This window comes from Drosophila ananassae (genome assembly GCF_017639315.1).
Source record: "Drosophila ananassae strain 14024-0371.13 chromosome 4 unlocalized genomic scaffold, ASM1763931v2 tig00000054, whole genome shotgun sequence".
Classification (NCBI taxonomy): Eukaryota; Metazoa; Arthropoda; class Insecta; order Diptera; family Drosophilidae; genus Drosophila; species Drosophila ananassae.
The window spans coordinates 4,881,219-5,169,576 of NW_025319037.1; the positions used below are offsets into that span (position 1 = coordinate 4,881,219).

Consider the following 288,358-nt stretch of genomic DNA (forward strand, 5'->3'; position numbering starts at 1 on the left):
CCAGCACCCGTTAACATGTCGTCGACGTAAATGTCAGACCCAATAACTTTAGCAGCCCGAGGGAATGTATTTTCGCGGATTCACTCAACCTCTTCAAACACCTTATGGCCAGGAATGGGGCTGATGCAGTGCCATAAGTAACGATGTTGAGTTTGCACAATTTCAAGGACTCAGACGGGTCTTTTCTCCACACTATCAACAGGTATCGTCGATCTGCTTCATTTACCATCACTTGTCGATACATCTTTTTTATGTCGGCTACCAGAGCGAATTTGTTTAGCCGAAATCTAAGAAGAGTTGAGTAAAGTTCTTCCTGAATTGTTGGACCCACCATCAACAACTCATTTAAACACTTCTGTGTGGATGTCTTGCAGGACGCATCGAAAACGACTCGTAGTTTGGTCGTTGTACTTTGCGGCCGCAAGACACACTGGTGGGGTATGACGTAGTGTGGAGAAGCAAGAACGTCATTGCTTGCAGGGGACATATGGCCTAGGGATTCGTATTCTTCCATAAATTCCAAATACATTTTCTTTAAGTTCGGATCTCGAGATAATCTTCTCTCGAGCGACAGAAATCGGCGTTTGGCTATGTCGAATGAATTGCCCAAAACGCTTGGATCCGACTTAAATGGAAGTTTAACTTCAAATCGACCTGAAGGCAGTATTCTTGTAGTCTTCCGATAATGTACCTCACATAGCTCTTGTTCTGGCGACAACATCTTTTTAGAAGATGGAACTTCTTCCAACGACCAGAATTTTTTCAAGTTTTTGTCTATTGACTCTAATACTTCCTCTTGGCAATTCAGACTAGAGACCGGCTGTGGCGGAGTTGAGGAATTTGCCAGATATTTTCCCGATACTATCCACCCAAGGAGAGTTTTTTGAAGGATGGGATGGTTCGGACCTTGTTTTATTTGGCCAACGGACAACAATTCAAAAAATGACTCAGCTCCAATTAGCATATCTATCCGCTCAGGTTTGTAAAAATATGGGTCTGCTACCGGCAAGTTCTTTGGTAGTTGACAACTTGTGGTATCATTGTTGTAACTTTTCTAGAGGCGATCTGGATGAAGACGACCAGAGCTGGAAATTAGTAGTCCCAAGAGAATTGAAAACACAAGTTATTAAAGCAGCCCATGATCAACCATCCGCTTCGCATTGTGGCATGGAGAGAATTCGCAGAACTTTCTTATGGCCAGGAATGCTTATAAATGTTCGCGACTACATTCGCCAATGTGAGTTATGTCAAACCTGCAAACATCTCATGCAGAAAATGAAAATTCCAATGGGACAGCAAACTAAAAGCGAGAGACCTTTTTAGAGACTATTTCTCGATTTTATTGGTCCTTTTCCTAGAACAAAAAAAGGACGTATAGGAATACTCGTAATTTTAGATCACTTCACAAAATTCACCTTCTAAAAGGCTGTAAAGAAATTTACATCTGAGATGGTGGTTAAAATCCTTAGAGAGGATATTTTTGATTGTTTTGGAGTTCCACAGGTTGTTGTTACTGACAATGGTAGACAATTTAAGGGAAACGATTTCTCAGCATTTTTGAATCGCTACGGAGTCCAACACGTATGCACAGCAGCATACGCACCTCAGTCGAACGCTGCAGAACGAGTTAATAGATCTATTAACGCGGCGTTAAGACCTTACATTCAGTCCGATCAGAGGGAATGGGATAAGTACTTAACTAGCATTAATAGCACCTTGCGTAATAATCTTCATCAGTCCATTGGAATGCCCCCATATTTAGCAGTTTTTGGACAAAACATGATTACTCATGGTAAAGATTACCAACTGTTAGAAAATTTGGGATTAATGAAGGAGGGATCCACTACCCTTAATCGGATAGACCAGTTTTCCAATATTCGAGGCGACATTCAAAAACATATGCAGAAAGCCTATCAGACCAACAAACGTACCTGTGATTTGCGAAGCTATCACAGGATATTTGAAATTGGACAGATAGTGACGAAACGAAACTTTAAGCTTAGCACTGCGGCAGATAATTTCAATGCTAAGCTAGCACCAGTTGGAGTAAAACTCCGTGTAAAGAAAAAGTGCGGACAATCACTGTAAGACTTGTCAGGAAAAGAATTAGGAACCTTTTACGCTAAGGATATTTGGTAAAGATCACACTTTTTCAAGCTTTGAGCCGAAAAATAGATTCTTCGTTGTAACCTGTGGGTGTGAGGGTGATTTTCACGAGTAAGTTTTAAGACAAAAAAATAGCAGTTCCGTCCCATTGTCCAGATTGCAGTGGTCTCCAAAAATGGATGCTTGTCATCCCTTTCTTTCCCATGCCATTAATTGAACCCGTTAAAGCTCCCTGGAAGATGCATATTCAAGTAGGTTTGGGTTAGGCATCAAAGATAAGCCCAGCTTCACTTTCAAACCATACTTGAACTCTCGCGGATGGCCGAGCTTATATAAACATATATAAGAAAGAAAATCAGAAGCCGAAAGGAGAAAATAACGCTGAAGAGGATCGTTGTAGAGGAAATGTAACGGATGTAATATAAAACTTAACCCCCGTGCAGTCCCTGATATTACATAAGGAACACAACCCCCCCTTTTCCTCCCGCCTAAACGTTAAAACTCTCGAGTTCTGCTCTCTACCATGCTGCGGCCTTAGATCCGTTATTCTCCAAGATAAGAATATCTAACGAAAATCAATAACTTGTAACACACACAGTTTTTGTTCGCAAAACTAGGGCTGCACCGTAGAAAATGTAAAATTGTATGGAATTTTGAATTATTATTATTAATTTCTATTACTTATAAGTTTTCCAAAATCTTCCAAATATTTCAGTGGGGTTTCCAGAGACAAGCTAACGCAACATGGTATGATAGGGTACGGGATATGAATGTTATTGGTCTATGGTTCTGTTCTAAAACGGCTCCTATGGCAAAATTTTATGCGTCTGTGGTCAGTTGGAATTCCTTCGTGAAGTCCGCTATTGCTACATTTCTAGAGATAAGCGTGCTTTTAAGTTTTTCAAATGCACCCGTTGCTTCTTTGTCTAGGTTAATGGCTATTCTGCTTGACTTGACTTGCGTCCTTCTTCTCCCCTTAGGACGGCAGTTAGAGGTTTGGCTATCTTTGCGTAATGCTTAATAACCTCCAATAATAGCTTGGTATTAAAAAAAAAAAAATGATCGAAGTTCCTTTAGTGTTTTGGGTATTGGGAAGATTTTAATTGTCTTGATTTTTTCGATGTTATAGTGCATTATAGGGCAGCAGCATTTCTTAAATTTGTTTTTCTACTTCTTGTCTAAGCGATGCCGGATATGGGTAGTGTTTGCCGTAGACAGGGGTATCGGAGGAAGTTCTAAATTCACCTGCAACTCTGGTAGTGTAAGTTAGTTTAGTTTCGGGATCAGCAAAAGGTTTTTATGGGTATCGTAAAATCTATTAATTATTTCTTTTTGACTTTCTGTCATATGTTCGTCTATTGGCTTGATCTTGTTTACGGCTTGTGCCTCTAGTTGGTGAAATTTAATTTTCCTCTTAAATTAACAGCAGAATATCATTTTTATCATCTATTACACTATGCAACAGTGATTCTGAACTTTTGAAGTGACATAGTAGGAATTGTTTATTGGGTCGAGTATATCACAAAACCTTGTATGAAATATTTGTAACACCCTCAAAATCTTGATTTATAGTTCCGTTTTTCGGGACTATTTTGCGCTTAAAAATTCCTGAACGCATTTTTTTAAACCGATTTTAAAATTTCCGGTGTTTTTCGATAGTTAAATGTTGTTGCTTTTGAAAAAAAATATATCTTAGATTTTGTTAAACAAAAAGGACAACATTTTTACACCTGAAACTGAAGTTTTCGCCTTTTATTCGTGTTTTTCGGATTTTGACGCCAGTTTTTCGGTAAAACTTAAAAAAATTCTGTCATTTATGCCACATATCAATGTTGTCTCATTAATTCTGAAAAAAACGAGACAAATTTCATCAAAAAACCATGAAAATTGGTGAAGCTATAAAGATTTCCCCAAAAAAAGTCAATTCATCCTAGCGAGCGCTCCGGAGTAACAATGTATATAATAAGAGTATATTCCTTTCTTCTGGCAAAAATTCGGTCATTTATACCACATTTGATATGTGTCATTAATACTAAATAAAACGAGACAAATTTCATTAAAAAATAATACAAATTGTTGAAGTTATAACGCTTTTCCCAAAAAAAGTCTATTCAACCTGCTTTTCGTTTAAAAAAATTTGAGTTATATTTTTTTTCAACCTTAAACTATTGAAAAACAACGGCAATTTTGAAATCGGTTTAAAAAAATGCGTTTAGGAATTTTTAAGCGCAAAAAAGTTAAGAAAACTGGTTGTTTAACCATAAATCAAGATTTTGAGGGTGTCACAAATATTTCATACATGGTTTTGTGATATACTCGACCCAATAAACAATTCCTACTATGTCACTTCAAAAGTTCATTCACTTTTTTTTTTTTTGTAACACTGTGTTATTTCTTCTAGTTTCTTCATCATGTCGTTAAATAGAATTCCGTGGAAGGTTTTCAGTGTATCTAAAAGAATTTTTAATGTTTAACTATGTATGTTGTTTTATTTCATTATTCCCTCCTACTGAATTTACTTTAAAGTTGTTACTAATTAATATAATTTTGATTTGAGCCCGTGTCAAGTAAGAATTTCAGAGTTTTGCCGTTCCCCATATGTTCAAGCATTGAACACGATAAGTATTCCAAACATAGAATGTAGAAGATCGGACCCATGTGAATAAGTGATTAACAGCATGGTTTGAAAGACGATCTCCTGCAGTCTAACCAAATATTTATGTGGTGCACTTGAAGCACTTAAGAAAGGGTCACATAGCATGTCAGCGAGCAGTCCGTTGATAAGTAGTTTTAAATAGATTTAAGATTTTCATGTATGTTTCTTGTAAGAGAATTGTGAGAAATAAAAACAGTTTTAAAACAGAACTCATTGGAGTATCACGAATATTTACGGGGCTCCTCTTAACATTTGGTCCTTCGAGCCGGATCACTTGCTAAGAGGAGCCCCTATACTAATAAAGTTTCGTTTGAAAACTCATTGGAGTTACACCTTATTATAAGGGGCTCCTCTTATCATGTGGTCCTTCGGGACACCCTGACGTTTTCCCCCCTGTGGTAAGAGACTCAGGTTAGGCTGCGATCTGGGCAATAAAGAGCCCAGTTTAAAATCGCGTAGTCAAACCAAAAAAAAAAAAAAAAAAAACTGTTGTTTCCCCCCAAGGAACGCAGAAAATTAAATTATAAAAATGCCAATAGGCATAATATAAGGCTGCGATCTGGGCAAAAAAGACCCAGTTTAAAATCGTAGTCAGAAAAAAAAAACTGTTGTTTCCCCCCAAGAGGTAAGGAACACAGAAAATTAAATTATAAATAAAAATGCCAATGAGCATTAAATAAGGCTTCGATCTGGCCCAAAAAGAGACCAGTTTAAAATCGTAGTCAGAAAAAAAAACTGTCGTTTCCCCCCAAGAGGTAAGGAACACACAAAATTAAATTATAAAAATGCCAATAGGCATAATATAAGGCTTCGATCTGGGCAAAGAAGATCCCAGTTTAAAATCGTAGTCAGAAAAAAAAACTGTCGTTTCCCCCCAAGAGGTAAGGAACACAGAAAATTAAATTATAAAAGTGCCAATAGGCATAAAATAAGGCTGCGATCTGGGCAAAGAAGATCCCAGTTTAAAATCGTAGTCATGAAAAAAAACAAAACTGTCGTTTCCCCCAATAGGTAAGGAGCACAGAAAGTAAAATTGTGTAAATGCCAATGAGCATAAAATAAGGGTGCGATCTGGGCAAAAAAGAGCCCAGTTTAAAATCGTTCCTTTCTATAGTATTTTTTCCGGGAAAGCACCGGAATAAATAACATATGAAACTATAAAAAATAAAATTATAAAGGTGTTGGCGTATCCGAGGCCCTACATCGAAAAATTTAAAAAACATCAGCCAATGCAGCAGTGAGCACCCCAGCAAAAGCAACATCAGTCACAGCAGCAGCAGCACCCCAAGCAGAAGCAACATCCGAGCGACAGCAACATCAGGAGCAACAGCAGCCAAAGCAACAACGGAAACAAAAGCATCGGCAAGAGCAGCAAAACAACATCAGCAATTATAGTCATCGGCAAGTTTTGTTTTCTTTTTGGTTTTATAACTTCAATTTAATTTTAATTAAAAAAAAAAAAAGTTTTCCACTAAAAACAAAAAATTAAAAAATATATATAATATTACAGTCCACTAAAATATCGAATGAAAAAAGTTTTCAAGATGTCCACTAAAATCAAAAAATTAAAAAATATGTATAATATTACAGTCCACTAAAAAATCGAAGAAAAATAATAATTAATTTAAAAATGTAAACATAAGTCAAGCACTTTTGTGGCCCCTTGCAGGATGTTCAAACATTAAGTTGAACATGGGAGCTAATAAAATAACTTAAACAATGTTAAACTATTTAAAAATATGTAATAGAATGATATAATTAACAATATATTGTTATCGAATAATCATAATAATAATATTTTTTAATATTGAAAAAAGAAATTTGTAAATTTAATACAAAAGCAGAAATACACATATACATATATAGTCCGCTACCTAGCGTTATCAATATAATGAATTTAATATATATAAAATGTACACCTTTTTTGTGGCCCTTTGCAGAATGTTCAAGCATTGAACACGATAAGTATTCCAAACATAGAATGTAGAAGATCGGGCCCATGTGAATAAGTGATTAACAGCATGGTTTGAAAGACGATCTCCTGCAGTCTAACCAAATATTTATGTGGTGCACTTGAAGCACTTAAGAATGGGTCACATAGCATGTCAGCGAGCAGTCCGTTGATAAGTAGTTTTAAATAGATTTAAGATTTTCATGTATGTTTCTTGTAAGAGAATTGTAAGAAATAAAAACAGTTTTAAAACGGAACTCATTGGAGTATCACGAATATTTACGGGGCTCCTCTTAACACCATAGCTACCTTAAAATAGGGTAAAGAGGAACGGTTTATTCTAAAAAATAAAATTCTTATATGTCAATGGATTGATTTGTATGAGTTTGGTTGGGTGGGTTAGGTCCATTTAGTTTTGTTTCAAATATCCTTGGTGGCATTGCGGGTTTTTTTACTTGGCTTGGATAAAAGTACTTACTTGGTTGAAAATTTGTTTTGGTCGTTCGGGGTAGGGCTTGAGGCGGATACCTTCTAGTGGGTACTACGTTATCTCTTCTAGGGTGTATGGTTCTTGGTGATCCTTAACCCACCAGGGATCCTAATCCACCAGGGCCATTCCTAGTGTTCTGATTCTCTATTAGGTTGCAAAGATGTAATACATGTCCTAAGTCGTGGGGCTTTTTAATAACCAAAAGTTTGGAAAGTCTGCTGTTCAGGCCTCTTACAAATGTATCCAGTGCTTTCTCTCTATACAGTGCTGTTAGGGCCTGTATAGTTTCCTGAGATGCTTCAAGATTCCCAATTTGGTTCAAAATCTGAAAAAGTTGTTGATATACGAATTGATAAAATTCAACATTCGAGTTGCGGCCTTGGTTAAGTGCATACAACTGATATTCTAGTGTCTTTAGGTGCAGTCAGACACTTCGATATTGCCTCCTCGCCCAAGGGTGTGCTATAGGACTCGAGGACAGCATCTGCTTGACCGACGATTTTGTTCCTAATTGCTAATATTATGCCGTGATATTTTGGGGACCCCTTTTTACTGTCATAAATTTGTAAAACCCTTTCTACACTTTTCTTCCAAGACGAATATTCGGTCTTGTTTCCGGAAAAATCTCTAAGTGTCTCTAAGTGGCAAGCGGAAGCGGAAGCACTATGTCCGGTAATTTATCTAACTCGCCAATATTGTGGGATAGTTCCCTTTTAATTATTTGGTCTGAAAAGTTTAAAAACCAAAAAAAAAGCTTGTTTTGATTAATGATTTCCTTTACCAACCCAGCTAGGTTCTCTTGAAGTGTGTCCCTAATTTTCTCTTCCATGTCTTTTTCCGTCAGTAGTCCTTACAGAGGATGAAGGTCCAAGATTTCCCATCCTATCTACCAAGTCCTGTTCAGTCATTTTAATGAGGTTTTTAATGGATTGTCGTTAATGGACTTATGAGAGTTAATTGGGCGGATGTCAATCGAATTATTTTTAATTTATTTCTAAAAATTCTAGTTTTAAATCGTCGTAAGGGTGTTTTGTTAAATGTTATGTTATGTTATGTTAAACTATGTTTTGTTTGAGATTCCCTTAAAATTTTTTTTAATCCTTTTTAATATTATACATTTTTTATTTTTTTTAAATTTTTTGGTGAGGTTATCCTCTTAGTTTTAGTTTGTGCTATTAATTTTTTGTTCGTGTTTTATCAAGGTTTCTTATAACGGGCGCCAGTAAAAAAGATTTTATTAATGTTTTTTAAACATTAATATTTAAAAAAAATTAATCCTTTTTACATCACTGTGGACGGAAGTCCACGAGGTGACGACCTGCATGCCTAGGCGTGCGCGAGGAAACTCTATATATAGCCGAAGAATTAAAAATTTTCTGTAGGCAACCGATCTAAATGAATGATATACCAATCGATTTCGTTTATTTGAGTATCGTATTAGAACTGATAATTAACAATTACACCTATGCGTCGCTCCATCGCTGCCGCGATTTCGGTCGCGGTTGCTGCTGCTGCTGGCATCCCTCGTTATCATCGGTAGCTGATGTTGTTGCTGTAACTTAACTATGTCTTCGCTGCTAATTGGTCAATGCAAGTGTATTGTGTTGTTGGTGGATGCACTTGCCATTAGATTCAGTGAGCTTCCCAAATATTTGGGTGCTTTTTTTCTTTTGGCTTTTGCACGATCGCAAGCATAATCAATGCTTACTCAGCGCACATGTCTTTCGATCCGAGTGACCCTTATTGGTGCCACGGCATCATATTGCATCCGGTGCACGGTGCTCTCAATGTGGTTGTGTAAGCTCTACTGCAGTTGTTATTGAGAGCATATGCGCGCATGCAGCATATGCGCGCATACTGCATGCAGTATATAAGTCGGAAAGGCCGGGATCGGTCGACTACATCCTATAGCTGCCATATAACTGATTGATCATAAATGCCATAACTTCGCTGTTTTTCAAGTTAGAAGGATGGGAGTTTCAACGGATTCCTTTTTTGGCAAAATAATTCGATATGCCAAATTTCATAAGGATCGACCGACTATATACGATCCACTATATGTCTAATAATATAAGATGCGTGTCGCCACCTAGCGGACTGCGACTCAACTGCAAGGGTATATAAACCTTGGGCTCCGCCCGAAGTTAGCTTTCCTTTCTTGATTTAATTGAAATTTTTTACACCTATATTGCAATTTTTCGTCACGTAAATTGATATCAGATATTTTGGGCCTAGAATGCGTGTTTGCCGCCCGTAATTTACCTCATCAAGAGGTTTTTTTAATTGATATCATATAAAAAACCTCTTGACGAGGTAAAGTACCGGTGACGAACTTGCATGCGAAACCCAAAATATCTGATATCAATTTTAGTGACGATAATATGCTATATAGGTGTAAAAAATTGCATATAAAAAATATTCTTGTTCGGCACGTGACTGATTTTTTTTTTGTTTTTCTTGCACGTGCCGAACAAGAATAATTTTTTTATATGCAATTTTGTACACCTATATAGCATATTATCGTGGTTAATTTTAATTAAAAATTTTCCCAAAAATGTATTTTAAATCCAAAATTGTTTCGTAGTTGTGGGAAACCAAATTATTTTAACAAATTAATAGATGAGAGGCCTATCCTTATGAGAGTTCCACTATATAATAAATTATAAAAAAACAAGAAAGGAAAGCTAACTTCGGGCGGAGCCGAAGTTTATATACCCTTGCAGTTAAGCAGAAGCTGATATTATTATTATATATATCAGATCCTATATAGTTGTCCGATCCTTATGAGACTTTCACCATCAAAAATTCGACTCATAAAATTTTGCTTTCTTCTCATTAAGACATGAGACACTGAAACACAAAGCAGAATTACATCAAAATTTGCCATCAAGCAACAAACTTCGAAATTAGCCGAATAGAGAGCGTTGTGGCTTCTAACACGGGAGGGCCTGAGTTCTAATCCTAGTTGAGTCAATGTTTTTTATGTTTTACTTTTTAAGCCCTTTTTTATTTGGATTTTATTTTTGAAATATTTGAAAATATCTTATGTACAAAATTTCATAAGGATGGGCCGACAATATCCTATAGCTGTCATAGAACGATCGGAATTGGCATAACTTTGGTGTATTTTAAGTTAGAAAGATGGGACTTGGTACAGATTCCATTTTGGGCAAAATAATCTTATTGGCCAAATTTCATAGGGATCGACTAACTATATCCAATTGCCGCCATATAACTGAACGATCGGAAATGGCACAGCTGTAAGGGTATATCAACTTCGGCTTCGCCCGAAGTTAGCTTTCCTTTCTTGTTTTTCTTTGGGACCTCAAGATTGGTACCTCAACCGACCCGTCCGACATTTCTTTCAGAAGTTATTCAAGAAATTAGATTTTTACAGCTTTTTCAAAAAGTTGTAGAACAATAATTGCTCATATGACAATAACAAAAATCTCCAATTTTATTCAGGATTGCCAAGAAAAAAATACAGACAAACAGACATACTGGCTTCATTTTGAAAAAAACTGTAAAAATCGAATTTCTTGAATAACTTCTGAAAGAAATGTCGGACCGGGTCGGTTGAAGTACCAATCTTGTGAGTCTTCTCATTAGGACATGAGACACTGAAACACAAAGCAGAATTACAACAAAAGTTGCCATTAAGCAACAAAGTTCGAGTTCAATGTTTACGTTTTACTTTTTACAAGCCCTTTTTTATTTGGATTTTATTTTTAAATAATACTAATAAGCTAAAATCTGAAAAGATATACTCCATATTTTTTAGGGTATTGACCAAATATATGCAGACTCCAAAAAGCAAAGTTGCCAATCAAATACACACACACATGTATAATAAATGCAAGCTTCACAGGAGGCTGTAAAAAATGGGTAGCTGCACTTACAGGACTATATCTTGAGTTAACGGATTTTGCCAGATATGAGCGATATATCAAAAGTTGCGTCATCTCAAAAGCTATCTACACGTGCAATTTAAAAAGGATCAGTCGACCAAATTTTGAAAAATAATTTTTTTTCTTAAAAAAAAAGTTTATTTTCAGTGTATTTTTTTTTTTTTTACTATATAGACGTTTGGTCTCAAAGAAAGTGGAATTTATATTTAAAAAACCATTTCAACGGTCTAAAGCTCTTTTTAATATCTTTCTTAATTATAAAGTTATGAATTTTTTCATTAACAAGGTTTTTTTAATTTTTTGACGTAAGCTTAAGGTATTTCAAAAAGTTGTAGAACAATAGTTGCTCATATGATAGTAAGAAACATTTGCCAATTTTTTTCAGGATTTTTAAGGAAAAAATAGTGCAAACAGAAAAACCGACAAACCGACGCAAACTGGGTTCATTTTGAAGAAGAAGAAAAAATCGAATGAATAACTTCTGAATGAAATGTCGGATCGGGTCGATTGAGGTACCAATCGACTCGTATTTAGCTCTAGAATGCGAATATATAAAAATATTCTATCTAAAATGTGTCCACCAGCCCCACTTTAGTGATTAAAATTTTTTTACTTTCACCCTAATTTCTCCCAAACCAAATAACTTTTGGAATATGTTTCAACAAAAAATTTCTAATTGAAACAATACCTTTCGATTGGTATATCATCCATTTAGATCGGTTGCCTACAGAAAATGTTTAATTCTTCGGCTATATATAGAGTTTCCTCGCGCACGCCTAGGCATGCAGGTCGTCACCTCGTGGACTTCCGTCCACAGTGATATACTAAGTTTCGTATTCACTAACCCACCCCTCAAAATAGTGTGGTATCGCGGTGGTGAAAATACTTAAGAGAGAACAAAAGAGAAACTTTTATGTCTTTTCGCCCCACCGTTAGTCTTAGAGTCTATTCTTTTCTCTTATGGATGCTGTAATTTCTTTATCTCGCTGCAAATTTTGTGAGAGATGGACATTGAATGTTGTGGATGGCTCCTTTTTTCAATTCCACAATTGCTGGTCCTTCTTTCTTGATTGTTGTTGTGTTGCTGCTTCTGCATTTTCTGCTACCGCGGTACAAGAAGTAATATTGTGAAGGCTTATCATGGATATATCTGTCAACCCATTGGTAATGCTAAGAATAGGCGTAGAAACTTTGCAAAAAAAATATCTAACAAACTTAAAAAAAGTTCGTATTAAATTGTGCAATTAAATTTGACTATATTAAATATAGACCACTCAATTGTTTTCGGAAAATAAAATAAAATTCAGTGCATATGTATGAATAATAATTATGAACAAAAAATGAGCTCAGGCATTGGTCAGCATGCCACGAATTGAAATTGTTAAAGGTTGAAGTGTATGTTACAGACTACCAAATCAAGAGAATATAATATAATTTTTATCTAATTTTTATATTTTAAATTATTAGCGATTTGTTTTAAACATACAAATCATTATTATAATTATATTATACATATTATTTGTATTAATAGTAGAACTAGTTTTAAAACTATAATTACTAATATAAATGTGTATACTTGTCTTATTATTTGATTCCATATTTATATACGTACATATTTTCCTTCCTGGGCTTTTACCATCTTAACGAACAGTATGAACCAGGACATCAGTTGAACCATTCTTGTTGGTACTTCTTGGACTTAAGCTTTTACTGGGATTGCCACTCACATTCACACACACGCCATTATTTTTGAGAATGAGACGCTCTTAACCCAAAGCTCCAGCGGCTTTTAAACAGACATAAAGAGAAAAAAGTTGTAAAGAAGCTTTCTGTTGTATGCTGATTGCTGAACTAAAGCTTTTGCAGCATGATTTCTAAGTGGTATAGATAGATATTGAGGTTCGAACATAAATATTTCAATATTGGAGTAAATATTTTCATTAAATTTTAATGAAGTTTGGGCTTTTTAGAAGGACTAATAACATAACAGTAATTACCCATACTAAAAAAAAAAAACTTTCACTTTATCCATAACTATTGATCTCCTTCTGAACATAACACCAGAGTACATTTTCTAGTAAACTACATTCTTTACATATGTACCTACAATGTAGAAAGAAAATTACAAAAGGAAAGGAAAGCTAACTTCAGGCGGAGCCGAAGTTGATATACCCGTTGCAGTTAAGATTGTGCTATTTCTGATCGTTCACTTATATGGCGGCTATCGCATATAATCGGCCGATCGTTATGAAATTTAGCAAAACAGATTATATTGGCCAAAATGGAATCCGTAGAAAGTCCCATCTTTCTAACTTAAAAAAAACCAAAGTTATGGCAATTCCGATCGTTCTATGAAAGCTATAGGATATAGTCCGCCGATCCGTTTGAAATTTTGTACATAAAAAATTTGGGCCAAAAATACCATGAGTGGAAAGTCCTAACCCTTTAACTTCAAAACCACCAAAGTTATGGCATTTCCGATCAATCAAGAGACTAGTTTGCGTAGAAACCGACAGACAGACGGACAGACCGACATGCTTATATCGACTCAGGAGGTGATCCTGATTAAGAATATATAATATATACTTTATAGGGTCGGAAATGTCTCCTTTACGGCATTGCATACATAATACCCTCTGCAAGGGTATAAAAATGAAACATTTATAAATGGCATGTAAAATAACACTGGTTATTATAATTTTGTAATAGCCATTTAAAGTTTTATTTATTGTTTATTTTATTTTATTTATTTATATTTATTAAATCATAAAAATTTTTTTTAAAATCTTTTTTTATTGGTCAATTTGTTTCATTTGTTGTCAATTTATTATAGTAAAAAAAACAGTATTTTATACCCCTGCAGAGGGTATTACAATTTTGGTCAAAAGGGTGCAACGCAATGGCGGAGACATCTCTGACCCTATAAAGAATATAAATTCTTCATTAGGATCACTTGCTATACAAGCAGTCGATATAATAATATAAGCATGCCCGTCTGTTTCTATGCAAACTAGACTCTCAGTTTTGAAGCTATCGAATTGAAACATTTCACACATCCTTCTTTTGCTTGAAGACAGTATATAAGTCAGAACGGCCGCGATTCGTCGACTATATCCTATACTTGCCATATAATTGATTGCTCGGAAATGCCAAAACTTTGTTGTTTCTTAAGTTAGAGGGTTGGGAATCTACAAAGTTTCATAGGGATCGGCCGATTGTATCCTATAGCTTTCATATAACTCAACGATCGGAATTCGCATTACTTTCGTTTTTTTTTAGTTAGAAAGATAGGACTTGGGACAGATTCCATTTTGGGCAATCTAATCCGATCTGCCAAATTTCATAAGGATCGGCCGACTATATATTATAGCTGCAATATAACTGAACGATCGGAAATGGCACAAACTTGCTATTTTTAAAGATGCTTGGGGCTGTATCCAACATTTTTATTAGAAAATGAATTTGATGGCGAAACCCTCACAAGAATAGAACAATTATATACTTTCAGATATATATATAATATGCTGCTTATAATATAAGCAGCTACCTATCTGCAAGGGTATGCCAACTTTGGCTCCGCCCGAAGTTAGCTTTCATTTCATCTTTTGAGATAGAGGTATCCCATTCGACACTTAGACTCCCATGATGACCAAGCATATCCAGTTTTGTCAAAATTTTGCCACGCCCCCTTGCACCTCCAAAATTAAAATCTTACCAATGCCTAATTTATAACTACAAAAAAAATTCAGCCAAATCGGAAATATTATTTAAGATCAGTTTTTAAATAAAACAATGTTATATTTAACAAAAAAAAAAAAGAGAAATTTAAAATTTTCATTAAATTTGAATTTAAATTCATTGGAAACATTGGTTTTTTTTCCGTCTGATTAAATTTATTAATAATCCTAATTCTCTTGAATACGAGTCGACTACTAACTAACTAAACAAACTTACTAACAAACTAAAAAAAAATTGTTTCCCGTTTATATACCTTTGCAGAGGGTATTATAATTTTGGTCAAAAGTGTGCAACTCAGTAAAGGACCTTATAAACAACATACATTTTTGATCAGTTTCACCTCTCAAGCCGAATATCGGCATGTCCATATATCATCCGTCCATCTGCCTATTTGTTTCTGCCCGAACTAGTCTCTCAGTTTTAAAGCTATCGAATTGAAACTTTACACATGTCCTTTTTTATCTTACACCCAGTATATAAGTCCACCGAGCCAAGATTGGCTCGGCCACTACCAGCCATACACAACTTTGGTATTTTTGAAGAAAGAAGTTTGGGACTTCACCAAGATTTTTTTTTTGATAATTCATTATACAGTGAAACTCTTATAAGGATCGGCCCATCATCTGTTTATTTGTTTAAACAATTTTTTTTCCACATATACGAAAAAATTTTTGATTTTTAATAGAATTTTGGCCAAACTACACCGGCCAACAGCAAAAAATCTTCACATAATTTCACCTGCTTCATAACTTTTATGCTTCCCTGAACCAAAGTCCAGAACAAACATAACCCACAGTTTCATTTTTTTCAGCAGTCATTCAAGAAATTTGATTTTTACAGCCCTTTCAAAATGAACGAAGTTTATCCTTCTGTATGTCTGTTTGTATGTTTGCACTATTTTATTCTTAGCAATCGTGAAAAAAATTTGAGATGTTTGTTACTAAAATATGAGCAACTTTTCTTCCACAATTTTTAAATAACTAAAAACAAAAAAAATTTTAAATGTCTATTTCACTTTCTCTGAGACCAAAAATCTTACAAGTAGACAAAAAAATACACTGAAAATATATTTTTTTTTAGTAAACATTTTTTTTTTTATTTTTTTTTTGATCTTGTGGCGAGTCAACCGACACAATTTAAATTAGCAACGAATAAATTCTTTTTCGCCATAGTATCAAAAAACCCTTTGGGCATACTGAAAGACTACTCGCTACAATAAGCTTCACTCTTCAAGAAGTCTTAATTTTCACAACCTAGATATTAAACCAAATCTTTGTATCCACCCTATCTTTAATAAATATTAATAGTTATTAACCAATGTGGTTATATTTATTTGAAACATATAAGTCTCCATAATCTTATTTATGTTATATGTTAGTGTAGGGGCTATCTCCCCTGAAATGATACAACTTTTGATATATCGCTTATACCTGGCAAAATTTGTGTACATACTAAAGATATAGTCCTATAAGTGGAGCTACCAATTTGTGCAGCCACCTAAGAAGCTTGGTGTTACGTACACATACATAGTACATACATGGATTTGTATATATGATGGGAAATTTTTTTCGAATCTGTCGACTATATCCTCTAGCTGCCATGTAACTGATTGATGGGAAATGCCATAACTTAGGTGTTTAGGGGTTAGAGGGTTTGGACTTTCCACATATGTTATATTTTGCCAAAATATCTTATCTACAAAATTTTATAAGGGTGAAATTTGACGGATCGGATAAGATTGCCCAAAATGGAATCTGTACCAAGTTCTCTGTATCGTCTGTTTCTCAGTTTTGAAGCTATCGAGTTGAAATTTTGCACACATCCTTCTTTTGTTTGCAGGCAGTATTTATATACTAAATAATCAAGAATATATATACCTTATAGGGTCGGAGATGCCTCCTTCACTGCGTTGCACACTTTTGACCAAAATTATAATGCCCTCTGCAAGGGCAAATTATATACAATCCGATATATATATAATAATATAAGCTGCTACTTAACTGCAAAGATATATCAACAACGGCTCCGCCCGAAGTTAGCTTTTCTATCTTGTTTTTTTTGGCAATTTACGAAATCTGTAAAGTTTTTTGAAGCAAGGTTTCATTGGGATTTGTTTTGAACATGGAATCCATGGAGTATTCCAGGATGGATATGGTAACCAGTGGATAGTTCTTGAATAGAACGACGCTTGAAGGCAGATCAAATTCGAAAAATTTCAGATCAGACAACTATATCATATAGATATTGCATCTCTCAGAACAATCAGATGATTTTTAAAAATTTTATAAATAATATTTATAACTTAAAAGTGTTCAAAAAGATGGATCGGGAGATCATATTCTATTTAAAAACTAAAGTAATTTTGGACGATGCGGGGCTTGAATCAATGTCTCATGTATGACACGGTGAGGCATGTTCAACACTTAAACCTAAAAATTAACTTCAAATTAACACTGAAGTGCTAAACGCGTAGCTAACCGCTTAAAAATTGAATTTGTGGCCAGCAATTTCCTGAAGAATAAGAGCATATTCCTTTCTTATACACACTGTTATACACTTAAACACACAAGAGCTCTCGAAAGGTTGAATTGACTTTTTTTGGGAAAAGCGTTATAACTTCAACAGTTTTTATAATTTTTTAATGAAATTTGTCTCGTTTTATTAAGTATTAATATGTTGATAAAACTGGCGTCAAAATCCAAAAAACACGAATAAAAGCCAAAATTTTCAGCCTTGTGTAAAAATGTTGTCCTTTTTGTTTAAAAAAATCGAAGATATATCGTAGCGTATTTTGGGCAATTGGAAGGCAGTGACGTAAATGGATTTTACCAACTGACAAAAGGTTGAAGAACAGGCTGGCTCCAATTAGCAATACCACACCCTGGGCTCTGTGGAAGTTAGGATCAGCCAGAGCTACGCCGTAAGGAATCATCCATTTCGGATTATCATTTTTAAGGCTGGGCTGCCAGTCCGCAATATGAGAAACTAAAACCGCCTGTAGGTTCGCTGAATATGTGGTTAGTCGAGACTACACACACACATTAACGGCAAAGAATAACACTCTGTAAGGCAGGAAGGCACCTAATCTAACACGGATGCGGATCTTGGCGGTTCGCAGAAGAATGAAGTATATGGCGATTGACCGGGAATGTGGGGTACCAACGGCCTCGTACTGGTGGGGCACTTTTAGGGCTGGACACCTGCCCGCAATGGTGCAACAAAAAATTTTGTCGGCGATTGCACGTTGGGCAACGGGAAGCCATCCTCAAAATATACAAAACAGCGGGTCAGCCGTCGCACTTTGTCGTACCGTTGACTAATTGGAGGGATAATGAAGCAAGTAGGAAGCGCGTGGGCCCAAACACTACACAGGGCGCATAGAGATGTACGGGCGTAATGCACGAAGTTCGGTTATTCGAAGATCAACCTCGGCCCACTTGGTTAGGTGGTAGATACGCAGCCAAACAAAAGTCCACGCATCCTAGAGTCCGGCATCTTTGCTTCAAAAATCGTGTTATGGACTCCAAAGACGAAAGGCTGTCGTTGTTTTCGATGAGAGTGTTTTCCCACTTGGCTTTAATGGCAGGATCCAACTTCTGGAGGATAATCTGGATGAGCAAGCATCCTTGGATCTCGGCAGCTGATCCGGAACTCATGAGAGCAAAGTAGCACCAGACCCTGGCTCGACCCCAAGAAGCTGCAGCATCTTATTGATGTGAAACTGGAAAATTAAACGCCGATTACTAAAACGATTGCGCAGAACATCTGCGATCCGTAAAACGGGCTTCAGTTCCTGAGTCGTCCACCCTTGGCTTTAAGGCTTAAAGGCGTCATCTGCTTAGTGGCATTCGGGTATTCTGTCTCACCGATTGTCTGTCGAACGGACATGAACCTGACGTTATCGTTATTATTATTCAGGGCAATTACCTGTGCTAGGGACGTGATTGTCTAGAGAGCACAGCTTCTTTTATGCGTACTCACTTATATTCTCGCACTTGACTTCAAACTCTTCGTAATCTGTCTGACTTTCCAAAAGCAGTTCTTAAGCTCAACGTTTTTGGTTTTTTAAGAAGACTTTACACTTAGACTCCAAAGAGTTCTCCAATTCAAAACCCCCAACTTCTCAAAAAAGACTCCTGCCGAGGCGTATGACGTTCCTCCGTATATACCCCTCCACGTTAGAATTCTAGTCATAAACGTTCGTGAGGTATCATTTTTAACCCTAACAAGGAACTTTGAACTGTTATATTTTTTACACTTAACTAAAATTTCAAATAATAACACGGTGCGACAGTGAAAAAACACTTGTGAAACGAGATAGTGTAGGTTGGTAATCTGGTCGAAGAGAACTCAAAAATATTTTTTTTATATTTTTGGAACCCTCCAATTTTTATTTATACAAAAAAAAACCGTTTTTCGGGACTTTTTTGCGCTTAAAAATTCCTGAACGCGTTTTTTTCAACCGATTTCAAAATTTTTGCTGTATTTCAATAGTTAAATGTTGTAGCTTTTAAAAAAAATATATCTTCGATTTTGTTGAACAAAAAGGACAAAATTTTTACACCTGAAACTGAAGTTTTCGACTTTTATTCGTGTTTTTCGGATTTTGATGCCAGGTTTTCGGTACAACTTACAAAAATTCGGCCATTTTTGATACATATCAATGTTGTCTCATTCATTCTGAATAAAACGAGACAAATTTCATCAAAAAATTATGAAAATTGGTGAAGTTATAACGCTTTCCCAAAAAAAGTCAACTCAACCTAGCGAGCGCTTCGGAGAAACAATGTGTATAAAAATAAGAGTATATTGCTTTCTCCTAACAAAAATTCTGTCATTTATGCCACATATTAATATTGTCTCATTAATACTGAATAAAACGAGACAAATTTCATTAAAAGGTAATAAAAATTAAAAGATAATAAAAAATATAAAAAAAATATTTTTGAGTTCTCTTCGACCAGATTAAGTTTCTCGTTTCCCAAGTTTATTTCGTTTTTTTTTTGTCGCACAGTGTAATGGCAGTGTTTCTCTATCAATATCATATAGATCAATCGGATATAGTTTTTGAATCTTGGTAATTTAAGCATCCAATCCATATTTTAACAAAATTGGTGGAAAGTCCCAACCCCCTAACTAAAAAACACCAAAGTTACGGCTATTCTGATTAAAAAGTTATGTGGCAGCTATAGGATATAGTCTTTAGCCCACCCTACCATGCCAGTGCGTTTCCTACGCGATCCTGCACCAGGCTCCTTTGTATCAAAAAGGCTACGACGACTCTTGGGTCAGCATGGAGTTAAAACAGGGTACTTTACTCTACTTACTAAACATTGGAACGATATATAATTTTTGGAGTTAAAGCCTAGCATAATATTTTTGTTTTCAAAACAACTGATTTATAGACTTAAATATATTAGGACAAAAGATAATAATTTTATAAGAATTTAGGTAGGGGTTATTAAGTATTTTCGGGATTCAATAATATTAATATTAATTAATAGAAATTTAGTAATAGAAATATAATGTTTAATCGTAGTATTTAATAAAAATTGTTTTAAAAGTTTCCTTATTCTAACTTTTTATGTGCTGCGATTATTTATTTTCCCTATTCATTTTCTTTCTTTTTATTTCAACTTAATTTTTTTTTATTTGAGACGGTAATTTTAATCCTATTGTTTTGATTTCATTTTCCTTCATTTCAAATTTCGGTTCTGAGTCGATGATATGTATATGCAATAGAAAAAGGTAATAATTGTGTAGACTTTGGCTCACCTTGATACTCCAACGTTGAAAGCGCTTCCAAATGTTGGCGGTGTCGAAAAAAAGTTTGTAAACAAATGCAAGCGCAAAGCGACTCGCAAAAACTATTATATCAGCACATGCACCCACATCGATACCGAACAGAATAGACTTTTATGACTTGTTATCTCAAATCTTCTTATCTACTTCTTATCTTTTTTTCTTCATATTTTTATACCCTTGCAGAGGGTATTATAATTTTGGTCAAAAGTGTGCAACGCAGTGAAGGAGACCTCTCCGACCCTATAAAGTATATATATTCTTGATCAGGATCACCTCCTGAGTCGATATGAGCATGTCCGTCTGCCCGTCTGTCCGTCTGTCCGTCTGTCTGTTGCTACGCAAACTAGTCTCTCAGTTTTAAAGCTATCGAGTTGAAACTTTGCACACACCCTTCTTTCCTTTGCAGGCAGTATATAAGTCGGAACGGCCGGGATCGGTCGACTATATCCTATAGCTGCCATATAACTGATTGATCGGAAGTTTCTACACATGTTATATTTGACCAAAATATCTTATGTACAAAATTTCGTAAGGATCGGCCGACTATATCCTATAGCTGTCATAGAACGATCGAAATTGGCATAACTTTGGTGTTTTTTAAGTTAGAAAGATGGGATTTGGTAGAGATTCTATTTTGGAAAAAACAATATGATTTGTCGAATTTCATCAGGATCGGCCGTCTATATCCTATAGCTGTCATATAACTGATTGATCGGAAATGCTATAACTTCGTTGTTTTTCAAGTTAGAAGGATGGGAGTTTCAATGGATTCCTCTTTTGGCAAAATAATTCGAATTTGGCAAGTTTCATAAGGATCGGCCAACTATATCCAATAGCCGCCATATAACCGCCATATAACTATCTAATAATATAAGATGCGTGGCGCCACCTAGCGGACTGCAACTCAACTGCAAGGGTATATAAACTTCGGCTCCGCCCGAAGCTAGCTTTCCTTTCTTGTTATATTTCACTTCATCTTTTTTTCTCTTTTTTTTGTTTTAATATGCGGGCATTTTAACTTAATTTTAATTTGTATTTTTTAATTATTTTAAACTGATTCTAATTTTGTATTGAATTTAACGAATATTTTATCTTTGTAATGGGTATTGGGCCTTTTCTTTTAACTTTAATTTATATTTTAACTTTTTATTGGGTTTTGGGGCTTTTAACTAGGTATTGGGGCTTTTCATTTAACTTTTAATTTATATTTTAACTTTGTATTGGGTTTTGGGGCTTTTAACTACGTTTAACTTTTAATTTCGATTTAAACATTAGATTGGGCATTGGGGCTTTTCCTTAACCTTCTAACTTAAATTTTATAGTAAATGAATTAAAATTTTTAGACCACTGACTCCTGTTAATCAGAACACTTATGGATGCCCCTTAGCCATCCCCGCGAGGTACCTTGACTTAGGTATTGGTTTAGGCGAAATTCACTCCAAGCTGTCCATCACCAACGCCTACTCTTTTGTCTATGGCGAACGTATGATTAAAAAAACAAACGGGGTCGGATTCAGCTGCCCTCTTGGGGCAGAAATTAGTGCTTCAATAATCGCCTCCTTATATAAAAAGATGTTTATGAAAATTTCCGTCCCCAATAAAAAAAACGCCTAAATGAGGGCATCTGCACCCGTTCAGCACCCCACAGACTTGGACTTACCCCTGAAGGTTCGGTAACACACCGAATTGGGCCAAAATCTAGGATTTGGATGGGTTCCCTTTTGCTGGATGGGTTCACTTTCAGTGTATAGGTTTACTTTTACTGGATGGGTTCACTCTGAATGCAGCCGCTTAGGCTACGTAAATTTTTGTGGTAAGCTCTATACTTATGGGTGATTCTTATCTTGTTCTAACCTTTCTCGTGTACCTTCGCCGGATGGCAGAAATACATCCGCGCAGGTCGAGAGTCTGGTTAAAAAGGAAGCACGAGAATTTTGAGCTCGGTTGCTACAAAATGGCTTGCTACCAGGGCTAGACTTTAGATACTCCAAAAACGATAAGACAAATGCCGTCCTGCCTTATCCCTTACGTCTAATGTTGCCAATTTACTGATCGTACCGCCCGCTAGGTGGCGCTAGTATAAACTCCAAAAACGATAAGACAAATGCCGTCCTGCCTTATCCCTTACGTCTAATGTTGCCAATTTACTGATCGTACCGCCCGCTAGGTGGCGCTAGTATAAACCGGGTCTGCGGTTTTCAAACCCCACTACACTTTTCAGCAATATTTAAACTGTCAACATGTGATTGATCTTAGTGATTTCTTGCAGTGAAAAATCGTTGTTTCGGCAATCGAACAACAAAATTCGTTTGCACTAGGCCGAAAAGGGTTCAAACTATGTTAAGTGTTGTTAAACGACGCAAAATTGTTCTTGTAATTTTCCTTGCCTTTGCTGGGAGCAGTATACGATATGACTTTTCACTTCCCATATGACAGAGCAATCCAACAACAAATGAGGAGCGAGAGCACTGGGCTTAGGGTCGATGATGTCTCCTTCACTGCGTTGCACACTTTTGACCAAAATTATAATACCCTCTGTACCCTCTAAGGGTACCCCTCAAATACAAAATAGCAGCTCTTCAGAAGAAATAAATGAATCTCAAATGAAATAAATAAATGAATGAATGAATCTCTCCTCCCTCTCTCCTTAATAACCCGATTAAGAAAAATCCTTTGTACCAAATAAAATGTATTTGAAAAAAAAAATTATTAGAAAAAAAAACGAAAAAAGCTATCGAAAATTGCACTAAAGAAATGCGATCATCCTGATTCTTCATTCCCCCCTTAATGAAACTCCACTTCTTTATTGTCTCAGCCGATGTTTTTTTTTTTTGAATTTCCCGTTTCTTTACATCATATTGGATGCGATATTGTTTTTCTTATTCTACAATTTCTGTAAAGCTTTACTAAACCAGTTGAACCTGCAAATGATATGTTTTGAACATAGAAACTATTTTAGATCGACATGACTTTTTAAAAACATGAGATAAAATACGATTTTTTACTATTTAATTGAAGAAAAAATCGTTTAACTAACTATAATAAATTCAATAAATTTTTTTCGTGATTTTTTTTCTTAAATCCAAAATTAAAACGTAGTATGATATACTGATTTCAATAAGAAAAAAACAAACCTTCCGTTGGAAAAGGTTTTATTAATATTATAGAATTAAAAATTTTCTGTAGGCATCCGATCTAAATGAATTATACACCAATCGAAAGGTATTGTTTTAATTAAATAATTTTTGTCCAAACGTTTTCCAAAAGTCGTTTGGTTTGGGACAAATTAGGGTGAAAGTAAAAAAACTTTGAATCACTAAATTGTCTTGAGCGGCAGAATTCGAAGTGACAAAATTAAAACACCGTGTGTATGCTTCGGAACTTTATTTGTGACTGAGGAAAAATTGATATATATATTTTCTTATTCTCTATTTCTTAGAGCGAGACAATTATAGCTACTCCAAGATCTCTTTCTTCTTCCTATAACTATAAAAGCGTGCATTGTAACATACTAAAATATACAGGGTACCTTATTTTCTACACCATTCGTCAATGCAAGCTTGTTTACAAAAAATAAACAAATTAAACATATTTGTAAACTCTTCATGTTTCGTTTCAAAATATCTGCTATCATTTCGGTTGTACATTTGTATTTCAACAAAACTTGCCCTTCCTTAACAACGTCACTAACAAACTTCCACACTTCGCTGCTTTTCCGAACGCCAAGAAATCGGACCACCTGCTAACAGGTAGATGTAACCAGTATAGGACTTCCTGTCAAGCCTATCACCTGCCCATTCTGCGTCCACGTATCCACAGAACGATTGACCACATTGTCGGTAGTGTAGTTTCATGTCAATCGTAGATGAGAGATATCTAAAGACGTGCTTTGCCTGGCCTTGTTGTAAGAGCTAGCCACATAAGCTCTCCTAATACGGACTGATAAGAAGTAGGATCCATCTTTTTGCATTGGGGGCTTGTGCAATCTATTTGAAAACCAGGATCCAAAGGTGTCTTCGCCGATTTGCAAAAATCAATCCCATGGGTATGCAATAAGTCCTTGATATATTGCGTATGTCCAAAAGTAATTGATCCAAGATCGCCGTCCCGTTCGATTTCCATGCCCAGGAAATGGTTAAGTTGACCCTTAACGCACTCGAATGATCGTGAGATGCTGCTCTTGATTTTTAGCAAATCCTCGTGCGATTGGCTGGCTATAATCGTGTATATCGTCAACATATACAAGGATTAGTACAAGATTAGTACAAGATTAGTACCTCCACAAGAAGGTATGTTTGTACAAACATGGTTCGTTATCACAGGCAACGAATCCCATATTAACCAATACGCCATTTAGCTTCTCGCTCCAGGCCCTTCCGGATTGCTTCAAGCCATATATTGCTCTTTTCAGAAGCAATACCTTGTCAGGATTTGTTTCATGTACCCTTTCATGTCTGAGTACCCTTCCGGCTGTAAACCGTCTCACTCAGATCGCTGTTGACATACGTGGTGCATACATCCATTTGATGAAGATGTAGCTTGAGCTCCGCCGCCAGTGCTATAATAAAGCGCACCCTCTCCAATCGGCATACCGGCGAAAATGTTTCTAGCTAATTTACGCCAAACTGCTGGGAGCATCCTTTTGCTACCAGTCGAGCCTTGAAACGTTCTATTTGGCCATCTTCATCACGCTTTACGTTGAACACCCACTTGCATCTAATTGCTCGCTGATTTTTGGGTAAATCAGTGATTTTCCAAGTCTGGTTGGCAACTAGAGAATCATGTTCTCTTTCCATGGCTTCACGCCACTCTTTTGCATTTTTACTCTCCAGCGCCTCTTTGCAAGTTAATCGAATCGAAACATTTTCCGAAACAAGGGCGCCTAGAATATTGTACTGCTTCTTTGGGCTTCCAGGTTTTCCACTCCGAATGATCTTAGGACGACCGGGGCCCCTGCGTGCCTCCTCCACGACATGCTCACCTTTTTCTTCGGCACTCTCGTACTGATCTGTACTCTCATCGGAGCTGCCGGCGTCGATGGATAAGTCAGAAACGATTTCTGCATCTCCGGGTCCCTGCTGCTGGTAGCCTCCTCCAGTTCCTCCAGATTGATCGTCACGGCATCAGCCTTGGATGCCACGTCATGATGTTCATCAAATAACACAGCCCGTTTATCGACCAATTGTCGAGTTGATGGATCATATAGTCGATAACCTTTTGCTGCCACAGAGTACCCAACCATATTGTACTCTTTACCTTTAGGTTGAAATTTGCTGCCCTTCCTCGGACCCTTTTCCAGAGCAACTGCAAGAGATCCAAAAACCTTTAGGTGTTGTACATAAGGTCTCTTACCCGTCCACGCTTCCATAGGAGTCATACTCTCTAATGCGCTGGTAGGGGAGCGGTTTCGCTAATAAACCGAAGTGTTGACAGCTTCTGATCTCCCAGTCCCGCCTGGATCAGAAGGCATCTTGACATCTCCACTAGCGTACAATTTGCCTGTCTGTCGGTTCCATGCTGCCTCAGACATTTGTCAAACTGTTTATTGACAATTTCTCCGCCATTATCACTCCGCAGGCATTTGAGTCTCCTTCCTGCCTGCCGTTCCTCCAGGTTCTTGAAATCGATTAATTTGGGTAGCACCTCATTCTTCCCACTCATCCTCCTGGACTTATCGTCAATGAACGTCAAAAAATACTTGGAACCTCCGAGGGACAATGTTGGGAAAGGTCCACAAACATCTGCATGTACCTGGATTTTGCTAACCATACACGTTTTCCAACTAATACTCTCTGGCAACCGAATATTAACTATCCCTCGAACGATCCCTTTGGATACCATCTCTTTCAAGCTAGAGAAATGAATATGTCCGTATCTCTTGTGTAGCAAAATCCCAAAACATTTGCTGCGACCACCCACAAACAAGTACAAGTTGCCAATCTTTTTGGCTTTCACTATGCATTCTCCATCTTGCATCACCTTGGCATTCTCTAAGTCAAAGGTCACCTTGCACCTGTTCTGGACAGCACTGCTCACGCAATAGAAATTTCCGGTCATCTTCGGAACGTAAAGAACATTTTTTAGTGTCAACATGCACTGGCCTGTCTGTATCTTGACGTCACCTATACCTTCTGCTTGAAGGAAACCAGCATTAGCCAGTCCGATCTGTTCAGTGTGTTTCTCAAACTTTGTGAATAGCTCTCTTGCGCAACACATATGGGCTGTTGCGCCACTATCCAACCACCATGCTGAATTGTCAATGTTGTTGACGTCACAGGCATGCAGCAGGCTGCTTTGGCATTTCTTGATGCCATGCGGTGATCTCCCTCACTCTCATTTTGACACTGGGACTTAATGTGCCCTTGTTCACCACACTTGAAACAAACGATATTCTTTCTTTTCTTCTGCCCATAGGTTTTCGTCTGTGAGTTGTGCTTCAGCGTTGCAGCGAATGCCTTAGTGTCGACTCGTTCATCTGCTATTCTTTTTCTTTCGCTCTCCTCCTTTAACTTTATGGTGAGAACTTCGAACGAAGGCAACTTATCTCGTGTCTCCATAGCGACCGCGAAATATTCAAATTGCTCTGGAAGGCTTGATAGCAAAACGTTTCGTCGTTTAGCTCTATTCCAACTCCAGTTAGACCATCCAGAATTTCCACGAATTCACGTATGTAGGTCTTCATGCTCTGCCCTTGCTCCATCCGTTTATTAAGCAGTTTCTTGTATAACTGTACCTTTCGTACAGGTCCGCTTGGTTGATGAACCTCCTTCAACTTGGTCCATGCCTCCACAGCCGTCAAGCAATTCTTGATGTAGGCCAATTGAGATGACTTTACACTCAATGTTATTGTTGCCAACGCCTTACTGTCCAAGGCCGCAAACTGTTGTCCTTCTGGAACATTCGTTTCAGTTAGCTCTCCAGACGTAACACTCCACAAACCGGAATGCACCAATACAGATCGCATCTGTATTTTCCATGTGTCATAGTTCGTCTCCTCTAACTTATCAATTTGATAAAGAGCACTCATTGTTCTTAATATCGAGTCACACACCGAATAACTTGAATTCTCCAGTGCCTGGGCCCATAACCTCTTGAGCGGCAGAATTCGAAGCGACAAAATTAAAACACCGTGTGTAAGCTTCGGAACTTTATTTGTGACTGAGGAAAAATTGATTTACATATTTTCTTATTCTCTATTTCTTAGAGCGAGACAATTATAGCTACTCCAAGATCATTGTAACATATTGTAGTTGACATTGTAGATGGAATATTTTTATATATTCGCATTCTTCTCCTAAATATGAGTCGATTGGTTTGTTTTTTTTATACCCTTGCAGAGGGTATTATAATTTTGGTCAAAAATGTGCAACGCAGTGAAGGAGACATCTATGACCCTATAAAGTATATATATTCTTGATCAGGATCACCTTCTGAGTCGATATAAGCAAGTCCGTCTGTCCGTCTGTCTGTTTCTAAGCAAACTAGTGCCTCAGTTTTAGAGCTATCGAGTTGAAACTTTGCACACATCCTTCTTTCCTTTGCAGGCAGTATATAAGTCGGTACGGCCGGGATCGGTCGACTACATCCTATAGCTGCCATATAACTGATTGATCGGAAATGCCATAACTTTGGTGTTTTTTAAGTTAGAGGTTTGGGACTTTCCACACATGTTATATTTGACAAAATATCTTATGTGCAAAATTCATAAATCATAAGGATCGGCCGACTATATCCTATAGCTGTCATCGAAATTATCATAACTGCGACTCAACTGCAAGGGTATATAAACTTCGGCTCCGCCCGAAGTTAGCTTTCCTTTCTTGTTTTTTATAAGTTAGAAGGATGGGACTTTCTATGCATCCCACTTTGGGAAAAATTATCCGATCTGACAAATTTTGATAAGGATCGGCCGACTCTATCCTATAGCTGCCATATAACTGATCGATCGGAAATGCCATAACATTGGTGTTTTTTAAGTTGGAGGGTTGGGACTTTCCACACATGTTATATTTAGTCAAGATTTCATTTTGGGCAATCTTATCAAATTGGCAAAATTTTATTAGGATAATCGGGTTAACTTTGTTGTTTTTGAATCTAGAATGATGGGACTATCCACGCTTTCCGTTTTGGGTAATCTAGTCCTATGTTTTATAAGGATCGGCCGACTATATCGTATACCTGCCATATAACTGAAAGATCGGAAATGACACAACCTTGCTATTTTTAAAGATGATTGGCTGTTTCCAATGTTTTTATTAGAAATTTTTTTGATGGTGAAATTCTCATAAGGATCGGACAACTATATACGATCCGATATATAAAATAATAATAAAGGCTGCTGCTAAACTGCAAGGGAATATAAATTTCCTTTCTTTTTTATTTTTATACCCTTGCAGAGGGCATTATAATTTTGGTCAAAAGTGTGTAAAGCAGTGAAGGAGACATCTCCGACCCTATAAAGTATATATATTCTTGACCAGGATCACCTCCTGAGTCGATATAAGCATGTCCGTCTGACCGTCTGTCTGTTTCTACGCAAACTAGTCTCTCATTTTTAGAGCTATCAAGTTGAAACTTTGCACACATCCTTCTTTTGTTTGCAAGCAGTATAAGTCGGAACGGCCGGGATCGGTCGACTACATCCTATAGCTGCCATATAACTGATTGATCGGAAATGCCATAACTTCGTTGTTTTTCAAGTTAGAAGGATGGGACTTTCCACAAATTCCAAACACCAAAGTTATGCCAATTCCGATCTTTCTAAGACAGCTATAAGATATAGTCGGCCGATCCTTATGAATTTTGTACATAAGATGTACATAAGATGTATGTCCGATCAATCTTTGTATGTTACCTGTTCGTACATACCACCTTCGTCCGAACCGCCAACATACTGGCAACATTTGTCCGCTATTCGTTTGGTTTTCGATCGTCTGTCTGATGGTGACCAGCTGATAGCTCTGGGTGACTTTAATATCCCAGAACTTATGTGGTCAAATGTTGATAATTCACCGTCTTTACAGCTTAACTCCCACCATGACTTCCCTGAGGGCATGTTCGACATGTCACTCGGGCAAATTAACCACGTTAGAAATTCTTTAGGTCGGCTGTTGGACTTATGTTTCGTTTCTGATCCTGATGGAATTACTCTTTCCAGAACTTTGCCCCTTTCTAACCCTGAGGATCCATATCATCCCACTCTTGAGGTTTCAATCGAAAATAATTACTTTTTTGACCTTAAGTTAAATCTCAGAAAGTTCGTTTCTTTCGTAAGGCTGACTTTACGAAATTAAATAAGTTAATTTTGGAATTTGATTGGTCTGATTTACATGCGAGGATATAAACATCGCATTACAAAAATTTTATTACACTTTGAACATATTTTTCGACGCTTGCGTGCCGTGGAAATATCCGTCCGCTTCAACGAATCCGCCTTGGTATACAAGGCACCTTATAAATTTAAAGAATAGTATGAGTAGACTTTTAAACAAACATAGATTATCTGGCTGTACAGTTAGTTATTCAAGATACTTAGTAGCTCGGTCCAATCTCACCGTGCATAACGCAGAATGTTATAGAAGTTATATTCGCCGCTGCAGGATTCAGTTTACTCAGGATCCGAAGCAGTTTTATAACTTTGTAAACACTAAGCGTAAACATGTATCTTTTCCCCCACTGCTTACGTTTGAGAACTCTTATGCGAACACCGATCAGGCAATGGCCGATCTCTTTGCACAGTTTTTTCAAACTACCTATTCACCTAGCAGCAGTTTAGCTCAGCCTTACACTTATAATATCCAATCAGCCAACCTTATATTTTGCCCATCTTTCGATCAAAGTGGTGTGTTATCGGATCTTCTTAAGGTTAAGCCCGTGTATTCGCCAGGCCCTGATGGAGTACCAGGCTGTGTTCTGAAGTACTGCGCCGAGGCACTGTGCAAACCGCTTGTTAAACTCTTTAATCTATCGCTGGAAACTTCGATCTTTCCCCTTATGTGGAAGGAATCCTTCATTATTCCGCTGCATAAAAAAGGGAAAAAATCCGACGCTGCTAATTATAGAGGCATCTCTAAATTGTCAGCAATTCCAAAGCTTTTTGAAAAACTTATCACTCCACATTTGCAACACCTATGTAGTTCAATAATAACTCCGTGCCAGCATGGCTTCATGAAGCGCAGCTCCACCACTACCAACTTATTGGAGCTAACATCTTTTATCACGGATGGCTTCCGGAATGGCTTACAAACAGACGTCATATACACTGACTTCAGTAAAGCATTTGACTCTGTTAACCATTCGCTTCTTATAAGTAAACTCAGTCTTTTGGGATTCCCAACTGATCTACTTATAAGGATTTCGAGCTACTTATCAGGGAGAACCCAACGTGTTTTCTTTAAAGATGTTACCTCGCGTTTAGTCCGCCCCACATCGGGGGTGCCCCAAGGAAGCCATCTTGGACCCCTACTTTTTACTCTGTTTATTAACGACTTGCCCCTTGCCTTAACTAATTCACTTGTACTTATGTACGCTGATGACGTTAAGCTATGCCTTCAGTATAAATTCACTAGCGCCCAGTCTAGACTTCAATCCGATTTGGATAAACTTCAAAATTGGTGTTTAGCAAATAACCTAAAGCTTAATGGATCGAAATGTAAACTTATGTCTTTTTACCGATCTAGTCCTCACCAGGCTATGTACTTTCTCTATGGGAACGCCTTAGAACGATTAACTCAGGTTAACGATCTAGGTGTCCTATTAGATTTGAAACTTAAATTTACCATGGGTGTGCTTGGTTTTATTAAAAGATGGTCAAAACAATTTAATGACCCGTACATAACTAAAACGTTATATACATCACTGGTCCGTCCGACTCTTGAGTATGGATCATCCATGTATGTATGTACATATGTATGTATGTGTACGTAACGCCAAGCTTCACAGGCGGCTGCACAAAATTGTAGCTGCACTTATAGGACTATATCTTGAGTTAAAGAATTTTGACAAATATAAGCGATATAAAAAAAGTTGCGTCATCTGAGTTGAAAGTGAAAAAGATATATAAAAACACATTTCAAATGGCGTAAAGCACGTTTTAATATCTTTCTTGATTATAAAGTTCTGAATTTAATTTTTAAATTTTTTAACGTAAGCTTATGGTATTTCAAAATATTGTAGCGCAAATGTTGCTCATACGATAGTAGCAAACATCTTCAATTTTTTCAGTATTGCCAAGAAAAAAATAGTGCAAACAGACAACCAAACTGACAAACTGCCTTCATTTGGAAAAAGTTGTAAAAATTTCTTGAATTCAGATCGTGTCGGTTGAGGTCGACTCGAATTTGGTAGTAGAATGCGAATATATAAAAACATTCTATCTGGGTATCCACCAGCCCCAATTTAGTGGTTCAACATTTTTTTACTTTCACCATAATTTCCCCCAAACCAAACGACTTTTGGAAATTGTTTGGACAAAAATTATCCAATTAAAACAATACCTTTCGATTAGTGTATAATTCATTTAAATCGGATGCCTACAGAAAATTTTTCTTCGGCATGCATGCAGGACCTGTCGTCTGCAGGTGCACCGGAACTGCCGTCCACAGTAATGAAGGCCGTGTGAATGCGTTGACCATCTTTGTTTTTAGTACATATCATATTTGAAATATGTTTATACCAAGTAAAATAAAAAAATTTCATCTAGCAGATACCATATCCTTGGAATACTCATTCAAAGGTAAAATATAAGATTTTTTACATTTATGTTTGTGCTTCTAGGATTTTTCTCCAAAACATTTTCCAACGGAAGATTTGTTTTTTCTTATTGAAATCAGTAACACGTTTTAATTTTGGATTTAAGAAAAAAAATCACGAAATAATTTGATTGAATTTATCATTGTTAGTTAAACAATATTTTCTTCAATTAAATAGGAGTTTTTAATCTCATATTATATTTTTAAAAAATCATGGCGATCTAAAACAGTTTCTATGTTCAAAACATATCATTTGCAGGTTCAACTGGTTTAGTAAAGCTTTACAGAAATTGTAGAGTAAGAAAAACCTTTAATGTATTTAAAAATTCAAAAAACACCTTAGCAAAAAAAAAAAACATCGGCTGAGACTATAAAGAAGTGAAGTTTCATTAAGGGGGGAATATAGAATCAGGATGATCGCTTTTTTGATTTTTGATAGCTTTTTTTCTTTTTTTTTTAAATAATTTGTTTTTTTAAATACATGTTTTTTAAAATTTAAATTAAAGGTTTTTTCTTAATCGGGTTATTATTAGAGGGTACAGAGGGTATTATAATTTAGGTCAAAATTGTGCAACGCAGTGAAGGAAACATCATCGACTCTATAAGGAAGATGTCCAATCCTATTGAATGTGTCTAGAAAGTAGGCTTATCGGCTGGAGCAGGATGGATAAAGATTAACGGAAGCCCCAAGTGGTATATAAGGAGGAACATCAGATTGCCTCGGGAGGAGTCTTTTTTGAGAAGCTGGGGGTGTTGAATTGGAGGACCTTTTGGAGTGTCCAAGGGCAAAGTCTTCTTAAAAAACCAAAAACGTTGAGCCAAAGAACTGCTTTTGAAAAGTCAGACAGATAAAGAAGAGTTTGAAGTCAAGTGCGAGAATATAAGTGAGCTCGCATAAAAAAAGCTGTGCTCTCTAGACAATCATTAGGACGTCCCATCACAGGTAATTGTTCTGCATAGAGATAACGATAACGTAAAGTTCATGTGAGTTCGACAGACAATCGGTGAGACAGAATACCCGAATGCCACTAAGCAGATGACCGGCGTACGTCTTACCTGTAAGAGCCAAGGGTGGCCGACTCAGGAACTGAAGCCCGTCAAAGAAACCGATTGGTGACAACTCCTGATCTAGGTTTGCTAGCGTATGGGTCCAGTGATCTCTAGTGTGAAGAAGGCGCGGCGCCGAGTCTCAGGCCCGCCACGTATCCGATAGTGTGGTTGCAAGCAGGTGTGAGACAGTAAGTTATAAACGCGTAGATCCGTGTGTTTTGATGGTAGAAAGTCCCTTCGTGCACTTGACTGACTGTCAGGCACCAAGTCTTTATATGCGAGATGTGTATCTTGACAGTGAAAGGTCAGAGCCCTGGGTCTGCACAACGGGGCAGGAGCAGCCATCGACACAAAGCGAGCATTGCAGAAGAAGCAGAAGAAAAGCCGCCCGAAGCAAACGGTACATGCGCAGTTGAAACGGCAGCCAGGCAACATTCTTCCTGGCGTAGGACTGGGGAGTAGATATTTTGGCGACCAATCCGGTATGGCAACTGGTGATCGACGGGAGGACAAGCCCCGACGATGGAGACGAGCAGGAGTCGTCGGAGCAACCACGAGGATATAGCGGAGGAGCAGAACATATAATGGCATCAGCACGGTGTAGGACGGCGACTTAGGCATTAATTAAGTAATGCTCTAAGTGATATTTCTAAGGTCGGGCAACCACCTAAATCTGTATATTCGCTTGAACGGTCCCACAAACCCTGTAAACTAGCCGCGGCATTTTTCGCTAGCAGAATAAGCCCAAGCCCCTTTTAAAATAAAGTAAGGAAACAAGAAAGGAAAGCTAACTTCGGGCGGAGCCGAAGTTGATATACCCTTGCGGTTCAGTCGCAGTCCGCTAGGTGGCGCCACGCATCTTATATTAGTAGATATATAGCTGATCGTATATAGTCGGCCGATTCTTATGAAATTTGGCAAATCAGATTATTTTGTCCAAAATAGAATCTGTACCAAGTCCCATCTTTCTTACTTAAAAAACACCAAAATTATGCCAATTTCAATCGTTCTATGACAGCTATAGGATATAGTCGGCCGATCCTTATAAAATGTTGTACATTAGATATTTTGGACAAATATAACATGTGTGGAAAGTCCCAACCCTCTAACTTAAAAAACACCAAAGTTATGGCATTTCCGATCAATCAGTTATATGGCAGCTATAGGATACAGTCGATCGATCCCGGCCGTTCCGACTTATATACTACCTGCAAGGAAAAAAAAGAATGTGTGCAAAGTTTCAACTCGATATCTTTAAAACTGAGAGACTAGTTTGCGTAGGACATGCTCATATCGACTCAGTAGGTGATCCTGATCAAGAATATATATACTTTATAGGGTCGGAGATGTCTCCGTCACTGCATTGCACACTTTTGACCAAAATTATAATACCCTCTGCAAGGGTATAATAACAATACGCTGACACAAAAGTTTTTCTTCACAATTTTGTTTTGTTATTTAAATTGGTTTTAACTATTTCGTTATATTGCGTTTGAAACCCCTTTTTCGCGTGGTTCTCGCCGCAAACGTACACCTCACATGCCTACCTCACGCCTAACCAACGAGTAAAAGTGTTGCAAAGATAAAGCGTTAAGGATAAAAGGTTTTAGGTTATACGTAGAGCAAGCAAACTGATATGGTAGGGATCATTGAAGTCCGAACATAAAACCCTAAAGGGATCGTGTTGAAAATATGTCGAACTACAACTACTACTTGTCCTCGGTAAGGAGTAGAGGACAAAAGTTTCTAGTCCTTCTACTAGGAACGTTAAAACTTATGCGTGTTAGTAAATGCTGACTGTCCTTTAATGATATTACATAGAAACACGACACCCAGAATTATTTGTTTAATAAAATGATACTACGCATAGTATCATAGCTATGGTATTAGGGAAGGTGTAGACTTGCAATTCAATTAAGTCCCTTAAGAGCGAAATTTAGGAAGTTTTTTTGTGCAGATTCTATGTGATCTCGATGGTCTCCGTATTGAGGACTCCAGAGACACGATCCATACTCAAGAATCGGACGGACCAATAATGTATATAACGTTTTAGTTATGTACGGGTCATTAAATTGTTTTGACCATCTCCTAATAAAAAAAAGCACACCCATAGCTTTATTAACCATTGTAGATATATGGTCGGTAAATTTAAGTCTCAAATCTAATAGGACACCTAGATCATTAACCTGAGTTAATCGTTCTAAGGCGATCCCATAGAGAAAGTACATAGCCTGGTGAGGACTAGATCGGTAAAAAGACATAAGTTTACATTTCGATCCATTAAGCTTTAGGTTATTTGCTAAACACCAATTTTGAAGTTTATCCAAATCGGATTGAAGTCTAGACTGGGCGCTAGTGAATTTATACTGAAGGCATAGCTTAACGTCATTAGCGTACATAAGTTCAAGTGAATTAGTTAAGGCAAGGGGCAAGTCGTTAATAAACAGTGTAAAAAGTAGGGGTCCAAGATGGCTTCCTTGGGGTAGCAAGTAGCTCGAAATCCACAGAAGATCAGTAGGGAATCCCAAAAGACTGATGGATGGATAAAGATTAACGGAAGCCCCAAGTGGTATATAAGGAGGAACATCAGATTGCCTCGGGAGGAGTCTTTTTTGAGAAGCTGGGGGTGTTGAATTGGAGGACCTTTTGGAGTGTCCAAGGGCAAAGTCTTCTTAAAAAACCAAAAACGTTGAGCCAAAGAACTGCTTTTGAAAAGTCAGACAGATAAAGAAGAGTTTGAAGTCAAGTGCGAGAATATAAGTGAGCTCGCATAAAAAAAGCTGTGCTCTCTAGACAATCATTAGGACGTCCCATCACAGGTAATTGTTCTGCATAGAGATAACGATAACGTAAAGTTCATGTGAGTTCGACAGACAATCGGTGAGACAGAATACCCGAATGCCACTAAGCAGATGACCGGCGTACGTCTTACCTGTAAGAGCCAAGGGTGGCCGACTCAGGAACTGAAGCCCGTCAAAGAAACCGATTGGTGACAACTCCTGATCTAGGTTTGCTAGCGTGTGGGTCCAGTGATCTCTAGTGTGAAGAAGGCGCGTCGCCGAGTCTCAGGCCCGCCACGTATCCGATAGTGTGGTTGCAAGCAGGTGTGAGACAGTAAGTTATAAACGCGTAGATCCGTGTGTTTTGATGGTAGAAAGTCCCTTCGTGCACTTGACTGACTGTCAGGCACCAAGTCTTTATATGCGAGATGTGTATCTTGACAGTGAAAGGTCAGAGCCCTGGGTCTGCACAACGGGGCAGGAGCAGCCATCGACACAAAGCGAGCATTGCAGAAGAAGCAGAAGAAAAGCCGCCCGAAGCAAACGGTACATGCGCAGTTGAAACGGCAGCCAGGCAACATTCTTCCTGGCGTAGGACTGGGGAGTAGATATTTTGGCGACCAATCCGGTATGGCAACTGATGATCGACGGGAGGACAAGCCCCGACGATGGAGACGAGCAGGAGTCGTCGGAGCAACCACGAGGATATAGCGGAGGAGCAGAACATATAATGGCATCAGCACGGTGTAGGACGGCGACTTAGGCATTAATTAAGTAATGCTCTAAGTGATATTTCTAAGGTCGGGCAACCACCTAAATCTGTATATTCGCTTGAACGGTCCCACAAACCCTGTAAACTAGCCGCGGCATTTTTCGCTAGCAGAATAAGCCCAAGCCCCTTTTAAAATAAAGTAAGGAAACAAGAAAGGAAAGCTAACTTCGGGCGGAGCCGAAGTTGATATACCCTTGCGGTTCAGTCGCAGTCCGCTAGGTGGCGCCACGCATCTTATATTAGTAGATATATAGCTGATCGTATATAGTCGGCCGATTCTTATGAAATTTGGCAAATCAGATTATTTTGTCCAAAATAGAATCTGTACCAAGTCCCATCTTTCTTACTTAAAAAACACCAAAATTATGCCAATTTCAATCGTTCTATGACAGCTATAGGATATAGTCGGCCGATCCTTATAAAATGTTGTACATAAGATATTTTGGACAAATATAACATGTGTGGAAAGTCCCAACCCTCTAACTTAAAAAACACCAAAGTTATGGCATTTCCGATCAATCAGTTATATGGCAGCTATAGGATACAGTCGATCGATCCCGGCCGTTCCGACTTATATACTACCTGCAAGGAAAAAAAAGAATGTGTGCAAAGTTTCAACTCGATATCTTTAAAACTGAGAGACTAGTTTGCGTAGGACATGCTCATATCGACTCAGTAGGTGATCCTGATCAAGAATATATATACTTTATAGGGTCGGAGATGTCTCCGTCACTGCATTGCACACTTTTGACCAAAATTATAATACCCTCTGCAAGGGTATAATAACAATACGCTGACACAAAAGTTTTTCTTCACAATTTTGTTTTGTTATTTAAATTGGTTTTAACTATTTCGTTATATTGCGTTTGAAACCCCTTTTTCGCGTGGTTCTCGCCGCAAACGTACACCTCACATGCCTACCTCACGCCTAACCAACGAGTAAAAGTGTTGCAAAGATAAAGCGTTAAGGATAAAAGGTTTTAGGTTATACGTAGAGCAAGCAAACTGATATGGTAGGGATCATTGAAGTCCGAACATAAAACCCTAAAGGGATCGTGTTGAAAATATGTCGAACTACAACTACTACTTGTCCTCGGTAAGGAGTAGAGGACAAAAGTTTCTAGTCCTTCTACTAGGAACGTTAAAACTTATGCGTGTTAGTAAATGCTGACTGTCCTTTAATGATATTACATAGAAACACGACACCCAGAATTATTTGTTTAATAAAATGATACTACGCATAGTATCATAGCTATGGTATTAGGGAAGGTGTAGACTTGCAATTCAATTAAGTCCCTTAAGAGCGAAATTTAGGAAGTTTTTTTGTGCAGATTCTATGTGATCTCGATGGTCTCCGTATTGAGGACTCCAGAGACACGATCCATACTCAAGAATCGGACGGACCAATAATGTATATAACGTTTTAGTTATGTACGGGTCATTAAATTGTTTTGACCATCTCCTAATAAAAAAAAGCACACCCATAGCTTTATTAACCATTGTAGATATATGGTCGGTAAATTTAAGTCTCAAATCTAATAGGACACCTAGATCATTAACCTGAGTTAATCGTTCTAAGGCGTTCCCATAGAGAAAGTACATAGCCTGGTGAGGACTAGATCGGTAAAAAGACATGAGTTTACATTTCGATCCATAAAGCTTTAGGTTATTTGCTAAACACCAATTTTGAAGTTTATCCAAATCGGATTGAAGTCTAGACTGGGCGCTAGTGAATTTATACTGAAGGCATAGCTTAACGTCATTAGCGTACATAAGTTCAAGTGAATTAGTTAAGGCAAGGGGCAAGTCGTTAATAAACAGTGTAAAAAGTAGGGGTCCAAGATGGCTTCCTTGGGGTAGCAAGTAGCTCGAAATCCACAGAAGATCAGTAGGGAATCCCAAAAGACTGAGTTTACTTATAAGAAGCGAATGGTTATCAGAGTCAAATGCTTTACTGAAGTCAGTGTAAATGACGTCTGTTTGTAAGCCATTCCGGAAGCCATGCGTGATAAAAGGTGTTAGCTCCAATCAGTTGGTAGTGGTGGAGCGGCGCTTCATGAAGCCATGCTGGCACGGAGTTATTATTGAACTACATAGGTGTTGCAAAAGTAGAGTGATAAGTTTTTTGAAAAGCTTTGGAATTGCTTACAATTTAGAGATGCCTCTATTATTTGCAGCGTCGGATTTTTTCCCTTTTTTATGCAGCGGAATAATGAAGGATTCCTTCTACATAAGGGGAAATATCGAAGTTTCCAGAGATAGATTAAAGACTTTAAGGAGCGGTTTGCACAGAGCCTCGGCGCAGTTCTTCAGAATACAGCCTGGTACTCCATCACCTTAAGAAGATCAGATCCGGGCTTGACCTTAAAAAGATCCGATAACACACCACTTTGATCGAAAGATGGACGAAATATAAGATTGGCTGATTGGATATTATAAGTGTATGGCTGAGCTGAACTGCTGCTAGGTGAATACGTAGTTTGAAAAAACTGTGAAAAAAGATCGGCCATTGCCTGATCAGTGTTTGCATAAAAGTTCTCAAACGTAAGCAGTGGGGGAAAAGATACATGTTGGCGTTTAGTGTTCACAAGGTTATAAAACTGCTGCGGATCCTATAAAATAACTCCTGTAAAATTCTGCGGTATGCACGGTGAGATTGGGCCGAGCTACTATGTGTCTTGAATAACTAACAGTACAGCCCTGAGTTGTTTATTTAAAAGTCTTTTTTACGAAATTTTCCAAATCGAGCTCGTCGGTCATATTTGAAAAAATATATGTAGAAGATATATGTGTAAATCGTCCAAGTTGACGATATATGGTATTCGATTATTTCGAGTGGGTAATTTTACTACTCGGAATTTCTCGAGTGGGTCTAGCTACCCACTCAACACACTACACCTGCCGGGCCTGGTTGGGCCAAGCAGCCACAAAAAAATGCATTTAAAATAATCATAAAATGCTTAGCTGCAGCTGTTGTCATCAGCATGTATACTTCTCTGTGTTGTCTCCCAGTTTCGCATGCGCCATATTGTTATTTGTAGCGTATGCGCTTTGGGAAGCTTTGGTAGAGCTTCTGCGCAAGCTCTTGGGTTTCGTTTGTTGTGATTTGGAATTGATTAGAGCAGCATAGATTAGGGTTAAATTTAACCCAAATAAAAGTATTATCTGATTTGTAACGAGTCTCTTTATTCGGAAGCTATTAAAAACTATTAATAGCATAACAATGACGTTTTTTAAATTAAATGTGTGCTTTGTATACCAGGCGGATTATTTGAAGTGCACAGATATTTCCACGGCACGGCAAATTTATGCAAGGCAATGTATATATATCCTCGCATGCCAGTACATCGGACCAGTCAAAATTAATTTATTGAGTTTCGTAAAGTCAGCCTTACGAAAGAAACGAACTTAAGGTGGTGACTTAAGGTCAATAAAAGCATTGGTTTTGATTAAAACCTCAAGAGTTGGATGATATGGAACCTCCGGATTAGAAAGTGGAAAAGTTCTGAAAAGAGTAATTCCATCCGGATCTGAAACGAAGCACAAGTCCAACAGCCGACCTAACGAAATTCTAACGTGGTTACTTTCACCAAGTGACTTGTAAACATGCCAAGGTGGAAAGTTGGTCAGTGGCTCAAACCTGGGAGTGAAACTCCCACATGTTTTTTTTCACCGTACTTGATTAATATTCTTAAATGTTCTCCGGCCGAAAAATGACAGAACAAATCACATTGAACATCTTCACGGGCACGCGTATTTTAAAAGATGACATAAGTCATACTTTCTATCAAAAGTATCAGACGCAAGCAGTGAAAGAAATATATTATAGATTGATTATATTATATGTTAAAATGGTGGGATCGCCTGTAAGGGTTTTCGTGTCGCAGTAACTAAAACTGCAACATCAATGCGTACCGGGGGTTCTGACGGTGATTACCCTGTTGATATGAGCGGCTGCATAATTGTCGGCTGAGTAGGCGGAAGATTATTCGCCACAAGCCCATCACTAACAGCAGATTTCTTACGCTTTGGGACTCAGTTAGTAGCTAAAGACTACTTAACTGTGAATCAAGCCCACAAAGTTCGTCATTGATTTTGCAAAAACCACTTACCAACTCATTAAATCCAAATTTAGTCTGCCTTATGAACGACCTCATTTCCTGTTGAAACGTACGACCAGACCTACGGCATGAATGGCATCCGAAACTGAGGCTGTTTATAGTCCATTATTAATTATTTGCTTATTAAATTATTTGAGTTTATTAATTATATTATATTTATATATGGAAGATTATTGAGAGCGAATGGTGTGTGTTAGTTAAACTGTATAAAGTAGAGATAAGAGCGACCTTGTCGGCTTGACGGATATCTTGTCGGATGTCTTGTCGTGTATCTTGTTGGATATTGAGCGATCATAGACGCAACGACGTAACGACAATAGAAAAAGTTGAAGTAGCAGAGCAGAGCTATACTTGGAAGAAAAGCAATAAATATATTATGTTACCTCCAAATATACCACTGCACACGAGAAGCGATGCGGATATTTGATTAAAAATGCACTGCGCACAAAAAAAGAATACGCCCGTTCGCTTAATAAGAAGGTTTCAAAGGCTGAAAAAAAAACAGATTTTTGCGATTTTTTTTTTTCAATTTTGAGTGAATACAATTATTCAATTTTTTTACCCGATACATTGCTATATTTGGAGAGTATCTAGGAATTTTTTTGTTAAAAAATAATTATTATTTGTCCCGTGGCGGGCAGACGGGCGGAGTCGCTTCAAAAAATTATTATCTTGCGGTGCGTAAAGTCTGGCCTTACAGTGTTATCGAAAATAAAAAAAATGATTTTATTTTCTTAAAATACACAGGCCAACAGCAAAAAATCTCCTCGTATAATTTCACCTGCTCCATAACCTTTAAGCTCCCCTGAACCAAAGTACAGAACAACCATAGATTCTATCACCCACAGTTTTTCTTCTTTCCTAAGAGAAGAAATTGATAAAATTTTAGCATATATTGAATTATGTAGGCCGTGTAATGGCGATGACCATCATTGTTTCTAGTACATATCATTTTAAAAATGTGTGAACTAAAATTAATAAATGGTATCTGGCAGTTACCATATCTTTGGAATACTCATCAAAAGTTGAAATCTCAGATTTTCTACATAAATTTTTGGTCTTCTATGATTTTTTCACAAACATTTTCCTATGGAAGATTTTTATTTTCTTATTGAAATCAGTAGATCATACCATTTTAATTTTGGAATTAATGGAAAACTCGAAATAATTTTATTGAATTTATTATAGGTGGTTAAACAATATTTTCGTCAATAAAATTGGAGTTTTTAATCTCATATTTAAAAAAAGTCATGGGTGAAAAAAAAATTTGTTTGAAGTCTCAAACCATCCTGCCCCCTTAGGAAAAAGAGAGGAAGTGTGAGCCCTCAAGGCGTTGCAACCTTTGATGTATGGCTTATTGCTAAGTTAATCTGCCTAATCCAGTTATAGTCTGATAAATGGAGTGTCCATTGTATGCAGCCGCTTTTGTTCGTCGTTATCTGCACTAGAACGATAAAATTATGCATGTTTGCGAGTATTTGTAGCCTTTAGAATAGAAGAATACTAGATTTGTGTTTTGATTCCTTTTAGCTCTCTTCTTATTAAGCTAAAAACACTGACACTAACATGAAAAAAAAAAAATAGAGCAGAAATATTCGTCTGTTATGCTTACTCCTATTATGTTTTTCACATCAATTCGTCTCACTCTTCCATTGTGACATCAGTGTACTTAAACAAAAAAAAATGAACGAATGGATAGAGTGAACTCTTGAGTCCACTCATTCGGACTCAAAACAAGAGAATGTCAATGAGTGAGAATGCTCTCTTGCCTTCTCCATCCCACTTACTCAATTCGATTAAGAATGTATCTATGCTAGCAATATTTTGGCTTGTAAGAATATCTTTTAAAGTAAATTTTATACCTATTTTGAATTTACTTCGTTAAGTTATTTTTTTTTTATAAAAAGTAATGTTTTAAAAATTAACAAAATTTCTAAATATATATGGAACAAGAAAGAAAATCTAACTTCGGGCGGAGAAGAAGTTGATATACCCTTGCAGTTAGGTAGCAGCTTATATTATTATATATATATCGGATCGTATATAGTTGTCTGATCCTTATGAGAATTCAACTATTAGAAAATTGATTTTCTAATAAAAATCTTCAAAACAGACCCAAGCATCTGTAAAAATAGGAAGGTTGTTCCATTTCCGAGCTATGTGATATAGTCGGCCAATTTTTATGAAATTTGGAAGATCTCGAAATGGCATCAGTAGAATGACCTATCCATCTAACTTAAAAAACATTAAAGTTTTGGCATTTCCAATGAAAATAAACGAAGGATGTGTGCAATTTTTAAAGTCGATAGCTTTAAAACTGAGAGACTAGAAACAAACAGACAAACGGATATGCTTAATAGACTCAGGAGATGCTCGTGATCAAGGATATCTTTTAATATACATTTTATGGGGTAAGAGATGTCTCCTTCATTGCGTTGCACACTTTTGACCAAAACTATAATTGACCCCAATAGTGAACTTGGTTAGATTCTAAAACAAAGGGGTAGGATTTAGAAAATCCCATATTGTGAAACCTAATCTTAACATTTTTTTTTTCAGGTTTAATATTTTATGTTTTCAATATAAACTATTGCCAGGAATAAAAAAATGGCCAGATTAAAAAAGTCCTTAATTTTGACCGCTTTTATGGCATTATTTTGGTGCTCTCCAGCACATCCTAACAGTCCTCATGCTCAGGAAACAGTATCAGTGTTTTTACCCGGAGACATTAAACTCGGTGGGCTATTTCCAGTACACGAAAAAGGGGATATCTCACCATGTGGACCAAAGGTATACAATAGAGGAGTTCAACGCTTGGAGGCAATGCTATATGCAATAGATCGGGTTAACAATGACACAAACATATTGCCTGGAATAACGATAGGTGTTCATATATTAGATACGTGTTCACGAGATACATATGCTCTTAATCAATCGCTGCAATTTGTACGATCTTCCCTTAACAACCTCGACACATCTGCGTTTGAGTGCTTAGATGCATCCACCCCTCAACTAAAAAAAAAAACATCATCTGGACCTGTTTTCGGAGTTATCGGCGGGTCCTACAGTTCAGTTTCATTACAAGTGGCCAATTTATTGCGTCTTTTTCATATTCCACAAATTTCTCCGGCATCAACTGCTAAAACCTTGTCAGATAAATCACGATTCGACCTATTCGCTAGGACTGTACCACCAGATACATTTCAATCTGTTGCACTAGTGGATATTATAAAAAATTTTAACTGGTCCTATGTATCAACGATTCATTCGGAAGGATCATATGGTAAGTCCAAATAATAAAAATAAATTGTATATTTTCCTAATGGGTATTTATTACTTTGATTTATTCTATCAATAGGAGAATATGGTATCGAAGCATTTCACAAGGAAGCTTCTGAACGTAACGTTTGCATAGCAGCAGCCGAAAAAGTTCCTAGTGCTGCAGATGATAAAGTATTTGACTCGATTATCAGTAAGCTTAAAAAAAAACCAAATGCTCGGGGAGTTGTACTTTTTACACGAGCCGAAGATGCACGTCGAATTCTCCAAGCAGCAAAGCGTGGCAATTTATCCCAACCATTTCATTGGATTGCTAGTGATGGCTGGGGCAAGCAACAAAAGTTACTCGAGGGGTTAGAAGAAATTGCAGAGGGCGCCATTACCGTAGAGCTTCAGTCAGAGATAATAGAAGATTTTGATAAGTATATGATGCAGTTAACCCCATACTCGAATCAGCGAAACCCGTGGTTTGTAGAGTTTTGGGAAGATACATTTAATTGTGACCTTCGGCATGATTCGTTAAAATTCAATGCTATAAGGGAAAACAATTCCTCTGGATTAAACAAGACTGAAAGAGCAAGAGGAAAATGTGATGATACCTTGCGTTTATCAGAGAAAGTTGGGTAAGTTGTTGATATATCGAATAATCATTATACCCGGTACCCGTAGAGTACAATGGTATATTGTATTCATGTAAATTTATGTAACAGCAATCATCCCCGCAACCATAAAGTTCTTATACGGGGGTTTCACACAATACACTTGCACTCAATATAACTTCAGGGTGCCACAGACGCTCTTCTAGTGATTCGAAAAGACCCATTATAAAGACCCCTCTCTCATGTCATTATTTTTATAAGAAGAGCCCCTTTTTTAATTAAGCTGCATTGGAACTATAATATACTCCTTAGGCTTAACAAAATGCAAACAACGTTTTTGTAAATCACTAGAGAAATCAGTTGCCATTTCTATAGAACTTTACTACAGTAAAAGCTAGCAAAGAGGCAAAAAAAAAATTTTTGGAAAAACACCTGTACAGTGGCTTTAAAGTTTAAACCAATTCCAACACTATTCCAAAATACTTATAAATCTGAAGCCAAATATGTCTTCTAATTTATAATAATGGAAAGACCAACAATGATTGACCAGTTTGATTCGAATTATGGCTGGGAACTAAGAGGTAACGCCAGTCACAGCAATATAGAGCTGTATGTGCTCTTTACCAAAAGTTCTTAGCCGCAGCGCAACCGCAGCGTCTTGGCACACTCCTCATACTAGTACAGTCTTCTAAACTCTCGGTCTCATATAAATGCGTAAAAAAAGACCAACTTTTCGGACGAAAACCATTTTTGGTTAAGAGGTACTTGATAAAAATCCATCAACCATCAGTGTCCAGTTACCGATATTAAAATTATTTTACCCTTACCTTAATTATTTTTATCTTGATCACGATCACCTCCTGAGTCGATATGAGCATGTTCTTTTGCCCGTCTGTTTGTCTGTCTATCTGTCTGTCTGTTTCTACGCAAACTAGACTCTCAGTTTTAAAGCTATCGAGTTGAAACTTTGCACACGTCCTTCTTTTGTTTGCAGGCAGTAAGTCGGAAAGGCCGGGATCGGTCAACTATATCTTATAGCTGCCAGATAATTGTTTGATAGGACATGCCATAACTTTGGTGTTTTTTAAGTTAGAGGGTTGGGACTTTCCATACATATTAAATTATTCCAAAATATCAAACAAAATTTCGCAAGGATCGTCCAACTACATCCTATAGCTATCATAGAACGATCGGAATTGCCATACTTTGGTGTTTTTAAGTTAGAAAGATGGGACTTGGTACAGATTCCATTTTGGGCAAAGTATCCGATCTGCCAAATTTCGGATCGGTGGACTATATCTTAGCTGTCATATAACTGAGCAATCCGAAATGGCACAACATTGCTATTTGTTAAGATGCTTGGGGCTATTTCGAACATTTATATTAGAAAATGATTTGATGGTGAAACTCTTATAAGGATCGGCCAACTATATACACTGTATATGTAATATATGCTGCTACTTAACTGCAAGGGTATATCAACTTCGGCGCCGCCCGAAGTTAGCTTTCCTTTCTTGTTTTTATTATTTTTGGATGTTGTTTTTTGATTATATCTCGGATTTGGAAAAAATGAAAGTTTAGAGATTGTTAAGGTTGAGTATAGATTGTAAGGATAATAAGGAGTCCCAACATATTGTTTGTTTGGACTCCTTATTTCATTGACCGAAATGTTATTGCAGAAATCCACATATATCAGGAGCGATCTCTGCAGTGAAGGTGGAAGAGTAAAGGATTTTAGTGTATTGGATTGTATTGGATTTAGTGTAAAGGATTGAGTGTAGTTGTGCTGTAGAAAGCTCCATAAACTGATTTGAATCCATCAGTATACATAAAATGGTAATTCTGAAAGTCGTCTTTAATTTATTTTTATGTACATCTTTGTTTAAATATTGACAGATCATATAAAAAAACCTCTTGACGAGGTAAAATACCGGTGGCGAACCTGCATGCGAAACCCAAAATATCTGATATCAATTTTTGTGACGAATATATGCTATATAGGTATACAAAATTGCATATAAAAAACATTCCTATGCGGCACGTGCCTGACAGCCCATTTGCCCAAAATGGGATCTGTACCAAGTCCCATCTTTCTAACTTAAAAAACATCAAAGTTATGCCAATTTCGATCGTTTTATGACAGCTATAGGATATAGTCGGACGATCCTTATGAATTTTGTTCACAAGATATTTTGACCAAATATAACATGTGTAGAAAGTCGCAACCCTCTAACTTAAAAAACTCCAAGGTAACGAATTATGCCAAATATGTATAAGCGATTTATCAAAAGTTCCCAAGGCTATCTCAAGGGCGATCCCCACACGCAATATAAATAAGATCAAATGAGCCAATTTTGAAAAATAAAATTTTTTTTTGTATTTAGTGTATTGTGTGTTGTCTACTATTAAGACATTTGCTCTTTTAAAAATTGAAATAGATATTTAAAAAACCTTTTCAACGGTATAAAGCACGAAATTAGGTCTTAAGTTAGTTATATTTTGGGTTAGCTAACCATTTAATTATATTGAGTCCTTTGGAAGTTGCCAAGGAGTCTGAATCGTGATATCGCAGGATTTCTTCCTTAATGCCACGTAGATCGTTGGAGTAGATAACGCCTTTTGTTGAGTTAATCGTTTACGATCTTTTACCCGTACTGAAAGTCAGGGAATTTTGTCAATTTGTTCAACTTACATGCTTGAATTTATGAAAATTTATTGGAAGGACGAGTCATTGAAGTTGTTAATAAGCTTGCGCCTGTCGAGGAGTAGGTGTTCAGTGATAAAAAGTTCTTCATCGAAGAGGCACTAAGAAATCATGGCATATGATATTTATAAAATTCCCAAATTTTTACTGACATTGAGAAATGTTTATATTTTGTAACATTATACAATTCGTGCGCTCTTTTTTTACTTGAAACTCTGACGAACGCCATTTATAATTATATACTCACTCTGATTATATCAGAACAAGTAGTGTGCTCAGAGTTATCGCAAATCTTCGGCCCCATAGGATAAAATATTTATGTGCCCTTGGGATACACCCATGAGACTTGAAAAAGGCCAGGGATGATGAACTGCCGTTAGAGCTTCAGTCAGATTGGAAAATCTATCGTTCTAATCATAACGCCATAAATAAAATGCTAAACCCAAAACACTCTAGGGAAGGTTCAACTCACACAGGATCTACACACTTTCGTGACGCCACAGAAAAAGCATAAAAACAAGCAACCCTCAGTGAGGCTATGCCGGGGGAATGTAAGGTCATTAGCATTCAAAATCAAGTTATAAAGAATCAAAGATAATAAACAGAAAATTAAGTCCTATGACAGCCATATAATATAGTTTTCAGGTCTGAGCTCCCAGACTATGTTGTCTATCTTGATCGAAATGGAGTGTGCGCAATAAACCTCCAAAATAATTGATTGATCTTTATCTACCGGGTTTTATTAACTATTAATTGATTCGTAGCTGTTAAAAACTCTTTGCAGCTAAAATTTGGTGACCCCGTCGTGATCCGAACTACCCTTGTTGCAATTGCAAGTGATTGCACTGTCGTTTGTACATGGTGAACTTATTTCTTCTCCAACTTTGTCTTTGGTGTGTTTCTGCAGTGATTAAGAAATGGATTTTAGAGCCGAGGTTAGATCTGCCGAAACTTCTATTAGGAAGCAGTATTTTAAAAAGAAGGCTGCAATTGTCCATATGAAATTGGAAGAGTTGCATGGTTATGTGATCTATCTTGATCTATTCCTCCAGCCAATCAGGTTGGAAGACGTAGACCAACTAATAATATATCGTGCATGTCGTCAACTCTCTTACTGATGCGTGCCCTGTGCGTAGTACGTCAACCCACGCCATTTTTGACTGTCAGATGTTTAAAGCCCTATCTGCTGAAGAGCGTTGGACTGAAGCAACAAGACTGTGCCTTTGTTTTTTATTCTTGGTTGCAAATCACTTAGCTTGTGGATGCAACTGGACTGCCAAATTTGTTGTCGCAGGCATCACATCTCTCTGCATTCCCTAGATTCTCCGTCACATGGCACCCTCTTTCCACTCGCCATTCCGAAGTGGCTATGCTACCGACCGCCAACATTCAAGCCTGAAGCCGTTCTGGTACGATGCTCTCTTGCCGGGCTCTATTAAATTCTAGTTCGTTGGCGTATACGATTACGACCTCCCTAGCCAGTCAGCTTTATCTTCGACACTCAAGGCATACTGTGGCCTTATCCGGTCTACGGACGGGAATTCAGTTGGTATCTTGCTCCAGTCTCGGCAATTACCGCTTCCACGATGACCGAGACTAGGTGCTCGGTGATCCCAGCATACATGAACCGCAGCACGTCGATTTATTGATTGGTGTCAGTTACCATTTATCGGTTAACTAAGTCAAGTTGCCACCTGGCCTTCCAATTTTAAAGAAATCGCGACTTGGATGAATTGTGTCTAGTGGAGGTGACCGATCTTGAGAAGCCACCTTAACCGCATCTTGTCACTTGTCTCCTAAAAAATGTAAGAACACGCTTAATGAACAACTTTATGATCTTCTTCGTCAATTTTGGGAAGTGGAGGTTTCTTTTGACCCATTGGTAAAGGTAAATAAGGAAGACATCGACTGTGAGACTTACTTTGTTAACCATCATATAAGGCTGGATGCCGGTGCCTATTCGGTACATGTGCCAATGAAGCACAACATAAAACTTTTAGGAGAGTCGCTTGAGAGGAAATAAGTCATCGCCTGCAGTTGAGGGTCCAATATGATGCATTTATAAAGGAGTATCTAGATTTGGGCCACATGTCGTTGCATAGCTGCGTAAGTGTGGCTCCCAATCTGGATTCGGGCCACCATAGTTTTTTTTAATGTATTCTGTGGAGGGAATCTATTTAAAACAAGAAAGGAAAGATAACTTCGGGCGGAGCCGAAGTTTATATACCCTTGCAGTTGAGTCGCAGTCCGCTAGGTGGCGCCACGCATCTTAAATTATTAGATATGTAGCGGATCGTATATAGTCGCCGATCCTTATGAAATTTGGCATATCGAATTATTTAACCCAAAGAGGAATCCACTGAAACTCCCATCCCTCTGACTTAAAAAACAACGAAGTTATGGCATTTCCGATCAATCAGTTATATGGCAGCTATAGGATATAATCGGCCGATCCTTACCAAATTTAGCAGATCGAATAAGTTTTCCCAAGTTAGAAAGCGCAGAAAAACAACGAAGTTATGGCATTTCCGATCAATCAGTTATATGGCAGCTACAGGATATAGTTGACCGATTCCGGCCGTTCCGACTTATATACTTCCTGCAAAGGAAAGAAGGGTGTGTGCAAAGTTTCAACTCGATAGCTTTAAAACTGAGAGACTAGTTTGCGTAGAAACAGACAGACGGACAGACGGACCGACGGACCGACGGACAGACGGACATGCTCATATCGACTCAGGAGGTGATCCTGATCAAGAATATATATACTTTATAGGGTCGGAGATATCTCCTTCACTGCCTTGCACACTTTTGACCAAAATTATAATACCCTCTGCAAGGGTATAATAAATACGTTTTGAAGATGATTCAATATTCAATATATATTCAATGAAGTTTTTGTTGGATTGGCAAATGATTCTGTTGCGAATAGGGGATGAAGGAAGAAATTGGAAAATTGTTAGTTTAATATATCGGCGAGCATTCAAGGTTCATAAGCGTGAGCAATTACAGACAAATAAGCACTACGAATATAGGAATGAGAAAACACATAATAACAGAATCATTTAAAACAAGAAAGGAAAGCTAAATTCGGGCGGAGCCGAAGTTTATATACCCTTGCAGTTCAGTCGCAGTCCGCTAGGTGGCGCCACGCATCTTAAATTATTAGATATGTAGCGGATCGTAAATAGTCGGCCGATCCTTATGAAATTTGGCATATTGAATTATTTTTCCCAAAATAGAATCCGTACCAAATCCCATCTTTCTAACTTAAAAAACACCAAAGTTATGCCAATTTCGATCGTTCTATGACAGCTATAGGATATAGTCGGCCGATCCTTATGAAATTTTGTACACAAGATATTTTGGTCAAATATAACACGTGTGGAAAGTCCCAACCCTCTAACTTAAGGGGTTATATACAGTCAGGCGGTCAAAAAAATGCAGTTTTTGGGTATTTTTTTTTTCAAGGAAATATTTATTTATTAAAGTTGAATTTTTTCTATATTATTTTACATATTTTAAAGTTTAAAAAAATATATTATATCTGTAAAAATATTATTTCCTTTGGCCTCTGCAGCTTATCTCCCAATGGTCTTCGAAAAAAAAGTGTCTCGCGGTGAACATAATAACTATTTGCAGAATCATCGGAAATCAAAAATTCAAAAAGATGCTTTTAGTATATTAAAAAATGTAGTCCTTAATCGAAGGAATTAAAAAAATATCACTTTTTGACAAAATGGCAGCTTCCAAAAAAAAAAAGGTCATTTTTATGGAAAAAAAAATGGACTTCAAATGTTGATTTAAATTAAAATTTTAATTTTATTTAAAAGTTCTTCGATTAAAGACAGCAAAAAGTAGTTATTAATTTTGTGTGAAAATTAGAGCTAAATCGGTTCAGTGGTTTTCGAGAAATCGTGTTCACCGATTTGAGAAACATAGTTTTGAGAAAAACGATTTTAAAGTTTCACAAACAGTTTACATTGAGTTAAAATTTTTTTCTAGTTTTGTCTGTAACTTGGGAAATATTTCTCGAATCTTCATAAAAATTCAATTTTTGCATAAAAATAAATTTTTCACAACAGAGAAATATATATTCTTTAAGAAAATGCAAAAAAAAAAAAATCGATTTTTTGAAAATCCTGACTGTATATAACCCCTTAAAAAACACCAAAGTTATGGCATTTCCGATCAATCAGTTATATGGCAGCTATAGGATATAGTCGACCGATCCCGGACGTTCCGACTTATATTCTGCCTGCAAAGGTGTGTGCAAAGTTTCAACTCGATAGCTTTAAAACTGAGAGACTAGTTTGCGTAGAAACGGACAGACGGACAGACGGACATGCTCATATCGACTCAGGAGGTGATCCTGATCAAGAATATATATACTTTATAGGGTCGGAGATGTCTCCTTCACTGCGTTGCACACTTTTGACCAAAATTATAATACCCTCTGCAAGGGTATAATAATGGTGTTAGCCCTATTTTGGCTAATTAGGCAATTTTAACCACCAAAAACCTCACGTGACGCTAATATTCGGAGTATAAGGAAATGAGAAGACTAAAATCTTAATTTTAATCCCAAATAGAATCGATAGAGTTGTCAAAGTAGTTTTTTCTTTCTTTTTCAGCTAAAAGATATTCTCGAAATATTAAACCCTCAAAAATGGCTAAAAGTGGCTTCTGAACACTTTTAAAACCCTTTCGATGCATTTTTTAAGTAATTTACTTTATTGAAACAAAACACGTTACAAACATACATATTGCAAATCATACTCATTTCAATAATTAACAGTGGAAGAAAGTACCGGGTATCTTATAGTCGAGAAGCTCGACTATAGCCGTCCTATCTTGTTTAATTTGTAGTTCCCTATTAACCAAAAATTGTATTAATATATCAAATTTTTTCTAATATTCGGAAGTTATGAGCAAGAATCAAAGACTCAGTTTGTTGTCGATGCAGTTTACGCATTTGCATATGCACTGCATAATTTACATAACGATCAATGTACCACGCAAAGCGACCAAACATCAGAAAAGGGAAACCATCAACATAGCGAATCTGTTTGGTATCCTAAGATATCAAGAAATAGCAAGTCTCAAGCGTGTCCAGATATGGCAAATTACGACGGAAAGGACTTTTACAACAATTACCTATTAAATGTGTCATTTATTGGTGAATTATATTATAAAACTGTGTTAAATAATCTTTCTAACAATATATTTTATAGATCTTGCTGGCAGCGTAGTTAAATTTGACCGTCAAGGCGATGGACTAGCAAGATATGATATTTTAAATTATCAACGTCTCAAAAATTCCACAGGATATCAATATAAGGTATATTTTGATTTATTTATTGTATATGAAAATATATTTAATATTTAAAAATATAAAATACTAGCAGTACCCTGCCACGTTTCGCTGTGGCATATTGTTGTTGCACGCATAAAAAATAAGTCAAACAAAAAAGAATAATTTCTGCTTTGATGACAACTTTATAGTCATCATTTGGCATGCGCTCTAAAGCACTCTTAAACAACCTGACCAACGCATGATGTTCATGAAGCAGACACTGCAAGTCTTGAAGAATTGCTCGCTTCATTCCTGCATTGATCCCTAGGCGTCGATCAAGTTGTTCTTCCATGTTGCCCATGAAATATATTTGTAAAAATTTATTCTGTGTATCTTCGAAAGGTAGTAATGATCCAATTCGATGGTGAATCTGTCCTTGTATCTACAAAATAAAAACCAGATTCTTTAACTACATTCTATGTAAGTACAAAAATAAATACCTTAAATGTCGGATTAAAACCTCCTTCTTCGATAATGTCTGCCCCAAATGACGTCATTTGGAAACAACTATTGTATTTTCGAGTATTTGCAAGAAAGTGGCGTGATTCTTGTGTTTCGCCGCAAAGCAATGAATACAATGGCTCTTGTGGCGGAGTCAACACTGGCAATTTCACTTTACCATTAACGCAGCATAATCCAGGCGTTTCTCCGGAAAACTTTAATGCACCACAATACTCGCAAACAACGTCCATTTGCCCAATGCAAACGCTAGGATGCAAGCTGTAATCATTGCTGCAATCGTATCGAAACGCAGCTCGATTCAAATCAGCTAAATATCTGCGTCGCAAATTGAAATCTATTTGAGAAGCACGAAGTCGAGCCATACTATTGCGGCGCTGTTCACGTGCAATTTCTCGTTCTTCTTCAGTCCTTTCATATGCAATATTTTGTATTCTTCTTGCATTACGGCTTTGTCGGGAAAGATTCGACCGTCTTGGTCGCGGCATTATTAATTAAACTTCACTTCACTTCAATCCACTTGTTAATTATTTATTTAATAGAAATAGTTTTAATATTGATTTCAGCGCAACACGATCTTTTTGGTTCGTTGTTAAATTTGAGAGCCTGACTATGAATTTGACTTCGTTTGTAACTGACATTTTGACATTTGACATTTTCTTCTTAGCTGTCTGCCTAAATAAAAAAGTATGGGCCAGGGACAAAAAGTATCCTATGTCCTTCTCCTGGCTCTAAGCTACCTCCCTACCAATTTTCACTCAAATCTGTTCTTCCGTTCTTGATTTATAAGTGGTGTAACATAAAACACGATGTTCTTTTATATATATAGACTTGTCACTTTATCAAAAACAAACAACAAATTTAAATAACCAATAATTTCTTCAAGTCTTGAAAATGAAATTGTAAGAGTTTTTTTGCTTTTTAAAAAAAAAAATTATTTTTTAAAAATATTTTACATTTTTATGATAACATTGGGTGGGTGAGAAACATATAAGCTTCTACACTCTAAAGTGAAGTGAAGAATTTTTTTAATGTCAGATGCGACATTCAAGCGCATTTAAACTGAAACAAGAAAGGACAGCTAACTTCGGGCGGAAGTTGATATACCCTTGCAGTTAAGGTTGTTCCATTTCCGATCGTTCAGTTATATGGCAGCTTTAGTCGACCAATCCTTATGAAATTTAGCAAATCGGATTATTTTGCCCAAAATAGAATCTGTACCAAGTCCCATCTTTCTAACTTTAAAAACACCAAAGTTATGCCAATTCCGATCGTTCTATGACAGCTATAGGATACAGTCGGCCGATCCTTATGAAATTTGGCAGATAAGATATCTTGGATAAATTTCTTTTGTTTGCATGCAGTATATAACTTTGCCACTTTAACTGATTGATCGGAAATGCCATTTAGGTTAGTTAGAGTGTTGGGATTTTCCACACATGGTATATTTGGGCTTGATTTACATGGAATGCTCTAGGGACCTGGGAGTGTCCCAACATTCTGAAATACTTTGCCGGAAAACCACGCTGCAAGAGTGTACGGCTTCTGGAAAGCATTCCTTTGCCAAGGGTGTGAACGGAGTAAGGACGTAGTATACAGGACTATCTGAATCAAGATCTGTTGACGCATTACCAGCCAGTGAAGAGTGGCGTCAAATTTCTGAAATGGATGATGAAATTAGAAACGAGTCTGGCGATCTAAATATTGGAGTTGAAGACGGTTCATGGAGCTCTGGGTGTAGTCTCACTGGACCGTTCGCAGAATTTGACAATGGAATTTTGTCAAGGCAAACAGTGATAAACTCAGTTCAGTTCGTGTCGCTTGAAGGTACAAGCACGCCAATAAGCGCGAACCCAACAAATCACGTTGTGTCCCAACCATATGGTGAAATATCTACACAGACAGCTCCTAATATGCAGGAAAGAACTGCGCGAAGTCCAATCCCGACCACGGTTACCCATGTTCACGGTCAAAGTATTAATGCAGTGCAAGCAGCACCAGCACTAACAATGAGCGCAGCCGGATTTAAACCAAGCAATGCAACACAAACAGTTCCAATGTGGAATACGGCTGGATACATGGCAAATGATGTTGCACACACTGCACCACCCAAGGGCGCAGCTGGCCGAGACGGCGCAGGACGAAACCACGACGGCGTCGGCTAGGAAGTTAGCGGTGAGAGCCAGAAGCCTGGCCAACTGGCAGAACTTATGGGCAAACTCCACAAGGGGACGTTGGACGCATATGCTCATTCCGGACGTGGTCATATGGACCGGAAGAAAGCACGGCGAGGTGGACTTCTATATGACCCAGGCCCTTAGCGGACACGGGTGCTTCAGAAGCTACCTGAAGCGATTCGGGCACGAACGGGAGGATGGCTGCCCCTCATGTGGCAGAGGGGTCATGGAAGACGCCTACCATGTCCTCTCCGAATGTCGGCGCTTCGACGAGGAGCGCAGCAACCTGGAGGAGAGCCTGGAGGAGACCTTCTCACCAGAGAGAATGGTGCCACTGATGATGGAGTCGGGGCGCAAATGGGAAGCCCCAGCCAAGTTTGTGGCGAAGGTCTTGAAGGAGCGGAGAGCCCTGGAGAGGGTGCGTAACGGGGGGGAGGATTAAGCTGCAGGAGTTGGGCGAAGCATTGCTTTACGGCCGTACCGTCCAACACAACAGCATCAAGTTCTTCTTGAGAGCTCACCCAACTCTAAGCTCACCGAAAGAAACAGTGATGCCTATTAGAAATCCCACAGGCGGCTGGGCGCGCAGCGATGCAGACAGAGCCAGCACGTTTGCCAATCACCTTAAAAATATCTTCCAACCAAATCCGGCCACTAGTGCCTTTACTTTGCCGACTTTACCATATGAGCCTCAGCTTCAACATGAACCAATCGAGTTTCGCCCAAACGAAATCGCTAATATCATCAAAAACCAACTAAATCCGAAAAAATCACCAGGCTGCGACCTCATAACTCCCAAAATGATCATTGAGCTTCCATATTGCGCCGTCTGCACTATCACCCAGCTCTTCAATGCCATCGCAAAACTTGGCCACTTTCCAGCGAGATGGAAAAAGTCAATTATAATAATGATAGCAAAGCCGGGAAAAGACCACACAATTCCCACGTCGTATAGACCTATAAGCCTACTTTCATGCTTATCTAAACTCTTTGAGAAATGCATTCTGACTCGAATAAACACATACCTAAGGATCCAGGAAGGAATCCCGTCACATCAGTTTGGGTTTCGTGAAAAGCACGGTACAATTGAGCAGGTCAACCGGATAACAGCAGAAATTCGGAATGCATTCGAAAAACGCGAGTACTGTACCGCAATATTTCTAGATGTCTCTCAAGCATTTGATAGAGTCTGGCTAGAAGGTCTAATGTACAAAATCAAGACAATGCTCCCTTGTAATACCCACAAGCTTTTAGAGTCTTACCTCTACGACAGAAAATTTGCTGTGAGGTGCAACACTGATATATCTGACGAATTCACTGTTGGAGCTGGAGTTCCTCAAGGAAGCGTACTCGGACCAACATTATATGTTCTCTACACAGCAGACATCCCGACAAGCACACGATTAACAACATCTACGTTTGCTGATGATACAGCTATTCTTAGCCGCTCAAAATGCCCGATGCAAGCAACTGCGCAGCTAGCTCTTCATCTGGTGGATGTTGAAAAATGGCTATCAGACTGGCGAATTAAAGTAAACGAACAAAAATGCAAGCACGTTACGTTCACCTTGAATAGGCAAAACTGCCCGCCCCTTACGCTAAACAACACCCTACTCCCGCAAGCAAACGAGGTAACATATCTAGGAGTACACCTCGATAGAAGACTCACATGGCGTCGGCACATAGAAGCTAAAAGAACCCACCTAAAGCTAAAAGCCAGCAGCCTTCATTGGCTTATCAACGCTCGGTCTCCCCTTTGCCTTGAATATAAAGTCCTGCTGTATAACTCGGTACTTAAACCTATATGGATGTACGGCTCCCAGTTATGGGGGAATGCCAGCAATAGCAATATTGACATAGTCCAGCGAGCTCAGTCGAAGATCTTGAGAACAATCACCGGGGCACCTTGGTACGTTCGCAACGAAAACATACATCGCGACTTAAACATTCTTCCAGTCAAAGATGTGATCGCAGAACAGAAGGAAAAGTACTTTAGCAAGCTATTGTCGCACCCTAACCACCTGGCGAGAGGTCTAACAAGGTTGAGTAACCAATCACGACTTCGTCGGAATGACCTACCCACCCAGCGACCGTCTTGAGGAACGTGCAACCAGAATGCAGTCTTAGTCTACTGTTAGTTAAATGTTAATGTTAAGATTTGAAAACTTATTGTTAGTCTCAAAATTAAGAGAAGATCCAATAAATAAAAGCAAAGTTTAATAAAAAAAAAAAAAAAAGTTCTTCTAGCCCCATTAGTAACTTAAATTATAGTAATGTAAATAATTGGTATAAATAATTGGATAAATGTAACATAAGAGAAAAATAAATAATACGAATACAAAAAAAAAAAAACCCAAGGGCGCGGCTGTATGCATGTCGTATAGTACTGCGCAGACGGCTCCACCTCAGAATGCCGCTATATGGATGGGAAACGAAGCAGCCAAATTTGGATTCCAAGGTAACTCAACAGGATTTGTACCGTCAGCTGCTAGAATAAGTCTTACACCGAATGTCAATCCCAACACGGCGGATTCAAACCCTAACAATGCAGCATTTAATACTGGTGGAATAGGCGGTCACATGCCGCCGTTTGCGATTACTAAGCTCAGGTCATGTACTACAATGTTGACGCCAGCCCAAGAAGCGGCGCAACAAGTCATATCGCGAGAATTACCTGTATTTAGTGGTAAGCCGGAAGAGTGGCTGCTTTTTATAAGTAACTACGAACAATCGACGGAAAGATGTGGATTCAGTAATGAAGAGAATCTTATCAGACTTCAAAAGTGCCTTAAAGGAGCTGCTCTTGAAGCGGTACGAGGAAAACTCATGGTTCCAGCCATGGTACCATATGCGATCGGTACAATAAGAATGTTGTATGGACGTTCAGAAATCGTTCATGCTAGTTTACAACGTAAGCTGAAAGATGAGCCAGCAATCAAACCGAACAACCTGGAGTCTGTAATACGACTAGCACTCGCTGTGCAGAATTATTGTGCCACAATGCTTTCAGAGGGGCTACAGGAGTACCTAAACGACTCTACCCTATTGATTGAACTGGTTGCTAAGCTGTCCAGTTATCTAAAGCTGGATTGGGGCAGACATCGTTTAGCAGCAGGTGGGGGCAATCTAGTTACCTTCGACAACTGGCTCTTTGGCGTAGCAATGTGTGCCGTACGATTACCAAACAACGGAAAAAGATAAAGGAAGCAGACATATTAAGGAGCGCTTGCTAGTGCACAATATAGCAGAAGGTTCGAGCAAGGACAAGCTGAAAATTGAAGATCCACAAAAATCATTGTGCCCGGTATGTGACGGCGAGCACGATCTGTCTGAATGTGAAGGATTTTTAAGTATGACAATCAGGACTAGACTTGAAGTCATTAACGTTTTGGAAACCATACTGCTCGAAACTACAGAGTGAAGAAGCCGTGTAAATTTGATGGATGTAAATTACTGCATAATGAGCTTCTGCATTCGGAAGCCCTACGATAAAGTTTTGCTCTCTTGGACGAAGGATCCTCCTGCACTCTGATGGAGCGACAATTAGCTGATGAGTTAGGCTTGGACGGACCTGAAGAGCAGCTCTGTTTAAAATGGACCGGTGATTCGACACAGACTGAAACCAAATCAAATGTTGTCTGTACCAGTGTTTCCTCCAGTGATCACTCGCACTTAAAGTATGTGCTAAAAGGTGTGCGCACTGTGGGGAATCTGGACCTGCCAGTGCAAAGTATAGACGACCAAATGCTCAACGACCATCAACACCTTAAATCGGTTCCTGTGTCAACGTATATAGGTGTCAAAGCTCAAATGATCATTGGACTGGACCTAATAAAGATTCGCGTACCACTAGAGGTTCGAGAAGCCGAAAATGATGAACTTGTTGCTGTGCGATGCAAATTGGGATGGTCTGTCTATGGGCGATATGGACAGGACGAGATCATTCCTCCGCGTGTACTGCATATTTTCCAGTGTATAGGTAGTACTCGAACCCTTGATGAAGCGGTAAAGGCGTATTTTTCGTTGGACTCAATCGGCGTAAGCGTTCCTCTAAAACCACTGAGATCCAAGGAAGACGAGCGGTCGCTGAAAATTATGAACGACACTATAAAATACATTGCCAATGAACGTCGTTGGGAGACCGGTCTGTTGTGGAAATATGAGAATGTAAACTTGCCTGATTCTTACCCTATGGCTCTTAAACGTCTTAAGTGTGTCGAATCGAAAATGAGCAAGGACCCAGATCTAAACAATTTTCTTATCGAAACCATGCAAAAATACGCCGATAAGGGTTACATTCGAAAACTAGAAAGGTGTGAGTTAGCCACTAGCCGATGTTCTTGGTACATGCCTATATTCGTAGTAACTAACTCCAACAAGAAAAAGAAACGTCTAGTTTGGAACGCCACTGCACAAGTGAATGGACTATCGCTGAATGATACCCTCATGAAAGGACCGGATTTGTTGGTGTCCCTGCCAGGAGTACTGTTGCGATTCAGAGAATGCCCTGTCGCTGTAACAGGAGATATTCGAGAAATGTTTCACCAAATTAAAGTTCGTGCCTCCTCCCAGAAGTTCTTATGGAGAGAACGAAATGGAGAGAACGATCGCCCCCCGGATACTTTTGTAATGCAAGTGATGACCTTTGGCGCTTCCTGTTCCCCATCCCTGGCCAATTTTATACTGAAGAAAAATGCAGAGAAATTCGGTGACAATTGTTCAGATGCTATAAGGACAATTTGTCAGAATACGTTTGTCGACGACTGGCTGGAGTCGGTGGATACTGACGATGAAATGATTCAACTGGCTAACAATGTCAAGATGATCCACGCGAAAGGCGGATTCGAAATAAGAAATTGGTTATCAAATTCCAAAATCCGGTGCGAGCTGGGATGACACAATTAAGGACTCGGATGAGAATGACTGGCGGGCTTGGCAATCGTCGTTGTCCAAGCTGAGTCGCCCCTTTGAAACCCATATCGGTGCCAAGAATGGAATTGATGGCAGCCATTTTGGGTCTGCGACTTTCAAAGTTTCTGGAGGTAGAACTATCAATCAGGATATAAAGGCGCATCTTTTGGACAGACGCTCAAGATGTTCTATTTTGGATAAAGTCGGACGTTCGTAAGTTTCCTCAGTTCGTGGCCCTACGAGTCGGAGAAATCCTGGAAGGATCGGAGATTGTCGATTGGCGCTGGATACCTTCGGAGCTTAATGTGGCGGACGAAGGAACCAAATGGACAAAAAACTGTGAAATGACCAGCTCGATAAGGTGGTTTACTGGTCCCGAATTCTTATTGCAGAACGAGTCAAGATGGCCGTCACAAATCGGAACCGCTGTGAGCTCCGATGATACACTGCTGTATCACGCATATATGGTGCGGATGGACCCGTCACCTATTGCCTCTATTATGCCAAATCCGCTACGCTTCAGTATGCTGGAACGTCTACGCGGAGCACAAAGGCGAGTGCTGGATTTCATAAGATATATTCAAGTTCGACATCCTGGACCTGAATTGAAAAGAATACTCGAACTAAAACGAAATGTTGAGAATGGACACGGTCTTCATTCGAGCTTGCCAAGAGGAAACGTTTATAGATGAAATTCGCTGCTTAAAGAAAGATGGTCGTGTCTCAAACCGGAAAAGCAGCATATTCAAATGTGCGCCGTATCTTGACGAGTCAGGAGTGATTCGGATGCGAGGTCGAATCGAAGCTATCGACAACGTAGAAGTTGACGTGAAGCGACCGATTTTACTTCCACGTCATCACCAAGTAATGTATCTAATAGTCGAATACTATCATCGCAAGTTTCACCATCTGCATGGAGAAATAGTCGTAAACGAAGTTAGGCAACTTTTTTGGATACCAGGCCTGAGAGCACTCGTCAAGGAAACTGTAAAAAAATGTGTAAGTTGCTCCATCAGACGAGCACAACCACTGCCATCGGAAATCGGATATCTACCAAAGGAAACGTATATCACCATATACCTTGCCCTTCACGTACACTGAAGTCGATTACTTCGGACCAATAGAAGTCGCTGTTGGAAGACGACGAGAGAAAAGATGGGGAGTATTATTCACGTGTATGACAGTTCGCGCAGTACATTTGGAATTGGTCCCTTCTCTGTCTACGGACTCATTTCTACTGGCTCTGAAACTATTTACTGCGCGGCGAGGGGTACCTATTAAAATGCTATCAGATAATGGAACGAATTTTCGCGGCGCTAGTAGAGTATTGGCAAAGGAGATCGAGCGCATATCGACTTTGGATGTGGAAAGTAAGTATCCGCAAATGACCTTTGAACGTCGAACGTCGTTCTGAGAGAGAAAGTACTACGCGGGGCATTTGCGGATGTTGAAAACATGTTGAACTCAAGACCGTTGACATATATTCCCTTGGAATCTGAAAACTCCGAAGTCTTGACGCCGAATCATTTCTTAGTTGGAAACTCAAGCGGTCTGCGTGAACGTGGAACGATGGAAGTCACTGGACATGGATTAGCAAAGCTGTTTCGAATGCCAGGGCAATTGGCGGATCGCTTCTGGAAAAGATGGATTCGAGAATATCTACTCACGTTAACAAGAAGGACGAAATGGTTTCATCCGAACCCAACTCCTCTTGCAGAAGGTGATCTAGTTCTGGTCGTGGATGAGACGAGCAAGCGGAACACTTGGCCAAAAGGAGTTATTATGGATGTTAATTGTGCTAAGGATGGCCAAGTCCGTAGTGCTGTAGTACGTACTCCTGATGGACTCGTTACTCGACCTGCAGTAAAGTTGGCCAAATTGGACATCGTGAGAGATGGTAATTCTCGGCGTGGACACTCAGAAGAATTACGAGGTGGGGAATGTTACGAGGCGTACGATGCAGCTACGAAGTAACGGCCCAATTTGAATTTTCGATGAAGTCGGTGTTATATAATTTAAGTTTAATGCAGTCATGCCCAACACTAAATAAGAAAATAGTGTAAGAAAAATTTCAAATGCCATTAGTAAATGTAAAGAGCGGCAAACCACAAGTGTAAGCAAGAAAAGCTTTTATTTTATAATTTTCTTAACATTTAAATACAAATTTCAGCGCTTCGTTCAGAAAAGTCGGCTTGATTTACGTGGAATGCTCTAGGGACCTGGGAGTGACCCAACAACGACATTTCATATGGCTAGCAACAGAAATTTTATTAAAATATAAAAAGTGGCTCGATTTTCGATTTCTTTTTTTTTTTTTTTTTTTTTTATTAAACTTTGCTTTTATTTATTGGATCTTCTCTTAATTTTGAGACTAACAATAAGTTTTCAAATCTTAACATAAACATTTAACTAACAGTAGACTAAGACTGCATTCTGGTTGCACGTTCCTCAAGACGGTCGCTGGGTGGGTAGGTCATTCCGACGAAGTCGTGATTGGTTACTCAACCTTGTTAGACCTCTCGCCAGGTGGTTAGGGTGCGACAATAGCTTGCTAAAGTACTTTTCCTTCTGTTCTGCGATCACATCTTTGACTGGAAGAATGTTTAAGTCGCGATGTATGTTTTCGTTGCGAACGTACCAAGGTGCCCCGGTGATTGTTCTCAAGATCTTCGACTGAGCTCGCTGGACTATGTCAATATTGCTATTGCTGGCATTCCCCCATAACTGGGAGCCGTACATCCATATAGGTTTAAGTACCGAGTTATACAGCAGGACTTTATATTCAAGGCAAAGGGGAGACCGAGCGTTGATAAGCCAATGAAGGCTGCTGGCTTTTAGCTTTAGGTGGGTTCTTTTAGCTTCTATGTGCCGACGCCATGTGAGTCTTCTATCGAGGTGTACTCCTAGATATGTTACCTCGTTTGCTTGCGGGAGTAGGGTGTTGTTTAGCGTAAGGGGCGGGCAGTTTTGCCTATTCAAGGTGAACGTAACGTGCTTGCATTTTTGTTCGTTTACTTTAATTCGCCAGTCTGATAGCCATTTTTCAACATCCACCAGATGAAGAGCTAGCTGCGCAGTTGCTTGCATCGGGCATTTTGAGCGGCTAAGAATAGCTGTATCATCAGCAAACGTAGATGTTGTTAATCGTGTGCTTGTCGGGATGTCTGCTGTGTAGAGAACATATAATGTTGGTCCGAGTACGCTTCCTTGAGGAACTCCAGCTCCAACAGTGAATTCGTCAGATATATCAGTGTTGCACCTCACAGCAAATTTTCTGTCGTAGAGGTAAGACTCTAAAAGCTTGTGGGTATTACAAGGGAGCATTGTCTTGATTTTGTACATTAGACCTTCTAGCCAGACTCTATCAAATGCTTGAGAGACATCTAGAAATATTGCGGTACAGTACTCGCGTTTTTCGAATGCATTCCGAATTTCTGCTGTTATCCGGTTGACCTGCTCAATTGTACCGTGCTTTTCACGAAACCCAAACTGATGTGACGGGATTCCTTCCTGGATCCTTAGGTATGTGTTTATTCGAGTCAGAATGCATTTCTCAAAGAGTTTAGATAAGCATGAAAGTAGGCTTATAGGTCTATACGACGTGGGAATTGTGTGGTCTTTTCCCGGCTTTGCTATCATTATTATAATTGACTTTTTCCATCTCGCTGGAAAGTGGCCAAGTTTTGCGATGGCATTGAAGAGCTGGGTGATAGTGCAGACGGCGCAATATGGAAGCTCAATGATCATTTTGGGAGTTATGAGGTCGCAGCCTGGTGATTTTTTCGGATTTAGTTGGTTTTTGATGATATTAGCGATTTCGTTTGGGCGAAACTCGATTGGTTCATGTTGAAGCTGAGGCTCATATGGTAAAGTCGGCAGAGTAAAGGCACTAGTGGCCGGATTTGGTTGGAAGATATTTTTGAGGTGATTGGCAAACGTGCTGGCTCTGTCTGCATCGCTGCGCGCCCAGCCGCCTGTGGGATTTCTAATAGGCATCACTGTTTCTTTCGGTGAGCTTAGAGTTGGGTGAGCTCTCCATAGTGAGTGTTTTGTACTAGAAGTTGACAATTGCTCTATATAGCGGCGGTGGACATAAGCTTCTTCTTGCTGTAGGGCTTTAGTAAGTTGACGTGAGGCATGTCTAAAGCTTTGCTTAGTAGATGGCGATCTGTGGAATTGCCACTCGCGACGTGAACGCCGCTTTTCGAGGACGAGCTGTTCGATTTGTAGATTTGTCTTTTTATTGCTTTGTGTATTTATAGTTTGCGATGTTGAGGCTCGAGCTGCAGAGACGAGTACAGACTCAAGTGAATTAACAAAGCTGTCTACGTTGGCTTCATCGTGGAGATGAGGACTTAGCTCAATGTGTGAGCTGATATATTTTCTGTACTTAACCCAATTGGTTTTCTGTGAGGTCAATTTTAATGGTTGTTCCAATGTTCCTGGATGTCGCAGTAGAATAAACAGGACAGGCGAGTGATCAGATGAAAGATCCGATAGGCAATTGGCGCTTATCAGATTATTAGGGATGTTTTTGGTAATCGCAAAGTCTATTAAATCTGGTAGTTTCCTTGGGTCTGCCGGCCAGTATGTTGGTGTGCCAGAAGAAACATAGTCGAGCTTGTTCTTGGCTTTGATAATTGCATTATAGAGCTGCTTCCCTTTTGGAGTCACGAGACGGGATCCCCAGTGTGTGTGCTTGGCATTGTAGTCTCCTGCTGCTATGAAGTGGTCTCCAAGTGTGTTGAAAAACTGCATAAACTCATCTTCAGCTATATTGAAGCGAGGGGGGCAGTATACGGCGGCTAGTGTAAGTTGGTTGCCAGTATTTAGTTGTATATTTATAGATGTGGCCTGTAGGTTGTTTTTAGCAAATTTGTTTTGATAATGGTGCTTTATGCGGCTTCTGATTAGAATTCCAGTCCCACCATGTGCTTTACCATCTGGATGATTTGTTCCGTAGAATGAATATCCTCGTAGTTGAAAATTGTATTTGTTTGTGAGGTGTGTTTCCGAAAGCAGCATTACATCGATGTGATTGTCGAGTAGGAATTGAGCTAACTCAAGTTTATGTTGCGAAACGCCGTTAGCGTTCCACGTAGATATCCGTAGGAAAGCCATTATTTGGATTGTTGTGAAACCAGCATTTGAATCAATAGATTTTGGTTTCGCATTAAATATTGCATAGTTGTGCGCATAAACGACATAAATTCCGTCAGGCTTTGTTGTAGGCTGCATATCATAGCTTCAAAGTTGCTTTTTGGCTGCTCTGTTGGTTGATGTTGCTGAGCCGTGTTCGGTTCTTGATATGCTGATTGCAGAAATGAGCTTCTTGAGGCAGGTGTCGCCGGTCCTGATTTTAAGGCGCTTGCGTATGTCACATTTTTGTCAACGTTAATGGGTCCTAGTGAGGATCTGGCTGCAGTCGAGAAGAAGACTTCAGGGTTTGATCTGGACGCCGTGAACTGTCCATTTTGGGTGCGGGCAGCTATTCCTTTCTGGTGGATGCGACTTTTCAGCTCCTTATAGACTGGGCATCCTCTATAATTAGCAGTGTGATTGCCACCGCAGTTGCCGCACTTTTTCGAGTTGCTGTCATCTTTGCTCGCTGGGCAGTGTGCGGAGTCATGAAGCTCTCCGCAAACTACACACACCGGGCGCAGTTTACAGTATGACCTTGTATGGCCATATTCCTGGCAGTTCGCACATTGTACCGGGCCATTGCGTTTGTGCGGTTCCTCAACTGTAATTCTGCGGTGCAGCAGGTACTGAAGATTGTATATTGGGTGCACTTCGTATTTCTTCAGGAGCTTGGTTTCTGGTTCAAGCTCAACCTTAAAGAGTGGCTGCGGCTTTCTATCCCTGTTAAGGATATTAAAGGCTGTCTTGGCGCTAAAACCCTTCTCCTGTAGCGCCTTTTTTATCTCTGCAGGCGTTACTTCGGGCTCTATGCCCTTAAGTACGACTTGCAGGCCCTTGCTGCTTTTTAGCTGGTACGTGTAAAAGTTCTTTTTATTCTCGGTAAGATATTTTGATAATACTCTATAGTTATCTTCAGACTTCATTTGAACTTTTGTTTCTTGAATGTTGCCCTTTACAAGGGGTATTATGTGGAAGTTATCCTTACCAATAAGCTCAATAATTTTGTTGACAAGAACATTGGAACTTTTTTCGCGTATATAGATAGGCGGAGGTTTTGGCTTCCTTTTCCCAACTTCAGTGGATTCGACCGCCTCAACCTCATCGGCGTCTGCCAAGATTTTAAATCGGACGTATTACTATTTGCGCTGCTAGCTGATGACGTCGTTAAATGCGCTGTCGATACAGTTGCGGTTGTTGTTGTTGTTACTGTTGACGTTGTCAAAGAAATTGAGGTGCTAGTTACTGCACTCTTTGGCTGCAGAGACATCGATGGTATCGAGGGGAAGCAGGAACGCGCTCTCTCGCTCTCTACGTTTAAGAATTCGGTCAAGTTGGGGGTAATTGACCGAGCTTGATCGGAGCTTGCATGGTTTTCGGTTGCTTTAAAAGAGAAGTACGCGTTGTTTCTTTGTACTGAGAGCCGTCTCTCGTCAAGCTCACGTTGACGTTGTGTGCGAACGTCGTTTGAACTCATTGCAGTCGAGGTTGATTTAGTTTGAGTTTTAAGTGTTGTGTTTTATATTAATTAATTAATTAATTAATCAATATAAACATTAGCGATTTCATCGCAAAAAGCGTCTTTTCGCGTTATTGTAGATTTCTTAGAGCAGTCACTGCACTTTTATGATTTTATTGAATATTTTTTCCCGGAGCACAATAAAAAACACGTCTGCATGCGACGACTGCAATCGAACCCTTGTTCGATTTCCCTTTCGATTTCTGATTTTAATTTTTTTGAGTGCTTGACAAAAGTAAAGTCAAGTACTTGGACTAACAGGTTTATGTGAATAAATAATACAAATAATTTTTTATTTTATTTTTTTTAAAGTTGCTTTTATTTATTGAATCTTCTTTTTGTGAGACTAAAAAGACTGATACAGAGTTAGACGGCCCTAAAAATCGGGGCCGGATTGGAAGGTCGTTGCGTCGCAGGCGGGATCTGCTAGAAACCCGAGACAATCCCCGAGCGTGGAAATTTTGGTGCGAAGACAGTTTTTCTGGATTTCGTCTTTTACTGCAAGGATGCCCAGATCCCGGTGGATGATTTCGTTGCGAACATACCAAGGTGCTCCAGTGATAGTTCTCAAGATTTTTGATTGTGCGCGGTGTATGTCTATGTTGCTGCTGCTCGCGTTCCCCCACAGCTGGGTGCCATACGTCCAGATTGGCTTTAGGACTTAATTGTAGAGTAGTAGCTTGTAGTCCAGGCACAGTGGCGATCGTGAGTTTATGATCCAGTGGAGGCTGCTGGCTTTCAGTTTTAGGTGCACCTTCTTGCATTCGATGTGCTTACGCCAGGTTAGTCGTCTTTCAAGGTGGACGCCAAGGTACGTTACTTCGTTAGCTTCGTTACTTCGGAACCTGCATACCGTTTAGTGAAAGTGGAGTTTATTAAGAGTAAACGTTACATGTTTACACTTTTTTTCGTTTATTTTAATGCGCCAGTCGGAAAGGCACCTTTCCACTACTATTGGATGATTAGCCAGTTGGTTTGCTGCTTGCGTTGGGCATCTGGAGAGATAGCGGTATCGTTGGCGAACGTTGACGTTGTTAGTTGTGCGTTCGTACGAATATCCGCACTATACAAAACATACGTTTTAATTTTGTGCATGAGTCCATTGAGCCAAACTTGGTCGAAAGCTTGAGATACGTCGAGAAAAATAGCCCCACAGTATTCTCGCTGTTTGAAGGCTGAGCGTATTTCGGATGTTAATCTGTTCACTTGCTCGATGGTTCCGTGGTTTCTTCGGAAGCCAAATTGGGATAATTTTGCAAGCATCCAGATATATTATGCGTGTTAGCAAGCATTTTTCAAACAATTTAGACAAACAATATAGAAGGCTTATTGGTCTGTACGATGACGGAGTTGTATGGTCTTTTCCAGGCTTCGGTATCATTGTAATGATTGTTTAGGATCCTTTGAAACTGGTGATCTTCTGTTTTGCCAATCATGACGCGTGCAACACTTGTCTCGCACGAGCTGTTCGATTTGCTGATTGAATTTGTGTATTTGTTTCGGTCTACTTCCTTCCCTTGAGGAGTAGAGATTTTAGCTGCTGCAACGAGTACTTCTTCCAGGGCGCTCGTAGTGTAGTCGATGTCCGATTCCATGTTAAACTCCGGGGCGAGTTCTATGTGGGCACACACGCACTTTTTGTATTTAAGCCAGTTCGTTTTTGGCGACGTCAGGCTGAAGGGGTGTTCGGTTATTTCTGGGCTTTAAAGAAGCGTTAAAAGCACAGGCGAGTGGTCTGATGATAAGTCCGAGACTGCTTTGGCACTTATTAGATTGCAAGGTATATTTTTTGTCACCACAAAATCAATAAGGTCGGGGAGCTTGCGTGGGTCGGTTGGCCAGTATGTGGGACTTCCAGGGGAAACATAGTCCAGTTAGCTGTATTACCATGTTCTGGTTTTGAACAAGGGTTTCATGGTCGTTTTCATGAATGACATAAGCTCCATTATACATTGTTGAAGGGTAATCATCATAGTTTCCGTTTTGCTATGTGGCTGTTCTCGGGCCTGTTGAGCGCTGTGTGAGTTGGGCTGATTTTGATTTTCCATTCCAGATCGTAGAGCATCGGCATAGGAGAAGCCGTTGGTGGTGTTTAGGGGACCGAATGAGGACCTCGCAGCTTTGGCAAAGAAGATGTCTGGCCTAGCTTTTGATGCAATGTACACATTCTTTGGATTTTGGTTGCACGTTGCGGTCGCTTGACGCATGCGACTCTTCAACTCCTTGTACACCATACATCCTCTATAGTAACTCAAATAACGCACACTGGTGCCAATGCTATACATTTTGTATAACAAAATTTGTTTTACAAAGTTTGCCACTCGCTTTTTATACCCTTGCAGAGGGTATTATAATTTTGGTCAAAAGTGTGCAACGCAGTGAAGGAGACATCTCCGACCCTATAAAGTATATATATTCTTGATCAGGATCACCTCCTGAGTCGATATGAGCATGTCCGTCTGTCCGTCTGTCCGTTTCTACGCAAACTAGTCTCTCAGATTTAAAGCTATCGAGTTGAAACTTTGCACACACCCTTCATTCCTTTGCAGGCAGTATATAAGTCGGAACGGCCGGGATCGGTCGACTATATCCTATAGCTGCCATATAACTGATTGATCGGAAATGCCATAACTTTGGTGTTTTTTAAGTTAGAGGGTTGGGACTTTCCACACATTTTATATTTGACCAAAATATCTTGTGTGCAAAATTTCATAAGGATCGGCCGACTATATCCTATAGCTGTCATAGAACGATCGAAATTGGCATAACTTTGGTGTTTTTTAAGTTAGAAAGATGGGATTTGGTACAGATTACTCTTTTGGCAAAATAATTCGATATGCCAAATTTCATAAGGATCGGCCAACTATATACGATCCGCTACATATCTAATAATATAAGATGCGTGGCGCCACCTAGCGGACTGCGACTGAACTGCAAGGGTATATAAACTTCGGCTCCGCTCGAAGTTAGCTTTCCTTTCTTGTTTCCTTTTCTTTTGTACAAGTTTATCCACAGGTGTTGAAATTGCAGAATAGTGGCCCCATCTAAACAAATTGTCTTGTGTCCCAATCGTTCCATACCTCGCATTTGCCCCCTTTAACTGCCAATGAATTGAGAGTATAGGGGGCAAGAAACTCATAGCGACGATAGTGAAGAAGTTGGATTCTGCCCCGTAAAAGAAGCATAGATCAACCAGAGATGAACGCGGAATGGTCCAGGCGATTGTCGCAAATGCTGTCGCCACCATCCTTGCCGCGCAGGAAGAGCGTTTAAGAAGCGCTTTTGCCTCAAAGTTAGAATTTTTTAGAACGCAGGTTAACGCGCTGACGGTGCAAGTGCCACTGGTTCATGTTTGTCAAAGGGCAGTACTGAACCCTGAAATAAAATCCGATGTCAAATTAGACATTGTAAAATCGCTGCCAACATTCAATGGAAGCCATGACGAGTACGTGTCATGGAGGCAGGCTGCATTTGATGCATTTAAAGGATTTCACGACAGCGTTGCTCACTACGAGGTCTTGCCAAAAAAAGGGACTGACGATAATGGCATCAGGAAGAAGCGACTAGTAACCGACTTCAAGGAGCTGAAAGAGCGAACAGTCGCCGATCGCTATCCCAAGAATACCCTACCGATTCTAGCGTACTTGGGAAAAGCCAAATTCTTTACTACCCTAGACTTGATGTCAGGGTATCATCACAAACCACCAGCCTCTTACATACGCGGTATCCGACAAAAATACAAACGCTAAGATTAAGTCATCCACCTCTGAATCTGCTGACTCAGATTGTTTGTTCATGTACTGCTTTCCACACGCATTTCGGCTTTCCTGGCTGATTTTTGCTTGCTTCGGTCAGTCGGTCATTATTCCCGCTGATAATGCTGAATCTGCTTCCGGTGCCATCGACTAGTGCCGGGTTAGTAGGTTGGTTATTGGCTTATGCTTTTCGTTACATTATTAATAGGCTAGTAGGTTTGATGCTTGTATATTGTGACCTGATGCATCTTGATTGGGTAGTAGGTCTTGGCACTAGGTGCCAACATTCTCCCCCCCATTGACGTTCTCAATAATAGGGGCTTGTTGTTGGCGTTGTTGTTGGACCGTCTCAGTGAATCGATGTGTACCCTTGCGCTAGAAAATATTGTGGATCTTAAAACTAATTACTAAAAATCTAATGTTAATACCAATACAAACAAATTTTGATTCATGTGGGTGAGATCTCCAACATTGATAAGATATCAGCGATAATTCTATCCGACCTGTTGTCTCCTTCGCCTTGTTGAGCGCCCTCGTAACCATTCTCCTTGGGCACCCCATGAAGTACTAGTCCTTCTTTCTGGTTGGTCAGTGCGCATACAGGACTCTTGGTCCTCTCTTGACCTTGCTTCTTGCTCCCTTTTGGAGATGCATGTTGCCCATGCCAGATAGGAGGTGACTTCTACTTCTTGAATTTCCTTGGTTACTGGCCCTTGCACTCTGTGCTCTTTAGTTGTGAGTTGACAACCTTGGGATTGTGGTTTGGGGTCCGTCTGCGACTCTCCTTGTTGATCCGTAATGAGTGGGGAACTATGTAATCTTCCGGATTTTACTTTTTGCTCCTTGCCGATGCATGCAATCAAACTTTGTCGTGGCTCGTTAGCTTCAGGTGTCCAAGCCGTCGTATTACTGACGACTTGTTCTGCCTTGATAGCGGAAGACGACAACCAGCAACACAGGCCCCGCAACCAGAGTCCGTGAGTCCGAACAAAGGGAACCGAGAGCCGTTTCGGCGCCAGGCACCAAGACCGCACGACCTGCCGGGCGCAAGCTTTGGGAGGGCGTGCATATTGGCACCAACCCGGAGCGGGGATCGGGGATCGGGGATCGACGGGAGGACGAGAAAGTGTTATACACACCCGAAAAACAAAACCTTGTAGCTGTCTCAGCAACCCCGAACAACTTTGAGGTCGGATGCAGCCACGGTGCATAGTGAGCTTTCGCTCTCATATACCATAGAAAACTTTGACAAGCCTCTAAACTGCAATAGAACTCGCCACAATATGAACTTTAATAACAAACACTTGCTTGTTGAATCCGATAAAGAGATTATCAACTTAGTTTTAAGGGCAATAATAGATGTACATATGAGGCCCTATTATCCAATTGGTAAATTTTTACCCAGATACTAAAACCTGCGACAACGAGGCCTCTTTCAACTCCGAACCAATCACATCATTGCTGAAAAACCAATATAAGTTAATTAGGTTAATTTTTAGTAGTAGTTGTTGGTCCTTTGCTGAAAACGATGTCTTCAGATGCGGGTAATGAATGTTGTCCCTGGCGGTTGCCTAGGGGGTTCTTCCTTCTTCCGAGAAGGTCAAGTGATTTACACCCCCTCATCAACGTAAGTGATGGGGTGTAAATCGCTTGACTGGATCTCGCAATGCGCCATGTCTCCAGCGTGGAGCTTTTGAGCGCATGAACTTTTTGCGCGCCTGCCGCCAAAATGTAGCCCCTGATGTCGAGGAGCAGTTTTCTACCGTATGGATATTGCCGTCGCATTCAGAATTGTCCTCCAGCCTGAGTATGGTGTCGTGATGTGACACCGGGAAAACGGTGATCTTGTTGCAGGCCGACTTAATTTTTGGAAACTTAATGATAAAGTGAAAGATGTTATCGGATTGTAAGATCTTAACGGACGATACGGACGAAACATCCCTAATCGCGGTCTCGGTGGGCTCTTCCATCCACACACCTTCCAGGTCTGCATGATCTAAGATGCTAGAGCTAACAATATTAACTTTGGCAAGTGCTACTACCAGTATTAAACCCTGCAGCTCCATTGTTATCATCCTATTTCGAGTTAAAAGCATCTCGAATAGGTGCAAGAATAGTCCGTTCGCGTACCGATGTTGTGGCCAAACGGTAAATCAGAGATATCAGACGGTAAATCAGAGCCCACCACCAAAGCGTAATTAAAATAATATTGGAAGCAAAAAACCAAATGGCTAGGAAAAAAGAGAAAAAAAATTGAAAATTAATGAAAAAATGAAAAAAATTATCATGCGAGCGATAATATAGTCAAGCTCGGTCTACCTAAGGTTGTCTTTGTCCTCCCCTTAAAGAGGACTGTGGTCCCCATGTTCGCTTCAACGGTTTTTTCTTCACATAGTTTGGTGAGAGTTTGTTTCCTAGGCGTTTCTTAGATTTCACTAGAACCTTTTCGCCAACCTCGAACACTCTATTTTGCCGGAAAGCGTTTTCCCTGTTGCGGAGCTTGTCCTGGGCGAGTTTTATCTTATCCTATATTTCATACTGTGGCTCATTTCATTGAGTCTAATCCACGTCGGCCGGCTTCTTGTCGATGACCGAATGGATAGTTTTGTTATATTTAGTCGTAGCCAGTAGGATCAGCTCTACGGTATCGCTAATGCCTTTGTCGATTTTAAGGCATCTAGCAAACTCTACTAGAGGGCTGTGGAAGCGTTCCACTTGTCCGTTTGAGACACTGTGGAGGGGCGGTGATTTTCAAATTCTAACGCTGAAGTGGTTTTCCAGCATGGTCACGATGGTGTGCAAATTTAACGATGGTTCGTTGTCGCAATGTATGACCTTCGCCTCTGGGAAAATGTTCATCAGCTGTAGTAGCGCTGGTTTGAGGTCCTCTATGGATCTAGAGGGAAACGGTTGGACGACGGAAAATTTCGAGAATTTGTCAATGCACGTAAGGAAATACTTTTTATCTGTGGAGAAGATGTCTATGTGTAGCATTTCTCCTATATGAGATGGGATTGGTGTTTCGCCAAGCTCCTGTTTCTTTGGATGTCTGTCGTATTTAGCCTTGGCGCAAGTCCTGCAGGAATCGATTATTTCGTTCGCCATTTTGGTCATTTTCGGGAAGTAGTACTCGGAGAGTACCTGCTGTTGTATAGCCAGGCGCAGTTTGTTTTCCCTAAGTTGGCTTTCGATACTGGCTTCTTGAACGGCATGTTGAACGGCCGCCTGTATAGTGGCAGTCATTTGTTCCATGCTGAAAGCCATGTTCGTGTGTGTGAGTGCGCTAGCGTTTGCGCTTTCTGGGGTGGAAAATCTGGCCGGTCTTTCGGTCTTGGATTCAGAATTACTGTAGAATTGCCTTGTGCTTCCATATCGTTGGAAGGGATTGCTCATATGGAGCTGTAGCTATGTATAAAACCGCCCGAAAAAAAAATAAATTCATGCTCGAATTGCATGCCCACAGAGGCAATTGGGCGGGTGAGGGGTCGCGGGGGCTGAGCCGTCCCTTTAGTTATGTGTGCGAACTGCACTATTGCTTTGCCAAACAGAGGCAAGGTGAGGGGTACGCGGGGACTAAGCCTCCGCTATGACAAACAAAGAAACACACTGCATGCGCGGCCGTATCGTATTCTCGAAAATGGAGTGGTGAAACAAAACGGAAAAAGAAAAATAAATAACCAAGACAGCGCAGCTAATACCAAGAATTCTTGTGCAACAAAAGATACATATAAAATCTGAATTAAATTATATGAATTATTTTGGATTGGAAATTAAATTTTGAGTAAGTGATTCTTTTGTCTTGGTAACGATTTTTTATTTTGCAACTTTTGTGTTGTTGTATAAAAAATTTTTATTTATTTATTATTTATTTATTTACAGAAAAAAGGAAATTCAAGCAATATTGAAAAGTAAATATCCAAAAAAAAAAAGTTTATAAAAAATCTCCTTTCTTCTTGCGGGAAGTCATGGTGGGAGTTACTAACTCCGTTGCTACTGCCCTTAAAGCTAAGGGTAACAATGTGTGCAAAATCCAAAAAAATTTACAATATTATTTCTTTCATAGAATAACTTCATAATGAACAAAATGAATTTGAAAGCTTTGTATAAAATTCAGCAGGTTGATATTCACAATATTACGCTGCTAATAGTTACAAATTTATAAAAAATTCGGTGGAGTTTTCTCTCCATGTACCGAAAGGGGGGTGTCGCTAAGGTCACTGGGAACTAATTGGTTGGTTGTTTGGGGTTGTCGTCGAATCCAAAATATATTAAAAGATTACGATCCCACGTCGGATCTCTGCACTACTTAATTCCCATAATTCATGCATTTTGGCTTCCAGATAACCTCATGCCGTTTGCGTAATCTGGTACTAGCCGATTGCATAATCTGGTACTAGCCGCACTGGCACGTGGCACTGGGGGTGGTAATAATTTAATGAAAAAACTGCACTGCGCTGCGTGTAAAACATACCTGGCATAAAATTATTAAACACAATTAACTGAATCCCGCTAATTCGTCGGGGATTTAGTTTTACTTTTTTTTAAGCACTCTTTAAATATTTCTTAATCTTGGCTTAAGATAGCAGCTGTATTGCTTTCAGACTCGTCAATTAATGTCAAAGCTCTCCAATGCAAATCTAGCCCTAACTATACGAAAGAAAAAGCTTTTACATAACTGCATTCTTATCTCGATATGCAAAATCATAGATAAGAATCGCGTGATGTTTTGTGGGGGGGGGGGGGGATCAGGGGGATCAATCCCCCCCCTTGGGTCTGAGAATTATAAGATGATATAATCTCAAAATTGAAAAAGAAACACATTTTTACGCGATGACTGTGCAGTACAGCATTATTATTATTATTATCGCAGATTGCGGATTATTATCGCAGTGTAAAACAAAACTTACAAAAAACAGGATATTATTCTGAGTCATATCCCCCCCCCATATCAAAAAGCTATCTACGCCACTGTCAAGGTAACCGGTAGATCAATGATATTAGATGGTAAGCTTTTAAGCTTCTCTCTGTCTATCTTATCACCTGCTACTTGCATGTATTTGCCCTGTTGGAAACCCACATACTACACCACAGTGAATGCTCCAAAAATCTTATTAGCAGGGGTCATTGACTGAAATCGTCCTGCTTTCTTTTTCACTTTGGCCTTAATAAAGCTAGGTGTTAATTTAGCGTTAAAATGCTTGCTGGCATTGCTTTGTGCGAAATTGCGACCAAGGACTTCTTCACCATTTTTAAATTCTACCGATCTAGACGTTAAATTATGAACCTTAGCGTTTATTTCATGGGCCAAAGATATATTATTCTTAACTTTATTTTGAATAAACTGCAAAGCGTCGGTACGCTGTATTTCTGTATTGTCCCTTTAAAGATTCAAGTTTCTCAGCAGTTCGTAGTCTTTCCCGTGAAGGACCATATTCTGACCGAAGGTCATAAAATAAGGCGAAAATCTAGTACTTTGATGGATGTTGGATCGAAGGGCTCCGCTTATATCCGGCAGATGTCTATCCCAATTGAAATGATCTGTGCCGATGTATGCGCGAATTGCGGCGAGAACTGACATATTTAGGCGTTCGCTTGCGTTAGCCTGGTGCGAATAGATAGCTGTACAAATATGCTTGGTTCGGAACCGGGTCAGAAACGATTTGACTCGGCCGATCGGAAATGTGAGTCATTATCGGTTAATATTGTCTTAGGAACACCGAAGGTATAAAATACTGAAGTTTTGAGTAATTCACAAATCTGGCTCGAAGTAAACTTCTTGATCGGATGTAAAAAATGGAACTTAGTATAATGATCTGTGACTAGTATGCCAATATTCCCTCTTTTGGGTCTGGGATACGGGCCTAATATATCCATGTACAATTTTTAAAAGGGCCTATCTGATGTTATCGGCTTTACCATCGGAGGTTTCAACACTACGTATGGGCTTTTCGTTGTGCGTCATACACAACACTTCAAAACGTAATCCCGAATTTGCGATAACATTCCTGGCCAAAGAAAAATCTTTTAAGATTTACTATCATTCTATAGTATGCGGAACGCAGTGAGCTGCGTCGGGAGGAACATGTGATGTGTATAAAGTTCCTTGTCTTAAGTTTGAAGGTACCCATAATTTCCATGAATTCATTTCTTGGACAACGCCACCAGTTGCCTGCTCTACTCTTTTATAAACAAAATTATCCATAATCTTGAGATCTGGTAGCCTGGACTGATTCTGTTGAATGTTTTCAATCAGATCCGTGTATTCTGCTGATTGAAATTCAACTGAGGTCAAATCTATCAATGGACCGAAATCGTTGATACCGTTGACCGAAGTCAGATACCGGTGGTTCGTGTTGACGGGAACGTTCCACGCCTATGCTCAATTTTCATCTGCTTGGCAAAAGGCTGTAACTTGACCGCCCATCGAGCCACGCTACCTGTCAAATCGTTCTGTTCCATTAGCCACTTCAATGATGCATGATCAGTGACTACTGTAAACTCTAGACCTTCAATATACGCTCTAAATTTCTTCACCTCTTTGACTACTGTCAAGCACTCTAGTTTGGTCACTGTGTAATTGCGCTGCGCTTTTGTCAGTTTCTCGGACATATAGGCAATCGGCATTTCGTCGCCGTTAGCATTGGCTTGTGCCATGACACATCCCACTCCATATATACTTGCATCGCACAGTAATATGAAGGGTCTAGAAAAATCGGGAGTGTGCAGTTTCGGTGCTGATGTTAGCTTTCCTTTCAACTCAGCAAATGCTTTATCTGCCTCCTGGGTCCATTATAATTGTCTATTTTTCCGTAGCAACTGAGTTAACGGGAAACTAACAGTTGTATAATTGTCCACAAAGTGTCTATACCATCCTGTTAAACCTAAAAATCGTCGCAGTTGCTTCACGGAAGTGGGAACGGGGAATTCGTTGATAGCTATAATTTTCTCGTTGTCTGTTTTAAGCTGACCATATCCAATGATGAATCCTAAATATTTTACTTCGCGCATGCAAAAGTTAGACTTAGCGACGTTTATTGTCAAATTGGCTTTCCTTAGACATACAACTACTTCTTGAAGAAGCTGCATGTGCGACTCAAAGTCTTCCGATAAGATAAGAAGATCCCTTCCGGGATCAAAAGGTCCATTAATCTACAAAGTGTCTGGGGTGCATTGCACCGACCAAAAGGCATTACTTTATATTGGTATAAAGGCCTGTTCGGAACTGTGAAGAGAGTTTTGTTCCAGAGGGATCTGCCAAAAAGCGTGCTTCATGTCTAAGCCGGTTATGTAACGTGCTACACGTGGTAACGTGGTAAACGGCTGAGGATTCCGTCAATATGTGGTAGGGGATAGGAGTCCTTTATAGTTACCTTATTAACCACTATTGACGCAAAGACGAATCTTTTCTTCTCGTTATACCATGACACTGTTACTACTCCACGGGCTTTTCGATTCCTCTATGATACCTGATTCAAACATTCTATCTACTTCCTGAAACATAAATTTTTCAATCGCGGGGGATATAGGCCAATGCCTCTGCTTTACTGGCTTTGCTTCGCCTACATCGATGACGTGCTCCATGAGATGAGTACGGCCCAAGCCTGCCCTATCGAACGAAATTTTCTGATGACTTTATCGAGGTTGTTTTGTTGATCAGGTGACAACATGTGTATTTTTGGACTTCCCTTTTGTTCATCCCTATCAGTATCTAATTCTGCAACCTTGATTAAGTTGAAGCATTTCCAGAAATCAATTCCTAAATAAACATCCTGGCTTAATGTTGGGATAACGTAGAATTCAATAGGCCTTATTTGGTCATTTATTATTATTGTACCCGTTATTATACCCGTTTTCCGACGGGTTACACCGGAAGCGTTTTGGCTTATAAACATCTTTGGCTCCGCAACCATAACAAAATACTGATCGGACCTCCATACAATCGTCGAACCTATGACCTGGCTTCTAACAATTCATGCAAACCATCTTCCTTTTATGGATTTGGTCTACTTCCATTTCTAGTTCATTTGCTGAAGTGCCAAATAATTCTGAAACGGAACGATTTGATATCTTCGGTTTCAAGGATTGGGCCTTGACGTGCTTTTGAAATTGTTCTTGAGTACGAATTTGGTGTTTATACCTAAATGCATAAATTCGTAACGTAACGTTATCTTTGCATTTCTAATACGAATTCGTACGGTAAATTGTTCGGATATGGGAATCTTTAGTCTTCGTAACAATTTTAACAATCTACAAGGAACTGGTATTCTTCGAATGGTTCGTGTTCTGACTGCCGTCTAACATTGATCAAGTCCCAAATGTCCATATCGGACTCCACTTCCTGAAATTTTTCTCGAAATTCCTGCTGGAAGGTTTTCCAAAAGAAATTAGGACAAGAACGATGAAACATCCAAAACCATTCATTCGCCTTTCCTGCGAAGTACAAATGATAGTGGCCTCCTAAATTTTGTGCTGTAAGGGAGCGAAGATGATATTGGAAGTCTTCGACTTGCATGCCGTTTCGCGCCCCGTCGAATTTAATCCGCAAGCCTTTTATAACGCTATTGACTTTTTCGGGGGAAATACTGGAAGTTTTAGAATTTCCGGCTGATGTCACACTATGATGACTGATATATCTCTGAATGGGTGGTAATTGCGATTGGTAATCGTTAAAGCATCGGGGAACGCTGGGTGACCTTAGGTTCTGTTCGGTTGAATCGATATTAAGGGAAGTCATTTTGGCTTTTAGAGCTTGTCCTATTGATGAGTTAATAATTTGGGATATATTCTGTAACGTTTTGTATTGTTGAGCTTGTATACATGATTGTACTAAATCCGTTATTTCGGTTCTGCCTAACCCTTCTCGGTGGTTATCGCTCTCGAGGTATGGGTCACTTGGCTGTCCCTTACGTTGCATAGATCTTGTCTGTACCCCTTTTCTTGCTATAGCACCTTACCCTCTGTTATATGGATTAGCTCTTATTGGTTCAAGGCTGGGATCTAACATTTCTACTAGGGCCTCTGCCTCGTTTATTTCAACCGCTAAGTTATTGTTAGTAAGGGATAATTGGTTAACTGAGCAACTACTGCTGCAAAAGGGACACATTGCATTTGTAGAAGTGGCATTAAACAGCTGTAGTGAAATTTATGATTTCAGGGAGTCATGGTTAAATATCAAATTATCTATTCAATATGAAAAAAATAATACTATAAAAACTCCAAAATTAAAAATACGCCAAATAAAAAAAATCCGGCCCAAAAATCGTAAAGCGCTTTTAGGAAATCCGAAATGTGCTGAAACACTTAACTGATGAAATCTCTCTTTCTCTAATTCTGTTTGGGGATACACTAGATGTTGCCGCCGTAATAGAATTTTGCGTTAAATTTGAATTGTTAGAATAAGCATATATATGTAAACTTATCAATAGGTTAGTAACGGCCAAAAGAAGGCAAGGCGTCAGCCATCGCTAGGCAGATAGAAAAGTAAAACACGGTGAAACACGGCTGTGGAAGAAACACGAAGTTTTTTAGCCACTCATAGCACGCATATACCACAAACTGCACTGCGCTGCGTGTAAAACATACCAGGCATAAAATTATTAAACACAATCAACTGAATCCCGCTAATTCGTCGGGGATTTAGTTTTACTTTTTATTAAGCACTCTTTAAATATTTCTTAATCTTGGCTTAAGATAGCAGCTGTATTGCTTTCAGACTCGTCAATTAATGTCAAAGCTCTCCAATTCAAATCTAGCCCTAACTATAAGAAAGAGAAAGCTTTTACATAACTGCATTCTTATCTCGATATGCAAAATCATAGATAAGAATCGTGTGATGTTTTGTTCGCTTTTTCAAGGTAACCGGTAGATCAATGATAGGTTGGTAAGCTTTTAAGCTTCTCTCTGTCTATCTTATCACCTGCTATTTGCATGTATTTGCCCTGTTGGAAACCCACACACTACACCACAGTTAATGCTCCAAAAATCTTATTAGCAGGGGTCATTGACTAAAATCGTCCTGCTTTCTTTTTCACTTTGGCCTTAATAAAGCTAGGTGCTAATTCAGCGTTAAAATGCTTGCTGGCATTGCTTTGTGCGAAATTGCGACCAAGGACTTCTTCACCATTTTTAAATTCTACCGATCTAGACGTTAAATTATGAACCTTAGCGTTTATTTCATATGCCAAAGATATATTATTCTTAACTTTATTTTGAATAAACTGCAAAGCGTCGGTACGCTGTATTTCTGTATTGTCCCTTAAAAGATTCAAGTTTCTCAGCAGTTCGTAGTCTTTCCCGTGAAGGACCATATTCTGACCGAAGGTCATAAAATAAGGCGAAAATCTAGTACTTTGATGGATGTTGGATCGAAGGGCTCCGCTTATATCCGGCAGATGTCTATCCCAATTGGAATGATCTGTGCCGATGTATGCGCGAATTGCGGCGAGAACTGACATATTTAGGCGTTCGCTTGCGTTAGCCTGGGGCGAATAGATAGCTGTACAAATATGCTTGGTTCGGAACCGGGTCAGAAACGATTTGACTCGGCCGATCGGAACTGTGAGTCATTATCGGTTAATATTGTCTTAGGAACACCGAAGGTATAAAATACTGAAGTTTTGAGAAATTCACAAATCCGGCTCGAAGTAAACTTCTTGATCGGATGTAAAAAATGGAACTTAGTATAATGATCTGTGACTAGTATGCCAATATTCCCTCTTTTGGGTCTGGGATACGGGCCTAATATATCCATGTACAATTTTTAAAAGGGCCTATCTGATGTTATCGGCTTTACCATCGGAGGTTTCAACACTACGTATGGGCTTTTCGTTGTGCGTCATACACAACACTTCAAAACGTAATCCCGAATTTGCGATAACATTCCTGGCCAAAGAAAAATCTTTTAAGATTTACTATCATTCTATAGTATGCGGAACGCAGTGAGCTGCGTCGGGAGGAACATGTGATGTGTATAAAGTTCCTTGTCTTAAGTTTGAAGGTACCCATAATTTCCATGAATTCATTTCTTGGACAACGCCACCAGTTGCCTGCTCTACTCTTTTATAAACAAAATTATCCATAATCTTGAGGTCTGGTAGCCTGGACTGATTCTGTTGAATGTTTTCAATCAGATCCGTGTATTCTGCTGATTGAAATTCAACTGAGGTCAAATCTATCAATGGACCGAAATCGTTGATACCGTTGACCGAAGTCAGATACCGGTGGTTCGTGTTGACGGGAACGTTCCACGCCTATGCTCAATTTTCATCTGCTTGGCAAAAGGCTGTAACTTGACCGCCCATCGAGCCACGCTACCTGTCAAATCGTTCTGTTCCATTAGCCACTTCAATGATGCATGATCAGTGACTACTGTAAACTCTAGACCTTCAATATACGCTCTAAATTTCTTCACCTCTTTGACTACTGTCAAGCACTCTAGTTCGGTCACTGTGTAATTGCGCTGCGCTTTTGTCAGTTTCTCGGACATATAGGCAATCGGCATTTCGTCGCCGTTAGCATTGGCTTGTGCCATGACACATCCCACTCCATATATACTTGCATCGCACAGTAATATGAAGGGTCTAGAAAAATCGGGAGTGTGCAGTTTCGGTGCTGATGTTAGCTTTCCTTTCAACTCAGCAAATGCTTTATCTGCCTCCTGGGTCCATTATAATTGTCTATTTTTCCGTAGCAACTGAGTTAACGGGAAACTAACAGTTGTATAATTGTCCACAAAGTGTCTATACCATCCTGTTAAACCTAAAAATCGTCGCAGTTGCTTCACGGAAGTGGGAACGGGGAATTCGTTGATAGCTATAATTTTCTCGTTGTCTGTTTTAAGCTGACCATATCCAATGATGAATCCTAAATATTTTACTTCGCGCATGCAAAAGTTAGACTTAGCGACGTTTATTGTCAAATTGGCTTTCCTTAGACATACAACTACTTCTTGAAGAAGCTGCATGTGCGACTCAAAGTCTTCCGATAAGATAAGAAGATCCCTTCCGGGATCAAAAGGTCCATTAATCTACAAAGTGTCTGGGGTGCATTGCACCGACCAAAAGGCATTACTTTATATTGGTATAAAGGCCTGTTCGGAACTGTGAAGAGAGTTTTGTTCCAGAGGGATCTGCCAAAAAGCGTGCTTCATGTCTAAGCCGGTTATGTAACGTGCTACACGTGGTAACGTGGTAAACGGCTGAGGATTCCGTCAATATGTGGTAGGGGATAGGCGTCCTTTATAGTTACCTTATTAACCACTATGGAATTGACGCAAAGACGAATCTTTTCTTCTCGTTATACCATGACACTGTTACTACTCCACGGGCTTTTCGATTCCTCTATGATACCTGATTCAAACATTCTATCTACTTCCTGAAACATAAATTTTTCAATCGCGGGGGATATAGGCCAATGCCTCTGCTTTACTGGCTTTGCTTCGCCTACATCGATGACGTGTTCCATGAGATGAGTACGGCCCAAGCCTGCCCTATCGAACGAAATTTTCTGATGACTTTATCGAGACCTTTTGTTCATCCCTATCAGTATCTAATTCTGCAACATTGATTAAGTTGAAGCATTTCCAGAAATCAATTCCTAAATAAACATCCTGGCTTAATGTTGGGATAACGTAGAATTCAATAGGCCTTATTTGGTCATTTATTATTATTGGGACATTTATGGGACATTTATTATTATTGGCTGTTCGAATATTTCCCGAACATTTTTTAAGTTGGTGATTGTTCATAAATTTGGTAGCTGCTTTTCCGTCTAAGCAACTTTCTGATGCTCCCGAATCTAGCAATGCAACATAGTTCCTTTCTCCTATAATAATATCGGTATACAACCTATCATCAGAGTTAAAAAATATAGAGGAAACTAACTTTTTACTGGTACTGGCGTTCTGGTATTCCAAAATAATTTTAACCGAGCGGTTGAGCGTCTTAGTTTCAGTTTGGCCGACGACTTCGGGTATCCGAATATGCGACATTTTGCTTCATTGTACCTTTTCCATCGAAGGTGTTGTGACGCGAATGAGTACCGCTTCCTGAACTTTGTTATTCTCTGGAATAGGTGTTGTAAATTCCAGTTGGGAATAATTTTCCTTAACTATTGGTTTGGATTTTAGGGATCCGTCAGATAGGTGGTCTTCTGCGCATCCCGCTGACGGTTTTCCGACGGGTTACACCGGAAGCGTTTTGGCTTATAAACATCTTTGGCTCCGCAACCATAACAAAATACTGATCGGACCTCCATACAATCGTCGAACCTATGACCTGGCTTCTAACAATTCATGCAAACCATCTTCCTTTTATGGATTTGGTCTACTTCCATTTCTAGTTCATTTGCTGAAGTGCCAAATAATTCTGAAACGGAACGATTTGATATCTTCGGTTTCAAGGATTGGGCCTTGACGTGCTTTTGAAATTGTTCTTGAGTACGAATTTGGTGTTTATACCTAAATGCATAAATACGTAACGTAACGTTATCTTTGCATTTCTAATACGAATTCGTACGGTAAATTGTTCGGATATGGGAATCTTTAGTCTTCGTAACAATTTTAACAATCTACAAGGAACTGGTATTCTTCGAATGGTTCGTGTTCTGACTGCCGTCTAACATTGATCAAGTCCCAAATGTCCATATCGGAGTCCACTTCCTGAAATTTTTCTCGAAATTCCTGCTGGAAGGTTTGCCAAGAGAAATTAGGACAAGAACGATGAAACATTCAAAACCATTCATTCGCCTTTCCTGCGAAGTACAAATGATAGTGGCCTCCTAAATTTTGTGCTGTAAGGGAAGCGAAGATGATATTGGAAGTCTTCGACTTGCATGCCGTTTCGCGCCCCGTCGAATTTAATCCGCAAGCCTTTTATAACGCTATTGACTTTTTCGGGGGAAATACTGGAAGTTTTAGAATTTCCGGCTGACGTCACACTATGATGACTGATATTTCTCTGAATGGGTGGTAATTGCGATTGGTAATCGTTAAAGCATCGGGGAACGCTGAGTGACCTTAGGTTCTGTTCGGTTGAATCGATATTAAGGGAAGTCATTTTGGCTTTTAGAGCTTGTCCTATTGATGAGTTAATAATTTGGGATATATTCTGTAACGTTTTGTATTGTTGAGCTTGTATACATGATTGTACTAAATCCGTTATTTCGATTCTGCCTAACCCTTCTCGGTGGTTATCGCTCTCGAGGTATGGGTCACTTGGCTGTCCCTTACGTTGCATAGATCTTGTCTGTACCCCTTTTCTTGCTATAGCACCTTACCCTCTGTTATATGGATTAGCTCTTATTGGTTCAAGGCTGGGATCTAACATTTCTACTAGGGGAATTTTGCGTTAAATTTGAATTGTTAGAATAAGCATTTATATGTAAACTTATCAATAGGTTAGTAACGGCCAAAAGAAGGCAAGGCGTCAGCCATCACTAGGCAGATAGAAAAGTAAAACACGGTGAAACACGGCTGTGGAAGAAACCCGAAGTTTTTTAGCCACTCATAACATGCATTTACCACAAACTGAAACAGATATAGATATAAAAAAGAAAAATTGTGTGTTCGCTAAAGAAACGTGGGAGCCATACGTCCCGGCAATAAAATTTCTAAAAAACTGCGTTACCTACGGATCAAATCGTCGCATTCCTAGTAGATAACAGCTAGGTCGAGTTGATCAGGTCGATTACAGGAACGAAAGGACTCTTGCGGATCAAGGCAGAGGTAAAGGCGTGGCTGCCCTAGAAAGAAAAGCTTAGGAAGCTCGCAGATCGAACGAAGAAGCACGCCTATACATGCAGACGCGTCAGAGCACGCACGCCGGTTAGAGTGGACCATGAACATAGAAGTGTGCCAAATTTGCGAGAACAAGAACGAGACAGCGTCAGAAAATTAGTTCAGTGTGACGTTTGCGGAAGGTGGTACCATTTTGAGAGTGCCGGCGTACAGGACGACATTGACAGGGGCAGATTAGGACTGTGCTGCCATTCCGTAGCTTAACTGGAATGATGCGAAAAATTGACTTCCGTGGTTGTCGTCTTGATGCGTACTCACGATACTTTGGGTTCTGCCTTGTTCCGTGGGAAGTAGCTCATGGTGCCTCCTTGTACAACCGTTAACTCCACAGTTGCCGGTTCGGCATCTATTGCGATGTACTTTGAGGCAGCAGAAACATGCTTTACTCGATGTGATTATCTGCTACCTGTGCTCCGTGTTGAGGTTCAAGAACACCTGACATTGTGGTGGACGGTGACTGATGTCGCCGCACGCCACGCACCCTAGATTGGACTTGCTGCTTAGCTGCTTCCGTCTGGCTCGCGTTCGATCGTGCTTGTCCTCGTGATGGTCCAGGCTCAACCGCGTCTTCCCTTTGCGTTGCACGACTGTTGTGAGTGTTAACTGCGCCCGAGTTGTAAAACGATGGCGCCACCAATGAAGATGCTGCCTCTGCGATCTTGTACAACCATTTGCTGAATGCTTTTACTGCTGCTATCATATCGTCGCGGAGTTGCATTGCCCAGTTTTGCTTGTGTTGTTTGGGAAGCTTATTTACGAGCTCCTTAACCAGCATTGGATTGTCAAGATGTGCCTTCATCGTATGCCTCCATAATCACACAGACGTTGCGAACTGCTAGCGCGTACTCTATTAACGCCTCCAATCTGTCTTTGGGTGGTGCCAGTTTTTGCACCTTTTCCACCATTTTTTTTTTTTTACATACTTTTATCTTTTATTTGTTGGATCTTCTCTTATTAAGAGACTAACCACAATTTTAAAAATCTTAATCTAATACATAATTAGTTTATCTTTGTAAACATCTATACTATGGGGCCTCCGATGTTAACGGGCTGGAAGGTCATTTCTTCTTCATCGGGATTGTTGACTAACTTGGTTTAGTGATCTGGCTAGAGGATTTTGGTGCGTGGAGAGTTTCCTTTTGTATTTTTCCTGGAGTTGAGAAATTTCGACTTTGACGAGAGGTATACCTAGGTCTCTATGGGTATCTTCATTGCGAATATACCATGGAGCTCCTGTGATGGTTCTGAGCACTTTAGACTATGCCCTTTGGATAACGTCTATATAGCTACTGCTTGCAGTGCCCCAAAGTTCGGAGACATATTTCCAGATAGGCTTTATGACTGAATTGTAGAGTAGTACTTTATATTCCAGTCGAAGTGGGGAACGAGGATTGATAAGCCAGTGCAGTCCTCTGGATTTATGTCTTAATTGGTCCCGTTTCGCTTCAATATGTTTTTTCCATGTAAGACGCCTGTCCAGGTGGACGCCAGATATGTGACCTCATTGGGGACTCTGTGTATGGTATTGTTTAGAGTTGGAGCGGGGCAGTTTTGTCTGTTGAGAGTAAAGGTCATATGTTTAAATTTTTTACAGTTTATCTTTATACGCCAGTCCGCCATTCACTTTTCTATTAGTGCAAGGTGAGAAGAGAGGCTTCTGGATGCCGCCAGCGGGCATTTAGATCTTTTTAGTATGGCTGTATCATCGGCAACAGTTGACATAGTTAGACGCTGGTCTGTTGGGATATCTGCTGTATATAGAAGATATAGGGTGGGGCCGAGGACGCTTCCTTGGGGTACGCCCGCCTTAATTTCAAACTCTTCTGTTGTAAAGTTTTTTGTTTTACAGTGAAGACTCGATTAAGCAGGTATGTTTTGAGCAGCTCTGGCTCTAGCAGCCAGACTCGGTCGAATGCCTGGGATATGTCCAGAAATATAGCAGAACAGTATTCTCGCTGTTCATAGGCGGTTCGAATTTCAGATGTGATACGGTTCACCTGCTCTATGGTGCCATGCTTTTCTCGGAAGCCAAATTGTTGTGCAAGGATTATATTATTCGAAGTCATATGAGGCGTGATAGAAAATTCAAGAAAATTTCTCAAAAAGCTTTGCTAAGCATGAAAGTAGACTTATTGGTCTATATGAAGAGGCCAAAGCTTTGTCTTTCCCTGGTTAATTATTATAATGGATTTTTTCCATTTTTGGGGGTAGTGGCCATGCTATGTAATAGAGTTAAAAAGAATTTTTATATAATTGATGGCGTACGCAGGGAGCTCCATAATCATTTTCGGCGCAATGAGGTCATACCCTGGAGACTTATTTGGCTTGAGGTGCTCTTTCATAACCTTAGTGATTTCGGTTGATGGAAATTCTATAGCTGGAATTGGATCTGGAATTGATAGCTCTGGAAGAATGGAAGGAGAGGCTGTTTGATTTGGAGTAAAAACTTTACAAAGGTGACTAGCGAAGACGCTTGCTTTCGGAGGGGCATATCTGCTTCTATGGGCGGCTTTAAGTTAGAATGGGCTTTTTATAGAGGACACTTTTTGGGGATAGCTGTTCTATGTATGATTTTTGAGCAAGTTCTTCTCTGCTCCGTAGAACCTTTGTGAGCCTTCGTGTCGCTGCTTTTAGCCTTTCCTTTGAAGAAGGGGTTCTGTGTGCTTGCCATTCACGGCGAAGCTGCCGCTTCTCTCGGACTAGATTTTCTATTTAGGAATTTGTGGCGGAATATGGAGGTTTGTCTGTGGTTGCAGGAGTCGAGAGTTTTGCTGCTGAGGTCATAATGTCTTCCAGGTGGTTGACTGCATCTTGAATGTCCTTGCTACAGTTAATTGACGGTCTTATATTTATATGAGAGCTTATGTACTTTTTGTACCTAAGCCAGTTTGTCCTTGTTGATGTGAGATAAATTTGATTATTTTGTAATTCGGCATTTTGAAATAGATGAAAAAGGACAACTGAATGGTCAGACCGCAGGTCATCCAAAGGTTCGGCTCGAATGATGCTTCGTGGAATTTTTAGATGATTTAGGTTTAGATGACCTCCCACAGTTTGAATTCGTATTGAAGTTGACCGCAAGGAATTTGTAGCAACTCGTTGGGGGGAATGGTGTTTTTTGCGCTGCTTTATGAGGATCCCAGTTCCTCCATGAGCCTTCCCATCTGGATGGTTTGTTGCATGAAATATATATTCCGTTAGATAGAAGTTGTTTTTGTTCGTTAGATGAGTTTCGGATACGAGCATAATATCGATATTATTATCATCAAGAAATGTCTTAAGTTCATTTTTGCGCTTTGAAATGCCATTAGCATTCTATAGACAGATTCTCAAATAAGCCATTTAATTGGATTTTTGTTTGACTAAAAGCTCCATTAGTCGATTTTGGTTTCGCATGAGCTCCTGCATATTATCTTGCATTGTGACCATTAGACTTATAAGTGTGGACAACATGCCTGCGATACCCTTTAATTCGGGGGATGCAGATTCTTGGCCTACTCTTTCCCTCGTAGTACCCGTAGGCGGAGGTGGATATCCTATAGTTTCAGGTTCCAGTGGTGCTGAACCTACGCTATTTAATAGTCCTGGCCATCGTAGAGCGCTAGAGAAAGAAACTCCAGGTGTAGTCAAAGATGCCGTGGTGGTTTGGTGGTTACTGTGAATGGCAAACGAACGTTGTTGTAAGGGTTTTTTTTGTATTCATACGATATTTTAGCTCTTTATAAACTGAGCATCCCCTGTAATTGACAGTATGATTTCCACCGCAGTTGCCACATTTCTTAGAGTTATGGTCGGTTTTACTTATGGTACAAAAGGCAGTGTTATGGAGGCCGCCACAAGCCACACAGACTGCACGCAAGGTGCAGTATGACTTTGAGTGTCCATATTCTTGGCAGTTTGAACACTGTAGAGGTTGGTTGCGCTTATGAGGTTCCTCTACCGTGATTCTTCTATGCAGAAGATACTGTAGTTTGTAAATGGGATGAATCATATTTTTAGGAATTGTTTTCGTTTCAGGTTGCAGCTCAATTTTGAACATAGGCTGGGGGACTTTTTGTCTGTTGATGATATTAATGGCTCCCTTAACTTTAAAACCTGCGCTTGAAAGGGCTTCGATGATTTCTTTTATTGGTACCGACGATTTAATAACCTTTATGACCACTTGAAGGCCCTTGCTGCTCTTCAATTGGTAGGTGTAATATTTTTTCTGGTTGTCGTATAGGTATTTCGTGGCTAAGCGATGATTTTCCTCCATGTAGACTTGGAGCTTGGTCTCCCGTATATTGCCCTCCCGTATATTGCCCAGCTTAGCGAGACAGTTTACCATATCGCTGCAGTTTTGATCACGTATGTAAATGGGTGGCGGCTTTTGCTTGGCTTTGGGAACTTCCGTATTCTCTTCATTATTACGGTCTTCGCTTAATATAGAAAATCTGTTTTCAGACAGAGAATTAATCGGTTCGTCTTGATTGTTGACTTTCATTGCTTTTGCAGCGTTCGAATTTTTTTTCGGCTGGGGACTGAGCTTTCGTTTCACTTGGATATATCGGTCAATGCCCGTTTGGATTGTTGCTCGGGGGGGGGGGGGGGGGGGGCTGAGAGACAGCTACCGATGTTGCTGTTGTGGTTGATGTACACGATGTGGTAATCGATGTAGTAGTGCTCGTTGTAGGCAAATATAACGGAGTTGATAGACCAGAGGGTGATAGTGCTGGGGAGGTGCACTGCGCACTCCAGGTTACTGCACTGCTTGTGCCTGGGAGAGCGGGAGAGCACGATCTTGCACGCTCTTCGTTTGCGACGATTGAGAAATAGGCATTGGAAGATCGTCTACGCTCTGTTTCTGGGACAGAGCGCTTACTTTCGTTCATGTTGTTGTTGTTTATGTTAGGTACTGCAGGCAGCGGGGTCGCTCTTATTTCTTTAAATGAATGTGCACAAGCTGTTGGCTTAATTTGTCGTCATGGCATTTCAATTTTTGAATTTAATAAATTTTGATTTTGTGTTAGTTATTGGACACTATTAGCTCGAGACTTTTTCCACCATTCTCTCTTGGATATGCTCTGGTCTGCCGAAGAACATCTTGACAGTGCTGATGACATCTGGAACTAGGCTAGGAAGTAGAAGTTTATCCCTAATCAGTTCACGAGCTTTTCCTTTAAACGACTTTTGCAGACGTAGTTACGTTAGTTTATCCGGCTGCTGTGGTACTCTGTTCGAACGTGCTGATAAATAACGGCCACTCCTCCGGATCTCCACTGAATGTTGGAAGATCTTTGGGTATTGCTTGCCGGGCCGTTATTTGACTGCTCGTTGGTGAATCTGTAGCTCGAACCATCCCGGCTTCCGGATCTAACATCAGTGGGGTTCATCTGCATTAGAAGTTTACACTTTTCTTCTACAAACTTTGCCTCTGATTGCCTTTTCTCCTCTAGCATCTTTAAAAGCAATTGGTTCCTAGTCCTTTCCGGATTGCATTCGTGCGCGTATGTGTTCTTTCGGCTGCCGGCCGTATCGATTAGAGTATCGACAGCTAGCGCTTTGTCGTGCGGTTCGGGGGTGGCCATTGCGTCTTCACGTGTTTGAGGCTGTACCGGTGATCTTTGCATATTGCCGTACGGTGCTATGTGGCTGCAACCCGCGAGACAGAAATCGCAACTCCAGTCCTTGCTCTCACCTGCATAAAGAAAAAGGTCCCTTTGGAACCTGATATGTACGAAAAGATTGACGCCCAAGTCAGGAACCTTCTAGACAAAGGATACGCCGTTAAACTATCCAAACCTGCCGTGAGAACAGCCGTACATGGTATCTGCCGATATTCATAGCTCGAAATCCAAATAAGCCGAGTAAGCTAAGGCTAGTATGGGATGCAACCGCGAAGGCACACGGATGTACGCTGAATGACTACTTACTCAGGGGACCAAATTGCCTGAACCCACTCATAGAGGTCTTACTAGCCTTTCGTGTCAACAAGATTGCGATTTGCGGAGACATTGCGGAAATGTTTCACAGGATCAACATCCGCGAGGAGGATATGCACGTGCAACGATTTTTATGGTATGACAGAAGCAGCGATAAAGTAGAAACCTATGTTATGCGGGCTTTGACCTTTGGGATCAGTTGCGCTCCATTCATAGCTTACTTCGTTCCAGATAAAAATGCAGAAGCCCATCAAGAGGATTTCCCATTGGCCTTAAACGCCATCCAAAAGGCGCACTACGTCGACGACTACATCGATAGCATGAGAAACGAACAGGAGGCCATCCAGACTACCAGGCAAGTCATAGAGGTTCATCGAAGAGGCGGATTCGAGATCTGCAACTGGTCGTCAAATTCAAAAGAAGTCCTTAAGAGCTTGCAAAGTAATGGCAATGTTGGCGAGAGGTTCTGCAAGTCCTTATGTCGATCTTTGATCCATTAGGATTCTTGTCGTGCCAGACGACTGGGCTGAAAATACTTCTCCAGCTTATACGGCGGCTAAATATTGACTGGGATCAGGAGCTGCCCGAGAAGATTCTGGAAGACTGACGCCTTTGGAAAACTCTTTTAGAGCAGATCAGGATTTTCGAGGTGCCTAGATGCCAGACACATCAGATCCACGTCAAATTGAGCTCCACACATTCGTCGACGCCAGCGAGTATGCGTATTCTGCTGTCTGCTACTTGCGTGTAGCAATGGATGCCAAAGTCGACGTCTCTTTGGTGATAGCGAAGTCGAAGGTGGCACCTTTAAAACCACTTTCGATTCCGCGTATGGAGCTGCAGGCAGCAGTTATGTGAGCACGCTTAGCCCACAAGGTGATGAGCACGCGCAACCTGCGAATCGACAACACCACATACTGGTCGGATTCAAAGACAGTACTGCAGTGGCTAACTATGGACCCCCGTAACTTTCATCAGTTCGTGATGCACAGAGTCGCCGAAATCCTGGAAACAACGCAAGACGCAAGTCGAGCAATGGTGGTGGGTCCCCTCGAAGCTGAACGTAGCAGACGAAGCTACAAAGATCACCGACCAAACCCAGCAGAAGACGTGGATAACGGGCCCTGGGTTCCTAAAAGCTGAATCCAGCCATTGGCCAGCTTCCAGAGACCGTTTACCTACACAGGCGTCGATTATTTTGGCCCGTTATTGGTGAACGTCGGCAGGCGCAAGGATAAGAGATGGGCAGCTCTGTCCACCTGCCTCAAGTTGCGCGCGGTCCATTTCGAGATCGCCTATAGTCTTGAAATAAGTTCATGCATCATTTTGTTTTTTATTCTTTTATCTTTTATTTGTTGGATCTTCTCTTATTAAGAGACTACCAACAATTTCAAAAATCTTAATCTAATACATAATTAGTTTATCTTTGTAAACATCTATACTATGGGGCCTCCGATGTCAACGGGCTGGAAGGTCATTTCTTCTTCATCGGGATTGTTGACTAACTTGGTTTAGTGATCTGGCTAGAGGATTTTGGTGCGTGGAGAGTTTCCTTTTGTATTTTTCCTGGAGATGGAGCTCCTGTGGTAGTTCTGAGCACTTTAGACTATGCCCTTTGGATAACGTCTATATTGCTACTGCTTGCAGTGCCCCACAGTTCGGAGCCATACTTCCAGATAGGCTTTATGACTGAATTGTAGAGTTGTACTTTAATTCCAGTCGAAGTGGGGAACGAGGGTTGATAAGCCAGTGCAGTCCTCTGGATTTATGTCTTAATTGGTCCCGTTTCGCTTCAATATGTTTCTTCCATGTAAGACGCCTGTCCAGGTGGACGCCGAGATATGTGACCTCATTCACAGAGGGGACTATGTTATTGTTGGAGCGGGGAAGTTTTGTCTGTTGAGAGTAAAGGTAATGTGTTTAGATTTGTCACCGTTTACCTTTATACGCCAGTCCGCCATCCACTTTTCTATTAGCGCAAGGTGAGAGGAGAGGCTTCTGGATGCCTCCAGCGGGCATTTAGACCTTTTTAGTATGGCTGTATCATCGGCAACAGTTGACATAGTTAGACGCTGGTCTGTTGGGATATCCGCTGTTGGGATATCCGCTGTATATAGAAGATATAGGGCCGAGGGCGCTTCCTTGGGGTACGCCCGCCTTAATTTCAAACTCTTCTGTTGTAAAGTTTTTTGTTTTACAGTGAAGACTCGATTAAGCAGGTATGTTTTGAGCAGCTCATGGCAGTTTTGTGGGAGTAATAGTTTTATTTTATACATAAGTCCTAGCAGCCTCGGTCGAATGCCTGGGATATGTCCAGAAATATAGCAGAACAGTATTCTCGCTGTTCATAGGCGGTTCGAATTTCAGATGTGATACGGTTCACCTGCTCTATGGTGCCATGCTTTTCTCGGAAGCCAAATTGTTGTGCAAGGATTATATTATTCGAAGTCATATGAGGCGTGATAGAAAATTCAAGAAAATTTCTCAAATAGCTTTGCTAAGCATGAAAGTAGACTTATTGGTCTATATGAAGAGGCCAAAGCTTTGTCTTTCCCTGGTTAATTATTATAATGGATTTTTTCCATTTTTGGGGGTAGTGGCCATGCTTTGTAATAGAGTTAAAAAGAATTTTTATATAATTGATGGCGTACGCAGGGAGCTCCATAATCATTTTCGGCGCAATGAGGTTGTTGAGCTATTAATGGTTTTTAATAGCGGCCAAACGAATTAAATTCCACAGTTCAATTTTCAAGGCAATTTCAATATTTTTATTTCTCGAGGGTTCAACTCTAACCCAACTTGCAGCTGTTCCAATCAATACAATAATACAAGTACCCAAGCTTAGCAATACGAACTTAGCAATACGAACGCACACAAATGTACGATTTGCTGGTGTGCAGCAGCTCTCCAAAAAAGCTCCCCAAAGCGCATGCGCTACAAATACCAGCAAAGCGCATGCGAACGGGGAGATGTAAACAAAAACCAGAACTGCCGATAACCCGCCGCTGCTACTCAGATTTATAACATATGTGACTTATTTAGCAGCTTCGCCCTTGTCTGCTTGGCTCAACATCCTCCCCCCGTTGAAGGCTGAATCTTCAACCGAATCCTTGACAGGCAGCAGACACAGCCGTGAAACCGCACGCTTAGTCACTCCCACCGCTGTTTTGAGAACGGCCACACGGTGCACTCCGTCACGCCCAGGAACCAGCTCCAGTATCCTGGCCAGAGGCCACTTCATTGGGGGTAGATTTTCATCCTTCACCAGGACTATGTCTCCAACAGCAATTACAGGGCCAGGGGTGCGCCATTTGGAACGCTGCTGCAACAGCGTAAGGTACTCCTCTTTCCAACGAGCCCAGAAAACCTGCTGCAGGAAGGAGACTCTCTGCCACCCATCCAGCCGATTAAAGTTTAGCGCAGTAAGGTCCGGCTCGATGAATGTTGAAGGCGGTCCGCCATTTAAAAAATGAGCCGGCGTCAGGACATCTAGATCCGCAGGATTCTCTGAAATCGACACAAGGGGCCGAGAATTAATAATTGAGGCGATGCGGCACAACAAAGTCCTTAATTCTTCAAAGCCAAGAACTGCGGGACCAACTGCACGATAAAGATGGTGCTTAGCCGTTTTCACTGCTGCTTCCCATAGACCACCAAAATGAGGAGAGCGTGGAGGAATAAATCGCCACTCGATAGACTCAGACAGGCAAAAATCGTGCAGAGAAGCCTGGTGCTCCTGGCTGAGGAATCTTCGCTTCAACTCCATAAGCTCATTCTTGGCACCCACAAAATTGGTGGCATTATCCGACCATATCTGTCTGGGTTTACGTCGCGTACAAATAAACCGTTGGAGGGCGCTCAGAAACGAAGCGGTGGAAAGGTCCTTAACTAACTCCAAATGGATTGCCTTCGTACTGAAGCAGATGAATACGCTTACATAACATTTAATAGGGCCCTTATTCCGAGTCTCTGCCTTGTAGAAAAACGGTCCGCAAAAATCCACACCAGTGACATCAAAACATTGGAATCCTGCAACTCTCTCGGTCGGAAGATCGGCCATAACATGCTCCAGTAGACGAGGTTTTGCGCGAAAACAACGTACGCATTTGTTCACAACCCTTGAAACGGTCTTCCTCCCCCCAATGGGCCAGTATTGAGAACGGATTTTCGCCACTAGTGCCCGAGGACCAGAATGCAGGTTCTTCTCGTGAAAGTGAGTCACTATGGCCGAAGTGACGGGATGGCCTCTGGGAAGGATGATCGGATGACGTCCGTCAAAATCCAACGCAGAGTTCCGCAATCGCCCGTCAACACGAAGCAAACCATCATTATCCACAAAGGGAGCAAGCGAGGCCAGAGGGTTTGAGGGCGGAACCAATCTGCGTGACTTTAGTAAGCTTATCTCTTCCTTAAACTCGGCAAGCTGGACGGCGCGCAACAGTAGATGGGTTCCTCCTTTGAGATCCTGAACAGAAATCCCTTCGTGACGGATGCGGCGGCAAAACTTGAAGACGTAGGCGAACACTCTCTGTAGGGAGGGAAACGAGTTGGCAAACTTTGACAATGCGGCGATATCCCTGGGTGGAGCCGTAGCCAATAAAGTCCTGGCGCGAAGTTCGATGGCTGCCTTTTCGGCCACAACAGCAATGGGCCAATCATCCTTGGAACCACGAAGAAATGGAGGGCCTTGGGACCAAAGCTGGGAGTTTAATAGCTCAGTGGGAAGAGAACCTCTGGACAGTAGATCGGCTGGGTTGACGGCAGTAGGAACATAAAGCCATTTCATTGCCTTGGTGAGCTCCTGAATGGAAGAAACGCGATTAGAAACAAACACGTTAAATCGAGCAGGTTCATCTTGAATCCAGGATAGGGCAACCAAGGAGTCACACCAACAATAATAATCTCCTTTATATGTCCCAAGATCAGCAACTTCAGCCATTAGTCTTGCTAGCAACTCAGCTCCACATAACTCTAGCTTCGGTATTGTCTGAGTTTTAATGGGTGCCACTCGACTCTTTGAGCATAACAGCCGACAATCAGAACCTGACAATACATACACGCACGCTCCATACGCATCTAAACTAGCGTCGCAAAATCCGTGGACCTCCAGCCTTTCTTGACAGGGAATGACTAACCGAGGAAACTTAATTCGCTGAATTTGGTCAAAACTGGAACAGAACTGTAATAACTCGGAGAGAAGGGATTGAGGAAGGCTTTCATCCCATGACAAATTTTCTCGGCACAGCTTCTGCAACAGGATCTTTGCCCTGGTGACTACAGGACCTACCAAGCCCATTGGGTCATAAAACCGAGCGACGGAAGATAGTATAGATCTCCTGGTGGGTTTGGCGGTGGGCTGAAGAGCTTCAAAGGAAAAAAGCAGCAGGTCAGCTGAAGGATCCCATGCTAATCCAAGAGTCTTTGTGAACGGACTGCCATCGTCAAATTTCAAGTAAGACTCTCTATCACTTTCGGGCACGCCTTCCAAAACCTCTGGGATGTTGGAGCACCATTTCCTTAATTGAAACTGACCCTTGTTCAACAGGCTCGATGTCTGAGCTATTATCTCAAGCGCTTCAGTCTTCGTTGGGGCACCAGATATAAGGTCGTCCACATAAAAATCCTGGAGGACAACACGAGAGCCAACGGGAAAACCGGCACCTTCATCCTTAGCCAGCTGGTGCATTGAGCGAATAGATAAAAAAGACGCTGGCTTTGTGCCATACGTCACGGTGTCGAGCTTAAAAACCTTCACGTCATCGTGGATAGAATCTCTCCAGAGGATGCACTGCAGCAAACTATCATCCGGAAAGACCCTTACGCAGCGGTACATCTTGCAAATGTCCCCAAACAAAGCTACAAGGTGGGACCGAAACCGAAGCAATGTATGAAAAAGCTTAGGCTGAATCACGGGGCCGGACATCAGGACATCATTGAGGGAATAGCCGGAAGCCGTAGCAGCCGAACCATCGAACACAACTCTCAGCTTAGTGGTGGAACTTTCTTCCTTCAGGACGCCGTGGTGGGGAAGGAAATACTGGCACTTACCTCGCAATTCCTGCGGCACCAGAGACATGTGACCCAGATCCAAGTATTCCTTGATGAAAGACGAATAATGGGTCCTTAAATTCGGATGACGATCCAGCTTGCGCTCAAGTGAATGGAACCGCCGCAAAGCCTGTGCGTAGGATTCCCCTAACAGATCCACACTGTGCTTGATTGGCAGGCGAACGGAATAGGCACCTGATTCAAGGCGGACGTGGTGCATGACGAAGTGGGCCTCGCAATCGAGCTCCTCCTTAGTGGCCTGAACGATAGGCGCAGTGCAGGCATCCACTTCCCAGAATTGGCGGAGAAGATAATCGAGGCGATCGTCAAAGGAGGTTGCTGAGTCAGCAGAAATCATCTTACATGATGCGGCCAAGCGAGGGTTTCCCGGGGTGCAACCTCCTCCAGAAACTACCCATCCAAAACGTGTCTTCTGCAACAGAGGCAGACCGTCTCCTAGCTGGATTTGCCCGACTGAGAGCAGATCGAAAAACAGGCTTGCTCCAATCAGCAGATCCACACGCTGAGCTCTGTGGAAGTCCGGGTCAGCTAGCACCACATTGGCGGGAACCTTCCAATTGGACACATCTAAGTTCAGGCCAGGTTGACGCTCTATGATGTGAGACGCCACAATTGCCTCAATGTAAACGGAATACGTGGATAGGCGAGACTTCAGGCAAACGTTAACCGATGCCCGATCCGTAATAAACTCAGCGTCTCCAAGGCCAGTCACTGCTACAGAGCATTTGGACCGATGAAGCTGAAGTTGGCTGGCCAGCCGGGATGTGATGAGATGAACTTGGGAGCCGGAGTCAAGTAGCGCTCGACAAGGAAGAAAGGCTCCTGATCTGCCACGGACGAGAATGTTGGCGGTGGGCAAGAACACTATTTCAGCGCTGCGATCCTGTGCAATAAGAGCATTAGCAGGAGGAGCCTGAGAGGTCGCAACCCCTGCTACATTGGCCGGATTCGATCCAGAAGCAGGAACGGAAGTGGCGCTGGCTAAACGCTCGCAAGGATGCAATAGCGCATGGTGTCGGCGATGGCAAGTTGGGCAGCGGGAGGATGAGCATCCGCGGGCTAAATGATCAGACTTGAGGCACACAAAGCAGAGGGCAAGACGTCGAACCTCATCGTATCGTTCCTCAACTGACAAGGCGAGAAACCTTGGGCAAGAAGGCACAGCGTGTGCCAGGTTGCCGCACAGGGCACACGACGCAGGCGGAGCATTCAGGAGCATGCAGGATCGGTTGTTAAATGGCCTACGACGGCCCGCTTGATTCGCCGACGTCCCGGAACTCATAAGGGCCGGCATATGTCCATTAAATCGGTCGGATAATTCTCGAAGAGTAGCAACGGATCCTGGCTCAACCGCCCTTAACTGCAAGATCTCGTTGATGTGAGACTGGAAGATTAAGCGACGGTTGCTGAAACGGTTGCGCAAAAGGTCGAGGGCAACCTCATAGTTCGCGTCGGTAATCTCAAGCGCCCTCACAGTCTCCAGGGCTGAGTCCCGCAGGCAGGAAATGTGCCACCTGAGCTTCTCCATGTTGGTCAAGTGCGGGTGGCTGTCAATTGTTGTCCTAAATAGGGCGCAGAAATCCGGCCACTCAGCATAGCCGCCGCTAAATGTTGGCATTGGCAACGGGGGCAATGAGGGAGCAGGCCTATATGGAGCGTTTGAAATCCCAGCACCATTGGTAGCATCTAACAGCGTAGAGTGAGCAGCAACCCGCATAGAACGCTTGGCCACCTCCACCTGGATGTCGACGTGCACGTCTGTAGCCAGCTGAGAGAATCGCCAATATAAATCGCTCCCGATCTCGCTGTAATTTAGCTCCTCCAATTCCTCCTGCAGCGTGGTGAAACGGTCGCGCAGACGCTTCTCCATAGACTCGAGGGTCAGAATGGTTGAATCTTCAGTTTGCATCGCAGCCTTGACCTTCCGATGCAGTACCTCCATTTCCTGGCATGTTACCTCTGCGCGTCTCCGCAGCATCCTTTCACGGCTTGACGCAGCAGATGCAGTGGCTTCAGCTCCAGATTCCATTGAATTATTCCAATTAAGATGCCAATTAAATTAAAATGCGACAACAAAACCAACAACGGTGTTTTAGTGGCACTTTTAATGCTGATCGCGTTAATTGAACGGATGATAATCACGTCGGGGTCACCAAAATGTTGAGCTATTAATGGTTTTTAATAGCGGCCAAACGAATTAAATTCCACAGTTCAATTTTCAAGGCAATTTCAATATTTTTATTTCGCGAGGGTTCAACTCTAACCCAACTTGCAGCTGTTCCAATCAATACAATAATACAAGTACCCAAGCTTAGCAATACGAACTTAGCAATACGAACGCACACAAATGTACGATTTGCTGGTGTGCAGCAGCTCTCCAAAAAAGCTCCCCAAAGCGCATGCGCTACAAATACCAGCAAAGCGCATGCGAACGGGGAGATGTAAACAAAAACCAGAACTGCCGATAACCCGCCGCTGCTACTCAGATTTATAACATATGTGACTTATTTAGCAGCTTCGCCCTTGTCTGCTTGGCTCAACATCCTCCCCCCGTTGAAGGCTGAATCTTCAACCGAATCCTTGACAGGCAGCAGACACAGCCGTGAAACCGCACGCTTAGTCACTCCCACCGCTGTTTTGAGAACGGCCACACGGTGCACTCCGTCACGCCCAGGAACCAGCTCCAGTATCCTGGCCAGAGGCCACTTCATTGGGGGTAGATTTTCATCCTTCACCAGGACTATGTCTCCAACAGCAATTACAGGGCCAGGGGTGCGCCATTTGGAACGCTGCTGCAACAGCGTAAGGTACTCCTCTTTCCAACGAGCCCAGAAAACCTGCTGCAGGAAGGAGACTCTCTGCCACCCATCCAGCCGATTAAAGTTTAGCGCAGTAAGGTCCGGCTCGATGAATGTTGAAGGCGGTCCGCCATTTAAAAAATGAGCCGGCGTCAGGACATCTAGATCCGCAGGATTCTCTGAAATCGACACAAGGGGCCGAGAATTAATAATTGAGGCGATGCGGCACAACAAAGTCCTTAATTCTTCAAAGCCAAGAACTGCGGGACCAACTGCACGATAAAGATGGTGCTTAGCCGTTTTCACTGCTGCTTCCCATAGACCACCAAAATGAGGAGAGCGTGGAGGAATAAATCGCCACTCGATAGACTCAGACAGGCAAAAATCGTGCAGAGAAGCCTGGTGCTCCTGGCTGAGGAATCTTCGCTTCAACTCCATAAGCTCATTCTTGGCACCCACAAAATTGGTGGCATTATCCGACCATATCTGTCTGGGTTTACGTCGCGTACAAATAAACCGTTGGAGGGCGCTCAGAAACGAAGCGGTGGAAAGGTCCTTAACTAACTCCAAATGGATTGCCTTCGTACTGAAGCAGATGAATACGCTTACATAACATTTAATAGGGCCCTTATTCCGAGTCTCTGCCTTGTAGAAAAACGGTCCGCAAAAATCCACACCAGTGACATCAAAACATTGGAATCCTGCAACTCTCTCGGTCGGAAGATCGGCCATAACATGCTCCAGTAGACGAGGTTTTGCGCGAAAACAACGTACGCATTTGTTCACAACCCTTGAAACGGTCTTCCTCCCCCCAATGGGCCAGTATTGAGAACGGATTTTCGCCACTAGTGCCCGAGGACCAGAATGCAGGTTCTTCTCGTGAAAGTGAGTCACTATGGCCGAAGTGACGGGATGGCCTCTGGGAAGGATGATCGGATGACGTCCGTCAAAATCCAACGCAGAGTTCCGCAATCGCCCGTCAACACGAAGCAAACCATCATTATCCACAAAGGGAGCAAGCGAGGCCAGAGGGTTTGAGGGCGGAACCAATCTGCGTGACTTTAGTAAGCTTATCTCTTCCTTAAACTCGGCAAGCTGGACGGCGCGCAACAGTAGATGGGTTCCTCCTTTGAGATCCTGAACAGAAATCCCTTCGTGACGGATGCGGCGGCAAAACTTGAAGACGTAGGCGAACACTCTCTGTAGGGAGGGAAACGAGTTGGCAAACTTTGACAATGCGGCGATATCCCTGGGTGGAGCCGTAGCCAATAAAGTCCTGGCGCGAAGTTCGATGGCTGCCTTTTCGGCCACAACAGCAATGGGCCAATCATCCTTGGAACCACGAAGAAATGGAGGGCCTTGGGACCAAAGCTGGGAGTTTAATAGCTCAGTGGGAAGAGAACCTCTGGACAGTAGATCGGCTGGGTTGACGGCAGTAGGAACATAAAGCCATTTCATTGCCTTGGTGAGCTCCTGAATGGAAGAAACGCGATTAGAAACAAACACGTTAAATCGAGCAGGTTCATCTTGAATCCAGGATAGGGCAACCAAGGAGTCACACCAACAATAATAATCTCCTTTATATGTCCCAAGATCAGCAACTTCAGCCATTAGTCTTGCTAGCAACTCAGCTCCACATAACTCTAGCTTCGGTATTGTCTGAGTTTTAATGGGTGCCACTCGACTCTTTGAGCATAACAGCCGACAATCAGAACCTGACAATACATACACGCACGCTCCATACGCATCTAAACTAGCGTCGCAAAATCCGTGGACCTCCAGCCTTTCTTGACAGGGAATGACTAACCGAGGAAACTTAATTCGCTGAATTTGGTCAAAACTGGAACAGAACTGTAATAACTCGGAGAGAAGGGATTGAGGAAGGCTTTCATCCCATGACAAATTTTCTCGGCACAGCTTCTGCAACAGGATCTTTGCCCTGGTGACTACAGGACCTACCAAGCCCATTGGGTCATAAAACCGAGCGACGGAAGATAGTATAGATCTCCTGGTGGGTTTGGCGGTGGGCTGAAGAGCTTCAAAGGAAAAAAGCAGCAGGTCAGCTGAAGGATCCCATGCTAATCCAAGAGTCTTTGTGAACGGACTGCCATCGTCAAATTTCAAGTAAGACTCTCTATCACTTTCGGGCACGCCTTCCAAAACCTCTGGGATGTTGGAGCACCATTTCCTTAATTGAAACTGACCCTTGTTCAACAGGCTCGATGTCTGAGCTATTATCTCAAGCGCTTCAGTCTTCGTTGGGGCACCAGATATAAGGTCGTCCACATAAAAATCCTGGAGGACAACACGAGAGCCAACGGGAAAACCGGCACCTTCATCCTTAGCCAGCTGGTGCATTGAGCGAATAGATAAAAAAGACGCTGGCTTTGTGCCATACGTCACGGTGTCGAGCTTAAAAACCTTCACGTCATCGTGGATAGAATCTCTCCAGAGGATGCACTGCAGCAAACTATCATCCGGAAAGACCCTTACGCAGCGGTACATCTTGCAAATGTCCCCAAACAAAGCTACAAGGTGGGACCGAAACCGAAGCAATGTATGAAAAAGCTTAGGCTGAATCACGGGGCCGGACATCAGGACATCATTGAGGGAATAGCCGGAAGCCGTAGCAGCCGAACCATCGAACACAACTCTCAGCTTAGTGGTGGAACTTTCTTCCTTCAGGACGCCGTGGTGGGGAAGGAAATACTGGCACTTACCTCGCAATTCCTGCGGCACCAGAGACATGTGACCCAGATCCAAGTATTCCTTGATGAAAGACGAATAATGGGTCCTTAAATTCGGATGACGATCCAGCTTGCGCTCAAGTGAATGGAACCGCCGCAAAGCCTGTGCGTAGGATTCCCCTAACAGATCCACACTGTGCTTGATTGGCAGGCGAACGGAATAGGCACCTGATTCAAGGCGGACGTGGTGCATGACGAAGTGGGCCTCGCAATCGAGCTCCTCCTTAGTGGCCTGAACGATAGGCGCAGTGCAGGCATCCACTTCCCAGAATTGGCGGAGAAGATAATCGAGGCGATCGTCAAAGGAGGTTGCTGAGTCAGCAGAAATCATCTTACATGATGCGGCCAAGCGAGGGTTTCCCGGGGTGCAACCTCCTCCAGAAACTACCCATCCAAAACGTGTCTTCTGCAACAGAGGCAGACCGTCTCCTAGCTGGATTTGCCCGACTGAGAGCAGATCGAAAAACAGGCTTGCTCCAATCAGCAGATCCACACGCTGAGCTCTGTGGAAGTCCGGGTCAGCTAGCACCACATTGGCGGGAACCTTCCAATTGGACACATCTAAGTTCAGGCCAGGTTGACGCTCTATGATGTGAGACGCCACAATTGCCTCAATGTAAACGGAATACGTGGATAGGCGAGACTTCAGGCAAACGTTAACCGATGCCCGATCCGTAATAAACTCAGCGTCTCCAAGGCCAGTCACTGCTACAGAACATTTGGACCGATGAAGCTGAAGTTGGCTGGCCAGCCGGGATGTGATGAGATGAACTTGGGAGCCGGAGTCAAGTAGCGCTCGACAAGGAAGAAAGGCTCCTGATCTGCCACGGACGAGAATGTTGGCGGTGGGCAAGAACACTATTTCAGCGCTGCGATCCTGTGCAATAAGAGCATTAGCAGGAGGAGCCTGAGAGGTCGCAACCCCTGCTACATTGGCCGGATTCGATCCAGAAGCAGGAACGGAAGTGGCGCTGGCTAAACGCTCGCAAGGATGCAATAGCGCATGGTGTCGGCGATGGCAAGTTGGGCAGCGGGAGGATGAGCATCCGCGGGCTAAATGATCAGACTTGAGGCACACAAAGCAGAGGGCAAGACGTCGAACCTCATCGTATCGTTCCTCAACTGACAAGGCGAGAAACCTTGGGCAAGAAGGCACAGCGTGTGCCAGGTTGCCGCACAGGGCACACGACGCAGGCGGAGCATTCAGGAGCATGCAGGATCGGTTGTTAAATGGCCTACGACGGCCCGCTTGATTCGCCGACGTCCCGGAACTCATAAGGGCCGGCATATGTCCATTAAATCGGTCGGATAATTCTCGAAGAGTAGCAACGGATCCTGGCTCAACCGCCCTTAACTGCAAGATCTCGTTGATGTGAGACTGGAAGATTAAGCGACGGTTGCTGAAACGGTTGCGCAAAAGGTCGAGGGCAACCTCATAGTTCGCGTCGGTAATCTCAAGCGCCCTCACAGTCTCCAGGGCTGAGTCCCGCAGGCAGGAAATGTGCCACCTGAGCTTCTCCATGTTGGTCAAGTGCGGGTGGCTGTCAATTGTTGTCCTAAATAGGGCGCAGAAATCCGGCCACTCAGCATAGCCGCCGCTAAATGTTGGCATTGGCAACGGGGGCAATGAGGGAGCAGGCCTATATGGAGCGTTTGAAATCCCAGCACCATTGGTAGCATCTAACAGCGTAGAGTGAGCAGCAACCCGCATAGAACGCTTGGCCACCTCCACCTGGATGTCGACGTGCACGTCTGTAGCCAGCTGAGAGAATCGCCAATATAAATCGCTCCCGATCTCGCTGTAATTTAGCTCCTCCAATTCCTCCTGCAGCGTGGTGAAACGGTCGCGCAGACGCTTCTCCATAGACTCGAGGGTCAGAATGGTTGAATCTTCAGTTTGCATCGCAGCCTTGACCTTCCGATGCAGTACCTCCATTTCCTGGCATGTTACCTCTGCGCGTCTCCGCAGCATCCTTTCACGGCTTGACGCAGCAGATGCAGTGGCTTCAGCTCCAGATTCCATTGAATTATTCCAATTAAGATGCCAATTAAATTAAAATGCGACAACAAAACCAACAACGGTGTTTTAGTGGCACTTTTAATGCTGATCGCGTTAATTGAACGGATGATAATCACGTCGGGGTCACCAAAATGTTGAGCTATTAATGGTTTTTAATAGCGGCCAAACGAATTAAATTCCACAGTTCAATTTTCAAGGCAATTTCAATATTTTTATTTCTCGAGGGTTCAACTCTAACCCAACTTGCAGCTGTTCCAATCAATACAATAATACAAGTACCCAAGCTTAGCAATACGAACTTAGCAATACGAACGCACACAAATGTACGATTTGCTGGTGTGCAGCAGCTCTCCAAAAAAGCTCCCCAAAGCGAATGCGCTACAAATACCAGCAAAGCGCATGCGAACGGGGAGATGTAAACAAAAACCAGAACTGCCGATAACCCGCCGCTGCTACTCAGATTTATAACATATGTGACTTATTTAGCAGCTTCGCCCTTGTCTGCTTGGCTCAACAGAGGTCATACCCTGGAGACTTATTTGGCTTGAGGTGCTCTTTCATAACCTTAGTGATTTCGGTTGATGGAAATTCTATAGCTGGAATTGGATCTGGAATTGATAGCTCTGGAAGAATGGAAGGAGAGGCTGTTTGATTTGGAGTAAAAACTTTACAAAGGTGACAAGCGAAGACGCTTGCTTTCGGAGGGGCATATCTGCTTCTATGGGCGGCTTTAAGTTAGAATGGGCTTTTTATAGAGGACACTTTTTGGGGAAAGCTGTTCTATGTATGATTTTTGAGCAAGTTCTTCTCTGCTCCGTAGAACCTTTGTGAGCCTTCGTGTCGCTGCTTTTAGCCTTTCCTTTGAAGAAGGGGTTCTGTGTGCTTGCCATTCACGGCGAAGCTGCCGCTTCTCTCGGACTAGATTTTCTATTTAGGAATTTGTGGCGGAATATGGAGGTTTGTCTGTGGTTGATAATGGTTCTCAGATAATGGTGCGAACTTCAGAGCCACGGAAAAAGCCGTGCGAGAAGAGCTAAAAAAGATCGAGCACGATAAGATCACCATTAAGTTTGATGGCATAAAGTGGCGATTCAAACCACCAGGAGCACCACACAAGGGTGGAGCATGGAATAGACTCGTCCGGACAACATAAGGAATTTTGAAGAACATTTGCCTAAATTACTCCTTCAAAGACGAGGGCCTAAGGAACGCATTGATGGAGGCATATTTTATCAACAACTGAGGATGACGCCGCTCTGACCCCGAACCACCTACTGTTGGGGTCAGTGAATGGATGCAAGCCACTGCCAATAGATGGAATGAATCTGCAGCGTAGATGGATTGAGACTCAGAGCTTCGGGGACCATTTTTGGCAGCGATGGATTAAAGAGAGATAGATTAAAGAGGCGCACCAAATGGTTTGAGAAGGTACCTCCAATAATCATTGGGAGCATCGTAGTCATCGTGGATGAGCTCCTCCCCAGAAACCTGTGGTTAAAAGGATGAGTGACCGACACAATGATGGCCAAGGACGGGAAATTTCGACGGCGTTTTAGAAAGACCAGCAACGAAGGCAGCACGGCGTTTTAGAAAGACCAGCAACGAAGGTAGCGGTTTTGGACGTCGGCTTGGAGGATGGTAACTGACCAGTTCCTGACCAGTAACTGATCAGTTACGGGGGAGGGAATGTTGCCGCCGTAATAGATTTTTGCGTTAAATTTGAATTGTTAGAATAATCATAAATGTATATATAAACTTATCGATAGGTTAGTAACGGCCAAAAGAAGGCAAGGCGTCGGCCATCGTTAAGCAGATAGAAAAGTAAAACACGGTGAAGCTAACGTGTGGAAGAAACAGAAAGTTTTTTAGCCGTTTATAACACGCATATACCACAAACTGAAACAGATATAGAAGAATAAAGATAAAAAAAAGAAAAATTGTGTGTTCGCTAAAAAAAGCTGGGGGAGCCATACGTTCCGGCAATAACACTAGAAAATTACTGACTCGTAAACCTTCCGATAATATGTACATTCTAGGTAGGTTAAGAGCTAAAGTTCTTCCAGCGTCTTGCGATTTCTAACCAGAATCTACTATTCGGACCTGATAAATCTGAAATTATTCAACCTGGTGAGGTCAGGTTACACAAAACAGTCGCTCTGGTCGATCAGTCCAAGCTGCTGACCTGCAATCGCAATTTCAAAGACGAACAGCTTGTGAATTCCATTAAAATTCAAGTTAAACAGACCTAATAGGTTTTACAAAAAAAATACTACTACGATATATCATTGTCTAATGGGTCAGAATGCCAAAAAAACTCTAGCCTCTTGCAGTTCCACCAAAGACGATATTAAAAAAAACAAATGGAAACTGACTGGATAACTCTAATCAGGCCTCACCGTTTGGGCACCAATTTTGTGTGGGTGTGGTTCGAGCTCCCTTCGTTGTTAGCCAACTTTGTAACGTGAGGGTATACGGGCTGTACTTAAACAGAACAAAATTGCAAGATCTACTGCAAGGTCCAGACGATATACCTTGGGGACGTATGGATGGGAGTGAAGGGCGTGCACTTCTTGTGATCTTAGACTAAGCTCGACGGATGGGGATGGTTCTTTACAACACATCATCAAAATAAATTGAAGTGCACTAGCTAGATAAAAATTAATAAAGAAAAACCCGGGTGATTGTCCTACCGAATCAAATCCAAAAGAAAACTAGAGAAACAATTCACCTAAAAGGCAAACAGGCTCAGTAGAAAGAGAGAGAGAAAATGACTCTGATCAGATCTCTATTCTTAACCAACCCGACCTTGGCGAGATCTACGACGTTTCATTCGCCCCATATCACAATCCTATGCGAAACTTATTGTGGTTCCAGCATGGCTATTTGAAGTTTCGGTGGCGGATCTGTAATGGCCTTAAGCTGTCATGGAGTTCCAAATACTCAAATATAATTTTGAGTAAACTTGATTCATTTTTCCATATTGGGTATTTCTATTTCATTATATAATTATCCCCTTAACAGATACATATAGTTTCACTCTTGCGACATATCCGGGTGTAGTTGAACCCACAACACTTGAATGTCGAGTATTGCTTATGCTTAGGATTCGGCGTCCCGCAGATCAATTGGCAGAACGATGAGCTGTTGTCGACACCTCCTTTGGGTTTTCCAGGTCCTCAATTATCCTTTGGTGGAGGTCAACTTCCTCCAGATGATAAATAGTATTGAGAAGACTACTATTGTTAGTGAGGTCTCCAAGACAAGGAATTATTGCCCGAGCTCTGCGTGATGATGGCCTCATCACTCTGTTTATTCCCTCCACTGCTTGCTCCAGGTAATGTCTCGTTATTGTGCTAACACGTTGGTCCGTCAGGGTTGCCGCGTCCCGGCTAGTGTTGTCTACTAGCTGCATCATTCTGGATAAACCATATTAAACGCAGCCCTCAGAACAGTCCAAGACTCCTTTCGCAACACGTCAACAAATAATCTATTTTATAATAGTTTGGGTAACGTCGTTGCTCGCTTGTAGGGATGTTAACAACCGAGCATCGTCGAGACCATCTCACAACCAAACAACTTCACAACCTTATCCGCTCCGAAGATACAACATTTTGCAAGCTTATTCAACCAAAACCAACAACAAAAAAATAAACCTCAACACTAAAACGAACTATAGAGAATATATCTATAGAGATAACATCCCATAGAAACCTACAAGACTATACAAGATCAAACCACGATGGCAACTACCTCAAAATATAATCAATTCCTCTTTGCAAAAGTAAAAAAAAAACAAGAAAGGAATGCTAATTTTTTTTTTACGAAATAAAAGAAATCTACAAAAACCACACATTTATTAACACGAACGGATCTTAAATAAATTTAAACACAGCCTTCGCTATAATCACCGAAACAGAAGTTTTGCGGTACGGAATTCTACCACCCTACTCATCAATCCTAATAGGAGAAGTGATTGTAATCCTTCCCATTGGAATCTCAACCAACAAGAAAGGGAAATCTGTTATCTGATCTGACTCCCTTGGATCGATCGAAGCCATTCAAAACCAAATGTAAACAAATATCTTGCATACATCCGATCACTTTTGCAAACTAAACAAATAAACAAACAAACAAGTGTACTTCAATTTTAAAGGAAACGAACTTGCGGATAGAACTGCCAACAAAAGTGACACTTTTATATACGTCTAATGAAAATATAACGGACATCAATAAAATGCTAAACAAACAGTTTATACAAGAAAAAGGAACCTTAATAAATAAATGGCGCACGTGGTACAATAACATAAACACTAACAACACTCACTAACATATCTTAAGAAGAAATAAGCAGAATTGACCAAATTAAATATAGGACATACAATTATAACATGCAAGCACCTTCTCGACCCCAACTCGACCCAAGCAACGACCCCACGCAACTGCTATCGTTGTCAATCATCAACCCCAAAAACTATGGAACACATCTTAGACTACTGCCCAGCAATATCGCTGGATAAGCAAAATCTAACTAAAATTAGTCTTACGAAAACAACGAATTTTATTCGAAACGAGGGAAGGCACAAGAAATGGTTTCGATTGAAACCTCAAGCGTGGGATGATATGGATCTTCAGGGGTTAAGAGGGACAAAGCACTGGAAAGAGTGGTACCATCTGGATCAGATACAAAACACAAGTCCGACCTAACAAATTTCTAACATGGTTGATCTGGCCTAGAGATAAGTCAAAGATTCACGCCGTAAAATTATTATGGGTGGAAAGTGATAAAAAAAAAGGTACATTTTCAGTATCAAGTAAATTCTGGCAAATTAAAGTCAACATGAATTACTAGAAATTCGCTATCACATATAAGATTGGAAACAGACTGTAGACGGTTCGGAAGATGGTGTAATGTAAGAACCGGTAATAAACAACGATTATGCAAACAATGTCCTCTGGCAGTAAGCCAAGCGAACATAGCGTCACAAACATCGGCCCTGGCACACGTATCGTGTAGGAGTATTTAAATTTCCTTATGTCTTCCACTCTAATACGGCCTTGGTTTTGGTGCTTATCAGGGGCTTGCCGTGAGAAAAATATTTGTCTTACAGGTGGTCTACAGGTGGCGGTAATACCGCGTCGGTTCCGGGGGTCCCGAGGACGAGTTTTGCTCTGTTACCGAAAATTCGGGTGCCGAATTTTTACCGTTCCTCCCCTTGGAGTACAGTGAGCGGCTTTATTATTGCAGTAGGATCAATCTGTCCCGCGATTTCTGGAGCTGTAACTTCCCTAGTAACAGATTTTTTCTGCTTAGGAGATTCATTCAACAGCGGAAGGCTGTTTAATTGAGTATCCAGCGCGCTAAGTTGATCATTGATTTTTCGGAAACCAATGAACAATTCTTTGAACTCACTCTTGGTCTGTCGCATGAAGGATCCCATTTCATCTCGGACAGCCCGACAAACACTGGACTTAGTAAAGAGAGGAGAGCGACAGAGCACAAGCATTAGCAAATGAGCGCAAAAAGATAACTGCAGAATTAACCAAATATGGCACTGCACAAAGGTGTAGTGATAAGGGTATAACTTTAATATTCAATCAGAAAATTAGTGTTAAGGAATTAACCACTAGGCTTGAAAAGAAAAAAAATTATCGCAAGCGCAAAAAATAATCGCGTCCGTTCGCTATGAAGTGAAGTATTGAAGTGATGAATTCCAAACGGATTCACATATCAGAGGAATTTTTGGCGGAGTTTCGACTACGTTGGTGAGGGAATTAAAACAGGTCTTGGGAACATCTCCGGGTGTTTTCTATGATTTGAGTTCACTATGACTTTGATCCAACAATTTCACGGGCAGTGAATTTCGTTTCGACATTTTCCGACTTGGAGATTCGCTTAAAAATTTTAGTCTGGAAAATGTATACTCCAGAATTAAGCGACGCAAAGATCTAACGAACTTCAAGAAATCCATTCCTGGTTTGCTTAGACTCAACTATATCAGGATAAGTAGGAGTCAACTTTAATAATACCTGCTAGGTCACATTTCTTAGCTGTACAAATTTAGTCATGTTTAATATATATTGTCCACTTTATAAATATAACTAAGTACCAAAAGACCACTAAGAGTGTAAAAAAGAGCAAAATTAACATATAGCTTGGAAACGACTTGGCAAAGAGTTCGTTTCTTTGAAGTGAAGTTAGCTTTTCTTTCTTGTGTTCAGTTTAATTACCCATTCATTTTCAACTTTTATTCACTTTCAGGTAATTGGAAAATGGTTTAATGGATTGCAACTGAATTCTGAAACTGTTGTTTGGAATAAAGAAGTAGAGCAACCCACTTCAGCATGTTCATTACCTTGTGAGGTTGGAATGATTAAAAAACAACAGGTAAATACTATTTAGTTACATACATAATATTATATTTTAATACTTTTCACAAACAGGGCGATACATGTTGTTGGATATGTGACAGCTGTGAATCGTACGAATATGTTTATGATGAGTTTACATGTAGAGATTGTGGCCCTGGACTTTGGCCATATCCAGATAAGCTTTCGTGCTACGCCTTGAACATTCAGTATATACGCTTGAATTCATTATTTTCTGTCATACCAATGGTTATAGCCATTTTTGGAATAATGGTCACAATCATGGTTATAGTTTTATTTGCAAGGAATCACGATACTCCATTGGTGAGAGCATCTGGTAGAGAACTAAGCTATACGCTTCTCTTTGGAATATTGGTTTGCTATTCTAATACATTTGCGTTAATAGCAAAGCCAACAATTGGCTCATGTGTGGTGCAGAGGTTTGGGATTGGCGTGGGCTTTTCCATTATATATAGCGCTCTCTTAACAAAAACTAATCGAATATCACGTATTTTTCATTCTGCATCAAAATCAGCCCAGCGCCTGAAGTATATCAGTCCTCAATCGCAAGTCGTCATAACGGCTTCTCTTATTGGTAAAGTAAAAATTCGTGAAATGAATATTGTTACTTCATTACATTTTTTTTTGCAGCAATTCAAATATTAATCACAATGATTTGGATGATTGTGGAGCCTCCTGGTACTCGTTTTTATTATCCTGATCGTAGAGAAGTTATACTCAAATGCAAAATACAAGACATGTCATTTCTTTTTTCTCAACTATATAATATGATTCTTATAACAATTTGCACAGTTTACGCAATTAAGACCCGAAAAATACCGGAAAACTTCAATGAGTCTAAGTTTATTGGATTTACTATGTACACTACGTGCATTATTTGGCTAGCATTCGTACCCATATATTTTGGCACCGGGAACTCGTATGAGGTACATTTTTTACTATACTATAATAGATACAATATATATATATGGAACTCGTTAAGCTCCAACAAGCGTAGCTCACGTTTTGCATTTTAAGCTAACGAGCTTTCGCTCCACCTATTGACTAAGGCAACCAATCTTGCTTCTAATCTCATTGCACTAGCACCATAACTTGGCAAATGTCTTGTATTATCCCATTTTCATATGTACGCAAAAGAAGTATTATTATAACGTTTCAATTATTTATTTTGGCTTATTATTCGGAGTGGATTAAACATATTCATTGAAAAATCCAATGACTAAGCATTTGCGACCCCGTTTGTGATATAATTAATAAAATTAACTAATAATAACTAATAATTTAAAAATATAATAAAATAAGCAAACATATGGTTTCCGCTTTTTGTAGAGCTTAAACAAACATATGTATGCACTTTGTGATTAAACAGCATAACGTGGCTAATATTCATTACACGGTGCGACAGTGAAAAAACACTTGTGAAACGAGATAGTGTAGGTTGTTAATCTGGTCGAAGAGAACTCGAAAATATTTTTTTTTTATTTTTGGAACCCTCCAATTTTTATTTATTTAAAAAAAAACGTTTTTCGGGACTTTTTTGCGCTTAAAAATTCCTGAACGCGTTTTTTTTCAACCGATTTCAAAATTTTCGGTGTTTTTCAATAGTTAAATGTTGTAGCTTTTGAAAAAAAAATATATCTCCGATTTTGGTGAACAAAAAGGACAAAATTTTTACACCTGAAACTGAAGTTTTCGACTTTTATTCGTGTTTTTCGGATTTTGATGCCAGTTTTACAGTAAAACTTACTAAAATTCTGTCATTTTTGCCACATATCAATATTGTCTCATTCATTTGAATAAAACGAGACAAATTTCATCAAAAAATAATGAAAATTGGTGAAGTTATAACACTTTTCCCAAAAAAAGTCAATTCAACCTTGCGTACGCTCCGGAGTAACAGTGTGTATAAGAAAGGAATATGCTCTTCTTCTAATAGTGCTCCCATGGTTTTATTGACTTTTTTTTGTGAAAAGCGTTATAACTTCAACAATTTGTATTATTTTTTAATGAAATTTGTCTCGTTTTATTCAGTATTAATGAGACAATATTAATATGTGGCATAAATGACAGAATTTTTGTCAGAAGACAGCAATATATTCTTATTTTTATACACATTGTTCCTCCGAAGCGCTCAACTAGGTTGAGTTGACTTTTTTTGGGAAAAGCGTTATAACTTCACCAATTTTCATAATTTTTTGATGAAATTTGTCTCGTTTGATTCAGAATGAATGAGGCAACATTGATATGTATCAAAAATGGCCGAATTTTTGTAAGTTATACCGTAAAACTGGCATCAAAATCCGAAAAACACGAATAAAAGTCGAAAACTTCAGTTTCAGGTGTAAAAATTTTGTCCTTTTTGTTCACCAAAATCGAAGATATATTTTTTTTTCAAAAGCTACAACATTTAACTATTGAAAAACACCGAAAATTTTGAAATCGGTTGAAAAAAAACGCGTTCAGGAATTTTTAAGCGCAAAAAAGTCCCGAAAAAACGGTTTTTTTTTAAATAAATAAAAATTGGAGGGTTCCAAAAATATAAAAAAAATATTTTTGAGTTCTCTTCGACCAGATTAACAACCTACACTATCTCGTTTCCCAAGTGTATTTCGTTTTTTTTTTTTGTCGCACAGTGTTATTTATTCCAATGCATCGTCTATTATAAATAAATACAAAAACATAATGTAGAGTTACCAGCTTTTTGATAGCGGCCGAATAAATCAATTTCAATTCAGGTTTATAATTTATTGAGAGCAAATTCCACACAATATCACAAAATAGCCTCCCGTCAATAACAACTCCAAAATATGACAGAAGAACAAGAGCTTTGGCGCAGAAGCTCTCAAAAGCGCATGCGCTACAAATGACAACAAAGAGCATGGGAAACTGGGAAACAAAAGAGAAGAAAAAATGCCGCTGCAGCTAAACAAATTATTTTTATTCTAATCGGCTTATCTGGTGTCTGCTTAGCCCAACATCCTCCCCCCAATGAAGGGTGAGCCTTTAATAACAATTCTGGAAGGGCAGCAGACACATCTTGTAATGGATTATTCCACGGGTTGCGTAGTTGCATTAAGACGATTTAGGAATCGTGCTGGGCGAACAAGGCACACCAACTTCTTCCAAACCTTTGACCATGCATTGCTCCCCCCAATAAACCAATGTGAAAATCGAGATCTCGTAACGAGTGCAGGGGGTCCGGAACGTTGATTCTTCTCTGCTTCTCCTTCTGCATTCTGTCTAAAGTTCTATAATATTGATCTGCATTGGGTACCCATGACTCAATAAATTATAATTTACTGAAAAAGATAGGAGCAGTCATTGATAGGATATATATTAGTAGGATATATTCTACTCATAAATCTGCCCTTAAGCCGTCTATTTCATAAAAAGTATCCATACTCTTTTATAGTTGGGCAATAACATACTATGCAGTTTTGGTAGATATATTTTTTTAAATAACAGGCTTTGGCTCATGTATCTAAATATTAATATATTAATTTTTTTCGGTTCGAAATATTTTCCTCTTAAAAAATTGTTGGAATGTCCGCATGTCCGTCCAAAAATATTTTCGTCAATTAAATTGGAGTTTTTAATCTCATATTTTCTTAAAGTCATGGCTATCTAAAACTTTTTCTATGTTCAAAACGTATCCATTGTAGGTTCAGCTGGTTTAGTAAAGTTTTACAGAAATTTTAGATAGCCATGACTTTTAAAAAATATGAGATTAAAAACTCCAATTTAATTGACGAAAATATTGTTTAACCACCTATAATAAATTCAATAAAATTATTTCGTGTTTTTCCTTAAATCCAAAATTAAAAAATGTTATGATCTACTGATTTTAATAAGAAAATAAAAATCTTCCATGGGAAAATGTTTGGAAAAAAATCACAGAAGACCAAAAATTAATCTAGAAAATCTGAGATTTCCAATTTGGATGAGTATTCCAAAGATATGGTAACTGCTAGATACCATTTTTTAATTTTAGTTGGTACACATACATTTCAAAAATCATATTTACTAGAAACAATGATGTCATCACCATTACACGGCCTACATAATTCAATATATGGTAAAATTTGATCAATTTCTTCTCTTAGGTGTACCGCGGAAACTGTGGGTGATAGATCCCCACAGTTTCCGCGAACCTATGTTTGTTCTGGACTTTGGTTCAGGGGGGCCTAAAGGTTATGGAGCAGGTAAAATTATGCGTGGAGGAAAAAGAAAGTTGGAAATTGTCCGCCTGTGTATTTAGTGGATAAATTTTGTTCTTAGCATCAACTTTGACTTGATCATTGTCCACCCAGACATGATTGTGTGTAAAAATTCTATTGAAACTCGTGTGTAATAAATGGTCTCTTTGGTTACGGAATTATCATAAAAGTTAATTCTCATATGCGTGCCTTATCCACCATGGACAGTACTCTCATGTGGTTCTGAAGTTTCCTGGAGCAACAATGTAGGACGTTGGAGTTCAAATGCCTGGAATTGTCGGAGCCCTCATACGCACCAAGTGTTCCAGCGGTAAGGCATAGGAATTTTAACCAAAGGAAATTCACTTTTATAAATAGAAACGCCGCTACTGCAGTGTGCTTGGTCCGTGGCTAACAATCTTGATGATTATTTAGATCATCACCGACCTTCTGCTTAGTTTCCCGATAGACGTCGATAGTTGAAAGATTTCCGGAAATTTTCCTTTTGCTAATCACAAGTTCTATCGGCCTTAAAGGGTTCATCAGCTCATTGAACATAGCTTCCTCTACGAGCTTAAGTGCGTTGGTAATTTAAGCTTTCGCCATAAGTACCTTTAATTCAGAAAACTCATTTTGGTTGAGTAGTCTGTGGCGGCAGAGGAGATTCCTGCAAAAACCTTTGTTTGAGCCTTTGTAAGAGGTGGTTCCAGCTAAATGCAATTTCGATGACTTAGGAGAATCTAACGCGTAGGCATTGAGATGCTTTCATGCTCTTGAATGAAAGTTGTTTTCATCATTGCGCGTTGAAGGAGGAAAGCTCAATAACAAAACCTATGGCGGTGTTTAATGACTCCGCTGCTACAATTTTGGAATACTCATTGAATGACATTTTAAAAGTCGGGTCTGTCACCAGTCCAAACTTTTCCATGCTGTGCTAAGATTTCGCTCTTATCCTGTCTTTTGGCGAGAATCACCCCAGAATAAGCTCCTTACTTTGCATCATATTTAATCGTAAAAGGAATGCATCTGCTTGTTGAGGAGGACACATTGGGGCATAGAACTTGCAACGTGATTTCGTTCCCAGGAATTAGACTCAGAATGGTAAAATTAAAAAATGTCCCAACAGCAGCAGAGGGCGACTTCTGTTCTCGAAGTCCGCGTTACTCATTAACGACACCTAAACTAGAACTTGCTAGAGCAGAGCCTTTGAGAAGGTTTAATCGCATATTAACTAAAATGTGTTTATTGATATGATTCTACCGACGCTTTCCTGGATTTGAGATGAGCCGTCCAGGCTTAATATCGTTGTCAGCTTCGAACTACTGGAATGCAGTCTGTGTCAATGTTTGATAACTCTGTAATGTCCCAAGTTCTTTTAGTCAAATCGCCGTATATGGACATCGTTGGGAGATCGAAATACGCCAACTTATTTCTATGTTTGCAGTATGCGTTTGCTTACGTTTACAAATTTTGCAGGCATATTTAATCAATTTACACAATCTAAATTCTGAAACCCGAATTTTTTTGTGGGTAGTTCAACGGGAACATATGTGGAACAACGTTATATCCTTTCAATTCAAAGATATCGTGGCATGCTTTTACCCAGGCTTTCTTGTCGCCTATCTTAGATCAGTTTGGTCTGCTTTGGGTGTATAGTCGTCTGAAAAACCTATCTTTGGAAATCAGCAGTTGACACCTAATCATTTGGCACAGGAGTCACCCTGTCACGCCAAGTATTATTACGCGACATCCAATCAATCTTGTGGTCCACGGGTAATCAAGGCCATCAACAGGTGTGTGAGTAAAATGTTACGTGTGCGTAACTAAGGCCGAAGACTAAGGCCATTCATAAAAAGTTACGTATGCGTGTTTGTTTGTTTACTGCGAAGGCCGCCTACTTCATAAATAGAACTTCATTGGAGAGAAAAATCAATTACAGAAAATAAAGTTTTTTGTTAAGTAACCTAGCATTTTCGGAAGCTCTATTAGATTTATATATAAAAACAATTTATTTTTTTTGTTTCGATGATTTTGTTGATATACAAAATATGGGATCTGTGCGTTTGGTTGAAACCGATCTAAGAAGTGAGTGACGCGGGAGCGCGGCTCAACGCTTGATGCTGCGGAGCGACCGAAATATACCGCGAGAGAGCGAGACAATGATAGCACGAGAGCGGGCGACGCCAATAAAGACATAAAGATAAAAGAAAGTGACGTCACGAGTTCAACAAATTATTGCCCGAAAGACTTTCCGGCGGCTGCTTGACCCGACATTTTCCCCCCGTTGGAAGATGAGGTTTCAACAGCATCATGATGGGGCAGCAGGCGCAATTTGTTGACTGCCCGCCTTGTAGCTCCGGACGCCGTCCTCAGCAGCGCTACCCGACACATTACATAATTTCCGTCACCATCGCCAGGGGCCACTTCATTGGAGGCAAGTTTTTGTCCTTCTTCTGTAGTCCCTTTATGTGCGACCATGCGACTTGAGCGTGAATCCCAGCTCGCGGTTCTATATTTTCATCTTTTGCGTGTCCTCCGTCTCGCTCCGTCTTTATAGATCTGTTCCATTTCCGCCAGCCAGGAGATGACCTTTTCGTTGAGGTCGCGTGCCCTCGCCTTCTGCTCGTTCTCCAGGTTCCATTATGTCTCCACCAGCAGCGCCTCTGTCTTCTTGCGCAGCTCGATTTCCACAAACAACCTAACCGAGCCGAGTTTTTTGGATTGAGGGTTGATGTTGGAGGCAACGATGGCAGTTAATTGCGCCGAGTAGTCAGAGCATTGGAATTGCAAGCTGACTTGCACAGAAAACCCATCTGTAGAGAACACTGCGTCACCTATATCGGATACAAACACCGGAGACCTTATCTTCCGCAGCTGCAGTTGGTCCGCCAGCCTTGAAGGGACTAGGTGTACCTGTGAGCCAGAGCAGCTCCTGACTAGAATATTGGCAGTGGCTAGCAGCACCACATCACCAAAGCGATCCTTAGTGACGAAAGAATTGACGGCAGCGGACGCTGAACGAGAAACAGCATCGCTAGATGCGGAAACGTCGGGAGAGGGGCTTGGCCTTGAATACCAGCTGGCGAGTTGCCACCCCAATGCAGCAGACTATGATCCACACGCACACATGCGACCACACGCACGGTAGCTTGAAGCATTGCAATGCCGCGATAGGTGACCACATACAAGGCACTTACGGCCAGTCGCCTAATTTTGCCTAAACGATCCTGAGGCGACAAGCTTAAAAACTTAGGATAAGATGGAAGAATAAGGAAGGATAAGATCATGCATGCGGAAGAGTTTGTAATCACAAATGCAGAGTTACCTGGTTGAAATGTTTTACGTTATCCTACCGCAAGGTTTGGTGAATATGATGTCGTTGGCCAATTCATGCTCTCCAAAGTCCAGCATCGCTCAAGGAAACTGGCGATGGACTCCCACGTTGGAATGGAATCCAAGGAATCCGAGTCAGCTTAAATTTCCTTTCACTTAGACTGCGTGGTAGCATCAACATTCTGCAACAGCACTTGGATTATGATGCAGCTAGCAATCTGCTTCGTTGTGCCTATGCTTGACAGGGCTGGCATATGCAAATTAAATTTATCCGAAAGTTCGCGAAGCCTCGTTGCCGATGCGTATTCCACGGCCCTCAGCTGCAGTATCTCATTAACATGAGCTTGAAAAATAAGCCTGCAATTACTAAACCTTTTGTTTAGCAGCTCCAAGGCGACGTTTTTATCCGTGAGCTTCAACTATCGCACAGTCTCCAAGGCAGACTCACGAAGGCAGGACCGCAACCGCTGGAGCCTCTCGACCCGACTTATAAATGGGTTTGTGTCCAGCACGGTCGAGAACAGTGACCGAAATTCAAGCGACTCCGCATAACCTCCACTAAAAGTGGGAAGTGGCGGCAAAGCCTGGAAAGTTCCTCCGAACGACGCATCAAAATTGGTGGCAGAAGTAGCGTTGATCAGTGTCGAACTCGCCGGCAACAAACGGGAGCGCCGCATAATCTCCTGGTCCAGGATGAATCGTGCCTCCCTCGCCGCATCGTTGAAGTTGACGCGCAGATCGCTCCTGAGTCCCGCAACATCCAACCACAAATAACTTCCTTCCAGGAGAGGCACACCTCTACTGCCAAAGCCTCTACACCGAAGCCAATGGTCACAAATACCTCGAGAAACACAAGTTCAAATAGGCAAATTGAGTAACTCCTTCAGGAAAAGCTCCGTCGAGTCCATCGAGGTATTGAAACTGTGCTATTAATATTTAGTGGATAAATTTTGTTCTTAGCATCAACTTTGACTTGATCATTGTCCACCCAGACATGATTGTGTGTAAAAATTCTCTTGAAAATCGTGTGTAATAAATGGTCTCTTTGGTTTCCGTAACCGACGTTACGGAAATATCATAAAAGTTAATTCTCATATGCGTGCCTTATCCACCATGGACAGTACTCTCATGTGGTTCTGAAGTTTCCTGGAGCAACAATGTAGGACGTTGGAGTTCAAATGCCTGGAATTGTCGGAGCCCTCATACGCACCAAGTGTTCCAGCTTCTGCCCTTCCGACCTTCTGCTTAGTTTCCCGATAGACGTCGATAGTTGAAAGATTTCCGGAAATTTTCCTTTTGCTAATCACAAGTTCTATCGGCCTTAAAGGGTTCATCAGCTCATTGAAGATAGCTTCCTCTACGAGCTTAAGTGCGTTGGTAATTTAAGCTTTCGCCATAAGCACCTTTAATTCAGAAAACTCATTTTGGTTGGGTAGTCTGTGGCGGCAGAGGAGATTCCTGCAAAAACCTTTGTTTGAGCCTTTGTAAGAGGTGGTTCCAGCTAAATGCAATTTCGATGACTTAGGAGAATCTAACGCGTAGGCATTGAGATGCTTTCATGCTCTTGAATGAAAGTTGTTTTCATCATTGCGCGTTGAAGGAGGAAAGCTCAATAACAAAACCTATGGCGGTGTTTAATGACTCCGCTGCTACAATTTTGGAATACTCATTGAATGACATTTTAAAAGTCGGGTCTGTCACCAGTCCAAACTTTTCCATGCTGTGCTAAGATTTCGCTCTTATCCTGTCTTTTGGCGAGAATCACCCCAGAATAAGCTCCTTACTTTGCATCATATTTAATCGTAAAAGGAATGCATCTGCTTGTTGAGGAGGACACATTGGGGCATAGAACTTGCAACGTGATTTCGTTTCCAGGAATTAGACTCAGAATGGTAAAATTAAAAAATGTCCCAACAGCAGCAGAGGGCGACTTCTGTTCTCGAAGTCCGCGTTACTCATTAACGACACCTAAACTAGAACTTGCTAGAGCAGAGCCTTTGAGAAGGTTTAATCGCATATTAACTAAAATGTGTTTATTGATATGATTCTACCGACGCTTTCCTGGATTTGAGATGAGCCGTCCAGGCTTAATATCGTTGTCAGCTTCGAACTACTGGAATGCAGTCTGTGTCAATGTTTGATAACTCTGTAATGTCCCAAGTTCTTTTAGTCAAATCGCCGTATATGGACATCGTTGGGAGATCGAAATACGCCAACTTATTTCTATGTTTGCAGTATGCGTTTGCTTACGTTTACAAATTTTGCAGGCATATTTAATCAATTTACACAATCTAAATTCTGAAACCCGAATTTTTTTGTGGGTAGTTCAACGGGAACATATGTGGAACAACGTTATATCCTTTCAATTCAAAGATATCGTGGCATGCTTTTACCCAGGCTTTCTTGTCGCCTATCTTAGATCAGTTTGGTCTGCTTTGGGTGTATAGTCGTCTGAAAAACCTATCTTTGGAAATCAGCAGTTGACACCTAATCATTTGGCACAGGAGTCACCCTGTCACGCCAAGTATTATTACGCGACATCCAATCAATCTTGTGGTCCACGGGTAATCAAGGCCATCAACAGGTGTGTGAGTAAAATGTTACGTGTGCGTAACTAAGGCCGAAGACTAAGGCCATCATAAAAAGTTACGTATGCGTGTTTGTTTGTTTACTGCGAAGGCCGCCTACTTCATAAATAGAACTTCATTGGAGAAAAAAATCAATTACAGAAAATAAAGTTTTTTGTTAAGTAACCTAGCATTTTCGGAAGCTCTATTAGATTTATATATAAAAACAATTTATTTTTTTTGTTTTGATGATTTTGTTGATATACAAAATATGGGATCTGTGCGTTTGGTTGAAATCGATCTAAGAAGTGAGTGACGCGGGAGCGCGGCTCAACGCTTGATGATGCGGAGCGACCGAAATATACCGCGAGAGAGCGAGACAATGATAGCACGAGAGCGGGCGACGCCAATAAAGACATAAAGATAAAAGAAAGTGACGTCACGAGTTCAACAAATTATTGCCCGAAAGACTTTCCGGCGGCTGCTTGACCCGACATTTTCCCCCCGTTGGAAGATGAGGTTTCAACAGCATCATGATGGGGCAGCAGGCGCAATTTGTTGACTGCCCGCCTTGTAGCTCCGGACGCCGTCCTCAGCAGCGCTACCCGACACATTACATAATTTCCGTCACCATCGCCAGGGGCCACTTCATTGGAGGCAAGTTTTTTTGCGCCGAGTAGTCAGAGCATTGGAATTGCAAGCTGACTTGCACAGAAAACCCATCTGTAGAGAACACTGCGTCACCTATATCGGATACAAACACCGGAGACCTTATCTTCCGCAGCTGCAGTTGGTCCGCCAGCCTTGAAGGGACTAGGTGTACCTGTGAGCCAGAGCAGCTCCTGACTAGAATATTGGCAGTGGCTAGCAGCACCACATCACCAAAGCGATCCTTAGTGACGAAAGAATTGACGGCAGCGGACGCTGAACGAGAAACAGCATCGCTAGATGCGGAAACGTCGGGAGAGGGGCTTGGCCTTGAATACCAGCTGGCGAGTTGCCACCCCAATGCAGCAGACTATGATCCACACGCACACATGCGACCACACGCACGGTAGCTTGAAGCATTGCAATGCCGCGATAGGTGACCACATACAAGGCACTTACGGCCAGTCGCCTAATTTTGCCTAAACGATCCTGAGGCGACAAGCTTAAAAACTTAGGATAAGATGGAAGAATAAGGAAGGATAAGATCATGCATGCGGAAGAGTTTGTAATCACAAATGCAGAGTTACCTGGTTGAAATGTTTTACGTTATCCTACCGCAAGGTTTGGTGAATATGATGTCGTTGGCCAATTCATGCTCTCCAAAGTCCAGCATCGCTCAAGGAAACTGGCGATGGACTCCCACGTTGGAATGGAATCCAAGGAATCCGAGTCAGCTTAAATTTCCTTTCACTTAGACTGCGTGGTAGCATCAACATTCTGCAACAGCACTTGGATTATGATGCAGCTAGCAATCTGCTTCGTTGTGCCTATGCTTGACAGGGCTGGCATATGCAAATTAAATTTATCCGAAAGTTCGCGAAGCCTCGTTGCCGATGCGTATTCCACGGCCCTCAGCTGCAGTATCTCATTAACATGAGCTTGAAAAATAAGCCTGCAATTACTAAACCTTTTGTTTAGCAGCTCCAAGGCGACGTTTTTATCCGTGAGCTTCAACTATCGCACAGTCTCCAAGGCAGACTCACGAAGGCAGGACCGCAACCGCTGGAGCCTCTCGACCCGACTTATAAATGGGTTTGTGTCCAGCACGGTCGAGAACAGTGACCGAAATTCAAGCGACTCCGCATAACCTCCACTAAAAGTGGGAAGTGGCGGCAAAGCCTGGAAAGTTCCTCCGAATGACGCATCAAAATTGGTGGCAGAAGTAGCGTTGATCAGTGTCGAACTCGCCGGCAACAAACGGGAGCGCCGCATAATCTCCTGGTCCAGGATGAATCGTGCCTCCCTCGCCGCATCGTTGAAGTTGACGCGCAGATCGCTCCTGAGTCCCGCAACATCCAACCACAAATAACTTCCTTCCAGGAGAGGCACACCTCTACTGCCAAAGCCTCTACACCGAAGCCAATGGTCACAAATACCTCGAGAAACACAAGTTCAAATAGGCAAATTGAGTAACTCCTTCAGGAAAAGCTCCGTCGAGTCCATCGAGGTATTGAAACTGTGCTATTAATATTTAGTGGATAAATTTTGTTCCTAGCATCAACTTTGACTTGATCATTGTCCACCCAGACATGATTGTGTGTAAAAATTCTCTTGAAAATCGTGTGTAATAAATGGTCTCTTTGGTTTCCGTAACCGACGTTACGGAATTATCATAAAAGTTAATTCTCATATGCGTGCCTTATCCACCATGGACAGTACTCTCATGTGGTTCTGAAGTTTCCTGGAGCAACAATGTAGGACGTTGGAGTTCAAATGCCTGGAATTGTCGGCGGTAAGGCATAGGAATTTTGACCAAAGGAAATTCACTTTTATAAATAGAAACGCCGCTACTGCAGTGTTCTTGGTCCGTGGCTAACAATCTTGATGATTATTTAGATCATCACCGACCTTCTGCTTAATTTCCCGATAGACGTCGATAGTTGAAAGATTTCCGGAAATTTTCCTTTTGCTAATCACAAGTTCTATCGGCCTTAAAGGGTTCATCAGCTCATTGAAGATAGCTTCCTCTACGAGCTTAAGTGCGTTGGTAATTTAAGCTTTCGCCATAAGTACCTTTAATTCAGAAAACTCATTTTGGTTGGGTAGTCTGTGGCGGCAGAGGAGATTCCTGCAAAAACCTTTGTTTGAGCCTTTGTAAGAGGTAGTTCCAGCTAAATGCAATTTCGATGACTTAGGAGAATCTAACGCGTAGGCATTGAGATGCTTTCATGCTCTTGAATGAAAGTTGTTTTCATCATTGCGCGTTGAAGGAGGAAAGCTCAATAACAAAACCTATGGCGGTGTTTAATGACTCCGCTGCTACAATTTTGGAATACTCATTGAATGACATTTTAAAAGTCGGGTCTGTCACCAGTCCAAACTTTTCCATGCTGTGCTAAGATTTCGCTCTTATCCTGTCTTTTGGCGAGAATCACCCCAGAATAAGCTCCTTACTTTGCATCATATTTAATCGTAAAAGGAATGCATCTGCTTGTTGAGGAGGACACATTGGGGCATAGAACTTGCAACGTGATTTCGTTCCCAGGAATTAGACTCAGAATGGTAAAATTAAAAAATGTCCCAACAGCAGCAGAGGGCGACTTCTGTTCTCGAAGTCCGCGTTACTCATTAACGACACCTAAACTAGAACTTGCTAGAGCAGAGCCTTTGAGAAGGTTTAATCGCATATTAACTAAAATGTGTTTATTGATATGATTCTACCGACGCTTTCCTGGATTTGAGATGAGCCGTCCAGGCTTAATATCGTTGTCAGCTTCGAACTACTGGAATGCAGTCTGTGTCAATGTTTGATAACTCTGTAATGTCCCAAGATCTTTTCGTCAAATCGCCGTATATGGACATCGTTGGGAGATCGAAATACGCCAACTTATTTCTATGTTTGCAGCATGCGTTTGCTTACGTTTACAAATTTTGCAGGCATATTTAATCAATTTACACAATCTAAATTCTGAAACCCGAATTTTTTTGTGGGTAGTTCAACGGGAACATATGTGGAACAACGTTATATCCATTCAATTCAAAGATATCGTGGCATGCTTTTACCCAGGCTTTCTTGTCGCCTATCTTAGATCTGTTTAGTCTGCTTTGGGTGTATAGTCGTCTGAAAAACCTATCTTTGGAAATCAGCAGTTGACACCTAATCATTTGGCACAGGAGTCACCCTGTCACGCCAAGTATTATTACGCGACATCCAATCAATCTTGTGGTCCACGGGTAATCAAGGCCATCAACAGGTGTGTGAGTAAAATGTTACGTGTGCGTAACTAAGGCCGAAGACTAAGGCCATTCATAAAAAGTTACGTATGCGTGTTTGTTTGTTTACTGCGAAGGCCGCCTACTTCATAAATAGAACTTCATTGGAGAAAAAAATCAATTACAGAAAATAAAGTTTTTTGTTAAGTAACCTAGCATTTTCGGAAGCTCTATTAGATTTATATATAAAAACAATTTATTTTTTTTGTTTCGATGATTTTGTTGATATACAAAATATGGGATCTGTGCGTTTGGTTGAAACCGATCTAAGAAGTGAGTGACGCGGGAGCGCGGCTCAACGCTTGATGCTGCGGAGCGACCGAAATATACCGCGAGAGAGCGAGACAATGATAGCACGAGAGCGGGCGACGCCAATAAAGACATAAAGATAAAAGAAAGTGACGTCACGAGTTCAACAAATTATTGCCCGAAAGACTTTCCGGCGGCTGCTTGACCCGACATTTTCCCCCCGTTGGAAGATGAGGTTTCAACAGCATCATGATGGGGCAGCAGGCGCAATTTGTTGACTGCCCGCCTTGTAGCTCCGGACGCCGTCCTCAGCAGCGCTACCCGACACATTACATAATTTCCGTCACCATCGCCAGGGGCCACTTCATTGGAGGCAAGTTTTTGTCCTTCTTCTGTAGTCCCTTTATGTGCGACCATGCGACTTGAGCGTGAATCCCAGCTCGCGGTTCTATATTTTCATCTTTTGCGTGTCCTCCGTCTCGCTCCGTCTTTATAGATCTGTTCCATTTCCGCCAGCCAGGAGATGACCTTTTCGTTGAGGTCGCGTGCCCTCGCCTTCTGCTCGTTCTCCAGGTTCCATTATGTCTCCACCAGCAGCGCCTCTGTCTTCTTGCGCAGCTCGATTTCCACAAACAACCTAACCGAGCCGAGTTTTTTGGATTGAGGGTTGATGTTGGAGGCAACGATGGCAGTTAATTGCGCCGAGTAGTCAGAGCATTGGAATTGCAAGCTGACTTGCACAGAAAACCCATCTGTAGAGAACACTGCGTCACCTATATCGGATACAAACACCGGAGACCTTATCTTCCGCAGCTGCAGTTGGTCCGCCAGCCTTGAAGGGACTAGGTGTACCTGTGAGCCAGAGCAGCTCCTGACTAGAATATTGGCAGTGGCTAGCAGCACCACATCACCAAAGCGATCCTTAGTGACGAAAGAATTGACGGCAGCGGACGCTGAACGAGAAACAGCATCGCTAGATGCGGAAACGTCGGGAGAGGGGCTTGGCCTTGAATACCAGCTGGCGAGTTGCCACCCCAATGCAGCAGACTATGATCCACACGCACACATGCGACCACACGCACGGTAGCTTGAAGCATTGCAATGCCGCGATAGGTGACCACATACAAGGCACTTACGGCCAGTCGCCTAATTTTGCCTAAACGATCCTGAGGCGACAAGCTTAAAAACTTAGGATAAGATGGAAGAATAAGGAAGGATAAGATCATGCATGCGGAAGAGTTTGTAATCACAAATGCAGAGTTACCTGGTTGAAATGTTTTACGTTATCCTACCGCAAGGTTTGGTGAATATGATGTCGTTGGCCAATTCATGCTCTCCAAAGTCCAGCATCGCTCAAGGAAACTGGCGATGGACTCCCACGTTGGAATGGAATCCAAGGAATCCGAGTCAGCTTAAATTTCCTTTCACTTAGACTGCGTGGTAGCATCAACATTCTGCAACAGCACTTGGATCATGATGCAGCTAGCAATCTGCTTCGTTGTGCCTATGCTTGACAGGGCTGGCATATGCAAATTAAATTTATCCGAAAGTTCGCGAAGCCTCGTTGCCGATGCGTATTCCACGGCCCTCAGCTGCAGTATCTCATTAACATGAGCTTGAAAAATAAGCCTGCAATTACTAAACCTTTTGTTTAGCAGCTCCAAGGCGACGTTTTTATCCGTGAGCTTCAACTATCGCACAGTCTCCAAGGCAGACTCACGAAGGCAGGACCGCAACCGCTGGAGCCTCTCGACCCGACTTATAAATGGGTTTGTGTCCAGCACGGTCGAGAACAGTGACCGAAATTCAAGCGACTCCGCATAACCTCCACTAAAAGTGGGAAGTGGCGGCAAAGCCTGGAAAGTTCCTCCGAATGACGCATCAAAATTGGTGGCAGAAGTAGCGTTGATCAGTGTCGAACTCGCCGGCAACAAACGGGAGCGCCGCATAATCTCCTGGTCCAGGATGAATCGTGCCTCCCTCGCCGCATCGTTGAAGTTGACGCGCAGATCGCTCCTGAGTCCCGCAACATCCAACCACAAATAACTTCCTTCCAGGAGAGGCACACCTCTACTGCCAAAGCCTCTACACCGAAGCCAATGGTCACAAATACCTCGAGAAACACAAGTTCAAATAGGCAAATTGAGTAACTCCTTCAGGAAAAGCTCCGTCGAGTCCATCGAGGTATTGAAACTGTGCTATTAATATTTAGTGGATAAATTTTGTTCTTAGCATCAACTTTGACTTGATCATTGTCCACCCAGACATGATTGTGTGTAAAAATTCTCTTGAAAATCGTGTGTAATAAATGGTCTCTTTGGTTTCCGTAACCGACGTTACGGAATTATCATAAAAGTTAATTCTCATATGCGTGCCTTATCCACCATGAACAGTACTCTCATGTGGTTCTGAAGTTTCCTGGAGCAACAATGTAGGACGTTGGAGTTCAAATGCCTGGAATTGTCGGCGGTAAGGCATAGGAATTTTAACCAAAGGAAATTCACTTTTATAAATAGAAACGCCGCTACTGCAGTGTTCTTGGTCCGTGGCTAACAATCTTGATGATTATTTAGATCATCACCGACCTTCTGCTTAATTTCCCGATAGACGTCGATAGTTGAAAGATTTCCGGAAATTTTCCTTTTGCTAATCACAAGTTCTATCGGCCTTAAAGGGTTCATCAGCTCATTGAAGATAGCTTCCTCTACGAGCTTAAGTGCGTTGGTAATTTAAGCTTTCGCCATAAGTACCTTTAATTCAGAAAACTCATTTTGGTTGGGTAGTCTGTGGCGGCAGAGGAGATTCCTGCAAAAACCTTTGTTTAAGCCTTTGTAAGAGGTAGTTCCAGCTAAATGCAATTTCGATGTCTTAGGAGAATCTAACGCGTAGGCATTGAGATGCTTTCATGCTCTTGAATGAAAGTTGTTTTGTCTTTAGGCTTAGTATTTTGCATTTATGAAGGAAGTATTTCTATTTCATCATTGCGCGTTGAAGGAGGAAAGCTCAATAACAAAACCTATGGCGGTGTTTAATGACTCCGCTGCTACAACTTTGGAATACTCATTGAATGACATTTTAAAAGCCGGGTCTGTCACCAGTCCAAACTTTTCCATGCTGTGCTAAGATTTCGCTCTTATCCTGTCTTTTTGGCGAGAATCACCCCAGAATAAGCTCTTTACTTTTCATCATATTTAACCGTAAAAGGAATGCATCTGCATGTTGAGGAGGACACATTGGGGCATAGAACTTGCAACGTGATTTCGTTTCCAGGAATTAGACTCAGAATGGTAAAATTAAAAAATGTCCCAACAGCAGCAGAGGGCGACTTCTGTTCTTGAAGTCCGCGTTACTCATTAACGACACCTAAACTAGAACTTGCTAGAGCAGAGCCTTTGAGAAGGTTTAATCGCATATTAACTAAAATGTGTTTATTGATATGATTCTACCGACGCTTTCCTGGATTTGAGATGAGCCGTCCAGGCTTAATATCGTTGTCAGCTTCGAACTACTGGAATGCAGTCTGTGTCAATGTTTGATAACTCTGTAATGTCCCAAGTTCTTTTCGTCAAATCGCCGTATATGGACATCGTTGGGAGATCGAAATACGCCAACTTATTTCTATGTTTGCAGCATGCGTTTGCTTACGTTTACAAATTTTGCAGGCATATTTAATCAATTTACACAATCTAAATTCTGAAACCCGAATTTTTTTGTGGGTAGTTCAACGGGAACATATGTGAAACAACGTTATATCCTTTCAATTCAAAGATATCGTGGCATGCTTTTACCCAGGCTTTCTTGTCGCCTATCTTAGATCTGTTTAGTCTGCTTTGGGTGTATAGTCGTCTGAAAAACCTATCTTTGGAAATCAGCAGTTGAAACCTAATCATCTGGCACAGGAGTCACCCTGTCACGCCAAGTATTATTACGCGACATCCAATCAATCTTGTGGTCCACGGGTAATCAAGGCCATCAACAGGTGTGTGAGTAAAATGTTACGTGTACGTTACTAAATCCGAAGACTAATGCCATTCATAAAAAGTTACGTATGCGTGTTTGTTTGTTTACTGCGAAGGCCGCCTACTTCATAAATAGAACTTCATTGGAGAAAAAAATCAATTACAGAAAATAAAGTTTTTTGTTAAGTAACCTAGCATTTTCGGAAGCTCTATTAGATTTATATATAAAAACAATTTATTTTTTTTGTTTCGATGATTTTGTTGATATACAAAATATGGGATCTGTGCGTTTGGTTGAAACCGATCTAAGAAGTGAGTGACGCGGGAGCGCGGCTCAACGCTTGATGCTGCGGAGCGACCGAAATATACCGCGAGAGAGCGAGACAATGATAGCACGAGAGCGGGCGACGCCAATAAAGACATAAAGATAAAAGAAAGTGACGTCACGAGTTCAACAAATTATTGCCCGCAAGACTTTTCGGCGGCTGCTTGGCCCGACATTTTTCCCCCGTTGGAAGATGAGGTTTCATCAGCATCATGAAGGGGCAGCAGGCGCAATTTCTTGACTGCCCGCCTTGTAGCTCCGGACGCCGTCCTCAGCAGCGCTACCCGACACATTACATAATTTCCGTCACCATCGCCAGGGGCCACTTCATTGGAGGCAAGTTTTTGTCCTTCTTGTGTAGTCCCTTTATGTGCGACCATGCGACTTGAGCGTGAATCCCAGCTCGCGGTTCTATATTTTCATTTTTTGCGTGTCCTCCGTCTCGCTCCGTCTTTATAGATCTGTTCCATTTCCGCCAGCCAGGAGATGACCTTATCGTTGAGGTCTCGTGCCCTTGCCTTCTGCTCGTTCTCCAGGTTCCATTATGTCTCCACCAGCAGCGCCTCTGTCTTCTTGCGCAGCTCGATTTCCACAAACAACCTAACCGAGCCGAGTTTTTTGGATTGAGGGTTGATGTTGGAGGCAACGATGGCAGTTAATTGCGCCGAGTAGTCAGAGCATTGGAATTGCAAGCTGACTTGCACAGAAAACCCATCTGTAGAGAACACTGCGTCACCTATATTGGATACAAACACCGGAGACCTTATCTTCCGCAGCTGCAGTTGGTCCGCCAGCCTTGAAGGGACTAGGTGTACCTGTGAGCCAGAGCAGCTCCTGACTAGAATATTGGCAGTGGCTAGCAGCACCACATCACCAAAGCGATCCTTAGTGACGAAAGAATTGACGGCAGCGGACGCCTAACGAGAAACAGCATCGCTAGATGCGGAAACATTGGGAGAGGGGTTTGGCCTTGAATACCAGCTGGCGAGTTGCCACCCCAATGCAGCAGACTATGATACCACACGCACGGTAGCTTGAAGCATTGCAATGCCGCGATAGGTGACCACATACAAGGCACTTACGGCCAGTCGCCTAATTTTGCCTAAACGATCCTGAGGCGACAAGCTTAAAAACTTAGGATAAGATGGCAGAATAAGGCAGGATAAGATCATGCATGCGGAAGAGTTTGTAATCACAAATGCAGAGTTACCTGGTTGAAAGGTTTTACGTCATCCTACCGCAAGGTTTGGTGAATATGATGTCGTTGGCAAATTCATGCTCTCCAAAGTCCAGCATCGCTCAAGGAAACTGGCGATGGACTCCCACGTTGGAATGGAATCCAAGGAATCCGAGTCAGCTTAAATTTCCTTTCACTTAGACTGCGTGGTAGCATCAACATTCTGCAACAGCACTTGGATTATGATGCAGCTAGCAATCTGCTTCGTTGTGCCTATGCTTGACAGGGCTGGCATATGCGAATTAAATTTATCCGAAAGTTCGCGAAGCCTCGTTGCCGATGCGAATTCCACGGCCCTCAGCTGCAGTATCTCATTAACATGAGCTTGAAAAATAAGCCTGCAATTACTAAACCTTTTGTTTAGCAGCTCCAAGGCGACGTTTTTATCCGTGAGCTTCAACTATCGCACAGTCTCCAAGGCAGACTCACGAAGGCAGGACCGCAACCGCTGGAGCCTCTCGACCCGACTTATAAATGGGTTTGTGTCCAGCACGGTCGAGAACAGTGACCGAAATTCAAGCGACTCCGCATAACCTCCACTAAAAGTGGGAAGTGGCGGCAAAGCCTGGAAAGTTCCTCCGAACGACGCATCAAAATTGGTGGCAGAAGTAGCGTTGATCAGTGTCGAACTCGCCGGCAACAAACGGGAGCGCCGCATAATCTCCTGGTCCAGGATGAATCGTGCCTCCCTCGCCGCATCGTTGAAGTTGACGCGCAGATCGCTCCTGAGTCCCGCAACATCCAACCAAAAATAACTTCCTTCCAGGAGAGGCACACTCGAAAAACGGATTCATTTTCACAACAAAATTTTTTTTAGTTTTTATTTATTTATTGTCATTGCTTACGAACCACTGTGCAATTGCTATATAACGGGCTAATATATGTATGAGCGATGTTAATATTGCGCGTACAAATCACAAACCGAATAATGTTTTTTCATGTTTTTACACTGTTTAGCTGCCGAGCGTTTTCGGGAGCTTTATTTAATGTTTTAATATTGACTTTAATAAAAACAAGCACAGTTCGATTTATAAGTATTAATACAATTTATTTAATTGTTTTGGGTTTATACAAACGACATATGTACATATGTGACTGCGAAGGGGTTGAAGACCGAATTAGAATAGAATACGCGGGAGCGCGGCTCAACGCTTGATGCCGCGGAGCGAGCGAGAGAGTGAGTCAACGATAGCGCATGATGGCAGATGCAGGTGGCCGATCGAATGCATGAGAGCGGGCGACGCAAATAGAGACAAGATAAAGAAAAGATAAACAAATTTAATAAATTATTGCCGGACAAACTTTCCGGCGACTGCTTGGCCCGACAAAATCCCCCCGTTGGAAGATGAGCTTTCAACAGCATCATGAAGGACGCCGTCCTCAGCAGCGTACCCGACTACAAATATGCTTTTGGAATTTTGGAGGCCACTTAAGTCCGCATAAACATTTTTCCGCCGCATACAGCCCCACGGATCAGCAAAGCAAAAGAGGAATTTTTGTAGTTCTACAACTGTTCTACATCCACAGTCACAGCCACAGGAATGAGCCGGATTCTTTACTTCAATTAGAACAAACTGACTGCCAAAGCCTCTACACCGAAGCCAATGGTCACAAATACCTCGAGAAAACCAAGTTCAAATAGGCAAATTGAGTAACTCCTTCAGGAAAAGCTCCGTCGAGTCCATCGAGGTATTGAAACTGTGCTATTAATATTTAGTGGATAAATTTTGTTCTTAGCATCAACTTTGACTTGATCATTGTCCACCCAGACATGATTGTGTGTAAAAATTCTGACTTGAAAATCGTGTGTAATAAATGGTCTCTTTGGTTACGGAACGTTACGGAATTATCATAAAAGTTAATTCTCATATGCGTGCCTTATCCACCATGGACAGTACTCTCATGTGGTTCTGAAGTTTCCTGGAGCAACAATGTAGGACGTTGGAGTTCAAATGCCTGGAATTGTCGGAGCCCTCATACGCACCAAGTGTTCCAGCTTTTGCCCTTCCGACCTTCTGCTTAGTTTCCCGATAGACGTCGATAGTTGAAAGATTTCCGGAAATTTTCCTTTTGCTAATCACAAGTTCTATTGGCCTTAAAGGGTTCATCAGCTCATTGAAGATAGCTTCCTCTACGAGCTTAAGTGCGTTGATAATTTAAGGTTTCGCCATAAGTACCTTTAATTCAGAAAACTCATTTTGGTTGGGTAGTCTGTGACGGCAGAGGAGATTCCTGCAAAAACCATTGTTTGAGCCTTTGTAAGAGGTAGTTCCAGCTAAATGCAATTTCGATGTCTTAGGAGAATCTAACGCGTAGGCATTGAGATGCTTTCATGCTCTTGAATGAAAGTTGTTTTGTCTTTAGGCTTAGTATTTTGCATTTATGAAGGAAGTATTTCTATTTCATCATTGCGCGTTGAAGGAGGAAAGCTCAATAACAAAACCTATGGCGGTGTTTAATGACTCCGCTGCTAAAACTTTGGAATACTCATTGAATGACATTTTAATAGCCGGGTCTGTCACCAGTCCAAACTTTTCCATGCTGAGCTAAGATTTCGCTCTTAACCTGTCTTTCGGCGAGAATCACCAAAGAATAAGCTCCTTACTTTGCATCATATTTAAACGTAAAAGGAATACATCTGCATGTTGAGGAGGACACATTGGGGCATAGAACTTGCAACGTGATTTCGTTCCCAGGAATTAGACTCAGAATGGTAAAATTAAAAAATGTCCCAACAGCAGCAGAGGGCGACTTCTGTTCTCGAAGTCCGCGTTACTCATTAACGACACCTAAACTAGAACTTGCTAGAGCAGAGCCTTTGAGAAGGTTTAATCGCATATTAACTAAAATGTGTTTATTGATGTGATTCTACTGTCGCTCTCCTGGATTTGAGATGAGCCGTCCAGGCTTAATATCGTTGTCAGCTTCGAACTACTGGAATGCAGTCTGTGTCAATGTTTGATGACTCTGTAATGTCCCAAGTTCTTTTAGTCAAATCGCCGTATATGGACATCGTTGGGAGATCGAAATACGCCAACTTATTTCTATGTTTGCAGCATGCGTTTGCTTACGCTTACAAATTTTGCAGGCATATTTAATCAAATTACATACACAATCTAAATTCTGAAACCCGAATTTTTTTGTGGGTAGTTCAACGGGAACATATGTGGAACAACGTTATATCCTTTCAATTCAAAGATATCGTGGCATGCTTTTACCCAGGCTTTCTTGTCGCCTATCTTAGATCAGTTTGGTCTGCTTTGGGTGTGTAGTCGTCTGAAGAACCTATCTTTGGAAATCAGCAGTTGACACCTAATCATCTGGCACAGGAGTCACCCTGTCACGCCAAGTATTCTCACGCGACATCCAAACAATCTTGTGGTCCACGGGTAATCAAGGCCATCAACAGGTGTGTGAGTAAAATGTTACGTGTGCGTAACTAAGGCCGAAGACTAAGGCCATTCATAAAAAGTTACGTATGCGTGTTTGTTTGTTTACTGCGAAGGCCGCCTACTTCATAAATAGAACTTCATTGGAGAAAAAAATGAATTACAGAAAATGAAGCTTTTTGTTAAGTAACCGTCCAGACTGCTCAGCTCAGATCATTCTAGACTGCTCAGCTGCAATTAGGGCCTCACCATTGACAGGTGAGGTCTCCGCCTCCACAAACAACCTCACCGAGCCGAGTTTTTTGGATTGAGGGTTGATGTTGGAGGCAACGATGGCAGTTAATTGCGCCGAGTAGTCAGAGCATTGGAATTGCAAGCTGACTTGCACAGAAAACCCATTTGTGGAGAACACTGCGTCACCTATATCGGATACAAACACCGGAGACCTTATCTTCCGCAGCTGCAGTTGGTCCGCCAGCCTTGAAGGGACTAGGTGTACCTGTGAGCCAGAGCAGCTCCTGACTAGAATATTGGCAGTGGCTAGCAGCACCACATCACCAAAGCGATCCTTAGTGACGAAAGAATTGACGGCAGCAGACGCTGAACGAGAAACAGCATCGCTAGATGCGGAAACGTCGGGAGAGGGGTTTTGCCTTGAATACCAGCTGGCGAGTTGCCACCCCAATGCAGCAGACTATGATGCCTGCGACCACACGCACGGTAGCTTGAAGCATTGCAATGCCGCGATAGGTGACCACATACAAGGCACTTACGGCCAGTCGCCTAATTTTGCCTAAACGATCCTGAGGCGACAAGCTTAAAAACTTAGGATAAGATGGAAGAATAAGGAAGGATAAGATCATGCATGCGGAAGAGTTTGTAATCACAAATGCAGAGTTACCTGGTTGAAAGGTTTTACGTCATCCTACCGCAAGGTTTGGTGAATATGATGTCGTTGGCAAATTCATGCTCTCCAAAGTCCAGCATCGCTCAAGGAAACTGGCGATGGACTCCCACGTTGGAATGGAATCCAAGGAATCCGAGTCAGCTTAAATTTCCTTTCACTTAGACTGCGTGGCAGCATCAACATTCTGCAACAGCACTTGGATTATGATACAGCTAGCAATCTGCTTCGTTGTGCCTATGCTTGACAGGGCTGGCATATGCGAATTAAATTTATCCGAAAGCTCGCGAAGCCTCGTTGCCGATGCGTATTCCACGGCCCTCAGCTGCAGTATCTCATTAACATGAGCTTGAAAAATAAGCCTGCAATTACTAAACCTTTTGTTTAGCAGCTCCAAGGCAACGTTTTTATCCGTGAGCTTCAACTATCGCACAGTCTCCAAAGCAGACTCACGAAGGCAGGACCGCAACCGCTGGAGCCTCTCGACCCGACTTATAAATGGGTTTGTGTCCAGCACGGTCGAGAACAGTGACCGAAATTCAAGCGACTCCGCATAACCTCCACTAAAAGTGGGAAGTGGCGGCAAAGCCTGGAAAGTTCCTCCGAACGACGCATCAAAATTGGTGGCAGAAGTAGCGTTGATCAGTGTCGAACTCGCCGGCAACAAACGGGAGCACCGCATAATCTCCTGGTCCAGGTTGAATCGTGCCTCCCTCGTCGCATCGTTGAAGTTGACGCGCAGATCGCTCCTGAGTCCCGCAACATCCAACCAAAAATAACTTCCTTCCAGGAGAGGCACACTCGAAAAACGGATTCATTTTCACAACAAAATTTTTTTTTAGTTTTTATTTATTTATTGTCATTGCTTACGAACCACTGTGCAATTGCTATATAACGGGCTAATATATGTATGAGCGATGTTAATATTGCGCGTACAAATCGCAAACCGAATAATGTTTTTTCATGTTTTTACACTGTTTAGCTGCCGAGCGTTTTCGGGAGCTTTATTTAATGTTTTAATATTGACTTTAATAAAAACAAGCACAGTTCGATTTATAAGTATTAATACAATTTATTTAATTGTTTTGGGTTTATACAAACGACATATGTACATATGTGACTGCGAAGGGGTTGAAGACCGAATTAGAATAGAATACGCGGGAGCGCGGCTCAACGCTTGATGCTGCGAAGCGAGCGAGAGAGTGAGTCAACGATAGCGCATGATGGCAGATGCAGGTGGCCGATCGAATGCATGAGAGCGGGCGACGCAAATAGAGACAAGATAAAGAAAAGATAAACAAATTTAATAAATTATTGCCGGACAAACTTTCCGGCGACTGCTTGGCCCGACAAAATCCCCCCGTTGGAAGATGAGCTTTCAACAGCATCATGAAGGACGCCGTCCTCAGCAGCGTACCCGACTACAAATATGCTTTTGGAATTTTGGAGGCCACTTAAGTCCGCATAAACATTTTTCCGCCGCATACAGCCCCACGGTTCAGCAAAGCAAAAGAGGAATTTTTGTAGTTCTACAACTGTTCTACATCCACAGTCACAGCCACAGGAATGAGCCGGATTCTTTACTTCAATTAGAACAAACTGACTGCCAAAGCCTCTACACCGAAGCCAATGGTCACAAATACCTCGAGAAAACCAAGTTCAAATAGGCAAATTGAGTAACTCCTTCAGGAAAAGCTCCGTCGAGTCCATCGAGGTATTGAAACTGTGCTATTAATATTTAGTGGATAAATTTTGTTCTTAGCATCAACTTTGACTTGATCATTGTCCACCCAGACATGATTGTGTGTAAAAATTCTGACTTGAAAATCGTGTGTAATAAATGGTCTCTTTGGTTACGGAACGTTACGGAATTATCATAAAAGTTAATTCTCATATGCGTGCCTTATCCACCATGGACAGTACTCTCATGTGGTTCTGAAGTTTCCTGGAGCAACAATGTAGGACGTTGGAGTTCAAATGCCTGGAATTGTCGGAGCCCTCATACGCACCAAGTGTTCCAGCTTTTGCCCTTCCGACCTTCTGCTTAGTTTCCCGATAGACGTCGATAGTTGAAAGATTTCCGGAAATTTTCCTTTTGCTAATCACAAGTTCTATTGGCCTTAAAGGGTTCATCAGCTCATTGAAGATAGCTTCCTCTACGAGCTTAAGTGCGTTGATAATTTAAGGTTTCGCCATAAGTACCTTTAATTCAGAAAACTCATTTTGGTTGGGTAGTCTGTGACGGCAGAGGAGATTCCTGCAAAAACCATTGTTTGAGCCTTTGTAAGAGGTAGTTCCAGCTAAATGCAATTTCGATGTCTTAGGAGAATCTAACGCGTAGGCATTGAGATGCTTTCATGCTCTTGAATGAAAGTTGTTTTGTCTTTAGGCTTAGTATTTTGCATTTATGAAGGAAGTATTTCTATTTCATCATTGCGCGTTGAAGGAGGAAAGCTCAATAACAAAACCTATGGCGGTGTTTAATGACTCCGCTGCTAAAACTTTGGAATACTCATTGAATGACATTTTAATAGCCGGGTCTGTCACCAGTCCAAACTTTTCCATGCTGAGCTAAGATTTCGCTCTTAACCTGTCTTTCGGCGAGAATCACCAAAGAATAAGCTCCTTACTTTGCATCATATTTAAACGTAAAAGGAATACATCTGCATGTTGAGGAGGACACATTGGGGCATAGAACTTGCAACGTGATTTCGTTCCCAGGAATTAGACTCAGAATGGTAAAATTAAAAAATGTCCCAACAGCAGCAGAGGGCGACTTCTGTTCTCGAAGTCCGCGTTACTCATTAACGACACCTAAACTAGAACTTGCTAGAGCAGAGCCTTTGAGAAGGTTTAATCGCATATTAACTAAAATGTGTTTATTGATGTGATTCTACTGTCGCTCTCCTGGATTTGAGATGAGCCGTCCAGGCTTAATATCGTTGTCAGCTTCGAACTACTGGAATGCAGTCTGTGTCAATGTTTGATAACTCTGTAATGTCCCAAGTTCTTTTAGTCAAATCGCCGTATATGGACATCGTTGGGAGATCGAAATACGCCAACTTATTTCTATGTTTGCAGCATGCGTTTGCTTACGTTTACAAATTTTGCAGGCATATTTAATTAAATTACACAATCTAAATTCTGAAACCCAATTTTTTTTGTGGGTAGTTCAACGGGAACATATGTGGAACAACGTTATATCCTTTCAATTCAAAGATATCGTGGCATGCTTTTACCCAGGCTTTCTTGTCGCCTATCTTAGATCAGTTTGGTCTGCTTTGGGTGTATAGTCGTCTGAAAAACCTATCTTTGGAAATCAGCAGTTGAAACCTAATCATCTGGCACAGGAGTCACCCTGTCACGCCAAGTATTATTACGCGACATCCAATCAATCTTGTGGTCCACGGGTAATCAAGGCCATCAACAGGTGTGTGAGTAAAATGTTACGTGTGCGTAACTAAGGCCGAAGACTAAGGCCATTCATAAAAAGTTATTGGAGAAAAAAATCAATTACAGAAAATAAAGTTTTTTGTTAAGTAACCTAGCATTTTCGGAAGCTCTATTAGATTTATATATAACAAGAAAGGAAAGCTAACTTCGGGCGGAGCCGAAGTTGATATACCCTTGCAGTTCAGTCGCAGTCCGCTAGGTGGCGCCACGCATCTTATATTATTAGATATATAGAGGATCGTATATAGTCGGCCGATCCTTATGAAATTTGGCAAATCAAAATATTTTGTCTAAAATAGAATCTGTACCAAGTCCCATCTTTCTAACTTAAAAAACACCAAAGTTATGCCAATTCCGATCGTTGTATGACAGCTATAGGATATAGTCGGCCGATCCTTATGAAATTTTGTACATAAGATATTTTGGTCAAATATAACATATGTGGAAAGTCCCAACCCTCTATCTTAAAAAACAACGAAGTTATGGCATTTCCGATCAATCAGTTATATGGCAGCTATAGGATATAGTCGACCGATCCCGGCCGTTCCGACTTATATACTACCTGCAAAGGAAAGAAGGATGTGTGCAAAGTTTCAACTCGATAGCTCCAAAACTGAGAGACTAGTTTGCGTAGAAACCGACAGACAGACAGACAGACAGACAGACGGACAGACGGACAGACGGACAGACGGACAGACGGACATGCTCATATCAACTCAGGAGGTGATCCTGATCAAGAATATATATACTTTATAGGGTCGGAGATGTCTCCTTCACTGCGTTGCACACTTTTGACCAAAATTATAATACCCTCTGCAAGGGTATAAAAACAATTTATTTTTTTGTTTTGATGATTTTGTTGATATTCAAAATATGGGACCTGTGCGTTTGGTTGAAATCGATCTAAGAAGTGAGTGACGCGGGAGCGCGGCTCAACGCTTGATGCTGCGGAGCGACCGAAATATACCGCGAGAGAGCGAGACAATGATAGCACGAGAGCGGGCGACGCCAATAAAGACATAAAGATAAAAGAAAGTGACGTCACGAGTTCAACAAATTATTGCCCGCAAGACTTTCCGGCGGCTGCTTGACCCAACATTTTCCCCCCGTTGGAAGATGAGGTTTCATCAGCATCATGAAGGGGCAGCAGGCGCAATTTGTTGACTGCCCGCCTTGTAGCTCCGGACGCCGTCCTCAGTAGCGCTACCCGACACATTACATAATTTCCGTCACCATCGCCAGGGGCCACTTCATTGGAGGCAAGTTTTTGTCCTTCTTGTGTAGTCCCTTTATGTGCGACCATGCGACTTGAGCGTGAATCCCAGCTCGCGGTTCTATATTTTCATTTTTTGCGTGTCCTCCGTCTCGCTCCGTCTTTATAGATCTGTTCCATTTCCGCCAGCCAGGAGATGACCTTATCGTTGAGGTCACGTGCCCTTGCCTTCTGCTCGTTCTCCAGGTTCCATTATGTCTCCACCAGCAGCGCCTCTGTCTTCTTGCGTAGCTCGATTTCCACAAACAACCTAACCGAGCCGAGTTTTTTGGATTGAGGGTAGATGTTGGAGGCAACGATGGCAGTTAATTGCGCCGAGTAGTCAGAGCATTGGAATTGCGATTTTTGCACACTGCAAACAGGGAATATGCTCATTAGATGTTAATATTGCGCGTACAAATCACAAACCGAATAATGTTTTTTCATGTTTTTACACTGTTTAGCTGCCGAGCGTTTTCGGGAGCTTTATTTAATGTTTTAATATTGACTTTAATAAAAAAAAGCACAGTTCGATTTATAAGTATTAATACAATTTATTTAATTGTTTTGGGTTTATACAAACGACATATGTACATATGTGACTGCGAAGGGGTTGAAGACCGAATTAGAATAGAATACGCGGGAGCGCGGCTCAACGCTTGATGCTGCGAAGCGAGCGAGAGAGTGAGTCAACGATAGCGCATGATGGCAGATGCAGGTGGCCGATCGAATGCATGAGAGCGGGCGACGCAAATAGAGACAAGATAAAGAAAAGATAAACAAATTTAATAAATTATTGCCGGACAAACTTTCCGGCGACTGCTTGGCCCGACAAAATCCCCCCGTTGGAAGATGAGCTTTCAACAGCATCATGAAGGACGCCGTCCTCAGCAGCGTACCCGACTACAAATATGCTTTTGGAATTTTGGAGGCCACTTAAGTCCGCATAAACATTTTTCCGCCGCATACAGCCCCACGGTTCAGCAAAGCAAAAGAGGAATTTTTGTAGTTCTACAACTGTTCTACATCCACAGTCACAGCCACAGCAATGAGCCGGATTCTTTACTTCAATTAGAACAAACTGACTGCCAAAGCCTCTACACCGAAGCCAATGGTCACAAATACCTCGAGAAAACCAAGTTCAAATAGGCAAATTGAGTAACTCCTTCAGGAAAAGCTCCGTCGAGTCCATCGAGGTATTGAAACTGTGCTATTAATATTTAGTGGATAAATTTTGTTCTTAGCATCAACTTTGACTTGATCATTGTCCACCCAGACATGATTGTGTGTAAAAATTCTGACTTGAAAATCGTGTGTAATAAATGGTCTCTTTGGTTACGGAACGTTACGGAATTATCATAAAAGTTAATTCTCATATGCGTGCCTTATCCACCATGGACAGTACTCTCATGTGGTTCTGAAGTTTCCTGGAGCAACAATGTAGGACGTTGGAGTTCAAATGCCTGGAATTGTCGGAGCCCTCATACGCACCAAGTGTTCCAGCTTTTGCCCTTCCGACCTTCTGCTTAGTTTCCCGATAGACGTCGATAGTTGAAAGATTTCCGGAAATTTTCCTTTTGCTAATCACAAGTTCTATTGGCCTTAAAGGGTTCATCAGCTCATTGAAGATAGCTTCCTCTACGAGCTTAAGTGCGTTGATAATTTAAGGTTTCGCCATAAGTACCTTTAATTCAGAAAACTCATTTTGGTTGGGTAGTCTGTGACGGCAGAGGAGATTCCTGCAAAAACCATTGTTTGAGCCTTTGTAAGAGGTAGTTCCAGCTAAATGCAATTTCGATGTCTTAGGAGAATCTAACGCGTAGGCATTGAGATGCTTTCATGCTCTTGAATGAAAGTTGTTTTGTCTTTAGGCTTAGTATTTTGCATTTATGAAGGAAGTATTTCTATTTCATCATTGCGCGTTGAAGGAGGAAAGCTCAATAACAAAACCTATGGCGGTGTTTAATGACTCCGCTGCTAAAACTTTGGAATACTCATTGAATGACATTTTAATAGCCGGGTCTGTCACCAGTCCAAACTTTTCCATGCTGAGCTAAGATTTCGCTCTTAACCTGTCTTTCGGCGAGAATCACCAAAGAATAAGCTCCTTACTTTGCATCATATTTAAACGTAAAAGGAATACATCTGCATGTTGAGGAGGACACATTGGGGCATAGAACTTGCAACGTGATTTCGTTCCCAGGAATTAGACTCAGAATGGTAAAATTAAAAAATGTCCCAACAGCAGCAGAGGGCGACTTCTGTTCTCGAAGTCCGCGTTACTCATTAACGACACCTAAACTAGAACTTGCTAGAGCAGAGCCTTTGAGAAGGTTTAATCGCATATTAACTAAAATGTGTTTATTGATATGATTCTACCGACGCTTTCCTGGATTTGAGATGAGCCGTCCAGGCTTAATATCGTTGTCAGCTTCGAACTACTGGAATGCAGTCTGTGTCAATGTTTGATAACTCTGTAATGTCCCAAGTTCTTTTCGTCAAATCGCCGTATATGGACATCGTTGGGAGATCGAAATACGCCAACTTATTTCTATGTTTGCAGCATGCGTTTGCTTACGTTTACAAATTTTGCAGGCATATTTAATCAATTTACACAATCTAAATTCTGAAACCCGAATTTTTTTGTGGGTAGTTCAACGGGAACATATGTGAAACAACGTTATATCCTTTCAATTCAAAGATATCGTGGCATGCTTTTACCCAGGCTTTCTTGTCGCCTATCTTAGATCTGTTTAGTCTGCTTTGGGTGTATAGTCGTCTGAAAAACCTATCTTTGGAAATCAGCAGTTGAAACCTAATCATCTGGCACAGGAGTCACCCTGTCACGCCAAGTATTATTACGCGACATCCAATCAATCTTGTGGTCCACGGGTAATCAAGGCCATCAACAGGTGTGTGAGTAAAATGTTACGTGTGCGTAACTAAGGCCGAAGACTAAGGCCATTCATAAAAAGTTATTGGAGAAAAAAATCAATTACAGAAAATAAAGTTTTTTGTTAAGTAACCTAGCATTTTCGGAAGCTCTATTAGATTTATATATAAAAACAATTTATTTTTTTGTTTTGATGATTTTGTTGATATTCAAAATATGGGACCTGTGCGTTTGGTTGAAACCGATCTAAGAAGTGAGTGACGCGGGAGCGCGGCTCAACGCTTGATGCTGCGGAGCGACCGAAATATACCGCGAGAGAGCGAGACAATGATAGCACGAGAGCGGGCGACGCCAATAAAGACATAAAGATAAAAGAAAGTGACGTCACGAGTTCAACAAATTATTGCCCGCAAGACTTTCCGGCGGCTGCTTGACCCAACATTTTCCCCCCGTTGGAAGATGAGGTTTCATCAGCATCATGAAGGGGCAGCAGGCGCAATTTGTTGACTGCCCGCCTTGTAGCTCCGGACGCCGTCCTCAGTAGCGCTACCCGACACATTACATAATTTCCGTCACCATCGCCAGGGGCCACTTCATTGGAGGCAAGTTTTTGTCCTTCTTGTGTAGTCCCTTTATGTGCGACCATGCGACTTGAGCGTGAATCCCAGCTCGCGGTTCTATATTTTCATCTTTTGCGTGTCCTCCGTCTCGCTCCGTCTTTATAGATCTGTTCCATTTCCGCCAGCCAGGAGATGACCTTTTCGTTGAGGTCGCGTGCCCTCGCCTTCTGCTCGTTCTCCAGGTTCCATTATGTCTCCACCAGCAGCGCCTCTGTCTTCTTGCGCAGCTCGATTTCCACAAACAACCTAACCGAGCCGAGTTTTTTGGATTGAGGGTTGATGTTGGAGGCAACGATGGCAGTTAATTGCGCCGAGTAGTCAGAGCATTGGAATTGCGATTTTTGCACACTGCAAACAGGGAATATGCTCATTAGATGTTAATATTGCGCGTACAAATCACAAACCGAATAATGTTTTTTCATGTTTTTACACTGTTTAGCTGCCGAGCGTTTTCGGGAGCTTTATTTAATGTTTTAATATTGACTTTAATAAAAAAAAGCACAGTTCGATTTATAAGTATTAATACAATTTATTTAATTGTTTTGGGTTTATACAAACGACATATGTACATATGTGACTGCGAAGGGGTTGAAGACCGAATTAGAATAGAATACGCGGGAGCGCGGCTCAACGCTTGATGCTGCGGAGCGAGCGAGAGAGTGAGTCAACGATAGCGCATGATGGCAGATGCAAGTGGCCGATCGAATGCATGAGAGCGGGCGACGCAAATAGGGACAAGATAAAGAAAAGATAAACAAATTCAATAAATTATTGCCGGACAAACTTTCCGGCGACTGTTTGGCCCGACAAAATCCCCCCGTTGGAAGATGAGCTTTCAACAGCATCATGAAGGATGCCGTCCTCAGCAGCGTACCCGACTACAAATATGCTTTTGGATTTTTGGAGGCCACTTAAGTCCGCATAAACATTTTTCCGCCGCATACAGCCCCACGGTTCAGCAAAGCAAAAGAGGAATTTTTGTAGTTCTACAACTGTTCTACATCCACAGTCACAGCCACAGGAATAAGCCGGATTCTTTACTTCAATTAGAACAAACTGACTGCCAAAGCCTCTACACCGAATGGCCACAAATACCTCGAGAAACACAAGCTCAAATAGGCAAATTGAGTAAGTCCTTCAGGAAAAGCTCCGTCGAGGTCTACCAAGTCTGCATAAAGGGGGCAGGCACATAAAGTGTGCTCCCAGTCCTGGTTTGGATTGCCCCATGAGCATACGGCAGTTTCGCTAAGAGCTCTTCTATGATCATTGACGTTAATCGACCCGTGCCCTATCAGCAAGAACCATGCGCACATAGAGAACCCAAATTTTGATTCCGATAGACGAACCCTACATCTAGAATGAACTTTGAAATCCATGGCGAGTCACCATCATCGCATCTGCTCTACCAGTCCGACAGAAGGCATTCGTCTACTCGCGCGACTTGTTGCGTCCAGTTCAGATCTGAAAGGTCATCGCCATAGAGCCAGTTATTCCTCTCTTACGGACAACCATACTGCAACTTGTAATTGACTACTATTTTCATAGAGTTGACCGGAAGGCATCCTAAAACGATAAGCCGGAGCGATGCGATTCGCATGAAATACTGCATGCGTTCCATGTTCCTTGGGTATGGCCCGAGCTCGGTGTCGAACTGGCAGTCCACGGAGCAATGGAAGAAAGGAAAACGCTCTTTAACGCTCAAGCATACGCCATAATAGGTGGTTAGGGGTCCATCGGCATGCACATGAAATCCTGGTAATACACGAGGATGGTTGCCTTTTGTCTCCGGTCGGCTTAAATTCGCATTCCTCCAAGCATCTCACGTCCCGCTGCCAACGTATGGCTCTAACAGCAGTGCCATTAACGTCGCTCACCGTCGGCTTGACTGCCTTGCGGAACTCCGCCTCCGGATGTGTTCAAGAAGAAACCATAACTAGTGGCACTGATGGCATCGGAGCCGACGGTTGTTTGATTCCTCCAACACTGCGTTGAGCACCATCGCCTAGACGATCCTGTCATGTCGGCTGATGCATCTCATCAGCGCCAAAGCTAGCTGAGTGCTCATAAGCGACTCTACCACCAGGACGACAAAAGTCTCCTTGATGATGGCCACTTTTTCCAATACGCCGCCAGCTTTGTTTTTGTTGAGCGCTCCTGGACGGCAGCGGGAGCTCCAGCGGCTGCAGCATTAGCAGCATCACTAACAGCTTCGCCAGCACTATAGGCAGCAGCTACTGTATGACGTGCTACTATCGGAGAGTTCGCTCTGGAGCTGTGCTAAAATAGGCAACAAAAGAACAGAACAAAAATATGCACCTAAGTGCTCACCACAGCGCGCGCAAAAGCACGCACCACAGCGTGCACAAAAAGCACAAACAGAAGCCCACGTTAGCACGAGCAAAAAGCACAGCGAGAGCACTCTCAAGCTCTCTCTTAAGTACTCTCACAAGCTATCTCAGATCCAATCTATTACAAGTGGAACATTTCCACCACGTGTAGCAGTTGCAAAACGAAAAACAGCATTTTCCGCGTGAAAAACTTTACGTTCCGAAACGAAAATATCGCCGAAAAAATCGCGCAATTATTACCCGAATTTTGGTAAACTTCAAGTTTATGAATTGTATAGGACACCGATTGGGGGGGCCTCGTAGCCTAGCGGTTAGTACGCTAGCTCGCTAAGCATGAGGTTGTGGGTTCAATTCCCACTCATGACAAGTGCAAGACCCTACACTTTCGGCTTGTAATATTTATACTGTGTAATTGTAAGCAATTCACAATGGCCTCTTGCTAGTTCAGCGGTAGCGTATTTGCCTACCAAACAAAAGGTCGTGGGTTCGATCCCGACCCCCGATAAAATAAAAAAATTATGAATTATTATAATTTCGCATGATATTTATGAAAAAGTCAAAAGCGGCACTTCCAGATGTCGACAAGTGGCAGCCCCACTACATGGGATAAGTCGCGTCCGGCCAATCACCGGGCCGAACGAAAATAACAATGATTACAAGAACAAATACAAGTACAATCGAACCAAATGACACTCCAAAACCGATGACGACCCTTCGCATCTCGAAACGGACACGAATTGGACAATGGAACGTTAGGACTCTGATGGAGCCATCCAGATTGGCGCAGTTGGAGAACGAGATGGACCGACTGCAGATCGCAATTGCTGGCATCAGCGAGATGAGATGGAGTGGGAAGGGAGCAACAACAACATCACAAAGTAATCTAGTGTTGCATAGCGGAAGCAGTGATGGTGGACGAAATGGAGTAGGGATTTATGTGTCGAGGAAATTTAAGCAGTCACTTATCTCCTGGAACCCCGTCTCTGACAGAATCATCACCGCCAGATTCCGATGCAACGCCAGGCACATCACCATCGTGCAATGCTATGCCCCAACAGAAGACGCCAGCGATGACATCAAAGACGACTTCTACAACGCACTCATCTCTCAACAAGGTCATAAGAGGCGACATCAAGATTCTCATGTGGGTGACTTCAATGCGAAAGTCGGCCCCAACAACACCGGATTGGATTCAATCATGAGCCGGCATGGTATCCGCACGCGAAGTGACAATGGAGACAGGCTGATCGACTTATGCCAGACCTTCCAGTTGGTCATTGGAGGAACAGTATTTCCCCACAGGGAAGTTCATAAATATACATGGACATCTCCAGATGGAAATACCCGCAACCAAATCGACCACCTGTGCATAAGTAAGAGATGGAGGCGTTCGCTGAGAGATGTACGCAATAGGAGAGGCGCGTCAATAGACAGTGACCACGAGCTTGTAGTTGGAGAGATCTCAATCAAACTCCAACGAAAGCACACTGCCACCAGGGCCACAAGAAGACCGACCCCCCTGAATATACATCGACTCAGAGATACTACCCTATCCTCCAGAATGGCAACAGCACTACGCGAACAGTTGACACCACAGCGGAACTGCCCTTGGGAACAAACTTGCAGACTACTGAGAAGTACCGCAGAGGAGATGCTTGGCACGAGACAACGCAGCTGCTCTGAATGGATCTCGGCGGACACATGGGAACTCATCAGCAGACGGAATAGACTCAAGTCGATAGCGGATCACGACGGCAGAGCCAGAGAAGAACACAGGAAACTCTGCAAATTGGTGAAAAAATCAGCTAGACGCAACAAGAGAGCCGTACTGGACAGCATTGCAGAAAACGCAGAAAGAGCAGCAAATACAAACAACATGCGCTCACTGTACCAGTTGATAGGCAAACTATCTGGAAGCTACCAGAGGCAAACCCAACCCATTCGAGACTCAAACGGTAGGCTCCTAGTAGACGACGATGCTCAACTTGAGAGATGGAGGCAACACTTCATGGAGATCAGCTGAACAGAGCAACCAGGCAACACACAGCCCGACTTCAGAAGTATCGTACCCAACAGCAGCGTTAGGATACCCCCAACCCCTCCCTCAATCAGAGAAATACGAGATGCAATCAGGAAGTTAAAGAGCAACAAAGCGGCTGGAGAGGACGGCATATCTGCCGAACTCCTCCAGATTGACCCGCAACTAATGGCCGAAACATTGCACCCGCATTTCAAAGATATATGGGAAAGTGAGCGAGTTCCTGACGCTTGGAAGAGAGGAGTAATCGTTAAGCTACCAAAAAAGGGAGACCTCAGTGACTGTAACAACTGGCGAGGGATCACCCTGTTGAACACCAGCTATAAAATATTAGCGACCCTGCTGAACGAACGACTTATGAAGAAACTAGAGCCAACAATTCGAGATGAACAAGGAGGTTTTAGACCACTTAGGAGCTGCGTAGACCAGGCAAACACGCTACGCACAATAGCCGAACAAGCCGTGGAATGGCGTTCGCCACTATACCTTCTATTCATCGACTTCCAAAAAGCGTTTGACTCAATAGACAGGGCGGCGATATGGCGTGCACTTGCAAGGAAAGGAGTGCCAATCAACATCGTAAACATAGTAAGAGCTATGTATGATGATGCGGACCTGGCAGTACTGCACAACGGAAAAATCAGTGCACCTTTTCAGACGAACACTGGCGTCAAGCAAGGCTGCCCTCTATCACCCCTACTGTTCAACCTGGTGATTGATGAGATCATGAGAGAAGTAAGCATGCATCGACGCGGGATAACTTGGAGCTTCACACAACACCTTGAAGACCTAGACTACGCCGACGATATATGCCTCCTATCACACAGACTCATCGATATACAAGCCAAGGCGTCCGACCTCGAGAAGAGAGCCAACGCAGTAGGCCTCTCCATCAACGCATCAAAGACAAAGGCGATGCGGTTTAATAACTCCAACCAAGGTAGCATCACCATCAGCGGTAAAACAGTCGATTTCGTCGACCACTTTACCTACCTTGGCACCATAATATCATCCAGTGGTGGAGTGGAAAAAGATGTAGAGAGCAGACTGTGCAAGGCAAGATCTGCATTCGGAAGATTGCACCGCATTTGGAGAAATCAGCAAATAAGTAGAAGAACAAAGCTTCGGATCTTCAATGCGTGTGTAAAATCCATTCTTCTGTACGGAGCTGAGACGTGGCTAACCTCCCAAAGGATGATGACAAAGCTGCAGTCATTCATTAACAAGTGCCTCAGGATCATATGTGGGATATTCTAGCCCAACAGAATTTCCAACAGTGACCTGTGGCGCAACACGGGGGAGGCTCCCATCCATCACCAAATCAAGAAGAAAAAATGGAAATGGATAGGTCACGCACTCAGGAAGAAAACAGACAGCATAGTCAGGAAGGCACTGGATTGGAACCCACAGGGAAGCAGAAGAGTGGGCCGCCCCAAGCTTACCTGGCGCCGTACTATAATGCAAGAATTATCCCGCAGCAACATCACGTGGGATTACGCTAAGCAAACTGCACCAAACAGAGTCAGGTTCAAAGTCCTTGTAAATGCCCTAAGCTCCCAAGCGGAGTAATAGGAAAAAAAAAAAAAAAAAAAAAAATAGGACACCGATTTACCGGAGAAAATTACTTTGAATACAGAGCCCTACGAAAAAAAGTCCATCGTTTTCCATTTGAAAACATTTAAAAAACCATCAACTGAACCCCAAAAATGCACCTGGTCAGTAATTAATTTCGGCTAAGATGATAATTAAATTACCATACAATATTAAATTCAATTCCAAAATGGGGAAAGGTCAGTCATAACGATAATACATAAACCAATCTTAACCGAACAATCAGACTCCACTAACTTTGCTTAAGAGAAAAGCATATGGCTATCGAGCAGGGATTGACCGTTTGGATTGACCGGGTTTACAAAATCATGATCTTCCTGTCACAAAACACTCACAAATTGATTAGGTCATACCTTAGATATATGCTCTTTGCTGTAAAATGCAAAACTTTACATTGAACCTAAAGTTCCACAAGAAAGCGTTCTACGACCAATCTTGTATGTCCTGTGCAAATCAGACAATCAGATAAAACTTCAATCGGTTATATCAAACTTCGCTGACAACACTGCAATTTTGACATCGAGGTTGTAGAGAGGATAACTGACAATGAGCCAAAATGTTAGCATATCACTTTTACACTCAACAGTGGCACTTGTCCACCACTAACCTTAAATAATTCACCAATTTCACAAGTGGATGAAGTCACCTTCATCCTTGGCATCCACTTAGACAGGCGACAGGTGCTTACCTGTAGGAAACATATAGAAGCAAAGAAGACCTGCCTAAAACTGAGGAGTTTCCATTGGCTAATAAATAAATGTAAAAGAACAATAAAATGGTCTGCATGAGAGGCCCACCTCCAGCTTCAACGAGTCAGATATTATATAATATCAACCTTAATATCAACCGATTGAATGCTTGGCAACGCGTCGTATTCATTCAGAGAAGCTTTTGTCTCTCACGCCTCCTCGTTTTTTACAATATACTTATATTAATTTAATATTACAAAAAGCTTCTATTGCACTAGTTTACACGAAAAATAAACCTTCGTTAAAAAGTGTTTTTTATAGTAATTTTTTTATAGTGTTTTATAGTATATTGTTTTTTATGTAATTTTCGTGTTCTCCGCCCCCAAATTACTATAAAGCAAACATCAATTTGAAGGTTCACTCTATTACCCTTAAATTTGTAAACTAGTGTTACATATACACATATTAATGTATTAAAAGCTTGTTAGTTTTTTTTGGAAGTTCACATTATGAGTTTACATTATATTCAGTTTAAAATAGTCAAGTTTTTAAAAATTTAGATTTGAAAAATCATACTCACCTTTTTATTTGACAAATCATAACATCTCACTAGGCCTCTGCATCGCACTGAACCAACACTATAAACTATTAATATTATTGATCCGAATTACCTTCTGATCGATATAAGCATGTCCGTCTGACCGTCTTTCTGTTTCGACGCAAACTAGTCTCTCAGTTTTAAAGCTATCGATTGAAACTGACTTTCTACACATTCCATTTTTTTCAATTTAATTCAATTTGCCAAAATTTATAAGGATCGGTCAACTATATCCTATCAGCCATATAACTGATTGATCGGAAATGCCATAACTTTGGTTAGCTTTTAAGTTAGAGCGTTGGGACTTTCCACACATGTTATATTTGACCAAAATATCTTACGTACAATTTCATAAGGATCGACCGACTATATCCAATAGCTATCATAGAACGATCGGAATTTGCATAACTTTGGTGTTTTTTAAGTTAGAAAAATTTTGGCAAAATAATCTGATTTGTCAATTTTCACAGGGATCGGCCAACTATATCCAATAGCCGCCATATAACTGAACGATCGGAAATGGCACATTGCTATTTTTAAAGCAAGGTTTATTTTTATTTAGAAAAGTTTACACTTTTATCATAAAATTGATTTGAAAGTTAAACTCTCATAAGGATCGGAACTCTCATAACGATCCGAAATATATCTAATAATATAAGCTGCTACTTTACTGCAAGGGTATATCAACTTCGGTTCCGCCCGAAGTTATCTTTTATACTCAGTTAAAAAATCATAACTTTTGTACAAAATATTTTTAAATAAGTTTAAAGAATTTACAATATCGCCAAGCATTTTTATATTTAATTTTTCAGATACAAATAACAACATTGTGCATTTCAATAAGCCTTAGTGCATCCGTTGCGCTTGTATGTCTATATTCACCAAAGGTTTATATTCTAATTTTTCATCCGGATAAAAATGTGCGAAAGTTAACAATGAATAGCACCGTATATAGACGGTCGGCAACAATTGGAGCACAATGTGGACCGAGTAGCTCTGGATATGGTCGCACACAAGCAGCTGGAACTATGGCGTCTACAGGAAATACTTTGGGCACAACTGTGACATCTAGTATAAGGCAATTACATAAGAGTGTGAGCCCAGATGAATTTTCATGCCAAGATGATATGGTTCATAAAATCAGTGGAAAGAATAGTGAAAAAGATCATCAAGAAGAATGTGATTTTGTTGAACCAAATTTTAGGCAGTAAAAATACAGTCTGACTAAAATCTGTTAAATATATAAAATGATGAATTTCTTACTAACCATATAGATCATGATGTTTTTGTTGCATATTATACTTATGGTTTCTGTTTTAGTTATTGGTTGTACATTATACACTACTACTTTGAATATGTAGAAATAAATGAGTATGTAATACCTTTATACATATGAGATACATATTAATATTGAAAAATTGTTAGTTTTTTGATCACCTACATAACGTACAAATTAAAATTTTGACTGGATAAAATTGTACTGGGACATTACATCATACTCTAAAGTTTGGGATAACTTAAGGTGTTGGCATTGGTTGTCAAATTAGAACAAATTGTAGCGTTTATCTGAAGTGAATTTTTACTGACAAACATTTTATTGAAACTTGTATATATACTTAAGCTTGAATAGTCCAACCCACTACTTTAGAAAAAAAACCAAATAACTCATAGTTTATTGAACATAGGAAAAATTTTTTATGCTTATTTATTATTGTGTTGCTTTACTTATTTATAATCGACGATTAGCGTTTGGATTATCGAAAAGGAACGAAGTTGTTGGCTTCTAATAATTGTGTAACTTATTTTAAACCACAGTTGCCCAAGCACTGCTTATGACAGAGAGAACTCCAATACTGATCACAAATACATCTTTGCGAATTTTTTTTTTTCCATTTCGTACTGTATTACTGAAAAAACTATAGAAGCATTTAGGTTAGGTTAGACGGGTGGCGGTTATTCCCTGGAGTTGCAACCACCACACTTAGACCGTATTCAGCCCCTTGTGGATCTGTTTGGATCTGTTTCTGACATCATCGAAATGTTTGTGAAGAACCTATCACTTAGGTTTTACATTCTGAGAGACTACAGGGCTGGTTTATTCTCCTTGTTCTTCCCTACAACTGCGGCAGAAGTCGTTGTGTGGTTCATCCACTCGCCTAGCACGTTTTCCCTCTAGCCAGTGCCCCGTGATGACTCTTATAGCCGTGCTAATGCGGGTTCTGTCATTGGGAAGTAATTGATTTGTTTTTTTTTTTTTGAGATTTTGGGCCATAGTTGGCGGGCCAACCGGTAACTGGGGATGGTATCCCAGCAGAGCTGGTTTTCTCTCTTGTTGACCTCCAGTGTTAGAACACCAGTACCCTCCAGTTCACCCTGTGAACCTGAGCCAATTCACCTGCTATGCTGTTGCCTGTGATGTCCCTGCGACCCAGATAAGGCTCATACTGGCTGGCCATCTCGTGGAAAGATGATCTATAGTCCGAGACTTTTTTAAGTTGCTGGTGACCGAGATGATCAATTTTATAGCCGCTTGGCTGTCACAGTATATATTGACTTCTATTTGTGTGAAGTTGCATAGTTTAGGTATTTTAGTGTTTCCCTTATGGATATCCATCTTGACCTGAAAGACCTTGCTGAGGACCCTGATTGGTAAGTTTGGAGTACACTCCTCCTCCTACTCTATTGTTTAGTTTGGATCAGTATAGAAGCTTAGTGCATTCTTTGGTACTGGGGCTTGGTCCCCCCATTCCTTTCTATTAGAAATGAAGGTCTGGAAGGGTGTTTGTGGTTATTATCTGGGAGTGCAAAAGTCAATACTGTTGGGAATAAGCTGTTAGTTTAGTAAAACGGTGGGGTGGCCCCTATTATAGAGGCTCCTTTGATGGTTTTCCCTTAGCCTGTTTGCCGTTGCCTTCGCTGGCTCTATTCCAGCTAGTCCTGGGTTGCTGGTGTGCTAAATATGCCATTTAGGGCTTCGTTTGGGGTGAATCGTTGGACACCACTTATGCATAGTGCTGCTGCTTGCTGGATTTTTTCCAACTTCTTAAGGACGTTCTTAAGGGCTGGTCACCATACCAGTACTCCATAAACCATACATACTCCTATGCCATTTTTGCGAGTCAAAAGGGTTACAGCAGCCTTTTTTGACCTTTCTTCTATGTTAAGCTTCCAGTTCAGCTTCCTATCCAATATTAGCCTTAGGTACTTGGCACTGTTGTTGAAGGAGAACCTTTGGTTGTTTAGCCTTGGGGAACGAGGGGGGGGGGGGGGATTTCATTTTCACATTTCACATTTACTCCCATGCCAATACTGCTTGTACATTCGGCTAACGTTTGTTATTTCGCGCTCATAAGATCACAGAGCATCTGTGGGTATTTACCTTTGAGCAGGGTTGCGAGGTAGGTAAATACCCACAGATGCTCTGAGAGGAACACCATAAGGACTCCTCCTTATGGTGTTCCCCTGCTGATGGCCATTGTTAGAGAAGATGTACCTAGTGAAGACGTCACTGTTCTGCAGTTAGCTGCTGATCAATGTTGTGCGTTAGAGATTTGTGATGGCTTGCCCGCCTTGGGTTAAAGACTATCCGCGATTTTAATCTCTGTTATGAGAGCCTAGAGTAGTGACTGATTGGGATAGGATTTTCCTAAGCCTCGCACCTTGGGTTGTGTTTTCAATGTCCGAGCAGAAAAAGTTCTTTTTTTTCAGAAGCCTTTTCAAAAAAGGCCAGAGAGACCTTGTATTCGGTCCAGAGTGTCTCCTTGTTTTGGCCCTATCGAACAGAATTCTGCTTGCCGCCTGGAGGGTTGCTAGCTCTGTAGATCACCATGGTTGTCTATTTCGCTTATTGGGCTTTATTCTTGGGCATACCCTTCTGAGGGCATTTTTGCAAGTTTGAGTGAAAACTTGCATCAGACTGTTCGGACTCTCAACGGAGGAGGAGAGGATAGTCTGGTAGTGCAATGGTGCAATGGAGTTTGTAGTGTTTACAATAGAAAGATTTGATAATATTTGACCCAGGTGATTTTTCTGTAGTTTTGAAAGACTCCTTGTTCTTTGTCTCTAAAATTTAAATTAAAAAAAGGGTGTTTCTCTAGGACTTTCCAGAGAATTACATGGCTGAGTACCTGTTTCGACACTAACGTCACGTCAATGGATTCCCTGCAATTTGCAATAATAAAGGTGGGGTCATCTCCCTTATTGCAGAGGTGAGGTTTGATCTGAGAATAAAATTAAAAAGGGACTTACCGCGGTCATTATGTTGGAGCTCACCCATATGGTGGAGTATGGTGAGCGTTGGCGTCACATCCTATAATGAAGCCTATGCTGAGTCTATCGCTGTCTTGCGCTACTTTTTTCACTAGCTCATCTGGGGGGACGACAGTACCCTGATTGGAGTCGTCTTACAGTGCACGGTAGCTGACGCATTATTTTGCGTCGCATTGATTTGCGTCGCTGTAATTATGGAGCAAAAATAGGCTTAGGTGCTTTTAAGCTAAAATGCAGGCTCTAATTTTACCATCAGAGCTAGCTACTAGTAGTTTATACTACCTGGTCGCTAGTCCAGAAACCCTTCCTCCTCCTGGAAACCCATAGTTTCTGAACTAGGATTATGTCGGCTTCATCCTCAGCCAGCTGGAGCTTCAGTGCAGTTGAGGCTACCTTACCATGGTGGAGGCTTATCTGCAGAATCCGTAAGGACATCTGACAGCTTCCCCTCCACCATTGTTATCTCCGCCTCTTCGTCATCGGATATGTGTTCGTCGATGACCCGACTTGCAGCCATCCTGGACAGCAGCGACGCATTGGCGCTGTAGCTGTCCTCGATATCTGAGACCACTAACTCTGAGGCCAGTTCCTCTTGAGTATGGGCTTGGTTTGCTCCATCGCTCAAATTCGATTTTTAAACCTTTATGTTTCGGAGATGGGGGTCTTGGCGTCTTGCCATATTGTTGAAGGGGTCTTTTAGCCCATTCCACCTTCTTGAGCCACTCCACAGTGGTCCGGCTAGTGGGAAAAAGTGGTCATAAATCAGAAACTTAACGTAGAGAGTTCAAAATTTGAACTCGGGGGTTTTGGGGGTCGCTGATTTCGAATATGAAGTCGAAATTTCAAAATTCAAAATGGCGGTTCCAATATGGCAGTTGTTACTTCCGTAATTAGCTGGTGAATATATTATCTCATTTTTCACGACCCCAGAGAGTACCACGTGGAGGTTTACGGTAAATTTAGACTCTCCTTTTTTTTTTTTTAATTTTATTAAATTTTTTATAATTTTTTTTTCAATTTTTTTAAAATTAAAAAACAAAATTATTTTTTTTGAATTTGTTTTTGAATTTTTGTTTTTAAATTTTAAAGAAATTTTTTTTTTAACTAAAGAAATGTTAAAGAAAAATTTAACTGCAACAATTTGTAAAAATATTGGCTCACTAAGAATCACTATCTGAATCTGAGCAGACGTTCTGATCTAATGGCAGCCTCAAAAGTTCCATAACCTCTTTTGCTAGAGGCTTTGGTTGCTTTTGAGCGTATTTTGATTTTGAAAGTATTACTGGATCAGAAGAAATTGGCAAATTATGCATCAAATCCATCATGGTATCTTTTCTTGATATTTTACGTGTATTATTTTCTCGAAATCTTTTTCAATCTTTATTACAAGACTCCTGTGCCTCTTCAGAGAGCTGTCCAATAGGCAGCAAAGCAGTTTTTATTATGGCTGCACCATGAATCAGTATTTTATGGACGAAAGCTGGCATATTATACCAATTATACAAGTTCACATACATTTTTCCCGTATCGAGCGCATAAACCACAAATTTTTTGCTATTGATTTCAAAACCAGAAGACAGAGTTTGCAAAATTATGCCAAATCGTTTTATCAAAATTATGTCGATGCCCGTTATTTCAGATGAAATATCTGGATCGTTAAAAAACCTACGTGCGGTGTTTCCGTCGTTTGTCGATCCACTACCTCCTGTTTTAGGGAAATCTACTAACAACCCCATCTTCTCCTTGAAGGCTGCTTGAATATATGCCTTTCTTGCTTTAAAGCTAGCTTTCTCTGAAGGACTTCGAACTTGCCATTTCTTGAAGTCCAAGCGATATGCAATATGCAGCAAACATTCGAAAAATCGAATTTTGGCATGAAGAGGATATAAGCCAAACTCAAATGTGGACGGATCTGTTTCTCTTTGAATTGATGTATTTATGTCGTTCATAATACTCGGTAATGCTCCGCAAACATAACATCTTTGAGTTGAGGCAGTTTGTGTAAGAGCATTACAGACTTTTCCGTCAATCATAGTTAAGAGCATTTGATGAGAAATAGATATATTATGAAATTCATCATTTTGATCATCGCTTTGTACTAAATTACCTATTTGACTTTCAATCTCATCTCTTATTGACAACGAAACTACAGTAGTCTCTTTTGTGAAATGGATTTTAATTGGTACGCAAGATCGAGAAGATGATGGACGACAATTTTTCCAGAGTATTATTTTTTGACATGAATTAGATTTTGGAGTATACAACTCCATAGGTACAAGTGAAGTTATCATAATATTTTGGTCATTAAAGTCTTCAAACGAACGCTGTTTATAAGCTGAATGTCCTGAACTTCCGTCAAAGCCCCACTTGCAGGTCAAAATCAAATTTGAGAGACAATTTGAAGGAAGAGTGCGTAAAACAGGTTGTACGACCTGTACTAAACGATTTGATAAGTGATTAAGAAGTGATTGCAATTGAACTTCAGCACTCTGTTCAGTAATTGTAATGTTGTTTGGATAACACCTTTTTTTAGCTTCTATAATCTTATGATAAGAAGGTGTATCCTTCTATCAATGCCTCTTTCCTTAATACCTGATCTAATATTAAGATATTGGTGTTTTGTCAATTTGTTTGATACCATTAAAGCCAAAGCTTCATCTTCAGTATAAGATGTGAATGTGTTCACAGGTTGAGAACCATCACCCACTTTGGAAGATGCCACTTTCCATACCAAATTTGCGCCAGAACTATAACCTTCCGATCGAAGATTCACAGATGCAGCATATGCTAGTTCAGATCCGGTTGACTTGAGTAAACTATTTACTCTTCGTTTTTTAGAACGCTCATTGATATCTTCAAAGGATTTCGGCGGTCGGCCTCTCTTGGTTCCGCCATTGCGTATGGTATCATCGTGAGAAGGTGTACATTTTTCAATCACGGATGTTTCGCATGGAAAAGTGACTGTTTTATCTAACCAGGTAGCATTCTTTTCTAAAAGTGTCAGTTACAATTCCAGTGTCTGTTACAATTACTCAGTTTTCCAAAAATATCTTTACAGAAATTCTGAATAATGAGCAAAACCTATTTTTTTCAGTTTCTTTTGGACAGTTTTTATATTTCAATTTTTCAATTACATAATTTTGCAAATGAATTCTTTTGGCATCATACGTCTTAGCTTCAGAAGCCTTTAAGAAAAGGAATAAATCCCTCTTTGTGGGAGCAAAAGGCATGATTTTCGGAATTCCGTGTGCTATTCCATGTAAAATAATATAATCTTTCGAAAAAAGGCAAAAAAAATTATGTCAAATGCGTCTCGCATAAATAATTTATAAACTCTGAAAAGGTGGTTTTGGAAAAAAAAATCTATTTTATTGTGGAAAAAATGCTCGCATTCGCATTTGCGCAACTTTGCGCAACAAATTTAAATTGGATATTGTAGTGCAGATTTATACTAATATTACCTATATAGTCTCTCGGTCGAAGTTGTTCAAAGGCTAAAAATATTCGATTTGGAAAAAATTATTTAAAAAAAAAAAACGATTTTTCGCTAATTAAATGAGAATCCCATCAATAAAACAATACATATTGATAAAATTTTTTATTGATGATATAGTTTACAGTAATAATGAACTGTTACAAAAAAAATTTCATAGGAAAAATGTTCGTAAATAACAAAAAAATTACATTATATTTTTATAGGATTTTCGCCACTTGTCACTTTTAAGGCTAAAAATTTGTATGTAAACGGAATTGAAACTAGCTAATACTTTGGGGAATTATAGTTCAAATATTCAAGAATTGATGTGCATTAGAAATTTTTAGATCCAGGACTATTGAAAAATTGGATTTATGGCAGGCACCCGGACCACTGTGCAGTGCTCGTGGACCCACATGAAAATTCGACTCGTGCAAGTATTGGACGTAGCTCTGAACAAATTGAGAGCGCTCGTTGGCCACTTATCTTCCGGCTTCGTTAAAAACGATGGACCTGTGAACCAGATTGGTTATATCGTTTCCTTTACGTCTCCACCTCTTGACACAATATCTGCCGGGTTCTGTTTAGTTGGTACATGCCGCCACGTGCTATCCTCTGACCACTCTTGAATCTCAGCAATTCTATTTGATATGAACATAGACAACGACGATGGATGGGAACGAATCCAATGAAGACAAACTTCTGAATTTGACCAATATACACTTCGTTCGATCGGTGCTTTGATAAGAGGTTTTATTTTTCGACAGAGGTCCGCGAGAAGGTGAGCGGCACATAACTCAAGACGGGGGAGCGTCTTTGTCTTGAGCGGCGCTACTTTCGACTTTGCAGTCAATAATGAAACTTTACTACCTTCTGCAGATTTGCAACGGATATAGACGCAGGCTCCATAGGCTCTCATCGATGCGTCAGAGAAGGCATGAATTTCAATTGGTGACATTGGCTCACTCATCACAAATCTCGGTATTGAGATCCCTTCTAACTGTGGCAAGGCAAGGTGAATTTTGTTCCATGCGGTTTCGAAGTGCAGTGGAATGGACTCATCCCAATCTAGCTTGTTAAGCCAAAGTTCCTGTAACAGGATCTTTCCTTAAATAAGGATCGGGCGTAATAAGCTAAGGGGGTCGAAAAGCTTTGACGTCACCGAAAGAATATTCCGCATAGTCGCCCATGACTCATGACTGACATATCAATTTCGAATTTAAACACGTCATCTTTAGGAACCCAAACGATTCCTAGTGTTTTTGTCAGCTCTGAGTCCGATAGTGTTATTGGCTTAACCGTGCTCTCGAATGCAGTAACTTCAGGCGAGTTTGAAAACCACTTACTCAATTCAAACCCAGCGTTTTGAAGAACACGCAACCAGCACCCGTTAACATGTCGTCGACGTAAAAGTAAGACCCAATAACTTTAGCAGCTGTATGTATTTTTCGCGGATTCACTCAACCTCTTCAAACACCTTATGGCCAGGAATGGGGCTGATGCAGTGCCATAAGTAACGGTGTTGAGCTTGCACAATTTCAAGGACTCAGCCGGGTCTTTTCTCCACACTATCAACTGGTATCGTCGATCTGCTTCATTTACCATCACTTGACGATACATCTTTTTTATGTCGGCTACCAGAGCGAATTTGTTTAGCCGAAATCTAAGAAGAGTTGAGTAAAGCTCTTCCTGAATTGTTGGACCCACCATCAACAACTCATTTAAACACTTCTGTGTGGATGTCTTGCAGGACGCATCGAAAACGACTCGTAGTTTGGTCGTTGTACTTTGCGGCCGCAAGACACACTGGTGGGCTATGACGTAGTGTGGAGAAGCAAGAACGTCATTGCTTGCAGGGGACATATGGCCTAGGGATTCGTATTCTTCCATAAATTCCAAATACATTTTCTTTAAGTTCGGATCTCGAGATAATCTTCTCTCGAGCGACAGAAATCGGCGTTTGGCTATGTCGAATGAATTGCCCAAAACGCTTGGATCCGACTTAAATGGAAGTTTAACTTCAAATCGACCTGAAGGCAGTATTCTTGTAGTCTTTCGATAATGTTCCTCAAATAGCTCTTGTTCTGGCGACAACATCTTTTTAGAAAATGGAACTTCTTCCAACGACCAGAATTTTTTCAAGTTTTTGTCTATTGACTCTAATACTTCCTCTTGGTAATTCAGACTAGAGACCGGCGGATTTACAATTCGCTACCGTGTGACCTTTTCGCAGACCATTCAAACATAGGGAGGCTGATTTAACAAACTCAAACCTTTGCATTACAGCAAGGCGAGCGAACGGACTGCACTGGGCCAAAAAATGGTTGTTAGCGTTACAATAACTGCAAGCTGGTTTGGCGTTGGCAGAAGAACAAGCCGACGAAGTTCTATTCAGTTGCTTGCTGAACCCAGTTATTTCTTGTTTTGGTTTGCCAGTCTCTTCAGCGGATAGATGCTGGTATCTACGATTTAGTATTTTTTTATCCTCTCCTATGGATAATAGGAAGTGCACTCTTCCGAAGTTTTTTCCGATTTGGTGCTTCCATGGCTGCCAGAATCTGCCCTGCAAGATTCCTTGTCCAAGTTTGCTAGCCGCTTCAGGTTCGCTAGCCGTACCCACACTGGTATGAGATGCCGCCATGATGGCGGTAGTGGGTTGCTTACCGTTGACCACCCCTAGTTTAGGCGGGTCCACCCGGACCGTACCTAGCTTGCTTGGCCGGTCTCGTGGGCTCCCTCGCCGAATCCTTGTTTGTACTTGTGTTGTTAATTTAAGTTTGCTGCATTCTGTGGTCCCACTCGTGGAGAAGGTACCTTGGTGAGGTACCTTGAGCCCTACGACTGGGCAGAGTTTTTTACCGTGCCGAAAGTGACACATTAGCGGCACCACAAGCCCATCGTCGACACCGCTTACGGCGCGGATACCCGCTAGCTGTCTGGGGCTGTTTATTTGCGAGGAGAACCCCCGAGAAGGGTCCTGCTATGCGATCTTTAGCTTTATTCACAGCTTTCCTTAACTGAAAAGGTCATTCGCTATCCACAACTTGCGACCCGATCGTTAGCCCTAAGCTAGGCATCCTCGGAGTCATCTCACAAACTCTTTAAACCGAACAGGGTGTGTAAGATGAGGAAAATGAAGTGTAAATTCCACATTTCAAGATTTTATTTTAGATTTCATACTTTAGAATAAGTTTTTATTTAAATTAATTATTTCAAATTATTATTATTTAACCTTTTATTTCATTATTAGTATTAGTAAATAAAATTTTAAAATATGGAAATTTATGGGTCTGGATCAATCGCCTCAAAAAGGATCTCCCATCTATTTTTATGAATGGATCTCCCATCCCATATATAATTATGATTCAATCTTCATCGATCATCGTAATTGTCTTCCTCCGACATCAGCAATCTAGACCAGGCAGCGAAATAGAAACAGCACCTTGACATAAATACACCAACAGAAGAAATGAGCCAAATAATTTAATCTAATCTAACACAGAATGCTATAGGATTTATATTTCTTATATATCCAATCAGACCTTACTCCTTATAATATGCAATCAGACAACTTTAAGTGTTTCTAATTTTTTAATAAAAGTGGTTTATTATCAGATCTTCTTAAGGTTAAGCCCGTGTATTCGCCAGGCCCTGATGGAGTACAAAGTTTTGTTCTGGATTTTGAGATACTTACCTGGATGAACTTACCGTATCTTTTTTAAAGATGTTACCTTCCGTTTAGTTCGCGCCACATCTGGCGTACCCCAAGAAAGCCATCTTGGACCCTTACTTTTTACATTGTTTATTAACGATTTGCCTCTCTGTTAAGATAACAAACTCACTTGAACACTTGAGCTTTATTTTCAGTATAGATTTTCTTGTGCTCAATCTAGACTTCAATCCGATATGGATAAATTTAAGATTGATGCTTAACAAATGACTTAAAGCTTAATGGTTCCCTTAACCCTGCTTTCCCTTAATCCTTTAATTAAAGTTTATGTTTATTAAGTTGTCGATCGAATCGATCGAACTATGTCCGAAAGTCGTAATTCCACAAACAAATATTTCATGTTCTTACTGCTGAACTGCTTAATCCGGCATTAAGCCGGACCATTCCGATTCACCCGAAATAAAATCCTGATCAGGACTCTTGAATCACTTCGCTAATTCCACAATAGCTTAAGCTGATTCTCATTCACATATTTAGAATGCTGCTTGAGTACAGAGCTTACCTATTCGTCCCGTTAGTACTCGAACCGTGGCAGCAGTTCCTATAAGTTTCCCTCCCTAGTACTTTTGCTTAGGGTCCGCTCTATGCGCGAAAACAAGTACTTGTATTCACAATTTCGGCTGGGTAATACTATATGTATGGCGTCGAGCCCACACGTTTGGACCCATATTATTAAATATAGTGTACAGTTATTATTGATCGTTAAAAAATTATTAATATTTGGTATAATATTTTGATTCAGAGATTTTCTTGCCAAGGAAAGGAAATCGAATTTTCGTTACCACAGAGCACTTTTAGGTAAATGCTACTCAATATATATTGTCGGCGGCGCCCACATACGCAAGAAGCGGAAGCAGCCATGTCAACAATCACAATAACCGACAGACCGGAGCATACAAGAAGCAGCAGAATAAATAAACTCAACAACCAAGCAAACTCATTAACAAGCAATCTGAGTAAGCAGACTCAGAGGTGGGTAGCACTACGCTAGCCTTGCTACACATTCGTAACTTTGACCTTCCCTAACGTTAAATATACGCAAACTTTAGGATGTTATATAAAATTTGTTCTTTTGAAATAAAGTTAGTGGGGAATGCTCAGTATCATCTCATGGTACTTAAAACTGACCTACTTAGAATGTTGCTCCCATCAAAATAATCCGTGTGATGCCGAAACAATTAACTGAAACACAAAGAACACACACCCGAAGTCAGTCCATAGGACCTCAAATCACTAGTTCCCGCACATCAACCTCAGCCTGACCACAGCAAGCAGTCCGGAGCATTGTTCATCCCGAGCAGACCCTTGAATAAGCCCGGTAACATTTGTCCGACTTTCTATAGGTTTATGACTGGGACTCCGTGACCTACCACTGCGCCCGCGAGTTCAAGTTCGACGATAGTGGCCACATAACGCTCTACTCACGCCACACGGCAGTTCAACCGTTATACCTTCTGAAAAAAAAAAAATCAACCATGATTTCCGAATCAGACTTCGTAATACAGATTTTTATTGATGAGCAAATTGAAAGCAGTAAAGCAGTAAAACTGTACAAAATCTGGTAACAACTTTAGAAACTTTAAAAAAGATTCAGCAGAGCGGAGACTCAAAGAAGGTTACTTCGATAAGCGACTTAGTCAGCTCACCCACTTGTGGACCCAATTCCAAAAAAATTATGCCAAGCTCTACGAGCTAGCACTAAATACTGATAATGAATATTTTAATGAGGCCAAGGCGCTCAAAGACCTTATGAATAAATAGGAAGCCATATTGTCGGATGGAGTACCATCAGGGTTAGGCCCATTACAACGTCCCCGGAAAACTTTCGAAAACCTCGAGTCTAAGGCACAAGCACGGATGAATGAGTCGGAAAGTAATGAAGTGGTGCAAATTGCACCACTAAAACGAAGGCAGGAAGGGCGATTAGACTATCTTGAAGATTTTTTGTGCAACAAAATTTGACGGAGACTATCTACAATAGCCCCGATGCCACGACATGTTGGAGAGGCCAAGAACTTAATCTCCACATGAAATGGGGGACATGCCAGCTATCAAGATGCCTGGCTGCGACTAAAAACACGGTATCAAAACGAAAGAATTCTAATCAAATCTTCGTTTGCAACTTTGTTTGCGCATCCCAAGACGAATGGATCAGAAGATCAGTTATGCAGCCTACATGATACTGTGCTCGGAACAATCACCGCCCTCAACGCTCTCAATGAACCAACAATGGGGTGGGATCCAATCCTATCAGTTATAGAACTCGCCATTATGAATCCAACAAGCGCCAAGCAACCAACCAGGTACAAAGGGCAACCGCCTCAACTGTCTTTCGTTCATCAACTTACTCACCACATGAAAATTGTGATATATGCACCCACGGCTCCATCGACTTCAAAACTTCCGTTAACTCATAGAGATGACTCCGAGCGAAAAGATACAAAAAATAACAAGAATTAACGCACAAACTGTCTGTCCGTATAACACCCAGGCAGCAAATCAAGTATAAATGCCATGCATACCGAAAGAATCATCACACAATGCTGCATTACACACCAACTCAGAGAAGCGAATCCGCCCAATTCAAAGTCCAAGGTCATACAAAAGCACGTCACAAATGACGCGCAGTAATAAATTCAGGATCACAAGTGAACTTAATTTCCCAGGAACTGGAGTACAATCATGAACATCACAGGCATAGGAAGGACAAAACGAGCGAACACCCGAACAGTATTAAGCATGTTATTAGTATTAGTTATTGCTTAATAGAACTACTTATTTTAAAACAGTGGCATATATACTACCGGAGTTAATGCCGAACTAACCATCCAAACCAATTTAGCACCCTAAAAACATTCCATCAGAGATTTGCTTGGCTGATCCCACCTCTCACAAGGTATCTTCTGCTCGGTGCAGAGTATCTCCCGCAAATAATCGAGCCACAACAAATAAATTTAGCACAGGGACAGCAATTGCTTCAAAGAACGCCGTTAGGATGGATGGTGTTCGGACCAGCTAGAGTAGGATCCGCCGTATACACAAATCCACCCATAAGTAGTCTCTTGCTGCTTAAAACTGCTTGAACAATTTTGGAAATTAGACCCAGTGGAAAAGAACCAAAAGGCATTTACCACCGATGAGAATTTTGAAAAATTTGGCGTACACCGCACCCGAGCATTTGGCCCAGAAGGCTGCCGCACTTCGACAAAGGGGTTATGTAGATAATTACCAGTGTCTTACCTGTTATGGCAAAGCAATAGACAAGCTTTTATAACAGCTGTGATGTGCTAAAATAAAAACTAGTACATTTTTTTAAATAAATAAAGGCCACGCAATGAGCTTATTGAGCAACGATCAAAAGAGCGAGCGTATAAGCTCAGTGAACCATAGAAACCGCTTCTACTCTTACTTTTCAACCCGCGATACTGAAATGGAAAAATCGGCGATTAAGGCTCTATTGACCGCTGAAAGCCATAGGGCACGGTCTTGCTCACCCGCTCTGCTCACCCCGACTCCCGCGTCATGGAGTTCGTAGTGTAAAACCCCCTCTCCAATGGCGGAACCAAATTTCGCACCAACAACAAGCAGTGCTACAATTTCTGCAACCACTGTGACAACCACTGCAACACAAATACCGCCAAATTAAGCGCAAGCTCAGCCCGCTGAATAATCCGGCAGGCAATAAAAACAAACAAAATTAACCGCGTCCAGAAAATCGACGAAGAACCAGGCAGATCCAGTAGTAACAGATTTACCCTACTGGCGGAGGTTGACAAAAAACCAACCAGCGTAAGACACCGCAAAAAAACCTAAGGCCCCTCCAATCTATATCAGGGAGAAAAACTCGAGTGCCCTGGTTAACCGAATTGCGGCGTTGATCGGGAACGGTGACAACTTTCATGTTTCCCAGCTTATCAAAGGGAACATCCACGAAACAAAGGTGCAAACCAAGACTGAAGAGCACTTCCGTATCGTGTCCAAATATTTGGACAATGCTTAGAAAAACTATTACACGTATCAGCTGAAAAGCAGCAAGGACATACAAGTGGTAGTAAAGGGAATCGAACCCGATGTTACCGCCGCGGAAATAAAAACCGCCCTTAAAGAAAAGGGCTTCGCCGCCATGAACGTTATTAAAATTCTAAATAAAGATAAAAAGCCACAACCACTCTTCAAGGTCGAGCTCGAGCCAGAAAGCAGGTCGTTGAAGAAGAACGAAGTCCACCAAATCTACAAGCTGCAATATCTTTTGCATCGGAGAATCACAGTTAAAGAGCCACATAAACGCAACGGTCCAGTGCAATGCACTAACTGCCAAGAGTATGGACACACTAAGTCATACTGCACACTTCGGGCTGTCTGTGTAGTCTGCGGGGACGCCCACAACTCCACTCACTGCACTACAAACAACGACAGTACATTGAAGAAATGTGGAAACAGCTGTGGCAACCATACGGCAAACTATAGAGGATGCATGGTGTAGAAGGAGTTGTAGACGTCTTCTTCGCCAAAGCTGCGAGGTCCTAAACACTATCAACGGCTTTTCCTATGCCGATGCTCTACGATCTGGAATGGAAAATCCAATTAAGCCTAACTCACAAAGCGCTCAACAGGCCCCAGAACAGCCACATAGCAAGACGGAAATTCTGATGCTTACCCTCCAAAAAAGTATGATGGAGCTTATGTCATTCATGCCAACACTTGTTCAAAACCAGAACATGGTACTACAGCTGCTCGTTGCACAGCAGTCTAAATAATCTATACAGACTCTACGAATATCAATGTGAAACGCCAATGGTGTCTCACGGCATAAACTAGAATTGTCACCATTCTTGATCAAAAACCATATTGACGTTATGCTACTGGTGGAAACGCATCTTACAAGCAAATTAAACTTTCAAATAAAAGGCTATACAATCTACCGCCAGATCATCCAAATGGGAAAGCCCACGGCGGAAAGGTTTGAAACAAACTTCTTACAGGCCACATCGATACAAATTCAGTCAAGAAACGGAAGCCTTTCAATCGCTGCCGTTTACTTCCCTCCTTGTTTCTCAATCTCGGAAGAACAGTTTATGGACTTCTAAAATTCACTTGGGGATCGTTTTATAGCCGCAGGAGACTACAACGCCAAACATACGCACTGGGGTCCAGTGCCCAAGCCTCCGTATTAAAGACGACTTGTTCTGCCTTGACATCCGGAGTTGATTCCGGTCGCCCTGGCCCCCATCACAATCCACCCAAGCTCGGTATTTTTGAGCAGTGGCTGTCCTTCTCCCTAATGAACCTGTTATGGCTTCATAAGCTCCCAATCTTCTAGGGCTGCGTAAATGCAGGATCGGCTCAGCGCAACTGAGGTTGAATATTTCTTGACGCTTGTATAGGGTGGGATGGTTGATTGGTCATTATTTCGGGTAGTACGACTACGTTGATTGGTTTTTGGAAATCAGTGGCTAATAAGGATAATACAGCCCTTTTTCGTGTTCTTTTAGTTGTCCCTCCCAGTGCAGCGATGTTTACTGTTGATGACTCCAATTATAGTCCCAGATCAGCCATCTGTCTGTTGATACTTTGAGTGCTTTGAGAGTGCCGACTTTTCGGAGCACGGTATCATGTAAGCTGCGCAGCTGGTCCGCTGATCCATTTGTTTTTGGGTGTGCGAAAAGCTCTTGGATCGCGGACTTCATCAACAGCCGTTTATTTTGGTAATGATTCTTTAGTCGTTGCCAGGCATCCTGGTAACTGGTCTGTCCACCAATTGATGTTGAGATTATAATTCTCCAAATGCCCGAATTTTACTGCATCGCTGTAGTGTTGATTGTTGGGTCAAACTTCGGAATTTCGACCGGCGGAATCACGAACGTCGAGGCGGAAGACGGTCTGTGTGTGGCTCTCTATCCTTCTTGGTGTTCCTCGCGTAGAATATAATATTCCGCTCGTACGACCTGAAATTGATCGCTAGTATGTGCATCTGTAGTAATTTTAGGATCCAAATCAATAAAGTCTTGATGGCCGCTCACAATCTCTTTCCATAACTCTTGTTGCCTGGTGTAAACCGATACTTCCTTTCCTTCAATGCGATTACACAGGAAGTCCATCTTTGGTTCCTCTGTAAGAACTGGTCCGTAACAACGCCAAACATACGCACTGGGGATCACGTTTAGTGACTCCTAGAGGAAGGCAATTGTACAATGCAATTATAAATGTGAGAAATTAACTGGACTATGTTTCTCCTGGAATCCCAAAATACTGGCCAACTGACCCACGCAAGCTCCCAGACAGCAATCTAATAAGTGCCAATGTGGTCTCGGACTTATCATCAGACCACTCGCCTGTGCTTTTAACGCTTCTTCAAAGCCCAGAAATAGCCGAACACATCCTCCGCCTGACATCGCCAAAAACGAACTAGCTTAAATGCAAAAAGTACGGGAGTGCCCACATAGAACTCGCCCCGGAGTACTCCCTGGAAGAAGTACTCGTTGCGGCAGTTAAAATCTCTACTCCCCAAGGAAAGGAAGTAGACCGAAACAAATACTACAAATACAATCAGCAAATCGAACACTTTGTGCGAGAAAAGAGGCGCACTCGTGATTGGCAAAACAGCAGATCACCAGCTTGAAAGCAACGCCTTAAGGAAGCAACCCGATCACTCGACCAGGCTCTTCACCAACAGGAACAAAATGCACAGCTGAGGTACATCCAGAATCTTTCACCAACAAGCACAAAGTATTCCCTGTGGAGGGCCCACCCAAATCTTAGCGCCCCAATCGAAACGACCACCCCGATAAGAAACTCTTCGGGATGCTGGGCTCGCAGCGACGAAGACCAAGCTGAAATATTCGCTACACATCTCCAAAGTGTCTTCCAGCCAAACCCTGCCTCAAGTTCATTCCTCCTGCCAGTCATTCAGCCAGAGGCTAGCCCTCAGTCAACTGCATCTTCATTCCGGCCGAACGAAATCGAAAAAACCGAGCAGCAGCAACATAGACATCATACAGCGCGCACCATCTAAAATCATGATCACTGGGGCGCTTTGGTATGTTCGCAACGAAAACATCCACCGGGATCTGGGCATCCTCGCAGTGAAAGACAAAATCCAGAAGTAAAAAGAGTCCTTCAAAGAAAAACTGTCTTCGCACCCAAATTTCCTCGCTCGTGGATTGACTCGGGTTTCTAGCAGACCCGCCTGCGACGCAACGACCTTCCAACCCAGCAATCGATTTTTAGGGGCGTCTAACCCTGTATCAGTTAACATGAATTAGTTAAGTTAAACATATAAGATTTGATACACCGCTTGTTAGTCTCGCAAAGAGAAGATTCAAGAAATAAAAGCAACGTTTAAAAAAAAAAAAAACAAAAAAAATTATTGTCTTACAGAAGTTCCCACCATAAAGGAAGTGTTAAGTTACCGAACGTTTTCGGGATCTTTAATTATATTCAAAATCCAGCCCTTGACTTGATGATTTTGTTAATATTCAAAATATAGGATCTTTGCGTAGGGTTGAAGACGAATCTAAGAAAAGAGTGACGCGGGAGAGCGTCTCAACGCTTGATACTGCGGAGTGACCGAGGGATACCGCGAGGGTGCGAGACAACGGTAGCGCATGACGGCCGATCGAATGAACAAAGATAAAAGACGTCGGGAGTGCAATAAATTAATGCCGATCAGACTTTTCGGTGGCTGCTTGGCCCGACAGGAAGCATTAACTAAAATGAATCAACTGATCAACTTGTTGGGTGAAGCAAGATTCAAATTAAGAAAAGGGTGTGCTACCCATCTATTACTAGCAGACATTCCAGAAGACGACCAAGAAATGAATCTCGACATCAGCAATTTTATGGAGCAAACCGTCAAAACACTTGGAATTATTTGGGATCCTCACGGAGACTGGCTTCAAGGACGTGCTGCGGCATAAGACACAGGAATCGTCACAAAGAGAATCATTTTTTTAGAATTTGCGAGAATTTTCGATCTGTGATCTTCTATCTCTGTGACGACAAAGATAAGAATGCAACAGTTATTGTAGTTAAAGATAGACTGGGACCCGGCATTAGTCTCTGAACTCACCCATCAAAGGCAAGTATTCAGACATGACGTCCAAATCCTGACCTCATTGAAAACTCCAAGGTGTGCACTCCTCTAAGGCACATCCGGAGCATCAGAGATAGCATATTGGGCAGTGGTGTATTTACGATCGAGTAACAATAAAGGCAGTATCTCCACACGGTTGTTATGTTCAAAAGGATAGCTCCCTTAATGAAACAAACATTATCACGCTTAGAACTCTGCGTAGCGGTGCCAGCAGCTAAAGTCGCAAAAACGGTTAAAACCGATTGTTGGGCCAAGCAGGCACCAAAAAAATTCATGTAAAATAAAATATTGAAAATCTGAGTTGAAACGCGTCTATGCCTATTTATTCGGCTGCTTTTAAAAACTCTTAATAGCATAACACCGATCTCAACATAATGCTAGAAGCAATATAATTATTGTCCGATTCAGAGACAGTAATGAAATACATCAAAGCTACTGAATCATCTTTCCAAACGTTTGTAGCGAACCGAGTCGCCCGGATTCAGGAAATGACAGATCCAGAGTTACACTGGAATCCTTTTCAGAGCTCAAAACTCTGGTATGCCGGACCACCGTTTTTGGCACAAATTTCTGAGTCCTGGTCAAAATTGCAATCAACAGGGACTACAAACGAAGATCAAGAAAAGAAAGAAAGGAAGGGATATGGTCTGCAATAAGGCAGTAATCATATCATATCAGAAGATTGAATGGAAAACATCAATCACATCAGCTCTTGGCTCTTGCGGACCACAGGCATTATTATGCAATATTAGTCAAAGGTTCTTTAGGATTGGAGATGACTTCAACTCCTTGGATTCCCTTTTTCGTGGCCCTTGCGTTCTGTGTTCTTCAGTCGTGAGTTGAAAAACTTGGCTTGTGGTTCAGGGTCCGTCTGCGGCTCTCTTTGTTGATCCGCCATGAGCGGGGAATTCTGGAATCTTCCAGGTTTTACTACTTGCTCCTTGCCATTGCATGCACTTGAACTTTGGACACCCTTTCGTGGCTCGTTTGCTTCCAGTGCCCAAGCCTCCGTATTAAAGACGACTTGTTCTGCCTTGACATCCGGAGTTGATTCCGGTCGCCCTGGCCCCCATCACAATCCACCCAAGCTCGGTATTTTTGAGCAGTGGCTGTCCTTCTCCCTAATGAACCTGTTATGGCTTCATAAGCTCCCAATCTTCTAGGGCTGCGTAAATGCAGGATCGGCTCAGCGCAACTGAGGTTGAATATTTCTTGACGCTTGTATAGGGTGGGATGGTTGATTGGTCATTATTTCGGGTAGTACGACTACGTTGATTGGTTTTTGGAGATCAGTGGCTAATAAGGATAATACAGCCCTTTTTCGTGTTCTTTTAGTTGTCCCTCCCAGTGCAGCGATGTTTACTGTTGATGACTCCAATTATAGTCCCAGATCAGCCATCTGTCTGTTGATACTTTGAGTGCTTTGAGAGTGTCGACCTTTCGGAGCACGGTATCATGTAAGCTGCGCAGCTGGTCCGCTGATCCATTTGTTTTTGGGTGTGCGAAAAGCTCTTGGATCGCGGACTTCATCAACAGCCGTTTATTTTGGTAATGATTCTTTAGTCGTTGCCAGGCATCCTGGTAACTGGTCTGTCCACCAATTGATGTTGAGATTATAATTCTCCAAATGCCCGAATTTTACTGCATTGCTGTAGTGTTGATTGTTGGGTCAAACTTCGGAATTTCGACCGGTGGAATCACGAACGTCGAGGCGGAAGACGGTCTGTGTGTGGCTCTCTTTCCTTCTTGGTGTTCCTCGCATAGAATATAATATTCCGCTCGTACGACCTGAAATTGATCGCTAGTATGTGCATCTGTAGTAATTTTAGGATCCAAATCAATAAAGTCTTGATGGTCTGATTCGGATCCCATGGTTGAGTGTGTCTATTTACCCTGTTACCGTGTTAGGGTTGTTTAGTATTAGTTAGCATAGAGCGAAGCGGGAGCGAAACAAAAGCTCAGTTCCGCTCTCTTGTTAATTTGCCCCGCTTCGCCGCAATAGATAAACTAGGTTTATGTTTTATTATTCAATATATATCAAATTATAACGAATAGCCGAGTGCACGCATTTTATTTTTCGTCGTTTTCGAAAGTCTATAATAGGCAGCACCTTTTCTTTTAATTTTGTTGAGATTAAATAATCTCATTTAATATTTTGTTGATTCACTTTTATTATTTTGTAATTGTAGGAAATGATTGTAGGAAAAAACAAAAATTTGAAATTCATCACTTCCTCTCTTTATCTTATAGCGGACGGACGTGATTTTTTTTGTGCGCACTGCATTGTTATAAAATCTCTAATAAGCTTACCTTAAACATTCGGTGTTTATTCCTATACACATTTTTAAAAACAAAACTCAGCATTTTTTAGATCCGTATCGCTTTGCGTGTGCAGTGATATATTTTGTGGTAAAATAATAATTTGATTATTTTTCCTTCCAAACATAGCCCTGCTCTGCTTCTTCATCTTTTACGGCGATGCTTCTATTCTCGCTTAATAGAGATTCTTATCTTAGCTCAATAGAGATAAGAATCTCTATTCTTTGCAGTTTACTAACTCACACTAATCGGTCTCTTTAATCTCCCCTCCCCGACGAAAGTTTCTTGTCCTTCCACTGTGTGACGAACACGGTGTAGTGGATACCGATTGGTTGCATACTCTGCCTACGGGAACGGCCTAGCTCAGAGAAGAGGCAAGGGGGTCGGTTACTTCCTAATCAGCATCACCGCCACACAATAAAAATTTGTAGACAGAGTTAGGAAGGGGTTTACAGTCCTTTGGAAGGACACGAAGTCGAGACAGGAAACCTTCCCTTTGGAAGATCTAAGGTGGTGAGGCTCTTCTGTTTGGCCCGCCCTACCTGTAAAGAATCAACAACGAATGGTTGCTGCCCTTACCCATTTATATTGAAATCGTTTAGCTCTGGTGCCGATAAAAATTATAAATTTACTTCATTTCAAAATATCAAACTTCATTACAAAAACATGATTGCTTCTTCTTCAGACTGCCTGCTTAATCTAAACCCTTACTCCTAAATGTTCCTAATTCTACAAAATGAGTTTAATACAGCTTAATTAATAAATTGGAAGGTAATATAAAAATGTGTAGATAAAGAAATATATATATATACATATGTAGTAGAGTAGGAGTAAAGGTAGAACGTCTAACCAATCATTTGGATATGGACTGACTATTCATACGTTTTCCTATAGAGGCACTGTTACATGATCAAGTCACAATGTTTACTCACGCAACCATCCCTCGAAGTCCGCAGGCCTGTAGACGAGAGCGCTGGATGTTTTGGGTGAACGGGTTAAATGCGAATTTAATTATGGAGTTTTGATGTACATGTTGCCAAAATCTTATTAATGCTCTACAGGAAAAGAAGACGAGACTAGGTTCGATCCAATATCATTTAAAAAAAAAAAAAAGAATTAGATTCTATTTAATAATACGCTAATCCTGGCACCGCTTGTTTCGCTTCTCTCCTAGTTGTTGTTGTTATTGTTGAGTCGTCACTATGGACGAGATGTCTGCCGCAGCGATCGTCGGGCTAGCCCATCACCGCCACGCTCCTGGGTTTTTTCTAACACTTCCTAGAACACTATTATTATTCTACTTAGCGACATATTGGTCGGCTCACCTGGAGTCTTTTTCCGCCACAACCACAACACACGTGCAGCGGCGAACGGCTGGGCACATCCACGGCCAACGTTCCGCTGCTGCTCTCAGTCCCACTGGTGTACCGTGTTCGGTACTATCCCAATTTCCACGTTGGTGATATTCACTATATAATTTGCGTTATAGACAACTTTTCACTTTGGCGTTTTGATCGCAAAAGAACAAGCCAATCAAGCGGAGATTCGGTTGTCAAAATTGCCAGATAGACGGGGTTGCCAGATTGCTTGCCTTAACAGCTTTAAAGAGCTGTAACAGCGATCTGTTATCGACTTTTATTCGACTATTAACTATCGTTTACTGCCTATCGACTACAGTTTGCTTACATTAGAGTTTATCTTCTCTATTTATTTTTCGTAGTGAAAAATAATAATATTCGTACCCTCACAACTGTGAACATTACAATTTGAGCGTGTTAGTAAATGCTGGCTGTCTATATTTCCATAAATAAGATTGTATAGAAACATGACACCAAGCATCGTTCCACTGTTTGTTAATGATGGTAAGTTGATTAGTAAAAGTCTACTACGATAAGAGGTAGGAAAAGATTTGCATCCCAAAAAAGTCCCCTGAGAGCGAAAGCTTGGAAATTTTTTGTACAGATTCTATTTGATCTTCGTAAGGACTCCAGACCAATGATGTATAAAACGTATTAGTTATGTGCGGGTCATTAAATTCTTTTGACAATCTTTTAATAAAACCAACCACACCCATAGTTTTATTAACCATGGTAGATATATGGTCGTTAAATTTAAGTCTCAAATCTAATAGGACACCTAGATCGTTAACCTGAGTTAAACGTTCTAAGGCGTTCTAAGGCGAGCTTACATTTCGACCCATTAAGCTTTAGGTTTTTGCTAAACACCAATTTTGAAATTTATCCAAATCGGATTGAAGTCTAGACTGGGCGCTAGTGAATTTATACTGAAGAAAAAGCTTAACATCATCAGCGGACATAAGTACAAGTGAATTAATTAAGGCAAGGGGCAAGTTGTTAATAAACACTGAAAAAAGTAAGGGTCCAAGATGGCTTCTTGGGGCACCCCAGATGTGGCGCGGACTAAACGCGAGGTAACATCTTTAAAGAAGACACGTTGGGTTCTCCCAGATAAGTAGCTCGAAATCCAGATAAGAAGATCAGTTGGGAATCCCAAAAGACTGAGTTTACTTATAAGAAGCGACTCTGGTTAACAGAGTCAAATTCTTTACTGAAGTCAGTGTAAACGACGTCTGTTTGTAAGCCATTCCGGAACCCATCCGTGATAAAAGGTGTTAGCTCCAATAAGTTGGTAGTGGTGGAGCGGCGCTTCATGAAGCCATGCTAGCACGGAGATATTATTGAACTAAATAGGTGTTGCAAATGTGGAGTTAAAAATTTTTTAAAAAGCTTTGGAATTGTTGACAATTTAAAGATGCCTCTATATTTTGCACCGTCGGATATTTCCCATTTTTATGCAACGGAATAATGAAAGATTCCTTTTACATAATATAGAGTACAGTGTTTTGCACAGCGGTTTGCACAGAGCCTCGGCGCAGTTCTTCAGAACACAGCCTGGTACTTCATCAGGGCCTGACGAATACACGGGCTTGACCTTAAGAAGATCCGATAACACACCACTTTGATTGAAAGATGCGCAAAATATAAGGTTGGCTGATTGGATACTATAAGTGTAAGGCTGAGGAATACTGCTGCTAGGTGAATACGTTGTTTGAAAAAACTGTGCATAGAGATTGGCCATTGCCTGATCAATGTTCGCATATGAGTTCTCAAACGTAAGCACAGGAGGAAAAGACATATGATTGCGCTTAGTGTTTACAAAGTATAATGGACGTACGGTTTTGTCGAACTATTAAGTACAGTAAACTGTCCCTAACACTGCACGAATGGTCTCTGCCGCACCTCCTCTGTCTACTTGGGGAAGGCTGGGCTCAGTCGAAAGGGGCGTGGGTGATGGCACGGCAATCTAGACCAAGTACGTTACGGATTTTCTCGTAGACAGAGATGGGGAAGTTGAAAAGGAACGAAGGAAGTAGGCTGATCCTGGGTGATTGATTCTACTGACACTGGTACCTGAAAGACTGGATGTTGTGGTCCTTCTTCTATACCCTCCCTACCATGTAGACGTTTCACCAAACAGTGGGGGTCTCCCCATGTTCAACTGCAATGTTCGGATCCGAAGTGCTCAAAGTGAAAGATATTAGTTCATGTTCATTTCGTATAATTAAATATTCTCAAAATTAGCGGTACTAAACTAAAATTACAACTAATCTTCATAGTTTGGAATAGAAAGGCAGAACATAGCAGGGATTTCCCATTGTACTTATCTATATGTATGCAACTATTACTCTTGTTTTCTTTACTCACTCAGCTTTACAGATTCTGCATCCATCGTTGGGCCCAAGATGACGTAGGTGATCTTTGCTGTGGACTTAATGCTATTAGAGAATTGTACATTGGGGAAAAGACCTGGCTGATCTCTCTTTCGAGGCTGGGTGGATTTGCTTAGAGACTAAATTTAAGGATAAGGTCCTACACTAATTAATTCATACTCGTGAATGACTGCATCTATGCAATACTTATGAAATTCAATTTATAGTACTACAACAAAGGGAATCGTTATTATGGTTGGGAGTCGATACTTTTTTGGCGCAGCTATCGAGGTTCGCCGTGGAGATTATTATTATGGTTGGGAGTCGATACTTGGTGGCGCAGCTATCGAGGTTCGCCGTGAAAATTATTCGCGTCAATCTGTGTTATATACAATATTGACACACATACATGCTCGCAGGCATGGTCATCGTGCTTAAAACTAAATACTTGGCTATGTGGGTCCTATGCCGCTCACAAAATCATTACGGCAGCTCCCTTAAGCCAAAAATAAAACCTAGTCGGGGGCGGTGGCATCCGTTGGTTGCTACTGCATCTGCTGAACGACACCTTATCGCCAACCGGTGAGAAGATAGGAATTGGGGTACGGTGCACTGATGGTACGATGCGGCTACAAGCCCATGTGCGTCCCACTGATTCGGCGGGGGTGGCTTTGGTGGTGCTACAGCCTCCTGACTGATCTGACGTCCGATCCGAGGCCACTTGTCACATGGAGAGCAACCGCTGATCCTGGTCAAATGGGATACCTGACAAGGGATTGGTCAGGTTTTTAAACTTGCACTAATTCAATTATTTGGGGTCTCAAACACAGGCAGTTTTTATTATTAAAATGTCTTAAATTTGCTGGCTGAATGGCCTGCACTGCCTTCACTGTATAGTTTTTTTTTTTTTTTTCTCTCTACACGTGTCCGCGGGATCTTCTTATTATTTCACAATATGTCCTCGAGGCTCTTCACTCGGCAAAAGATCAGAATAAAATGATTTCTGCGAGAGGGGGTATGTACAGCCATTCCCTGCTGCACTAAAGCTTCCCAACCTAACGGTAAGATCGAATGATTTTCTACCTACTTTTGGTCAGTGGATGCGTGGGTAACAGGGCTTTGCGTATGTCTCTTTCAAATGGGTTTCTCCCCTCTCTCTCCATACACTAAGGGTAAGAAATATTGGCCTGCCTAGGAAGTCAAGTATTTTGTATTTTTATATAGGGTGCTCGCCACAAAAGTTATAAAACTGCTTCGGATCCTGAGAAAAGTGAATCCGGCGAATATAACTCCTTTAACTTTCTGCGTTATGCACGGTAAAACTGGACCGAGTTACTAAGTATCTTGAATAACTAACTGTACAGCCAGATAATCTATGTTTATTTAAAAGTCTACTCATAATGTTCTTTAAATTTATAAGGTGCTTTGTATACCATGGCGGATTAGTCGAAGCAGATAAATATTTGAATGGCAAAAAAAAAAATATGTTCAAGGAGTAATAAAATTTTTGTAATCTGATGTTTATATCCTCGCATGCCAGTAGATCGGACCAACCAACTTCCGAAATTAACTTATTTAATTTCATAAAGTCAGCCTTACGGAAGAAACGAACTTGATGAGATTTAAGTGTAGACTTAAGGTCAATTAAGCAATTGTTTTTGATTAAAACCTCAAGAGTGGGATGATATGGATCCTCAGAGTTAGAAAGGGGCAAAGTTCTGGAAAGAGTAATTCCATCAGGATCAGAAACGAAACAAAAGTCCAACAGCCGACCTAAAGAATTTCAAACGTGGTTAATTTTCCGAGTGACATGTCGAACATGCCCGCAGGGAAATCGTGGTGGGAGTTGATATTTCAACATTTGACCACATGAGTTCTGGGATATTAAAGTCATCCAGATCTATCAACTGGTCAGCATCACACAGACGATCAAAAACCCAACGAATAGCGGACAAATTTTGTCAATATGTTGGTGGTTCGGACGAAGATGGTATGTAGGAACAGGTAACATACAAAGATTGGTCGGACAAAATGATTTTAATGCAAAGAAATTTAATGTCACCAAACTCTTGTGATTTTACCTCTTCAGAAGCGAATTTGGAGTCTACAGAAATTAACACTCCGCCTCACCTTCACAGATTTCTATCACATCTAAAAGTTGTGTATCATACCTCGGAAAAACTTCGGAGCTTAAGATCGGAGCTACGTAACCCTCTAGAATTCTGATAGGTAAGTATTAGTGAAGAAATTAGTTTTTTGAAACTGAGGAAGATGAGGTGGAAGGTTGGTCAGTGGCCGTAACATGTGCGAGTTTTACACCCACAGGTTTGGTTATTTTTTTCTTCACCGTACTTAGTTGATGTTCTTGGACGAAAATATTCTCTGGCCAAAAGCTGGCGGAACAAATCATATTGAACATCTGCAAGGGCACACGTATTTTGAAAGATGACTTGTGCCTGGTGTATGAATATTTAAATTTTGTAATATACACAACCTTTATGTCGGCTTTTGTTTTGGCTTTAATGTAAGCCGAGTTATCAGTCTCAGAAGCAAGACTGGAAACAAAAATGTGTTTTGATGTTGGAATCACCTGCACCTAATACTGGGGCATCAGTACGTACCAGGGGCCCGGACGGTTGATTACCCTGTTTGGAGACTGTTTGAATTATCTGGTCTGGGATCAGTTGAAGCAATGCCGCAGAGGACATATCAGACAATTGCTCATTAACTCTGAGATATTCGATAGACGAATTTTTCTCACGTCCAGCCCTTGGGTTGGCCAGAGAAATAAGCGGCTGCATAGTTGTCGGCTGAGATTATTCGCCACAAGCACATCACTAAAAGAGGATTTCTTACGCTTTGGAGACTCATTTAGTAGTTGAAGACTACTAAACTGTGTATCGAGCGCACGGAGTTGGTCATTGATTTTACGAAAACTGCTAATCAACTCCTTGAATCCACTTTTAGTCTGCCTCATGAACGATCTCATTTCGTCCTGAACAGCACGACAACCGTCACAGCAAAAGTGGAGACCAGACCTACGCGAGATTGCATCCGAAACTGAGGCCGTGAACTCGGCACACTTAGCGTGTAAAACGTTTCCACAAAGCCAGCAGTGGACGGTAGGCTGGGAAGAGGAGATTGTTTTATTACATACAATCCATAATTATTAAAAATTAAATTATTAATTTATTAAAAATTATTAAAATTTAATTATTAATTTATTAATTTTTGTTTTGTTTTTATTATTGAGGAACTTAGAACCATTTAGAGAATAGAAGCAACACCTTAAAAGGTGAAGAATCAGAGTATATTGGCCCAAGCATTACTTGATTCAGGCTCACAAATGAACTTCATTACTGAAGATATTGCTCAACGCTTACAAATCCGAAGGGAGGAATCGTGCATTAACTTGCTTGGAATTGGCCAATTCAGTTCACAAGTATGGAAAAAGATACACACCGTGATGTAGTCGAGAATCAATGGTCGCGAGTTTCCTTTTGGACTTTGGACTTTTGGATTCTAAAAAAACAATTTCATGCTATCACCCTGACAAGTCAGTAAACGTGAAAGATTGGACCCTACCAATATTTACCACCATATTCTACTAATTTTTATAAACCTCAGCTGATAGATATGTTAATTGGAGCTAAGTAATTTTTCGAACTTTGGTCCGTTGGCCAAATAAAGCAAGGTCCGAACAATCCCATACTGCAAAAAACGCTCCTTGGATGGATAGTGTGGTGTATGCACACATGAGTTCTTATTACACAACATATATATAGAGCGGCAACACTTTGTACATAACAAAGTACTCAGCAACAGCGTGCCAAATACCCAAAACACAATTCAAGTGCATACGTAATATGATATGCAATTGCACGGAGCATTCACCGTCTAGAACCGAGTCAGCATGGTTCCCATGCTGACCACATATATACATATGTGCATGCATAACTCTCTGCCCGTTCCTACATACTGTAATTTGACTTATATATAAAATATATAAAACGGCTGCTCTGCCGCTGCGCCGACAGCTAGCAAGCCTTAGCGTAAGAAAACCATATTCATTCAAATAAAGACATAGAACCGAACAAGTCGTATTTTAACTCTACGTGGCATCCAGTTCTTTATGGCATAAACCATAAGAGCCATAGAACTGGATGTCACTCAACTGATCCAACACCTACTGGTAACACTACATGGCGACCGTGAAGGTTCAAAGAACCTGAGGATAATAAACCAACAACAACAACAAGTAGCAAGCAGATAATCAACATCCAATACCAATCGGTAATACCAGCAACAGCAGCAAGCACAATAGAAGTCAAGAAAACCTGTCCCTGCGCAAGATGACAAAAAAGATGATGTTCCAACCAACGGAGAACAAAATAACTGACGAAAAAGATACCGGCGCTTGTAAAGACGTGCCCAGCCGACTGTCCCGGACCACTCTACTCTACGGCATGTAACTTCACATGCCCGAAGCCCTGTGTGAAGATTGGCACCGACACCGCCTAAACCAATAGACCCCAAAGGACATCAGCCGCAGACCCATGGAGTGACCTGTGCAGCCACCACCGGCCCGACAGCGCTACAAGGAGCGCACAACAAACAAGATATATTTTTTTTTAATGCACTGCGTTGCATTATTAATGTACTGCGTTACATTATAATTATAAACGACTTTATGTAAAATTGAGCGGAACCTTTTCTGCCCAATTAGAAGTATAGCCCGTAAAGCTATACAAAACAATAGGCAGGATAAATGTAATAAAAACAACAAAAATAACACATATAAGAAATAATAGATAAAAAGTAATTCTATAAGTAAACTCAGTGAGGAAATAGTTGATAGTTATACATATAATTATAATCTTACAAAAAAAACAATGGCTATAGTTGACGTTAAGACAGTGGATTCCACTGCTAACGTAATAAATAAAGTTGAACCAAATAACATTAATTTGGAATTTGTAAATTTTATGCTGTTAATAATTGTTAATAATGTATGCCAATTGCTTTTATAAACTATACAAACTCCATAATAAATGTTTGAAAAAAAAAATATATGAGCCAAGCAAACGACTTGGACAAAATCTAAAAAAACAAAGCACACAAACAAAAAAAAAAAAATTATTAATGATAAAAAAAAAATTTAAATTAAATATAATTAAGTAACGACATTGAACTATAATAAAGAAAATTTTATATTCTATAATAAGAAAACAACAAACATTAATGATACAAAATATACAAAAAAAAAATAAAGAAAAATAATGACATTGAAATAAAGTAAAGAAAACTTGAAACAAAATATATATATATATATGGTCAAAAATGAATACACAAAGAGCCATAGGCAAAACGTATGAAAGAGTCCCCTCTATTATTATTATTAATCTCACTATCCCAGCTAAAGTAATATCTGCAATGGACAATTTTGCAGATTCAGACAATAGCTCGAGCATAGTTGAAGGAAAATTTATTACAATGGCACAATCGAATACTGATTTTCGAACTGTATCGAAGCTTATACCAGTATTTGATGGTAAAGCAGAAAATTTAGCAAGTTTTCTCGATGCATTGGAGATTATAGAATCAATAACCATATTCAAATTCGTAAACAGTTGCACAGAAGCTACTGAACAACCTATTATAACCAAAATAATGGGTATAACCCAAACTATAATAACCACACCAATTGAGGTCGTGGAAATTCTAGAGGTAATAACAATGGTGGAAATAACGGCTACAATAACAGTAACACTGGTGGAAATACAAAACTTACAACTGTATAAAATAAGCCTCACCCTCAATATTTATGTAACCATTAAAAATTACGTTACAAAAACATCCCTAACTCTGTTAATAGATACAGGCTCAGACATTAGCATTTTAAAAATAAATTCAGATCAATATAATGAAGTAGATTCAACAAAAACCATAACAATGTCTGGTATTGGAGAATTTACTATTCAATCTCAAGGTTTAACTTTTGTAGAAATTAAACAGGAAAATTCATAATTCCATTTCATTTTCATTTAGTAAACAATGACTTCCCAATACCATGTGATGGTATATTGGGAATGGATTACATAAAAAGGTTCAATTGTCAACTAGATTTTCAAATAGATCAAGATTGGTTAATAGCAAGACCATCAGATTTCAATCAAGACATAAATATTCCGATTATGCATTCAAATAATAATAACTTATTTATCCCAGCACGATCCGAAGTCGTGAGACAAATTAATATAATAACCACCCACAAAGAAGTCCTTATTAAAAATCAGTGTCATCTATACACCAACTTTATACATATATACAGGCATCATTATAGCCAGCACTATAACTGATTCAAGCAACACATTTGTCCGAATATTAAATACGACCGATAAAAATAAAATTATAAACATTTCCAAAATAAAGTACGAACCATTGGAAAATTATCAAATTGTCCAAAGCAACGAAACTAAAACCAGAAAAGAAGATGTCCTTTCAAAATTAACGAAAAATTTCCTTACAATGTATAAAAGCACCCTCACCAAAGATATATTCGGATTAGAAACCGAACCAATTTCAGCAAATAACTTCTATAAACAGAAGCTGAGATTAAAAGATTTCACACCAGTCTACATTAAAAACTATCGAACACCACATAGCCAAAAAGATGAAATAAACAAACAAGTAGAAAAGCTAATAAAAGATGATATAGTAGAACCATCAGTATCAGAATACAACAGCCCATTGCTGTTAGTACCCAAAAAGTCACCCAAAAAAAACAATTATATGGCAGATGCCTTATCAAGAATAAGCATCGATAAACTAAAAGAAATGAACAGACAAATACTAAAAGTCACTACTAGATCCCAAAGTAAACAGAAAAATAACTGTGCAGTTTCAACATCTAGTTCGGATTTGCAAAAGCAACCGACAGCCTCCAAGCCCAAGATATTTTACGTCATTCATAACGAAGATGTCAAAAAAAAAAAGTAGTGACCTTGCATTTAACAATATCGAAGTGTTCTCTCAAGAAGGGAAAACAGATATATCCAAGAACAAACGTTGATGATCTATATACCAATGGAATATTCGATTTAGATCAATTTTTCCAAAGGATTGAAAAAATAGCCGGTATAAATAAGATTAGACAACTTAAAATGGCACTGATTGAAAAAATCTTTGAACTCGTTTTAATAGATAAATTTAAATGAAATATTATTAAATTTAAGAGTAGCGCTACTCCAGCCGGTGACCATAATAGAAAATAAAAAAAAGAAAAGGAAGCTATTCTGTTTACATTACATGACGATCCTTTACAAGGCGGACACACAGGCATAATAAAAACGCTAGCAAAAGTAAAAAGACATTACTATTGGAAAAACATGACACGTGACGTTGCAAACCACGTAAAGAAATGTCTGAAATGCCAGAAATCAAAAACCACAATCCATACAAAAACGCCTTTGACGATAACAGAAACCCCATTAAAAGCGTTTGATATAGTATTAGTGGCCACGATCGGTCCATTACTTAAATCAGACGAAGGTAACGAATATGCAGTCACTCTAATATGCGACTTAACAAAATATCTCGTTACAATACCTATACAAGACAAAAGTGCAAAAACAGTAGCGATAGCCATATTCGAATCTTTTATTCTAAAGTACGGTCCAATGAAGACGTTCATTACGGACATGGGAACAGAATATAAGAATTCAATTATAGACAATTTGTGCAAGTATTTAAATATCAAAAAATATAACGTCTACAGCACACCACCACCCGACAGTTGGAACAATAGAGAGAAGTCATAGAACTTTTAATGAATACATATGATCTTATATATCGGTAGATAAAACTGATTGTGACGTATGGATTCAATATTTTGTCTTTTGTTTCAACACCCCCTCTATGGCACATAATTATTGTCCATATGAGATAATATTTGGTAAAACAAGTAATTTACCAATACAATTTAATATCATAGATAGCTTTGAAGCAATATATAATATAGATGACTATGCTAAAGAAAGTAAATACAGATTAAAAGTAGCATATAAAAGAACTAGGATAATGATAGAAGATCATAAGAATATAAATATGATCAGAAAGTAAACAATATAGATATATCAGTAGGAGATAAAGTTTTATTAAGAAATGAAACAGGTCATAAGTTAGATTATAAATATACTGGTCCGTATAAAGTAACGGAAATAGGAGATAGAAATAATATTATAATACTTAACGAAAAAAAAAAACAAAAAACAGACATTTCATAAGGATAGACTAAATAATTTGATTTCATAACCACATTTAATATGGCCATACATGGATAATAATATATATATATACATATATAAACATCTTTAATACATAAATATTTTTAATTCATTTAATTTTCTTTGTCGTTATTAAGTACAAATTCAAAAATTTAAAAACAAAATAAAATAAATTAAAAAAAAAAAAAAAAACGAAAAAAAATATATATATCTTTAAAAAAAAAATGTTATAGATAATAAGAATTAAAATAACTCCATGAAATTGCGTTATTTTTCAAAAGTAGGGAGATGTGGTGTTTGCACACATGAGTTCTTATTACACAACATATATATTGAGCGGCAACACTTTGTACATAACAAAGTACTCAGCAACAGCGTGCCAAATATGCAATTGCACGGTGCATTCACGGTGTAGAACCGAGTCAGCATGGTTCCCACGCTGACCACATATATACATATGTGCATGCATAACTCTCTGCCCGTTCCTACATACTGTAATTTGACTTATATATAAAATATATAAAACGGCTGCTCTGCCGCTGCGCCGACAGCTAGCAAGCCTTAGCGTAAGAAAACCGTATTCATTCAAATAAAGATATAGAACCGAACAAGTCGTATTTTAACTCTACGTGGCATCCAGTTCTTTATGGCATAAACCATAAGAGCCATAGAACTGGATGTCACTCAACTGATCCAACACCTACTGGTAACACTACAATAGTATCGGGAAAATATATTGCAAATTCTTCAACTCCTCAATAGCCGGTCTCTCGCCTGAATTGCCAAGAAGAAATATTAGAATCAACAGACTACAATTTGAAAAAAATTCTGTTCAATAGAAGATTTTCAGTCTTTTAAAAAGATGTTGTCGCCAGAACAGGAGTTTTGTGAGGAACATTATCGAAAGACTACTAGAATACTGCCTTCAGGTTGATTCGAAGTCAGAGTTCCATTTAAGTTGGATCCAAGCGTTTTGGGAAATTCATTCGAGATAGCCAAACGCCGTTTTCTTTCGCTCGAGAGAAGAGATTCTCGAGATCCGAACTTAAAGAAAATTTATGTGGAATTTATGGAAGAATACGAATCCCTAGGCCATATGTCCCCTGTAAGCAATGATGTGTGTTTTACGGCCTCAAAGAACAACGACCAAACTACTTAGGCAAATCACACTTTCGGAGTCAGAGCTGACTAAGGCATTAGGAATCGCTTGGGTTCCCAAGGGATTTAAATTTGAAATACTATCAAATGCTAATATTGAAATTTTAAATAAAATTTGAAAGATACTTCAGTCATGGGTCAAAGGGCGACTAAGCGGAACATTCTACCGGTGACATCAAGGCTATTCGACCCCCTTAGCTTATTAAGCCCAATCCTTATTAGAGGAAAGATCCTGTTGCAGGAGCTTTGGCTTATTATGCTAGATTGGGATATGTCGATTCCACTGCATTTGGAGTCAGCGTTGAACAAAATTCAGATCGCCTTGTCACAGTTAGAAGACATTTCAATACCGAGATTTGTGATTAGTGAGCCGAAGTCACCAATTCAAATTCATGCCTTTTCTGACGCATCGATGAGAGCCTATGGAGCCTGCGTCTATATCCGTTGCAAATCTGCAGAAGATAGTAAAGTTTCATTATTGACTGTAAAGTCGAAAGTAGCGCCGCTCAAGATAAAGACACTTCCCCGTCTTGATTTATGTGCAGCTCACCTCTGCCGTAAAATCAAGACTCTTATAAAAGTACCGATAGAACGCAGTATATATTTGCTAGATTCAGAAGTTTGTTTTCATTGGATACTTTCCCATCCATCGTCGATGTCAACGTTCGTATCAAATAGAGTTTCTGATATTCAAGAGTGGACAGAGGATAGCACGTGGCGGCATATACCAACTAAACAAAAACCGGCAGATATTGTTTCAAGATCTGGTTTACAAGTCCATCGTTTTTAACGGAGCCGGAAGATAAGTGGCCAACGAGTCCCCGGTTTTATCCGTCACCAGAGCTTTTGCAGATGGAAGTAAAAAAGAATGCGGTCGGATTAACCGCAATGGTCTTCACTTTATATTTATTGGAAGTTTATATATTATATAGTTTATATATTATTATATATTATATATCATTAATAATATTCGAAAAAACCTAGTTGTTAGCCCAAGTCGTCAGAAGCTAAATCCATTTGTCCATGAAGCTTCTCCGGTTGGGTTTGCCTTTTCGTTGTTGTGGGTCGGGGGGCGACTAGCTAATGCTCCTATTTCGTACGATGCCAAGTTTCCAGTATTGTTGACGAAGCGCTCTCAATTTGTTCAGAGATACTTCCGATACTTGCACGAGTCGAATTTTCATGTGGGTCCACGAGCACTGGTGAGTCTCTTGCGACAGCGCGTTTGGATAGTAAACGCGCAGGAAGTCTGCAGTAAGATAGTGCGGTCATGCATACGCTGTTTTAAATGCAAGCCTCATCTGATGACTCAAATCATGGGAGATTTACCCTTAGATCGAGTTCGTGCTCTCCGCCCATTTTCCATATGTGGCGTGGATTTCTTTGGCCCTATTGAGACGACCATGAAAATTCGTGGGAGGCCACCATACAAGTCCTACATTGCCCTGTTTGTTTGTTTTTCGTCTAAAGCAGTACATTTAGAAGTAGTTTCCGATTTGTCAACTGATTCCTTTTTATTGGCTTTCCAAAGGTTCGTTGGGCGCCGAGGATGTCCGCAGATCGTGCACTGCGACAACGCGACGAACTTCGTCGGAGCGAGTCGCCACTTCGCGGCACTGCGGCACCAAATCGAGAGCGAAGCGGACGAGCTGCGGCAAAACGCATAAAGAAAAGGATGCGTATTTGCATTCATACCGCCGCGGGCTCCGCTCATGGGCGGACTATGGGAGTCTGCAAAGGTGTGAAGTCTGCAAAGCACCTACTCCTACGAGCGGTGGGCAGCGCGAAGTTGACCGCAGAGGAGCTGCAGGCCGTCCTCGTTGGAGTCGAGGCCGTCCTGAACTCGAGGCCGCTGGGCGCTCTCAGTCAGAACCCAAGCGACGGCGAGGCGTTGACTCCCGGGCACCTGTTGACAGGCGGGCTGCTCATCGCTCCACTAGCACTGCGGACCCCGGACCAGCAGGGTCTAACGTGCTTGTGGCGATGGCGGCTTGTCTTGTCAATCAAGCAAACGTTTTGGCAGCGATGGTCCTGGGAGTACGTCTTGAGCCTACAGGTGATCACCAGCCGCCCCAACAATGGATCACCGCCAGGGTCGTCGAAACTCACGCCGTCACGGACGGAAGGGTCCCTAGAACCTAATGCGGGCACTACGTCGAACTTGATTTTCGGGCATAACGGTAGGTCCCGGAGTCGTAGACAAAGAACATATAAAAGTTCTGACTAAATGTATCTGGGTTCTTCAAGGGTCTGCTCAGGCTGAACTGCCGCTTGCTGTGATTAGGCAGAAGTTGAGGTAAGATACTTGAAGCCCTGGTTGGTTGCCCTTAAGTTGGGGAAGAGCAGCAACAGAAGCGGCGATGACGAGGGAGCAGCAGCGACGACGAGGGAGCAGCAGCGACGACGAGGGAGCAGCTGCGACGACGAGGGAGCAGCAGCGACGACGAGCGAGCAACGGCAGCAGAGGACAACAGCAACAACACAGGCCCCGTAACCCAGAGCCCGTGAGTCCAAACGAAGGGAACCGTGAGCCGTTTCGGCGTTAGACACCAAGACCACACGACCTGCCGGGCGCAAGCTTTGGGAGGGCATGTGTTTTGGCACCAACCCGGAGCGGGGATCGATGGGAGGACGAGCGGTCGGTCGGCTGAGCCAAGCGGCCGGTGAGATTCACCCTTTTTGTAAACTTAGCATAATGAAGGGGTGTTGAGCCATTAATAGTTAGCCGAATAACTACACGCGTTTCAAATTATATTTTCAATATATTTATTTTGGGTTCAATTTAACCCTAATATATGCGGCTCCAATCAACTCCAAATCACAACAACCGCAAAAAACCAAGAGCTTGCGCAGAAGCTCAACCAAAGCTCCCCAAAGCGCATACGCTACAAATAACAGAGACCAAAACATGCTAATAACAACAGCTGCAGCTTAGCATATTATAATTATTTTATATGCATTTTTTGGTGGCTGCTTGGACCAACATCCTCTTCCCATTGAGGGGTGGGCCTTCAATAACAATGCTGGAGGGGGCAGCAGTCACATTATTGCAGAGGTTATTCCTCCCTACCACAGAGCGCCGACACATCCCGTGATAGTCCACCGCGGCCAGAAATACCCAGCCAAATCGAGTCTTCTGAGCAATGGGAAGCCCGTGACCTAACTGGATTTGGCCGATAACAGGTCAAAGAATAAGCCGGCTCCAATCAGCAGGTCCACTAGCTGCGTTTTGTGGAAGTTGGGGTCCATATTGCCAGGAATCTTCCAGCCCGAAGCATCTATGTCCTGGCTAGGCTGATAGTCCGTTATATGTGAAGCTATAAAAGCCTCAATTTCCACTGAATACGTGCTAAGGCGGGACTTCAAGCACACATTAACGGATGTTCCATCTGTTTAAAATCCAGCGCCGCCGAAACCGGCTACCGTTGTGGAGCATTTGGAGCGGCCAAGCTGAAGTTCATTCTCCAGCCGCGACGAGATGAGATGCACTTGTGAACCGGAATCCAACAAAACTCGGCAAGCAGGAAGTCTCCAGATCGACCACGAACGAGGACATTGGCGGTTGGTAGGAGTACTAGCTCAGCATTGCGATCCTGGGTCACATCAGTGTTAATTGAGCGGGATGGGTTCGCAACAGCAACTGCACCGGTAGGTCGTGAGACTCGTGTGGGTGAAACCTGCCCGCGAGGGTGCAACAGAATATAATGACGGTGATTTCACGTCGAGCAGCGGGAAGCTGCGCATCCGCGAGCGAAATGGCCATCCGCTAGACAAACAAAACAACGAGTCAGACGCCGCACTTCGTCGTACCGTTCCTCAATTGGCAAAGCACTAAGCTTTGGACAAGAAGGAAGCTCGTGCGCCGAAACACCACACAGGGCGCATAGAGCCGGACTGGCGATAATAACCATGCACGAGGATTGTGGATTGGACGATCTACCTTGGCCTACTTGGTTAGCTAGTGAATACGCCGCCAAAGAAAAGTCAACGCTTTCGAGAGTCCGGCACCTTTGCTCTAAGAATCGTGCCATAGACTCCCAAGTAGGAAGGCTGTCATCAGTGCTTCCTGCCAGAGAGTCTTCCTATTTGGCCTTTGTAGCAGGGTCCAGCTTTTGGAAGATGATCTGGATGAGGAGGCACCCGCCTCCTCATCCAGATCGCTCCCGATCTTGCTGTAGTCCCTATAAATCGCTCCCGATCTCGCTGTAGTTTAGCTCCTACAATTCCTCCTATAGCGTTATGAAGCGATCGCGCAGATGCTTCTCCATTGACTCGAGGGTCAGTATAGTTGAATCGTCGGTCTGCATCGCAGCCTTGAACTTCCGATGCAGTACCTCCATTTCCTGGCATGTTACCTCTGCGCGTCTCTGCAGCATCCTTTCACGGCTTGACGCAGCAGATGCATTAGCTTCAGCTCCCGATTCCATTGTGCAATTAAATTAAAATGCAACTTTGTGACAACAAAAAACAACAACGGTGTTTTAGTGGCACTTTTAATGCTGATCACGATAATTAAACGGGATGCGACCACGTCGGGGTCACCAAATATTGGTGCGAAGCAGCCGAATAACTACACGCGTTTCAAATTATATTTTCAATATATTTATTTTGGGTTAAATTTAACCCTAATATATTCGGCTCCAATCAACTCCAAAACACAACATAACGCAAAACCAAGAGCTTGCGCAGAAGCTCAACCAAAGCTCCCAAAAGCGCATACGCTACAAATAACAATAAAGCGCATGCGAAACTGGGAGACAAAACAGAGACCAAAACATGCTGATAACAACAGCTGCAGCTTAGCATATTATAATTATTTTATATGCATTTTTTGGTGGCTGATTGGCCCAACAACGGAATTTGTTTTAAAAGAAGCATACCGTGTTATTTCTGGGCTCGGGCAAATTACGTCGAATCTATTCATTCGGTGGAACGTACCCCAAACTCCGTCGCGGCATTTGTTGCGAACAACCAATAGCAAAAACAGTTCGTTACACTGTCAAGAGTCCAAGATGCAGTATTAAATATACTAATCGGGGCCCACGAAAGCAAAGTAAGTCCAGCAATGGTCTCAGTTAAGTTAGGCATTACAAACACACTCCCACCAGGAAAACGACTACCAATCATAGGTGAGACGGCTCGAGATTGGTATCAACTGGCGACCACTCAGGTGCAGAAACCAACAAGATATTGATGTTCCACACTAGCATCCCGTTGTTGGAGAAAGACGAATTCACAGTATATCAATTGGAGTCAATACTACAGGCAACTAGAACGAATAGTTATAACAAAAACTGATTAAAGGTATGTGGCGATAAATGATCACTTTGGCATGGATCTTTTGGAACCAAAAATTGGTTTTATTGTTCGTTATTGGTCGTTATTGTTATTGGTATCGATGACATATATATGCTCAGCGAAAAAGGATCAGATCATCATCGAGGGCATTGGCAATCTGACGATCAGGGCGATCCAGGGCCCCACGATTACATTACTGGGACGAGCGCTTCTCAACTAGTCTGGAACATTGAAGGCTAGGTGCACGAATGGCTAGAAATTGGAAAATTAAAGGCAATAGAAAGGCACCTGGAGTCAACATTGGATCAATTAAATAGACTGCATGCAGAGATTCAGGTATTGAAGTTATGGACCAATCAATCGCAAGAGATTTTTTATTAGATAAATTAGATATATTCCTAGTTATTGAACAATGTAAAATTAAGATGCATCCGATTCATCAAGGCCCATCGAGGCAGCCAAACTATCAGTGGAATCTCAAACCAACCGTAGGCTATCCTTATCCTAGACGTCCTAACCCTAGAGCCCTCTTCCTCGATTACTTTTCAAACCAATATAATTTCAACACAAGGTATTCGCTTACTCGCGCGACTTGTTGCGTCCCGTTCAAATCTGAAAGGTCCTCGCCATAGAGCCAGTCGTTCCCCTCTAACGGACAATCACACTGCAACTTGTAATTGACTAATATTGTAACTGCTTGTAATTGACTGCGGAAGGCATCCTAAAAGGATTAGCCGTAGCAATGCTATGTGCATGAAATACTGCATGCGTTCGTTGACCGTCTAATGACGCTATTGACCGTCTAATTAACGCTCAAGCATACGCCATAATCAGTGGTTAGGGGTCCATCGGCATGCCTTTTGTCTCCGATCGGTGTAAATTCGCATTCCTTCAAGCATCTCACGTCCCGCTGCCAACGTATGGCTCCATCAGCAGAGCCATTAAGGCACTAGGCTTAGGCTTAATGTCCAAGTTGCCTTGCGGAACTCCGCCTCCGGATGTGTTCAAGAACAAACCATAACTAGTGGCACTAATGGCATCTGATCCGACGGTTGTTGGATTTCTCCAACACTCAATGAGTGATGTTGGCCACTTTTTCCAATACGTTTTTGTTGAGCGCTCCTGGACAGCAGCGGGAGCTCCAGCGGCTGCAGCATTAGAAGCACCACCAACAGCTTCGCCAGCACTAGGGGCAGCAGCTACTGTAGGGGCAACGAAAATGCTTGCCGTGCTGCTATCGGAGAGCTCGTTCTGGAGCTGTGCTAAAATGGGCAAGAAAAGAACAGCCCAAAAATATGCACCTAAGTGCTCACCACAAAAGCACGCACCACAGCTTGCACAAAAAGCACAAGCGGAGAAATTAAACAGGCCGAAAGAAATGCAAGAGCCTCTGAATAGAATATTTGTCCTATTCGTTTTGGCCAATAGTGAAAGCACGGCTACGAAAATTTTTGAATTTTTGGAATCTATTTTTTGGATACTTAATTTGGATAACGTAAAAGCCTAGCATCCCAACTTTCATTACCCAAAAAATTGTTGTTATTAAAAATAAAAGATGATACCTCGTTAGTAAACCACTTTTATTTATTTGATGATCTGATAACTGAGTTAGTTGCGGCAGGAGCCAAGTTCGACGAAATGGACAAAATGTATCATTTGTTTTTAACATTTTCGGCTATCTTTCATGGTGTAATAACTGCAATTAAAACTCTCTTAGAGAGAAATTTAACATAAGCCTTTGTTAAGACACGACTCCTTGATCATGAAATTAAAATAAAACAAGAAAGGACAGCTAACTTCGGGCGGAGCCGAAGTTTATATACCCTTGCAGTTGTGCCATTTCCGATCGTTCAGTTATATGGCGGCTTGGATATAGTTGGCCGATCCCTATGAAATTTGGCAAATCAGATTATTTTGCCTAAAATAGAATCTGTACCAAGTCCCATTTTTCTAACTTAAAAAACACAAAAGTTATGGCATTTCCGATCAATCAGTTATATGGCAGCTATAGGATATAGTCGACCGATCCCGTTCCGACTTATGTACTACCTGCAAGAAAAAGAAGGATGTGTACAAAGTTTCAACTCGATAGCTCTAAAACTGAGAGACTAGTTTGCGTAGAAGCCGACAGACAGACGGACAGATGGACATGCTTATATCGACTCAGGAGGTGAGGCTGCGTTTAAAGTTTGCGCTCTGCTGACCTCGAGCGTCCACCTTTTCAGGACTGTATCTCCGAAACTTTCATTCCAATCGACTTGAAAATTTGGGAGAATATTCTCAAGATTCTGGAGAATTTTATAAAAAAATAAAAAAAAACGATTTTTTTTTGCCGCCAGACCCACCTAACCCCTTAAAAAGGCAGGCAGGGAATTCTGAGATTAATGTTAGAGAGAGACAGGCACAGATGGCAACAACAACACAACCAGAGCGTGCACAGCACAACCAATAATTTTAAATGATGCAGAATATCGCTTGTGGCATGAAAGGTTTAATCGTATAAGTGTTGGGAAATTTATAGAAATTTAAAAAAAATGGCATGTTTGAATATGTTAAAGTAATAAAAAACGTAAAGTTAATGTAATGGCGTGTATTAACGGAAAGCAATATAAATTAAAATTTGAAAAATATAAAAATAAAGAATATACCGACCGCCCACTTTTTGTAGTTTTTTCATCAATACACACATTACTGTGTGACGTATTAAAAATTTACAAATAAGAATATTGTTGTTGATATTTTGGTCAACAGCCAAATAAAGAGGTAGTCGGTTATTGAGAATGAAAAGGAATATAAAGTTCAGTTTATTAAATTGTTGATAATATGATCGCGTCCCTTACATTGGACTTTCGTGCTTTACGTTTGAGTTAGAACTGAACTTGAACAAAAGAACTTAATACATATTGGAACAGAGTTGCAAAGTTGCTGCTTTGATACAAATATATGCGTATATTACAACACGCCATTACAAGTAGCAATTTATAACTTTAATTATTCAACTTAATTAAATACGGTGACGCCCAATGATGATATGCAGTCACGATGTTTGCTGCTGCTTAATCCCTTCGTCAGGACGTCGGCTGGCATCTGCTCCTTCGGCATGTATTCAATTTCGATGTCGCCACTCTTATGTTTTTCCTGGATGAAGTGGTGGCGCACGTCGATATGCTTTGTGCGGGGATGAAAACCAAAGCCTTTAACCAGTTTTTGCGCGCTTTGGTTGTCATTGTAGATGCGTATAGATCTGCCTTTTCTGCCGATCCTCTCCAGAAGACTCTTTATATATAAAGCCTCCTTTACTGCCTCGGACATGGCTAAGTACTCGGACTCAGTACTGGATAGAGCCACAGTCCGCTGTTTTCGCGCCTCCCAGCTTATGGTAGCGCCGGCAAGTATAAACGCTTGCCCCGAATATGAGCGCGGATCTGTCATGTCTGCATCGACCACACCGTATAGGTCTTCTTCATTTTTGCTGTAGAGAAGACCTAGCTCCTTTGTTCCGTTTAGGTAGCGCAGTACACGTTTTGCCGCTCTCCAGTGTTCTTCATTGTAGCTAAAGTTGAACTGGCTCAAAAAATTCACTGCATATGCATTATCTGGACGAGTTGTCACTGCAAGAAACATTAAAGTACCAATTAAACTCTGGTAAGGATACCTTTTCATCTCGTTCTCGTCGAATGCCTCTGGTCGCTTCAGGTTGCTTTTTGCTTCAATTGGTGTCAATGCAGGTTTGCATTCTGTCATACCAAATCTCTTTAATATGGTATCGATTTACTTCGCTTGTGAGATGAATACGCAATGTTTTGGTAGATCTTGTTGGAATTCCATTCCCAAACACATCTTCACTCGGCCGATATCTTTCATCTGGAACTCTGCGCTGAGATGCGATTTGATTTGCTGCAGCCATTTCGGATTATTTGAAGTTAATATCAAATCATCGTGACGTCAATCGTCACCAGTAGAATTTTCTTCTCCTCCTTTTTTATAAACATGCATGGGTCTTGCTCGGCAGGCTCAAGTCCAATTTCCTTGAGTTTTGTAGTCAGCTTCTGATACCAACGTAAGCCTGACTGTCGCAATCCATAAAGGGAATTTTTCATCCGCTTTACTGCCTGAATCCACTGCTTGGCTTCTTTGACGTATTTCGCTTCTGGATTCTTCTGGTTGGAACCAATTGGAACTCTTGATGCCAATTTTTCCATAAATTCGTTGAAACCTTCTGGGATGTTCATATACACGTCTTCCTCCAGTTCACCGTTAAGGTATGCCATTTCTACGTCCATTTGGTGGATCTCCATATCAGACTGTGCCGCTAAGGCTGCCTATAGTCTAACTGATGTGAATCGTGCAACGGGGGAGTACGATTCATAGAAGTCTTCGCCTGGTTTTTGTGCGTAGCCCTTTGCCACTAGCCTCACCTTCTTCTTACCCTTGGATGTGCCATCGTCTTAGGTTCGGAAAACCATTTTGTTGCCGATTATTTGTCGGTTGCTTGGACGTTCAACAACTTGCCAAGTGTTGTTGAGAACCTGCGCCAAAAATTCGTCTTCAGCTGCCCTTATCCAGCCGATCCCATCTGTTGAGCTTTTCGCATCGTCGATTGTCGTTGGATCGTCTGCGTCCATCGCAAATGCCATCTCACACTCCTCGAACGTTTCTTGGGAGGATGAGCCCATGCTGTTTTCCTGACTACTCTCGTTGCCCTCTTTTGCTGCTTGTTGGTATATTTTGCGTGGTCTTCCACGCTGGCCGGTCCTCACTGATCCTCACTGATCTCACGTTGAGACTGGGGTTGATCTTCAGATTCTGCATCGCTGGATGACCCACTTTCTTGCTGCTGTTGTAGCTCAATGCCTGCTATTCCTGTGCCTAGCTCGTCTTCCTGTGTAGCTCGTCTTCGTAAAACTCTTAGTAGTCGCTTTTGAATCCTGCTGTACTCAAAAACTTGACGTCACTACTGGTGATTATTGAGCGTGCTCCTGGAACATACAATCGGTAGGCTTTCGATTCTTCAGCGTAGCCAACCAATATGCATTCTTGTGATCGAGACTCAAACTTGCCTTTGTTTGTGCCTTTCACCAATGCATATGCTTTTGTGCCGAATATTCTCAGATATAGCACCGTTGGGACTTTTCCAGTCCAGTATGTATATGGTATGTCACCACATATTCCTTTCGTCGAACATCTGTTTCGGATCTAACAGGCGGTGTTGACTGCCTCTGCCCAAAGCATAGGGGGTGCACCCGACTGTTTCATCATGCACCTGGCCATCTCGATGAGAGTGCGATTCTGCCTCTCCGCTATGCCGTTCTGCTGCGGTGTGTGCGGCACTGATAGCCGCCGACCAATCCCGTGCTTCTCCAGAAAATCGTCGAAGGCTCTGTTGCGATATTTTAGTCCATTATCGCTCTGCAATGTTTTTATTGTCTTGCCTGTGAAATTCTCAACAAATGATTTATAAGTCTGAAAAGCTTCAAAAACTTCATTTTTCCTTTTGAGAAAATATATTTTACAGTAACGAGAGTAGTCATCAGTAAACGTGGCAATATACTTGTAGCCACTTATGGACTCCGTTCGCATGGGGCCGCATACATCACTGTGTACAATTTCTAATAGGCCGTTGGTTCTCTTTTATTTGCGCTCGGGTAACTTTTTGCGGTTAGTTTTTCACTTAAGCAAATTTCACATTCTGAGAGTTTTTCTTCGCGATTTAATTTCATACCGTGGACTTTCCCTTTTATGGCCATGCCTTTTAAACCATTTTCGTTTAAGTGTCCCATACGATAATGCCACAAATCGATTTCTTTAACTTTAGAATTCACCACATTGTTCGCCTGTTGTTTTTCGGTATTCAAATAATATAAGTTTCCATACCGTTTCGCGCTTAACCACACTTTATTATTTTTCATAATAATTGCCTCATTTTTTCGGAAATGTACCTCGTACCCTTTGTCGGTCATTTTTGAAACTGACAATAAATTTTGGCGCAAATCAGACACATGAAGCACTTCTTTAAGAATTATTTCTTTCTTTTGTTGTTTGTTTCTGACTTCAATATTAATGTCGCCAATACCATTTACCCTAGTTGTATTATTATTTGCCAAATGCAAAGTCTTTTCGACCTTTGTTACACTCTCAAACATATTTCTGTTTGAACTCATATGTGCCGTACAACCGCTATCTAGGCACCACATTTCGTTTTGCATTTCCACTGAATAACTTACTCGCGCGATTCTCGTTATTTTCATTTTTCTGTCTATTCTTGCAGTTTCTTGCTAAGTGTCCCGGCTTATTACAATTATAGCAAGTTCTCGCTTCTTTCTTCTCTACTTTGCCTTTTCGGCGGTTAGCGTATAATGCGTTTTGTTCTTCACAATCACTTTTTGTCTTTGGCGCATCTGCCTCTTCTAATATTTTTAAGCGTAACACTTCTGGCCCTGGCAAATCGTCTCTTGTTTCCATGGCACACCTAAATGTTTCTTAAAAACCCGGCAGACTATATAAGAGAAGGATAGCAAGCGTCGCCTATTGCTACGTTGATTTCTTTTAACTTTTTCACTGCATCGAAAAATTGGTTGACATGTTGCCTCATGGTAAAAGAAGGTAATTCTTGCATTCCCGATAATGCCACACGTTTTAGCAGACTCGCTTTTCGCGCTGGTCCCGTTGATTGAAATGTTTCTTGTAACCGTATCCAGCAATCTCTGGATGTCGCGCAACTTTAATTATATTTAATTCCGATGTACTAATCGAGAGTAATATATCCGCGCGCGCCTTTTCATCTTGCATTTTCCATGCATCCCGATCTTCATTTTTTTTGGACAAATGTTTGTACCATCTACGTACTGCCATAGTTCGCTTTTCACGAGCACTGCACGCATTTTCAATTTCCACGTATTATAATTCTCCGCGCTTAGCGGTTCAATTTTTATAAAAGCACTCGCCATTTTTCATAGCTTGCCTATTTCACAATTTACACTTTTTCTCAGAACTCTTCGTTCAGCATTTCATTCTCTTGACTATCGCGATCTGGGCCCATAACCTGTTGATATTTTGGTCAACAGCCAAATAAAGAGGTAGTCTGTTATTAAGAATGAAAAGGAATATAAAGTGCAGTTTATTAAATTGTTGATAATATGATCGCGTCCCTTACATTGGACTTTCGTGCTTTACGTTTGAGTTAGAACTGAACTTGAACAAAAGAACTTAATACATATTGGAACAGAGTTGCCAAGTTGCTGCTTTGATACAAATATATGCGTATATTACAACAATAGTAATAACAATAACAAAGAATTATGGCGATGCCTTAAAATAGATTTAAGATACATATTTGAAAGGAACTGTTCAATTTATGACTTAAAAAAAATTTTAAAGAAAATAGTCTTCTTATGGTGTATGTTGATTCCGATTGGGCTGAAAATGAGACTCTTAGAAGGAGTACTACAGGATACATATTTAAAATGTTTGAAAATTATTCAATTACACAGAGTACTATGAAAAAAAATGCGTAGCTGCTTCGTCTAACGAAGCAGAATAACATATATGGCCTTATTTGAAGTTGTAAGAGAAGCCTTCTGGCTAAAGTCATTAATTTATAAAATTAAATTAAAGTTAGATGATCAGTATATAAGTCGGTATGGCCGGATTCGGTTGACTATATCCTATAGCTCCATATAATCCATATCCATATAACTGATTGATCGGAAATGCAATAACTTTGTGTATAAGCCTGAAAGATGTGACTTTCTACATATTCCATTTTGCGCAACTTAATCTGCCAAATTCTGCCAAATTTTATAAAGATCGACCGATTATATCCTTTAGCTGCCATGTAACTGAACGATCGGAAATGGCACATTGCTATTTTTAAAGCAAGGTTTATTTTTATTTAGAAAAGTTTAAATTTTTATCATAAAATTGATTTGATAGTAAAACGCTCATAAGGATCGGCCAACTATATACGATCCGATATATATCTAATAATATAAGCTGCTACTTAACTGCAAGAGTATATCAACTTCGGTTTCCTTTCTTGTTTTATACTCAGATTAAAAATCATAACTTTTGTACAAAATATTTTTAAATAATGTAACAGAGGCAGGCATAGATGGTCGAGGTGGCAGCGCCGAAAAATATCGATAGGGGTAAAGTTACGGGAGTTGGCAGCCCAGCGACAGGGGGGATCATGTACGATCGAACGGGTATGAGGTAGGTCCGAATGCACAGTGGTCGGGCTTGTATGGAACCGCGGCCATAAATACTTCTAGGTGTGCTATCGCTATGAAACTTTCACCACAAATCTAGAAAAGTATTATAAATATATTAAAATTTACCAGATCGTACCACTATATCCTATAGCTTCCACATAACTGATTGATCGGAAATGCCGTAACTTTGGTGTTTTTTAAGTTAGAAAGTTGGAACTTTTCACAGATGTTATATTTGGTCAAAATATCTCATATACATTTACATTAATCACAAATTTCATAAGGATCGGGCGACTATATCCTATAGCTGCCATATAACTGAACCATCGACAGTGGTTGGGCTTGTATGGTGCCGCGCCAAAAATATTTCTAGTGGCGATATCGCAATGAAATTTTTTCCAAAAATCTATAAAAGTATTCTAAACACACTGTAAAAAAATCGTATCGTATAGCTTCCATACAAACCAATGGCGCGAATTTTCATAAAATAATTTTTTTTCCAATACTAAAATTAAATATTTGACCTTTCAATACAAGCATTAAATTGTAATCCCTAAGAAGTTTTACGTAACTATTAAGTTGAGGGAAGTCTTACTATTAAAAAAACAAACTAAATATTGATGTTTACTTATATTTGTATAAAGAAAGAATTATAAGACTTCATCAACATAAAATTCTGTAAGCCCTCTTCGCTGCACCTTACATTAAAAGCATATAAACGTGAGAAAACACACTTATAAGAAGAACTTAATAAAGTTTAAAGCAATGGAATAAACAAAAAATAAATCAAAACTATTATATGCAAATCTATTAATAAACACAAACTCAAAAAACGAAGGACAAAGCAACAGAACAACAACCCCACAAGCGAAAATAAATTTTTGTAGTGCAAAACTTACCCTGAAAAAGTTAAGAGGGTGTTAGAATTTTCACGATTGTAAGCACATCTGCAAATTTCTGCAAAAAAAATTTACACGTTTATTACCTTTAGAGCCAGACGAACACATTAGTATATAACTTAATTGTGGCATTTCGTGGCATCACAACTAAAACTTTAACTAAACATGAAAAAGACGTTCAAAAAATAGACAAAAAACATGTATTTTTTCAAATTAATATAACAAGAACTGTTTAACATGTACGATTTTTTATAATATCTCAAATTTTAGAAAAAACCTTGAACTTCAAAATCCATAACAAATATTTTAAATTTGGATACGTAATAAATGATCTGACCACTTCAAAGTTCGGTTTTCTTATGAAACATTCGCGATGCGCGCAAGCTGCGTTGTGAAAATAAACACCTTCACTCAACTTCAATTCTATTTTTAAGAAGAACGGTTAATTTTCCGGACAAACCTAGTAAGCCACAAAGAAGTTTGGACAATTTAGAAGCGGTTTGTTTACTTTTCCTATATTTTTGTTGTTATGACTTTTTTTATTTTTGGCCTATGGGCGCAACCACTGTGCATTGGTTGTAAAATTACATCAATTTATAACAAGCCATATTTTAGACGATATAGCGTTTATCTGAAGTGAATTTTTACTGTCAAACATTTTTATATATTACTTTACTTACATTACTTGTATATATACTTAAGCTTGAATAGGCCAACCTACTACTTTAGAAAAAAAACCAAATAACTCATTGATTATTGAACATAGGAACAATTTTTTGTGCTAATTTATTTTTTTGTTGCTTCCAAAAAGAAGAGCGTCGCTTGTTTAGACAATCAATTTATTTATAATCGGCGATTCGCGTTTGGATTATCAAAAAGGAACGAAGTTGTTGGCTCCAATAAATTTTGTAACTTATTTTGAAGCAGATGTGCCCAAGCATTGCTTATGACAGAGCAAACTACAAAAATACCCATGCTCAAAATTAGAAATACATCTGTGAGAGATTTTTTTTTCATTTTGTATCGTGTTACTGAAAAAAAGTATTAAAGCATGTGACATGTAATTGATTGAGTTGAGTCATTTCTTGCCTTCGCATTGGGCCGAATAACGTTGAAATTATGCAAGAGTTGTTGCTCAGCTCGGCGACAAAGGCATCGAATGAGGAGAATAGGAAAATTATGTAAAATTGATCTTGTAATTTGCCTTAGCTTATGCTGGGAGCTGCAGACGTATATGATTTTCCTCTTCCCATATGAAAGAGCAATCTAACAACAAAGGAGGAACGAGAGTTGGGCAGACTTAAAACAAGGGCAAGGACTGGGCACTCTTAGCGAAATTACGACTGCAGACTGGACATCCATCCTACAAAAAAACACTTATACGTCTTAAATTAAAAAAGACAAGTAAGGAAAGCTAACTTCGGGCGGAATCGATGTTGATATACTCTTGCACTTAAGTAGCAGATTTTGGTAGATCGAATTTTGCTTAAATTAAATTGTGAATGAAGTCCCAATCTTCTAGCTTAAAAAAATCAAAGTAATGCCACTTTGGATAAACCAGTTATTTAGAATATATCCCCCGATCCCGCCGTTCCGACTTATATGGTGCACAGGAAAGAAGGATACGTGCAAAGTTTGAAGCCGATAGCTTATGGATATACTATATTTAATATATACTTTATCGGATCTGAAATGTCTCCTTCACTGCGTAGCGGACTTTTGACCAAAATTATTAAACCCTTCTCAATTAACTACCACAACAGCATAAAAAGAGGTATTAGAAAAAGCATTTCCCGACGTGAAAAATTTCTTTGGAAGTCTAGAATGCAAATTCCAGCATGTCTACGGACAAAACACACTGTCAGGATCGTAAAAACTTCGGCTTATCAGGAAAAGGTTGTGGGGGTCGAAGCTGTAGAGAGAACCAAGAAATTATTTTGTATCAGCCTTTACCAAGAATAGACAGAAATGCCGAATCCGAAATGTAGGGTGCGGAGCGTAGAGACGAAAAGGGCAATATAATCGTCCCGCTCTGGCACACGGTACACACTCTTTCTGGCATACGGATGAGAGAGCGCTGAGAGACAGATGCAAACGGAGATCAGGAATTGTCCCGTTTTTGGAAGTTTTGGAGATTTTCACGGTTGCGTAGCAACGAAGTTAGCTTATTGTCAGGTCGTTCATTTGAATTTGCGATAAAGAGAGCACCAGACGAAAAATAACTGACCAGCGTAAATTGAACGAAGGCAGCAACCGCGTGCTAAGGCAGTTTTGGAATTTAAAAAAACAAAGGCAACCGGTCGGAAAGGAAGGAAGTGAGGGAAAAAAACTCATCCTTGGGACTCACTCATCCTTGTGCCAGTGTGGCATGAACTCGTAACCACGTGATCTCGCGGATCCACCGATCCTATACTTCCACTCCGCACTCCTCCCGCAGCGACCCGAACTCAGCAAAAGACCCCGAGAAAAGCAATCACGAATAGGATGTGAGAAGTATCAAAGTGGTGGATCAATTAAAATTAGAATTAAGATTTGGCTAGAGATAGTTATTTAGGGTAATTTCTACTTTCATTTAGTTTAAATGTAAGTGCACATGCACCACACACCATTTTTACAGAAATCTGCATCTTTGATGGGCCCAACGAGCCTGCATCGCCGGAAACGAGCGTAAGTCTGTATAAAGTAAATATATATGTATATCTATCTATATATATATAAATGTAACATATATTAATGAATGCGTTGACAATTGGTACATATGACAGATATGCTAAAGTAAAGTAAGATGAATTTGTAGTATTATTCCTTTTGTTCTTTAATTTTGATTTCCTTAGTTTTCTTTTGAGTTTCCTTATTTTGATATGGCGCAAAGGCGTATGAAGTGTATTATGATTTGATTTAGTAAAGATAATGTGTATTATTATGGAATAAAGGAGTATTATCTGGGTCTGGGGCTTATGGTAACGCAGTTTTCAGGAAACTCCAAAGTCATTTGAGTCTGTGGAGTGCATTACTCTAGGGATACCATATATAGATTCACATCGAGGTATCAAGGCAGGGAGGCAGGGGGTTACTTTTGAAAATCAATAAATATAATATTTTGAACTACTTACATTTATAAGCATACATATATAAGTATGTAAGTACATGCTTTGGGTGCGTTATTCAAGTGAGTGGCTGTGTAGTTAAAGAATATGAAACATATATATTAGAACCGGTCATTAAAACCAGCAATAGACACTCTGATTTCGCAACTATATTTATTTCAGAAAAACAAATCTTATATAAGATGCTAAATAATACATAAACTATGTCTAGGAAAGGTCAATGTTATGAACCTGTTAATGCCAATGTTAACGCCAGTATCACCCACCTCTGAGTCTGCTGACTCAGATTGCTTGTTCATGCATTGCTTGTTCATGTATTTCGGCTTAGCTAGCTGGCTTTGCTTGCTTCGGTCAGTCGGTCATTCTTCCCGCTGATAATGCTGATTTCCGCTTCTGGCGCTATCTACTAGTGCTTGGTTATTAGGTTAGATATTGTTTCATGATTATTACTAATTATTACTAGGTGTGCCATTAGGTTAGTGGGTCTGATGCTTGTATATTGCGACATGCTAATGAACATTGATTAGATCAGATTACTAAGTGTGAATATAGGGTAGTAGGTCTTGGCACTACGTGCCAACATTCTCCCCCCCATTGAGGTACTCAATAATAGAGGCTGGTGTTTCATTCTTGGCACCACTCTCAGTAACTTTGTTGATCATGTCGTTGCTCTTCTTTCAGGTTATCGGTCTTTATTATGGTCGTCCGAAATGGGCCGCCCATGATCGGGACTCCAGCTTACTGTAGTGAATGGACGAATATTATCGCAGCCTCCGGTTACGTCGCTCCGATGCCATCTTTTGGTGACGACAACCTTTCTACTGATAGTGGTGCCTCCTCGATGGGTACCACTGATGGCGATGCCTCTTAGTAGTACCTTAACCTATTAAATCCTTGTTTTGAACTCTTGGTGTTCTTTCTTGCTTGCCTTTACTGGGGAGACACTGGATCGTTCACTTCGAATCACCTATGATGTCCATCCCTTATCAGCGCGGCTTGGCTGGTTCGATTCGTTCGTTTGTTGTTTGATCAGCTGGAAATCTTCTCCTTGGGTTGGTATCGTCCTTCCTGGCACTCCGTGTGTACCGTACCCATGCAGCTATGGGGATCGCTACTCCTAGCATTATTACCCCGAAGTATTGATGAGCCAGATTCCAGCCTCCACAGTTTCCTGCGCCTGTTTCGTCCATGTTTTTCATCCCTGCACCTCTTCATGTAGTCGATGTAGCTGGTTTAGTGTTGACTCCAACTGCCCTTCTGTTGTCTTTATCTTTTCCAGTGAAGGCCACTCATGCACATAACTCCCTGACATCTTTACTGTTCCTGACGAGTTGAATTGCGCTCGTCCCAATACCGTGATGGTAGGGCTTTGGATAATTGTCTTGCCTGATTGTAAGTTTGCCTACGCCTTCGATGATGATTTTATCTTTTTCGGCCGAGCATACATATGTCATTGTTATTGGCTTCGTGGTCGCAAAGGTCCAAGCATTTTCAATTTGTCAATGTCAATTTTACCCAATAACTGGTCCCCTTGATTGGCTCTGGTTTACATTCCTTTACTCGATGTCTTGATAATGCAGCCATTGTACACTGTAGTTGGTGGGCGTCCGGGCCAAAGAGCGTCTGCTTAAACTTGCATACCTCGTTTCCGTTCGTCCCGCTGATAAACAAGGTTTATTTTTATTTAGAAAAGTTTAAATTTTTATCATAAAATTGATTTGATAGTAAAACGCTCATAAGGATCGGCCAACTATATACGATCCGATATATATCTAATAATATAAGCTGCTACTTAACTGCAAGAGTATATCAACTTCGGTTTCCTTTCTTGTTTTATACTCAGATTAAAAATCATAACTTTTGTACAAAATATTTTTAAATAATGTAACAGAGGCAGGCATAGATGGTCGAGGTGGCAGCGCCGAAAAATATCGATAGGGGTAAAGTTACGGGAGTTGGCAGCCCAGCGACAGGGGGGATCATGTACGATCGAACGGGTATGAGGTAGGTCCGAATGCACAGTGGTCGGGCTTGTATGGAACCGCGGCCATAAATACTTCTAGGTGTGCTATCGCTATGAAACTTTCACCACAAATCTAGAAAAGTATTATAAATATATTAAAATTTACCAGATCGTACCACTATATCCTATAGCTTCCACATAACTGATTGATCGGAAATGCCGTAACTTTGGTGTTTTTTAAGTTAGAAAGTTGGAACTTTTCACAGATGTTATATTTGGTCAAAATATCTCATATACATTTACATTAATCACAAATTTCATAAGGATCGGGCGACTATATCCTATAGCTGCCATATAACTGAACCATCGACAGTGGTTGGGCTTGTATGGTGCCGCGCCAAAAATATTTCTAGTGGCGATATCGCAATGAAATTTTTTCCAAAAATCTATAAAAGTATTCTAAACACACTGTAAAAAAATCGTATCGTATAGCTTCCATACAAACCAATGGCGCGAATTTTCATAAAATAATTTTTTTTCCAATACTAAAATTAAATATTTGACCTTTCAATACAAGCATTAAATTGTAATCCCTAAGAAGTTTTACGTAACTATTAAGTTGAGGGAAGTCTTACTATTAAAAAAACAAACTAAATATTGATGTTTACTTATATTTGTATAAAGAAAGAATTATAAGACTTCATCAACATAAAATTCTGTAAGCCCTCTTCGCTGCACCTTACATTAAAAGCATATAAACGTGAGAAAACACACTTATAAGAAGAACTTAATAAAGTTTAAAGCAATGGAATAAACAAAAAATAAATCAAAACTATTATATGCAAATCTATTAATAAACACAAACTCAAAAAACGAAGGACAAAGCAACAGAACAACAACCCCACAAGCGAAAATAAATTTTTGTAGTGCAAAACTTACCCTGAAAAAGTTAAGAGGGTGTTAGAATTTTCACGATTGTAAGCACATCTGCAAATTTCTGCAAAAAAAATTTACACGTTTATTACCTTTAGAGCCAGACGAACACATTAGTATATAACTTAATTGTGGAATTTCGTGGCATCACAACTAAAACTTTAACTAAACATGAAAAAGACGTTCAAAAAATAGACAAAAAACATGTATTTTTTCAAATTAATATAACAAGAACTGTTTAACATGTACGATTTTTTATAATATCTCAAATTTTAGAAAAAACCTTGAACTTCAAAATCCATAACAAATATTTTAAATTTGGATACGTAATAAATGATCTGACCACTTCAAAGTTCGGTTTTCTTATGAAACATTCGCGATGCGCGCAAGCTGCGTTGTGAAAATAAACACCTTCACTCAACTTCAATTCTATTTTTAAGAAGAACGGTTAATTTTCCGGACAAACCTAGTAAGCCACAAAGAAGTTTGGACAATTTAGAAGCGGTTTGTTTACTTTTCCTATATTTTTGTTGTTATGACTTTTTTTATTTTTGGCCTATGGGCGCAACCACTGTGCATTGGTTGTAAAATTACATCAATTTATAACAAGCCATATTTTAGACGATATAGCGTTTATCTGAAGTGAATTTTTACTGTCAAACATTTTTATATATTACTTTACTTACATTACTTGTATATATACTTAAGCTTGAATAGGCCAACCTACTACTTTAGAAAAAAAACCAAATAACTCATTGATTATTGAACATAGGAACAATTTTTTGTGCTAATTTATTTTTTTGTTGCTTCCAAAAAGAAGAGCGTCGCTTGTTTAGACAATCAATTTATTTATAATCGGCGATTCGCGTTTGGATTATCAAAAAGGAACGAAGTTGTTGGCTCCAATAAATTTTGTAACTTATTTTGAAGCAGATGTGCCCAAGCATTGCTTATGACAGAGCAAACTACAAAAATACCCATGCTCAAAATTAGAAATACATCTGTGAGAGATTTTTTTTTCATTTTGTATCGTGTTACTGAAAAAAAGTATTAAAGCATGTGACATGTAATTGATTGAGTTGAGTCATTTCTTGCCTTCGCATTGGGCCGAATAACGTTGAAATTATGCAAGAGTTGTTGCTCAGCTCGGCGACAAAGGCATCGAATGAGGAGAATAGGAAAATTATGTAAAATTGATCTTGTAATTTGCCTTAGCTTATGCTGGGAGCTGCAGACGTATATGATTTTCCTCTTCCCATATGAAAGAGCAATCTAACAACAAAGGAGGAACGAGAGTTGGGCAGACTTAAAACAAGGGCAAGGACTGGGCACTCTTAGCGAAATTACGACTGCAGACTGGACATCCATCCTACAAAAAAACACTTATACGTCTTAAATTAAAAAAGACAAGTAAGGAAAGCTAACTTCGGGCGGAATCGATGTTGATATACTCTTGCACTTAAGTAGCAGATTTTGGTAGATCGAATTTTGCTTAAATTAAATTGTGAATGAAGTCCCAATCTTCTAGCTTAAAAAAATCAAAGTAATGCCACTTTGGATAAACCAGTTATTTAGAATATATCCCCCGATCCCGCCGTTCCGACTTATATGGTGCACAGGAAAGAAGGATACGTGCAAAGTTTGAAGCCGATAGCTTATGGATATACTATATTTAATATATACTTTATCGGATCTGAAATGTCTCCTTCACTGCGTAGCGGACTTTTGACCAAAATTATTAAACCCTTCTCAATTAACTACCACAACAGCATAAAAAGAGGTATTAGAAAAAGCATTTCCCGACGTGAAAAATTTCTTTGGAAGTCTAGAATGCAAATTCCAGCATGTCTACGGACAAAACACACTGTCAGGATCGTAAAAACTTCGGCTTATCAGGAAAAGGTTGTGGGGGTCGAAGCTGTAGAGAGAACCAAGAAATTATTTTGTATCAGCCTTTACCAAGAATAGACAGAAATGCCGAATCCGAAATGTAGGGTGCGGAGCGTAGAGACGAAAAGGGCAATATAATCGTCCCGCTCTGGCACACGGTACACACTCTTTCTGGCATACGGATGAGAGAGCGCTGAGAGACAGATGCAAACGGAGATCAGGAATTGTCCCGTTTTTGGAAGTTTTGGAGATTTTCACGGTTGCGTAGCAACGAAGTTAGCTTATTGTCAGGTCGTTCATTTGAATTTGCGATAAAGAGAGCACCAGACGAAAAATAACTGACCAGCGTAAATTGAACGAAGGCAGCAACCGCGTGCTAAGGCAGTTTTGGAATTTAAAAAAACAAAGGCAACCGGTCGGAAAGGAAGGAAGTGAGGGAAAAAAACTCATCCTTGGGACTCACTCATCCTTGTGCCAGTATGGCATGAACTCGTAACCACGTGATCTCGCGGATCCACCGATCCTATACTTCCACTCCGCACTCCTCCCGCAGCGACCCGAACTCAGCAAAAGACCCCGAGAAAAGCAATCACGAATAGGATGTGAGAAGTATCAAAGTGGTGGATCAATTAAAATTAGAATTAAGATTTGGCTAGAGATAGTTATTTAGGGTAATTTCTACTTTCATTTAGTTTAAATGTAAGTGCACATGCACCACACACCATTTTTACAGAAATCTGCATCTTTGATGGGCCCAACGAGCCTGCATCGCCGGAAACGAGCGTAAGTCTGTATAAAGTAAATATATATGTATATCTATCTATATATATATAAATGTAACATATATTAATGAATGCGTTGACAATTGGTACATATGACAGATATGCTAAAGTAAAGTAAGATGAATTTGTAGGATTATTCCTTTTGTTCTTTAATTTTGATTTCCTTAGTTTTCTTTTGAGTTTCCTTATTTTGATATGGCGCAAAGGCGTATGAAGTGTATTATGATTTGATTTAGTAAAGATAATGTGTATTATTATGGAATAAAGGAGTATTATCTGGGTCTGGGGCTTATGGTAACGCAGTTTTCAGGAAACTCCAAAGTCATTTGAGTCTGTGGAGTGCATTACTCTAGGGATACCATATATAGATTCACATCGAGGTATCAAGGCAGGGAGGCAGGGGGTTACTTTTGAAAATCAATAAATATAATATTTTGAACTACTTACATTTATAAGCATACATATATAAGTATGTAAGTACATGCTTTGGGTGCGTTATTCAAGTGAGTGGCTGTGTAGTTAAAGAATATGAAACATATATATTAGAACCGGTCATTAAAACCAGCAATAGACACTCTGATTTCGCAACTATATTTATTTCAGAAAAACAAATCTTATATAAGATGCTAAATAATACATAAACTATGTCTAGGAAAGGTCAATGTTATGAACCTGTTAATGCCAATGTTAACGCCAGTATCACCCACCTCTGAGTCTGCTGACTCAGATTGCTTGTTCATGCATTGCTTGTTCATGTATTTCGGCTTAGCTAGCTGGCTTTGCTTGCTTCGGTCAGTCGGTCATTCTTCCCGCTGATAATGCTGATTTCCGCTTCTGGCGCTATCTACTAGTGCTTGGTTATTAGGTTAGATATTGTTTCATGATTATTACTAATTATTACTAGGTGTGCCATTAGGTTAGTGGGTCTGATGCTTGTATATTGCGACATGCTAATGAACATTGATTAGATCAGATTACTAAGTGTGAATATAGGGTAGTAGGTCTTGGCACTACGTGCCAACATTCTCCCCCCCATTGAGGTACTCAATAATAGAGGCTGGTGTTTCATTCTTGGCACCACTCTCAGTAACTTTGTTGATCATGTCGTTGCTCTTCTTTCAGGTTATCGGTCTTTATTATGGTCGTCCGAAATGGGCCGCCCATGATCGGGACTCCAGCTTACTGTAGTGAATGGACGAATATTATCGCAGCCTCCGGTTACGTCGCTCCGATGCCATCTTTTGGTGACGACAACCTTTCTACTGATAGTGGTGCCTCCTCGATGGGTACCACTGATGGCGATGCCTCTTAGTAGTACCTTAACCTATTAAATCCTTGTTTTGAACTCTTGGTGTTCTTTCTTGCTTGCCTTTACTGGGGAGACACTGGATCGTTCACTTCGAATCACCTATGATGTCCATCCCTTATCAGCGCGGCTTGGCTGGTTCGATTCGTTCGTTTGTTGTTTGATCAGCTGGAAATCTTCTCCTTGGGTTGGTATCGTCCTTCCTGGCACTCCGTGTGTACCGTACCCATGCAGCTATGGGGATCGCTACTCCTAGCATTATTACCCCGAAGTATTGATGAGCCAGATTCCAGCCTCCACAGTTTCCTGCGCCTGTTTCGTCCATGTTTTTCATCCCTGCACCTCTTCATGTAGTCGATGTAGCTGGTTTAGTGTTGACTCCAACTGCCCTTCTGTTGTCTTTATCTTTTCCAGTGAAGGCCACTCATGCACATAACTCCCTGACATCTTTACTGTTCCTGACGAGTTGAATTGCGCTCGTCCCAATACCGTGATGGTAGGGCTTTGGATAATTGTCTTGCCTGATTGTAAGTTTGCCTACGCCTTCGATGATGATTTTATCTTTTTCGGCCGAGCATACATATGTCATTGTTATTGGCTTCGTGGTCGCAAAGGTCCAAGCATTTTCAATTTGTCAATGTCAATTTTACCCAATAACTGGTCCCCTTGATTGGCTCTGGTTTACATTCCTTTACTCGATGTCTTGATAATGCAGCCATTGTACACTGTAGTTGGTGGGCGTCCGGGCCAAAGAGCGTCTGCTTAAACTTGCATACCTCGTTTCCGTTCGTCCCGCTGATAAACTGATGAAGGTGTTCTTGACTGATGTTGTGTTTTCGGTGGACATCTATTGCCAGATATCTTGTTTCCGTCTTTGTTATCACCAGGCATTCTCTAGTTATTTGTGGGATTGGCTCCATCCGATATACCGAGAATTCGTCTTCTTCTCGGTTTCTTGTACCCGAGTGGTCGCCAGTCGATACAAGTCTCGAGCTGTGTCACCTGTGATGGGTAATCGTCTTCCCGATGGGAGGTGTGTTTGTAGTTTTGTAATCGCCTGATTTACTTGATCCACGGAGACCAATGCAGGGCTAAATTTCCCTTCGTATGCCCCGATTAGCACATTTAAAATAGCATCTTGGACTCGACGAATGTGGCTTGCTACGACGACCAACTCTGACACTGCGTGTGGAAGATACCAACTTGGTGCATAGTTTCCAACCTTGATTCTGGACAGACTAGCTTCTAATTCCTGCATCCTCTTCTGAGTTTCGATTGTTGACCTTCTCATAATGTTGATGGTGGTATCCACGATTGATGTTTGGTTCTCCACTATTTTATGAGTTATACCTTCTTGGGCTCTTAGTTTATAAATAATTTCTTCCATCCGTTTGGCATATTCATCATCTAGTACTCCGAAGAGGCCATTCGGGCGTTTTCCAACGATGTTCAGTGCTCCGCGCTTTTGTCGTTGATGATGCATTAACTGATCGGCATCTTGGATTTCCACCACTTCCTGTTGCAACGTGGTGATGATCGTGGGGCAGGCTTCGAATGCTATTGGGCACCATTGTTTTATAGATCTTATACCCTGCTTGACTTTCTTAATTTCTCGTGATCGGATTTGATTGGTATCCGCTCGGTGACTTTCCGGATGGTCCAGGTCACGTTGCTGATCGGAGTGATGGCAACAGGGTTAAAGCCTTCCTTTCTGGTAATGGGGAGGTGAGCAGTGACAGTCCGGGTATCACCTAGACAAGTTTTTTTTTTTAGAAATTGTTTTTTTTTTTTATCGATTTGTTCCCTCCTTGCTATTGTTGATTTCTTATTATATTATATTACCGGATGTTATTCGTATTTTTGCAACTCAGATCTCGGCGTCCCTTCCAGAATAGACTGCTATGATGCGTCCGAGGGGCTAATTCAACGGAGCGATGTTGTCTTTCTTTATTATGACAAAATCACCAAACTTTACCGTCTTACAACTTCTTGTCCACTTTGACCGATTCGGTAATTCATGCAGATACTCGTGGATTCAGCGCGTCCAAAATTCTTTTCGTAATTGTTCGAAAAGCTTCCACCGAGTGAGAAACCCTGCGCGACGCCTTGATTGGTGAATATCGGGTGATGCCCGTATTAGAGGTTCCTCAATCAGGAAATGCCCTGGCGTTAATGCCGTGAGATCTCTTGGCCTGAAAGAGACAGATGTCAACGGGCGGAAATTTAGAATGGCTTTAATGTCGATTCCTATGGTTTCATAGCGTTCAATTCAGTAAATGTTTTGCTGATTTTACTGTGGCTTCCCACAGGCCTCCAGATTCGCGCAGGTCTTTTATATTATCGGTTGTGCCTCATCTGCGAATATGGCTTCCTTTATTTCTGATAATACGTTGTAGGCTCCAAAAAATTGGTCGCGTTGTCACTATAGATTTTCGATGGCAGTCCTCGTCGTCCGCGAAGTCTGTTTAAAGCTGCCAGGAAGGCTTGGGTAGTGAAATCTGTTACTACCTCAAAGTGTACTGCCTTGGTTGAAAAACAACAAAACACTGCTAGATACACTTTATGTAGTTTTCCTCGGATTTTATAGTGAATCCAAGGATCCCGTTGAAGTCTCCTTTTCAATGCGTAGAAACGCCGAAATGCCATTGTAAGGGTATTTCCCAATGTTTGTGGATCTTCCTTAAATGGCAGCCGGTTTTCTTCAAGGGTGTCTTGTAGTGTTTTCTTAAAGGCTCCCCAGGTTTGTGGTAGTGTTCCCAGTTTTATTGATTTTATCGGTTGGGTTGAGAGTTTAGCATATCTTTACTTTATTTTATGTTTGAGTTGTATTCGGAGCAGCTGTTGTTGCCGCTCCGAGCTCATGGGGGTTTCTCATTTTACAAATTTACTTATGAGTTAAAGGAAGTCCAAGTCTCGTAGCTGCGCTGCCCAAAGCGGCAGCGGAGAGATGGTTATGTATTCTTAAATATTTAGACAGTTTTCGTTACAATACTCCTCCGAAACGGCTTGACCGATTTTGAGGAAATTTTTTGTGCTTATCCGGTATCTATGAGAATCGGCCAACATCTATTTTTCATCCCCCTAAATGTTAGGGGTAGTCCACCCCAAAATTTTTTATTTTTTAGACAAACAGAGAGACAGAGAGACAGAGAGACAGAGAGACAGAGACAGAGACAGAGACAGAGACAGAGAGACAGAGAGACAGAGAGACAGAGAGACAGAGAGACAGAGAGACAGAGAGACAGAGAGACAGAGAGACAGAGAGACAGAGAGACAGAGAGACAGAGAGACAGAGAGACAGAGAGACAGAGAGACAGAGAGGCAGAGAGACAGATAGACAGAGAGACAGAGAGACAGAGAGACAGAGAGACAGAGAGACAGAGAGACAGAGAGACATAGAGACAGAGACAGAGACAAAGACAGAGACAGAGACAGAGACAGAGACAGAGACAGAGGCAGAGACAGAGACAGAGACAGAGACAGAGACAGAGACAGAGACAGAGACAGAGACAGAGACAGAGACAGAGACAGAGACAGAGACAGAGACAGAGACAGAGACAGAGACAGAGACAGAGACAGAGACAGAGACAGAGACAGAGACAGAGACTTACTGTATCAGATAATTTTTTTAAGTTTGAACAGCAAAGGCACAGCGTGCGATTCATATTTCGGTGCACTTAGGTTTATGACCGAGACCTTGGATAACATAAACACTGCGACACGGTGTTACAGTGTGTACCCTTTAAGTACTCTTGGTACAGTGGGTGGTCGATATATAAATATATGATATTAATAGTGCATATATGTGCATATTACAGTCTAAATTCCAACATTTATTAAAGCAGGCTCTCGATTCTTGGTTCTTCCATGGCTGATATGGCTGGATATGTAAGTTGGCTGGTTGTATTAGCATAATTAGATAAAAATACTGAAGTCTAGTCTAAGTTAGCATAGGGCGGAGCGGGAGTGAAATAAAAGCTCAGTTGCGCTCTCTGGCGAATTCGCCCCGCTTCGCCGCAAAAGCTAGGCTTAAGTTATTTTCGTTGAATATGTATCGAATTATACCGTCTAGCCGAGTGCACGCATTTTTCTTTTTTGTCGTTTTCAAAATTTATAATAAACAGCGTGCGTGCAAACTGCTGCAGGTTAATACGCGGTGGTAGATAGCCGCTTGTCAGGCAACGGCCATTTACCTTGGCTTGGACGAAGCCTGCGCAGACGAAAGCACTTTCCGATTGGCTGCCGAGGGCCCAGATCGCCGCACCTTGCGTGGAGTCCAAAATGTAGTTATGGCTCTGTGTTTTTACGAAAGGCTCGCTTATTAGGACTACATCTACCCCTTTCACTCTCGCGTATTGCTCGAGCAATGGTTGAGATTAATTTGCGATATTCCCATCTTCGTTTGCTCCAAACTCCTTCATGTGTTGTCTGATGTGTGTGGACAATTCCCGTGCTACGGTGCGGTTGCTCAGAAATTTTCCATATCGTCTAACCGTCCTTCATGTCTTTGTTTTAATGATGTTAATCGAGGGTCTTCTCCTTCGTTTCCTCGTAATTGTGCCTTTGGCTCAAGATTTTCTCCTGTTTTCCGGGGCCTATGTGAGGGGCCTGACCCTGATGGGATTCCATCGGAAAATATGGCTTCATATTTTTTCACAAGCTCTTCTAGCGCTTTGAATTTTGTGAAATACTCATTTTGCGGCCTTAGTGCTAGCTCATGGAGCTTGCCATTATTCTTTTTAAACTGGGTCCATGAGTGAGTGAGCTGTTTGAGTCTCTCCTCGCAGTATCATTCCTTGAATTTTCGCTCTGCGGAGTCCTTAGTGAAGTTTCTTATTAGCCTTTGGATGGCTATGTTGCTTTCAATTACGGGGTCTGATTCTGATCCCATGGTTGTCCCACGGTGTGGGATAGGATATAGTCCATCTATAGGATATAGTCGGCCGTTCCGACTTATATACTACCTGAAAGGAAAAGAAGGATGTGTGCAAAGTTTCTACTCGATAGCTCTAAAACTGAGACACTAGTTTGTGAGAAACCGACAGACAGACGGACACTCAGGGGGTGACCCTGATCAAGAATATATATACTTTATAAGGTCGGAGATGTTTCCTTCACTGCGTTGCACACTTTTGAACAACATTATAATACCCTCTGCAAGGGTATAACAAGCAAAATTCGATATAGCGATTTTAATACAATTTATTTAATTGTTTTGGGGTTTCTACAAATTATATATTTACATATATGACTGAGTAGGGTTGACGACCGAATTAGAATAATGACGCGGGAGCGCGGCTCAACGCTTGATGCTGCCGAGCGACCGAGAGATCCCGCGAAAGAGCGAGTCAAAAGCTACCGCATGACGGTAGATGCAGATGACCGATCGAATGCACGAGAGCGGGCGACGAGAATAGAGCCGGCGACGCGAACATAAATATAAAAGAAAGTGACGTCACGAATTCAATAAATTATTGCCGGCCAAACTTCTTTCCGGCGGCTGCTTGACCCGACAATGATTATTGCTAATTATTACTAGGTGTGCCAATAGGTTAGTGGGTCTGAGCTTGTATATTGCGACATGCTGATAAACATTGATTAGATCAGATTTTTAAGTGCGAATATAGGGTTGTAGGTCTTGGCACTAGGTGCCAACAATAGGTGCCCAAACTTCACGAAGGAATTCCAACTAACTACCGACGCATCAAATTTCGCCATAGGTGCCTATTTAGAAAAGAACTATAGACCAATAACATTCATATATCACACTCAAATCTAATGAAACATTATAATAAATAAACGTTTAAGCGAGAAAATTAATATGTAGTGTATGGAATATTTTTATTTGCTTATTGAAATCAGTAGATCATACCATGTTTTAATTTTGGATTGAAGGGAAACTCGAAATAATTTTATTGAATTTGCATATTTTCAAAAAGTCAAGGCTCCATAGGAAAATGCTTGGGAAAAATCATAGAAGACCAAAAATGAATGAAGAAAATCGGAGATTTCAACTTTGGATGAGTATTCCAAAGATATGGTTACTGCTAGATGCCATTTTTAAATTTTAGTTGGTATACATACATTTCAAAAATGAAATATACTGAAAATAATGATGGTCAAGACAATTCCACGGCCTACATAATTCAATATATGGTAAAATTTGATAACTTTCTTCTCTTAGGTGTACCGCGGAAACTGTGGGTGATAGAACACATGTTTGTTCTGGACTTTGTTTCATGGCTTTCCTGAAGTCAGTGTAAATAATAACTTTTTGTACAGCAGTTATAAAACTGCTTCGGATCCTGTGTAAACTGAATCCGGCAGCGGCGAATATAACTCCGATAACATTCTGATTTATGAGCGGTGAAATTCGACAAAGCTACTAAATATCTAAAAAATACCTGTACAGCCAGATGTTTTATGTTTATTTAAAATTATATTCCTGAGGTTCTTTAAATTTAAAAGGTGCTTTGTAGACCAAGTCGATTTTTTTAAAGCGGACGGATATTTACCCGGCATGGAAGCGTCGAAAAATATTTTCAAAGTGTAATAAAATGTTTGTAAGGCAATGTTTATATCCTCGTATGCCAGTAAATCGGACCAATCAAATTTCAAAATTAACTTATTTAATTCCATAAAGTCAGCCTTAAGGAAGAAACGATCGTTGAGATTTAATTGTAGACTTAAAGTCAATTAAGCTATGGTTTTCGATTAAAACGACAAGAGTAGGATGATATGGATCCTCAGGGTTAGAAAGGGGCAAAGTTCTGGAAAGAGTAATTCCATCAGGATCAGAAACGAAACATAAGTGTATTATATTAAAGTCACCTAGTGCTATCAGCTGGTCACCATTAAATAGACGATCAGAAATGAAATGAATAGCAGAAAAATGTTGCCAGTATGTGGGCGGTTCGGACGGGCGGTTTTTTCTCCCAAAGGTTTGGTAATTTTTTTCTTCGCCGTACTTGGCTGATGTTCTTGGACGAAAGTGTTCTCTGGCCAAAAGCTGGCGGAAAAAATCATCTTGAACATCTGCAAGGGCTCACGTATTTTGAAAGATGATGTGTGCCTGGTGTATGAGTATTTAAATTTTGTAATATCCAATGCTCGAATGCTTCCAATCCCCGTAATTTCCAGAAAACGTGGGCAGTTTTAGCCGCTCCAACTGAAAATCTGCTCCAATTCGCCCCGAAGGCCGTGTTGCGTTGGCAGTAGCAACACTGTTGGCAGCCGCATCCAATTTCAGCTCCGCTCGGGTGCTGCCTAGATGAGCATGAGTGGTATAATGCTTCTTCTGATATATGTACATCAAGGTCATCGTCAGGGTTCTCCCAATCTGGGTCATCTTGGAACGTGTAGAATCCCTCCGAAGGTCGGAGAAAACGTAAATAATTTTCCTCAAATTGCGGTAGGCGTGTTCCTAGGATTAAATGGATTAAATATCTTCAGCAAACCGAGATACCGATTTGTATGCCCGGGTGATTGTAGGTTTGCAGAAGCCCCGTTGTTGAATCACATTCCGCATGGTAAATAATTAGGATGAGGCTCTTAACGAGGGACGAATCAATAGACCTCCACAGGTGCCAATTTAATAATATCCTGAATCCAAATGTGTTTGCGGCAATCCGGCTCGAAGGACCTGAAAATTTGTATGATTAAAAATTAGACCACCGCACATAGGAGTATTTGAAATAAAAATCCGGACAAAATTATTTTTTAGCATTTTTTTATTCTTTATGAATTGGAAGCTAATACTAAATCATAATTTCACGTAAAAAAAATATAATAAAAAATTTGAAAAAAAAAAAAAAAAAATTTAAGCCATACAGATCAACGTACAATCGAGCAGTCTTTTGTGCATAGATATCAAATTTATTCGGATCGATCTCGCGTCCACATGATACAATCTCAAGGATAACTTGGAACATTTTTAATAATTCTACGGTGACTCCTGTTATTCGTGAAGAGCATTCTGGGTTTTCGAAAAACCTTCTGGATGTCGATTTTATGAAAATAATGATCGCAGACTTTGAAAAACTAAAAAAAAAAATGGGGTGCGTTGGGGGGAAATGTTTTTTTTCTTTTAAGTTATCGACAGAGTATATTTTATTCCTACATAGGATCCAGGCGACAAGGCGCGACACATAAACAAAATCACTAATATATTGTAAATTTCATAAAAAAAAATTAATAAAAAAAGGGTTTTCTAAAATTGAATGTATAAATCAAAATATAATAAAGAAATAACTTATAAAGTTATTTTTATACAGTACTTACCTTCTAATTCCATGATCAAGTCGTTTTTTTCCACTTGTCCGCTAGACGAATTTATTATTGAACACAAAACTACTGCGATTATACTAGAGCACCAAAAACAAAGACCCCCAAAAAGCACAATAACGCACTTGCGAACGCCGTCGTCACGAAGTAAGTGGACTGTGGCGAAAGGGGGGTCTGTTTATAGATGAGGCCGTTATTCGAGATGAGCAAAAGTACAGTTTTGATGAGCTTAAACGCACTTCACGATTTTCAATTTTGTCCGGCTTTTTTTGATAAATACTCCTATGTGCACCGTAAGTTAGATCTGTATTTATTTGGGTTCACTAAATATTTATTAAACTTATATTCTCGATGCGAGGGGTTTGCGTTGGTAGCAAAAATTTGACTGACTTAAAATTCGAATAAGCTTCGAATAAGAAAGGCTTAAGATAATATAAACATAAATTCTCAAGTGACGTGATTATGAAACCCTTACAACGGAAAGCTCAAATCGTATGCGCTTTGTGCAAGGTTTTCAGATCTATAAACTGATAAGAGCTGGGATTCAAATGTAACGTGTAACGATAGAAGCGATCATTCCTGGACTCTATACTTGCGGGGCACGTTTTATTATCCGGCTCTAGCTCGTTAGCTTTGGGGGTGGTGGTCTTGCTTATAGAATCCAATACTAACTACTCATTATTATTATTAAGAATTAGAATTTAGCGTGCTGCGACAAAAAAAAAATAATCAAACCGGAAAGGTGTGACAATTTCTAAAGAGCTATACGATAACCGGAAGAACGAAAGGACAAATTCAGCGAAACTATTTGAAAGAGAAAGAGGTAAGAAACGAAAGGTTGCGATACACAGATGGAGTGGTGTTCGCTTTATACCCTACCCAACCTATGATCCTCTCCGCTCGAGCATAGCTCTGAGGATCCCTTCATACCTTAGGACCGTAGAAACAACAGCTTGGTTCAGTTAGGGATTTAGTTATTCATTATATTATTTTTTCAAACATTATAAAAGTGTATAATTAAGAGATACATTTTCTTTTTGTGCGATAAGAAAATTAAAACAAAAAAGATGCGAAGATATTGATATCGAATAATCAAAAAAAGTATGTAGAAAAAATTTTAAATATAAAAATAAATTATAATAAAAGAATATAATTATATTAAAAGGCATTGAAAATATAATGTAATAATGACATATCGTTTTAAGGCGGATTAACATTAATTTAATTAATTTATAAAAAAAAAAAGACCAAAATTCAAATTTCTATCCTAAACGTAAGCAAATAGTGGCAATAAATCTGGCAGGCAATTTTCAAAAATAAATTTTACTTAGTAAAGATATTCCTAACACATTTAAAAAACAAAAAAGAAAAGCTAACTTCGGGCGGAGCCGATGTTTATATACCCTTGCAGTTGAGTTGCAGTCCGCTAGGTGGCGTCAAGACTCTTATTAGAAGAATTATTAGATATATAGCGGATGGTATATAGTCGGCCGATCCTTATGAAATTTGGCATATCGAATTATTTTGCCCAAGAAGGAATCCATTGAAACTCCCATCCTTCTAACTTGAAAAACAACGAAGTTATGGCATTTCCGATCAATCAGTTATATGCAATCAGTTCCGATCAATCAGCTATAGGATATAGTCAACCGATCCCGGCCGTTCCGACTTATGTACTGCTTGCAAAGGAAAGAAGGATGTGTGCAAAGTTTCAACTCGATAGCCTTAAAACTGAGAGTCTAGTTTGCGTAGAAACCGACAGACAGCTGGACAGACAGACAGACGGATAGATGGACATGCTTATATCGACTAAGGAGGTGATCCTGATCAAGAATATATATACTGTATAGGGTCGGAGATGTCTCCTTCACTGCGTTGCACACTTTTGACCAAAATTATAATACCCACTTCAAGGGTATAAAAATACTTTTTTTCTAAGTACTTGTTTTTATTTATTCACTAGGGTTTTTGGAATTATTAACTATTCATCTATTTTTTAATCGGCGTTATTCATTTAAGAAAAAATTAAAAGAGACATTTTTTTTATTTTTTTAAAACCTAAATTCAAAATTTTTCAAACATTTTTTTCAGTGTATTTTTCAACTATAATCTTTTTTATATCGGAAGAGGTGCTTCTATTGCTATTATCATTATTTTTATTTATAATAATATTAAATTTATCAAAATTCATTCAAAATTTTTTATCAGTGTAGCAAGAATTTGTTGACAGATTCAAAATAAAACAACAAAAGATTAGCTCGCTATGATTATAACCGTTCTTTTATTTTTTTTTTATCATTTTTTATTCCGAAACATTTGGTTTTGGGTAAGATTTAAATTTACAACAACAAAAATAATAATTGCATTCAGGTATTTTTCCGTTGTAAAAATTGAATAAAAATGTAGAAAAACAAACTCACGTGCATATTCCTCGACGAATGATTGATCTCCCGGCGCTAGTGTGCTGCAAACAGAATTTTGGCGCTTTTCCTATAATAAAGGGACATATATGTGACCGCAATTAATTTATCTTTTTATATAAAACACCAGAGCTTTTCTTTAACTGCTTCTTTGCTCCATCAAAACAAACTCACACAAACACTTCGATTCCTCGGGTTTTTTTTCACGCAAAACCAAAACAAAACAAAAAAATCATAAATATAAAAAATAAAAATAAACGAATTTAAATTTCGAAGAGCCTTTACCTATTGCCGCATGTTTTCACATTTTCTAACTTTATTTATATGTTTTTTAATTTATACTTTATTTTAAGATTTTTAAATTATTTATTTAACATTTTTTTAGATTTTTGTCTCGTCTTTTTTTATTATTCTTTTATAATATTTATTTAGCAGTATTCTCGCTTTCACTATATTTTTATGGTTTATTTATATATATTTTTTTTAATTTTTCAAATGTTTACTTTATATATTTTGCAGTGTATATCACTCGGACAAGTTTTTGCATATTAAAAACAAAAATAATTTTTTTGTCTTTATACACATTCTTTTATTAAATATTCCTGTTTTTTTCACTATCATTGATCTTTATTAATTTTTATATTTTTTTTCCATTATACTTTCTGTCTTATATTTTTTTCAGTGTGCATTTTTTCACTGGGCTTTTATGCCCCTTTCACATCTAAAAAAATATGTTTGCCCGCGGAGTAGCCGATCCCTCGATGGGATTAATAGGGCGCTCTGCTGGTCACTAGCGGGTCCCTGAGGCGGCTTGGGGCTTGAGCTGCCAGGATACCGGGCTGATGGATGATCCACGTGGAGGTGTGCTCTCCAAGATAAGGCCGGTGACTTCAATGAGATTCTTATTTTCCTATCTTCCTTCTTTGAATTCCGCTGAAATTGGTGGTTGGCGGAATAAAGCTGGCGGGTTAATCTGGGTAAAAAAATAAAAAAAACAAGAAAGGAAAGCTAACTTCGGGCGGAGCCGAAGTTGATATACCCTTGCAGTTCAGTCGCAGTCCGCTAGGTGGCGCCACGCATCTTATATTATTAGATATATGGCGGATCGTATATAGTCGGCCGATTCTTATGAAATTTGGCATATTGAAATTTTTTTCCCAAAATAGAATCTGTACCAAATCCCATCTTTCTAACTTAAAAAACACCAAAGTTATGCCAATTTCGATCGTTCTATGACAGCTATAGGATATAGTCGGCCGATCCTTATGAAATTTTGTACATAAGATATTTTGGTCAAACGTAACATGTGTCCCAACCCTCTATCTTAAAAAACAACGAAGTTATGGCATTTCCGATCAATCAGTTATATGGCAGCTATAGGATATAGTCGACCGATCCCGGCCGTTCCGACTTATATACTGCCTGCAAAGGAAAGAAGGATGTGTGCAAAGTTTCAACTCGATAGCTCCAAAACTGAGAGACTAGTTTGCGTAGAAACCGACAGACAGACAGACAGACGGACAGACGGACAGACGGACATGCTCATATCGACTCAGGAGGTGATCCTGATCAAGAATATATATACTTTATAGGGTCGGAGATGTCTCCTTCACTGCGTTGCACACTTTTGACCAAAATTATAATACCCTCTGCAAGGGTATAAAAATAACCCAAACAATTTTAACCTAAGTGAGTGATGACACCCACATGCACGGTTCGATCGAAAAGAACCTGTATTAACCCACAGGTTCCCCCAAAAATGATGGACTTTTGATATGAGTTTAACACTGTTTATTAGTTTTGTAATTCGTGTTTTACACAGCCGATCTGTGCCCTTGCTATTTCTCGACTTTACACTCTCTTTGGCAGCATCTCCGGTCTCGTTTGTGACGTAACCGCCCGTTTCCGGCTCCCTTATCCCTCCTTTGTTAACAAGTTTTAACTTCAAGGACTTGGGGGCAAAGGGCAAAGGATCCAGTTTATACGTGGGCTGTCTGCGCTGCTGGCCTTTTCGTTCATCGTCTCCATCGTGGCCCTCCTGGGTTGATGTTATCCTGGGTTGAGTGTTGCCTATAAAAGAGTTTAAGGAAGCTATTACCTGCTTCTTCTTTTCCTTTTTGTTTCAATATACAATCCCTGTCCCTTTCAGCAGAGTCTACACCCTTCTCTTAGATGTCATCTATGCATGGAACTTTGTCGCGGATAACAATATTAAACATAAGTTGAGTCGGCGCTATGCCATGTGCCATGTGGAGTGCCGTTGGGCATGAGCACAAATTTCTGGATTCCTTCCCTGTAGTTTTTTGAATTTGAATGAGATATCTTTAAGCGTTTGACCAGAGATCTATTTATATTTTCAACTTGTCTTCCACTTAGCTTGAGGCCAATAGGGTGGAGATTTGACTTGTTCTATACCGTTTTGCAATACTCGTCGAATTCTTGACTTATGTACTGTCGTCCATTGTCTGTTCTTAAATGTTTCGGATACCAAGCATACAGAAAATCTCCCTCATCACTTCAATCAGACTGGCTGACGTAACAGGGCGTAAGAATTTGAGCTCCATATAGCGGGAGTAATAGTCAATAAATACTACTACAAATTCATTATTTGGTAAGAGGCCCAAAATGTCTGAAGCTACCCATTGGTGCTGTCTTTGGGTTTTGTGACACCAGAAGACAGTCTCTGCCATATTTTAAGTATTTTTCTGCGTTACCGGGATCACGATACGGTTACCACGCAAAAGAAGGGCTCCTATAGCTGAAAGCTCATAACGAAATGGGTAAAGTTGTTTTAAGGATCCAGGTTTCCTCCGCACTTGGCACCTCCGCATTTGGCACAGCTGATATCGGTACATCAAAAACGCAAATTACTTATAGTAATTGTTCAGATGCGTATTCACGAAATTGTTTCTAAAGTTCTAACGTTAAAAATGGTCGTTTTGCCGTGGTTAAGCTTTACCCAATCTGTGTGGCTAATCAGGTTAAAATTCGATCCCGAGTCAATAATTAGGGGAATGTCATAACCTCCTATTAGGCAATTTATAAGCCCGTCTTCTCCGTCGCTGCATATCTTAAAACAATTCTCACACGTTGTCTTCCGTTTCAACCCAGCGTGATCATCTTCCACGCATCGAACATTATTCTGCCGCCTTTTAAGATTTCCGTTTCTTGATTGAGAATACAGTTTCGTTCTGCATTTCTGTGCAAAATGACCTATCTTGGAGCATTTGTTATATTTTACAACTCGCGTTCGACCACATCTGGAACACTCAACATCCACCTTTGCTTTCCCAGCCGTAACTTTGTTGATGGAATCGGTGCTGGTGTTGGTAGGTTTTATTAGCATGGCTTCGGATTGTTTATTTATTTGTTCCTCAAACAGGCAAGCTTCTATGACCTCGTCCAAGGAATACTCCCTCTCTAATAGTTTCTTCTTTAAATCTACCGGCGCCCACGAATCTATTATCTTGTCTTTTAGACAAATCTCCTCGGTTTCCACCTTAGATTGGCCAAACGAACATTTGCAGATTTGCTGCCGCAACCGTAAAATAAACTTCGAAAGATTCTCATTCTCGAGCGGTGCTAACTTCCGAAACAAATGCCTTTCAAAAGTGGAATTTTGTTTGGGCGAAATGAATGCATTTAGCTTCTCCACCAAATCCACCAGTGCACCTGGTATCGAGAACGCGACAGTCTGCAGTTGCACACCACCCATGTAAAGGAGTTTAGTTCTCTTCATCTTGGGTGCCTCGATCTGTTCGGCCTCCATTGATATGTTGAATGCTCTAAACCAAATCATCCATTCATTTCGAAGCACCGACTTCTCAATGGTGTCGCTTAGGAACGGTTTGAAACAATTTTCAACCATCCTGAAACCGGACAACAGAAAAAAAAGTGTTTGTTTTTATTACAATACACGAAAGCCCAGCAAACATTGTTTCGCCATATATATTAATTCTAGAACAATTTTTTTTAGTTCAATACGAATAAGATTATTCTCTCAGCTCAGGAAATTGAGTCCGTTTGATTTCAATTGGCATCTGTATGAATCATAGGGATTCGGCATTTTTGCCTCGAAGCTTTCCAATCAAAATGCTGGCTTCAATGATATTTTTCATTAATTTCTTAATTACTAATCGTGTACCATTACAGAGCCATGGTGGGTTCAAGTTACGAAGTCGAATGATCGGAGCTACAACCAAATGTAAATATCTCCAATAGCATATATGTATATATATATACGTATATATGAAACGGATATAACCTTTCGAGCAGCCTTGATGTCCCTCGTGGATTTCTTTTCGATCTGACCCTCCATAGGAAAGGTACAGCCGGTGTAGTGTTGTTGTAACAAATAAATTCGGCTAAGATCATAAGATCTGCTTTAAGACTAAGGTGTGTCTAAAGTCCAAAGTCTAAAGATTACCCAGGAGGAAAATTCCCTGGCATCTTTTAAACCATCCTGTGGTTCATCTTGGTGAGTGTTGGTGAAAGTGGTTTTTTTAGAAGGGTATTTTTTAGAAGGGACTCAGGTTTTCACATTTAGGTGGCCTACAAAAAGTTAGAGCCTGCCCCTCCAAATTGTCGGTGTTCCCAAGTCCAGCTAGGCGTTCGAACGCCGCTTCAAGCGCCGTTTCCCTATCTCAATACACTGGGAAAAGGGAAACATTGGAAAAGTGGATTCAGGAGTCTCTGTGCAGCCCATCAGGAGCCTTCATCTATCATCGTAGAAGAGAAATAGTAGATGAAGAGCTGCTAGAAATAATGTAAACGGCGAGTGCATATTGTATAAGCAAGATAACCTTAAGACTTGTTTTTGTGCTATTCCCTTATGCCTAAGTTTGCAGCTGCAACACTCATGGAAGCGCTTTCATCGGTGGATCAGCAGGTGAGCGATTACGCTAAATAATGTTTTAGTGAGTGTTGGCACAACAACAAAACTATGTTCATCAGCATCAGCTGCTCTGCAGACTCTCTTGTCTTAATACCATTTCATATCTTAGTAAAAACACAGAATGATATTCATTTAACGTAAAGTAAAGTAAAGTTTAAAATCTAAAAGTAAACTCAATCAAAGTTAAAATTCTATTTACATATAAATTTGCCTTGTTCTCTTCTGAAATTCAGTTTGAAGATTTTTCGTAGATCTATTATCGATAAAAACTATTAATTGGCTATATGTAACGAAATTTTCAGTTCAAATTTATTAAAACGAATTCTAGATCTTCCACTTTATAATGTATGAATAATTGAATGCTGGGCTAAAAACGCCCCAATGCAACCTGGGGGTGTGAGATTGTTTGATATTTTTGGTTCTTTATCTGTCTCTTAACCCTCGCTATTTTGCTGTGTTGAGCTTATCTCTCTTTTTCCGGCCAGAATGGCAAACTATTTCGCACGCATATTTCGATTATTTATGATTCTAAGAGCACCGCAAGACTGCAGCTCGTCGAACACCACTACACTTGCCGACGAGACAGAGCCGGATTACAAATGCGTGCAACGCTCAGTCGGGACTAGCATCTGCTCTAGGTTATCCGTTACAGGAATAATTATTATAAAATCCTAATATTTATGGCGCCCAACGTGGGGCCTTGCTGTACAGTGGGACTCATGAATAAGCGAGAAACACTGTTAAATATTTCACCTCTTTAACCTTCTACACTTTACAATCTAAATTGTAAAGTGAAATCTTGAAATCTTGAGTATCCTTTCGTGTAAGTATGGAGGTAGAACCATTTTTTTAGTTAGTTGAAACTGTCCTTTAGTCAGCTCTCTATTCTTTCAGTCGCTTAGGAATGAAGCTTTAATACTAACAAAGGTGGAAAGCGGTTCACCACGGGGAAAGTAAAAGAGAAATCTGACTCCTTTTTCCTATATACTTATGCTACATGAAGCTAAGTGAGCTGGAAATGCAGAAAAGTAAACTCATGAAAGAGTATCTGACCGCGCATAATTAGTGGATGGTGACATATGTAAGTCTACTTCCTAGGACTCGCTCTCCCAAGCGGACTACAGATAGTATGCTTCAGAGACTCTTATCTGGCCGATTCAGAAAAAGGCGAGATCCAAAAGGAACTACACAAAAGCTAAAACTAATGAAGGGTGGTTTGCTTGGATAACAACCAGAATTTACTGTCAAGTAGGTCGGTTGGCCACAAGCTACAAGAGTTTTGTTTCTCTTTTTCATATTCTTTTTCACACACCTATCATTCTCAAGAATCTTTTAATCACCAAGCTTCAAAGGTGAGCTTTCGACCAAGCGTGGAGTAAATAAATTTTATTATCTTATCTTTTCGCACTCTTATATATTTTGCTAAGTTGGCATATTGAATATCGCATAAGTAACTAGTCATTATTTTGCACTCAACCTCGATGAGAATTAGTAAATATTTCCTTGATTTTTGTCAGCAATTTGTTTTTTTTGAAAACGTAAAACCTGCGAAACAGAATACATTAAGTATTAAATTACCTTAGGTGAATTTCAGAGAGCTAATAGAGTAAGTTAATCAATCTCAGGTATATTTAGGAGATAGTAGGAGTAAGATGGGTATTGATCACTCTGATACTGAGGAGGCCAGTGGCTCATCAGAATTTTGTACTCTATGTAGAACTCGAACATCGTCAACTGAGTTGTTTAAAACCAAATGTGGCCATAGTTTTCACAAAATCTTCATAAAAACTTACTTTACAAAAGAAAAGAATTGTCCGATCTGTAAAATATCCTGCCAAGGGGAACCAGTAGGAAGAACAGATAGTGTCGCACATCACACGAGGAGAAAGAAGAGGGTCGCCCGTTCACAGGTAGAGAACGTAGAGAAGAGGGTGGCGGATATGGAGAATACAAGTGGAGAACACTCAAGTGGGCAAGAAAACATAGAAAGCATGTTGCGTGATGCAGTAAAGAGTATGCAAAATGAGTTGCTCACACAGTTGACAGAAAAAATGTCTCTTTTAATGTCTTCAGTCAAATTTGGCAGCCACGACCCACGAAGCATCATTGCAAGGAGTGGCTAACGCAAGTTCGTCTTTCGACCAATTGCAAATAAATGAATTACGAAACCCGATGAACTCTAACTTATCACCCAAGTCGAACGTGTCTGACCTTTCACAAAGACCTGACAAGGTATCCCATATAATGAGTGGGTGGTAGTTGCGCTTTAGTGGTGCCGATGGAGGCATAAACATTGATAATTTCATTTATAGAGTTCAGGCTTTAACTAATCAGACCCTTGGCGGAAGGTTCGATATCCTTTATGGAAATGCAAGCGCCCTGTTTGAAGGAAAAGCAAACGATTTCTTTTGGCGGTACCATAAATCTGTTCAGGTCGTAAGATGGAATGATTTATGTACTACACTTCGCCGTCAGTTCAGAGACACGAGAGCTGACGTTGACATTCGAGAAATGATAAGAGATCGAAAGCAAAATGAAAATGAAACTTTCGACTTGTTTTATGATGCAGTGGTCCAATTGACAGATAGTTTAGATAGTCAATTAGAAGAGAAGGATTTAATAGAAATTCTCCGGCGAAATTTAAGACTAGAGATAAGGCACGAAATTTTAAATATTCCTGTAGGTTCAATTTCGAGGCTTCATGAAATTTGTAGAAAACAGGAGTGTTTCCTTGAAGAGCTTAAGCGAGAGCAAGTGTACAAAAAGGAACCTCCATTCAAAAGCCACGTTTCTGAGCTCCTTGGAAATACTCGAGAGGAAGACAAACCGGAGTTTTTCGAAGAGTTAGATGGCGCTGTAGAGGCCATATCGTTAGTCTGCTGGAATTGCAGAAAGGAAGGACACAGATATCAAGACTGCACAGCATCTCGAAAAGTGTTCTGCTATGGGTGCGGTGCACGAAATACATATAAACCGTCTTGTCAAAGGTGTTTAAAAAACTTCCAACTGAACACCCAAGCCGTTCGTTCTCGGACTGTTCTGAAGGCGCAGGGAACGAACACGGAAAGGCCGGAAGAGTAGAAGGGGAAGAGAGTATTCCTCATAAAAATCCCCTAGACTCAGTTGAGGCCACCTCAGAAGGATGGCATCAAAGAGTTTGTACGGTGAACAATTTTGGAAATGATAGTATTAGAAAAATTTATAAACATGTAAGGATTAAAAGTAAATCTTGGAATACTAACAGGCTAAGGAAATTTTGGAGAGTCACAAAGGATTTGAATGCGCTCCGAAATAGTTGTGTCGACACTCGACCATATGCGATAGTTAGAGTCCTTGACAGGGAAGTCAAAGGACTAATGGATACAGGAGCAGCTATGAGTTGCATTGGCGGTCGATTTGCTAAAGAGATTTTAGGAAACGGAATGCCCGTACGAAGAGTATTTAGTAATGTTTCGACTGCAGATGGCAGTAAGCAAAACATTGTCGGGCGGATAAAAACTGGAATTGAGTATAAAGGCCAAAGCAGGATTATTGAATTATATGTAGTTCCTTCGTTAACGCAAGACCTTTATTTAGGCATTGACTTTTGGAACCTTTATGATCTATTACATCCAGATATTCAGATATTGGAGCTAAGTGCTCACAATCTGTCAGAAGAGCAGAGAAAAATTCTGCAGACGGTAGTAGAAAAGTTTGTGTCTTTTGAGGTTTCGGGATTATGCAAAACTAGCCTGCTTTCGCACCAAATTGATGTTGGGGAAGTGAAACCCATTAAACAGAGACATTTTCCGGTTTCGCCAGCCGTAGAGAAATTACTTTATGCAGAAGTTGATCGAATGCTGCAGTTAGGGATAATTGAGGAATCCGACAGCGCCTGGTCATCACCAGTAGTCCTGGTTCAAAAGCCCGGAAAGGTTGGGCTCTGTCTCGATAGCCGAAAAGTAAATGCGGTGTCTATGAAGGACGCATATCCGTTGCCACAAATTGATGGCATCCTCAGTCGACTGCCCAAAGCCGTTTTTATCAGCAGCTTAGATCTTAAGGACGCATTCATCCGAATAGCAGGTTTGACTATTAATGTCAAGAGGAGTCATTTTTGCAGCAGGTTAAATATTTGGGGTATGTGATTGGGGAAGGTGTTATACGCACAGACCCAGATAAAGTGGCGGCAATAGAAAGGTTTCCACTACCGAAAACTCTTAAGAGTTTGAGAAACTTTTTGGGTATGGCTGGCTGGTAAAGAAAGTTTATTGACAATTTTGCAGCAGTTTCCGCACCTTTGACCGATTTGTTGAAAACAACGAGGAAGTTTCAGATGACGGATGAGGGAAGAATGGCATTCGAAGAATTAAAGTCTAGGTTGTGTTCAGCACCGGTTCTTAGAAGTCCGGATTTTGGCAAGCCTTTTAATATTCACTGCGACGCAGGCAAAAGCGGAGTAGGAGGCATTTTGGTCCAGAAGACAGACGATGGAGATGAGTACCACATAGCTTATGTGTCTAAAAAGCTTAACAAAGCCCAGCGAAATTACTCTGTAACAGAACGGGAGTGTCTTGCGGCAATAATAAGTAAAATAATCGGAACATTTTAGAAGTCCCGAGTATACGAGTCTGATAGATAGTTTTGAAGCCAATAGTGCGAAATTTCCTGACATAAAGGCTGTGGACGGATAAGTTTATAGGCGCTCAGAACATGCAACAGGTGAGCCGCTCCACGACGTACATATATATTTGGAAGCTGTGGGTACCCGTACAACTGGTACGTGATGTTTTGAAGAACGCGCATGATCATCCGCTTGCATCACACGGCGGAGTTCACAAGACGCTGGAGCGAGTAAGACGCTATTATTACTGGCCCGGCTTGGTGGGAGACGTTAAGGCGTATATTGGCGGGTGTGAATCTTGTAAGACCTCTAAGGCACCCAACAGTCCCTTAAGAACTCCAATGGGTAAGGCTCCAGAGGCTGAAAGATTCTTTCAACGGATTTATATTGATTTCCTAGGTCCATATCCTCGTTCAAGGAGTGGGAATATAGCTATCTTTATAGTCTTAGACCACTTTTAAAAGTTTGTATTTGTCAAAGCCGTTAAGAAATTGGAAGCAGCAGTCGTGATTAAGTATCTAAAAGAAGAGTTGTTTCACCTCTGCGGGGTTCCAGAAACAGTTGTATCTGATAATGGTTCACAGTTCAGATCAGAACAATTTCAAAAGCTTTTGAGGGAACATAGGATTACCCACAAGCTGACAGCTATCCATTCGCCACAAATGAGTCAGAACGCTTTAACCGATCAATAATTACGGCAATTCGATCTTATGTTGATATCAGCCAAAAAGTCTGGGATGCAAATTTAAGCAGCATTTGCTGTGCTTTAAGGTCATCCACCCATTCAGCAATTGGTACTTCACCCTATTATATGGTGTTTGACCAGCATATGGTAACATCGGGGGGTACATATGCTTTGTTGAGGTCGCTTGAGATTTTGCAGGATAGAGGAGTAGCATTCAGTAGGGAAGACTCACTTGAATTGGCTCGAGTTAAAGCAAAGAAACTTTCTCAACAGCAGGACAGCAAGAACAGGGCCGTAATTTTAAGCAAAGTTGCTTTCAATCCGGCTACAACGCAAATTAAGGCCAGCATTTCTGAAGGCACGCGTGCGGCATAAATTGGGAAATTCCTATTATGAGATTGAAGATCTGCAAGGAAAATTAGTTGGACGCTATCATGCAAAAGATTTGCGCCAGTAATTATGGCGGGATCTGCCCTGGTGATTTTACCCCCAAGTCAGATTTTGGTGGGGGGTGTTGTAACGGCTAGGTTTGAAAAGAAGGGATTTAGGAATACGCCATCTAGCGGGGGATAGACGAAACACTCTAGTATTGCCATATGGGGGTTACGAATCACCCATAGGTAGTCAAAATTCGTATGAAGACTATCGATAACATGACTTATCGAAAGCTGCAGAGCATATATGTATATATACTGAAATAATTGAGTCAAATAAATGTCCCGTCGAAAGACTTAGGACAACGCTAAGATCCGTTTTTAATAAAATAAAAACCATAGCTTGCAAATAACTTTTAACCGATTCGAGCGGTCTCAAAATAAGTGTTTGTCACTGAGACTTTGAGCAAAAAGTCTGAGAGCAACCGATTGAGTTGCTCGTATAAAAATTTTGCTCGCGCTCAGTCAAAGCACACTTTTTTCTGTTTTCGTTTAGTCTGCTCATTGTAGGACCGTTTGCTTTCATTCGACGATTCAAAAAGTCTTTTGTGCATGTATGTGTGTATGTGGAGTTTCGTGGGCTCAACCTGTAAATTTGCTTTGCAAATCTCTCGTGTGAAAAGTGATTCATCAAATTTATTAACAATGGGACGAGAAATTAATAAAAAAGTGCATCAATTTTTCATATTTAACAAAATGGACAACAAATCGGTGTGCAAAGTGTGCGAAGTTAAATTAGCAGGATTTCACTCTACAAATTTAAAACGCCATTTGACATCGAAGCATAATGAAATATTTAAAGACTGCGACAGCGAAGAAGTCACCGAAACTCAAGTTGTGAAGAAAAGAAAAATTTCATTTGAAACTAGTGAAGACACAATTATAAATTCACTGGTGAAAATTGTCACTACAGATGGAAAGCCATTTATGTTCTTGGACAGCGAGGGATTCAAAGAAATTATTGACCCAATTTATAATGCCTTGGTATGAACGGAATTACATCAAGGAACATTATGAGTTTCGATTCTGTAAAAGAACAGGCCATCAAAGACGGCTATTTGGAAATGTCTTCCCAACAAGTAGTGACGGAATGTTTTTGTGGCCCAAACTATGGCAAGTAATTCTTTTTCGATGGTACTGTAGTTTAATTCATGGTCATTCAATGTTCTGATTATGAAAGATATGGGGTGATTGTCTTGAGAAAGGACGGCTCCAAGAGCCAGGTTACTAGCGTCTGTAGTCAATACAAATTTCTTTTCAAAATTGGGCAATTGTAGAATTGGTTCGCTTGTTATTAGGGTTTTAAGTTTCTCGAATGCTTCCACATATTTGTGGTTGTTTATATCTATTTTTGCTCCTTTCTTTAAGTAGCGGGTCATGGGTTTTGCTATGTCAGCGTAGCTTTGGATAAACTTTCGGTAATAACCGGTCATTCCGAGGAATGCTCTGATTTCTTTTACTATTGTTGGGATTGGGTATGATGCTATGGCTTCTACTTTAAGAGGGTTTTATTCCATCGGGTGTTACGATGTGTCCTAGAAAGGTTGCTTCCTTTTTCAGGAATTCGCATTTATCTACTTGCAACTTTAGATTTGATTCGGACAGTTTTTCAAAAACCAATTGCAATGAGTTTAAGTGTTCGTCGAGAGATGTGGAAAAAATAATGATGTCATCCAAATAAACCAAACAGTGTTTGTTAATTAATGGTCGGAGTATGTTACTCATGCACCTTTGAAATGTGGTGGGTGCATTTCTTAGGCCAAATGGCATGCGAACGTATTCATAATGACCGCGTTTAGTTGAAAATGCAGTTTTCTGTATGGATTCTGAATCCATTTCTATCTGATGAAAACCCCTAGCCAAATCAATTGTTGTAAAGTACTGGCATTTTTCCAGTTTTCCAAGAATTTCGTCCATGTTGGGAATAGGAAATCTATCGGGAATGGTTATTTCATTTAGCTTCCTGTAATCAATGACTACTCTGTATTTTGCTTTCCCCGAAGCGTCGGGTTTCTTTGGTACAACCCAAGTGGGACTATTATAGGGTGAATTACTTTCTCTGATCAATCCCTGCTCAAGCATCTCCTGCACCTGGCTCTCTACCTCATTTTCGTGTGTTTGAGCAAGTGGATATTATTTTGAATAAATGGGCGAATTGTGTGTTGTGTTTAATAAGGTTTAATACATGTTTGATTGTGTTAGTGAAGGTCAAACGCTCTCCTTCAGAATTTTGCAAATCTTTAAATTTGTTTAATAAATGTTTTAACGTAGAGGTTTCCTCCGGATTAAGGTGATCCAGACGGAATGGTGAAAAGTCTACTTTTTTATCTGATTTGGGGATTGGTTTCTCATATGAATCTTGTGTGTAGAAAAATTGACCTTTGTTTGAATCTGTGTCTATCAATGGGTAGGTTTTATCGAAAAGTGTAATAGTATGAGTTTTATAATTTATTATACCTTGTGCTTTATTGAGCAGTTTTCTGCCAATTAGCACATCGTAGTCGTCAGAAAAGTAGTGTAAGTAAAATTGTTCAGGTGTCCTAAATATGTTGTTGCTTGGCAGAGTTATTGAATCTTTTAATGTCATCGGGCCATTTGATGTAAAAACTTCACATTCAGTATTGTGTATTGGTAGAGAAAAAAAATTCTTTCGCATCATGTTGATTGTGGATCCTGTGTCAATCAAACATTTGTGAGCGTGGCCCTTGTGGGTAATTATTAAGTATTGGTATCTTCCGGAGCTGGTGACTGAAAATTTTCGTCAAAATTGATTTCGGCTTGATCTTGATTGAGTGGTACCTGACACTCTTCTTCATAAGTCTGGTCCTGGTACGGAGTGTAGTCGTAGTATTCTTGTTCGTATGATTGTTGATAATTTTGTTCGTATTCTTGTGCTTCTTGTAATCTGAGTTCGTCAATGAACATTTTGGTTTGTTCGCTGTCCGATGGTCTTGGTCGTTTGGTTGTTTGTTGTAGTGGGAAGTTTGGGTTAGATGGCATACGTGGTTGTTGTGTTTGAGGGGTTAGGTTAAAATTGGATTTGGGAAATGAAATTCTGTTAAAAATTGGTTGAGGATTCATGTACCTGTTGGGTCCGGGATAAGTTTGTCCGGGTCCCATGGGTTGGTTGTTAGATAATTGTTGTGTATAAATGGGTCTGGGTGCATGCATGTATGGGTTAAAGTTGGGTTGTAATGGATGAGGGTATTGGGGGTATCTCGGTTGGTATTGGAATTGATTGATTGGGTAATTTTTAAATGCTTTCGGATTTTGGTAAAAATTTGAAGTTTTATTTTTAATTTCAATATTTTTATTTGTTTCAAAATTAATATGTTCTTCATAAATGCCCTCATTTTGTGCAATGTTAATTAGACTTCTCAAGTCTGGAATGTCGTGATGGGCCAAAATTGTAAACGATTGAATTGGTAATTTTCGAATTAGAGTTTTCATGGAATCTCGGAACGCTTGCAAATAAATAATAAGGTTTTATTGATTACCTTCCAGATGTAATTTGGAGATGAGTATTTGGCGTCGTCGCTCGGCCTCCTCGCAGAATGCACGCAGATTTCTCTTGTAGGGCGTCTCGCGGAAGTTCTCCAGCAGCTTGTATTTCGGCGTCTGTGGTTTATACTCGCTAATCAATCTGGACCTTAAGGTCGGCCAGTCTTCTATGGTTGGCAGACCCAATTTTCTAGACACATGACCCTCTATGTTCCGCTCAATGGCTCCAAGCAGGATGCGTTGTTGTCGCACATCATTGGTATGGTAGAGGGACAGTATGTAGTCCACTCTGCTGATGAAGGTAAAAAGTGTTTCTGGCTCTCCCCTAAATGGAGGGACATCCTTCAGTTGTCCACGGGCCTCAGCAAGGTTGCTCTCGTTTAATGTATTCTCTGGTTGTGCCATTTTGTTGTTGTTGTTGTTGTTGTTTTTCTCCTTTTTTTTTTTTTTGTTTGATTGTCACTTAATTTGATGTTTTTACCTTGCCTTTGGACTTTCAGGTTTTTGTGTTTTTGAATTTTTGTTTTGCTTCCACTTGTTTGGGATGACCGAATTGGATTTATTTTCCCAGTTGAAGCGCGTATTTTTGCGAATTGCGGATTATAAAATTTAATTTATTTTCCATTCGCGGTTCTTTTTTTCGGATACTTGAAGTATCCTACCGACTGCGCCACTGAAATAGTCGAGTCAAATAAATGTCCCGTCGAAAGACTAAGGACAACGCTAAGATCCGTTTTTAATAAAATAAAAACCAATTTTAAAAATGTTTTGTTATTTATTATTTATTAAAATTGTACGCGACGAAAGAAAGGTTTCGTGTGTGTCAATTGGATTTCAGCTTAAGACTAATTTTACAAAGAGAATGAAAATCTTGGTTTTGGCTATTGTCTATTGTTTACATTAAAATGAGTGTGCAGTTGGTCGCTTAATTCATTTGATGAGAGAGCTTATAGATTATTTGGTTTGTATAAGCGAAGACGCTTAGGGCGCGATCGCCGCTGAATATCCGGTCATTTGTTTACATTAAATTCTCTGACAGCAAAAATGATGCGCAGCTCTTGTTATTTGTTTACTTGACTTTAATGGATCACCAAAATATTTATGCTGCAGTAATTGGATATTAGCAGATGGGTGTGAGAGTGAATATGTTACTATATATATATACGTATATATGAAACGGATATAACCTTTCGAGCAGCCTTGATGTCCCTCGTGGATTTCTTTTCGATCTGACCCTCCATAGAAAAGGTACAGCCAGTGAAGTGTTGTTGTAACAAATAAAGTCGGCTAAGATCATAAGATCTGCTTTAAGACTAAAGTGTGTCTAAAGCTCAAAGTCTAAAGTTTACCCAGGAGGAAAATTCCCTGGCATCTTTTAAACCATCCTGTGGTTCATCTGGGTGAGTGTTGGTGAAAGTGTTTTTTTCAGAAGGGTATTGACTCAGGTTTTCACATTTAGGTGGCCTACAAAAAGATAGAGCCTGCCCCTCCAAATTGTCGGTGTTCCCAAGTCCAGCTAGGCGTTCGAACGCCGCTTCAAGCGCCGTTTCCCTATCTCAATACACTGGGAAAAGGGAAACATTGGAAAAGTGGATTCAGGAGTCTCTGTGCAGCCCATCAGGAGCCGTCAGCAGCATCAAGAATAGATAGATTAAATTAAAGGTTAAAAACAACAAAAACAAGAAGAGCACGAATTAAAATTAATATGTTAAAGTAAAGTTTTAAAAGATTAAAAATATTATATTTAAAATTTTCTCACAGTGTGTTATGTGACGAAATTATGACTAGTTTTACGCTTAAAGGCAATAATTTTATAAGTAATGTTATGTAAAATTGAATTGCTAGAAATTTCTCTCAGTGCGGCATAAAACGATGAAATATAAACATGCATTAAAACACTTGCTTTAGAATAAATAGAAAAGAATAAAAAAATGGAAGACATTCTGGAATTTTGAATACCAAGAAGTGAATTAGTATTGTAATTAAATGCTAGCTAAATTCGATTATAAGGAAAAAACTCAACTTAGTATCTGTCAAGAAGTATATAAGTTAACACGCGCAGGCAGAATTTAGGAAAAGGGCCAAATTGCACACCGGATACGGTGGCCCGCACGCGTAACGAGAGAGGTGCTGACCACGCATTCCAAGGGCAACTGTCCGCGGACCGGCTCGGGCACTTGTGCAACAAGTGATCGTTGCTGGCCGGATACGGAATGCTGACACTGCAACTGGGCAACTGCGCCGCAGCCCAACGAAGGCTTCGAAGTACAGCCCGGGTAGTATTCTAATTTAGTCTTAAGCAGAACTCCGCAGCCTTAGCTCGCGTTATATCTTATATTTGTCAGTTGCCATAACCCTAACGGGCTTGTGCGAAACAAATTGATCAATAAATAAATAATAAATAAATAATATTAAAAACCACACCACAACCACTTATTACTAACTGGCGCCCAAGCGTAAAAAAAACCCGCACCCTAATTCGGATATTTACTACATAAAAACAAAGTGTAAAATTCGGCTACAAAAAGTAGTCGACAATAAGAGAAATAAACAAGTGAGGAAAAAAAAAACAAAAAAAACCGAAAAGAAAATCAAACCCCAAAAAACTTCTAAATACGGACAAAAAATATATTTTGTCTCTACACGAAAAATTGTAGAAACAGCAAAAAAAAAAACATAAAAAAAAAAAAAACGAAAAGTTCGAAAATAAAATTAATTGTGTTGCAAGATTTTGGATCTTGCATAAAACTCTAAATAAACAACGAAGCAGTGAGAAAGGGTGCTGCAGGAACAACCCTCGCCCCCCTCCGTGGGAATAATATAAGTAAAGGGAGCTGTAGGGCAACCCTCGCCCCCCTCCGTGGGAGTAAACAAACTGAAGCGGAGGAAAGCCGACGGCAGCTTTGCAGAAAACTTTGAAAAATAAATATAAGAAAATGTAAGTAGGCTGTTTCTGTCGCGCAAAATAAATAATATAGAAAAGAAAATTTTTAAAAAAAAAAGAAAGAAAAAAATCAATAAAAAAGATTCGCTAGGTCTGTAGTGACTACATTATTAAAAAAAAAAAGAGAAAATATTTAAATTTATTTTTTTCTCCGTTTCCAAAAAAATTTTATACTTGTTAAACATATCGTTCAAGAGAAATAAAAATAAAAAATTAATACAATAAAGAAATACAAGATTTAAAAAAAATACATTTTTTCCTTTTTTATGAAATCTGAGTGTGAAAAAAAAATTTTTTCTCCGAAATTCGAGTACGAATAAAAACATTTGCGCAGCCAACTCATTTTTACGATTCATAAAAAGTACACTGGGAATTATTTTTCTTAGCAAAATACTACATAATAGATAAATGCATTAAATTTTTTTTATTTTTATGAAACAAAATATTACAAATTATATAAAAACCCGCAGCAGTTTTTATTGTTGATTTTGACCCATGTCCACGGAAAATTACGTGTCGTCAGACGAAGAAATTTTGGAAGAGTATAGGAAATCTCGGGGGTCAGGAGCTCCCCAAGAGGACTATTATCAATCGACCAGTAGGGCCAACACCCTTGTTCGAAAGAGTGCCTTTGAAACTGGAACCTCTGAATTTTCCAGTCAGAAAATAGAAATGTCTCAAGAGCAGCTTCTAGCCATCGAGAACGCCATGAAAGGCTCACTCGAAAGGCAACAGCGCGAATTTGATGAGAAGGTAGCCGCATTGATGGCAGAAATAAACTCATTAAAAATCAAAACTCCAGATATCAAAATGTATCAGGAGATTAAAATTGTACCGGGGGTAGAATGTACCGAACCGCTGGATATAGTAAAATCCGTCCCGGAATTCGAAGGGAAACAGGAGAATTACGTCTCCTGGAGGCAGGCTGCCACAGCAGCATACAGGGTATTCGAGCCTTACGAAGGCAGCAGTCGATTCTATCAAGCAGTCGCAATCCTCAGAAACAAAATAAGAGGACCAGCGTCCGCTGCACTGTCTTCATATAATACAGTGTTAAATTTCCACGCCATATTGGCACGTTTAGATTTCACGTATGCGGACAAAACTCCGACACACGTAATTCAACAAGAATTAAGTTTGTTAAGGCAAGGTGATTTACCCTTACTTAAATACTATGATGAAGTAGAACGGAAGCTAACGCTTTTGACAAATAAAATTATTATGACCCATGACGCTAACGCAGCAGCCGTTTTGAATCAAAAATTCAGGAACGACGCCCTGCATGCGTTTATATCCGGCCTAAAAAAATCATTAAAAATGGCCGTATTTCCAGCGCAACCACAAGATTTGCCATCGGCATTGGCTTTGGCCCAAGAAGCCGAATCGAGCAACGAAAGAAGTATTTTTGCGGCTAGTTTTGCTCGCCACAGCGAGGAAAAAGTGGGTAAACCAAACAACCAGCGACAAGCGGGCTGGAAGAATTGGCCCGCAGACCAGGAACAAAGTCGAAATTTGGGGGCAATACAAAAAACCCCTTACTTTGCCAGACCTCAAAAAGGAGGCAATAACCAACCCGGTTCTTTTAAACAAAAACCGTACAATAATACGGGAAACACCCAGAAACAACCAAGGGCGGAGCCCATGGATGTAGATTTCTCATCCCGTTTTAGACAGCCTTCGGCATGGGTAGCAGGGCAATCGACAAGGACCCAGCAGAAAATTAACTTCATGCCCGAGGAGCAGTCTTCTCTTTTAAACAAAAACCGTACAATAATACGGGAAACACTCAGAAACAACCATGGGCGGACGGCCCATGGATGTAGATTTCTCATCCCGTTTTAGACAGCCTTCGGCATGGGTAGCAGGGCAATCGACAAGGACCCAGCAGAAAATTAACTTTATGCCCGAGGAGCAGTCCGGCGAAGAAGATTATGATTCCGTTGCGCAGGCATGCGCCACAGAAATAGAAGATGACCTGGACGCGGAAGACTCTATTAATTTTTTAGGGTAAAGACCCTGCTCCCGTACATTACACGTACGCTGGCAAGAAGGGAAATAAAGCTTTTAATCGATACAGGTACCTCAAAAAATTATATTACTCCACTCCCGGGGCTGAAAGGCGTCGTGGCTGTGGACACCCCTTTTAACGTAAAGTCAATCCACGGCTATAATGTTCTGCTTCCATATTTAATGTTAAATCACCATTTTTTATTCTCAAAGTCCTAAAGGATTTTGACGGTATTATCGGTCTTGACTTGCTTAAAAAAGTGAATGCGAAACTCGATTTTACTGCAAATACTTTCCATACTAATAATGGATCCGAAAAGATCCAGTTCGCTAAGGCAGAAAATGTCAACTTTATCAAAATAGATGACGAGGACGTTCTCCTCGCAGTAAAAACCGCCTTTGACAAAATGATAAGCCTTCGCTGATCCAGACGAAGCACTTCCTTTCAATATAAATACTGTTGCTACAATCAAAACAGATGGGGAACCGGTGTACTCAAAGTCGTACCCGCACCCCATGGGTGTAACCGAGTTCGTCAACGCAGAGGTTAAACAACTTCTAGCGGACGGCGTAATAAGGCCATCCAAGTCTCCTTATAATAATCCAACGTGGGTTGTTGACAAAAAAGGAACTGACCAGAACGGGGCCAAGAAGAAGCGACTCGTTATCGATTTTAGGAAACTAAATGAAAAAACCGTAGACGATAGATACCCTATCCCTGCGATTACGACAATATTGTCGAACCTGGGCGAGTCAAAGTTTTTTACAACACTCGACCTTAAATCCGGGTTCCACCAAATAGAGCTGGCAGAGAAAGACCGACAAAAAACGGCTTTCTCAATAAACAATGGTAAATTCGAATTCTGTAGATTTCCATTCGGACTAAAGAATGCAGAAGTATCTTCCAAAGAGCTATCGATGATGTCCTACGAGATGGAATTTCAAAGATATGCTATGTTTATGTAGACGATGTCATAATATACTCAAAGACGAAAGAGGACCATCTTAATGACAGAAGATGGGTTCTAGGAAAACTTTCCGAAGCAGGTATGAGAGTATCTCAAGAAAAATTAAAGTTCTTCAAAAAGAGACAAAAAGTGACACAAGGGGGCTTGCGGACATCACCCGAAAAGGTCAAGGCCATCAAGCAATATCCCCAACCAAAGACCCTTTTCGAGCTGAGATCTTTTATTGGTTTAGCAAGCTACTATAGATGTTTTATTAAGAATTTTGCAACAATTGCAAGGCCTCTTAATAACATTCTTAAGGGCGAAAACGGTAAGACAAGTAAATACCAATCAAGAAAAATATACATTGAAATGAACAAAGAATAGATGGAAACATTCTGCAGACTAAGAGAAATCTTAGCATCAGAAGATGTTTTACTTTCCTACCCAGACTATAAGAAACCGTTCGATCTAACAACGGACGCATCAGGTTTTGATCTAGGGGCGGTTCTATCGCAGGCTGGTCGCCCAATTACAATGATATCACGCACTCTGCGTGATAACGAAAAGAACTATGCAACCAACGAACGAGAACTCCTTGCCATAGTCTGGGCACTACAAAAACTCCGCAATTATTTGTATGGAGTAAAAAACTTACAGATCTTTACCGACCACCAGCCACTCACTTACGCCGTCTCTGATAAAAATCCTAACGATAAACTAAAGCGCTGGATAGAAATTATTGACGACCACGGGGCAAAGGTGATTTATACACCCGGCAAAGAAAACTTTGTCGCTGACGCGTTGTCCCGTTGCCAAAAAATTAACGCTTTAGAGGAAGAACAGGACTCCGATATGGCTACCATACATAGCGAGGAATCGCTAACGGACACCCCGGTTAACTGTTTCAGGAATCAAATAATAATTGAAGAGAGTAACAGCTCATCCGTAGACACGTTCATTCTGTTTAAAAGCAAAGTTAGACACATAGTTAAAATAAATGACCGCGGTAACCTGCTAAATACCTTGCAAGAGGTGGTTAACGCCGAAGTGGTAAATGCAATATATTGCTCCCTACCAGTCCTGGCATTTATTCAACACGAACTCGTGGAGCTATTCCCGAACACTACGTTCAGACATTCAAAATGCTTTGTACAGGACATAACAGATGGAACCGAACAGAGAGAGATCATGGTAACCGAACACAATAGAGTGCATCGAGCAGCCCAGGAAAATGTGAAACAAGTCCTAAGGGACTATTTTTTTCCAAAAATGTTCCGGCTGGCAACAGATGTGGCATCAAACTGCAAAACAGGCAATAGCACAAACACCTATACCTACTTCTATAGGGGAAATCCTCCACATTGACATTTTTTCCACAGACGGAATTCTTTTCCTTACGTGTGTGGACAAATTCTTGAAATTCGCCACAGTACAGGTGATCGCGTCAAGAGCTATTGTGGACGTAAAAACTCCAATAATGCAAATAGCGAATTTTTTTCCAAAAGCGAAAACGATCTACTGCGATAACGAGAAATCCTTAAATTCCGAGACCATAAAATCCATTCTCCTGAACAACTATAACATTACCATTTCTAACGCCCCACCTCTACACAGCACCTCAAACGGCCAGGTACAGAGATTCCATAGCACCCTAGCTGAAATAGCACGATGTTTGAAGCTAGAAAAAAATCTAATTGACACCACTGAGATAATTCTTCTTGCAACCAATAAATATAATAAATCCATTCACTCAGTGACTAACGAAAAACCCATAGACGTTTTACACCCAAAACCGGCAGAATTCGAAACAGAAATTAGCAAAAAAATTCAACAAGCTCAGGAGAAAACCCTCGAACACGTAAACAAAGATAGGACCCATAAAACTTACCAAGTGGGCGATAAGGTTTTCCTGAAAGCAAACAAACGCCTGGGGAATAAGCTTACACCACTGTGCTCAGAAGAGGTTATTGATGCAGACCTGGGGACCACGGTCCTTATTAAAGGGAGGGTGGTCCACAAGGACAATCTACGTTAATCGTCCTCACAAAATTTTAACCTTTATTCTTTCTAGGTTAAAGAAATATTTCTTAATTTTCATACTAACGGCTGTTAAGGCGGACGCGACATTAAAACTAAACGATTACACGAACGCGGACTATATCCCGATAGAAGACAATGTCATTGTAATCTGGGAGAATTACGGATACCTACAGCACGCAACGAACATGACGACCTACGAGGACGACGCAGACCAGACAGAAACAATGACGAAGACATTCACAGATGACCACAGAACACCGGTTATAGCAACGGACCTTAGACATATTCGCAAGTTGGTGACCACCCTTAAGTTCCACCATAGGGCTTCTAGAAGTATCAATCTAATTGGTACAGCTCTCAAGGTTATTGCAGGTACGCCTGACCTTAATGATTTTGAGCAGGTAAGATTTAATCAGGACAGGTTAATGAGGGCAGATGGAGGTCAGACAGAATTAAATATGAAATTTCAAGAACGTCTAAATGAGCTCGCTAACGCAATGAATCAGATTCAGAAATACGAAACAAATAAAGAAACACACTTGTTGGAAATCATTTTAGCCAAGAATAGAATCATCATTACAGACGCAGAAAACATCCTTATGGGCCTAACCCTAACAAAATTAAATATTGTAAGCCCAGCTATTCTAGATGGTGCCGATGTAAGCGAATTCAGAGACAAACAGCCTATTAATATTAATATTAGTTTGGTATTAGAAGTATCTAGCATAAGTGTTTTTCAAAATTTTGACATTCTGCACTTTCTCATTAAATTTCCTAATCCTAAGGCCGTATGTAAGAAAATAACAATCTACCCGGTTCAACGCCATAATAGAATCTTGAACTTCGAGAGCGGGAATTTAGTTGCCGAATGCCCAACACGAAACCTCAATATCGGCGACTGCAAGACAACGGTAGGTGCCGCCTTCTGCAAGGAACTAAAGAACGGCACATGTGCCCAACAGATAGTCTCTGGGGCCACCGCGCACTGCTCCACGCTCCCAGGTCATCTAGATCTAATCACCATTGTGGACCACGGAACCCTCATCATCAACGATGCGAACGTAACGGTGACCGATGACCAAGGCCGGGAACAAAAGGTGTCCGGAACCTACCTGTTAGCGTACTCCAACAAGGTGGCGCTCAACGGAACCTGGTTCATAAACCAGCTGGGCAGCTCACTGAAAAAACCTGCCGTATCGGCTATGACAATAGTAAACGTCACTGCTCACTACAACCGGCTCAGCCTCCCGTTTCTTCATGAGCTTAGCCTAAGTAACCTACACCACATCGGGGCCCTCAGAGAAAGACTGTCATCGGGAACCCGTCTCAACATTTGCCTTATTCTACTGGCTGCCCTTTCCCTATGCTCAATCCTGTGGATCGCAAAATATCACCTGAAGGCCAATCGCCGCAGGAAATCGAGGGCCGACGACGATGTAGAACGAGTAGATCCTCGGGACGACGACCATTTAAAGGAGGGAGGAGTTAACACGCGCAGGCAGAATTTAGGAAAGTGCCAAATTGCACACTGGATACGGTGGCCCGCACGCGTAACGAGAGAGGTGCTGACCACGCATTCCAAGGGCAACTGTCCGCTGTCCGCGGCCGGATACGGAATGCTGACACTGCAACTGGGCAACTGCGCCGCAGCCCAACGAAGGCTTCGAAGTACAGCCCGGGTAGTATTCTAATTTAGTCTTAAGCAGAACTCCGCAGCCTTAGCTCGCGTTATATCTTATATTTGTCAGTAGCCATAACCCTAACGGGCTTGTGCGAAACAAATGGATCAATAAATAAATAATATTAAAAACCACACCACAACCACTTATTACTAACTTATATAAGATAAAATTCTTGCAAGGTCAAGTAAAAGTAAAAGCACACATGTGGAATATTAAGAGAAGAAATTATATTATAAGATCGCATAAATACCAACGAATAATGCAGAGAAAATTATATGAAAATTTGTAAACAAAGAATTAGCCTACATCTATCATCGTAGAACAGAAATAGTAGATGAAGAGCTGCTAGAAATAATGTAAACGGCGAGTGCATATTGTATAAGCAAGATAACCTTAAGACTTGTTTTTGTGCTATTCCCTTATGCCTAAGTTTTCAGCTGCAACACTCATGGAAGCGCTTTCATCGGTGGATCAGCAGGTGAGCGATTACGCTAAATAATGTTTTGGTGAGTGTTGGCACAACAACAAAACTATGTTAATATGCATCAGCTGCTCTGCAGACTCTCTTGTCTTAATACCATTTCATATCTTAGTAAAAACACAGAATGATATTCATTTAAAGTAAAGTAAAGTAAAGTTTAAAATCTAAAAGTAAACTCAATCAAAGTTAAAATTCTATTTACATATAAATTTGCCTTGTTCTCTTCTGAAATTCAGTTTGAAGATTTTTCGTAGATCTAATATCGATAAAAACTATTAATTGGCTATATGTAACGAAATTATCAGTTCAAATTTATTAAAACGAATTCTAGATCTTCCACTGATTTATAAAATTTACATTTATGAATAACAAAATACGCACACATATATACATATATCTTAAGATAGATCGTAATTTTAATTATTAATAAACCATATTTTATAATGTATGAATAATTGAATGCTGATCTCCATGCTGATCGAGAAGCCGCCGTAGAAGCCTGCAAGAAAAAGGGGCCTAGCAGATATGATAGACGGAAGTATAGGCCATGGTAGGGTGGGCCAAAAACGCCCCAATGCAACCTTGGGGTGTGAGATTGTTTGATATTTTTGGTTCTTTATCTGTCTCTTAACCCTCGCTATTTTGCTGTGTTGAACAACACAACACCACAGAGCACCGGTTATAGCAACGGACCTTAGACATATTCGCTGGTGACCACCCTTAAGTTCCACCATAGGGCTTCTAGAAGTATCAATCTAATTGGTACAGCTCTCAAGGTTATTGCAGGTACGCCTGACTTTAATGATTGGGAGCAGGTAAGATTTAATCAGGACAGGTTAATGAGGGCAGATGAAGGTCAGACAGAATTAAATATGAAATTTCAAGAACGTCTAAATGAGCTCTCTAACGCAATGAATCAGATTCAGAAATACGAAACAAATAAAGAAACACACTTGTTGGAAATCATTTTAGCCAAGAATAGAATCATCATTACAGACCTAGAAAACATCCTTATGGGCCTAACCCTAGCAAAATTAAATATTGCAAGCCCAGCTATTCTAGATGGTGCCGATGTAAGCGAATTCAGAGACAAACAGCCTATTAATATTAATATTAGTTTGGTATTAGAAGTATCTAGCATAAGTGTTTTTCAAAATTTTGACATTCTGCACTTTCTCATTAAATTTCCACATCCTAAGCTCGTATGTAAGAAAATAACAATCTACCCGGTTCAACGCCATAATAGAATCTTGAACTTCGAGAGCGGGAATTTAGTTGCCGAATGCCCAAAACGAAACCTCAATATCGGCGACTGCAAGACAACGGTAGGTGCCGCCTTCTGCAAGGAACTAAAGAACGGCACATGTGCCCAACAGATAGTCTCTGGGGCCACCGCGCACTGCTCCACGCTCCCAGGTCATCTAGATCTAATTACCATTATGGACCACGGAACCCTCATCATCAACGATGCGAACGTAACGGTGACCGATGACCAAGGCCGGGAACAAAAGGTGTCCGGAACCTACCTGTTAGCGTACTCCAACAAGGTGGCGCTCAACGGAACCTGGTTCATAAAATATCATCTGAAGGCCAATCGCCGCAGGAAATCGAGGGCCGACGACGATGTAGAACGAGTAGATCCTCGGGACGACGACCATTTAAAGGAGGGAGGAGTTAACACGCGCAGGCAGAATTTAGGAAAGTGCCAAATTGCACACCGGATACGGTGGCCCGCACGCGTAACGAGAGAGGTGCTGACCACGCATTCCAAGGGCAACTGTCCGCTGTCCGCGGCCGGATACGGAATGCTGACACTGCAACTGGGCAACTGCGCCGCAGCCCAACGAAGGCTTCGAAGTACAGCCCGGGTAGTATTCTAATTTAGTCTTAAGCAGAACTCCGCAGCCTTAGCTCGCGTTATATCTTATATTTGTCAGTAGCCATAACCCTAACGGGCTTGTGCGAAACAAATGGATCAATAAATGAATAATATTAAAAACCACACCACAACCACTTATTACTAACTTATATAAGATAAAATTCTTGCAAGGTCAAGTAAAAGTAAAAGCACACATGTGGAATATTAAGAGAAGAAATTATATTATAAGATCGCATAAATACCAACGAATAATGCAGAGAAAATTATATGAAAATTTGTAAACAAAGAATTAGCCTACATCTATCATCGTAGAACAGAAATAGTAGATGAAGAGCTGCTAGAAATAATGTAAACGGCGAGTGCATATTGTATAAGCAAGATAACCTTAAGACTTGTTTTTGTGCTATTCCCTTATGCCTAAGTTTTCAGCTGCAACACTCATGGAAGCGCTTTCATCGGTGGATCAGCAGGTGAGCGATTACGCTAAATAATGTTTTGGTGAGTGTTGGCACAACAACAAAACTATGTTAATATGCATCAGCTGCTCTGCAGACTCTCTTGTCTTAATACCATTTCATATCTTAGTAAAAACACAGAATGATATTCATTTAACGTAAAGTAAAGTTTAAAATCTAAAAGTAAACTCAATCAAAGTTAAAATTCTATTTACATATAAATTTGCCTTGTTCTCTTCTGAAATTCAGTTTGAAGATTTTTCGTAGATCTAATATCGATAAAAACTATTAATTGGCTATATGTAACGAAATTATCAGTTCAAATTTATTAAAACGAATTCTAGATCTTCCACTGATTTATAAAATTTACATTTATGAATAACAAAATACGCACACATATATACATATATCTTAAGATAGATCGTAATTTTAATTATTAATAAACCATATTTTATAATGTATGAATAATTGAATGCTGATCTCCATGCTGATCGAGAAGCCGCCGTAGAAGCCTGCAAGAAAAAGGGGCCTAGCAGATATGATAGACGGAAGTATAGGCCATGGTAGGGTGGGCCAAAAACGCCCCAATGCAACCTTGGGGTGTGAGATTGTTTGATATTTTTGGTTCTTTATCTGTCTCTTAACCCTCGCTATTTTGCTGTGTTGAACAACACAACACCACAGAGCACCGGTTATAGCAACGGACCTTAGACATATTCGCTGGTGACCACCCTTAAGTTCCACCATAGGGCTTCTAGAAGTATCAATCTAATTGGTACAGCTCTCAAGGTTATTGCAGGTACGCCTGACTTTAATGATTGGGAGCAGGTAAGATTTAATCAGGACAGGTTAATGAGGGCAGATGAAGGTCAGACAGAATTAAATATGAAATTTCAAGAACGTCTAAATGAGCTCTCTAACGCAATGAATCAGATTCAGAAATACGAAACAAATAAAGAAACACACTTGTTGGAAATCATTTTAGCCAAGAATAGAATCATCATTACAGACCTAGAAAACATCCTTATGGGCCTAACCCTAGCAAAATTAAATATTGCAAGCCCAGCTATTCTAGATGGTGCCGATGTAAGCGAATTCAGAGACAAACAGCCTATTAATATTAATATTAGTTTGGTATTAGAAGTATCTAGCATAAGTGTTTTTCAAAATTTTGACATTCTGCACTTTCTCATTAAATTTCCACATCCTAAGCTCGTATGTAAGAAAATAACAATCTACCCGGTTCAACGCCATAATAGAATCTTGAACTTCGAGAGCGGGAATTTAGTTGCCGAATGCCCAAAACGAAACCTCAATATCGGCGACTGCAAGACAACGGTAGGTGCCGCCTTCTGCAAGGAACTAAAGAACGGCACATGTGCCCAACAGATAGTCTCTGGGGCCACCGCGCACTGCTCCACGCTCCCAGGTCATCTAGATCTAATTACCATTATGGACCACGGAACCCTCATCATCAACGATGCGAACGTAACGGTGACCGATGACCAAGGCCGGGAACAAAAGGTGTCCGGAACCTACCTGTTAGCGTACTCCAACAAGGTGGCGCTCAACGGAACCTGGTTCATAAAATATCATCTGAAGGCCAATCGCCGCAGGAAATCGAGGGCCGACGACGATGTAGAACGAGTAGATCCTCGGGACGACGACCATTTAAAGGAGGGAGGAGTTAACACGCGCAGGCAGAATTTAGGAAAGTGCCAAATTGCACACCGGATACGGTGGCCCGCACGCGTAACGAGAGAGGTGCTGACCACGCATTCCAAGGGCAACTGTCCGCTGTCCGCGGCCGGATACGGAATGCTGACACTGCAACTGGGCAACTGCGCCGCAGCCCAACGAAGGCTTCGAAGTACAGCCCGGGTAGTATTCTAATTTAGTCTTAAGCAGAACTCCGCAGCCTTAGCTCGCGTTATATCTTATATTTGTCAGTAGCCATAACCCTAACGGGCTTGTGCGAAACAAATGGATCAATAAATGAATAATATTAAAAACCACACCACAACCACTTATTACTAACTTATATAAGATAAAATTCTTGCAAGGTCAAGTAAAAGTAAAAGCACACATGTGGAATATTAAGAGAAGAAATTATATTATAAGATCGCATAAATACCAACGAATAATGCAGAGAAAATTATATGAAAATTTGTAAACAAAGAATTAGCCTACATCTATCATCGTAGAACAGAAATAGTAGATGAAGAGCTGCTAGAAATAATGTAAACGGCGAGTGCATATTGTATAAGCAAGATAACCTTAAGACTTGTTTTTGTGCTATTCCCTTATGCCTAAGTTTTCAGCTGCAACACTCATGGAAGCGCTTTCATCGGTGGATCAGCAGGTGAGCGATTACGCTAAATAATGTTTTGGTGAGTGTTGGCACAACAACAAAACTATGTTAATATGCATCAGCTGCTCTGCAGACTCTCTTGTCTTAATACCATTTCATATCTTAGTAAAAACACAGAATGATATTCATTTAACGTAAAGTAAAGTAAAGTTTAAAATCTAAAAGTAAACTCAATCAAAGTTAAAATTCTATTTACATATAAATTTGCCTTGTTCTCTTCTGAAATTCAGTTTGAAGATTTTTCGTAGATCTAATATCGATAAAAACTATTAATTGGCTATATGTAACGAAATTTTCAGTTCAAATTTATTAAAACGAATTCTAGATCTTCCACTTTATAATGTATGAATAATTGAATGCTGGGCTAAAAACGCCCCAATGCAACCTGGGGGTGTGAGATTGTTTGATATTTTTGGTTCTTTATCTGTCTCTTAACCCTCGCTATTTTGCTGTGTTGAGCTTATCTATCTTTTTCCGGCCAGAATGGCAAACTATTTCGCACGCATATTTCGATTATTTATGATTCTAAGAGCACCGCAAGACTGCAGCTCGTCAAACACCACTACACTTGCCGACGAGACAGAGCCGGATTACAAATGCGTGCAACGCTCAGTCGGGACTAGCATCTGCTCTAGGTTATCCGTTACAGAGGCAAAAGGCAAAGGATCCAGTTTATCCGTGGACTGTCTGCGCTGCTGGCCTTTTCGTTCATCGTCTCCATCGTGGCCCTCCTGGGTTGATGTTATCCTGGGTTGAGTGTTGCCTATAAAAGAGTTTAAGGAAGCTATTACCTGCTTCTTCTTTTCCTTTTTGTTTCAATATACAATCCCTGTCCCTTTCAGCAGAGTCTACATCCTTCTCTTAGATGTCATCTATGCATGGAACTTTGTCGCGGATAACCCTATTAAACATAAGTTGAGTCGGCGCTATGCCATGTGCCATGTGGAGTGCCGTTGGGCATGAGCACAAATTTCTGGATTTCTTCCCTGTAGTTTTTTGAATTTGAATGAGATATCTTTAAGCGTTTGACCAGAGATCTATTTATATTTTCAACTTGTCTTCCACTTAGCTTGAGGCCAATAGGGTGAAGATTTGACTTGTTCTATACCGCAAGTTTTGCAATACTCGTCGAATTCTTGACTTATGTACTGTCGTCCATTGTCAGTTCTTAAATGTTTCGGATACCAAGCATACAGAAAATCTCCCTCTTCACTTCAATCAGACTGGCTGACGTAACAGGGCGTAAGAATTTGAGCTCCATATAGCGGGAGTAATAGTCAATAAATACTACTACGAATTCATTATTTGGTAAAAGGCCCAAAATGTCTGAAGCTACCCATTGGTGCTGTCTTTGGGTTTTGTGACACCAGAAGACAGTCTCTGCTATATTTTACGTATTTTCCTGCGTTACCGGGATCACGATGCGGTTACCACGCAAAAGAAGGGCTCCTATAGCTGAAAGCTCATAACGAAATGGGTAAAGTTGTTTTAAGGATCCAGGTTTCCTCCGCACTTGGCACCTCCGCATTTGACACAGCTGATATCGGTACATCAAAAACGCAAATTACTTCAAGTAATTGTTCAGATGCGTATTCACGAAATTGTTTCTAAAGTTCTAACGTTAAAAATGGTCGTTTTGCCGTGGTTAAGCTTTACCCAATCTGTGTGGCTAATCAGGTTAAAATTCGATCCCGAGTCAATAATTAGGGGAATGTCATAACCTCCTATTAGGCAATTTATAAGCCCGTCTTCTCCGTCGCTGCATATCTTAAAACAATTCTCACACGTTGTCTTCCGTTTCAACCCAGCGTGATCATCTTCCACGCATCGAACATTATTCTGTCGCCTTTTAAGATTTCCGTTTCTTGATTGAGAATACAGTTTCGTTCTGCATTTCTGTGCAAAATGACCTATCTTGGAGCATTTGTTATATTTTACAACTCGCGTTCGACCACATCTGGAACACTCAACATCCACCTTTGCTTTCCCAGCCGTAACTTTGTTGATGGAATCGGTGCTGGTGTTGGTAGGTTTTATTAGCATGGCTTCGGATTGTTTATTTATTTGTTCCTCAAACTGGCAAGCTTCTATGACCTCATCCAAGGAATACTCCCTCTCTAATAGTTTCTTCTTTAAATCTACCGGCGCCCACGAATCTATTATCTTGTCTTTTGGACAAATCTCCTCGGTTTCCACCTTAGATTGGCCAAACGAACATTTGCAGATTTGCTGCCGCAACCGTAAAATAAACTTCGAAAGATTCTCATTCTCGAGCGGTGCTAACTTCCGAAACAAATGCCTTTCAAAAGTGGAATTTTGTTTGGGCGAAATGAAAGCATTTAGCTTCGAGAACGCGACAGTCTGCAGTTGCATACCCCCCATGTGAAGGAGTTTAGTTCTCTTCATCTTGGGTGCCTCGATCTGTTTGGCCCCCAATGATATGGGGAATGCTCTAAACCAAATCTCCAATTCATTTCGAAGCACCGACTTCTCAATGATGTCGCATAGGAACGGTTTGAAACAATTTTCAACCATCCTGAAACCGGACAACAGAAAAAAAAGTGTTTGTTTTTATTACAATACATGAAAATCCAGCAAACGTTGTTTCGCCATATATATTAATTCTAGAAAATTTTTTTTTAGTTCAATAAGAATAAGATTATTCTCTCAGCTCAAGAAATTGAGTCCGTTTAAATTCAATTGGCATCTGTAGGAATTATAGGGATTCGTGACAATAACACATTTTTGCCTCGAAACTTTCCAATCAAAATGCTGGCTTCAATGATATTTTTCATTAATTTCTTAATTACTAATCGTGTACCATTACACAGCCATGGTGGGTTCAAGTTACGAAGTAGAATGATCGGAGCTCCAACTTTCAATTGTAAATGATGTGGCGGCATGCCTGGCAAATCCAATGAATTTAGGAACTCAATTGGATAATTCACAGTTTCGTTGCCATCACAAACTGCATCAATAGATTTGTATGACACCAACTCCCCAGGCAACAACTTTTGTATTTGTAAATTTAATGCATTGACGTACACATTTTTTGCTGACCTCTTCTTCCTCAATCCCAAAAAACTAATGTCTTCATTAACACTTACCTATCAGAATACAAGAGGGTTACGTAGTAAACTTCCCAAACTGTATTCTGATAGTTCTTTTTTTGCATCCCATATTATTGTATTTACAGAAACTTGGTTAAAGCCGGAGATCTTAAGCTCCGAAGTTTTTCCTAGTAGGTACACCACTTTTAGATGTGATAGAACCTTGCGAAGGGGAGGAGGAGTGCTAATTTCTGTAGACTCCAAATTCGCTTCTGAAGAGGTAAAATCACAAGAGTTTGGTGACATTGAATTTCTTTGCATCAAAATCACTTCGTCCGATCAATCTTTGTATGTTACCTGTTCGTACATACCACCTTCGTCCGAACCGCCAACATACTGGCAACATTTGTCCGCTATTCGTCTGGTTTTCGACCGTCTGTCTGATGGTGACCAGCTGATAGCTCTGGGTGACTTTAATATCCCAGAACTTATGTGGTCCAATGTTGATAATTCACCGTCTTTACAGCTTAACTCCCACCATGACTTCCCTGAGGGCATGTTTGACATGTCACTCGGGCAAATTAACCACGTCAGAAATTCTTTAGGTCGGCTGTTGGACTTATGCTTCGTTTCTGATCCTGATGGAATTACTCTTTCCAGAACTTTGCCCCTTTCTAACCCTGAGGATCCATATCATCCCACTCTTGAGGTTTCAATCGAAAATAACTACTTTTTTGACCTTAAGTCTACAGTTAAATCCCAGAAAGTTCGTTTCTTTCGTAAGGCTGACTTTATGAAATTAAATAAGTTAATTTTGGAATTTGATTGGTCTGATTTACTGGCATGCGAGGATATAAACATTGCATTACAAAAATTTTATTACACTTTGAACATATTTTTCGACGTTTGCGTGCCGTGGAAATATCCGTCCGCTTCAACGAATCCGCCTTGGTATACAAGGCACCTTATAAATTTAAAGAATAGTATGAGTAGACTATTAAACAAACATAGATTATCTGGCTGTACAGTTAGTTATTCAAGATACTTAGTAGCTCGGTCTAATTTCACCGTGCGTAACGCAGAATGTTATAGGAGTTATATTCGCCGCTGCAGGATTCAGTTTACTCAGGATCCGAAGCAGTTTTATAACTTCGTAAACACTAAGCGTAAACATGTATCTTTTCCCCCACTGCTTACGTTTGAGAACTCTTCTGCGAACACCGATCAGGCGATGGCCGATCTCTTTGCACAGTTTTTTCAAACTACCTATTCACCTAGCAGCAGTTTAGCTCAGCCTTACACTTATAATATCCAATCAGCCAACCTTATATTTTGCCCATCTTTCGATCAAAGTGGTGTGTTATCGGATCTTCTTAAGATTAAGCCCGTGTATTCGCCAGGCCCTGATGGAGTACCAGGCTGTGTTCTGAAGTACTGCGCCGAGGCACTGTGCAAACCACTTGTTAAACTCTTTAATCTATCGCTGGAAACTTCGATCTTTCCCCTTATGTGGAAGGAATCCTTCATTATTCCGCTGCATAAAAAAGGGAAAAAATCCGACGCTGCTAATTATAGAGGCATCTCTAAATTGTCAGCAATTCCAAAGCTTTTTGAAAAACTTATCACTCCACATTTGCAACACCTATGTAGTTCAATAATAACTCCGTGCCAGCATGGCTTCATGAAGCGCCGCTCCACCACTACCAACTTATTGGAGCTAACATCTTTTATCACGGATGGCTTCCGGAATGGCTTACAAACAGACGTCATATACACTGACTTCAGTAAAGCATTTGACTCTGTTAACCATTCGCTTCTTATAAGTAAACTCAGTCTTTTGGGATTCCCAACTGATCTTCTTATGTGGATTTCGAGCTACTTATCAGGGAGAACCCAACGTGTTTTCTTTAAAGATGTTACCTCGCGTTTAGTCCGCGCCACATCGGGGGTGCCCCAAGGAAGCCATCTTGGACCCCTACTCTTTACTTTGTTTATTAACGACTTGCCCCTTGCCTTAACTAATTCACTTGTACTTATGTACGCTGATGACGTTAAGCTATGCCTTCAGTATAAATTCACTAGCGCCCAGTCTAGACTTCAATCCGATTTGGATAAACTTCAAAATTGGTGTTTAGCAAATAACCTAAAGCTTAATGGATCGAAATGTAAACTTATGTCTTTTTACCGATCTAGTCCTCACCAGGCTATGTACTTTCTCTATGGGAACGCCTTAGAACGATTAACTCAGGTTAACGATCTAGGTGTCCTATTAGATTTGAAACTTAAATTTACCGACCATGTATCTACCATGGTTAATAAAGCCATGGGTGTGCTTGGTTTTATTAAAAGATGGTCAAAAGAATTTAATGACCCGTACATAACTAAAACGTTATATACATCACTGGTCCGTCCGATTCTAGAGTATGGATCGTGTGTCTGGAGTCCTCAATATGGAGTACACCAAGATCACATTGAATCTGTACAAAAAACTTCCTTACTTTTGCTCTTAGGGGACTTAATTGGGATGCAAATCTTTACCTCCCCTCTTATCATAGTAGACTTTTACTAATCAACTTACCATCATTAACAAATCGTAGAACGATGCTGGGTGTCATGTTTCTATATAATCTTATTTATGGAAATATAGACAGCCAGCATTTACTAACACGTTTAAATTTTAACATTCCTAGTAGAAGGACCAGAAACTTTCGTCCTCTACTCCTCAGCCATTGTAGTTCGACATATGCCCAACACGATCCGTTCAGGGTATTATGTTCGGACTACAATGGTCTCTACCACATCTTATCACTTTGCTCTACTAACAATCTTAAATCGCTTATATTAACCGCCTTATCTATGCAACACCCTTCCTCGTAATATCTTTCTCCTATTCCTCGCTTATCTGTCTCGGATCTATTCCCGCGATTCGAGCCGTACGTTACGCGGCAGCGTCCCTCGGTCGGTTGGACGGGAGGTGGGCTGTACGTATGCAGTGGGAACCGCGCAAAAAAAAAAAATCGCTCTTTCTGCCAACCACTTATGATTTTTATATTGTGTGCGATGACATTAGGAAATATGCGATCAATGAGAGTATTTTGTTTCAGTTGCTGCAATGCCAGAAGATGCAATGGCCAATGCGATGCCATTTTTTTATCGTATCTCGGCAAGAAGTAGCGAAATAAGGAATGTTTTGCCAGTTCCACCTGGTGCATCCAAAAAAAAAACCTCCTTGTCCTGCCGCAACTTCGAGCAAAATGCCATCGTAAATAATTGTTTGTTCGCCATTAAGTAGTGGAAAATTACGATTAACAATGCCTGTCATTTCTACAGTATCGTACTGTAGTTCACGATTCATATCTGTGTTGAGTAAATCAGATGCACTTAGATTCGGTGATGTCACACCGAAATGACTGATTATTAAATTCGCAATAGCAATGCAATCAACGCTTCATTATACATTGCATCGCTGAATAATACCGTTAGATCGTTACATCTTGTACGACGTCGGTACAATATATAATCAGTCATTGAATCTTTGTGGTTATCCCACAACATTTGTGTTCGGGCTACGAATTTGTATTCCTGCACAGTTTAGTCCTGCTTCAGCAACAATATTGTTCCAATGGTTGTCGTCTTCTACCAAGCCTAGAGCAAGGCATCCGTGTTGATACGTTGGATACTGTTGTACATCTACTTAACGTATATCTTGAAATGACAATGGTCCGGTGACATTAACCAACAACAGTTGCAGATAAAAACACTCAGTCTGCAGTGGATTGACTGTATATACACGACACAAAGTATTTGATTTAAATAAACCGGGGCACGCATCAACTGCTGTCCCTCTCTTGCGGGGCATCCATATTTTTGATTGAGCCCATGTAAAATATCGTGGAACATTAGAATACAGCAGTGTTTTTGAGAAGTTACCATTCGTACTGGAATGCTAGTCAAAGAAATGCCCTTGATGTAAATGTTCGATGAACTTGTTGGAGTTGTTTGTCAATTCCTCTAAGTCGATTATCTATGAATCTGCGTGCTTCTCTTCGTTGCAGTTGTCTTTCTTGCTTACGTTTATCACGTGCCTCTTGCGATTCTGATTGACGCAACTGCCCCATGCTCACACGCGCATTTGCATTATCTTCTTCGATTTGTTCGCTTGCTCTTATATCTCGCGCTATTGTGGACTCGAGGACTCAAATTGGCCCATTTGCCTTTTCTTGGCATTGCGACAGTTATACGTTTAACCGTCACTGCTACGATTGTACACAATACAAAATGGCTAAAAAATGTATAGTGAGTAAGATAGGGAACCGGAATGACAACTGGAGCGACTATAACTGATCGATTGATACTCGTAGTTGATAAATTATCGACCAGCGAAGGCGGGAGACCAAATTTCAAATTGAAAAATAGATGTTGTCCGATCCTTAGCCCTAACGAATATGCCATTTCGGAGGAGTAGAGCTACTAACACCGTGACATGAAAATTTTATATATTAGATTTACCAAATGAAAAATATTGATGCGTTAATTATATATTTTTGCTTATGCTTACTGTTGATCGATCAGCTTTTTGATAGCGACCGAATTAAAGACGAGATTCAATTGTTTATATTTAATTTATTGAGCTAATTCCGCACAATAAAACAAATAGCGGCCCGTCAATAACAACTCTCAAACTACCACAAGAAGAAGAACAGCTTTGGCGCAGAAGCTCTTCCAAAGCTCCCAAAAGCGCATGCGCTACAAAAATGACAACAAAGTGCATGCGAATCTGGGAGTCAAAAGAGAAGATTAAATGCCGCTGCAGATGAACAAATTATCAATATTCTAATTAGCCTATCTGGTGGCTGCTTAGCCCAACATCCTCCCCCCTATTGAAGGGTGGGCCTTCAATAACAATTTTAGAAGGGCAGCAGACACGTCTTTTTCTTTAAGAAGATTTAGAACTCACAGGGCGAACAAGGCACACCAACTTCTTCCAAACTCTTGACCATGCATTGCTCCCCCCAATAGACCAATGTGGGAATCGAGTTCTCGTAACGAGTGCAGGGGGTCCGGAACGTTGATTCTTCTCCTCTTCTCCTTCTGCATAGGGCAATCCAGCCTCCCGCGATAGTACAATGCGTCCAGAAACCACCCATCCAAGTAGTGTATTTTGGGCTACTGGGAGGCAGTGACCTAATTGGATTTGGCCAACTGACAATAGGTTGAAGAACAGGCTGGCTCCAATTAGCAGGTCCACACCCTGCGGTCTGTGGAAGTTGGGATCAGCCAGCGCTATGCCGTGAGGAATCTTCCATTTCGCAATATCAATTTTAAGGCTGGGCTGACAGTCCGCAATATGAGACACTATAACCGCCTCTAGGTTCGCACAATATGTGGTTAGTCGAGACTTCACACACACATTAACGGAGGATCCATCCGTAGCAAACTCAGTGCCGCCGAGACCGGCGACCGCTACACAGCTTTTGGTCCGACGAAGCTGAAGTTGACTTGCCAGCCGCGATGAGATAAGGTGAACTTGTGAACCAGAGTCCAATAACACCCTGCAAGGCAGGAAGGCACCTGATCGACCTCGGATGAGGATATTGGCGGTTGGCAGAAGCACTTCAGTAGGGCGATCCTGCGTCTAGACCGTGTTGATTGACTGGGACGGTGGAGTAGCAACGGCAACACCAAAGGCGGAACCCAAGCTTCGTAGTGGTGGGGAATTGTTTGAGCTGGGCAGCTGCCCGCAATGGTGCAACAAAGCATGATGTCGGCGATTGCACTTTGGGCAACGGGCAGCTGAACATCCGCGTGCAAAATGACCATCCTCCAAACATACAAAGCAGCGAGTCAGCCGTCGCACTTCGTCGTACCGTTGACTAAGTGGCAAGGCAATGAAGCTTGGACATGTAGGAAGCGGGTGCGCCAAAACACCACACAGGGCGCATAGAGCTGGAAGGGCGTTGATAATCATGCATGACGATCGGTTATTCGAAGATCTCCCTCGGCCCACTTGGTTAGATGATTGGTTAGATGGTGGATACGCAGCCAAAGAAAAGTCGACGCATTCAAGAGTCCGGCACCTTTGCTCCAAGAATCGTGCCATGGACTCCCAAGACGGAAGGCTGTCGTTGTTTCCGGCGAGAGTGTCTTCCCACTTGGCTCTTGTGGCCGGATCCAACTTCTGAAGGACAATCTGGATGAGCAAGCATCCTTGGATCTCGGCAGCTGATCCGGAACTCATGAGAGCCCGCAAATTCCCATTGAACCGATCCGACAGCTCCCGCAACGTAGCAACAGAACCTGGCTCGACCACACGAAGCTGCAGGATCTCGTTGATGTGAGACTGGAAAATTAATCGCCTATTACTAAACCGATTGCGCAATAGGTCAAGAGCCACATCGTAGTTCGCGTCAGTAATTTCCAGCGCTCTCACCGTCTCCAAGGCTGACTCGCGCAGGCATGAAATGAGCCACCGAAGCTTTTCCATATTTGTTAGATGAGGATGGCTGTCAATCGTGGCCTTGAACAGGGCGAAGAAATCCGGTCAGTCAACATAGCCGCCGCTAAATGTTGGCATCGGCAACGCTGGTAAGGAGGGGGCTGGCTTGTATGGCATGGGTGAGACACCGGCACCGTCGAGAAGGGTGGAGTGGGCAGCAATTCTCATGGAGTGCTTGGCAACCTCCACCTGAATGTCCACCTGTACATCAGTCGCCAGCTGCGAGAATCTACAATAAAGGTCACTCCCGATCTCGCTGAAGTTAAGCTCCTCCAACTCTTCTTGAAGCGCGGTGAACCGCTCACGCAAACGCTTCTCCACTGACTCCAGCGCCACAATGGTGCCATCCTCATTCCGCGCTGCAGCCTTTACCTTATGATGCAGCGCCTCCATCTCCTGGCAGGTCACCTCTGCTCTTCTCCGCAGCATCCTTTCCCGGCTTGCGGCAGCAGATCCAATAGTTCCACATCCAGACTCCATCCCGCAAATCTCCAGCGCGTGTGAACCAAATCGAAAACCAAGAGATGTTTGTTATTTTTTTTGTTTATGAGTTTTTCGTACCGCAGTTTTTTCAGTTTCTCGGGCAATTAAACTGATTGAACTTCGGGCGCGATCACGTCGGGGTCACCAATGTTGAGCGATCAGCTTTTTGATAGCGACCGAATTAAAGACGAGATTCAATTGTTTATATTTAATTTATTGAGCTAATTCCGCACAATAAAACAAATAGCGGCCCGTCAATAACAACTCTCAAACTACCACAAGAAGAAGAACAGCTTTGGCGCAGAAGCTCTTCCAAAGCTCCCAAAAGCGCATGCGCTACAAAAATGACAACAAAGTGCATGCGAATCTGGGAGTCAAAAGAGAATATTAAATGCCGCTGCAGATGAACAAATTATCAATATTCTAATTAGCCTATCTGGTGGCTGCTTAGCCCAACACTTACTTTGCTTGCTTTCGCCTCTTAAAAGGTATTTCAGCTCTATTTCTGTTGTTGTTAACAACTTTGCGCGTGTGACTGGACTTTACTTTTTGACATATTTGGTGTTTGGTGGTGTACTCTTTCCCCCTTAAACGCGGGCGTCCCCGTTCCCAACATAGAAAAGAACTGGGTTAGACGAGGATAGATCCGCCAATGTTTTTGTCCTTTTTGGGGCAGCTTGTTTTAGTTTGCACCTTCTCACTAGCATTGTGATCAGACTTATGATTATTATGAGCAGAATAGGGGCTAACGTATAGTTTACGGATGCTTCGATTGTCTTTTCTTCTTTATTTTTTTTCAGGATCTTGGAGTTATTTATTGTTCAGTAACCGAGCGTTTTCAGGAGCTTTAATTAATGTTCAAAATCTAGGCTTTAACACAATTTATTATACCCTTGCAGAGGGTATTATAATTTTGGTCAGAAGTATGCAACGCAGTGAAGAAGACATATCCGACCTCCGGAGTCGAAATAAGCATGTCCGTCTGCCCGGCTGTCTGTCGGTTTCTACGCAAACTAGTCTCTCAGTTTTAAAGCTATCGATTTGAAGCTTTGCACACATCCTTTTTTTGTTTGCAGAGTATATAAGTCAGAACGGCCGGGATAGGTCGACTATATCCCATAGCTGCCATATGATCGGAAATGCCATAACTTTGGTGTTTTTAAGTTGAAGGGTTGAGACATTCCACCCGTTTTATATTTGGCCAAAATATCTTATTAGCAAAGTAATCGTATTTGCCAAATTTCTAAAGGATCACCCGACTAAAGCTGTCATATAACTGAACGATCAGAATTGGCTTAACTTTGTTCTTTTTAAAGCTAGAATGATAGGACTTACGGATTCCATTTTGCACAATCTTATCCGATCTGCCAAATTTCATAAGGATTGGAGGAATCCGCTAGCTACCATATAAGTGAACGATCGGAAATGGCACAACGTAGCTATTTTTAAAGACGCATGGGGTTGTTTTAAACATTTTTATTAGAAAATTGATTAGATGGTGAAATTCTCATAAGGATCGGACAACTTTATACGATCCGATATATATCATTCGTTGATAAATAATATAAGCTGCTACCTTACTGCAAGGCTATATAAACTTCGGCTCCACTCGAAGTTAGCTTTCTTTTCTTGTTTTTCTAACTTTATTTGGTTTATATACAAATTACATATGTGACCTGTGCTTAGGGTTGATGACAAATTTTTGAAATAAGAGACACGGGAGCGCGGCATTGACTTGATGCTGCGGAGCGTCCGAAAGATACCGCGAGAGAGCGAGACAACGCTAGTGCATGACGAATGCACGAGAACGGGCGACACGAAAAGAGACATAAACTTAAAAGAAAGTGACGTCACGAGTTCAATAAATTATTGCCGGCCAAGCTGCGTGACCGGCGGCAGCTTGACCCGACATACTCTCCCCGTTGGAAGATGAGCTTTCAACAGCATCATGAAGGGGCAGCAGGCGCAAATTAATGACTGCCCACCTTGTAGCTCCGGACTCCGCCCTCACCCGACACACTCCGTCATCGTCGTCTTCATCCTCGTTGTCACTGCTACTGGACGTTGGCATCTCGGTAGCCATTTCGCTGTCAAAGTTGAAGAGCGGTTTCACATACACACTGGGTAATGTATGACCTATCACACTGTACACCACTGTACAGATCCCACTGTCCTGTACAGATGGTCAGACGCTTCTCCATGCGCTGCTCGAAGTGACGACGGTGTCTGTAATACTTCTTCATCTCGCTTGGCTTGGAAATACAACTTCAATGAGACTCCACATTCACCGGCTCCGTCTGAGGCTGGACGATCTACTCCACCTCGTCCATCTCATGGGTAATCATGCAGAACTGTCGCAGACGTTGATCCGCTCATCTAAAGGGCCTTTTGGGCAGATCAGTCCCGACCGCTCAGCTGCCATGAGGACATTGTCAGGGCCTCCGCCTCCACAAACAATCCAACCGAGCCGAGTTTTTGGATTGAGAGAAAACCACATCACCAAAACGATCCTTAGTGACGAAAGAATTGACGGCAGCGGACGCTGAACGAGAAACAGAGCCGCTGGATGCGGAAACCTCGGGAGAGGGGTGTTGGCCTTGAATACTAGCTGGCGCTCCTGAGTTTCGCAACATCCATCTCAGACAGCTCCTTGTGTGTGCTCTTGAAATCTGCGACGATGCCCTCCAATTCGCTGAGCCGCACATTTATCATCGCCTCCGGAAATGTCTCCACTGATTTCAAGGAGGACAGCAATCCTATTATTTATTGTCAGCTCACGACCCACTGTGCCCACATATAACGGGGTAATATATGTATGAGCGATTGTAGCACTTTGCAAACAGCGGATATGCGTACGTATGTATATCAATAGATGTTAATATTGCGCGCACAAATGACAAACCGAATTATGTTTTTTAATGTTTTAATCCATTTTATATTTTAAGCCGCGCAGCTCAAATTTTCAATGGAAAATAATTTAACAAGTTATTTTCGAAAGCACAATCACGTCGGGGTTCACCAATGTTCAGTTACCGAGCGTTTTCGGGAGCTTTAATTAAGGTTCCAAATCTAGGCTTTAATAAAAATAAGCTCTGTTAGATTTCTATGTAAAAATAAAATTTATTTTTCTAAATCGATTTGGTTTATATACAAATTATCCATGTGACCTGTGCGTAGGGTTGAAGACCGATTTTAGAAGTAAGAGACGCGGGAGCTCGACTCAACGCTTGATGCTGCGATGCGACCGAGAGATACCGTGATAGAGCCAGACAATGCTAGCGCATGACGGCAGAAGCAGGTGGCCAATCGAATGCATGAGAGCGGGCGTCGCGAGACATAAATGAGACATAAACATAAAAGAAAGTGACGGCACGAGTTAAATAATTTATTTCCAGCCAATCTTTCCGGCGGCTGCTTGACCCGATATTTATATTTAGCTCCTTGATTAATTGAAGGGAGAAAACTTTGTTAATTTTAGGATTTACTGCTGAGAGTTGGAAAAGCGGGGGTTTAAGGTCTACCGTAGTGATTTTATCTGATGTGTAGGTGCTTTCACCGATCTTTTTAGTAGAGTTCCTGCACTGAATGATGAAGGATCCGTAAAGATTATGGTTATTTCCGTCCAAGGACACTGTTGAGACTTGTGCCCGCATCAAATATCGTAATTATTACTACCAAAATTATAATAGCCTTTGCGAGGGTATAAAAATATTAATAAAGAAAATAAAATTTTTCACCCTCGCAAAGGCTATTATAATTTTGGTCAAAAGTGTGCAATGCAGTGAAGGAAACATCTCCGACGCTATAAAGTATATATATGTATTCTTGATCAGGGTCACCACCTTCTGAGTCGATATAAGCATGTCCGTCTACCCGTCTGTCTGTCGATGGGACTTGGTACAGATTTTAGTTCGGGTATAATATCCGATTTGCCAATTTCCATCCTATAGCTTTCTATAGGATTCTACTATATCCTATAGTTTGATATAACTGAACGATCGAAATTGGGATAACTTCGTTTTTATACCCTTGCAGAGGGTATTATAATTTTGGTCAAAAGTGTGCAACGCAGTGAAGGAGACATCTCCGACCCTATAAAGTATATATATTCTTGATCAGGATCACCTCCTGAGTCGATATGAGCATGTCCGTCTGTCCGTCTGTCCGTTTCTACGCAAACTAGTCTCTCAGTTTTAAAGCTATCGAGTTGAAACTTTGCACACACCCTTCTTTCCTTTGCAGGCAGTATATAAGTCGGAACGGCCGGGATCGGTCGACTATATCTTATAGCTGCCATATAACTGATTGATCGGAAATGCCATAACTTTGGTGTTTTTTAAGTTAGAGGGTTGGGACTTTCCACACATGTTATATTTGACCAAAATATCTTATGTACAAAATTTCATAAGAATCGGCCGACTATATCCTATAGCTGTCATAGAACGGTTGGAATTGGCATAACTTTGGTGTTTTTTAAGTTAGAAAGTGGGACTTGGTACAGATTACTCTTTGGGCAACATAATTCAATATGACAAATTTCATAAGGATCGGCCGACTATATACGATCCGCTATATATCTAATAATTTAAAATGCGTGGCGCCACCTAGCGGACTGCGACTGAACTGCAAGGGTATATCAACTTCGGCTCCGCCCGAAGTTAGCTTTCCTTTCTTGTTTTAGACTAGAATGATGTGGCTTTCTGCGGAAATGGCAAAACCTTGCTATTTTTAAAGATGCTTGGGCCTGTTTCCAAAATTTTTATTAGAAAATTCATGCTATGGTGAAATTTTCATAAGGATCGGCCAACTATACACGATCCAATATATATATAATATGTGCTGCTATTTAACTAAAAGGGCAACTATATTAACTACTTTCCACCCGAAATTAGTTTTCCTTTCATGTTTGTCTATTGTTTGTTCCTAATTTGAGAAGATTTACTTTTATTTGGTTTAATTTGTAAGACAGTTAGGGGTACAAATGATGTGATGGGGTGAGGTGTGATTTTTTTAGTTGGTCAAATGTATTGTCGGATTCTTGTAAGTCGAATGATTTTAAATGTTCTCTCTTGCCTGGTCCAGTTTCAAGTGAAATCACTTGTGAGTTGGAAAAATCGAGGACTGTAGACAGACCCAGGCAAGTTGGTATCAATAATCTGAAAGCTATTTTCGAATGTTATTCTTGTGTATTACTTTTCCGCATTGGGTTTTAATACTAGTTCTTGGTCTGCTGACTCAGATCGCATGCTATTGGGTTTCTGCTCAGCTCGCTGGTTTTGCTTGCTCCGGTCAGTCGGTCATTCGTACCACTGATATTGCTAATTTCGGTTTCTGGCGCCGTCTATTAGAGCAAGGTTATTGTGTACTTGGTACTAGGTGCCAAAATCATGATTTCAATAAGTGTAGAATGAAAACTTTCTTTGACCATTGCTTGTTTAAGCATATGGATCTGTTGTGGGGATTGATATTTTAAGCTGATCTTCTAAAAAGAATAAGGCATGCCTAAAACTATTTCTCTCAAAGAAGTCTTAATATCCTCGAAGGCGAAGGATAGGCTTGAATTTAAAATCTTTATTTGGGCGTATTTCAAAAATTTGTCGAGACCAGCTAATATATTATTCCTTTCCGTTATATAAATGTCTATGTGGATGATTTTTCCTGGGTACTTAGGTGTAGGAGTTGGTTGGATAGCCCCTTTTGGTGGATGCCTATCGTATTTGGATTCTCTACAGATTTGACAGGTTTGGACTGTTGCTTGGATTTTCTTTTGAGCTTGTGAGAAGAAATATTTCTTTTTGTTTTTGTTTGCGTTCCTGAGTTCCCTTTTGTGCTCTAATGTAATAATCTAATTTTGTATTGTTTCTTCTGGTACATCTTCAACCTGATTACTAGTAAACCTGATTTTGTAAGACCTGAAGTGTGTAGGGTAAATTGCTCGAATTGTTCTCATTATTTCTTCTAAAGTGTTAAGAGGAGCCCCGTAAATATTCGTGTTACTCCAATGAGTTCCGTTTAAAAACTGTTTTTTATTTCTTTCAATTCTCTTACAAGAAACATACATGAAAATCTTAAATCTATTTAAAACTACTTATCAACGGACTGCACGCTGACATGGTATGTGACCCTTTCTTAAGTGCTTCAAGTGCACCACATAAATACTTGGTTAGACTGCAGGAGATCGTCTTTCAAACCATGCTGTTGATTACTTATTCCCATGGGTCCGATCTCTTACATTCTATGTTTGGAATTCTTGGAATGCTTGAACATAAAGTGTGGATTCCGTTCTAGGATGGAATAGGACTCGAAGTATATTTATATACCCCGTAAACTGGGGTATCGGAGGAAGTTCTAATTTCTCCTACAATTCTGGTTGTGTAAGTTAGTTTAGATTCGGGGTCTGCGAGTAGATTTTTATGGGTATTAGTGTATCCTATTATTATTTCTCTTTGAGTTTCTGTCATATGATCGTCGGTTGGTCCGATCTTGTTTACGGCTTGTGCCGCTAGTTGGTGAATTTTAATTTTCCTGATATTTTTGCCATAACTTTGGTGTTTTTAAAGTTAGAGGGTTGGGATTCCATTTTGGGCAATCGAATCAGATCTGCAAAATTTCGGCTATCTGATCGGCTAACTATATCCTATAGCCGCCATATAAATGAACGAACGGAAATGGAACAAACTTAACTGCAAGGGTACAACAACTTCGGCTCCGCCCGAAGTTAGCTTTCCTTTCTTGTTCTAATATCAGAACGTTGTTTTTAACGTCTATTATTGCTCCTAGTTTCTTTCTAATGTCCATGAAAATTCTTCAATAAATTTAGTAAAAAAGAATTTTAGTGGGGTGTCGGAAATGTTGGGAAGTATAACTATTGTATGTTGTGTTATTTCATTATTCCCTCCTACTGAGCTTACTGCAAAATTACCACGATTGGGTTTTGGTTTTGGCACAAGTTGCACTTGAATGTAATTTTGATTTGAGCCCGTGTCGAGTAAAACTCAGTGGTTACCTTAAAATAGGGTAAGGAGGAACGGTTTATTCTAAAAAATATAATTTGGACATATCAATGGATTCTGTATGATCGGATTCCGCTTGCCATGAAGAATCTTCCTCCAGCTATTAATTTTTAGTTCGTGCTTTAGGATCAAGGTTTCTTTTAAATTTTCTTTTTTTGCTTTCTTATGAGTTTTAAGTTTAAATTTGTATTAACTAGCTTACATTAAAATAATAGGCTCGGCTGATTCCTTTTTGTCTTTCTCTGCAGCAATTCCTCTTGTATGTAGGACTACTTCGGAGCCTTTTCTATTCCTTTGATCACATTCGCTCTGAATAGGTACTGGAGGGATCGCGACTACAAATTTGGAGCCTGGTTCTCCACTAGGTACAATTCGCTTGGGAATTGGGTTGTGTAATGGTCACCTGTGCTGCCCATTCGAGTTTCAAAAAATTAGATTAGAATAACGTCTAATCTTAACGAAACTCTCCACTTTTATCGATAGGGCTATCGATATCGACTTTTATCATTTCTAATTTTCATATTAGGTGTTCGTACTTACCTTGACATTAACCCCCCATCAGCTTATTAGGTGGCTGCATAAGTATTTTGTCTTTTTTTTTTTTTTTGCGCGGTTCCCACTGCATACGTACAGCCCACCTCCCGTCCAACCGACCGAGGGACGCTGCCGCTTAACGTACTGCTCGAATTGCGGGAATAGATCCGAGATAGATAAGCGAGGATTAGGAGAAAGATATTACGAGGAAGAGTGTTGCATAGATAAGCGATTTTCAGCTGTCAAGCTAAGCAGAGTCACACCTTAGTACCAGCTACAACATATATATAAAACAAGTGGGTGAAGCACGTGCAAATTGATCACAACAAAATAAAATCTGTAAAATCTCAACACATCATTGGGCAAAGAAGTAAAGCAAATACATCATTAAAGTCGCAAAAAAAACTAGCCTGGGGTCACGTAATTTTTTTTTTTGTTTTTTTTTGCGCGCGGTTTTTACTGCATACGTACAGCCCACCTCCCGTCCAACCGGCCGAGGGATGCTGCCGCGTGACGTAGGGCTCGAATCGCGGGAATAGATCCGAGATAGTTAAGCGAAAAGTAGGAGAAAGATATCACGAGGAAGAGTGTTGCACAGATAAGGCGGTTAATATAAGCGATTTAAGATTGTTAGTAGAGCAAAGTGACAAGATGTGGTAGAGACCATTGTAGTCCGAACATAATACCCTGAACGGATCGTGTTGGGCATATGTCGAACTACAATGGCTGAGGAGTAGAGGACGAAAGTTTCTAGTCCTTCTACTAGGAACTTTAAAATTTAAGCGTGTTAGTAAATGCTGGCTGTCTATTATTCCATAAATAAGATTGTATAGAAACATGACACCCAGCATCGTTCTACGGTTTGTTAATGATGGTAAGTTGATTAGTAAAAGTCTACTACGATAAGAAGGGAGGTAAAGATTTGCATCCCAATTAAGTCCCCTAAGCGCAAAAGTAACTAAGTTTTTTTGTACAGATTCAATGTGATCTTGGTGTACTCCATATTGAGGACTCCAGACACACGATCCATACTCAAGAATCGGACGGACCAGTGATGTATATAACGTTTTAGTTATGTATGGGTCATTAAATTCTTTTGACCATCTTTTTATAAAACCAAGCACACCCATTGCTTTATTAACCATGGTAGATACATGGTCGGTAAATTTAAGTTTCAAATCTAATAGGACACCTAGATCGTTAACCTGAGTTAATTGTTTTAAGGCGTTCCCATAGAGAAAGCCTGGTGAGGACTAGATCGGTAAAAAGACATAAGTTTACATTTCGACTCATTAAGCTTTAGGTTATTTGCTAAACACCAATTTTGAAGTTTATCCAAATCGGATTGAAGTCTAGGCTGGGCGCTAGTGAATTTATACTGAAGGCATAGCTTAACGTCATCAGCGTACATAAGTATAAGTGAATTAGTTAAGGCAAGGGGCAAGTCGTTAATAAACAGAGTAAAAAGTAGGGGTCCAAGATGGCTTCCTTGGGGCGCCCCAGATGTGGCGCGGACTAAACGCGAGGTAACATCTTTAAAGAAAACAAGTTGGGTTCTCCCAGATAAGTAGCTCGAAATCCAGATAAGAAGATCAGTTGGGAATCAGCCCAACAGACTGAGTTTACTTATAAGAAGCGAATGGTTAACAGAGTCAAATGCTTTACTGAAGTCAGTGTAAATGACGTCTGTTTGTAAGCCATTCCGAAAGCCATCCGTGATAAAAGATGTTAGCTGCATTAAGAGCGGCGCTTCATGAAGCCATGCTGGCACGGAGTTATTATTGAACTACATAGGTGTTGCAAATGTGGAGTGATAAGATTTTCAAAAAGCTTTGGAATTGCTGACAATTTAGAGATGCCTCTATAATTCGCAGCGTCGGATTTTTTCCCTTTTTTATGCAGCGGAATAATGAAGGGAAAAGATCGAAGTTTCCAGCGATAGATTAAAGAGTTTAACGAGCTAGGTAATGATTTTCAAGCTCGCCAGCCGAATTCTCATCCCAACCTTGTTTCCATAAGGCGTCTTCTATGGCCGAGAATCCACGAGAGTCCCACCCGCGCCACATGGATTCCATACCTGGATCATTACACATAATTTTTATGGATCAGGATGAGTAACCCAAACAAAAATAAAAAAAAACACCCACTGACTCCATCCTGTCTCCATTTAACCGCAAATCAATAACTGATACGCAGGATAGGAGCATTTTTGGATATCAAATTATAAAACGATATCAAAGTGTAAAATAGCAACTGTTCACTGAGATTAGTTTATGTCGTCGCGAAAAACCGAAAGACAAAAAGGTGGCTGTAAATTTAAATATAGCAACTACAAGAAATACATGCACTCGGTTCAACTTTATAAATTCGAATATATTTCTATCAAAAGAACTTAAGCCTAGCTTATCTATTGCGGCGAAGCGGGGAGAATTCACGAGAGAGCGCAAGTGAGCTTTTCTTGCGCTCCCGCTCCGCCCTATACTAACTTATACTAGACTTCATACATTCCACTTAATCTTCTACATTAATTCTACTCCGGCCCCGTTGAAGGCCTCCATCAGGCTTCAACCACTGGCAACCTCGCCAGCTTGTGGACTGCTCTCCTGAAGACTGCTCCAGCACTAGTCCTGACGTCGGCGACCCTGACCCTTCCGTCCGCGCCGGCGTGAGTCTCGACGACCCTGGCGGTGATCCACTGTTGGGGCGGCTGGTTGTCCTCGGTGACCAGGACCAGATCGCCCAGACCGCGCCTGTAGGCCCAAGACGTACTCCCGGGACCATCGCTACCAAAACGTTTGCTTGATTGACGAGACAAGCCGCCATCGCCGCAAGCACGTTAGACCCTGCTGGTCCGGGGTCCGCGGTGCTGGTGGGGCGATGAGCGGCCCGCCTGTCAACAAATGCCCGGGAGTCAACGCCTCGCCGTCGCTTGGGTCCTGACTGAGGGCGCCCAGGGGCCTCGAGTTCAGGACGGCCTCGACTCCAACGAGGACGGCCTGCACCACTCGTAAGAGTAGGTAGGCCTTGCAGACTTCACACCTGCCTCCCATAGTCCGCCCATGTGCGGCGGAGGAAGTTCGTCGCTTTGTCGCAGTCCACGATCTGCAGGCATCCTCGGCGCCCAACGAACCTTTGGAAGGCCAATTAAAAGGGAATTAGTTGACAAATCGGATACTACTTCTAAATGTACTGCCTTGGACGCAAAAACAAACAAAAAAGGGCAATGTAAGACCTGTAAGGTGGTCTACCACGAATTTTCAACGTCGTTTCAATAGGGCCACAGAAATCCACGCCACATATGGATCTAAGGGTAAATCTCCCATGATTTGAGTCATCAGATGAGGCTTGCATTTAAAACAGCGTATGCATGACCGCACTATCTGACTGCAGACTTCATGCGCGTTTACTATCCAAACGCGCTGTCGCAAGAGACTCACCAGTGCTCGTGGACCCACATGAAAATTCGACTCGTGCAAGTATCGGAAGAAGCTCTGAACAAATTGAGAGCGCTTCGTCAACAATACTGGAAACTTGGCATCGTACGAAATAGGAGCATTAGCTAGTCGCCCCCCGACCCGCAACAATAAAAAAGGTAAGCCCAGCCTGAGAGGTTTCATGGACAAACGGACTTAGCTTCTGTAGGCTTGGGCTAACAACAAGATTTTTTCTAACATTTTTAATTTCCTCTTGATACTCGTGCTCTTGGACTATCTGGACAATTTTATTAAAAACGTCTTGATATTCGACAGGTGAAGGTACATTATCAGAAGGAACTACTAATTTTTTACACTTCTTTATAAAGCGGACCATTTAAACGAACACTCGCAGCAGTTTTAAGTGAGAGGAAAATCCTTCTATCACTTCCAACAAATATGAGGTAGAGAAAATTGCAGTCAGTCCGACCGCACTCTTCTTTGCTTCCATCTGCAAAATCTCTGGTGACGGATCAAACCGAGGGCTCGTTGGCCACTTATCTTCCGGCTCCGTTAAAACGATGGACCTGTGAACCAAATTGATTCTATCGTTTCCTTTACGTCTCCACCTCTTGACACAATATCTGCCGGGTTCTGTTTAGTTGGTACATGCCGCCACGTGCTATCCTCTGACCACTCTTGAATCTCAGCAACTCTATTTGATACGAACGTTGACAACGACGATGGATGGGAACGAATCCAATAAAGACAAACTTTCGAATCTGACCAATATACACTTCGTTCGATCGGTGCTTTGATAAGAGGTTTTATTTTGCGACAGAGGTCCGCGAGAAGGTGAGCGGCTCATAACTCAAGACGGGGGAGCGTCTTTGTCTTGAGCGGCGCTACTTTCGACTTTACAGTCAATAATGAAACTTTACTATCTTCTGCAGATTTGCAACGGATATAGACGCAGGCTCCATAGGCTCTCATCGATGCGTCAGAAAAGGCATGAATTTGAATTGGTGACTTCGGCTCACTAATCACAAATCTCGGTATTGAAATGTCTTCTAACTGTGACAAGGCGATCTGAATTTTGTTCCACGCTGACTCCAAATGCAGTGGAATCGACATATCCCAATCAAGCTTATTAAGCCAAAGCTCCTGCAACCGGATCTTTCCTCTAATAAGGATTGGGCTTAATAAGCCAAGGGGGTCGAATAGCCTTGATGTCACCGGTAGAATGTTCCGCTTAGTCGCCCTTTGACCCATGACTGAAGTATCTTTCAAATTTTATTTCAAATTTCAATATTAGCATTTGATAGTATTTCAAATTTAAATCCCTTGGGAACCCAAGCGATTCCTAATGCCTTAGTCAGCTCTGACACCGAAAGTGTTATTTGCTTAACGGTGCTCTCGGATGCAGTAACTTTAGGCGAGTTTGAGATTCACTTACTCAATCCAAGCCCAGCTTTTTGAAGAACCTGAGTTACTTACCTGAGTTACAACCAGCACCCGTTATCATGTCGTCTTAAAAGTCAGACCCAATAGATGGTTCTTTTCTCCACACTATCAACTGGTATAGCCTATCTGCTTCATTCACCATTACTTGGCGATACATCTTTTTTGTGTCGGCTATTAGAGAGAATTTGTTTAGCCGAAACCGAAGAAGAGTTGAGTACAGCTCTTCCTGAATTATTGGACCCACCATCAACAAATCATTGAAACACTTCTGTGTGGATGTCTTGCAGGACGCATCGAAAACGACTCGTAGTTTGGTCGTTGTACTTTGAGGCCGCAAGACACACTGGTTGAGAAGCAAGAATGTCATTGCTTGCAGGGGACATATGGCCTAGGGATTCGTACTCATCCATAAATTCCAAATACATACAATACAGTTCTTTCTTGTTTTGGTTTGCCAGTCTCTTCAGCGGATAGATGCTGGTATCTACGATTTAGTATTTTTTTATCATCTCCTATGGATAATAGTGATCCATAAATTGATGACACAGTGTCGATGAGACCCCTCAACGACGACGCAGACGGCTGGGAAATTTTCGGAAGGCTGAACAGTTGACGTATTTGGTTCGCAAAGATGAGACATTCGTTATCATAAACTCTTTTTAGACTAGCGATAGCTTTGTCGTAATTACTCTCGGTGACCTGGAATGCCTTGACAGTTCCTAAGGCTTCACCAGAGAGGCAAGAAATTAAATGATTAAATTTCTCGATAACTGGAATGTTCACAACTTTGTCAACTAATGTCTTGAAAAGACTTATGAAATTTTTGAAATCCGAATAATTTCCACTGAATTTTGGCAATGCCAAACTAGGAAGTCGAGCTCGAGTTGGGGCTGCAGAAATTGCAGTAGCTGAACGGGATTCTTCAGCTGAATTAAAAGCATTACACAAGGACATTATCCTTGCCTTGGTAGTTATTCCTAATTCTTCCAACTCGGCTCCGAAATCATCCAATTCATCTATTTGCTCGATCTGGTCTTGCAACTCATTTGCTTTAGAAATTGCCTCATCTAAATCCTGAAGCCTGCACTCTAGCTCGGTTTTATTTAGAGGAAGTGATCCATCTTCCAAACGTTCCTCCAACCGTCGAATGCTTTTAACATTGAAATTTAATCTTCTCTTTAAGTCAATAAGAGTTGTGGAATTAAGTTTTTGTTTAGAACTTATAAATTATAAATAATTTATTTTTTCAATACAAAAACGAAAACAATGCAAATTTAAGATATAATATTTTATTTAAATTTTATTAAATAAATTTTATTAAAGATTTTTCTTGTTGTTGAATTAAATTAAATAAATTTTAATTTGATATCAAGAAAATGCGAAAACGAAAATAATTAATTAATCTTATTTAAATATAATAAATAATTTATTAAATTTAACCAAAAAAAATTTAAATTGATTAATTAATTGATAACGAATTATTTGATAGTCGAGGCACAGAGTATCCAAAAAAATAGTTGGTCGCCAATGACACCGAAACCAATATGCACAACCAAATTGTAGGGGACCGCGTCACTTGGCGATCCGTTAAACTATACGCGCCAAAAAGTGCATATACATACATACATACAGCAGCGGATAACGGTGGGAAACGAAAACGAGAATATTATCGCTGCATCTATTTGTATGTATGTATACCAAATATATATGCACCTTTATTTTATGTGTAATAAATAAAATAATTTTTGGCTGCACTTTAGTATTTATTTGGAAGATTTGTACAATCGAGATCGAGGGGTCAGGGGCGACAGTGATTGCTAATAATATATATATATTCTGTTTTATTTTGTCCACAGACAGTACGTGTAGGTTAGCACATATATTTATGATTACATTTTAGAACTTTTATATATGTTGTTATTTATTTTTGCTCTACTATTTTTTCTACGTACGTATGCGCCAAGAATTGAAAGGAGGGTGCAATATTCCAGCACAAGACGGATATTAATTTGTCTTATCTCAACTTTCAATTTTTTGCACAAATACCTGGGGTTCTGCTTTCGGATCCTTTAATCCTGCGGCCACTTTCCTTTGACAATCGATGCAGGTGCAGGGCATGGGGACGACAAATCCTTCCAGTAGCAGCTCGATTGGAGAAGTTTGTTCCGCGACGCGGAGAATTCTTTAATTTTTATTTGTGAATTCACCACCACAACCGTCGCGAGGAACTCTTTTTTTTTTGAATATATAATATGTATGTTATATATTGTTTATATATGTATATTGTGTCACTGTCACTGTTTTTGTTGCTTTTTTATTTAATTATATTAACCACAGTCCACCCGGGGGCGCCAAAATGTTCACTGAGATTAGTTTATGTCGTCGCGAAAAACCGAAAGACAAAAAGGTGGCTGTAAATTTAAATATTGCAACTACGAGAAATACGTGCACTCGGTTCAACTTTATAAATTCGATTATATTTCTATCAAAAGAACTTAAGCCTAGCTTATCTATTGCGGCGAAGCGGGGCGAATTCACGAGAGAGCGCAAGTGAGCTTTTCTTGCGCTCCCGCTCCGCCCTATACTAACTTATACTAGACTTCAATAAAATTCAAACTTAATCTTCTACATTAATTCTACAGCGACCGAGAGTCACCTTCCAATCGTTTAATACATTTCTGTTGTTGCTCACAAACAAAAAAAAAATAGAAAATATTACGAACTTATACTGAACTACCCATTGAAAAAAAAAAGATGGAAAAGAAAATGTAAATATGGAAAGGCATGCAAAAATAGGAATAATGTAGTTGTAAGATATATGTAAGAAAATCAACCTCTCAACTAATCAGCCCAACCTCTACAAAAAAAAAGAAATATAATATAACTAACTACCTAAAAGTGAAATTTTTAAAAGATCAAAATGTGGAGGGGGTTAAAATTCTAAGAACAAATTTGTAAGTTTTAAAAAGAAAAAATATGTATAAAAACAAATTACTCGGGCAATTATTGTATTCTGGTATGCCCATATAAATAACCAGTAATAAGCTCGGCCAAGCAGATAAGCTTGCAGACAGCAGGTGTTTGTTTGTTTTGCTTTCGTCATTTGCTTTTTTTTTTTTGCTAGCCTAAACCTTAAAGTGCATTTGAAATCGAATAGAGTAATTTAGCATCTTGAAATTTGTTGTCAATTTTAAAGTTAAAATAATGAATGAAGTCCACCTTATTATTCAATTATATATGTATATAAGATGAGTTTTAGCCAATAATGTTAATTTACAAAAATTCTAAGATCATACTTGAAATGAACAGGAAATTACCTTTTTTTTATTGTGTAAGACCCTAGAGTAAGCTATATTATGTGAATACTTATTACTTTAAAATAGAAGTATGAGTAAGTAAATTCTTATTTCCGTGACCTTGGAAATGTGAGTAGAAATTCTAATTGGGGTCTTAACAATAATTTTCTTAAGACTAAGGTAGGGTGGGTAGCGAAACCGTGTCCGAATTTTAACATCATTTTCGGCACATTTTTTTTTTCTTTTGCTCTGTTGTTATTTCTGTCTCTTCTGCTATTATGCACTTCCTAAGCTTATCTTATCAGGGGCAAAGACCTCCAAGTTTTCTGGTTTGTTTTTGTGTGTTCTCCACGATCGAGTGGAAATTTAGTTTCCGTAGGGACTCTTTAATTATTCTTAACGTGATCAAATGTACTGGTATTAGCAAAACCCACCCCATCTCCCGAAAGAGCTCCAAATTAATAAGAGTCCCGTTGCAAGTATCTAGTACATTATGCAGTAGCTGGAATGGCCGATTATGGCAGCCCTAGAAAAACTTAGCTACAGCTAGGCAGGAGGTCACAGTTGTAGCATTTTTTGACTTACACTTCCGAATCACGTTGCTTGGAGTTTTTCTTTGTAATATATATTAGCCGAACGTTCGGATTTTTTTACTGATCTTTAGATTTTGAACTGAAAATTATGATTCTTACGATTAATAACTAAACGTATGCGTTGCTCCATCACTGCCACGAGCGCTGTCGGCATCCTTCGATTGGTAGCTGATGTCGTTGATGTAACTGAAATTAAAGTCTTTGCTCCTAATTGGTCAATGCAACTGCACTGTGTTGTTGTAAGATGCACTTGCCATTGGGTTCACTGAGCTTGCCAAATATTTTGGTGGTTTCTTTCTTTTGGCTTTCCACGATCGCTAGCATAATCGATGTTTACTTAGCGCACGTGTCTTTCGATCCGTGTGGCCCCTATTGGTGCCACGATGCACTTGATGTGGGTGCACAAGGACTATTGCTGTTGTTTTTAAGAACTTTGCGTGCTGACTGGACCTCACTTTTTGTTAGTAATTTAGTTTTATTATACCCTCGCAGAGGGTATTATAATTTTGGTCAAAAGTGTGCAGCGCAGTGAAGGAGACATCTCCGACCCTATAAAGCATATATTTTCTTGATCAGGATAACCTCCTGAGTCGATATAAGGGGATCAGGATCGGTCAACTATATCCTATAGCTGCCATATAACTGATTGATCGGAAATGCCATAACTTTGGTGTTTTTTAGGATAGAAAGGTGGGACTTGGTACAGATTCTACTTTGGACAATCTGATTTGCCAAATTTCATAAGGATTGGCCGACTATATATATCCTATAGCTGCCACATAACTGAACGATCGGAAATGGCACAACTGCATGGGTATATCAACTTCAGCCCGAAGTTAGCTTTCCTTTCTTGTTCACTAATTGGACAGTGGACGGCAGTCGGCTAGGTAACGAGACGTGTGAAAACACTGTTTATAGCCGATGTAACGCTATCAGTTTTTTGAAAGCGGCCGAATTCACTCAATTCGGTTCTAATATTTATTAAGGGTCAATTTAACCCCAAAACAAATGCAGCGGCCTATCCAACCAATGTCGCATGTTCCAGTGCTGAAACTAACAAAACTCCCAAAGTGCACGAGCTACAAAAGGACAACAAAACGCATGCGAATCTGGGAGAATCAGAGATTGTGGAACTGCTGATAACGGGCAATTATTGGACCGCTGCGGCTAGTTACACTGAGAGAACTAATATTTAGCTATATTTATACCTTTGCAGAGGGTATTATAATTATAATAATAAAAAAGAGACATCTCCGACCTTATAAAGTATGTATATTCTTGATCAGAATCACCTCCTTAGTCGATATAAGCATGTCTATCTGTCTGTCTGTCTGTCTGTCCGGCTGTCTGTCGGTTTCTACGCAAACTAGTCTCTCAGTCGAATTGAAACTTTAACACATCCTTCTTTTGTTTTCATGCAGTATAAAATTCGAAAAGGACGGGATCGGGGCAAAGACCTCCAAGTTTTCTGGTTTGTTTTTGTGTGTTCTCCACGATCGAGTGGAAATTTAGTTTCCGTAGGGACTCTTTAATTATTCTTAACGTGATCAAATGTACTGGTATTAGCAAAACCCACCCCATCTCCCGAAAGAGCTCCAAATTAATAAGAGTCCCGTTGCAAGTATCTAGTACATTATGCAGTAGCTGGAATGGCCGATTATGGCAGCCCTAGAAAAACTTAGCTACAGCTAGGCAGGAGGTCACAGTTGTAGCATTTTTTGACTTACACTTCCGAATCACGTTGCTTGGAGTTTTTCTTTGTAATATATATTAGCCGAACGTTCGGATTTTTTTACTGATCTTTAGATTTTGAACTGAAAATTATGATTCTTACGATTAATAACTAAACGTATGCGTTGCTCCATCACTGCCACGAGCGCTGTCGGCATCCTTCGATTGGTAGCTGATGTCGTTGATGTAACTGAAATTAAAGTCTTTGCTCCTAATTGGTCAATGCAACTGCACTGTGTTGTTGTAAGATGCACTTGCCATTGGGTTCACTGAGCTTGCCAAATATTTTGGTGGTTTCTTTCTTTTGGCTTTCCACGATCGCTAGCATAATCGATGTTTACTTAGCGCACGTGTCTTTCGATCCGTGTGGCCCCTATTGGTGCCACGATGCACTTGATGTGGGTGCACAAGGACTATTGCTGTTGTTTTTAAGAACTTTGCGTGCTGACTGGACCTCACTTTTTGTTAGTAATTTAGTTTTATTATACCCTCGCAGAGGGTATTATAATTTTGGTCAAAAGTGTGCAGCGCAGTGAAGGAGACATCTCCGACCCTATAAAGCATATATTTTCTTGATCAGGATAACCTCCTGAGTCGATATAAGGGGATCAGGATCGGTCAACTATATCCTATAGCTGCCATATAACTGATTGATCGGAAATGCCATAACTTTGGTGTTTTTTAGGATAGAAAGGTGGGACTTGGTACAGATTCTACTTTGGACAATCTGATTTGCCAAATTTCATAAGGATTGGCCGACTATATATATCCTATAGCTGCCACATAACTGAACGATCGGAAATGGCACAACTGCATGGGTATATCAACTTCAGCCCGAAGTTAGCTTTCCTTTCTTGTTCACTAATTGGACAGTGGACGGCAGTCGGCTAGGTAACGAGACGTGTGAAAACACTGTTTATAGCCGATGTAACGCTATCAGTTTTTTGAAAGCGGCCGAATTCACTCAATTCGGTTCTAATATTTATTAAGGGTCAATTTAACCCCAAAACAAATGCAGCGGCCTATCCAACCAATGTCGCATGTTCCAGTGCTGAAACTAACAAAACTCCCAAAGTGCACGAGCTACAAAAGGACAACAAAACGCATGCGAATCTGGGAGAATCAGAGATTGTGGAACTGCTGATAACGGGCAATTATTGGACCGCTGCGGCTAGTTACACTGAGAGAACTAATATTTAGCTATATTTATACCTTTGCAGAGGGTATTATAATTATAATAATAAAAAAGAGACATCTCCGACCTTATAAAGTATGTATATTCTTGATCAGAATCACCTCCTTAGTCGATATAAGCATGTCTATCTGTCCGTCTGTCTGTCTGTCCGGCTGTCTGTCGGTTTCTACGCAAACTAGTCTCTCAGTCGAATTGAAACTTTAACACATCCTTCTTTTGTTTTCATGCAGTATAAAATTCGAAAAGGACGGGATCGGAAGTGTCATAACTTTGGTATATTTGGCCAAAATATCTTATGAAAAAAATTTCAAAGGGATCGGCCGACTATATCCTATAGCTGTCATGAAAAGATCGGAATTCGCATAACTTTGGTGTTTTTTAAGTTAGTAAGATGGGACTGGGTACATATTTATTTTGGGAAAAATAATCGGATTTGCCAAATTTCATAAGGATCGGACGACTATATCCTATAGCTGCCATTTATAGCTGCCAGTTATAGCTGTCAGTTATGGCAATAACTGAACGATCGGAAATGGCAAAACCTTGCTATTTTTAAAGATTCTTGGGACTGTTTCCAACATTTTTATTAGAAAATTAATTCGAAATTCTAATTCGTGAAATTCTCAATTTGATCGGTCAACTACATACGATCCGATATATATATAATAACATGAGCTGCTACCTTATTGCAAGGGAATATAAACTTCGGCTCCGTCTGAAGGTAGCTTTCCTTTCCTGTTTTAGTTTAAAATTTATACGTATATAGTTTATGATCCTAAACTAAAAGGCGATTGATGAGTGGACTGTAAACTTTTATTGTTCTTGTCAGTTTTGCTGTCTAATTAATACTTAACTTGTTTTGGAAGGGAAATCGCACAGCTTAATCAAAGAGCACTTGGATGCTGTGTAAGGCGACTTTTCTCTTCCGATGGCGACCATCAAAAATTGGTTCAACGAGTTTCAACGTTGTCGCACGTTGGATTTTAATGAACCACACCCAGGTGCCCCGAAAACGGCTACCACGGAGGATAACGTGACAAAAATCCACGATCTTGGCAGACCACTGATTGAAGATGCGCGAGACAGCTGATACAGTAGGCATCTCAAAAGACCGCGTGGGTCATATCCTGAATGAAATTGTGAGCATGAGAAAGCGGTCGGCGCGTTAGGTGCCGTGTTTGCTCACTCCGGATATTAAACGCAACCCTGAGACCACTTCAGAGCAGTGTTTGACGCTGTTTAAGCCGAAAATACGCAGGAGTTTTGTGACCGTTGACGAAACATGGCTCCACTGGTACACACCAGAGACCAAGGAACAGTCGAAACAGTAGACTTCACCCGGCGAACCTGATCCGAAGAAAGCGAAGACTGTCCCATCGGCCGAAAGGTGATGGCCCCCGATTTTTGGGATTCACACCTTGTGGGATTCACATCTATCGACATCGACTACCTTGAAAAGAGCAAAACGGCCACAAGGCTGTACTACTAAAAAGTACTCTTCCATAATGACAACGCACCGCCCTCGCCACGGCCAAATTCGTCGAATTGGGCTACGAACTGCTACCCCATCCACCATATTCTCCAGATTTGGCCCCGTGTGACTTATTTTTGTTTCCAAACTTGAAAAAGTCACTCGTTGGAAAAAAATTTCCGTCGAATGAGGAGGTCGTCGCCGCCACAGAGGCGGCAGATCTCGAGAAAACATATTTTTCACACGGGTTAATGAAGTTGGAGCACCGCTGGGTGTATCGAGCTAAAAGGAGATTATGTTCAGAAATAAATCGCCACTGTATAATTAATGTAGATAATTAAGTGGAATGTATGAAGTCTAGTATAAGTTAGTTTAGGGCGAAGCGGGAGCGCATGTAAAGCTCTCACTTGCGCTCTCCCATGAATTCGCCCCGCTTCGCCGCACTAGATAAGCTAGGCTTAAGTTTTGTTGATATGAATATAATCGAATTTATAACGTTGAAAAGAGTGCACGCATTTTTCGTTTTCGTTCGTCTTTTTTGCAATAATTTAATTTTACAGCCACCTTTTTGTCTTTCGGTTTTTTCGCGACGAGATAAACTAATCTCAACTAACAAAAAAAAAAAAGTTGCTCGCGACGGTTGTGGTGGTGAATTCACAAATAAAAATTAAAGAATTCTCCGCGTCGCGGAACAAACTTCTCCAATCGAGCTGCTACTGGAAGGATTTGTCGTCCCCATGCCCTGCACCTGCATCGATTGTCAAAGGAAAGTGGCCGCAGGATTAAAGGATCCGAAAGCAGAACCCCAGGTATTTGTGCAAAAAATTGAAAGTTGAGATAAGGCAAATTAAAATCCGTCTTGTGCTGGAATATTGCACCCTCCTTTCAATTCTTGGCGCATACGTACGTAGAAAAAATAGTAGAGCAAAAATAAATAACAACATATATAAAAGTTCTAAAATGTAATCATAAATATATGTGCTAACCTACATGTACTGTCTGTGGACAAAATAAAACAGAATATATATATATTATTAGCAATCACTGTCGCCCCCTACCCCTCGTTCTCGAATTTAAAAATATTCCAAATAAATACTAAAGTACAGCCAAAAATTATTTATTTATTACAGATAAATAAAGGTGCATATATATTTGGTATACATACATATATATGCAGCGATAATATTCTCGTTTTCGTTTCCCACCGTTATCCGCTGCTGTATGTATGTATATGCACTTTTTGGCGCCTATAGTTTAACGGTCCGCCAAGTGACGCGCTCCCCTACAATTTGGTTGTGCATATTGGTTTCGGTGTCATTGGCGACCAACTATTTTTTTTGGATACTCTGTGCCTCGACTATCAATAATTCGTTATCAATTAATTAATCAATTTAGATTTTTTTTTGGTTAAATTTAATAAATTATTTATTATATTTAAATAAGATTAATTAATAATTTTCGTTTTTGCATTTTCTGGTTGTTGAATTAAATTCAATAAATTTTTAAATAAATTTCTAAAAGTTATTTATTTTAGTAAATTTTTGATATTAATATTTTAAAATTATATTTTTGATATTAATAATTTTAAAAATTTAGATAAATTAATAAAATTACTTTAACAAAAAAATTTAAATAAATTAATAAAATCTTGAATTTGCATTGTTTTCGTTTTTGTATTGAAAAAATAAATTTTTTTTAAATGAAAAGTACTAAACAAAAACTTAATTCCACAACTCTTATTGACTTAAAGAGAAGATTAAATGTCAAAGTTAAAAGCATTCGCCAGTTGGAGAAACGTTTGGAAGATGGATCACTTCCTCTAAATAAAACCGAGCTAGAGTGCAGGCTTCAGGTTTTAGATGAGGCAATTTCTAAAGAAAATGAGTTTCAAGACCAGATCGAGCAAATAGATGAATTGGATGATTTCGGAGCCGAGTTGGAAGAATTAGGAATAACTACCAAGGCAAGGATAATGTCCTTGTGTAATGCTTTTAATTCAGCTGAAGAATCCCGTTCAGCTACTGCAATTTCTGCAGCCCCAACTCGAGCTCGACTTCCTAGTTTGGCATTGCCAAAATTCAGTGGAAATTATTCGGATTTCAAAAATTTCATAAGTCTTTTCAAGACATTAGTTGACAAAGATGTGAACATTCCAGTTATCGAGAAATTTAATCATTTAATTTCTTGCCTCTCTGGTGAAGCCTTAGAAACTGTCAAGGCATTCCAGGTCACCGAGAGTAATTACGACAAAGCTATCGCTAGTCTAAAAAGAGTTTATGATAACGAATGTCTCATCTTTGCGAACCAAATACGTCAACTGTTCAGCCTTCCGAAAATTTCCCAGCCGTCGTCGTTGAGGGGTCTCATCGACACTGTGTCATCAATTTATGGATCACTATTATCCATAGGAGATGATACTAAAATTGCAAACTCAATGATTATTCATTTAGTTTTGAGTAGAGTAGATCCAGTGACCAAGCAAAAATGGGAAGAGTCACTGGATTATGAGGAATTGCCGCTGTGGTCCGATTTCGAAAAAATACTAAATCGTAGATACCAGCATCTGTCCGCTGAAGAGACTGGCAAACCAAAACAAGAAAGAACTGGGTTCAGCAAGCAACTGAATAGAACTTCGTTGGCTTGTTTTAATACCAACGCCAAACCAGCTTGCAGTTATTGTAACGCTAACAACCATTGTGCTTGTTTTTGGCCCAGTGCAGTCCGTTCGCTCGCCTTGCTGTAATGCAAAGGTTTGAGTTTGTTAAGTCAGCCTCCCTATGTTTGAATTGTCTGCGAAAAGGTCACACGGTAGCGAATTGTAAATCGACCAGGTGTCAAATCTGTTCAAGATCGCACCATAAACTTCTGCACCGATTTACAGTGACCGAAAATAACTTAGCATTACCACCACCCACACAAAATCCTCCTCCAGAGTTAACGAATGATGGCCCTTCTACTTCACATGCTTTGCATGCGTCGTCTGTAGAAAGGGTTTTGTTAGCAACGTCGATCGTAAGCGTTCGCACAAAAAATGGTGAGCACATCTTGGCCCGAGCATTACTTGACTCAGGGTCACAAATGAATTTTATTACAGAAGATCTTGCTCAACGCTTACAGATCCGTAGGGAGGAATCGTGCATCAACTTGCTTGGAATTGGTCAAACTAATTCACAAGTTAAGAAAAAGATACACACCGTGGTGAAGTCGAGAGTCAATGGTAGCGAGTTTCCGTTCGACTTTTGGGTTTTGAAAACCATTTCAGGCTATCACCCTGACCAGTCAGTGAACGTAAAAGATTGGACCCTACCAAAGAACTTGCCGTTAGCAGACCCATATTTTTACAAACCTCAGCGGATAGATATGCTAATTGGAGCTGAGTCATTTTTCGAATTGTTGTCCGTTGGCCAAATAAAACAAGGTCCGAACCATCCCATCCTTCAAAAAACTCTCCTTGGGTGGATAGTATCGGGAAAATATCTGGCAAATTCCTCAACTCCGCCACAGCCGGTCTCTAGTCTAAATTGCCATGAGGAAGTATTAGAGTCAATAGACAAAAACTTGAAAAACTTCTGGTCGTTGAAAGAAGTTCCATTTTCTAAAAAGATGTGTTCGCCAGAACAAGAGCTATGTGAGGAACATTATCGGAAGACTACAAGAATACTGCCTTCAGGTCGATTTGAAGTTAAACTTCCATTTAAGTCGGATCCAAGCGTTTTGGGCAATTCATTCGAGATAGCCAAACGCCGATTTCTGTCGCTCGAGAGAAGATTATCTCGAGATCCGAACTTAAAGAAAATGTTTTTGGAATTTATGGAAGAATACGAATCCCTAGGCCATATGTCCCCTGCAAGCAATGACGTTCTTGCTTCTCCACACTACGTCATACCCCACCAGTGTGTCTTGCGGCCGCAAAGTACAACGACCAAACTACGAGTCGTTTTCGATGCGTCCTGCAAGACATCCACACAGAAGTGTTTAAATGAGTTGTTGATGGTGGGTCCAACAATTCAGAAAGAGCTTTATTCAACTCTTCTTAGATTTCGGCTAAACAAATTAGCTCTGGTAGCCGACATAAAAAAGATGTATCGTCAAGTGATGGTAAATGAAGCAGATCGACGATACCAGTTGATAGTGTGGAGAAAAGACCCGTCTGAGTCCTTGAAATTGTGCAAACTCAACACCGTTACTTATGGCACTGCACCAGCCCCATTCCTGGCCATAAGGTGTTTGAAGAGGTTGAGTGAATCCGCGAAAAATACATTCCCTCGAGCTGCTAAAGTTATTGGGTCTGACTTTTACGTCGACGATATGTTAACGGATGCTGGTTGCGTGGAGGAGCTAAAGACAATTAAGTCTGAAGTAACTCAGGTTCTTCAAAACGCTGGGTTTAAATTGAGCAAGTGGTTTTCAAACTCGCCTGAAGTTACTGCATCCGAGAGCACGGTTAAACCAATAACACTTTCGGAGTCAGAGCTGACAAAAACATTAGGAATTGTTTGGGTTCCTAAAGATGATGTATTTAAATTCGAAATTGATATGTCAGTCATGGGTTAAAGGGCGACTAAGCGGAATATTCTTTCGGTGACGTCAAAGCTTTTCGACCCCCTTGGCTTATTAAGCCCGATCCTTATTTAAGGTAAGATCCTGTTACAGGAACTTTGGCTTAACAAGCTAGATTGGGATGAGTCCATTCCACTGCACTTGGAAACCTCATGGAACAAAATTCAGCCTGCGTGGAGCCTGCGTCTATATCCGTTGCAAATCTGCAGAAGGTAGTAAAGTCTCATTGTTGACTGCAAAGTCGAAAGTAGCGCCGCTCAAGACAAAGACGCTCCCCCGTCTTGAGTTATGTGCCGCTCACCTTCTCGCGGACCTCTGTCGCAAAATAAAACCTCTTATCAAAGCACCGATCGAACGAAGTGTATATTGGTCAGATTCGAAAGTTTGTCTTCATTGGATTCGTTCCCATCCATCGTCGTTGTCAACGTTCGTATCAAATAGAGTTGCTGAGATTCAAGAGTGGTCAGAGGATAGCACGTGGCGGCATGTACCAACTAAACAGAACCCGGCAAATATTGTGTCAAGAGGTGGAAACGATAGAATCCATTTGGTTCACAGGTCCATCGTTTTTAACGGAGCCGGAAGATAAGTGGCCAACGAGCCCTCTGTTTGATCCGTCACCAGAGATTTTGCAGATGGAAGCAAAGAAGAGTGCGGTCGGACTGACTGCAATGGTCTCTACATCATATTTGTTGGAAGTGATAGAAGGATTTTCCTCTCATTTAAAACTGCTGCGAGTGTTCGTTTACATGGTCCGCTTTATAAAGAAGTGTAAAAAATTAGTAGTTCCTTCTGATAATGTACCTTCACCTGTCGAATATCAAGACGATTTTAATAAAATTGTCCAGATAGTCCAAGAGCACGAGTATCAAGAGGAAATTAAAAATGTTAGAAAAAATCTTGTTGTTAGCCCAAGCCTACAGAAGCTAAGTCCGTTTGTCCATGAAACCTCTCAGGCTGGGCTTACCTTTTCGTTGTTGCGGGTCGGGGGGCGAAGCGCTCTCAATTTGTTCAGAGCTACGTCCGATACTTGCACGAGTGGAATTTTCATGTGGATCCACGAGCACTAGTAAGTCTCTTGCGACAGCGCGTTTGGATAGTAAACGCGCAGGAAGTCTGCAGTCAGATAGTGCGGTCATGCATACGCTGTTTTAAATGCAAGCCTCATCTGATGACTCAAATCATGGGTAATTTACCCTTAGATCGAGTTCGTGCTCTCCGCCCATTTTCCATATGTGGCGTAGATTTCTTTGGCCCTATTGAGACGACCATGAAAATTCGTGGTAGGCCACCATACAAGTCCTACATTGCCCTGTTTGTTTGTTTTTCGTCTAAAGCAGTACATTTAGAAGTAGTTTCCGATTTGTCAACTGATTCCTTTTTATTGGCTTTCCAAAGGTTCGTTGGGCGCCGAGGATGTCCGCAGATCGTGCACTGCGACAACGCGACGAACTTCGTCGGAGCGAGTCACCACTTCGCGGCACTGCGGCAGCAAATCGAGAGCGAAGCGGACGAGCTGCGGCAAAACGCATAAAGAAAAGGATGCGTATTTGCATTCATACCGCCGCGGGCTCCGCTCATGGGCGGACTATGGGAGGCAGGTGTGAAGTCTGCAAAGCACCTACTCCTACGAGCGGTGGGCAGCGCGAAGTTGACCGCAGAGGAGCTGCAGGCCGTCCTCGTTGGAGTCGAGGCCGTCCTGAACTCGAGGCCCCTGGGCGCTCTTAGTCAGGACCCAAGCGACGGCGAGGCGTTGACTCCCGGGCACCTGTTGACAGGCGGGCCGCTCATCGCCCCACCAGCACCGCGGACCCCGGACCAGCTGGGTCTAACGTGCTTGCGGCGATGGCGGCTTGTCTCGTCAATCAAGCAAACGTTTTGGCAGCGTTGGTCCCGGGAGTACGTCTTGGGCCTACAGGCGCGGTCGAAGTGGCAGCGGGAGCAGGAGGACGCCAGGAAGGGCGATCTGGTCGTGGTCGCCGAGGACAACCAGCCGCCCCAGCAGTGGATCACCGCCAGGGTCGTCGAGACTCACGCCGGCGCGGACGGAAGGGTCAGGGTCGCCGACGTCAGGACGAGTAGAGGAGCAGTGTTCAGGAGAGCAGTCCACAAGCTGGCGAGGTTGCCAGTAGTTGAAGCCTAAGGAAGGCTTTCAACGCGGCCGGTATAATTAATGTAGATAATTAAGTGGAATGTATGAAGTCTAGTATAAGCTAGTTTAGGGCGGAGCGGGAGCGCAAGTAAAGCTCTCACTTGCGCTCTCCCATGAATTCGCCCCGCTTCGCCGCACTAGATAAGCTAGGCTTAAGTTTTGTTGATATGAATATAATCGAATTTATAACGTTGAAAAGAGTGCACGCATTTTTCGTTTTCGTTCGTCTTTTTTGCAATAATTTAATTTTACAGCCACCTTTTTGTCTTTCGGTTTTTTCGCGACGAGATAAACTAATCTCAACTAACAAAAAAAAAAAAGTTGCTCGCGACGGTTGTGGTGGTGAATTCACAAATAAAAATTAAAGAATTCTCCGCGTCGCGGAACAAACTTCTCCAATCGAGCTGCTACTGGAAGGATTTGTCGTCCCCATGCCCTGCACCTGCATCGATTGTCAAAGGAAAGTGGCCGCAGGATTAAAGGATCCGAAAG

The 288,358-nt window shown here is 40.8% G+C and overlaps 1 protein-coding gene across 5 annotated transcripts; it reads left to right on the forward strand.

Annotated features, from left to right (window-relative positions):
* The first annotated feature begins 12,084 nt into the window (after nt 1–12,084).
* LOC6501777 (metabotropic glutamate receptor) lies at nt 12,085–152,727 on the forward strand. 5 transcript variants are annotated; one of them, XM_032455865.2, is made up of 9 exons: nt 12,086–12,506; nt 43,687–44,410; nt 44,486–45,029; nt 52,632–52,885; nt 52,941–53,047; nt 111,631–111,756; nt 111,813–112,332; nt 112,389–112,684; nt 152,153–152,727. In XM_032455865.2, exons 2-9 carry the CDS (start codon nt 43,735–43,737, stop codon nt 152,549–152,551), a joined length of 2,922 nt encoding a protein of 973 aa, XP_032311756.1. In that variant the 5' UTR covers nt 12,086–12,506; nt 43,687–43,734; the 3' UTR covers nt 152,552–152,727. The 5 variants fall into 5 exon arrangements, with proteins under 5 accessions (XP_044573570.1, XP_032311756.1, XP_044573569.1 ...); XM_044717634.1 differs by having other exon boundaries at nt 12,086–12,498; XM_032455866.2 differs by having other exon boundaries at nt 12,086–12,275.
* The last annotated feature ends 135,631 nt before the right edge of the window (nt 152,728–288,358 follow it).

Coding starts and splice junctions, on each gene's coding strand:
- LOC6501777 (XM_032455865.2), top strand. CDS start 43,735: ATGGCCAGATTAAAAAAGTCCTTAATTTTGACCGCTTTTATGGCATTA. Junction 45,030..52,631: donor CGTTTATCAGAGAAAGTTGG/GTAAGTTGTTGA, acceptor AATATTCGGAAG/TTATGAGCAAGAATCAAAGA. Junction 112,333..112,388: donor CATAACGGCTTCTCTTATTG/GTAAAGTAAAAA, acceptor TTTTTTTTGCAG/CAATTCAAATATTAATCACA.